General features: G+C 60.1%; 14 protein-coding genes and 1 long non-coding RNA gene across 52 annotated transcripts; 6 read left to right on the top strand and 9 right to left on the bottom strand.

The window, feature by feature from the left end:
* Positions 1–251: 251 nt before the first annotated feature.
* EEF1A2 (eukaryotic translation elongation factor 1 alpha 2) lies at positions 252–9327 on the bottom strand. The gene is made up of 8 exons (XM_047853321.1): positions 9239–9327; positions 7689–7910; positions 5822–6001; positions 5110–5406; positions 3490–3640; positions 1888–2144; positions 1005–1239; positions 252–385 (listed from the first exon to the last, which is right to left on the bottom strand). The coding sequence occupies exons 2-8, from the start codon at positions 7830–7832 to the stop codon at positions 258–260; spliced, it is 1392 nt and encodes a 463-aa protein (XP_047709277.1). The 5' UTR covers positions 7833–7910; positions 9239–9327; the 3' UTR covers positions 252–257.
* A 17689-nt stretch (positions 9328–27016) lies between these two features.
* On the top strand, positions 27017–28652 carry PPDPF (pancreatic progenitor cell differentiation and proliferation factor). Its single transcript, XM_047854266.1, has 5 exons — positions 27017–27172; positions 27592–27673; positions 27842–27919; positions 28018–28114; positions 28192–28652. The coding sequence occupies exons 2-5, from the start codon at positions 27619–27621 to the stop codon at positions 28304–28306; spliced, it is 345 nt and encodes a 114-aa protein (XP_047710222.1). The 5' UTR covers positions 27017–27172; positions 27592–27618; the 3' UTR covers positions 28307–28652.
* A 139-nt stretch (positions 28653–28791) lies between these two features.
* On the bottom strand, positions 28792–37823 carry PTK6 (protein tyrosine kinase 6). 2 transcript variants are annotated; one of them, XM_047854264.1, is made up of 8 exons: positions 37242–37823; positions 35661–35782; positions 35190–35350; positions 34590–34743; positions 33370–33531; positions 32136–32317; positions 30752–30905; positions 28792–30517 (listed from the first exon to the last, which is right to left on the bottom strand). In XM_047854264.1, the coding sequence occupies exons 1-8, from the start codon at positions 37469–37471 to the stop codon at positions 30330–30332; spliced, it is 1353 nt and encodes a 450-aa protein (XP_047710220.1). In that variant the 5' UTR covers positions 37472–37823; the 3' UTR covers positions 28792–30329. The 2 variants fall into 2 exon arrangements, with proteins under 2 accessions (XP_047710220.1, XP_047710221.1); XM_047854265.1 differs by lacking the exon at positions 33370–33531 and having other exon boundaries at positions 37242–37822.
* A 2869-nt stretch (positions 37824–40692) lies between these two features.
* On the bottom strand, positions 40693–47753 carry SRMS (src-related kinase lacking C-terminal regulatory tyrosine and N-terminal myristylation sites). Its single transcript, XM_047852984.1, has 8 exons — positions 47146–47753; positions 43753–43874; positions 43121–43284; positions 42301–42484; positions 42035–42193; positions 41393–41574; positions 41146–41302; positions 40693–41018 (listed from the first exon to the last, which is right to left on the bottom strand). Exons 1-8 carry the CDS (start codon positions 47505–47507, stop codon positions 40825–40827), a joined length of 1524 nt encoding a protein of 507 aa, XP_047708940.1. The 5' UTR covers positions 47508–47753; the 3' UTR covers positions 40693–40824.
* A 4014-nt stretch (positions 47754–51767) lies between these two features.
* FNDC11 (fibronectin type III domain containing 11) lies at positions 51768–54403 on the top strand. Of its 5 annotated transcripts, none has more exons than XM_047853328.1 (2): positions 51768–51844; positions 53300–54403. In XM_047853328.1, the coding sequence occupies exon 2, from the start codon at positions 53303–53305 to the stop codon at positions 54302–54304; it is 1002 nt and encodes a 333-aa protein (XP_047709284.1). In that variant the 5' UTR covers positions 51768–51844; positions 53300–53302; the 3' UTR covers positions 54305–54403. The 5 variants fall into 5 exon arrangements, with proteins under 5 accessions (XP_047709284.1, XP_047709282.1, XP_047709287.1 ...); XM_047853326.1 differs by having other exon boundaries at positions 51783–51848; XM_047853331.1 differs by having other exon boundaries at positions 51832–51892.
* Positions 54404–56769: 2366 nt separating this feature from the next.
* Positions 56770–72073, bottom strand: HELZ2 (helicase with zinc finger 2). 5 transcript variants are annotated; one of them, XM_047853731.1, is made up of 20 exons: positions 71994–72073; positions 69855–70955; positions 69406–69589; positions 69222–69329; positions 68335–68855; positions 67599–68240; positions 65735–66518; positions 65368–65578; positions 61496–65282; positions 61231–61337; positions 61011–61142; positions 60764–60925; positions 60535–60682; positions 60301–60417; positions 60004–60196; positions 59705–59839; positions 59283–59501; positions 58990–59146; positions 58707–58874; positions 56770–58347 (listed from the first exon to the last, which is right to left on the bottom strand). In XM_047853731.1, exons 2-20 carry the CDS (start codon positions 70871–70873, stop codon positions 58223–58225), a joined length of 8919 nt encoding a protein of 2972 aa, XP_047709687.1. In that variant the 5' UTR covers positions 70874–70955; positions 71994–72073; the 3' UTR covers positions 56770–58222. The 5 variants fall into 5 exon arrangements, 4 of the variants coding, with proteins under 4 accessions (XP_047709687.1, XP_047709688.1, XP_047709685.1 ...); XM_047853732.1 differs by having other exon boundaries at positions 65368–65443; XM_047853729.1 differs by having other exon boundaries at positions 65368–66518.
* Positions 72074–85741: 13668 nt separating this feature from the next.
* GMEB2 (glucocorticoid modulatory element binding protein 2) lies at positions 85742–109676 on the bottom strand. Of its 2 annotated transcripts, none has more exons than XM_047853355.1 (10): positions 109548–109676; positions 103431–103617; positions 99901–99998; positions 99277–99407; positions 94512–94615; positions 91988–92145; positions 89787–89858; positions 89404–89541; positions 89060–89182; positions 85742–88407 (listed from the first exon to the last, which is right to left on the bottom strand). In XM_047853355.1, the coding sequence occupies exons 2-10, from the start codon at positions 103559–103561 to the stop codon at positions 87749–87751; spliced, it is 1614 nt and encodes a 537-aa protein (XP_047709311.1). In that variant the 5' UTR covers positions 103562–103617; positions 109548–109676; the 3' UTR covers positions 85742–87748. The 2 variants fall into 2 exon arrangements, with proteins under 2 accessions (XP_047709311.1, XP_047709312.1); XM_047853356.1 differs by having other exon boundaries at positions 99277–99404; positions 109548–109675.
* A 9214-nt stretch (positions 109677–118890) lies between these two features.
* Positions 118891–128484, bottom strand: STMN3 (stathmin 3). Its single transcript, XM_047852908.1, has 5 exons — positions 128378–128484; positions 122225–122320; positions 121774–121949; positions 120313–120504; positions 118891–119528 (listed from the first exon to the last, which is right to left on the bottom strand). The coding sequence occupies exons 1-5, from the start codon at positions 128394–128396 to the stop codon at positions 119469–119471; spliced, it is 543 nt and encodes a 180-aa protein (XP_047708864.1). The 5' UTR covers positions 128397–128484; the 3' UTR covers positions 118891–119468.
* Positions 128485–130409: 1925 nt separating this feature from the next.
* On the top strand, positions 130410–165384 carry RTEL1 (regulator of telomere elongation helicase 1). Of its 12 annotated transcripts, none has more exons than XM_047852884.1 (36): positions 130416–131138; positions 131737–131986; positions 132892–133084; positions 133356–133449; positions 134026–134107; positions 134294–134354; positions 138336–138411; positions 139265–139349; positions 139902–139967; positions 141019–141172; positions 148760–148798; positions 148866–148944; positions 149540–149637; positions 150226–150281; positions 153050–153124; positions 153197–153278; positions 155284–155416; positions 155520–155633; positions 155720–155760; positions 155915–156000; positions 156177–156254; positions 156605–156682; positions 157115–157261; positions 157337–157452; positions 157590–157713; positions 157804–157951; positions 158165–158322; positions 158924–159019; positions 160298–160499; positions 160700–160840; positions 161398–161514; positions 161696–161932; positions 162022–162183; positions 162307–162441; positions 164332–164535; positions 164945–165384. In XM_047852884.1, the coding sequence occupies exons 2-36, from the start codon at positions 131885–131887 to the stop codon at positions 165226–165228; spliced, it is 4143 nt and encodes a 1380-aa protein (XP_047708840.1). In that variant the 5' UTR covers positions 130416–131138; positions 131737–131884; the 3' UTR covers positions 165229–165384. The 12 variants fall into 12 exon arrangements, with proteins under 12 accessions (XP_047708842.1, XP_047708847.1, XP_047708843.1 ...); XM_047852885.1 differs by having other exon boundaries at positions 130930–131138; positions 160301–160499; XM_047852891.1 differs by lacking the exons at positions 164332–164535; positions 164945–165384 and adding an exon at positions 162740–163187 and having other exon boundaries at positions 130411–131138; positions 160301–160499; positions 162307–162629.
* LOC125162188 (uncharacterized) lies at positions 138933–155086 on the bottom strand. The gene is made up of 4 exons (XR_007150924.1): positions 153710–155086; positions 140225–140447; positions 139705–140014; positions 138933–139508 (listed from the first exon to the last, which is right to left on the bottom strand). It is a non-coding gene; the product is annotated as an uncharacterized LOC125162188 (long non-coding RNA).
* ARFRP1 (ADP ribosylation factor related protein 1) lies at positions 165330–173071 on the bottom strand. 8 transcript variants are annotated; one of them, XR_007150923.1, is made up of 8 exons: positions 172948–173071; positions 172328–172426; positions 172019–172106; positions 171709–171791; positions 168377–168545; positions 168093–168163; positions 167421–167537; positions 165330–167350 (listed from the first exon to the last, which is right to left on the bottom strand). XR_007150923.1 is itself a non-coding variant. In XM_047852903.1 (8 exons), the coding sequence occupies exons 2-8, from the start codon at positions 172418–172420 to the stop codon at positions 167263–167265; spliced, it is 693 nt and encodes a 230-aa protein (XP_047708859.1). In that variant the 5' UTR covers positions 172421–172426; positions 172948–173071; the 3' UTR covers positions 165330–167262. The 8 variants fall into 8 exon arrangements, 7 of the variants coding, with proteins under 7 accessions (XP_047708859.1, XP_047708861.1, XP_047708857.1 ...); XM_047852903.1 differs by having other exon boundaries at positions 167421–167521; XM_047852905.1 differs by having other exon boundaries at positions 167421–167521; positions 168377–168458.
* ZGPAT (zinc finger CCCH-type and G-patch domain containing) lies at positions 172674–189867 on the top strand. 3 transcript variants are annotated; one of them, XM_047852894.1, is made up of 7 exons: positions 172674–172690; positions 173634–174261; positions 187296–187429; positions 187642–187797; positions 188617–188736; positions 188823–189222; positions 189436–189867. In XM_047852894.1, exons 2-7 carry the CDS (start codon positions 173678–173680, stop codon positions 189572–189574), a joined length of 1533 nt encoding a protein of 510 aa, XP_047708850.1. In that variant the 5' UTR covers positions 172674–172690; positions 173634–173677; the 3' UTR covers positions 189575–189867. The 3 variants fall into 3 exon arrangements, with proteins under 3 accessions (XP_047708850.1, XP_047708848.1, XP_047708849.1); XM_047852892.1 differs by lacking the exon at positions 172674–172690 and adding an exon at positions 173054–173199; XM_047852893.1 differs by lacking the exon at positions 172674–172690 and adding an exon at positions 173171–173308.
* A 494-nt stretch (positions 189868–190361) lies between these two features.
* Positions 190362–193006, top strand: LIME1 (Lck interacting transmembrane adaptor 1). Of its 4 annotated transcripts, none has more exons than XM_047852896.1 (6): positions 190362–190554; positions 190966–191088; positions 191449–191567; positions 191846–191933; positions 192054–192394; positions 192477–193006. In XM_047852896.1, exons 1-6 carry the CDS (start codon positions 190419–190421, stop codon positions 192711–192713), a joined length of 1044 nt encoding a protein of 347 aa, XP_047708852.1. In that variant the 5' UTR covers positions 190362–190418; the 3' UTR covers positions 192714–193006. The 4 variants fall into 4 exon arrangements, with proteins under 4 accessions (XP_047708852.1, XP_047708853.1, XP_047708854.1 ...); XM_047852898.1 differs by lacking the exon at positions 190966–191088 and adding an exon at positions 191718–191775 and having other exon boundaries at positions 190432–190554; XM_047852900.1 differs by lacking the exon at positions 190362–190554 and adding an exon at positions 191718–191775 and having other exon boundaries at positions 191070–191088.
* A 717-nt stretch (positions 193007–193723) lies between these two features.
* SLC2A4RG (SLC2A4 regulator) lies at positions 193724–197731 on the top strand. Its single transcript, XM_047852895.1, has 8 exons — positions 193724–193955; positions 194279–194439; positions 195361–195470; positions 195901–196079; positions 196152–196252; positions 196344–196599; positions 196684–196775; positions 196862–197731. Exons 1-8 carry the CDS (start codon positions 193845–193847, stop codon positions 196971–196973), a joined length of 1122 nt encoding a protein of 373 aa, XP_047708851.1. The 5' UTR covers positions 193724–193844; the 3' UTR covers positions 196974–197731.
* A 184-nt stretch (positions 197732–197915) lies between these two features.
* On the bottom strand, positions 197916–264439 carry ZBTB46 (zinc finger and BTB domain containing 46). 5 transcript variants are annotated; one of them, XM_047852946.1, is made up of 6 exons: positions 259546–259718; positions 241218–241360; positions 232754–233722; positions 222883–223167; positions 204217–204392; positions 197916–201470 (listed from the first exon to the last, which is right to left on the bottom strand). In XM_047852946.1, the coding sequence occupies exons 3-6, from the start codon at positions 233688–233690 to the stop codon at positions 201099–201101; spliced, it is 1770 nt and encodes a 589-aa protein (XP_047708902.1). In that variant the 5' UTR covers positions 233691–233722; positions 241218–241360; positions 259546–259718; the 3' UTR covers positions 197916–201098. The 5 variants fall into 5 exon arrangements, with proteins under 5 accessions (XP_047708902.1, XP_047708905.1, XP_047708901.1 ...); XM_047852949.1 differs by lacking the exons at positions 241218–241360; positions 259546–259718 and adding an exon at positions 264329–264439; XM_047852945.1 differs by lacking the exon at positions 241218–241360.
* Positions 264440–269739: the final 5300 nt, after the last annotated feature.

Raw genomic sequence — 269739 nt, 5'->3', positions numbered from 1 at the left:
TAAAACGGGCACTGAGCGCGGCGAAGTCTGGGCGCGGAAGCGGGGGCGGCGGGGGCGCTTTTCCTCTTAAAGAACTTCCACTGGACCTTGATGGCGAGCATCCAGTCGCTGACCGAGAGCCTCTTACAAGCGGAGGTGCAGACATGCGCCTGGCGGGGGGGCGGGGCGCCGGGCCGGGGGCGGGGCCGGGGGCGGGGCCGGGGGCGGGGCCGGTACGCGGCGCCGCCGGGGAGGGTCGCGCCGCGGGCGCCCGTGCTTCACTTGCCCGCCTTCTGAGCCTTCTGCGCGGACTTGGTGACCTTGCCGGCGCCGCCGCTCTTCTTTTCCACGTTCTTGATGACGCCCACGGCCACCGTCTGCCGCATGTCGCGCACGGCGAAGCGGCCTGCGGGGAGAGGGCGTGAGGGGTGGGCGAGGGCCGGCCTGGCCCCGCCCCTGCCGGGACACGCCCGGCGCAGGCGCACTCGCGCCCGCTGCTCCCTGCCCGGGGGGGCTGCAGGTGGCGCGGTGCGGCCACGGCCCGAGGAGTGTGGGACGCTAGCGCTATCAGGTTCTCGGGTGGCAGGAACGACCGCAGGACCCGCCCCGGGCGTGTGGGGGTCCAAGGACGCGCCGACGCTCTTGGAGCGCGCCTGGCGAGGCACAGCTACGACGAAGCTGGCCGGCAGCCTGCACAAGCAGCTCTCGCATAGAGGCCGGTGGGTTATCCCAGGGACGTGTGTGCGGCCAGCCAGCTGCTGTCCAGCTCCGGCAGTCAGCCCTAATGCTGCCACTAGACTGGCTATGGGGCCCGGGGCCTTCATCTACAGAGGAGGACACCATCCCAGAGCTGGCCGGCAGGGCTGCTTCATGGGACCGAGGCCGCAGGTCTCCTGCTAAACTCTAAGCGGAGCAAACTGAAGGACCCCCCCCCCCGCCAACCCCCCCCACCCGGAAGTGGTCCTCTGGCGGCCCGGACCAGCCCCACCCAGGCCGCACCTCCCTCCACCACCTGCCCAGCTCACCGAGAGGTGGGTACTGTGAGAAGCTCTCCACACACATGGGCTTCCCAGGGACCATCTCCACGATGGCTGCGTCACCGGATTTCAGGGCTTTGGGGTTGTCCTCCAGCTTCTTGCCTGAGCGCCGGTCAATCTTCTCCTTCAGCTCGGCAAACTTGCAGGCGATGTGTGCCGTGTGGCAGTCGATGACCGGTGAGTAGCCGGCACTGATCTGCCCTGGGTGGTTCAGGATGATAACCTGGAGGAAGAGGTGCACAAGGGCACAAGGCCGTCAGGCGTGCCCAGAGGGGGTGAGACGGCATCGGAGCGAAGCTTTAGGCGCAGGGGCCCAGGTGCTGGCCGTGGGGAAAGGTCAGGGACCCACACCCCTGACATGGACCCCAGGGTCCTCATCAAGCATTTGGCAAACCACAGGAGAGAAACAGCCAGCAAGTGCACTGCATGAAGGGCCACTGGGCAGGACTCATACTGTCTGCACTGGCCAGAGCTGAGGCAGGGGGATGAGAAAAGCGGACCTCGGTTATTACACTTCGGTTATATGTCAAGGAAGCCAGTTTTTACACCTGTTGTCACACGAAGAGGTGATCAAGAGGGTGCCGTGAAAATGTCGAGAAGAGAAGAAAAGAAAAATGTAGAGATGTCTCCGGCAATAAACTACTAAAAACGTGTTCAGGACTCAAGTAGGACCTCAGTGAGGTTCAGAGGCCGGGCCCCTCCGGTGTCCGCTCTTCCCGTGAGTGCCCTCAGCCCTGATCCAGCCTCTCCAGGCCTGGGTGGCCTCGTTTGTAAAGCGGGGGTCTACGTTTTCCCAGGCGCCCAGCACCGTGCGATGACAGCCCCACCACCCTTGAGGGAACGGGCCACACCGGCCCCTGCAGCCGCGCACCTGGGAGGTGAACTGGGCAGCCTCCTGGGGTGGGTCGGACTTGCTGTCCCCACACACGTTGCCTCGGCGGATGTCCTTGACCGACACATTCTTCACATTGAAGCCGACGTTGTCGCCAGGCAGGGCCTCACTCAGGGCCTCATGGTGCATTTCCACTGACTTCACCTCGGTGGTGATGTTGACGGGTGCAAAGGTCACCACCATGCCCGGCCGAAGGATGCCCGTCTCCACTCGGCCCACGGGCACGGTGCCAATGCCTGGGTGGAGGGAAAGAGGGCTGTGAGGGGTGGGGGAGAGGTGTGGCCACATGGGCAGAGTGCAGAGACGGGGGAGACCCCAGACAAGGCAGACACTGAGGTTCAGACAGAAGTGGAGGCTCCCCTGGCCTGTTCTGTCGGGAACAGAAAGGACTGAACAAGAAAGAACCCCTAGTGGTGTTGGGCAGGAGCAAAGTGGGGGGGGGGGGGAAGCATGGGCAGAGGGAGGCCCATCTCGACCCGGGGCGGTACTGTGGGGACCCCTCCCTTCTCTGAGGCCCCTCCTGGCGAGGCAGCAGCAGCAGCACGGGTCAAGGTCATCCACCCAGGACTGCCTGCCTGTCTCAGGGAGCCACCCCCAGAGGGACACTGTGGCACCAGCACTTCTCATGGATCCGCTGACACCTGTGTGCCTGTTCAGTGGCTATGCGGGGTCCCCCAGCGTGCGTGCAGGGAGACCCTACTCCCATATCCCTGGCTGTGGTATGACAGACATTGAGGCTGGTGGCGGTTTTCTGTGCTAGGTGAGTGTGACACCCCCGTTCTGCACGAGCCCCCTGGCTGGGGGTCTCCACGGTGCCCCTTGTGGGCCTCATGTTTGCTTGTGGTTTCTCTGTCATCTCACGAATAGCATTTCTCATGCCTGGGGTAGGTCATGTCTCCCACAAGACTGGGACGGCCATGGGGGAAGGGGACATGTGAGTTACCCTTATGCCACCAACTCCTGGCACAGGGCTCAGTGCTTACTTGAAGAGAGAAAGACCCTGGACAGATGGATGAACGGGTAAGGGTGGGTAGGTGTGTGGGTGGATGGATGGATGGATGGATGGGCAGATAAATGGATAGATGGATGGGAGGGGTGGGTGGATGTCTGGATGGACAGATAGGCAGATGGGTGGGTAGATGGATGGATGGACGGATGAATGTGTGGGGTAAACAGTCGTCTGGATAGAGATGAATGGATGGATGGATGAATAAATGACGGATGGATGGTGGATGGACAGATGGATGGATGGTGGATGGACAGATGGATGGATGGGTGGATGGATGGATGGATGGATGTGTGGATTGATGGGTGGTGGATGGACATGTGGATGGATGTGTGGATGGACAGATGGATGGATAGATGGGGTGGATGGATGGATGGAGCATGGATGGGAGATGGACAGGTGGATGGATGGCCCCCAGAAAGTGTGCAGCACTGAGGGACAGGCAGATAACTTGGCCTCGAACCCTCCTTGTCAGGGGCCCTGGTCTCAGGAGCTGGGTGTGAGGGGTAGACCCGGCCAGGGTGGGCTGGGCCAGCTGCCTGAGGTGGAGCGTCCAGCACTGAACCGTCACTCACCGCCGATCTTGTACACGTCCTGCAGTGGCAGGCGCAGGGGCTTATCTGTGGGGCGTGTAGGGGGCAGGATGGTGTCCAGGGCCTCCAGCAGGGACACGCCGCTGGCGTTCCCCTCCTTACGCTCCACTTTCCAGCCCTTGAACCACGGCATCTGGACAGGAAGAAGGTGTCCGTTGGAGGCAGAGACCGCCTCCACCTGCCCCGCCCTGCCCCACAGCCCCAGGGCCTCCCCAGGACTTTCCAGAAATCCCGGTGGAGGCATGTGACCTGAGAGGGCCTGGGGAGCAGGGGAGCACGGGACTGGCCGCTACCTAATGGCCAACGGTTCACCCTAAGCCTGTTCATGCCATCGAGACGCTGTGCAGCCCTGCACCCTCCCCAGCCCCGGTCCACGCTCCCAACATCACAGAAGCCTTGGGAAAGGAGGTCTGGCGAAAAAACGGGGGCCCCTTCCCCAGCCCAGACTGCTCACACCGCACTCAGACGGAGGCGGGTTCTGGCACCCCTGAATAAGCGTCCAGCATGGAGCCCAGCCCAGCTCAGCCCCTCTTTCTGGCAGCCCTCAGATCCCAGGGCAGGGCCGGCACCAGAGCGGGAGGGGCCAGAGTCCGGCCAGCGGCCAGGCTAGAGGCAGAGGGTCCAGCCTCGGCCCCCGACCGCTATGCCACCTGTCTCCAGGCACGGCTGACCCGGCATTGCCCAGGGCTTCTCCTGCCTGGAGCCCCCCGACCCACTGGCCACAGGCAGGGAGAAGGGGAGGGGGCCGGAAGTGCTGCCCAGTCCGCTCCCAGGGGCTGTGTCCTCCCGGCAGCACAGATCAACAGACGGCTCCCTGAGCAGCAGGTCAGGAGCGGGAAGTTCAGGGCTAGGGTGTTCTGTCGGCCCTGCCAGGAGGGTGGGGAGTGGCAGCTCACTGGTTGCTCCGTGACGTCCTGTGCGGGACCCACCACGTGCGAGCATGCAGCCTAGCGGGACGGGGGCAGGGTCCCCAGCTTCGGCCCAGGGCCCCCTTCACGCCCGCCCAGCTCAGTGTGGGTGGCTGCAGCACTGGCTGGAGCAAATGGCCACCCTTCTAGGCCAGCGCCGTCCTCTGCCTTCGCTGCGTCCAGGCCCTTGTTCTCACGTTCTGAAAACCACTTCGGGCCCCACCTCGTCACCTCCCGCTGAGTCAGAGTCCCTGAGATGCCGGCTGCGGGAGCCAGAAACTTCCCAGCTGGCCAGCGGAGAGCCGGGCCTCGGCCCTTCCCAGAGCCCAGCCTGCTCCACACCCTGGGGAGACGACAACTAACCCCATAAGGGCAGAGCCTCCTGCGACAGAGCGCTTGGGCCTAGGCCGTGGCGGCCGCTGCTCCCACACTGCCTGCCCAGAGCCGGTACCCCTGGCCAGAGAAGGGGCCTCTGCTGGCCTCATGGGCACGGCGCCTAGGCCCCGAGGACGCGGCGGCCCGCCAGGCAGACACCCACGGGGCCGGGTGCCCAGGGTCATGCAGGTTAAGGGAACACAGTGGGGCTGAGGGGAGCCTGCGGACAGGCCTTCTGACCCAGTGCCCTGGGCTCCCGGGCAGGGTTCCGAGCGGCCCCGTCCACCCCCCCCCCCCCGCCCAGCCCCGGGCAACTCACGTTGGGGGAGGGCTCCAGCATGTTGTCGCCGTGCCAGCCGGAGATGGGCACGAAGGGCACAGTGGCGGGGTTGTAGCCGATCTTCTTGATGTAGGCGCTGACCTCCTTGACAATCTCGTCGTAGCGCTTCTCGCTGTAGGCGGGCTCCGTGGAGTCCATCTTGTTGACCCCCACGATGAGCTGCTTCACGCCCAGCGTGTAGGCCAGCAGCGCGTGCTCACGGGTCTGCCCGTTCTTGGAGATGCCCGCCTCGAACTCGCCCACTCCTGCAGCCACTATGAGCACCGCGCAGTCCGCCTGCCCGGCAGGTCAGGTTCAGTGAGCCCCAGGCCCCGCCTCGCACCAGGCCCCGCCAGGCAGGTGCCCCGGGACGGGCCCTCGGGCTCTGGGCCTTAGGGGCAGCAGCAGGGGCTCGTCCATCCGTGCGAATGGCCTGACAGTGTCTGGGTCTGTCTGTCTGCAAAGGCGGCCCTGACGGTGGCCAGCAGTCCTTGTGGGCACCTCTGCCTAGCTAAGATGATGGGGCCCTTGGTCAGCTCTGTGGGGGACTCTGTCCGGGTGTGATGAGGTTATCTCGCTCTCCCTCTCCTCCCCGTCTCTCTCCTTGTGCCCTGGCAAGGGAGCAGAGGAAACCCAGCTACCCCTCAAGGCTCCCGGGCCCCCAGGTGTGTGCTGAACGGGTGCCCCCTCGGCCCCCTGCAGCCCTGCCCACCTGGGACGTGCCAGTGATCATGTTCTTGATGAAGTCGCGGTGGCCGGGGGCATCGATGATGGTGATGTAGTACTTGGTGGTCTCGAACTTCCAGAGGGAGATGTCGATGGTGATGCCGCGCTCCCGCTCCGCCTTCAGTTTGTCCAGCACCCAGGCGTACTTGAAGGAGCCCTTCCCCATCTGGGGGGCGGGGGGGGGATGGTTCAGGGAGGGGCTTGGGACTCAGCCCCTGGACCACGGCAGCATGTCACAGCGGAGAGACCTGGGTGACAGCCTCCCTCGCTCCCCACTGGAACCCCAGGACCCCGATCCCATCTCCGGAGCGAGGGAGTCAGATGCAAGGACCTCTGAGGGACACCTCGACCTCAGCCCTGCCATCCTGTGGCCCCAGGTCTGGCCTTTGCCACCTCGATGCTTGCCATTTGAATGTCCACCAGTAGGTGGCGCAAGGGCCTGGGAGTCAGGCCTGCGGAGAAGCCCCCAGGCGCTTTAAACCCCTCCCCTGGCTGGGGGCTCCCCTTTATCTGAAGCTGGCGACCCCCGCACCCGCAGCCGCACCCGCAGGCGCACCCGCAGGCGCAGATCGCTGCGTCAGCCACAGGCCTGCAACACTGCTGTCGAGGTGTCAAGCCCAAAATCCCTCTGTGATTTTTTTTTAAGACAAAAAATAAAAAGGAAATTGGATGAGGTTGCATGGCAGGGCCGGGCTTTCCAGCTCTTTCTACAGACAGCCAAGGCTTCCTAGTAGCTCTGAGGCCCCTCCTCCCCTTCCTCGCCCCACCTGCAAACACCTGTGCCCAGCCCAGCGAGGCCTCCCGTGCCGGGCCCAGAGCTGTGGTTACTGCCGCCCAACTGGGCTGATGTGAGGCTGCCCGGCCAGGAGGGCCGCCCTGCCAGGACCCAGATGGGACCCAGCTAGACCTGAATCAGACATCCTGCAAACACCCACGGCCTCCCCCCAGCGCCAAACCCACAGGGAAGGAGGGAGTGACGCAGCGTTTGGGCCCAGGCGCGGAGGGAGGCGGCCCAGCAACCCCCCCCACACACACTCCAAGCGAGGTCACCCCAGGCCAGCAACTGACTCCTCCTGGGCCCTGGCCCCCACCCCTCTGTCATCCAGGAGAGGACCCTTACAGCCCCCCACACGGGGGCTTCTCCCAGAGCCCAGGGGTGGGGGCAGGGGTCGCAAAGAGCAGACCCCCGCTCCGTGACCACTTCCCACTCGGGGGTCTCTGCCACTTGAGAGAAAGCTCAGTCACCGGGGCCCCTCTCATCCTCACCAGGCAACCAGGAACCCCCCCCCCCCCCAAAGAGTGCCGCCCTGGACAAGCAGCCCTCCCCAGCCCAGCATGAGAAAGTGGAGCTGACGGGCTGGGGCCGGGTGCCCATCAGTGAGCTATTAATAGCCACCCTGAGTCGTGGCCCAGCCCCGGGACAAGTGAGGGCAGCAGTGCCTGCAGCCCCAGCACTCGGCCGTGGGGACACGGGAACCCCACCCGTTCCAGGTTCTCAAGTCCAGTGTGGCAGAGAGTTCCGGAGCCTGCTGTGGCAGGGGGGCAGCAGAAATGCTGCGTCCAGGCCACCTCCCCTGCCCCAGGGGCAGAGCCAGCGGGCCACCCCTCCCCCGCCAACACCAAGCACATCCTCAGAAGGAGGCAACCCCACCTCCCCCCCCCCCCCCCCGCCCATGCCACTCCACCTGGACTCTCTCAGATATTTGTCCCCCACGCGGCTTCCTTTAGGGCTCACGCCCTCGTGCCCTGGAGGAGATCAGCTGTGCCTGGAGTCAGGGACGCGCCAGCCCGGCCTCCAAGGCGGGAAGCTGTCCCCTCAGTGTGGCGAAAAAGACAGGGGCCCCCAGGCTCACCTCGGCCGCCTCCTTCTCAAACTTCTCGATGGTCCTCTTGTCGATGCCTCCGCACTTGTAGATGAGGTGGCCCGTGGTGGTGGACTTGCCGGAGTCCACGTGGCCTATGACCACGATGTTGATGTGGGTCTTCTCCTTGCCCATTCTGCCCGGGGTGGGGGGAGGGGCCGGACCGAGCTGGAGCGCTGTGGCTCAGGATGAGGGGGCTGTCGGGCAGTGATTCTGTGGGGTGGGGTGGGGGACAGGCCACAGAGAGCCTCAGACGGAGGCCAGCAGAGACACTGCCCTGCACAGGTTACCAGCACACCCCCACCCCTGCCCACACACCTGGCCCCGAGGCAGGGGCCGCATTCCCACATTTAGTAGGGAGGGAAGACCACCCCCCAGCCTGGGCCTGGCCCTCTCGGGTCAAGTGGCAAGCCCCAGCAGTCCAATCTGCAGTAAATATCGGGGTGCTGTGCCCACAGGGCACCCCCATGAAGGAGGCTAACCCCCCCTGAAGGCGGGGGAGGAGCGCCAAGCTGGGCGAGCCCCATGACCAGCCAGGAGCCCGGTGATGAGTCACCCTGCCCCGCTCTCCGGGGCTCTGTCCCTGATGCTTCTCCCCTACCAGGAGTCCCAGGCCCACTGCTGTGCCCCACCCCCACCAGCATAGCTGTCGCCTGGTGGAGAGACGGTCAGTGCTCCCCACTCCTCTCCTCCAGCAGAGAGGGAGCCATCTTCCCCTCATCCCTGCCAGGCAGGCTGGCACCGGGGGAGACAGGCTGGGCCAGAGCTCCGACAAGGCGGTGGTGCCCAGACAGGGGGCCTAGAATAGCTTGGGCCCTCCCCGGACCCGGGCAGGGGGCAGACAGTAGGGCAAGGGAGTGGGGTGCCGGCTCTGAAAGAGGAGAGAAGAATGTGGCCCCGCAGCCAAGCTCAGCAAGAGCCAGACAGCGATGCCTGCAGCCTGGTGGGGGCAGGGGGGCACCCCCTCCCCCTCTCCCTCTGGTCAGAACCCAGGTCACAGCCCCTGCCCCATCCTGGAGGTCAGTGAAGAAATCTGGGCAGCCCGGGAGGGGACAGGTGCCTGGGGGAGGGAAACAGTGCACCCTAGGGTGCAGACACCAAGCGGACACCCCTAGGCCCACCCAGTGGGGGCAGGGTGGCGAGTGCCTCCGGGCTCTCACTGCCTCCCCCTCCGCGGGCATCTCCAGCAGCCCCCAGCAAGGACGACCCTGCCCCAACCCCGCAGGGCCCCAGCTGGTTCCAAGGTCACGGCAGCAGGGCGATCACCGCCGCCCAGAAGACCGCTCCCCCGCCGCCACCACCACCACCGCATAAACAAGCGCCACCGCGGTGCCCCCACCCCAGCCCCTGTCGCCCGCAGGGACCGAACCCTGGTGCCGGTCCGGGCGCGTGGGATGGCTGGCCGAAGCCCGGGGCGAGCAGCGCAGCCTGGCCAGGCGCCTCCCGGGCCCCTCTCTGCCTCCAGGTCCGGTCCCCCGAGAGAGGGCCCTCTGCGGAAAGCTGGGGATGGAGCCGGAGACCCGGAGGCCGAGCGTCCTTACCCAGAGCCGAGATCTCAGCCAGAGGGACTAGCGGCGCCGGCGCGGCGGTTTTATCTCTCCGGGAGGGGGTCCACCTATTGACGGAGCGGGCGCAATGCACCGCGCCCCTGCAGTACGGCAATGCGGTACCGGCGGGGGAGGGGGGCGGGCGGGGCCGGGGCGGGGACGCGAGGGATGCGGGGATGCGGGGACGGCGGACGCGCGCGGGCGCGGCAGGGACGCGACAGAAAGATGCGGCGAGGGAGCGAGCGACAAAGGCGCGGACGCACCCGGAGGGAGTGCAGGCAGGGAGGCGCGGAGAGAAGAGAGGGGGGCAGGGGGAGGGAGACGGAGAGGAGGGAGGCGACGGGAGAGAAACAGCCAGAGATGGAGGGCAGATGAAGCAGAGCCGGAGTGGCCAGGCTCAGGCGCTCCTGGAGAGAGCGAGAGGGCACTGCAGATGCCGAGGGAGGTCTCCGGCCAGGGGTCAGCCCCAGGTACCGGAAAACACAGGTGGGGCCAGGGTAGCAGCAGGTAAGGCCTCGGCCAGGAGGGGGCAGGGACTGAGGTCAGGGGACTGAGGTCAGGGACTGAGCCCTGGCCTGGCCCTCCACGTGGTTGGTGCCGGACGCACTAACAAGCCTCTGTTCTGCCTCCTCAGTGTGGCCTCTGTGGAATGGGTCCTTTCCCCGAGACCCTGGAATCTGCTTGCTTCCAGGCCCCTGTGCCTGGGTGCCTGCCACGTGGCCTCACCCTGGCATGCCCCCAGTCCGGCCCCATGGGACAGACTGAAAATGGTGTGTCCAGGGTCCCCTCAGTTCGCCAGAGTGAGGCGATCCACCTCCACCACCGTCCCTCCGAGGCTTCTGGAAAGGACTGTTTTCACCCTGGGCCTCTCTCCATGCAGGGAGCACCCAGGTCTGTTCCCAGGGCCCACTCGTGCCTCCTGGGCTGCCCTGGTGTGCACGACGGGCAGGAGCCCCCAGGGAAGCAGAGTCCCAGGCCACAGATGGGGGACCTCTGAGGGTCCTGGGCAGACCAGGGCAATGGCCAAAATGGGTTTTCAGGGGAGGGACGGGGAAGCGCTGTGTTGTGTGAAAACCAAGTCTACAGGCCTCTCCGCCGTTGGCACCTCTCCCCGTGGCCTCATCTGCCATCGTCCGGCCACCGCTCCTGTCTTATTCTTCTTAGTGACTGCAGGGTCTTTAGAAATGTGTGTTGAGTGGGTGAGAGCAGAGGCCTAGTGCCCAGCTCCTTGCACGGGGGCAGTGGCTGAGAGAGCCCTCAGAGATGGGAGCCTCAGAGGTCAGGGGGGAAAGGGGCCCAGCACAGTGGGGGTGGGGGGGGGGGCAAGCAGGTCTCCCCTGCTCAGGGAGAGGTCTCTGAGGGAGGGACAGGCTGTCCCATTGGGCTGTGAGGACGGGGGACCTGCCCCACAGGACCAAGGTCTGCACCCACAGACAGACGGACTCCTGGCCCTTTCAGGCAGGGAGGGGCTCACAGATGACTCCGGGCACCTCCAAGTGCTGCTGATACTATCACGCAGGAGCCAGGAATTAAAAATAAACTCCTGGCAAGAAACGGAGACCCACCCCACCCCCCCGCCCAGCTGCCCTCTATATTTAATGCGTCCCTCCCCACTGAAGGTTAGCAGGGGTCTGGGAGACATCGGGATTGGCTGAAGCTGGGATGGGCCAAACCAAGGCTGAGGGAGGCCCAGGTCCCTGGAGACGCCCACCCCCATTTCCCCAGAGGGACCACCAGCGCCCAGGACCCCGGGCTGCCTGCAGACCGCTCCCCGTCAACAGGTCTGGACTGCGCACCTACTCTGGGCTTACCCACGGCCGTCAGCCTGGTGGGGACCGAATCACGTTGCGACACCCCTGCCAGGGGCAGGCCGGTGCCGGGAGGTGCTGCTCAGGGGAGCAGCCCCTGCCGGTGGGATGCAGCGTCCTCCCTGAAGGCCCTACACGCTGACCCCGAGGGGTCTCGGGTGTTTTCTCCAAGGTGCCTCTGTGTCCCCAGGATGCGCCCCGTGCACCTGCAGCGGGGCAGCCTGCAGGGCCCTGGGAGGCTGGGTGAGGTGGCGACACTCAAGCTCTCTTGGACGGTGAGACTGCATAGTAAGACGCCGACAGTGCTGAACAAGCCCGTACGACTGCAGAGTCCCCAAACTAACTAACACCTCCTCACCATCGCACAGCATTTAATAACTACAGGTCACTGAACAGAACCAAACACCAAATACTAAATAACCCGTCTCCGGGCCTTGTGAGTTCATCAAGTGCTGGGTGGGCCTACCAGGCGGCGGGGCACCCACTGACCAAGAGTCAGCTGGGCACAGACAGACAAGCCACAGTGCCCAAGGTCACACAGCAAGGAGAGCGGAACCTGCCTGCAGCTTGGAAGGCCTGAGTCCGGCAGTGTCACTCCTGGACAGAGGCCAACCGGTTCCCGCCTGCGCTCCTCCCCTCCTCCCAGGTCAGGCTTGCCACGCCTCCCCCTCCAACTCCCCCCAACCCCCCCCTCCCAAATCCGAGCCTCTAGTCACAACGGCCCCCAGAGCAGCCAAGGGGGTGGTTAGGGCAGGGGAGGGGGAGCAAAGAAGGGGCCACCGCCTCACTGCACACCTTCTGTCCCCTCCGGTGGCCCCCAGCTACCCCCAGCGGGGAGCTGTTTGGGGAGACACAGGCAGCCCCCACTTTGACAGGCTGAGGTTTCGTGAGCCCGTGGAAAGAAGACCCAGCTAAAATTAACCGTTATCAAGCTGTCAGCCTGGAAATAAACCCTCCTCCTATTGGCTGCTGGTGATGTCACTGCTGGGTTAATAATAACCTGCGAATGCATAACTGACCAGCTGGGCATCTGCCTTCCTGCGGGGCCAAGGCCAGTGGTCACCCTGGGAGCTGCTGCCCGGGCAGTGACTTGGAGGCAGGATGGGGGTCAGGGCTGAGCACACCCTCCAGCCTTGGGGTATCTCAGAATGACCTCAACTCCTGGCCTTGGGCCACAGGCTCCTGTCTGTCCCCAGGACTTCCGGTGTTCACCCTCATGTGCGGGGTTAGTCAAATCTCATCTCCCAGCCTACCTGGGCAGCAGGACCCTGGACGGCCTTGGGGTCAAGGTCCTCCCTCCCCCAGCTCCCCAGGCTGGACAACCAGGGAACTGAGCTGCCCATGAGTCCGCACATTATTGTGGGGTCCATGGAGGAGGAACTGTCGGCTGCTGAACTCCCCTCGGAAAAGCGAGATCGTGGCCCCAAATCAGAGAAGTAGGGGCCAGAGGGGGCGGCGGGCGGGGCCTGGGGGCCGCGGCCTGGTGGCAGGGCCGGGGCGGGGCTGGAGAGGGGGTGGCGGGCCGCGGCTTGTGCCCCAACTAGACCCCAAGGCTAGGCAGGGGCCCCACCGAGCATCCAGCCCTGGGCTCGGTCCCTGGGCCGAGTGGAACGGGGTGCAGGGCGTGACTTACTAGACAATCTAAGCCCCCAAACGGCCCACCTTAAGAAACCCAGCGTGCCTGGAGGGTGGGAGGCCCCGAAGAGGGGGACACAGCCCCTCAGGGAAGGGAAGGTCAGCCGGGCCTGCCCTACCAGCCACCAGCACTTGGGGCCGCCGATCCCCCAGCAACACAGCGGGGCGCTGTTGCCATGGCGAAGGAGCAGAGCTCCACCCAGAGCCCAGAGCCCGGGTTAGTGTCACCAGTGCTTGAGAGGGCAGCTTCCTGCCGCCACCAGAGCCCCACCCCTGCCCTGCCCAAGCCCAGCGCCACCACCGGGGAAGGGGTCCGGCGAGCTTTGCCCTCTGAGCCCCCCAGAGTCCAGGGCTCCAGCCTAGCACCAGGAGGAGGGGGGGCCCAGCCCCCCCATGTGGTCCATGGCAGGCTGGGGGGCCACTGGAGAGCCCAGGGGATGGGTCAGCCTCTCTGGCCAAGAAGGGGCAGCCCCTATGGTGGGGCCCAGAGACGGAGGGAGCCCCTGGGGAGGGTCTACAGACCCACTGCCCACTCCTCAGGTGCTGCAGGGAGAGGCCTCAGTGCTCAATTCAAGGAGGAGTGTCTCCAGGCAGACAACCCTGGGGATCCTGAGGCTCCTTAGCAACTCTGGGCCCATGTTTTCACCTCGTAGGTAGAGCAAACCCTCGGCAGGGCAATTGGGAATAACCTGCCTCCAGAGCAGGAGGCCTCGTGGGTGTCTTAGGGTGACTGGTGCAGGAGGCTGTTGGCGGCCTCCATCAATGGTAGAGGTCCAGAGCCTGCCCTGCCCCAGGGGAGACCCCCTCCCTACTGGCAAGACTGAGGAAGCTGGTCCTTGGCTAGAGAAAAGGCTGGGGGGGGGGGGGGTGCAGGGACCGTCCTTGGAAATGCTTAGAGAAAAGTGCACAAATGACAAAGGTACCTGGCCACCCAGATCAAGAAACACAACACTCCCTCGTGCCCTCAGAGGTGACCACTGTCCTGACTTCTTAGACCGTGCATCATGTTGTCTACTCTCAGACTTCACATACACGGTCTACACGGTAGTTGTTTCTTCTCACTGCCGTACGGGGTTCCGCATTCAGTGTCGCTCCACGATAAGGTTGCCGTGTGCCGCTGTGTGTGAACTTGTGCGAGGACGCCACGGGGATGGGGTTCGGAGCCACAGGTGTGCGTCGTCATCTGTCCACCGCCTCTTGGCTCTAAACTCCCGCTTCAAAACCTGCTCTGTGATGACGGACAGACTTACTCGAAGCATTTCTGCTTTACGGTGAGCAGATCATTCCATAGGGCAGGCACTGAAGGATAAATTCACCGCTGAGAGAAAATTAATTGATCGCTGGCTTTTTTCCTTGCAGGTATGAGGAAATTCTCCTATTTCTTTGCACGTCTAGTAATTTTTGGCTGAATGCTGAACGTTCTGTAAAGACTCTGGATTCTGTTATCTTCCTCTGGAGACTGTGGGTTCTTATTTTAGTGGCCATTCAATCGCTGGGCCTGTAGGGGCTTGTTTTCATGCTTTTTGGTGTTGATTTGTGGAACACCCAACATAACTTCCCTCAGATGGATAAGATTCAACTTTCAATCTTGGTCCCCCAGCCTTTCATGAGGCTCAGCTTTAACTTTTCTTAGATGGTCCTAGAGTAGACATTACTGTAGGTGGTACTCTTCTCTCTCTCTCTCTCTCTCTCTCTCTCTCTCTCTCAATGTTTATTTATTTTGGAGAGAGAAAGACAGAGTGTGAGTGGGGGAGGGGCAGAGAGAGAGGGAGACACGGAATCCAAAGCAGGCTCCGGGCTCTGAGCTCTCACCACAGAGCCCGACACGGGGCTCGAACCCACAAACCGTGAGATCATGACCTGAGCCAAAGTTGACTGAGCCACCCAGGCACCCCATCTCTCTCTCTCTTTTTTTTTTAATTTTATTTATTTAAGTAATCTCTACCCCCAACATAGGGCCCAAACTCATGACCATGAGATCAAGAGTTGTGTGCTCCTCTGACTGAGCCAGCCCGGTGCCCCTGTAGTCTTATCTCTTAAAGAAATAAGTCAGAAGGTCTCTCCACCCCAGCCAGGTCCAGATACCAGTGGTGCCCAGCATGGGATGTCTGCTGATATTCTGGCTCCGATCTCAACTCACCCCCCCTCCCCAGGATTCATGCCCTGGAGTAACTTCTTCCTCCTGAGGGCAGAAAGAGCCTGTGGCTTGCATCCAGCCAACACAACATGACAGAGGGGGTGAGCTATAACTCCCTTACTTGGCCTACGTTATTTAAGACCCTGTCTCGGCAGACAGACCGGAACGAGGGATTCTCCTCCTGGCCTTGAAGAAGAGAACTACCAAGATGCGAGAAGGCCTGTAAGGGGCCACAGGTCAAGGAACCCCTAAGAGCTGTGAGTGGCCTCCAGCTGTCCAGCCAAAGAAAGCAGCCATGTGACCTTAGAAGAGGACCGTGAGCTTTGTAAGGAAACTGATGGCTTGGTGGCACCCTTCTGAAGCCCTGAGCAGAGGACCCAGTAAGCCGTGCCTGGACCCCTGACCCAGGGAGCTGGGTGTGCACAATAAACGCATGTTTTGTAAAGCCACTAACCTGTGATCATTTGTTATGCAGCAATAGATAACTAGTACACTAGGGCACAGACCGTGGTGTCTGTTCTCCGTGAGCCCCCCAGGCTCCCCCAGCCAGAAGGCACAGACCCGAGCCGCTCCCCGCGCTTCAGCCGGCCTGTGCCCCAGCCTCAGCCTGACCCACTTGGATGACCCTGCGAGTGTGGGTCCGCTGAACCCACCTCCCTCCACCCGCAGCCCTACTCCCTGGGCCCCCCACCGCCTGGGGCGGCTGCCGCAATAGGGTCTAGCTCCACGCTTCCTCGTGGACACAGGGCTGGCCTGCCACCTGCCATTTCACCGTGGCCGGAAGCAGTAGATTCCACACATGTACATTTTTTTATTCTGAAATCATTGCAAACTTAGAGAAACGTTGCAAGAGTAGGTGCCCCCAGCGTCGGGCGCCCTTCGCCGGCACCCTATTGTCAATGCCTGCCCATCTGCGTTCTCGTTCTCTGTGTGTGTCCATGCAATTCTGTGTGTGTGTCCATGCAATCCTCTCTGTGTGCGTCTATGCAACTCTCCGTGTGTGTGTCTACGCATATTCTTTTTTCCAAGCCACTTGCGAAGGGGCTGCGTAAATCATTGCCCTCAGCACTCGACTGCGTCCTTCCAACTGACACAACACTTCCGTCTACGAGCCCTGTTCCCATGGCGCCAGCCACCCCGGCAGCTTTTCCCGGTCTGGGACCGAACGCTGGTTTCCCAAGTCACATGTCCCGATCTCGTCTAATTGGAAATAGTTCCTCTGCCATTTGTGTCTTTTATGACACTGACGTTTTTTAAGAGTTGAGGCCAGTTGCTTTGAAGAGTTCCGTCTTCTGGAGCTTCTGATGTTTCTGCACGAATGAGTTCAAGTTTTATTTTCCTGGTGGGAATCCCCGCCGAGCAACACGTATTCCCCTCAACGCATCCGAAGGGGAGGTGTCTCACGTTGGTTAGTTCCCTGACAGGGACGTCACCCCCGATGACCCAGTAACGGTGGTGGCCGCTAGCTTTTCCTGTAGCAAAGTTTTATTTTCCCCTCGTAAGTATGAGCTAATCAATGAGGATGCACCTTGGATTCTGTAGATACCCTGTTCCTCATCGAAATCCTCTTTCAACCCAACACTCATCGATGATTCTTACCTGCATCCATTTCTACTATGGTGGCTGTGCTTTTTGAATTAGTTTTTGTTTTTATCTTTTTAAGTTGTCACACAGAAAAGGGACTCTCGGGGGAATACACAGTCGGATGAATGTTAGCACACGCACAGATGACTGTAGCCACGTTGATCAGGACACAGACTGTCCCATCCCCCAAAACTCTCCTCCACGCTCTCACTTTATGCTTAGATGGTCCTCTTGCCCTGGCGGCCGCTGAGCTGTTCTCCATTACTGTGGCGTCATCTTGGGAGCGTCATGTGAACGCAAGCTTACACCATGTCCCTTTTGGGGCTGGTTTCTTTCCCTTAGCATAAGACCTTGGAGATTCATCCAGGTCGCTGTGTCGCAACCCTTTGTTCCTTTTTATCGATGGATAAAATTCCATATACAGCGAGAACACAGGTTATCTACCCGCCTCTCCCCTGAATCACATTTGAGTTGTCTCCAGTTCGGGCAGTCATGAATGCATCAACATTTGCAGGCAAGTTTTTGTGTGAACACATTTGGGTTTCTCTCGGGAAAATGCCAGGACTAGGGGCTGCTGGGTCGTGTGACAGGTGTGTGTTTAACCTGTTAAGAAACTGCCAAACTAGGGGCGCCTGGGGGGCTCAGTCGGTTAAGTGTCCGACTTCGGCTCAGGTCGTGATCTCACGGTGTGTGGGTTGGAGCCCCGTTACAGGATCTGAGCTGTCAGCCCAGAGCCCAGAGTTTGCTTCGGATTCAGTGTCTCCCCCTCTCTGCCCCTCCCCAGAGCTCGTGCTCTGTCGCTCAGCAATAAATAAATGTTAAAAAAACGTTTTTAAATCTTTGTTAGATATTTGATTTGCAAATACTTCCTCCCCACCGGTGGCTTCTCTTTTTGTACTTGTATCCACAGCACAAAATTTTCCATTTTGATAAAGTCCATTCATCCGTATTTTTCTTACACGGATCATGCTCTTCATGCTTTTGACATTGGCTAACCCCAGATCACAAAGATTTTCTCCCATACTTTCCTCCAAAGCCGTGAAGTTCTATGTGCCCCACCTGGAGACATTACCCATTTTTGAGTTAATTTTTATAGAAGGTGTGGGATTTAGGTCAAGTGTTACTTTTCTTGCATAAGGATGTACAGTTCTCCCAGTACCGCCTATTGAAAAAATTATACTTTCTCTGTCGAATTGCTTTCACATCTTCTCAAAACACCGTTGGGCATGTGTGTGGGAGGGCTGTTTCCGGACGCTCTTCTGTCACAGTGATTTATGTCCGTGTCTTTGCCAAGGCCATGCTGACCCGATTACTATAGTCTTATGGCAACAGCCAGACTCAGGCAGCGTGTGGAAAGCATGGTCTCTTCAACAAGTAGCACTGTGATAACTGGATAAATACACACGAAAGAACGAATTTGGACCCATACCTCGTGCCATATACAAAAATTAATTCAAAATGGATCAAAAGCCCGATAAAACTATAAAACTGTTAGAAGAAAACACAGGTGTAAATCTTCATGACCTTGGATCTGGCAGTGGTTTCTAAGATGTGGCACCAAATACATGGGCAACAAAAGAAACAATAAGTAAACCAGACTTGAAAAAGTTTAGCTTCTGTGCAAAAAAGGACACTATAAAGATGGTGAAAATGCAACCTACAGAAGGGGAGAAAATATTTACAGGTCATGTTGGATAAGGGTCCAGTGTCCGGAATATATAAGGAACTCTTACAACTCAATTTAAAAATGGGTGGCAGGGGGAGGGGCACCTGGGTGGCTCAGTCGGTCAAGTGTCCCTCTTCAGCTCAGGTCACCATCTCATGGTTGTTGAGTCCGAGCCCCGTGTCGGGCTCCGTGCTGACAGCTCAGAGCCTGGAGCCTGCTTCGGATTCTGTGTCTCCCTCTCCCTCTGCCCCTCCCCTGCTCACATTCTCTCTCTCTCTCTCTCTCTCTCTCTCTCTCTCTCTCTCAAAAATAAATAAATAAACTTAAAAAAAATGGGCAAGGTATATGAATATACATTTATCCAAAGGAGATCTGCAGATGGTCGATGGGCACACGAAAAGATACTGAACATTATTAGGCACTGTGAACCTATATAACAGATCATCAAAATACATGAACCCAGGGGCGCCTGGGTGGCTCAGTCGGTTGGGCGGCCGACTTCGGCTCAGGTCGTGATCTTGCGGTCCGTTAGTTCGAGCCCCGCATCGGGCTCTGTGCTGACAGCTCAGAGCCTGGAGCCTGTTTCAGATTCTGTGTCTCCCCCTCTCTAACCCTCCCACGTTCATGCTCTGTCTCTCTCTGTCTCAAAAATAAGTAAATGTTAAAAAAAAAAAAGATCTTGTACTTTAAAAAAAAAAAATACATGAACCCAAACTGACATAACTGAAGGGAGAAACAGGCATTCCTACAACAATTGTTGGAGACATCGGTACCCCACTGTCCATAACGAGCAAACAATCAGATGGAAGGTAAGGAAACAGGACTTAACATGATGAACCAAGCAGGTCTAAGACACACACACAGAGCACGCATCAGCAGGACACCGGGCGGTCTCCAGCAGAGAGCCGACGACAGGCCCCAGGCTGCATCTTGCTGGATTTTAAAAGATCCACAAAATAGCTCCTTGAACCACAATAGGATGAAGTAGAAAATCTACAGGTTTGTAGAAACTAAACAACACACTCCGGAAGAAGAAACCACTAGGAAACTCCGAAGATACTCGGAGAGGAGAAAAAAGGAAAACATAAGGCATCAGAACACAAGAGACTCGGCTAAAATACCGGAAGGAGGACATTTATGGCGATAAACACACGTGAAAACACAAGAAAGGTCTCGTGTCAGCAATGTAACGTTCAGACTTAGGGAACTAGGAGGGGGAGAACAAGTTAAACCAGAGGAAATAAAGACGGGAGGGAGCCCCCGTCACAGCCAGACAGGAGATGCCGACACCAAAGTCCCGGGGACAAAGGGCCGAGAGGTGGCCGCCGGGAGACAGGACACGGGACGGGGGTCAGTGGGGACAGAGTCGCAGCTTCAGCGGATGAATCCACCGCGATGCAGGTGGCTCTGAGGCTGCACAACATTGGGAGTACATTTAACGCCACTGAACCGCACACTGAAAACGGCTGAGGTGGTAAATGTTGTTACGCGTATTTTACCACAATAGACGTTGTTTTGAGAAAAGGAAAGTACTAATCCGTGCTGCAGTGTGGATGAACCTGGACAGCACTAGGCTGAGGGAAAGAAGCCAGACACTGATTCCACGGAGACAGACACAGATTGGTGGTTCCCGGGGCTGGGGGAGGGACTGCTTGGTGGGCACAAGGTTTCCTTTTGGGGAGATGAAAATGCTTTGGAACTAGACAGAGGTGATGGCTGCACAACATTGCGAATGTGCGAAAATGCACGCTCTAAAACGGTGACGTCCATGTTCTGGGAACTTAGAACTTACCCTCCATGAAAGGATCTGGGTACCGCGATCTTTCCTTGTTCTTAGGCTTCAAACATGTTTCAGTTAGTGTAGCTTGTTTGTCTTTTCACACCAATTCTAGGACCTGCTTGTCTGTTTTCACTGATCTCGCAGGGACTTGACTTGCATTGCCCTAGGTCTGTGTATCAGTTTGGAGGAAGCTGGTCTTCACTGTGTTGAGTCTCCGTTTACTTAGGTCTGGCTTGACATCTTCCTTTGGCATTTCGCCTTGGGCACACACGTCTTGCTAGGTTTATACGTAAGTGCTTCACGGACAGAGGGTAACTGAAAAATGGTATGTTTTGGGGGCGCCTGGATGGCTCAGTCGGTTGAGTGTCAGGCTCCTGATTTTGGCCCAGGTCATGATCCTAGGGTCATGGGATTGAGCCCCGCATCAGGCTCTGCCCTGAGAGCATGGAGCCTGCTTGGGATTCTCTCTCCCTCTCTCTGCCCCTCCGCCACTCACACACACGCTCTCTCTCTCTCTCTCTCTCTCTCTCTCTCTCTCTCAAAATGGGTTAATAAACTTTAAAAAAATAAAAATAAAAAAATGTCTGCTTCCAGTTGTAAATTGCTAGCGTGTCACAATATGGCTGACCCCGCCTCGTGCCGGTCACGTTTGCTCTATCCGCTTGGCGTACTTTCCGTGACCACAGAGCATCATGTTGTCGGTGAGCAGGGATAGTTGTATTTCTCAGTCTCAACCCATAGGCTTTGTGTTTCTTTTCCTTGCCTTATCGTACCGACCAAGACTCCCAGGAGGTGTGGAGGAGTTGTGGCGAGAGTGGACGTCCTTGCCTCATCCCAGTCCTGGACGGGGGTGCAGACCTTCTCCAACGTGCACAATGCTGAACGTACTTGGCATGAGTTCTTCGCCAGTGCTCTGTATTAGATTGAAAGCCTTTCTGATCCTCGTTTCCGAGCTGTCATCATGGACGGATGCTGGGTCCCCAGCACACGGTATGAATGCTCCCAGTTGCTGGTAACAGGTGCTTTCGAGCCTGAGTCCGATCATCCAGCATCTGGGCCTCCCAGGCCTGTTTATTGTTTCCCACACCAGTTGAGATTTTCCTGGGGCTTTTATGCCAAGTAATTTTGGGTGTTGTCCTGAAACTCAGAATTCTTGATGAATGAACTCTTTTCAGCTTGTTGTGTGCCTGGAGCACTAAAACGGTTGTTTCTGACAGTTTTTTCCAGGTGTATAGTCGCATTCTGGGGAGAACATTTGTTGACCTCCTCACTCCTTCACGCCCGAAATCTGTAATGTCTTTCATTACTCAATTCATCCTTTCATCAACTGTATTTATTGAATGTCTACTACATGGCCGATTCTTTCTTAGCCATTGGGCGCACGACGGACACAAACTCTCTTCCTGTAGATTTTGTTTAACCAACAAGTAAACAAATTAGGCTATTCCCAGCAGTGAAAAGCACTGTTAATAAAGATCATGTCTAACTTTCACCACTACGTGCTCAGTGCTGGTCTAAGCGTTTACATCTTACAGGTAGGAAAACAGGAACAGCGGCGGGGCTTGCGGCCCCCGAGGACATCGTCCGGCCACACAAAGTGCCCCCACATCGTTCACCAAATATCAGTCAGCTGTTTTATTTTCTTCTGCAAATGGTGACTCCACCTACAGAGGTGCCAGTGCGTGTGCTGGAGAAGCCTGCAGAAGCTGCTGCCTGGGGCACCAGGGGCTGGGGCTGGGCTGCTGGGCTCCCGGGGGGACCCTCATTCCCCAGGAGTAGGCTGAGCCCTGAGGGCCCCAGCCCTGGCCTCTGGCTTCAGCACAGGTCTCACCTCAGGGCAAACACCTGCGGCCAGGGTGACAATCCACACGCTCGCACAGCCACAGTGCCCGGCTATAAGGGGCTGCTGTGAGCCTTGCCTCTCCCAGCCCGTCACCACGGAACACCTGTTAGGACTGCATGGTCGTTACCCTGACCTCTCATCTCCCCAGAAGGGAGTGGAGGCTCCAGATGTCACACGGCTGTGACACAGCTGGGACTCGAGCCCCAGTCCCAGCAACCCCCGGGGCCTGAGCCTTTCCCTGCCACCCTGCGGGAGCCTGTGGCCGCGAGAGGAACGGCCACTTGGTGTTCAGCAGAGATGTCCGCCCACCTTGTGCGACCAGCCCGAGGCAGCATGCACGTCTCTGCCCCACTGAGTGATTATTCTGTCACCGTTTCCCCAGTGGCTGGAGGCTCGGGTGTTTCCCGACACAGAACCCAGCCCTGTGCACCCTGAGCACGTGACCACCCTCCAGGCACATGGCCACACTCCCCGCAGAGCCAGCGGAAGGAAAGGGCTGACCTGTCCAAGCTCGGACCACCCGGCCCAGATACTGAGCGGCTGGCTGGGTGGGGGTCCTGCTGCCAGCAGCAGGTGGAGGCAGATTCGACCCCAGGCCTCATGGCCCCAGAGCTGGGGACGCCCCCCCGCCATGTTGGAGCCACACCTGGGGGCCGGCCGGCAGGACAGCAGCCTTGACTCCTCCTCTCGGTGCCTCAGTGGACACCAGACAGGAGCATCGCCCACCTCAGGCCATGCCACGCAGTCTGCACACGGGCTGGGGATGCACCAGTGGCGATGGGTCCCCACTGTAACCAGGTTGTCCCACAAACCCCCTTCTGGGTCCCTGACACTTAGTAAGTGGGGGGACTGGCAGAGCCTCCACCCTCCTGGCTCAGTAAATGTAGCTTTTCTGTTTACACTTTAAAGAAAAAAAAAAAAACGCCTCCTTTCAGATTTTCTGTTCTTGAAGATGCCGGTGAGGCTGGGGATGTGTCAGCTGGCTCAGCGGACAGCTGGAGGGTGGCCTGGGGAGACGGGAGACGCACTCCTCCAGGGAAGGCCTCGCTGCGCGGCTGGGGTGGTCAGCACACAGTCCCTGCTGACAGCTCCCGCAGGGCTGGCCTCGGTCACAGGCCACAGAGCCGCCTCGCCTCAGGACTCCTCCCCAGGCTGGTCTGAGTGGGGTGGGGGCCAATGCAGGTTACCCCTGACTGTCCCTTCTCACGCCAAGGGCCCCCACTGGCCCCACGGCCCCCCACCCAACATGCGCCCTGCCTCTCCGTGTCCATCTCACTTCTGTTTCCGAGAGCCTGGCCTATGACACTTCTACAGGGGGGGCCCCAGAGGGGAGGTGACCACAGCCAGGTGGCGGCCAAGTGCCCCGCCTGCCTGGGCCCCCAGACTGGGTTCCCGACCCTGAGGTAAGTGACCCTTGGGCATGGCTGGCTTTGCCCTCAGCCCTAGAGGGGGGCTCACAGGCTCTGCCTGGCATCCACACCCAGCACATGTCTGCACCCAGCCAGGGTGGGGCGTCATGTGGCCTGAGGAAGGGCCTGGCTGGCTGGAGCTAGAGGGTCAGTGTGAACGGAAGCAAATCTAGTCAAATTGAAGTGAAAAGCACCAAGTCATAGAAAAGTCATAGAACCGGTGCTCACATGTGAAAGAGGGACAAAATGTCAAGAAGTCCCAGCTCCAAGCCACAGAGGCCGGCCTGACCACTCCGGGTCTCTCCTGTGAGAGTCTGAAGCTTCTGTCCATGTGATGGAGGCAGCCGTGCCTGGGGTTGGAGGTTCTGCAGGAGGGGGGTCAGGACCCCAACTGCCTGGCCCCTCTACACTTCTCCCAGAACCCTCTGCCCCAGATGCCCGGGCCTAAGAAGACCCGAGAAGCCCCCAAGAGGCACAGGCCTGGTCCCTGGGGAGCAGCTGCGTCAGGGCCCTCACTGTTGTGAGCACAGCTGAAGGAGGAGCTTTGAGGCCTCAGGGAAGGACTGCCCAGCCTGCAGGGCCGTGCCTGGTGTGCCCACTTGGGGGGAGGCAGAAGGACGCCTCGCCCGCTGCTCCCCACCAGGAGGCAGGACATAGCTTCAACCTCCACGCACCTTGAGCCCAGTGTGCGAGGGGTTTTGGGTCCAGGGCCTGTGTACCTCCCTGCCCTGGGGGCTGTGACAGCACGTTCTCAAGCTCTGGGGACTGAGCCTGGGACTGAGCCCTGGGAGAGCAGGGGCTCCCACTCATCCAGCTCTGCACACACAGGCCTTGCACTGCCAGGCACACAGTAGGCTTCCAGTACTCTCTGGAAGAAAGACGAGCCTCAGCCGGGAAAGCAACGTCAACACCGGCCTCCAGCACCAAGCCCCTCCCAGCAGAGGCTGGGCAGCCCTTCTGTCCCTGGGAGCCCCAAGCTGGCCCCATCCTTCCAGGTGGCCCCCAATCCCAGCTGTCTCCGCTGACACCCCCCCCCCCAACAGGATAGGTCTGCCCCAGGGATCCCAGCCTGTCCTCCTCCTGCTCACACTGGTGTCTCCCCACCCCCAGGACACTCTCTTTGACCCACCAAGGCCCCCCCGAGTAGCATCAGCCTTTGCCACCCCCCCAACCCCAGCTGCGCCCCTTTTGAGTGACCACCATGCCCAGGATTCAGAACAGACACCCCACTGCTTCAGAGACTGTGGCCTGACCTCCAAGCCCCGACCCCATTTTCTGGCCATAAGCGCTGTCCAAGGTCCTCGAGCCCTGAACCCACAGTCCTGTTGGAGGCGTGTGTGAGACATACCACAAGACAGTCACACACTCAGCCACAGACCACAGGTCTGTGGGTCTTACTAGAACGTTGCTCCCTCCTGGCCAGTACATTGACCAATCTGCCTTACGAGTGACCCTCAGTGGCCCCAGTGGGCCGGCCTGGCCCCTCCCCATCCCAGGGTCTACCAGCCTCCCTGCTCTTGCCCGGCAGCACGGAGAGCTGGGTCTCAGCGTGTCCCTGCCGGTCCCTCCCCCCATCTCCACCTTCCTCAGATCTCAGCTTAAACCTGACACCCCCTCTGCTGTCTTGCCTCACCGCATTGGGTCCCCCTGCACTCTGGACTGGCCTTTCCACTCCTGTCCGGCTCAGCCATTTGCTCATAGTAGATATTTAACAAACCCACGTACTGAGTACCAGAACGGTGCAAGGTCTGAGTCAGGCCCATCTCTGTGTTCTTGGGGGCATGAGAAACCCCTCCCCAGCATCCCTGCCTCGCTCTCTGTGTCTTTACTGTGCAGTGAGTGCAGGTGCTATTGGCCTCGGTTTCCCCTACAGCACCCAGCACAGAGCTGGCACCCAGCCACCCCAGCCACCTCTGTGGACCACAAAACACCAAACCCAGTCATGCTCCAAGCCTCCTAGGAGCTGCCCCTAGCTTGGGAGGGGGGTCCGGTGCTTCTCAGGGGAGGAAGAGTCAGGCAAAGGCACAGGCACCCCGCGAGTTGGGGTGCACATGGGCCTGGCCCATTCCAGGCCAGCATCAGGGGCTGGCACTGAAGCCCATGGCAGCACCCCAGCACGGACCCCAGACAGCCACTGACCCGCTAACCTGACGGAGGGGCTCGAGGTGTGGTGAGTGTGAGGGTGAGGTAGTGGATGACAAATGTCCTTTAACAATTAAATGTGATTCGCACCAAGTCACACCTAGTTTATGATCCAGAATCAGCCTGACGCAGGGACAGGAAACTGGAGACAGCGGGAGTCGACGAGAGGGGAAGGTCGTCGGCTGTGAAGGCGGCTTGGGGTTGTGGCGAAATGAGAGCAAGCTGGCGGGGACCAGGCTGTCTCCTCCACGCGTGTGGCCTGGTTGACCCCCTGCGTGAGAGCCCCCCCCCGGAACTGCCAGCAGGGGACTCGCTGGAGAAGGAGTGGGCATTACCCAGACTGAGGTCCTCTTACAGTGCCCTGGGCCACACCGCTGCCCAAGCCAGGTCCTGGCAGAATGTCCGAAGCCTCGACCCCCCACCCAGCCAGATAAAGGGTCACATCCAGGGGCTGCCAGGTCCCTCCCCTCCTGAGGCCTTGACTTCCTGTCTGCTGGGTGAGAAGTTGGACTGAGGTTCAGGAATCCTGGAGGGGTCCTTGCCGGGGTCTGAAGATGGGGAGGGCCTGGCAGAAGGCATTATGAGATCTCCCTGGCTTCTCCCTGATGCCCGCAGGGACTTCTCAAGACCCTCCCAACCATCAGGGAAGAGACACCCAGCCAGGGCCTAGAATGCAAAAAGCCAAGTTTGCCTCTCCCTGCAGAGGGAGGTTGGGGCTCGGGGCCTTTGACAAGGAGCTGAGGGGCTGGGGGGAGGGCTGATTTCCACAACAGAAAAGGAAGTTGTCGTCCTGGTTGACCAACCGGGGTGTGGCAAGGCCCCAGACACTTCAGGGAACATTCTGTGGCTGCCCCAAACAGGGGGCCTCTGTTTCCCGCTGGGGGAGACATCCCCAGATGGCAGTTCTTTACCTCCACTCATTCAAATGAGGCCCCCTCCCTGGGCCGCTGCCCTCCCACCCCCACCCTCCCCTGCAAGCTGTGCTTACAAGCAGGGGGATGCTGGCTGGAGCTGGAGGCCTGGGGTGTGGGTCCCAGAGCCACCAGAACTGGGAGAGGGACACCCCGGAAGGGCCTCGTCTGCCACAGCCCAGCTGGAGGGCTCCAGGCACCACCCCGAGCCCACGGAGGCAGTGAAGGGAGCTGCTGGGGACCCACATCTGGTTGGAGGGCTGGGCACGCAGAGCAGAGGCCCCAGTCTGTCCTGGGTGACAGTGGGACTGGCTCTGTCCCCAGTGGAGAAGGCTGAAGGAGAAAGGCACCGCAGGGGCTGGGCCTGCGTGGCCACGTCCAGCGCCCCCACCGCCTCTGAAGGGCTGGAGAGGTCGAGACAGGTTGGACCACCTGGGGTCCCGGGGTTTCAGGAAGGGTGGACAAGCCTTGCTCTGAGACAGGAGAGAGGGTCTCTTCAGGACAGGGGAGGTGGCCGGACAGGCACTGCTCCGGGACGGGGTAGGGAGGTCATTTAACCATCCCAATCCCAGGCCAGGCCGAGACGGGCTTCCCAGGTGGCCCCAGACCGGACCGATGCCGCAGGTCGGCACTTGCACCCTGGCCAGCCTGCGGGAGCCAGGCCACTAAGGGCGGGGTTCGGACGGACCCAGGGGCGGGGCCCAATGGGACTGGAGCGGCCCGGGGCCGAGCTCGGGGCGGGGCCTCGCAGAGGCGGGGGTCGGGAGTGGGGGTGTGTCTTGGACGAGTGGGGCGGGGCCAGTCTCGGGGCGGGGCCTCGCCTGGCCTCGCCCCCGTGACGCGAGCGCGGAGCCGCTATATAAGCGGGCGCGGCCGCGCGTGCGCACTCCGCGCGCGCTTCGGTCGTGGAGCGGCCTTAGGCGGTCTCGTCTGCAAATGGGCTCCGTGGCCTAGCGTCCCTGTCCCCGCCACCCGTGATCGCGCGCCGAGGCCCGCGAGGGGTCGCCGCCTAGGTGAGGACCCGGGCGGCGCGTGAGTTGGGTCGAGCGATCCGAAGGGGCGCCCCCGTGCGCCACGGCTGGCGGGACAGACAGACTGGCGGACGGAAGGCCGGACGGCCGGGGGGCGCGGGCTGGGCTAGGGCCCGACGGGCCGGGCGGGCTGGGCAGGTGCCCGGAACCCCGGGCCCGCGGCCCCGCGCACAAAGCGCCTTTGTTGCTCCCGCGTGGCCGGTTCGGGCCGGTTGGAGCCGCCCGCGCCCTGCGCGATGAAGGCGGCCGGGAGTTCCGGGCTCGGGCTCCGCCTCCGCTCGGGAAATAAACTCAGCGTGGCGGACTCCGGAGTCTGGGTGGGGGCGGGTACCCGAGTGGGGAACGCCCCTCCCGAGGGCCGGCGGGTGACCAGGGGGGCTCCCCGACCCCTGTGTGCGCAGGCTTCCACCGGCCATAGAAGCGACAGCATGGCAGCCATCCCCTCCAGCGGCTCGCTCGTGGCCACCCACGACTATTACCGGCGTAAGTCAGCCTCCTCGTCCTCTGCCCTACAGGTCCCGTCGGGGCGGGGGGTGGGCCGCTAGAAGCGCTGGCTCTGCCGCTGTGCTGCCAGCAAAGCCAGCGCTTGGCCTGGTGGACAGGGCAGGGGACTCGGTGCCCTGCAGAGCTGACCAGGCCTCTCTTCTCCAGGCCGCCTGGGTTCCACTTCCAGTAACAGCTCCTGCGGAAGTGCGGAGTATCCTGGGGAAGCCATCCCTCACCACCCCGGTGAGCGCAGGGCCACTCCCCTTCGGTGGGCGGCACTATGTGGAGGGATCCCACCAGGAGTAGGCAGGGGCACCACCACCCTACTTTGCCTGTCTCAGGTCTCCCCAAGGCTGACCCAGGTCACTGGTGGGCAAGCTTCTTTTTCGGGAAGTCCACTCTCCCGTTCATGGCTACAGTGTTGGAGTCCCCAGAGCGGTGAGTCCACATTCCTGGGGGCCAGCATGGGAGGTGGGGGCAGGTGGAATCCCCCCTGACCCCAAGCTCTCCCCCAGCTCGGAATCTCCCCAGGCGTCCAGCGGCTCCATCGCCTGCGACCTGGCTCTGGAAGCCATGAGGAAGCAGCCTGGTGGCCAGCCTGGCAAAGCCAACACCAGGCCCCAGTCCTGAGCAGCCCGTGCCAGGCTGCAGGAGGCGTGCCAGGCTGCAGGAGGCGCTAGGCTCATCAGAGCCCGTCCCCTGCCCTCCCCACCTTCCCCTCTCTCCTCCCCTCCCGTCCCCTCTTCCCCTCCCTCCCCCCCCCCCCCCCCCGTCCCCTCTTCCCCTCCCTCCCCCCCCCCATAGACTAGGCGGGCTGCGGCAGAAGCACTTGGGTTCTTTTATATCAAAATAACAAAACACCAAAAAGGAAGTCGAGAGAACCCCACTCTTTACTATCCAAGCCACACGCAAGCCTTCCCGACACCCTGTAACCGTGTGCCTTGCACCAAGTGGAAAATAAACCGAGCAGCCAGTAGCCCTGATGGTGTGTGTGACCATGTGCCCCCGGGGCCCGTGGGAGAAGCTGATGTTTCTCAACCTCACTTCCTGGCAGAGGTGGAGAGTTGGCCCTGTTCCCTGGGCCTTCCTGGGTTCCCTCGCTGGGGAGCCACCTCTTGGGTCTGGCCCAGGTTCACAGCGGCAAGCCACCACAGCGAGTGTGGAGCCTTGGCACCTGCGAAGGGGTGGGGGGCCTGGAAGAGCAGGCAGTTCAGAGGTTGGACAAGAAACTCCGGGGCAGCCACTGGAGTCCTGGGCCTCTGCTTGTGGGTTTAGGGGCCGTCAGCTGGAGGGACCTGGTGCCCCTGGAAGGACCTTGGCAAGGGCCCCTGCCCTTGACACCCTGGAGGGCAGTGAGGGGCCGGTACCAGAGCTGTCCCAACTGGTGTGCGGCTCACGGGGCCGGACTATCTCCCGGAGCCTTCCTGTGAGGGTGTCGTCTCTTCTAGCCTGTTGCAGGACGAGCTCTGGGTAGGGTCCCCCGACTCTGGGGGCGGGGACCCAAAATTAAGACTGAGTTGTAAGTGGTACCGGGGGGGGCGTTCCCAAGGGACCTTCCCACCACTGGTGACCCGGCTCTGGACGAACTCCAGCCTTGGGAGGGTGTGGCTGTGTCGTCCTCCGCCAGCCTCCATGGGCGGGCGTGATTGGTGGACTGTGTGTCCACACACCTTCAGTGGCCAGCAGAGATTGGCCCGGGTCTGTTGGGCAGGAGGGGGCAGCTTAGGGAGGGCGTGGATGGGGGCTTGGTATGAAGTTAGGGGCCCCACGGGCCACTGAGGGAGCCCAGCCTCCTCTTCGGCCACTCTGCCCCCACTCTGTGCTAGAAGCGGTTCAGTCCAATCCAGGGCATCCCGTGTAGCTGATGGCCCTCAAGGGCCTCTGTCCTGTCCGCCCTCATTGTGTCAAGGCAGGCTGCAGGGTCGGTGCAGTCTTACCCAGGCCCCCTGTGCTCCCAAAGCCAGTAGTCCGTGCTGAGGCCTGTAGGGGAGGCCTTCATTCCCACCTCACGCGGACCCAGGGTGGGGGCAGGTGCCCAGTCTCCTGGCTACAGCGTCCAGATGAGGCCCTCAGGACTCCTGGTGGTGGTTGCTGATGGCCACCGCCCCGGGTAGCAGACCGCAGTGCCCCACCAGCAAATAGCCCGTTTTCACAGAGTACTGAGAAGGCCATGTCGCCCCATATCAGGAGCTGCACACAGGCCGGGTGACCCAGGGTGAGTCCGCCCAAAATCCAGGCCCCTCCTCATGCCCCACCTGGGGGAGCTGCGCCCTGGTCCTGACAGCTGATGGGCTTTGAGTCAGGACAAGGGACAGGTCCACTCCCTTTGGAAAGAAGAGTGGCCAGGCTCCTGGAGGGTTAGAGCTGGCCGTGGAGAGTCCCAGCACTTTCCAGGAGCTGGTGTCTTTGAAGGAGCAGACAGGAGGAATGGGCAGCCTCAGCCCCCCAACTTCAAGGGGACTGCTTCCCCCAGCCCCGGGGCAGGGTGGGCCCCTGGCTGGAGGATCTCCGTCCCCCAAGCGTTCAGCCCGGTCCTGCGAACTTGTCCACACCTTCGTCTGCCCGTACCCTTGATCTGAGGTCCAGGGCGGCACCCGGGCCCCCCTTCACAGGGCCTCGTGGCCTCAGAGGCAGCACCAGAGGGGTGTCCCTTTCAGAGCGGGTTCTCGTACCTGCTGACACTGGACAGCTTCTCCCGCAGGGCTCTGAAGCAGGGTCTCTGCTCCGGGTCCCTGTTCCAGCACGACAGCATCAGCTTGTACGCAGCGGGCGGGCTCTCCGGGGGACAGGGCATCCGGTAGCCCGCGTCCACCCTCAGGAAGGCCTCGTGGTTGGACATGCCTGTAGCGGACCGGTAGCGGGGGCTGCGGGGGCTGTCCCCTCACCGCCGTCTTCCGCCCCCCCGGGGGACCCTGGGCCGCTCTCCTGCCCTCTGCATCCCCTGCACCCTCCTGACGCCGTCTGGAGGCCGCCCCAGGGAGGCAGCCTGGCGCTCTGTGTGGCGCACGCCCCGAGTCCAGGCGGCGGCACCCTCCCACCCTGCCCACAGCTGGAGACGTTGTTGGGGGCCAGTACCTGCATAGGGCATCTGACCCCTGCTGAAAATCTCGTGGAGGAGAATCCCGAAGGACCAGACGTCCGACTTGACGGAGTAAAGCCCTCTTGACAGGGCCTCCGGGGCGGTCCACTTGTAGGGGATGTTGCGGCCGTGGGAAAGGTAGATGTCCTCCTGCGAGTGGAGACGTGCTGGGGCAGGCCACGGGGCAGCCCGCAGGCTCTGGCCCCGCAGCACGGACGCACGTGGGGAGCTGGGTTCGCGGTGGGCCAGAGCAGACTGGGCACTGATGATGGACGGTCGCCACCAGAGGGAGGTGGTGCTGGCACTGGGAGACAGGCAGGCCCTGGGCCACCAGATTCAGGGGCTGGGGGCGGGGGGTGCGCAGAAAGCACTGGGCTACACGTGGCCCTCCCAGGTGGTATCCGCGCCCCAGAGGTCGGCCAGCGTGAGCACGAGCAGGGACAGTGCCTGCCACGCCGGAGCCTGCCGGTGTGTTCAAACCATGGGCTCACAGAGACAGCCCGGATGGGCTGGCCACCAAGTGAATGAGGGAAATGCCTTTCTAGAAGTACCCAGCCTACGGTCAAGGACTACAGCATCAGGGCATCAGCCCCTGAGTGGAGGGCCCTGGACTCTGGCCATCAGTGCCCCACCATGCCAGGGGAACTGAGGCAGAACCCACTCGCCCACTGACAGACCCCGCCCTGAGTGGAAGGCCCTGCCACAAGGGGGGTTTCTGGGAAGAGGGAGCCAGAGAGCCAGGCCCAGCACCGAAGGAGCCGCAGGGGAGCACAGACTGAAGGGGTCAGGCAGTGGGAGCAAACAAATGAATTCTTGGCTCTCGGGAATTTGGAAACGTAGCTCCGAGGGGGCATGTGATGACCTTAAGGAGTCCCATTAATTGTCAGAAATGCGTCTGTGTCTGTTTCTGTCTGGAGTCTCTGTGCACGTGTCGACCTGGGTCTAACCGTGGAAGGAGGGGACACCGGATGGGGCTGGGGAGGGGGCTCGTTACACCGTTTTGTCCACGTCTGTCTTCAGAACCCTCCACGATAAAAGTGTCTTCTGTGGGGGGGACGTTTGCCCTAAGCTCACAAGCCACTCCCACCCTCTCCCCTCGCTGAGCGCTGAACGCAAGACACCATGAAAGAGTGAGCAGGTGCCCCACCCGCCCAGGAGCGCCCCACCGGCCCCCGTGTGGCTTCTCTCTCCTCCAGGGGTCCCCCTGCCCCTCCAGCTCTCAGTCCCCGGAGAGGCCTGCCCACCCCATCAGGGCTGCGCCCTGGGCCTCACCTGGGAGCTGCCGCTACTCCGGCGTCCCGCCCCGTGGCTGCTCAGCCGGCCTCCCTTGAGCCCCAGCTCCATGCGCAGAGGGAGTCCTGCGTGCTCCCCGGGCCCTACCTTGATGAGCCTGGCTAGCCCAAAGTCCCCGACTTTGCAGATGTTGTTTTCCCCCACAAGGATGTTCCTGGCCGCCAGGTCCCGGTGGATGTAATTCTGCGATTCCAGGTAGCACATGCCCTCGGCCACCTGTGATGCGAGGTCCACCAGCTCCGAGACGGGCAGGGTTTTCTCGTCAGAGCCTGCAGAGGCCAGGGGAGGCCACGGTCAGAGGGGCAGGGGGCCACGTCCTCCCCTCCACCGGCCCTGTGTGCCGCTGGGACAGAGGGTGGCTGCCTGACTTGAACAGTGCACCTGTCATGGCCCTTCTGGAAGGCCAGATGCGGTCCACACGTGTGCCCTTTGCCCCACTCCCCGGTTCCCTTCCTGGGAATCCACACGGAAGTGTCAGTGCAGAGAAGCTCATCACAACGTTATTCACACGACTAAAAACCTCAGAAAGCTTCAACGAGAGGGGACTCGCCAAACAGGCACAGCTCATGGGTACGGTAGCGTGCCGTCGGTGGGGTGGCCGCGTTCGCTTTGGGTGTTCGATGAGGTACAGATGACGAGGTCTGTGAGTCTGCGCATGTTGAAGTGTGTGCGTGTCTGTGTGTGTCTGTAGCACATGAGGGTGTCTGTGTACACGCGTGTGCAAGTGTACGTGCACATTCGGACACCAGAAGAAGGTCAGCACCTTCTAGAAAGAAAAGCCGTAAGAACCAGGCCGGCGTGTCCCCCAGGCTAAGAGGTGGGCCTGCCACGCCTGGCATTTGAACACAATGGTCTCAGTTAATGGGGATGGAGGGCTGGCCTGTCTAGCTCATCTCACTTGACCTCCATAGATAAACGGGTGGTGCATTTACCACAGGATATTTGAAATCATTTCTTAAGCAGGCAAGGCTGTCAAGGAGCCCCTGGGCTGTGCTGTCCCTGGTACGGGCGCAATTTGGGTTTTCTCTTTCTTTTTTTATTAAAAATTTGTTAATGTTTATTCCTGAGAGAGATAGAGAGTTGAGCAGGGCAGGGGCAGAGAGAGAGAGGGAGACGCAGAATCCGAGCTGTCAGCACAAAGCCCGACGCGGGGCTCGAACCCACGAACCGCGAGATCGTGACCGGAGCCGAAATCGGACGCTCAACCGACTGAGCCCACCTGGATTTCCTCTTTCTTTGTGCAAGTTTCCCATGCTCTCAAGCACATGTCACTTTTATCCCCAGGAAAGGAGCCCCGAGTGCGGCCCCGCGGCCAGCTCACCCCGCAGCAGCTCCAGCAGGGCTCCCCTTGGCATGAGCTCTGTGATGATGTACACGGGGTCCCCCACAGACACCACGGCATACAGCGGCAGAATGTGTTTGTGCCGAAGCTTCTTCATGGCCTGAATCTCCGCCTGGAAGGTGTGCTGGTGCGGGAGGTCATCTGCGGGGGCAGGCGGCCTCCGTGGGTGCGGCCCAGTCCCGGCCTCCTCCCGCCCGCCCGCTCGCGGCAGCGGCTCGGGGACACGTGGGCGCCCTCCCCGGGGCGCCCCAGCACCGCCCCACAGCGTCCACGTGAAGGCTGTGCCGAACCCACCACCTGCTGGCCACACACCGGGCTCCGCATTGATGCCCTGTCCCCAGCCTGATGTGGAGTGGCTCACCCCCCGGGTGTGTCCCCACGTGCCCCTGCCCCAATTCCTGAAGCGGGGGGTCCAGACCTCTAGTGGGTTCACAGGAGACTTTAGACGAACCCTTTCAGATGTCTAGTGATCTATTTATTTTAATAGCTTTCCATGTACGTTATGAATTTAAAATTGCCTGGGTTCCCCGGGGGGCTCAGTCGGTTAAGTGTCCAACTCTTGATTTTGGCTCAGGCCATGATCTTAGGGTTCATGAGTTCGAGCCCCGCATCAGGCTCAGTGCCGACAGCATGGAGCCTGCTTGGGATTCTCTCTCTCTCTCTCTCTCTCTCTCTCTCTCTGCCCCTCCCCACTCGTGCTTGCTGTCTATATCTCTATCAAAATAAATAAAACTAAACTTAAAAAGAAAAGAATTTAAAATTCCCTTTTAAAACAAATGCCTTTAAGGATGCCTGGGTGGCTCGGTCGGTTAAGCGACTGACTTCGGCTCAGGTCAGGATCTCCCAGTTCACGAGTTCGAGCCCCAAGTCGGGCTCTGTGCTGACAGCTCGGAGCCTGGAGCCTGCTTCCAATTCTGTGTCTCTCTCTCTGCCCCTCCCCTGCTCATGTATGCTCTCGCTCTCTCTCTCAAAAATTAATATACATAAAAATTTTTTTTTCATAAAATAAACGCATTTTCGGTAAAAACATGCACATTGAAAGGAAGACACCACGTGGACACTGTTGGAGACGACGCATGCGATGCACATACAGCCGCAGGTTGGCGCGGGGGATGCCGGGGACGCTTGGCCACCCCGCCCGTCCCCAGGGAGCAAGGCCCGAAGTCCCTGCTGGGGCGCCTGGCCTGGGGCCCACTCACCTCGAGCAATCACCTTAATAGCCACTCGGACCTGGTCTTTCCAGAGCCCTTCAAAGACCTCCCCGAAGCAGCCGGACCCCAGCTTCCTGCAGAGTGTGAACTCCTCCCGTGGCATCTCCCAGTCGTCACAGTGGGGCAGGGGCTTGGGCTCATGCTGGAGGGACAGGCAGGGTGCCATGCCCATCACCCAGCCCACCCACTCTGACCCCAGGATGGGAGCCCCTGATCTATCCTTGGATTCAGGGCAACGCCCCAGGGCCCAGCACGCAGCCAGGCTTTCCCAGGAACTGCCCTGGTGACCCCGGCCATGTGCTGCAGACACCCTCACCTGCCCACTCTAGGCCAGTGACACCCACCTGAGTGCCAGTCCCACAGAGCTCTTGTCCCCAGGCTCCCACTGCCCCAGAGAGACTCGGGACTGGCAGGAGCACAGGCCTCTCCCTGGCCCAGGGGCAAGGGTGACCCAGCAAAGGAAGGCACGGCCCTGCCCCCACGCCCCGCTCTGTGGGAACATGGCTGGAGATGGCCAGAGTCCCTGGGGCCAGGTGTCCCCGTGCCCCCTCCACCCATGTCAGGAGAGAGGGAGGCGGGCGACCCTACCTTCCAGCAGGGCACAGTGAGCCGCAGGCCGTGGGACAGGCTCTGGGCTTTGTGGTGGTCCACGAGCTCGGACAGGCTGGGGAAGGACACGGCCTCGCTGAGGTGCAGCCGGCCAGCACGCCTCCAGATCCTGTAGTGTCGCACGACCTGGCCGTCACGCACTGGGGTGCGGGGAGGGTGGGCTGAGGCAGGGACGCGCGTTGACACGCGCCCACCATCACGGTCCCCTCTCGAGAAGCGCTCGCGGGGCCCCGCGTCCCGCCCCCGGCACGCCCAGCGGCGATGGGAGAAAACCCAGACCCAGGACCAATGGGACGAGCCGCCCTGGAAGGCCGAGTGCCCGCCCGCCGGAGGGAGGTCCTGGCTGTGGCAGAGAGGCGTAGGCCAGCGGGGCTGGGTTTGGGGGCAAGCAGCCCCAGGGTCAACGGCACAGGGGACACAGAGGGGGGAGAAGGGCCAGGGAGGCTGTACCTGAGAGAACATAGTCGGTGCCCGGCTTTTCGCTGACCCTGACCAGGAAGGCCCCGGCTGTGTTGCCCTCTGCCTGCAGCCTGTGCAGCGCTTCGGAGCGGGAGATGCGGCCAAAAAACCACCTGCAGGGCAGGTTGCAGGGGGTGGGGGGCAGTCCTGAGCCCACACTGACCTTCGTCCCCTGCCCTCTCTGCCCCCGCTTCCTCCCACCCTGCCCACGCTGAATCCCAGCCCCCAAATGGCCCGTCCGGACACCAAGGAAAGGCCTGCCCGGGGAGTCCCCTGTCTGTGGGCTCAGAGCCACTCCTGTCCCAGAGATGTGCCATCTTGTCCCATGAGAGGGATCACGTTGTTCCGTGACCCTGGCCACAGACGCTCTGCTGTGGGACTGTGGGGCCTGGGGTCGGCGTCTGAGCGGCAAGGCTCTGCACGTGTGCCCTCACACACGCATACCCACACTCACGCCTGCTCATACACACCGGTGCCCAGGCACGGGCGAGCCCCGGACTCTGGGCTGCAGGGTGGGGTCTGCAGAATTACCTAGGTGACTTCTGCTGCCGGCTGCTCGGCCCTCAGCTCCCCCTTTTCCTGCAGGGGTCCCTGGAACAGGAAGCCCCCACGGGGAGCCTCGTGAGGGCCACGCCCCACCCTGAGCCTGGCCGAGGTAGCACCTCTGGAGTCTCTCTCGTTGGCTCACCCCTGCAACCACCCTGCTTCCTTCCTGCTTTACAAATGCACTAGGTTCTCAGGACCTCGGGGCCTTAGCACCAATCATGCCCACCTCTGCACCATCCCCGTGGCCGGACCCTGCCTTCTGAAGCTGTGCGGTTTACGACCCTGTTGCTCGTCCCTCTTCAGCAGGAGGAAACCCCCACGCCCGTTCACCGTGCAACAGCACTGGCTCGCAGCAGCTCCTGGGGCCTCTCACGCTGGACCATCCTGGCCCAGAGCTCGGGGGGCTGTGCGGACGCCCACTCCAGGCTGCCCTTGTGGCCCAAGTTTCCTGGGCAGCCCCTTGGGACCAACCACCACCTCCAGGAGCCTCCCTGCCGGTGATGGGAAAGCCCGCGGCCCACGCCCAGACCCGGCATGTCGCAATTACCTTCCTGCTCCCTCTAACTAGGTCATGCATCTGGTTTGGGTTGTTTGGAAGGTGAGCGAAGCTTTGCTCCCCAAAAGGCTCAGTCCCTGCCTCGGACGCCTACGCAGACCACATCCCTGTCGGCTGGCCCGGAAGCCCACCGTGGACCCTTCTGTCCTGTTTGGGTCCTGGCACCTCCAAGTGACCGTGGGGGAGCCCAGGGAAGGGGCCGCCTGCCTCTGTGGCTCTGTATCCCCAGATGTCACACAGAGAAAGCCTCGTCAGCTCTCCCGGGACCAGCGTGGTGGGGTCTGGCCCCGACTAGGGACCATAGGGAAATGGAGTCCCATGTCCCCTATCCTCACCGGCCTCCCCAGAGCCCAGCCGCAGCAGTGCAGAGCTCTGTCCTGAGGGCTTCCCTACCCTGAGCTCCCGAGGGGCCACAGGGCCCAGAGTGGGGGGGCCTTGGGGTGACCCACGAGGGCCATGGGGACACTCACGGTTCAGACTCCACCGTCTCCTTCTCGGCCAGGTAGCTGTGGGGCACGTAGCCCTCAGCCAGGGCCCTGCCCGCCTCGTCCAGCCGCACAGCCCAGCACCACTCCTCCCCCTTCCTGGCCACGTGGAGCAGGTCCCCGGCCCGGAAGCTCAGCTCTTTGTCCGTCCGGGCCTCGAAGTCCCACAGGCCCACGTACCGGGGGCCCGGGTGAGGCTGGTCCCGGGACACCATGGCGGGTGCAGCGGCAGGACTGGCTTCCTGGCCTCAACACCTGTCACCGGGCTGGTGGCGGCACCACCTGTGGCTAGGAACGGCGGGTGGGGCCCGCCCTGACAGGCCACCTCCACCCGGCCTAGAAGCCTGCCCACTTCCTGGTGCCGAGGCGGCTAAGCCAGGCCGGCCGCACCCGCAGCCCGGATGGGCCTCTGCCCTGGGCTCCATCTGTCCTCCTGCCCACTGAGGCCAAGTCAGTCTGGGTACTGCTCCCGCCCACCTGCCCTGGAAAGCGTGCCCACCACATGGTCGCGTGGCTGGACCTGAGCCCCCGCCCTCCCGGGGGGGGACGAGTAGCGGGTCAGACAGGGCCTCCCTGGGGTCCAGTTTAGCAACCGGGGCTCCGGCGTGAGTGGAACCTAGGTGGGAGTGAGCGGGAGGGGGGTTGGAGACCCGTGAGCACATCAGCACTGCCCGACCCCCGGGGCCGCTGGGGCTGAGCTCTCCAGAGTCACCCCTGGAGCCCCGGTGGGTGTGGCCTCCCATCCCCTCCCTGAAGGCTGACCCCTGGGGGCCCACCACACACTCCCTTCCCCAGACTTCCGACCACCCAGGGGAGCTGCGCTGGCCTCCAAGACACAGGACAGGGTGGGCAGGCGCCGGAAAGAGGGAGCGGCACCGGGGCCTCGGGGTGGGGGCAGGCGGGGCCCAGCCCCCAAGGGGAGCCGGCAGCCAGGGCGCGGGGGGGGGGGGGGGGGGGGCTCCAGGTGCGCCGTCCATCCGTGGCCGGCCTGCCCCAGCCTGCCCCCTTGATGGGAGGTCCGGGAGGACAACGACCAGGGAAAACCAGATACTAAGCCTGATTTCTTGGCACTTCCCTCTTTTGGAAAGGGAAGGGTCAAGAACAGGAGTGTGGTCACTCAGTAAGGTCACAGTCCTACTGGCAGAGCAGGGTGGGGAGGGGGCCCGGCTGGGCGGGGCCTGCGAGGCATCTCCCACGCCCAGGGCTCCAAGGCAGCCCCCCCCCCCCCACCAGCCGCGAGGCCTCCCTCATCGTGGGGCCATTTGCTCCAGTCGGCTCCTGGGCACAGACGTCCCGGTTCTGCCCGGGCCACACCTGGAAGCCCCTGAGCACCAAACCCGTCCAGCTTGTGGCTGATGACACACGCCAGGCACGCACCGGTGACCCCCACACACACCTGCGTCTGGTCCAAGCCCAGCTGTTCCCTCCCTTCCTTCCCTCAGAGGCCACGGCCCGGCCGCACGCCACACTCACCTGCTCCTCCGTCTGTCGCAGGCAGGACCAGGGGGTGGGGGGTGGGGGAACCTGGGGCTGCCGCCAAGCCCACCCATTCCTCCCGCCCCCCCTCCCCCCCCCCCCCCCCCCCCCCCCCCGTGAGGGCTGGCCCACGCCCGGCACCCAATGTAAGGAGCCCCGGTCCTCTCCCCACTCAGCCCTGACTCATACCCGGGCCCTGCCGTGTCCTCCCTCCTCCCTCTGCGCGGCCCTCCCCTTGGTGACCTCAGCACCCTCCCCTCTGGGAAGCCCCCCACCATCCAGCCCTGCACAGCCTCCTGCCAGCCCGAGGGCAGGGCCTGTCATCAGGGGTGATGTGGGAAACAAAGGCCAGCTGAGGGCTGAGCACAAGCTACCCCCTCCCCCGCCTCGGGCCCCTCCCCCATGGGATGTGTGTGACTCTCTTCACGCTCTCCTGGCCCCCAGAACAAAGGAAAAGGGGCAAACAAACAGATAACTGGTAGAGATCACGGTCACGCAGGACACCGTCTTAATGATTTACAAGGAAAAAAGCCATTTTATCAACAGCCAAACTCCCAGGAACCTACGGATTCAATTTCCTGAAGCCCTAACGTCACGTTCCCCTCCACATAGGATAGAACATTTTATATAACCCATCACCCCCCACAACCCCAGTGAGGCTCTTGCTGCCCACAGGTCCTGTCCTCACGCTTTAATAAGACCACCTTTTGCACCAAAAACATCTCAAGAGTTCTTTCTTAGCCTTCGGCTCCGAACCCCAACACTTCACGTCAAGCGGGGCGGGGCTAATTGGCCTCAGCAGGCTCACCCCTGCCTCCAACTGTGCACATGGGCGGTTCTCTCCAGGGGACGGTAAGCAGACTCAGCCGCCTCTGTCCTTCCGTCCCACAGGCCTTCGGGGCGCAGCTATCATCATGGGGGCACAGGAGTGGAGGGTAAAGACCCTGAGCATAGATCTCCCCTGCCCGGCCCCCCGCCCTCCGTCTGTCCGTCTCTTAGTGACCAGAGCTGGGCAGGATGATTGAGAAGCAATGCTGTTCGTCCCCCCTCCCCTCCCAGCACCCAGCTCCTCATTCAGTGACATCAACAGTGGCTTGAAATCAGCCGCTGGGGGAGCAGTCACACGCTGGAAACCGCCCGTTTCCTTTTCCCCAGAGACCGGGTTGTGACCCAGTTGCCTGAACACCGTGGCATCCAACCCCACCCCTGCCTGACCCTGCACGGGCAGGGCAGCACCCGGGACCCTGAGCCGCTGAGGCCCAGACTCTGCCTCCCTGACCTTTGCCCCGTCCCCAGAAAGAGCCAGCCAGCCGGACCTTCCCAAGGCCTGACCCAGTCCCTCCCTCCGCCCCTTCAATTCCAGCCTCAGGGAAATGGAAGGGGCTATCACACAGCCCCCGCGGCCGGCACAGAGTCCTGCCAGTGGCCCAGAAGTCATGCTTCCTCTGGGTCCCCGGTCTGGGCGCTAGGATCCTGGGCCGGGGGCCTGGGCCGCATGGGGCCAGCTGTCTGTCTGCCACGATGAACCAGCTGGTGGGCCATGACAGCTCCGGGTCTGTTCCGGGGCTGGGGCTGCGGCCTGTGGGTGACGCGTGTCTGTGCGTGTGTCTGAGTCAGCTCGGTGTGCATTCATCGCGTGCCCGCTGCCTTCCCGTGTGCCCGGGTCTGTTCCTGGGCCGTGTGTGCCCAGCGCCTGGGGTCTGCCCGCCAGCCCGACATCGGCCACAGGGGGGGCCTGCAGAACACTGGGAAGTCCGGCCTCTGGCTCTCAACCTGGGAGGGGGTGGAGGGCGTCCAGGGCGGCAGGCCCAGCGCATCCCCCCACCTGGACTTCTATGCCGAGTTCTTCCCTCGGCAGGGACACTGGGTCACGCAGGGCAAAGGCCATCATACCCTCCTGTGTCAGCGGGTGTCTGCGTGTGTCAGCTATCCACACGCACAGTGTGGGTCAGTGTGTGTGTCAGGGCTCTCAGCCCTCGGTCAGAGTTGGCTCCAGGCTGCCGGCACCCGTGTGTGTTGGCGGCCAGTGCTGTCCTGCAGGGACACGCGGGCGGGGAGGAGTGGCCCCAGCCCCTGCGTCCAGCGCCCCAGGTCACGTGAGGGCGGGGTGGAGGCGCCTGCGGGCTGCGTCCAGCGTCTCCTGCAGCGCAGCGAAGGCCGGCCTCTCCTCGGGGCTGCTCCGCCAGCACTCCAGCATGAGCGCATAGACCTCGGCCGGGCAGGACGCCGGGCGCGGCAGCCGGTACCCCCAGGTGACCTGCTGCAGGGTCTCGTGGTTGCTCAGTCCTGGCGAGGGGCAACGAGAGGGCTGGGGGGGGGGGGCTCTCTTCCGCTGAGGGCTCAGCGTGGGCGCCTCCCCCCAGCTCTTGGCCAGACCCTGCCCGGCCGGCATCAGGCCTCCCCTGCGGCCCACCTTCATAGGGACACTGGCCGTAGGTAAAGACCTCATAGAGCAGGACTCCGAAGGACCAGACGTCCGACTTCTGGGAGTAGACGCGGTAGTTGGCTGCCTCGGGCGCCGTCCATTTGACGGGGATCTTGGAGCCGCTGCTTGGGGAGTAGATGTCCTCCTGGGTGAGGGGACACTGGTGGTGGGCGGGGCGGAGCGGCGCCCTCGCCTCCCAGCCACGGCGGGGTCGGTGGCCTCAAGCTGAACTGACCTTGAGCAGCCGGGCCAGGCCAAAGTCGGCCACCTTGCACCCCAGGTCATCACCCACAAGCACGTTCCTGGCGGCCAGGTCGCGGTGCACGATGCGCCTCTCCTCCAGGTAGCTCATGCCCTCGGCCACGTGGCAGGCAAAACCCAGCAGGAGGGACAGGCCCAGGGCCCGTCCCTCGGGGCCTGTGGGACGGGGCGGGGTGGGCCATCAGGGGGCCGGGCGTCTGCACCGGTCACCTCCGCCTGTGCCTCAGCCTCCTCACCCTGAAGAGGGGGTGAGGGCAGGGCTTCCCACCAAGGCTGCAGGGTCACTGTGCTGTGCAGGGACCGCTCAGTGAGGCAACCCACCCGGGCCCCCGGGAGAGACCAGACACAGAGGGGGGCCAAGGCAGGGAAGGCGCGCAGGGCTGGTGACACGGGCGGGCCCCACCCCTCGTGCACCCGCTCAGCCTGGAACCTCGACGCTCCGAGTGCCCCCACGAGGCACAGCACGGGCCCGGGCCCCGAACCCGCTGTGGGCCAGAGCCCTGACAGTCGAGCCTGGCACGCCGCGAAAGGCCCAAGCCGAGAAGGGGGCCGACGGGTCGTGGCTGCGCAGGGAGACCTGGGTCACCCGCGGCCCCTGGTTGGGGGCGGAACTCACTGCCCAGGAAGGCCTGCAGATTGCCCTTGCGCATGAGCTCGGTGACGATGTACACGGGCTCGCCGGCCGAGCACACGGCATGCAGCCGGATGAGACGCTCGTGCCTCAGGCTCTTGAGAGTCTGGATCTCCTTGGTGAGGTCTGCCAGCTTCACGTAGGCTGCAGGAGAGGCACCGCTCCAGGCCCCGCCCGTGCCACCCTGCCGCTGCCCCGGGGCGAGAGGGGCCAGAGGGCGGGGCGGACAGGGGCGGGCAGGCCTCACCCACCTGACTTGATGACCTTGACTGCCACCGGTGTGGAGTCGAGCCACAGACCTTCCCACACCTCCCCGAAGTAGCCTTCACCCAGCTTCCTCCGCAAGGCAAACTCGGAGCGAGGCCGCTCCCACCCGTCCTGCAGGAGAGGCTGCTGAGGGGGTGGGGGGCACTCGGGGCCTCCGCCTGCTGCGCCCTGGACAGAGGGGACAGTTCCCCCTGGAGCGCCGGCCTCCAGCACCTGTGCCGCAGCGCTCGCCCTGCGCCGGCCTGGTGGAGGCCTGGGGAGCCAGGCGATGAGCTCCAGGAGTCTAGCCCCGGTGGCTCCGGGCTCTAAGTGGCCCCTTTGCCGGAGGTGGACACCCACCCACGCACACTCATTACTGTGCCTGGCCAGACTGTCATTAGAAACCAGAGCAACTGGATGGCTGCCTGGCCCCTGGCAGGACGGCCGGTGCGTGGTGGCCCGGGGGCTCCAGCTCTGGCACGGGTGTGCAGCCGGTCCCGGCGTCTCCTCCTACAGCTTCCTCCTGGGGCGCACAGCTGCTGTGGGCACCTTCCCCAGACGCCTCCCCACACTTGTCCCGGCCCTCACCTGCCCCCCACAGAACTGGGTATGGCGGGGGGCGGGCACCAGAAGTCCTTGGAGATAGAGACGCAGTACCTGTGAGAGCAAACCCGACCCCAGGCAGGGCCCCCAGTGCTCCGGGCCGTGTCAGACCCCTGCAGCCGCGCTCGGAGACCGGCCTGGGCCTGCTGCCTGGCTCGCACCCCCCTCTGCCCCTCCCCACGTGTGCTGGGCAGGGGGCGGGGGCGGGACTGGCCCACCCACCTGGGGCACACAGGGCTGCAGCAGCGGGTTGTGGATCAGCTTCCAGTTGGCCTTGTAGTAGGCGAGCAGCTCCTCCAGGCTGGGGAAGAGCCGGCCCTTCTGCAGGTAGAGGCCGTTAGCCGCCGTGCAGATGCGGTAGTGGCGAACGCTGGCCTGGGCCCGGACTGTGAGCGCACAGAGATGAAGGCCTCCTCCGGCTGCTGCCTGCCCCAGACCCTCCCGCCAGCCCAACCAGATGGCCACCACAACCTTCCACGGGCCGGGCTCGGATCCCGCCTCAGGGGCCTCACGGAAAAGGAGGGAGCGTGGACAGCCGCAAGCCAGAGGCGCAGTAAGAGGGGCACTGGGGGCTCCTGGCCACAGGGCACAGAGCCCAGGGCACGTGGAGAGTCTGAGAATGAGCGGAAGAAGGGAGGGAGGGTGAGTGATGGCCGGGCGGCTGTGCAGGCCGGGCAGCTCAGAGGCACAGGAGGGAAGGTAACCAGCAGGTTGGTGAGCTGAGAGGTGACCAGCTGCAGGTGCCTTCGAGCTCGACGTGCGGCCAGCGAGGCCTGGGGAGCACCTGCCCCAAGGTCAGGGGCGTTCTGGCGCAGGCTCAGCCCGGGGACAGGCGCAAGCGGCCGCCACGTTACCTGACAGTGAGTAGTGGCCGCGGCTGCTCTCGCTGGGTCGGATGAGGAAGGCCCCAGGCCCGTTGGCCGGAGACAGGAGCATCTGCTGGGCCTGGGCACGGCTGATGCCGCTGAAGTACCAGCTGCGAAGGGCAGGTGGGTGGTCACCAGCAGGCCCAGACCTGAGCAACCCCTGCCCCCACACCGGTCAGAGGCCCCGATGCCCGGCTCCCACCGTCTTCCCAGGCACAAGGTGCACCCAGGGCCCAGTGCAGGGTCCCGGCCCAAGGTCTGCATCTGCCCCGGCCCTTGGTGCCCAGCCTCTGGAGCTGTCGGGGAGGGGACAGGGGGACCACTTGGGCCGGCCACCAGCAGGGACCTGAGTCGGGAGACACTGTCCACACTCCTCGGCCGCAGGTTCTCCACTAGCCTTGCTCGTAAAATGACCACCGGCCCCGGCCCCGGCCCAACCTGCCCGGGGGGGGGGGGGGGGGGGGCACCAGGAACCAGGGCCCCCGGGGAGCGGTCCCAGCCGGGCCGCAGGGGTGTATGGAGGACCACCAGCAGCCGGGCCAGGCAGAGCCCACCCGCCCAAGGGGAGGACAGCGCAGCTGACGGTAGCTTGGCCGGGAAGGCCCTGGAGGAGGCCGCTGAGCCAGGCTGGGCAGGCCTGCAGAGGCGGGAGGGGCTCAAAACACCTCTGCCTCTGAGGGGCTCCAGCCCCCGGCCCTCCACGCGCTGAGATGCTCCGAGCACCGGGTGCCCAGATACCAGGAGCCTACACACCCGAGTGTGGAGCGGGGCAGGGGGTGAGGGCTTGCCCGGGGCTCCCCCATCTGACACCCGTTTGGGCCATAACCCACCTGGGCCACACCAGGTACAGCTCCCTGCTCCACATCCTTGGAAGGAAAATGGAAAGGCACCAGGCCCCACCCCATTGCCTGTGTCTGCCTCCCAAGGCTTGTCGGGGAGCCCTACGCCTGAGTCAGGTTCCCACCCTGGAGGCTCCTGCTTCCCGGAGATTCTGGGGACCCCGTGGCAGGAGGCCTGCCTCCTGTAAGGGGGAGGCACAGCCACTAGGCGACTAGCCCTGTGAGCATGGCTCTCATCCCCTCTGACGGGGGGAAACTCAGGGTTCTGGGGGCTGGAGGGTGGGCTCTGACCCCCACCTGGGCGTGTGGGACTGGCAGTTATCCCAGGGGACCCCAGGCATGACTCGAAGTGAGTCGACACAAAGTGGGGGTGCCCTGAAAAGAGGGGACTGGGTGGTCAAACCTGTGCCATCCCAGGCAGGCGGATGCTGCCGGAGGCTGGGGTGAGGTCAGTGCCTGGCAGGAGGGAGACAGAGGGAGGCTGGCACTGGCACAGAGGCCTCTGGGCACCTGGGGAGCTATGGGAGGGGGGGTAGCTAGGAACTACGCAGCCAGACCCCGCCTTCCGTGGCCCACCAGCCAGGAGGGCATCCGAAGGGCTACAGAGGCCCCTCCCAGGACAGCGGGGTGGGGGGTGGGGGGGGAGAGGAGGGGCAGAAGGGTCCCCAGCCCCACAGCAAGGGCCGATGGCAGGCCAAGACCCTGCACACGCCGAGCTTCAGGCACCTTCTCGGGACTCTCTCCCCGGGGTGGGGCAGTGGCTGAGCTAAGATTGGAGGAGCCTCGTTCTCAGGTCAACCCTCAACCCTGAGAACGAGGCTCCTCCCCTGCCCAGCCAGTCTGGCCCTGAGGACAGACAGCCAGGTGTCTGGGGCTAATGACACCGTGAGTGTGGTCGGCCCTTTCATCCCAGGCCCAGGCAAACACTCATTACTGCTTCCTCCCGGCACCGCCCCCTCTGACGCTCCCAGCCCTGCCAGCCACCTCTAAGAGTGGCTCATGGGATCTGCTCTCCACACCTGGAGTGACTGTGGGCCCCCTCCCCATCAGAACGGCTGCTTGGTCCCTCCCATCGCTCCCAGCAGGCTGGTCACTGGGTGGGAGGCCCCTCAGGAGGCGCCTTCCTAGGACTCAGGCTTTCCAGGCCACATGCAAAACCCCCAGGGGACTGGAGATGGCTTGAGTGAAGTTGAGACCCAGTGCTGGTCTGCAGAGGACATGTCTAGGGCTCAGTCCTAGCCTAGCCGGGCACAGGATAAGAAACCAGTGTCAGCCTGGGCAGGTCTGACAGGGCAGAGGTCTGGGCAGCTGGGCCTGGCTTTGCTGAGCCTGGTCACCGACCAGCTTCTGGCCTGTTCTCACCCAGCACATCACCTCCATGCATGCCGGGGCTGGGGGATGGCGTCTCTGCCGCCCCCGGAGGTCCTCCTAGCCAGTGCCACATCTGTCTGGACGTCAGGCACTGCAACGGCCATGACATCCAGGCTGACCCACTGCATTAAGGGGAAAGACAGGTGGGGCCACGACCAGAGTTTGGATTGAATGGTTGAGGCCTGCGCACGATGTCTACGAAGACGGGGCCGGGTGGACCCACGGCTACCCTGTCGTTCAGACCCTAAGCCTGGGCTGAGAGGTCATCTCCCTCTCCAAGCCCTGCAGCGCAGCCTCCACTGTCTGTCTTCCTCCACGATTGCAGACGGGCGTGCGACCCGCCAGGTGTCCGTGCCGGCCAATCCCTGCCTGTGGAATGCCCCGGCCCTGGGGGCCTCGGGCATGCTGGAGGGGGGGAGGGCGGGACGGGTGAGCCCCCGCCCCTCCACCCGTGTCCCCCTCTCAAAACAAGCTTCTTTGGGAGCAGTTCCAAAGGCCGGGGTCATGTCTGCCCCGCACCTGGCCCGGGGCAGCAAGGAGAGTTCTGGGTGAATGTGGACCGGTGAGGAGCAGGTGAATGCAGCCCTCCGACTCAGCATGGCACCCCCTCACCCCCTCACCCCCTCACCCCCTCACCCCCTCACTGCATCTGGAGGGCCCCTCTGATCACTTACGTCCTGATCAGGAGCGCAGGGAGGACGGGCCGTGTCGTGTCTCACCTGGAACTACACTCAGGACCCTGGCCCCTGCCCTCCAAGCAATGGCCACGCGGCTTAATGTTGTGGAGACCCCCAGAGTGCTCGGCTCCCCAGGCTGAATCCCTGTGTGAGAGCAGGAGGGCCCGGCTGGCAGGACCGGGCCGCAGAGCGACCACCGTGCTGGGGGCCCGGCCGGTGGCGTGTGTACGCGCCATGTGGCTTATTCAGCACCGGACCCGACCGCGCCTGCAGGAGCCACTACCGTCCTCCCTTTTGGCAGGACCAGGAGACAGTCACCGGTGTGTGTGCGCCGCCCCGTGTGCTCACTCACCGCCGCATGGCAAGGCCTTGTGGGTCCAGGCCTGGGAGGGAGGGCGTGAGGGACAGGAGGGAGGAAGGGTGGGTCGGGACATGTGATCCTAGGACTAACTTGTGTCCTCACTCCTGACACTGCAGAGCAGGCTGATACTCACGGTTGGTCCAAGAGCGTCTCCGGGGTGGCCTTGGCCAGGTGGGTGATGGGCACCAGACCGGCCCTGGGCGGACCGGAGAGTCTGCGGGCAAAGATGTAGCCGCCCTCCTCCTTGAGGCCATAGAGCCTGTCCCCGCGGCTGACACTCAGCTCGTCGGCGCACCGCGCGGTGAAGTCGTACAGCGCCCTGAAGAGCTGCGCGGCCGCCGGGGAGCTGCGGGGCTCTGCGGCGGGGGGCTCTGGCTCCGCGCCGGCCTCAGGGTCGGGGAACCCCAGGACGCCGTCGTCCGGCGCGCCCACCGGCCAGATCTTGTCCCAGAAGAAGGCCAGGAAGGCCAGGCGCTTTCTGAGGAAGGGCTCCATGCTCCGGGGCGTCCCGGGTCGAAACCGGGGCCCTCAGCGGAGGGGCCGCGGCCGCAGGGGTCAGCGGGTGGCGCGGAGCGTGGGTCACAGGTCACTGCAGAGCCCTCCAACAAGGCGCCCGCCTCCCGGGCTGGGGTTGAGACCAGGGAGGGGCGCAGGGTGGCCACGCCACGGCTGCTCCCCAGCTGCTCGTGCCCAGGGGCTCACAGCCGCTCTCCCTGGCCCGGGCGAACGCGGCCCCAGGACCTGCCGGGGGGCGGGGCCTCTGGGGGCGGGGCCTCTGGAGGCGGTCCCTCTGGGGCGGGGCCTCTGGGGCGGGCCACGGGGCGGGGCCTAGGGGACGGGGCCTCGGGGCGGGGCCGCGGGTGCAGGTGGGACGACGGAGGTGGGGGCGCGCGCAAGAGGTCACGCTCAAGTGAACCACACGCCCGCCCTTGACCCGAGCCTTGCCCTCAGAAGGAGGCACCGCTGCGCAGCGCCTGGCCGTGACCCGGATTTGCTAGAAAACTGTCTGGTTCTTTACGTGTTGGCCAAATCTCTCAACACAAAACCCTGCGCAGGACAGGCTCACATGCTTGGCCAGGAACGTCTGCAGCCAGTCTGAGTCCGGCTGGGGACAGCCTGGGACCTCGCGCAAGGCGGGCAGGCTCCCTGCGCTCTGGTTTTTCCCTCATAAGGTGGGAGTTGGTGACCGCCAGAGCTCGGTGAGCACCAGAGTGGGTGCTGCACGGACGATGGGGCGATGTATCTTCTGGGCCCCTGGGGGTCGGGAGACCCCCCAACAGCCACCACCGGGAGGGGGAAGCTCTGATGTCTGACCCCCACCTCAGGGATGTGAACTGGCGGAGAGGCCGGGCGAGCCCTGCCTCTGTCTCTGGGCAGGGTGGGGAGACCAAACCCTGAGCGGCCTGGGGCAGGGTGGGGGAACGGTGGGGGCAGGTGGGTCCGGGCCCAGGCCACCGCATGCTCCCCCCCACCCCCCAACCCCACGCTGGCCTCCCCCCAGCTCATCCACTTTAGCGCTCGGAGCCCACACCCCTCTTGTGACAGCCGCAAACCCCCTTCCCAATCCTGCCCTGGATCCACGGCTGGATGTTCATGTGGTTGAGCAGAGCCAACAGACGGGTGTGACCGCTGGTCACTGAGAGGCCGAACAGCCACCTACCCGGGCCAGACCCGCGGCAGACACTCCTCTCTGGAGCCCACCCACTGAAGGGGCCTGGAGCTTCCACTCCACCAGCCGCTTGGCGACCCTGCCGCCACACCCACGACCTGCTCCTCCCGTCCCTGGGCGAGTCTGCCTTTCGCACACGGGTCCCCTCAAGTCCTTTATGCCTGCGCCGCTCTCCTCCTGGGAAGCCATGCTTCCTGTCTTTGACCCACCCGGCGCAGGGAGGCCTCTTCGGGTCCTGGAAGGGTCCTGCTTGTGCTGACCGTGCTTGGGGTCAAGCGCTCAGAGCACTGGACACAGATTCCTTCTGGACACTCCCAGTCCCTCCGAGCCCCAGAGCCCCAGGCTTTCGGATCAGCACGTTCATTTGGTGGCCAGAGCAGGCAGGGAGGGTTCCTCCTCATCCTCTGGCCTGGCCCCAGGCCTGGTGCCCAAAGGAAAGAGCCCAGTGGGCTGCCCACCCTCTCCCCGCTACAAAGACCTCCAGGACATCCTACAGGTGAGGAAGCAAGGTTCAGTTCACCTCGTCAAGGTCAGAGCAGGGACATTTTCTAGCAGGAACCTGTGCTGGGTGGTGGGGACCCGGCTCACAAAGAATGACTGCCCCACCTCCCGGTGACCAGGACGGGTCCTCCTCCTCGTCTGCCCCGCACAGCGGGCTCTGCAGGGAGCACCCCGCGCCTGGCAACCCCTGCCCGGGCCCTCTCCCGTCCCCTCACCCCACAAACCCCCACACGGCCCGCCGCCCCGGCACCACACACACCCGGCATCAGGCAGCCGGCAGCGAGAGCCACCTGTGTCCGTGTTGTCGTTGGTGGCTCTCAGGGCTCCCTGCCCGCCCTCCGGCCTCCAGGTTCTGGGACCTGCCATTCCTTCTCTCACCTCACCCACCTGACACAGCAGCGTCCAGGCCCCCAGGACGGTCCCTGCCCTGACTCCGCCACTCACGCCCTCCATCGGCCCTGACCACAGAGACAGTGCTGGATGGGGCGGGGGGTGTAGAGGTGTGTGAAGGGGGGAGAGGACCCCCAACCCTGGACGGGGTCAGATGATGGCGCTCTAGCCCTGCTGTCAGGCTCACTAGCCGTATGGTCTCGGGTAAGGTGCTAGACCTCTCTGCCTCCGCGTCCCCGTCTCTAAGAGCATTGGGCTTGCAGGGGCCGAGTGAGGGTTCAGACCAGATCTGCCGGGATGAGGAGGGGGCCCCCTGGGTATCCAGGCCGAGGCTGGCAGCCCAGAGTACCACACCGTGGGTTCGGTTCATCTTCCGGAGGACACATAATGGGGGCCTGCGGTGGAGGTGAACCCTCCCCCCGTGATCTCACCACCACCGGGCTCCCCACCCTCGCGGCTCCTAGGACCAAGTGGCGGCACACAGCGCTGGGCAGACTGGCCCGTCCATGCCAGGCACGGTCGCCCGGCGATGAGGGGAAATATGCCCAGCGAAGGAGCCAGTCCCCAAAAGCATCCGGCTCTCCTACACAGCGTTCTGGAAAGGACACGGCTGCAGAAATGGAGACGGCGTTAGTGGTTGCCGCGGAAAGGAGGGCTGGGGGTGGTGGCAGAAGGCCACGTGAGGGTCCCTGCGGGATGGCCCAGTCCTGCTCTCGCCGGGTCACCGTCACTGTCCCGGGCGGCCCTTTGTGACAAGATGTTCTGAACGGGACAAGAGTATGTGGACTGTGTTATACTGCATGGGAATCTGCAACTCTCTCAAAACTGAGTTTAATTTTTCACTAGCACTTAAATCGAAATTTGAAAAGAAAAAGAAGAGGCTAATTTTTTAAAGTTAAACAGAAAAAAGGGGGTGGGACCAAGGAGATGGCAGAAGTCCCAGACATGCCCAGAACAGGGCGGGGGCAGGGGCGTCTCTGTCCCCTCTGCGGGGGCCGGGCATCTCCCTCCCCCGCCCCCCTTCCGGTGCCAGCCTCCCCCTCAGCCTTCAGACAGCACCCCCTTTCCAAATAATCCAAATAATCCTCACACCCCTGAATAACAACACCAACAGCTAGCATTTACTGAAAGCCCAGAACAGAGAGAGGAGGGCAGAAACGCACCCACTGGCCCCCCTCCAGGTCTGACCTCCTGGAGGCGCCATACCCAGGCCTGGGCCTGAGGGTAAACTGATGGACGCCCAGCCAGGGGAGCCTCCTCGCAAGAGTGGGGCCAGCCGTAGGGGAGGGGTGCAGTGGAGGGAGGCTCTGGACCCACCTCTGTCCAGAGACCCGGGGAGCATCCCTCCCTCCCCCGCCTCCCCCCTCCCTCCCTCCCGCCTCTCCCAAAGGGGCACAACTAGTGTCTTGGGTATCTGAGACTGACTACTGCCTGAGGGAAACCCCAGGCTTGCTGAGAGAGCCCGGAGGTCCTGAGTCCAGCTGGGGGCTACAGATGGGGTCACGGAGGGGGCTGAGAACCCCTCTGACAGGCTCCCTGGAACTGTGGAGACCCCGTTCGTCCAGACCCAGGTAGATGAGCAGCGCCAGCACCCCCGCACTGTCAGAGGTGGGAGAGGAAGCCTGCTGTCGCAGGAAAGGCTGCTCTGATCCCTGCGCTGTTCCTTGCGGTGACAGGTGTTCACTCCGAGGTTACTGCTGCTCCCCCCAGGTCCTCCCAGGGCTTCCTGGAGCAGGTCTCAGGCTGGGACACGAGCAGGAGCCCTCTTCCCCACTAGCACTACCCCCCTCCCCCCGGCTCTGGCAGCCCCACGTGAGCACTGTGTCCACAGGACTCTGGGACAGGGGCACTCGCAGAGGGACGGCCAGCCTCAGTTACTCCTCTCCGGGGAACCCCACTTTAGGCTTGGCTTTTGGAATAGCCACTCGAGGTGGTTCCCAAGTCAGGGCGCAGGGCGCGTTGCCCCAGGTTCCTCGGGGAGGGAACGAAGCCCCCAGAACTATCTGAGGGCACCTGAGACCAGGGTGGGGGGCGGGACCGGAGGCTGACACCAGTGGCTCCTGTCTGGGTGTTGAGACCAGAGAGCGCCCCGCCCCCGCCCCCGCCCCCCCGGCGACGTCTCACCGCACCCCTGGGCCCTGGGCTCCCGCTCCACCCTGGAGACGGGCGGGGCGTCACAAAGGCCCGCGGTCGCCATGGCAACCCGCCGGCCTCGGAGGTGCGCGCTGGGCGCACAGTCAGCCGCGTGGTTCTCTCCGCTCCGGGAGGCAGGGCAAGTGGGCGCGCCAGGAGGCTGGGCGCGGGCCGGGGAGGCGGGCAGGTTGCTGGGGGAGGCGACGGGGGAGGTGTCTGGGGCTTCTGGAAGGCCCGGGAGGGTGTAGGTCTGGGCGCCCGGCCCCGGGCGCGGAGCGGCCCCTTCCCCAGAACTCACAAGCAGCCCCGCGCGCTCTTCCGACTGACAGCCTGGGAGGCATCCCTGAACCGGTGGTCAGACCCAGGGGCCAACAGGACTCGGGCTGGGATTGCTAGAGGCACGCTTCACTGCATCCCAGTACCTTTACGGTGGTGCCCAGGGCCTGCTCTCGTTTCTGCTCCCCCGGAAGGTGGCCTCTGGGGAGGGAGGCAGACTTGGGTCCCGACCTCACTGTCACTTAGCGGGTGTGGCCTTGGGCGGGTCACTCAACCTGTGAACTGTCTTCATAGTTCATCCAACCCTTGGGACAACCTGAGGTCTCCCACGTGGTGCTGACCCAGCGGCCATCTCACTGCCCTGGGGGTGGCCGGGACCCGGGACGCCAGCCAGATTGCTGGCACCTTCTCCAAAGAGCCCCAGCTTGCAGGGCCAATCCTTGTGTCCCGGTCCTGGAAGGACAGCTGCACCGGCCCCTCCACAGCCCCCCAGAGCTGGGAACCCAGGCAGGAGTAGCACAGAAGGAGGATCAGGCTCTGGAGTTGACGGCTGGGGCCAAACTCTGAACTGAGAGCAAACTCCAAAGCATTTCAGCCTCAGGCGCCCCATCTGTGAGATGAGGTCAGGGGACCTTACCACTCTGAGGGGTTTTGTGTGCAGTGAGCTCGTTAAAGGTAGGGAGCGTGGACCCGGTAACTAGGAGCCGGCGCGATTATCCCTCCGAGCTGAGGCTGGGGCCACCCTGCCACCCTCGCTGGCTCCAGCCACCAACTGGCCTTGTCTCTGGGTGAGCCCTGGCACTTTGCTCTGCACCTGCAGCCAGGCATGGAAGGTCTACAGGGCAGCGGTGTCCCCAAGGGGGAGTCTGGTGCAGCACACACAGGATCACACTGAATCCTCTCGACTGTCTCGAGGGCGCACCTTCGCCCCACTCAGACGAGGAACTGAGACCTTGGCCAGGCCACGCAGCTGGTCAGTGGGCTGGGGTTTCTGCCCCAGAGCTCATTGTGTCAGCTCCTCCCTGTGCCATCACGATTGACCGTCAGTGGAGTGCTGGCCCCTCGGTGCCCAACTTTATGCACGTCTGCAGCCTGCCGGCCCGGCCCTCCATCAGGCTCTTTGCAGAGGGCCATGCTCTCCCCGCAAGCTCCGCCCCCCCCCCCACCCCGGCCCAGGGGAGGACAGAGGGACCCGTAGGGAGGGCAGTGGGTCCGAAGTCACCCCCACACACAAATCCTGCCCTGAGGGAGCCCCTGGGCGGGTGGCGGAGGCCAACTGACGTTCAGCTCACACCCCGCCCTCCGCCCCTGCTCCCAGACAATGAGCTTCCAGGTGACGGGCCTGGGCCTGAACAAGATGAAGCTGGACAGTCCCCCGTCCTTCCTGGACCAGGAGGAGGCGGAGGAGGCTGACGATCCGCAGCTGCTGGAACCGGAGGCCTGGAGGACCTACGTGGAGCGCCGCACCGCCCTGCGCGGCTTCCTGACCTCCGACCTGAGCCCGCACCTGCTCCGGCGCCACCACGCCCGCACGGAGCTGCTCAAGAAATGCTCCTTCTACATCGAGATCCTCCCCAAGCACCTGGCCCTGGGCGACCAGAACCCGCTGGTGCTGCCCACCGCCATGTTCCAGCTCATCGACCCCTGGAAGTTCCAGCGCATGAAGAAGGTGGGCGCGGCCCAGACCAAGATCCAGCTCCTCCTGCTCACGGACCTGCTGGAGCAGCTGGACCGTGGCCGCGCCGAGCTGGGCGCTCTGCTGGGGTCACCCGACCCGCAGCCCTTCCTGGCGGGCTGGGGGCTGGTGGAGCGCAGGCTGGCGGACCTGGCGGCTGTCATGGACAGCTTCCTGGCCATGACGGTACCTGGGCGCCTGCACATGAAGCACCGCCTGGTGTCCGACGTCGGTGCCACCAAGATCCCGCACATCCGGCTCATGCTAAGCACCAAGATGCCCGTCATGTTCGACCGAAAGGAGTCGGTGGCCCACCAGGACTGGGTCAGCCTGCGGTGGTTTGCCACCATCCAGCCGGTGGCGCCGGAGCAGTTTGAGCTCCGCTTCAAGCTGCTGGACCCGCGGACACAGCAGGAGTGCACGCAGTGTGGCATCATCCCCGTGGCCGCCTGCACCTTCGACATCCACAACCTGATGCCCAACCGCTCCTACAAGTTCACCGTCAAGAGAGCCGACAGCTACACGCTGGTGTACGAGCCCTGGCGGGACAGCCTCACGCTGCAGACCAGGCCGGGGCCCCCCAAAGGGCCCACTCCCAGTCGGCCGGGCAAGCCAGGCCCGCCCCTGACCATGCTTTCCGAGAGATGATTTTCTAATATTTATCCACTAGTGAAGAGGAGTATAAACACACACACACACACACACACACACACACACCATTAAAGAAGCAAACCTGCTTACGTTTTAGAGGCAGCGGCAGCTGTGTGAGTGCTTCTTCGGACTCCGGCCAGCCTCCCCTCCAGCCCCAGGCCCCCCAGGCTCCAGCCCCCTTTCCCGGGTCGGACCCGGGCTGGACCTTCCAGGAGAGCTGACCCCTGGAGAAAGGAGCATCGCCCCGGCAACTGGCTACCACCGCCAGTGAAGGAGAGCTTCTCCGGGGCTTTGCCGCGTGGGCCCAGCGGCTCCCACATCTCTCCTTCCCGCTCCGTCACAACAGCCCGGCTCTGCCCGTCCTTTCCTGTGTCCTTGGCCCGTCTCCAGGGGGTACAGTAATCTCGATGGGGGCAGCCATGCCCCATACTACTGCTCCCAGCTTCACTGGAGTTGGCACCAAGGCCAAGAGGACATTTTATTTTATTTTATTTTATTGTAAAATATATGTTAAGTTTTATTTATTTTGAGAGCGGGGAGGCAGAGAGAGAGGGAAGGAGAATCCCAAGTAGGCTCCACACTGTCAGCATGGAGCCCAGTGTGGGGCTGGCAATCATGAACCGTGAGATCGTTGCCTTGATGGTCTGTCCTCGCCCTCCGGTGTGGTCATCTGACCACCAGTGTGGCCAGCAGCTCGCTCCCTCCCGGTCACTGCTTGGGGCGGGCGAATGCGTCTGGCTCCTGCCGCAGCTTGGCTGGGTCTGGGGCCAGGGTGGCCAGCGCCACGAGTCACGGCCGAGGGGGACTGTCGGGATGCTGACATCTCATGAGCTGCCCGCCCGCGTACCGTGGTGGTCACTAGGACAGTGGGCCCTCTGAGAACATAGGGCAAGGTGACCAGGAGGAGGGACTCTCTCCTCCACTGGCAGAGAAGTGGTTTGGACAGAGGCAGGTTTGGACGGAGCAGGCCCCCAACTGGGTCGGAAAGGCCCCAGGACCTGCCCCCCAGCCATAGGCTGTGCTCTCTGAGAGGTGGGGTGGGTCCTCCCAGGCGTCCGCAGTTACTGACCCACTGCGTGCTGCTGCGGCATGGGTGTGCTGGCCCACATCATCCAGGGGCTCAAGTCAGACTGTCACACACTCTGTGACATCATGTGGCTATGGGGCGGACACTCCTGGACGTTCCTCAGGGTCTGGTCATCCCAAAGCTTCTGGGGGTGGGGGGCTGGAGGGTGTTCCGGGCAGAGCCAGGGTGCTCCTAGCAAATGGCGTGTGGTGAGGCAGGGCACAGGGTAGAGCGGACGGGGCAGGGATCAGAGATCAGGATTTGTGCAGGGTCACACCGTCCCACCGAGAATGAGGCAGGCTGGGGTGGGGGGGGTGCCTCCAGCCCTCACCAAGGAAGGCAGCTACACAGAGGCCGGCCCCACTCCGGTCCCCGCTCTGAGACGACCACACCGCGCCGGCCTGGGGTTCCCGAGTCTTTGAACGGCCGCACACAGGGCCAGGCGCTTTTTCTCAGCTCGGGCTCGCTGGGTTCGCTGCCTCGAACATGATCGCCCTAACTCGAAACCGCGACTCTCCCTGGGACGAGGCCGACCCTCCACCAGCCACCCGGCTCGCGAACGCTGCCTCTGGGCGCCGCTGCCCGTGCCCTCGGGTCGTCAACGCCCCCTCCTCTGTGAAGCCCTCCCTGACTCCAGGCCGAGAGGTTCTGGCTTCCTGCCTCGGGGCCCCTGTCCGTCCTCCTTTCAACTGCTTTTCACCAGCCAGGAAAACTTCTCCGAGCCTGGATGGCTGCTCTTCCAGGTAAGGCCGCGTGGCCCCTCTGCAGTCCCACAGTGAACACACGGGCCTTAGAGACTCCTTTTCTCTTTGATTCTCTGTGACTTCCAATCCCTGTCGAGACCCATGCTGGCATCTAGGCAGGCCAGGGCCCTGGCGTGCCTTCCTCCGCACAGCCGGTGCTGTGGCTCTGGGGGCTCGGCCACAAGCGTGCCGAGTCCTGAGTAGCTCAAGTTGGCCTGGAGGGGGTGGGCGTTGGTCCAGGGTCAGAGCCTGGACCCTGCAGGACTCCAGCAGGACTGGCAGCCGCGGGGACTCTGGACTTGCACTGTGAAGCCAGCCCTGCTTGGGGTCAGAGTTCAGTAGGCAGGCCCTGCCCAAATTCCCTGGACACAGCTTGGGGCTGTAGCCCACCCTCACCAAGTCAGCCGCCCCCCCCCCCCCGCAGCCTCCTTCGTTCTGGCACGGACGCCACCCCCCCACCCCACCCCCACCCCCCACCCTCCCGGCAGGCCGAGAGCTGTGACGTGGCGACGCCAGCCTCTCCGAGCTCGCTTGTCCGGCATCTGGCTGTAACGGGCTCCTGACTCTTGACAGACTGGGTAGCCACCCTGTGACCCAAGAGGAGGGGCCACCCCTCCTTGCCCCCCAATAAAACCTCAAACACCCAGAAGGGAGAACTTTCAGAGTGGTCTTTGTAATAAAATTATTATTCAATCATATAACACAGAGCCAAAGAAAAGATATAAAAATTGGAATGTAGACATTGGATTTGTAGAAAGCGCGGAACGCATAGACACATCCTCCCCCCCCCGCCCCTCCCCCACCAGCAGAGGGTTCAGTAAGGCCACAGAGAGGGCACACCCCTCCTAGAGTAAGCGGCTTGTTTGCAGCAAACCCTCAGGCCGTGGGGACCGTGGAAGTGGTGGGGGGGTGCTGGGGTCTGGGGTGGCCTGAGGTGAGGGCTGATATTGAGGCAAGAGGTTTCCAGAAAAAGCAGGATATAAATACACCCTGAGAGGCAGGTGAAGGTCCTCAACCTTGCAAAGACAGACTTGCAGCACAGGTTGTCCTGAAGGCCCTGAACCAGGAGCAGGATTGAGGTTGTAAAGGGGAGGAAAGCTCAGGGTGAAGGCACAAGGCTGCCCATCCAGGGGGCGCTCAGTCCCAGCCCCCACCCACACACCACAGGGGTGCCGCCCGGTATAGGCGGGGCTGTGCGGGCATCTGGTGCTGCTCTGCCCTTCCTCCTGAGAGGACACAGGGCTGTGGGCCCCAGTCAGGGGGGGCAGTGATGACAGAGTAAAGGCCCTCTCTTCCAGGGAGGCCTCTTGGCCCTACGTTTGGGCGAAGGACCTTGTTCCAGTAATAAAGACACTGGGTTTTGGTTTATTTAAAAATAGAAAATAGGGGCACCTGGCTGACTCGGTAGAACAGGCAACTCTTACTCTCAGGGTCATGAGTTCAAGCCCCACATTAGGCATGGAGCTTACTTTAAAGAAAGAGAGAGGGAGAGAAAGAAGGAAAGGAAGGATGGAAGGAAGGAAAGAAGGAAAAGAAAGAAAGAAAGAAAAGAAAAGAAAAAGAAGAAAGGAAAGAAAGAAAGGAAAGGAAGGAAGGAAGAAAAGAAAGAAGGAAGTGAGAAAGGGAAAAAAGGAAACGCTGAGCTCCACAGCCAGCGCCCAGTGTCTCAGGGATGGTGTTCAAAGACCAAAAAGTAGCCCCAGCAGGATTTCCTTCTGACCCCAAGCCTTCCTAGTAACACCACAAGGTCCAGAGGACCTCCCCGAGCCCCTGACCCCTGAGACGTCCCCTGTCACCAGATTTCCAGACGAAAGACTCAGCAGGGAGAGAGGGATTCTTCCTCCCCAGTGCAGGCGCACAGCACATCGGTATGGTGGGGCCTGGCCTGCTCTCTGCCCTGGGGAGAGGCCAAGACTCCAGAAGGAGATTATTGCTCAGAAGTTGGCCTCAGAAACCCAGTCCAATAGGCGGGGTGGCCACAGTGCCCACCGAAGGCACACGGGATGCTCCTGAGTGGTGCCTGACTAGGGAGCCCTCAGAAGAGGGCACGGTCTTTTCCTCCAAGTCCTGGCAGCTTGAGAGCGGTGGGCAGGTGGAGAGGGCTCTTCAGGGAGACACGGCTGGCCTCTTCCGAACTCGCACCTGGTTGGCGGGCACAAGGCTCTGCTGGGCCTCGCAGAAGTCCAGGAATCTACGCCAGAGAGGGCAACAACGCAGGAGGCGGTGGTCTCCTGCAGGGGTGGGGAGAGGGGAGACGAGTTCATGGTAGACCCCGGTCCCGCCCCAGTCCTCCCCTCCCCCAGCCAAGCAGCCCCCCCCCCCTCAACCCAGGGAGGAGCCCCGCCCCCGCCCCGCCCCCCCACCTCACCCAAGAAGCCACGCCCCCAGGAGGAGCCCCGCCCCAGCCCTCCCCATCCCCAGCCAAGCAGCCACTCCCGCAGGGAGGAGCCCCCCCACAGCCCTCTCACCTCAGCCAAGCAGCCACGCCCCCAGGGAGGAGCCCCGCCCCCGCCCTCCCCACCCCCAGCCAAGCAGCCGCAGCCCCAGGGGGGAGCCCCGCCCCAGCCCTCCGCCAGCCAAGCTGTCCCACCGATGAGGCAGAGCCCCTCTTGGGCCCGGGTGATGGCCACGTTCACTTGGTTGGGGTCCACAACAAAGCCCAGGAACTTCTTAAGCCAGCTCTTAGTCGGCCGCTGGTCCAGGTCACTTTCCTGGCACGTGCGGACCGTGCTCACCAGCACGTAGCGCCACTCGCTTCCTGCGCAGTTGGGCAGGCATGCTGAGGCCCCTGTCAGCTGCCGCTGACCGTGCTGCTTGCATCCTCCCTCGTGACCCGCTGGCCCACGTGCCCTCTGCCCCAGAGCCACCCTCACCCTGGCTCTTGGAGATGGAGCACACAGTCACTCCAGCGACACCCTCCCGCAGGAGACTCTTGCTGATCTCCGCAGCCTGAGCGTTGTAGGGAGTGAGAACTGCGATGTCCTTGGGGTCCACTGTCCTGCCCAGGGTCATCTGTTTGGCAATGCGGACCTGAGGGACCAAGAGGGTGTTGTCGAAGCTAACCCTGGGCACCGGAGCCTCACCTGTTCCCTCGGTTCCTCTGCCTCCTCCTCCAGGAAGCCCTCCGCGACCAAGGGGCAGCAGGAAAGGCCTCACCGACACTCACCACCTCTGTTACCTCCTCCAGGTTGGCCTTGGAGTTTTCATTCCCTTCATCTGTGGACACCAGTAGGCTCTGTTCATGGCCTTGCACGTGGCCAAAAATGACAGGGCAGCTCTCCTTGTCAACGTGGCCGAGGACACTGGGTGGCCGCCTCAGGCCCTGCCAGGTCTTCAGCTTCCCATTGTAGAACTCCAGGGACGGGAAGGTACAGATGCCCTTGTGCTGCAAGGCAGGGCATAAGCCAGAGCAGGCCTCTTGTCCACCTGTCCTGGGGCCGAGGGCCGGGGTCTCGGGGGGGCCTGCTGTGGCCCCAGGACAAGGCCAGGGTGGACACAGGAGGTAGGGGTATGGGCAGCAGCACCTGTGGCACCCCTGGCCTCGGGTCACATCTTGGGCGGGAGGGGCAGAGGCTGGGACGGGCTTACCATGCGGTACTGTATGTCCAACATGTAGGCCTCCGTGTGGTACCTCTCGAAGAGAGACCGGTCCAGCCCCAGATTTTGCAGCTGCTCGTTCTTGACCACAGGCCGCAGCTGCTTGTGGTCCCCGAGAAGAACCACCTGGAGGGACAGGCAGGTGTGGTCCTGACACCCCCCCAGACCCAGAGGTACCCAGCTCCGTGGCTGCTGCCACTCGGCCCTGCCTGCGGTGCTGCCCTCTTAGGCGAAAGACCACGCCAGGGACACCTGCCTGGGGCTTCCGGCTCCCCGCCCACCTCACTCACCTTCTCAGCCTTCGAGAACTTCACCAGCGGGATGAGGGTCTCAGGCTCTGTGGCCATGCCGGCCTCATCGATAAGGATCTGCCGGACGTTGAGCTTCTTGAGGCTGGCCAGGGCCGCGCATGAGCACGTGCACAGGATGACTGTGTGCCGGTCCAGCTCGAACTTCCGTGCCTTCCCCAGGACATTCCTGTACCTGCGTGCGGTCACCGTGTGGTCATCCGGGGACACCGTTTCCCCTCCCCCCTCCCTCTGCCACCTCCACGGCAGAGGACAAACCCCACGCCCCTAACTGCTCACCAGCTGAGATCCTCCTTGGAAAAGATCTCCCCTTTCTGCAGCCGGGCGTCAAGCGCCCTGATGTCTGGTGCATAGGGGTTGGAAGCCTGCCGGATCCTGTGGTGCAGGGTGATGCTCCTGGGGTGCGGGGGGGGGGGGGGGGGACATCCGTGAAGCCCCGCGTTAACCCCTGTCCGAGACAGGACGGTGGGGCCTTTTGCCTCCACCCACAGGCAGACGGTGGAGAGACCGCACCTGAGCGTCTGGTTGGGACTGCCCTCCCGAGGGCTCTTCTTGGGCAGACCCCTGCCGCCCACACCCGGCATCGGGAAGTCCGCAGCCTCCGCCTGCTCACTGTACACTCGAAGGGGCTTCAGCTCCGTTCTCCTGCTCAGGAGCAGTCCTGGGGGCAGCGGGGCATGAGGGACCGTTCCCCGGGGCCAGCACCCCCAGGCAGAGCCCCCACACCGCCAGCCCAGCGCACCTGCCAGGACGTCCACCGACTTGTTAGAGGGGCCGCAGTACAAGATGCAGGGGCCCCCCGGCTGCTTCTCCTCACTGGGGGGGGCACAGGCCCCCACCTGCTGCTCGTTTGACTTGTGAAACCAGAACACAATGTGGAAGCCCACCACCGTCTTCCCTGCGCCTGCGGGCAGAGGGCACCATGAACAGGGTCCCCCGGGCCCGCCCCGGGCGGCCGGAAGCAGCACCTCCACCAGCGTGAGCCCCACCTGGAGGGCCCTGGATCACAGTGAACTGCTTCTTCAGAGCCTCCCTGATGGCCCCATTCTGGCTGGGGTTCAGCGTGTGGCGGCCTCCGGGGAGGTCGAACGTCTGTTTCTCCAGGAGCCTGCCGTAGGTCCCTAAAGAAGGGCCAGGCCTCCCTGAGCAGGGGCCCAGGGCAGGGCTCAGGCACGACGAAGGGACATGGGGGAAGCCGGAGGGACCTACCCCGGCAGAGGGTCTGCTGGCAGTGCGGAGGGATGGGCTGGCCCAGGGCAATGCTGATGACCAGCGGGGACGCGTCCTTCAGCCCACACACGGCTTCTTCCTTGCGGCTGGGGGCAGGTGGCAACGAGGGTGGACACCAGAACCTCCACGGGACTCCCCCTGGGGAGGGGCCGCAGCCCCACCAGCTACGCCCTACCAGCCGAGGGAACCCAGAGTGTTCTCCACCCACCCCACCCACCGGCCTCTCCCTGTGGAGGCCACTCACATGTCAGGAAGCTGCTTGGGCAGCACCTCGACGGTGAATGGGGTGCCAGGCCTCAGCACCTCTTCTGGAACCTTCTCCATGGCCATGTGCTGGATGGAGAAGTGCACCTGCTTGGGGATCTCCTGCCGGTCCGCCTGGCTCTCTCTCAGGTCCCAGTCTTCTGTCAGCCCGTGGGCCACCCACGTGTACGTGTCGGGGTCGATGCTCAGGAAGGGCCCGAGGCTGCTGGGGCTGGAGGACGGGGCGGCCGGGGGAGGCTGGCCGGGTCCAGCACCGGCCCCAGCCGGCAGCCCCTCGAGCCGGATGCACAGGTAGCAGTGCCTGAAGCTGAGGTCGGTACAGTGCTCGCTGAGGAAGGAGGTTTCCAGGCAGAAGGCGCCCCGCAGCCGCCCCTGCGCCGTGCGCTCCCAGGATATGCGCACGTGCTGCAGCGTGACTGAGTCATTCTCCGAGACGGCGCTGGTGGCCGCCTCCAGGGAGCAGAAGGGCCCCCACACGTGGCAGTGCTCGCCCACGTCCGAACACCGGTCCCGCCCCGCCTGGGGCATCTGGCCCGAGAAGCAGTCGCCTGGCCTCTCCACGTGCTCCAGGCAGAGGGTGAGGCCAGGGGCCACAGTCCACAGCTGCAGGGTCGGTGCCAGGAACCCGCGCTGCAGGGTGGCGCTGAGCTGCACCTGCAGCGTGTCCCCCACGCCCAGCTCCCGGGCCACCTCCACAAAGTGGCCACAGTGGCTCCGCCGCACCCGCCCCAGCTCCCGCCGCTGGGGGTCCGCCGCACCTCGCTCCTGCACCAGGGCGGCCGCCTGGGGCCACCGCTGCTCCTCCACCAGCCGCAGCAGCCGTTGCCACAGGTCGGCGTCCACGGGCCGGGTGTGCGGGTCCAGCAGGGCGCCGGGCGGCGGGGAGCACGGCCTGCCCTCCTGCACCGAGTAGACGCGGCGCCGCCACGAAAGCCGCAGGCCCGGCCGCCTCGCCAGGCAGCAGGGGTGCTCGGCCAGCTGCAGGGCGCGGTAGAAGATAGGGCAGGGGTCGGGCAGGGTCTCGCGGTTGGCCGGGAAGAGCAGCTTGAAGCAGCGGGCGCCCGCCTCCAGGTCCACCACGAAGCCCAGCTTGCTGCGCGACTGGGTCTTGAGCTGTACCGCCAGGTGCAGGCTCCGGGCCCGGCGCTGGTAGCTCTGGGCGCGCCCGTGCTGGTAGCTGAACTCGTGGCACAGCCCGCCGATGTCCCGGGCGGAGTAGGCGGAGCCGCCGTGGCCCAGCGCCAGCAGGATCAGCCGCTGCAGCACCACGTCCAGGTACCTGCGGATGGGGGAGGTGGCCCACGTGTAGCAGTCCACCTGCAGCGCGTAGTGGCCGGCCACCGGCCGTCCGCCCTCGCGGGAGCGGCCGAACACGGAGCGGCCCAGGGCCTTGCGGAGGTCGAGGCCCACGGGCGCCAGAGGCGGGTGCACGTCGTCCGTGGTGACGAGGTCCGCCAGGCGGTCACCGTCGTGGGCGCGGGCTGCGAGCTGGACGTGCCTCCACAGGGAGGCCAGGAGGTAGAGCCGCGGCGGGGGGGGGCCGCAGCCCCCCAGGTGGTGGCGGAGGTGCAGCGACAGGGGCACCAGCTGCCCGTGCTTCTCGCGCAGCGCCGCGAGCTGGCGGTCGCTGGGCGCGGGCTGCCAGCGCAGCGGCGTGACCGTCCGCGTGCGCTCGCTGCTCACCAGGAGCTCGGCCACCAGGCTGTTGAACTGGATCATGTACTCTTTGACCATGACGTGGGCCGCACGGAAGCCCAGCGCGCAGTCCTCGGTCGGCTGCTCGTAGTGGGAGTCCGTCTGCAGGCGGTGCCGGCGCAGCACCCGGGACAAGTGGCACGCGGCCGCGACGCAGGCGTCCACGGAGTCCAGCTGGGCCGGCAGCTCCCGGCCCGCCCCCGGGTGCCTCTTGATCGCGAGCTCGGCCTCCTCGTACGACAGCTGGCGGTCGGAGCGGATCACGGAGGGCGCGAAGCGCAGGCTTTTGAGCTGGTCGCTGCCCTTCTCAACGGTGAGGAAGAGGGAGATGGCCAAGCGGTCCTGGCCCGGCAGGAGGCTGAGCACATCCTGGCAGAGGCTGTCGGGCAGCATGGGCACCGGCTCCCGGTCGGGGGCATAGAATGCGGTGCCCCGCCTGCGGGCCTCCACGTCCAGAGCCCCGTCCCTGGGGACAGAGCTGGCCACGTCAGCGATGTGCACGGCCACTTCGTACCTGGGGCCCAGATCTCGGACGCTGAGGGCGTCATCCAGGTAGCGGGCGCCTTGGGGGTCCACGGTGAAGGTCAGGAAGCCGCGGCAGTCCTCCCGGCGGCCGGGTGCCCGGTGCTTCTTCGAGGCCCTGCAGGTGGAGGCCGGCTCTGGCGAGGGCTCCCCCAGGCCGTGCTCCAGGTCCAGGACGCGGAGGCCCCGCTCCCAGGTGCTGGCCTCGGGCAGCACCTCCAGGACGATGCCCAGCGGGTAATAGAAACGCTGCCGCCACAGGACGATGCGCACGCGGAAGAGCCGGCTGCCCCGCGCCTCGGCGGTGAGCCGCTCGTGCCCCACGCGCTGCACGCGGCCCTGCAGGACGCGGTGGATGGGCACCCGCAGGGGGTCTTTCAGCTCGGCCACGAAGATCTTCGTCACGGAGCCGTCGATGGGGGTCATGATGCGGGGGTCCCACTCGTCCATGCGGCACACGAACACCAGCTCCCGGTGCTTCCTCTTCAGCACCCCCACCACACGGCCCTGCAGCCTCCCCGAGGTGCCTCTGTCTCCGCCCAGGACCTCCACCAGCACCTCGTCCCCGCTGAAGGCCATCCCACAGCACAAGCGGCCCCTGACCTGGATGGGGCCGGGGTCCACGCCGTCCAGCGGGACGGCCGTCGCCCGCTCAAAGGTCTCCTGCACGAAGGCACAGTGGCGGTACCGCTCGGGCTGCGAGCGGAGAAGCTTCCGCAGCTTGGCCCGTGGCAGGTTCGTGTACCCCCAGGCCTGGTGCGGGGACTCGGACCCGGCCACGGTGTCCAGAAGCCCATCTTCCCGGACGGTCACCATCACGTTCCGGCCTTCATCCAGGAGCTCCTGCAGGATGGAGTCATCGGCGTTGAGCTCGCTGTCAGGCCAGAAGTCGGACTCGGAGTCCTCAGGGTCCTCGGGGTCCCTGCCTTCCGTGGCCATCAGCCCTGCTCCCGCATCCCCGGGGGCCACGTCGCCCCTCGCTGAGCTCTCTGCTGATGTCGTGTCCTCCACCTCCGTGTCCCCCGCTGCCGGGCGCCCCCCGGCCGCAGACCCCGACGCTGTATCCCCAGCCTCTGCCGCCTGTGTGGCCGTGTCTCCCGCCGCCGTGGTCCCGGGCAGGAAGGTACCGCCTTGGGCCACCGCCCCGGGCTCCACCTTTTCCACGGCTGTGCGCGCTGTAGCTGGGCCCTCGGCTGCCCCCTCCTGGGGGACAGTGCCCTGCGCCACAGCTGCCAGCATTGGCTCTGCTCCGAGGGCCCAGTGCCGCCTGTGGACCACGGCCTGCTCGATGTGCCCCAGCGACAGGCCCTCGGGGCAGACGCTGCGATGCTTCACACACTCACAGATGAAGCTCTTCCACAACTTGCTGCAGGCCCCGAAGGAGCAGAGGGCCACGGCGTCACCCACAGCCACCAGCTGGGACTGGGCGCGGGTCATGACGGTGTTGAGCACGCGGGCGTCCGTGAAGAAGCCCAGGGCAGGGGCCTCGGGGCTCCGCAGGCTGTGCGGGCTGTGCACGGTGCTCAGCACCACCACCCGGAACTCGCGCCCTGCGGGGGGGTGCCGTCAGGCCGGGCCGGGCTCGAGGGGGGGCCCCCCGCCCTGCCCACCCCGCCCCCAGCACCCAGCACCCACCTGGCAGGACTTCGAAGCTGCCCACGGACACCTGGCCCAAGTCCCTCTTCCTCAGTTCCTGCCTTAGTGCGCTCACCTGGAGACACACGGCCGGAGCAGCAGGCCCGGGTGAGCGCTCTGTGTGCAGTGAGGGTCCCCGCAAGGGTGGGACACTGGCCCCCGCACCCTGGTGCCCTCGAGCCGCCCGGCCCTGGCACCAATCACATGGTGTCTGGAAGATTAAGTCCACGGCCACCCTCGCAGAGGCTGAGAAGGCCCACCGGGGCGGGGGCGCGCGGGTCCCCGAGACCACACAGGGACCCCCCCCTCCTCTGAGCTGCTCTGACGGGAGTGGGGAAGGGGGGCTGTCCCGGTGGCCGGGGCTTACCTGGGCGCCGTGGGACACCACACAGATGTGCCTCTGCTCCCGGCGGCCCCAGCAGTGGGGCCAGGAGGCATAGATCTCCTGCACCTTGGCGATGACCTGGGCAATCTCGGCTGTGTTGAGCCAGGACGTCCTTGACGCGTCACGCTCAGGGTTGCCCGCCACGTGGCAGAACGCGAGCGGGTAGTGCTGGGGGTGGCGAGGAACCTTGCCACTGGCGTGGATGGGGCTGCCCTTGGCCACGTAGAAGTGACGCGAGACGAAGCTGAGGATGGCCTCGGTGCTGCGATAGTTCTGGTGGAAGATGACGCGGCTGCGCCGGGCCACCTCGTGCGCCTCCTGCTGGTAGTGCTGGAAGAGGCGGTACAGCAGCGTGTGCCCGGCCGCCTGGCCCGGGGCCACGCTGAAGAGCTTGGGCGCGACCTGCATGTGGTCGCCGGCCAGCACCACGCGGGTGCGGGGCGTGGCGTAGCGCAGCGGGGTGAGGGCCTCGCACTCCAGCATCTGGGCGGCCTCGTCGATGAGGATGTGCGAGAAGAAGCCGGCAGGCACCCTGAGCTCGCGGGCCTGGGAGGTGGTGGTGATGACGATGCGGTGCCTCTCCAGCTCCGCCCGCGTTGGGAGGCGGAAGGCCCGGCCGTCCTCCGTCAGGCAGCAGTACCGCAGCGTGGCCGCGTCCGTCTGGCTGGGCGGGCGGTCCGTGTACATCACCCGCAGCGGGGTGGCCTCAGGGTGGCCGCTGCTGACGTGGCCATGGAAATGCTCCTCGATGTAGATGTCGGCCGCACTGAGGGGAGAAGGGCCCACGGGGCCTCAGCCGCCGTCCGCTAAGACACCTACAGTGAGCCCAGCCCAGCCCGGATGCCAGGAACTCAAGAGAGGCAGACAGACCTGTGTCCTGCCCCCACGGAGCGTAAACGTCAGTGGAGGGGACAGACAGACAGAGAGACAGGGAAGGTCAGAGCCGGACGAGGGGAGACGGCAAAGGCACAGAGGGTCTAGGTGGTCAGGGAGGGCTTCCTAGGGGGGATGAAAGAGCTGGCCGTGCAGAGAGGCAGAGAAGGGAACAGCCGGGCCACTGCCCGAGGCAGCCCAGGGTGGCCAGAGGCTGCGGCTGGCCCTGAGCTCAGCTCCCAGTTGGCTGTCAGTAGGTGAGCAGTAAGGTTGGGCGTGGCTGGAAGGGGCCCTGGGGCCAGCGCGTCCTGGGGACGCGTCACAGCCCTGGGGCATCTCAGAGACCCAGGGACCCCCAGGCCCACCCCGGGAGGAGTGGTGGGGGGGAGCGCTCTGCCCAAGCAGCAGGAAGTGTTGGGAGCTAAGAAAACCGTACTGACCGCGGGAGACCATCACAGCTGAGACAAGAGTCTGTGTTTCTCTGAAAGACCACAGCAGAGCCCCCCTCTCCCCGGGGAAGTGCCAGATGGGCCATGCCGGACCCCCTACCCGCTGCTCTCTCTGGCTCGGGGCCTTTGTGGAGGCACCCGCCCCTCCCCCAAACAGCAGACCCTGACCCCCGGGGCACCCTGTGCTGGGCCTGAAGCACAAACGTCCCCTGTCCCTTTCGGCCCAGGACCAGTCAGCTATCAGGGAGAGTCCCAGGGATCAGAGTGACCCTGACGCAGCCCAAGGGCTGCACCGTGCTCCCCCCCGCCCCCCCCACCCCCACCCCAGCATGCGCCGAGCAGCCAGAGGAGGAAGCTCCGCCAGGCAATCCCAGAAGGTCTCCTCTGGAACCGGCTGCCCAGACCTCCAGGGAACCTGAGAACCCGGGCTCCCCTTCTCCTGCAGCGACACCCCCACAGCGGTGCCCTCGCCCCAGCCCAGGAAGCAGGTGGCGGGCAGGTCCCAGGGGTGGCTCCGGGCTCACCTGTTGGTGTGCGTGCAGATGAGCACCTTGGTGTGCGGCTGCCGGATGACCTCCAGGGAGGCCACGGCCAGCGTGTAGGTCTTGCCGGTGCCGAAAGGGCCGTAGAGCAGCAGCGGGGCGACGGGCCGCTCGCCCCTGGGGCTGCTGCCCGCAATGAACGCCACCGCCAACTTCTGCTTCTGGTTGCCGCGCAGCACGGGCAGGGTGGGCAGGGGGCGCGGCAGCTCACAGGCCGGCAGGTGGGGCACCACCAGGCGCTCCTCAGGCAGCGCGTCCACCGCCTGGTGCCAGAAGCGGAAGGTCAGCGGGTCGACCTGGAACTGCACCTCCAGGACGGGGCTGGTGTGGGGCTGCAGTCCCAGGGCCGCGCAGCAGCGGGCCGGCAGCAGCAGCCACAGCGCCCTCTCCGAGCCGGCCTGGGCCTCCAGCCGCGCTTCGAACACCGTGTCGTCAGGGGCGGGCACGGGGGCCACCAAGGCGGTGCGGACCGCCCGGCTCAGCAGAAAGCCCTGGTCTGTGTCTGGCGTCAGAGGGGAGGGCGTGGGCACCTCGGCGTAGAGGGCCCCCGGCGGCGGGAAGACCATGCCCAGGGCCGGCGTCTCCAGTACTGTCCTCAGGGGCACCGGGCCCCGGAAGTTCAGCCTGGCGGGCAGGACAGAGGTCAGCCGGCCGGGGCCACGGCTCTGCGGCCGACGCCCCGGCGCCACCGCCCGCCCGCCCGCCGGCCCACACTCACTTGGCCACCAGCTCTTGCCGAACGGCTTCCTCCTCGTAGAGAAACTGGTGCATCCTCTGCCGGTAGTTGGTGCAGGAGATGGGACCTGGGGCCAGGCCGCCGGGGCTGAAGTCGAGGGCCAGGTCAGGCACCTTGTACTTGGCCAGCAGGGCCACCTGCTCGGCGGTCCGCTCCACGCCAGGGACCACGTGGCGGCTGCCGCCGTGCCAGCGCCGCAGCTCCTCGGGGCGGCCGCCTGCCGGCTCCCCCCGGAGCCCCGGGCCCTGCGCCTGGCCCAGCTGCAGCACCAGCTTCCGCAGCAGCGCCGGCCTGCGGCCAAAGTCGAAGACCACCCACTGCTCGAAGGAGCCGAAGGAGGTGCTCTGCACGCGCACCTCCACCTGGAACCTGGCCGGCGAGGCCGCCGGCACGCGGAAGCGCTCGCCCCGTGCGTAGAGCCGGCCCGGCGGGAGGCAGGGCGCCACCAGCGAGAAGTCTGCTCCCAGCTCCTGCTTGAGCAGCGCCACGTGCAGCAGGGGCTCCTGGGGGAGGGACTCGATGGCAAGGTGGCCCCTGGACCCCACCCAGCGGTCAGAGACCAGAGTCCACCCTGCTGTGCTCCCAGAGGGATGCTCGGCCCGTCCGAACCTCGGGGTTCCCGTCTGCAGGCGGGTCACCGAGCTGGCCCAGGCGGCCCCCCACGGACGCCGAGCAAGGTAATGGTGCAGCACAGGATGCTCAGGGCGCAGGTGGTAACCGGCCTGGTCCTCGCTCTCTGTGCCGGACACCCCACCAAAAAACCCTCACGGGGCTCGGCCCAAGCGGGGGGTTGAGGCTCGTGCTCCAGATCACAGACACGGGCGAGATCTCCGAGGCGGCAGCTCAGACCCCAAACCCCGACCCCTCACCTCAGAGCAGACGTCGAACATCCAGCTGTGCTGCGTTTTCTTCTCGTGGGCCCAGTGCACCAAGGGCTGGCTGCAGGTGATGAACACGCCGTCCACGGTCCCGGCCAGCTGCACGGAGAAGCCCGGCTGTGGGCAGGTCGTTCTGGCCCCAACGAGCCCCACCCGCTCACGAGGCCCCACTTACCACGAGGACCTCACTGCTGCTGTGCTGGTACTCGGCTAGCAGCCGCGCCTGGTAAGGCACCAGCCCCTCCTGCCACGCGGCCTGCTCCCGCAGCTCCACGTTCCGTGCCCGCTGGATCCACTCCTGCAGCTCCTGGTCTGAATGCGCCTTGGTGCAGATGTCCCCGTACTCACAGAGGCCGGATCTGGGAAAGGGGAGGTCAGCAAGCAGAGGCGGGGTGAGCCCTGGCTGCCAGATCCTGGCCTGGAGGTGGGGGAGGGGCTCCTGGGGGCAGGGCGGGGGGAGGAACGGGGACCTCCTCCATCCCGTGCCCACAAGAAGAGGCCTGAATGGGCCCGCCTTAGCCACGCCTCAGAGGCCGGGGCGGGGGTCAGCCGGTAGGGAACACAGAGGGGACAGGAACCCCCTGGTTTCGGTCGAAGGTTCATCCCCTACCGCACGGTCCTTACTTTGGGCAGAGCTCAAACTCGGAGAGCCCGGCAGGCGGGCTGCGGTGTTTCCAGGGCACGGCCGGGTCCAAGGCCACCATCCACGCATGCTCCATTGATGAGCAGTGGTTCTCAAAGGCCTCCTGGGAGCAGCAGGTGACCAGGCAGGCGCGGCAGTACAGCTTGGCTCCGGGGGGCTGGCGGTGGGGAGCCGTGTGCTCCTCCCCGCCGGGGCCGGGGATCGAGAGCAGGTCCCGCCTCTGGAGCCCGTCCAGCTGCTCTGCCTCCCACACGGCCATCTCCACGGCGCTGTGTGCGTACTGGCAGCGGGCCGCCCCGTGCCGGCAGGGCCGCCCGCGCCCCACGAACCTGCAGTAGGCCAGGGGCTGGCCGTACTGGGGCTGCGGCCGCACCTCCACCACCTGCTGCCTGCGGCGGCCCTCGGTGCTCACGTGGGTCAGGAGTGAAGGGCAGGCTCCGTGCTGGGGGCACCGCCCCTGGGGGTCCACGGGGCAGAGGCGTGGCGGGCAGCCTTGGAAGCAGTGGGCACAGAGCAGCTGGAAGCGGCCGCCGTACTCGGCACGGATGGCGTCGGCCGGGCTGCGCGGGTCGCCCTGGGCCCCGCTGCCCTGCACCTGGCACTTGAGCCACAGACGCCGGACGTCGTGCTCGCGCTCGAAGGTCCAGACCAGCGCCTCCTCCGGGCTCCGGGCAAACGTGCACTGGTGGTGGTGGCGCCGGCAGCCCAGCCCCGGGCTGTAGTAGCGGCACACTTCGTAGCGGGCAGGCCGCGGGAAGCTGGGCCGGCGGTCCACCTTGCGCCAGACGTGCTTCTTGGTGGCTCGCTTGAAGCGGGCCAGCAGGATCTCGTGGCGACAGCTGTGCTCTACCCTGCGCAGGAGGTAGGTGCTCTCGTTGAGCCGCTGAGTGCACTGGGAGCAGCCCAGACACAGGTCCAGTTGGGCGCACAGCCTGGCCAGGGACAGCTCCTTGGCGGCCGCCGAGCTGCTGGGTGGTGGGCCAGACCCCGGGGACGCCATCTCTGGCCTGGCTCTGTGGAGTGGCGTCTGAGGCTCACGGGTTCAGCCGGCGGTCTGGGGCTGTTCGCTCATGAGGAGGAGTCTGGAATGGGAGCAGCAGGGAGCAAGGTCGGGTCCCGAGGCCAGGAGGTCCACATGGGCCCAGGTGGGGGCTCAGACACACTCTGCCTCTCCGTCAGGCAGGGGCAGAGGAAACAGAAGCAGGGAGAACCCCGTCCCCCAGATGGGAGGAGAGGGTTGGTAGGTCCAAGGAGCTGGGCCCCATTGACCTTGACCCAACCAAGACCCCTCCCCTTCTGAAAGGTCTCTGGGCCCCTGCTCAAAAGGAGCCAGCTGGCCGGCCCGCGAGTGGGAGGGAGGTTGCCCCGGCGACAGGAGCCCTGCAGGCTGGCAGAGGCTCTGGAGGCCCCTGGAGGCTTGGGGCTCCCCGGCAGCCTCCCGCTAGGGCCCTTGTATTGAAACGCTCGCTCCTGGAGCACTGACTCATCTGAACACAGCACCTCCCTGTTCTGTGAGATGGTGCACCCTGCACCTGCCTACAAGGGGAGACTGGGCTCCTCCCCGTGGGGGCAGGGGCGGAGGCAGGCAGAACCTTTCAGAGGCCGGCCCTGCCAGACAGGACAGGACGGGACGGCACATTTTCCTCCCAGAGGAAACAGGGATGCCCAGGATCTAGAACTTTCACAGGAAACTTTGAGGACAACACAAAGACGTTTTAAAAGGAAATGAGTGCAGCCCCAGCCTTGAGCGGGAGAACCCACCCCACTCCAAAGTGAGTCTTGAGTCCACCTCCAGAGGGACCAGGGTGAGAACCCAGAACCAGGTGGATATTCAGAAATAGGAGGACCTAAAGGGGTCCGGAGATCACGGCCCCTCCCCAGGCGGCCAGTGTCGCGGCTTCTCAGGGCTGGGGGCTCAGAGGTAGCTTCTGGGTCCCCCCACCACCTCACCACCCCAGCACCCCCTCGGGCGGGGTGCGGCCTCCCCTCCTCTCCCTCTCGCACGGGGATCCCACAAAAGCCGGAGCCTGGAGGGCACTGGGCAGCCGCCACCTGGCGGGGGAAACCCCAGGCCCGGCCCCCAGCCCCCCCCCCGCTCACCTTCCCGGCCCCCCGCTCACCCTCCGCGATCCTGTCTTCCCCGCAGCCCGGTGCACCGTCCCCGCCCCGCCAAGCGATCACTTTCGATTCTGCCCCCAGGGTGACTCAAAGCGCTGACGCCCCATCGCGGAAATTACCTCACCGCCCCCCACCCCGCCCCCGGCACCGCCCTCAAGTGACAGCTCGTCTCCCCGCCCCCGGTGGGGCCCCGGAGCGGCTGCGACCCCCGCCTCGCGTCCCGGTGTCGGTGTCCGGAGCGCACAGACCCGCCCACCCGCGCGGCGCCTGGGCCTCGGGAAGGATGGGATCCTCCGAGGTTGGCAAGCCGTCCCCTGGGGCGGGGAGCGGGAGGGCGGGTGGAGAAACCAGAAAACGAGAAATCAGAGCAAAGGGGGAAGGTGGTCCCAAGAACCCCGGATGGGTGGCCGCTGACTGACCCCGGCAGCAGAGACCTGAGCCACAGCGCACCTGCAGGGAGAGGGCTGAGGGCTGGGGCAGACCCTTTCCTAAAAGGCTCCATCCAGTCTAGGTTAGAGGGGACCTGCCTTCTTACCTGGCGATGACTCTGGAGTTCTCTCCAGCCCCTTAAAATACTCAGGACATGTTTGGCCCATGCCAGCACCAGGACCGAGGGAGAGCTTCCCCCCTTCTAGACGCAGGAAGCATCAGGAGAATTTTGCAGCTTAATCGCATTTGACCCCCCCAACTTTCCCTTGAGGGAAACAGGTCTCCCTTGAGGAAACAGGCACCGTGGTCACTGGCTGAGGTTCGGCAGCTAGCAGCTAGCAAAGCACCCGATCCCCCCACCATTACCTGGCGTGACCCCAAGGACCCTTGCTTCCTAGATTCATATCCCTGTAGAGTCTTCTTGAACAATGAAGAGAGCTAAACCATGGCAGCAGTGTGACGACTGAGGCCGCGTCACAGTACACGGTGCTTCCTCCCCGCTCTCAGGCCGACCGTGGGGGAAGCCAGCCTCCACGGTGTGGGGGCACTCAAGCAGCGGCCTGTGGAGAGTCCCGTGCCAAGAAGGATGGAGGCCTCCCGCCCAACCCGGACCGGTAGTTGGGAACGTGTGTGAGTCACCCCGCGAGGAGACCCTCCAGGTGAGTGCAGCCTCGTGAGAGCCCCCACGCGTGAGCCACCAGCTAAGCCACTTCCAGCCACGAGCTAACCGACGTTTAATGTTGTTTTAGGTCACAAAGTCTGGGGGTGATCCCTCACACAGCAATGGAGACCTGATACAGCAATATTGTTCCTCAGTGAAACCCACCTCCATGGAGCCAAGGTCAGCTCCATAGAGCTGTGTTGGGAGCGGCCAGTCAGGAAGTCGGCCGGCTGCACCGTTAGCAATCACACCAGAAGACTTGAGATACACAAGCGTCAAGTCAGAGGACAAAATAGAGGAGATATTCCATAAGCAATGGCAGCAAAAGGCCCAGGGATGAGCTTAACAAGAAACATGCAGGAAAACTGAAACGTTCCCAACAGACACCGTAGAAACTGGACCAGAATGCCACATTCTTGGATGAGGGACTTAACATTGCATAAAGACATTAATCCTTCCTAAACTTATGTATGGATTTAATACCATCTCAGTAAACATACGAGGAAGAATCAGGGGTGGACGTGCTCGTTTTAACTCATTAAGGAAAGCATAACACAAACAAGCAAGAAGAGGAGGGAGAATTATGCCAAAGAAGGAGTCATAAAAGCCGAAGAAAGGAAACAGTCCCAAACTCATGTTACAAGCCCACGCTCACCCTGGTACCAGCGCCGGGTGGATACCACAACGAAAGAAAATTAAAGACCAATTGTCCTGATGAACATAGATGCAGACATTCTCGCCAAAATATTAGCAAACCAAACTCAACAGCACATTAAAAGGATCGTCCACCATGACCAAGCGGGATTTATCCCTGGGAGGCAAGATGGTTCAACATCAGCAAATCAACAAAGGTGATACATCACATTCACGGAAGGAAGGATAAAAATCGTATGGTCGTCTCAGTAGATGCTTCTCTGCATGTGACCCAACACTGCATCCTTTCATGATAAAAATGCTCAACAAACCGGGAATGGGAGGAATGTTCCTGGCATAATGAACACCATATGTGACAAGCCCACAGCTAACATCCTACTCGATGGCGAAAAGTTAAAAGCCTTTTTTCTGAGATCAGGTCCAAGACAGGGATGCCTTCTGTCACCGTTTCTAGCCAACATAGCACTGGAAGTCCTAGGCGCAGCAATTAGAGAAGAAAGATAAAAGGCATCCATATCAGAAAGGAAGAAGTAAAATCACATGTTTGCAGATGACATGATATTATATACAAAAAATCCCAAAGGCTCCACTAAAAAAAAACTGCTGGCACTAATAAATGAATGCAGTGAAGTTGCAGGATACCAAATCAACATACAGAAATCAGTTGTATGTCTGTACACTAGCAACAAACTATCTGAACAAGAAACAAAGCAATCTCGTTTACAATAGCATCAAATATAACGAAATATTTAGGAATACATTTCACGAAGGAGGTGAAAGGCCTGTACGCTGAAAACAGTAAGACGTAGATAAAGAAATTGAAGAAGACACACACGAAAAACGGAAAGATATTTCATGCTCATGGATTCGAAGAAATGATGTCCTGAAAATGTCCATACTACCCAAACCGATCTACAGATCCAGTGTAATCCCAATCAAAATTTCAATGGCATTTTTCATAGAAATAGAAAAAAACGATCCTACAATTTATTTGGGACCACAGAAGACCCCAAATAGCCAAAGTAACCCTGGGAAAAAAGAGTAAAGCTGGAGGCATCACGCGTCTTGGTTTCAAGCTCTACATACAAAGCTATAGTAACCAAAACAGTATGGTACTGGCAGAAATAAGGCACACGGGCCAGAGAAACAGAACAGAGAGCCCACACGTAAACCCACACAGATAGGGCCAGCTAACTTTTTATAAGCGTTCCAAGAACACACAATGGGGATAGGCGCAGTCTCTTCAACGGATGGTGCTGGGAAAACCAGATGTCCACATGCAAAAGAATGACACTGGTGCCCTATCTTACACCACTCGCAAAAGTTAACTCAAAGTGGATCAAAGACTTAAATGTAAGGCCTAAAACCACAAAATTACTAGAAAAAGAAAACAGGGAGAGAGAGCCTTGATATCTGTCTTGACAACGATTTCTTGGATATGACCCTGAAAGCACAGGTAGGGAGCACTAAGCGAACAAGTGGGGTCACATCAGACTAAAGAGCTTCTGTTCCGCGAAGGCGCTATCAGCACATTGAAAAGGCAACGTACAGAATGCAAAAAATATCCACAAACCATACATCCGATGAGTGGCTAATATCCAAAATTTGTAAGCAGCACATACAACTCAATAGCAAAAATAAAGAAATAATCAAATTTAAAAATGGACAGAGGACCTGAACAGACATTTTTGCAAAGATGACATACGCATGAGCACCAGACACATGAAAAGATGCTCAGCATCACTCACCATCAGGGAAAACGCAGATCAAAAGCACCAGGAGACACCTCACACCTGTTGGGATGGCGAATACCAAAAAGACAAGAGATAACAGGTGTCGGTGAGTGAGCATGTGGAGAGAAGGGAACCCTGTGCGCTGTTGGTGGGAATGTAAACCGGTGCAGCCACGATGGAAAACAGTATGGAGGTTCCTCAAAAAATTAAAAATAGAACTACCGTCTGATCCGGTGATTTCTGGGTATAAATCTGGAGGAAATGAAATCAGGGTCTCCGAGAGCCATGTGCACTCGCGTGCTCCCTGCAGCACTATTCACAATGGCCAAGACTCGGAAACAACCTCAGTGTCTGTAATCAGATAAATGGGTGGAGAAGACATTAATTTAAAACGAGTAAGAGGATACTAGCCCTACCAGATATGAAAACATGCTGTAAAGCCACTAGGAGTGGATTCCGGGAGTGCAAGCGGACAAGCGGCACAGAGTCGAGAAAGGCAGCAGAACAGAGTCGAGAAAACGGCTGACTTGCGCACAGGGTTCCATACACGATGGAAGGCGGTGTGTCGGGTCCCCAGGAAAGGAGGTTCCCCTCCACCCAGGTTCTGTTAGAACTGCTGGATTTCTAACCATTCTGTTAGGACAACTGCTTAGCATCTTGAAACAAAAATAGGGCAGGGGGATTCTCTACCCAAGACCTTACACCAAAAATAAAACGGCAAATGGACCAAAGATTTAAACAGGAAAAACAAAAACAAAACAAAAAAAAAAAAACAGCCATAAAGTCACTAGAAGAAGCCGAAGAATGTGTTTATGTGTTAGTAGTCTTGTGGTGGGAAGGCCTTTCTCAGGAAATCCAACCCAAGCAGCCGGTGCTCCCGTCTCCTCCCACGTGGTTCACTGACTTCTAGTTGATGGTTTGAAATCGGCCATGGAAATCAGCAAATACTTTTTTTTTCCTTCTCAGAGAACCAGTAGTTAACCATCTACCAGCGCACCATTAACACATTCAACCACAAAAAAAAAAAAAAAAAAAAAAAAAAAAAGGGAAAACAAGAGTCAAAATCCAAACACAAACTGACAAAGAATTATACTTCATATCACAGCTAAAAGCTCTGAATGTAACGAAACCTCCTTTTGAGGAAATGCAAGTTCCAATTATATAATATTTTCCACCTCTCCATCAGCAAGGTCCCCAGACATTGCACTGGTGGGGAGGGGGTGTCAGAACTGGAACCACAGTGGCAATCGGGCAGCACCGGGCCAGAAGCGCCGGGACACATCCGTCCAAAGGCTGACGGACGCACGTATGCAGAACCAAGTCTACACATGGCGTCTGTGGCAGCCTCCTGTCTAATCACAGTGGCCGAGGGCGCCCCGGTGCGCGTCATCACCAGCATCCCGTCCCTTGTGCCACCAACTACTCTGAGGCCATAAAAGAGGAGGCATCTCAAATGTGAAATGCATTTTTTTCCAAGATACTTTGTTAGAGAAGAAAATTGAGGTCTACCACAACGCACCTTGAGTTTTTAAGAAAAGAATTAAAAACTATACAAAGTTCAAAAGTCAGTTACAGAAATCAGAAGTAAACTGCATGGCCAGGAGAGGAGGGAGACTTACGTTTTTCCTTTACTTTTTTGGACATTGGAGTTTGGATTCAGTGCACATATTCCTTAAGCAAATACAAAGGCAGAGTGTGAAAGGCACCACATTGGGTACTGAATCGTGGGCTCTTGCGAAGTAACCATCCTCTCTGGTGGGTGTCACTCACATGCCGGGATGACAGCCTCTCCCCTTCCGGCCCTGCAGACCATCCAGATGTCGATGGTGCCAATTTCATCTCCAAAACCCAGACCCACACAGCAAGCCCCAGCCTCTTCCCCTGCATGTCAGGCAGGCCTGTCACACTGCACTGGGCCCACACTTTCCCCTGCTCCTCCAAAAGCCTCCCGGGTTTAAGAAATGAGCACCCCATCCTCCCAGGTGCCCGGGAGCCCTGGACCCCTCCTCCCACTCCACCTCCAGCCATCAGCAAATGCTGCAGCTCCAAACCCAGGCCGCCCCAGAAAGCGTCGACGCCTACAGCAGCCTCCTGGCTCCCAGGTCCCTGCTACCATCATAGCATACCTTCCGACACTCTGCTCCGCTCCGCCAACCAGTAAATGCAGCGGGACGAGTTCGGAAATGGATGATGTTTGCAACCTTGACAGTGACAACCTAAACAGATATTCATATCGTCTCCAAGTGTCTCCCCTGGGATGCCTTATAGTTACAGTGGAGAGCCCTCTCCTGGCCTTGGGACCAGGCGCAGCAGGCACCGGGCGCCACGCAGGAAGGGACACCGCCCCTTCCTGTGGTTCCAGCCCCAAACGCAAAACCTCACACCAATCACAAGGAAACATCGCAGACAAAATGCCTCCTCAGAAGCGTCCAGGCCGTGAGAGACCACGAAGAGCTGGCCGTTCGAAGAACCCATATCCGTACCTATGGAATTATGAGACGGTTAACAAAATGTGAATGTGGGCTGAGAACCAGCGATGTGTAAGTTTCCTGGTTTAATGATTGACAAAGTACGTGTTCTTAGGAAACAGGTGCTAAGGGGTGGGGGTAAAGGGCATGATGTCTGCAACTGGCCTGCAGACGGCTCAGAAATCACCGTGTATTTATGTAGTAAACCAAATGGGACAAGATGTCAGAAACTGGTGAATCTAGACGAAGAGTGTATACAAGTCCTTTGCACTATGTTTGCAACTTGAGTGTAAGTTGGTTTGAAATTATATCAAATTAAAAGGTAAACAAAGCCTCCACCCAACACCTCCCCCCGTTAAGCAGCCGTCCCTCATCCGGCATGTTTCCTGGTGGACGTAGCCTGGCCCTCGCCTCCTGTGGCCCTCCTCCATCACCAGAGCCGCTGGGAAAGCCCCCAGATAACCCTGCCGGCGTCACTTGGGAGTGAGGGGCTCGCAGGCCTCGGGACCAGGCCTCAGTTCACCTGCCTGGTCCTCAGCTACCCCTAGCAGTCTCCGTTTAAGAGCCACCCAGAGAGAAATTTAATACCCAGGTACAGTCCTCCAAGGACCCTCCCAGGGACTCACCCAGGGGTCCCACCCAGAAGGTCACACCCTGACCTGGGAGCAAGAAGGCGATTGAGTCTCCGAACTGGAGGGTCCCAGTGTACCCCGGGGGTGGGGAGGGGACAGCCTGGAGGGCCTCCTAGCACCGTCCTTCCCTGGGGAGCCTTGGGACGAAGGCCTCTGGGGGCTGCATCCCACCAGACCCAAGGGCCGGTTGTCCCAGCTGCACTCCCCACCCCGACCTACAACGGCTCTGCACCACTGTCTGTGCACCCCCACCCCACACTCAGAACCCTTCCTGGAGCCCCCCAGGCTGGGCCTTGAGCCCCAGGAGAGCGAGCATTGTGGAGCTGATGAGATGGTCACTGTGAATATTTAGGACCATCTCACCAGGAAGATTGAGGACAATCCCCAAATCTCCCTTTCGTGCCCCCAGGAAAGCGGAGGCCTCGCTGGGGGTGGGGCCACCCTATCCTCTAAGGTGACACACTGGGGGCAGGTGGAGGATGCGTCTGCACTCCCAACAAAGGGAGGAGCTGCCCCTGATGGGAACTGGTGCCCTAGAGGCACTGCAGACCCAGCACAGACCCCAAGCCTCCCACCAGCGCCTGACCTCTCCCCCCCACCCCAGGGGCTGGAAGCCTGGTGTGCTCTGTCGGGTGGGCTGTACCCGCCTTGACCCCCAACCCACTGGGGGAAGAGAGGGAAGCTGAGGCTCCGTGCGCCGGCCACAGCCGAGCAGGCTGCAGGATGGGAGCAAGGTCCTCGGAGGCCAGAGCCCCGGGTCTCCTCTGAGGAAACACAGACGTGGCCAGAGACTCGAGTCCACACTCCCGACCTCTGGGCGTCATTCCTCAGCATGCGGCCGGCCTGCCCTGTCGCCTCCCAGGCGAGGTCCAGTCCCCAGCTACCCCATTGCCTGCAGGACCTGGGGTGGTCACAGGGGTTGGTCGAGTAAAGAAAGAGAAAGTTCATGACGATGAACGCACACTGCGTGGCAGGCACCGGGCAGGCGGGGGCGGCAGGGGAATCTCCCCTGCAATCCAGAACAGGCGGGATGCTGGCCACGTGGCTGTAAGTGTCCGGAGAGCCACTGGATGGGTGCAGCCGGCAGGCATCCAGGACTGACCCGCACCCGGTCTTCTCAAAAGGGCACCGAAGCAGGGAAAGGGTGGCTTTCCAGCCACTGGTGCTGGGACAACAGAGCAGACAGGTGAGGAAGGAATGGACCCCAGCCCTACCTCACATCACACAAGCTAAGAGCATGGGCCTTCTAAATGTCAAGGCTAACGTGTGAGGCTTCTGTAAGAAAACAGAACAAATCATCACAGCCTTGGGGTAGGCAAGTATTTCTTTCAAAGGACATGAGAAGCACTCACATAGAAGAGAAGGTTGATAAACTGGATTTCATAAATAGCAAAAATTTCTGTTCTTCAAAAGATACCAATGAGAAAAATAAAAAGGCAAGCCATTGACTGAAAGAAGATATTCAAAATGCACATATCAGATGAAAAGATGCGCGTAGACTATTTTTTATCCTTAAAACTCAATATTTTTAAAGCACGGTTTTAAAAAAATGAACAAACTAGGGGCCCCTCGGTGGCTCAGATGGTCGAGCATCCAACTCTTGGCCTCGGCTCAGGTCATGATCCCACGGTTGTGGGATTGGAGCCCCAGGTCAGGCTCTGCACTGACAGCCTGGAGCCTGCTTGGGATTCTCTCTCTCCCTCTCTCTACCCCTCCCCTGCTGGCTCACATTCTCTCTCTCTCCCTCCCTCACACACACACGAACAGAATCTTTGAACGCACACGTCACATAGGAAGATAGACAAATGACTGCAAGCACGTTAAAAATGTACCCAACATCTCTGGTCACCAGGGAAATGCATACCAAGTGAGATGCCCCGCGGAACACAGGAGAATGGCTGAGTTTGAAAAGACTGGAAGCACATGGCACCGTCACACAGCACTCAGACATCACCGGCGGGTAAAATGGAGCAGCCGCCTTGGAAGACAGTTCACTGGGTTCTGATAAAGGGAAACAAACATCTACCTGTGAGCCAGCAATTCTCCCCGGTCTACTACCCAAGAGAAGAACAGCCTCTCCATTCTCATTCTTGGGGGGAGCTCCCCCTGCTGGTTGCATGGGGTGGTGTCAGTCTGTCCTCGAATTGTGCCCGTGGGTTCCTGGGGGCTTTATTCATTGCTGCCCAAAACTGTAAACAACACGGGTGTCCTTGGTGAGACTACCAGATAAGCAAATTCTGGTGTGTGGTTTTTTTTTTTAAGTTTATTTATTTATTTTGAGAGAGAAACATGGGAGGGGCAGAGAGAGAGGGACAGAGAATCCCAAGCAGGCATCCACACTGTCAGCACAGAGCCCGGCGTGGGGCTCGATCCCACGAACCGTGAGATCATGACCTGAGCCAAAGTCGGGCGCCTATGCGACTGAGCCCCCAGCCGCCTCCACAAATTCTGGTGTGTTTGTATAATAGGATGCTACTCAGGAAACCACAGCGTGGCAAGCAAGCTCACAAGAGCACGAACGAAACCCAGCTACGTTCTGCTGAGCGAGAGCCGTCAGGCCCAAAAGAATATGTATGTGTGTATGTATGTATGCATGCATGTATTTACCTTTTTTTTTTTTAAGGTTTTATTTATTTTTGAGAGAGAGACAGAGCATGAGCAGTGGAGGGGCAGGGAGAGAGGGAGACACAGAACCAGAAGCAGGCTCCAGGCTCCGAGCTGTCAGCACAGAGCCCGACGCGGGGCTCAAACTCATGAACCGTGAGATCATGACCTGAGCCGAAGTCAGACGCTTAACCGACTGAGCCACCCAGGTGCTCCTCAAAAGAGTATTTAATATATGCTTCCATGTAGATGACGTTCAAGAACAGAGAAATTATTACAACACCAGGGCAGTGGCACACAAATTCATCATACTCTCCTGGTGCAGGTACCCTAAGAAGAGAAAAGTTGCTCGAATCTGATCTGGAAATCCGTGGGTCCTGGCCGAGGCCACGGCAAAACTGTCTTACGGAATCCTGGTCTCTTGCAGAAGAGCCATTCCAACGGAAAGGAAACCATTGGATGACCCCTTCCCCAGGTCTTGGCCCCAAACAGAGAATAGGACCCAGGTGTGGCCCCGATGGAGAGAAGCTGATGACGGCACAGTATGTCCCGGTTAACGTGGCTGCGTAACAAACACCCCAGAACTCGCTGAAATCAAACGGCCATCCATCATGCTCAGGAGGTTTGCAGGCCAGTGATTAGAAGAGACCCCGGGTCCATGGTGTCCAGAGCCTCAGCCAGAAGGAGCCTCGGAGCGATGCTCCCCACTCTGTATCTGGGACCTGGGCCGCAACCGGCATTCCTGAGGGCTCTGTCTGTCTCTACGTGGCCGCCTGCTCCAGGGCAGGCGTGTTCTGAGAGGATAGAGCAGGTGGAGGTACTGTTGCCTTTTCCCGGCCCAGCCTCATGCAGCATGTGTTATGCCACGTCCCGCTCGTCAGAAGTGAGCCACTAAGGCCAGCCCACGGCACGGGGAGGGAAGTCCGACTCCAACTTTTGTAGGAGGAGTGTCACAGAATGTGTGGATACGTCCTAAAGCCACCACACAGAAGAGAGCCGAGTTGTCCACACAGTCGGAAAAGAGTGAGGAAGGAAAAGGCAGAGCCAACCCAGAAGAAAGCCCATAACAGCTCCTCACAAACACTCCAGCCTCTAAGACAACCTGGTAAGAGACAGGATGCAAACGCATCAGTAATTACAATAAACATAAAGGACTACATTCTATCAAAGGATTGAGAATCTGAGATTGGCGTTTGAAAGAAGGAAAGGAACACAGCCATTTGGTACTTATCAGAGACGCACCAAAACACAAAAACGCAGTATGGTCAAAAGTAAAAAAGGAGGGGCCCCGGGGGGCTCAGTCAGTTGAGCATCCGACCTCAGCTCAGGTCACAATCTGGTGGTTCACGAGTTCGAGCCCCGCGTCGGGCTCTGTGCTGACAGCTCAGAGCCTGGAGCCTGCTTCGGATTCTGTGTCTCCCTCTCACTCTGCTCCTCCCCCTGTTCTCAAAAATAAAATAAAAACATAAAAAATAATAAAATAAAAAGGGAAAAAGATACTCCAGGCATCTACCAACCAAAAAATAAATGCTGACATAGCAATATTGATTTCAGACAGTCTAGAATTTAGGGCAAAGATTAAAAACACCGCCAACCTAGAAATAGGAAGGCACGCTGCTTAACGAAAGAGGGAATCGTCCACAAAGAGTGTTCCTCAAGCTTTTTGACTCAGATCTGCAACCAGAGTTTCCAAAGTGCTGCTTTTACCACGCAGGCTGCAAGGCCTGTGGTCCCTGGTGGGGGGCCAGGGGGCCTGAACTGCAGGTGGAGCTCCGAGGGTTTCAGGGCAGTGGAAACGCCCAGCGAGACACTGCGATGGAGGGTGCCTTTATACATCTGTCCAAGTGCACCGAAGCCACAACACGGAGAGCGACCCCACCGTGAACCATGGACTCAGGCAATGACCTGTCAGTGCAGGTTCATTGGCTGGGTGGGGGCAGGGGGCATGTACGAAATCTCTGCACTTTCACTCGATTTTGCTGTGAACCTAAAACCACTCTGAAAATAAATATTAATAATAAGTATTTTAAGTGTGTCAAACAAGTTCACCGTTTAAAAGTGGGATTGTAACTCACCTCTCTAAGAAGGGGACAAATCAAGCGGACAGAAAAATAAATAAAAAGACAGCAATGCTCCACAACACAATGAATGAAGTTGATCCAATAGATAAACACATTTGGCCAAGAGAAAATACACATTTTGTCCTCAAGCACACATGGCCATTTTCAAGAATGGATGTGGTTCCAGAGCAGAGATCCAGAGAGTCAAGGGTTCAGACCTGTGGTCCCCGTGGAGAGGCAAGATAGAGGTAGAGGGCCTTGGGGAGCGAGGCTCGTCTGATTTAGGTCTCACTCAAGGCTGTAGCTTAGACAGGTAGAGCAGGAGGCCAGTCAGAGGGTGGCCTTAGCAACCTGTGACAACACTGTGCCTGCCCGGCAGGGTGCCCCTCGAGCAGGGAAGAGGAGGGGCTCTCTGGAGGGAGAGCCCAGGGCCCGGCAGGCTCATTTCCAGCCCCTGGAGGAGTGCGGTGCCCCGCCTGACAGGAAGCCCGGGGAGGAGGCCTGGGGGACATTTGGGAGAGGATGGCCGCAGGAGAGTGGAGGCCCAGGTTCTCGAGCCACGGGGCAGGCCCTGGACACAGGATGGGAGGCCCAGCCCAGCGGCCCTGCTCCCTGAAGGACACTTGGCACCTGGATATCCGACACTCATTTGGAGAGCGCCTACTGCCTACACATCACTCTTCCCGGTCCCCGAGTTCTTTTGACGGCTACCCCTGATGTGTAACTCGGGGCTCGAGGCCCAGAAGACGCTTAGCAAATACACGTGGAGGCACGCGCGTGCCGGCGGCGCCCTCTCCGGTCCGGGTCGGAGGCGGCACTACATTCCCAGGGGACCCTCAGCCAGCCCCCAGGAAGGGAGGAGGGGGCCCTCTGTCCGCCCCACTGGCTGTGCCAAGAGGCTGCACTCGTGCCCTCTGACCCTCTTCAATATGCTCGCAGGGATCACAGAACGGAGGGCGCCCCGCGACCCGGGGAGGGTACAAGCTGAGTCAGAAGGGCCCGCCTTGAGCCTGCAGTGGGAGCCGCCCTCAGCTCCACAGACCCCTGTCGTCCAAGTCCCACCCTCTCTGGCCGCGACCCCTCCCCCCCGCCAGGGCCCAGCTCCGGGTCCTGCTCCCCGGCGGCCCTCCCTCCTCCTGGGGCGTGGGGAGCCAGTGCACGTGCACGGTGGGCCTCCCACACCCACACTGAGCCAGAGAAGCCAAGTGGGGCTCGTTCCGTGCGACCCCCCAGTACATGCGGGAACTCTGGAGGCAGAAACTGTGCTCTGCAAGTCGGGGCCCTCGCTCCCCCTGCTCCGGGCGCTGGGGGCAGAGGGTCCCCACCGGACACCCACCTTTCTGAGGGGTGGGGTGCGTCTCTGTGCAGCAAATCAGGAGCTGACGGGTGTACCCACCACCCGTCCGGCTCACTGGGCCCCTTCTCATGGGGTGTCTGCAGGCACACCTCAGATCTGCTCAGGCGAGCCTCCCGAGACCCCACCCCTGAGATGCTTTCCTACCGCCCACTTTCCAGCAATGGTCTCTCCAGGCCACCTGAGCACGGACACCGCCTGGACCCCCTCTCCTCCTCTCTGCCCGTGGAGACGGCCGTGCCTCTCACTGGTATCCCCATGACAACTTTCACTCTGACACTTCTTGTCCGGGCGGGTCACAGGCCACGGGACACAGATCCACAAGCAGGAGCCTCCAGGCTCCACCACGCCCAATTAGCGGATGTCCCCGGGGCGGGCTCCCACACTGGCAACTCCACAACTGAGGACTGCCCTTCTGGGCTTGCGGTGCTCCTGAGGTCTCCCTGCAAGCGGGCCACTGCAGAGACCCCCGCGCCCCACGCCTCTCCACCAACGAGGGCGAGGAGGAGCCCTGGGCATGACGGGACGGGCTCCTCCTGAGAGGAGTGGGGAGCCTTCAAAGCATCTGTAGCGGGAGGCCTGGTGGTCAAGGGACCCCTAAGAAGGGCGGTGGAGGGCAAGAAACCAAGGACAGCAGACCCCACAGACAACTGCGGAGAACGCCTCGCTCCTGGCGAGCCCGCACAGGCCCTCCCTCTCCCAGCAAACCTCCCCCGCTGCCCGGCCGGAGCGCCCGACCAGGGCCAGGGAGCTCGGTCCACACCCCGGCCCTGCCACCCTCTCCTGGCTCCACCTTCCCCCACGTGAAAGCAGGGGTCAGGCGGGTCCACTTCAGCGTGGTGGCCCTGCACTCTCACCTCGGGAACCCCTCCCATGCAGGACCCTGAGGCTCGGGCAGGGGGGCTGCCGCAGCGACGCCATGAGGTGAACCTGACCGCCTTTGGGCGTGTGGATGTGCGCCACTGTCCGCGGCCCACCCACCGCTCAAGGACATCATCACGCCCCTTGGCCTCCAGTAAACTGCACGGGGAGGGTGGGGCGACGGGGAAGGCCCCCAGACCACCCTCTCAAAAGCAGGTGGCAGGCCGTGTGCGCCGTCTGCAGTGGGCACACGCCTGCGCGAACTTGACCCGCATCGTAAGAGTCGGACACAAATTACGAAAAATGTTTTTACTTTAAACCAAAGTACCAAGCAGATACTTGCAAAACAACGTACAAAGTAGAACCCGGATGCTTCCCTGCCCCAGGCACCGACTCTGCCCCCCAGAAGCAGCCTGCGGTTCTGGCCCCAGGGGACTGGAAGGGGCGCTCGCACCCTCCCGGGGTGGCACAGGTGCCAGGCAGGGGGAGGGGCTGCGGTCATTTCTGAAGCTCTGGTGTGAACTTCCCTCCAGTGCCCTGTGGTCTGAGAGCAGGGGTGGCAGCTTCAAAGGGGGCGGGTACGCCCGACTTTGACAAAGGCTCCAAGAGCAAACCGTGGTCTTATCAGCCACATAGTTTCCTGTGTGGTCTGAGCTGGTGCAGACGGGCAGGACTAGCTGGGCTGTGCCCACGCCCGCGGGGTCACACTGCCGAAGGCGTCAGGACTCAGTGGAGAGGAGTGTAGACACCAGCTGACCCATGACAACAACAAACTAGTTCGCAACAGAAAGAAAATGGAAAAAGACCACCCCAGTGGCTTGACTCGGGGGCCAAGACCCGCTCAGGTAGTTCTGGGGCACCTGACAGATGGAAGGACAGACACACAACCCAGTTCCCTTCAAAGCACAAAGTGGGGCAGTGGCTTGTCTCTGGAGTTCCCCCCTGCCTTCCCCTAGAGAAGGAAGGGTCTTCAGCAGGCAACAGATCTGGAGCGTTGGGGGGCGGGGGGGCCCGGGAACCTGCCACTTGAAGGCTCGGGCCTGCCGTGGGGTCCTGATGGAGAGGGCGCCAGGCTTCCAGGGGACCCCTGCCTGGTCCTCCTCCTGGGTCTCAAACAGACCTGCTGACAGCCCATGGCGGCCGTGGCCGTGCCCGTGGGCAGTCTGGGCCTCCCAAGTGCCCTCAGGCACCAGTGTCAGCCAGCAGGGGGCCAGGGGAGTCCCAGGGAGCCCAGGGGCCAAGCTGTCACGGTGGCCCCACCAGCGGACTGAGCACAGGGGTCGACACTAAGCCCCCAAAATCTTCCTCCGCCCCTGACTTATTCTGTTTGCACCCTACCACCACCCGCTCCCCCAGGGACCAAAGCCCCAGGGGCACAGCCACCGTCACACTCCCCGGGTCGGAGGGGGGGGGGGGTCTGCTGGTGCTGACAGCTCACAGCAGGAACCACCAGCACAGTCGCCCGCGGGCCATCCCTATGGTCCTGTACAAAACACTCTGGAACCCAGAGCGAACTCGGGAAGCCTAGGCACTCAGCATTTTTTAGTTTGAAAATGCTATAAATTTGACTCTTGCAAGAAGCCTACTAAACAATTCACTTAAAAACACCCACAGTGCGTGTGCAACGGCCCCTGGTGCTGAGCACCTGCCGGGCAGAGGGAGGTGGGGGTACTGCCCCGTTCTCGCCCCAAGGCAGATGGCAAACTCAAGCTGTCAGGGCCCTGGGTCCACACTCCAGTCCCAGCCCCCCCACCCCGAGACCGGGGCCACGCGCAGACCCGCAGCAGCACCCACGCTGTCCCGGAGACAGGGGAACAGGGTGCCAGGCCACACTAAACCTACAGAAAACTGTGGGAAGAAACCAAATCCATAGGATCCATGGGTTTCCACACTTGGGGACGGTTCCCAAGACATGTGTTAGCGACACCCCCTCCCCCAGCCGGCTCCGGCCCACCCAGGGGCCCCTCGCACCCACAGAGTCCGCACCCCACTCCCCGGCTCTGCCTCCTCATCCTCTCTGTCCGGCTCCTCATCAGGCCTGACGTGTAAACAGTATCAACAAGCAACAGATGGAAAAATGTATTTCCCAAGAAAGAAGGGGGAGGAGGCTCCGAGTGGAGGGCTGACCGCACAGGTCTGTTGTGTTCGATCCCTTTTTCTCGCCGTCTGTTTTGGTGTTTCCTCTCTTTGGTTCAGCCCAACGTGGCCCGCAGGGCGCCGGCACCATGCTCCCGCCCGGCCACGGCCTGAGGAGAGGCGGCCGGCCCTGTGCCCACGGCGGGCCTCGTCCTCCACCCACGTCTACTTGTGCTCACGGCCTTCCGCCATGGCGGCCACCTCGATGGTGGCAGTGTGCTCCTCGGGGCCCGAGGCGGCCACGGCGCTCTCGACGGCCCCTGTGGGCACTGTCACGATGGTGCTGCCCCCCGGCGACACCTGAGCCACGTTCTGCAGAGTGGGGCCCAGGCCGGGCAGGGTGAGCAGCTGTAGGGGGCTCACCACCTTGACCACAGTGCTGCCGTCCTGCATGGCGGCCGTGCTCAGGACCGTGAGGCTGGACGCGTCCGGGTGGATCTCCACCGTGCTGGGGAAGGTGGCACCCGACGAGGCCAGCACCGTGTAGCCCCCGAGCAGCGGCGAGGCTGGCGAGCCGGCGGGAGCAGCCTGCGTGGGCCCCTTGCCCAGTGCAGGGGAGGGCAGGGCGGACACTACTTTGCCGAGCGGCACGCCGGTCAGCTGGGAGACTGGCACGCCGGGGCTGAGGGCGATCTGGGCAGACTGGGTGAGCACCTGCGAGGCGATGGCGGCCGGCCCAGACGTGGCCCTCGCGAGCCGCGGCCGCTTCGCGGGGGGTGGCAGGGAGACGGGCGTGAGTGTCATAAGCACATTGCTGAGGTGCTGAGATTTGTGCTTGAGTTCCTTGGCTCGACGTCGGTGCTCATCACACTGCTGTTCCAGGGCTGCGGGAGGACAGGGACAGAGCGTCACCGTGGGGATGGGCGGGGGGGGGGGGGGGGGGAGGGGGGGGCGGCAAGCCTAACGGGGGGATGGGAGCGTCACTGCAGGGACACGGCACGCAGAGCAGGGACAGGGAGGGAACAGAGTGTCAGACCACACACACCCTGACCAGGGGCCTGTGCTGACACCACAGTGATGCTCTGTCCCTGCCCCGCCCCACCCCGCCTCCCACAGTGACATTCTCTGTGGGGCCTGCACTGACTGCCCCTCCGAGCTGCCGGACGAGGGGACAGACCTTCCCCATCCTAATCCTCCAAACTCTGTAATCTCTGCGCGAAAGGTCTTGTGACACGGTAGGATAAAAAGCAGGTCAACACCCACACGTAAGCTCCCCAAGTGTAGACGCTGAGGGAGACCCGGCAAGACAGGCACAAATGTCAGAGGGGACTCTTAATCACCGCCCCCCTGCCTAGTTCTCCCCGTAAATAGCCGTGTGTTGAATTCCACACGCTCCGGCCCCGCGTCACGGCTTCCCTGCGTGACAGCGCGAGGCTCTGCACGTCTTCCCCGACTCCCCGGCTCTGCCTCAGGCTCTCGGGCTCTCCCACAGTCCCTATCTGGGGCCAGGGATGGCCGGGCGGCCACCGGACGCACCTGCCAGGTCCCGGGCGTACTGCTCCCGGGAGCGGTCCATCTGGCACTTGTGGCTGGCCAGCACCTTCTTCACCAGGTCCAGCATGCCGAAGTTCTGCACGATGTTGTTGAGGAGGACGGCATCTTAAAGGGCAGGGCGAGCACACGCTGAGAATGGGGCCCGGCCTGACAGAGGAGTCCCAGGGACACACGGCGTCCCACACACGGCCCTCTTCCGCCTCCAGACGCCCAACCACGGCGAAGCGGGGGCAGGTTGCGTATCTGGCACCCTGAGGCCACCGAGCACTGCCCTCCCCCCACCCCCGCACAGAGTGCAAGATGCCAGGCAGACACAAGCCCCTCACCTCGGAGCTGCAGGGGAGGGTCCTGGACCCGCTGCTGCAGGCCCTTCATGGTCTCCATCAGCTCCTGGTGGAACTCATGGATGACCTCGTCCAGCAGACCAGCATCCTTGAGCCCTCGCCAGAAGGAAAATGTGTCATCTGTGGGGGGCGGATGGGCTCAGAAGAATGCACAGAGCAGCCCCTGCAGGCCTCTAACCACAGGCAGGGGCAGAGAGCTGTGGATCAGGGGCCGAGGCCCTGCAGGCAGTGCTCTGCGCTCCACACCGGCACCTCCTCCAGGAGGCCCTCCGGCCCGCCTGCACCCCTTCCAGGGCTGCCCTGCATGCGCCGCCGCCCCCACACTGCCACCCACCAGGAGCCCGCCTGCCCGGCGGGACCCGTACCTGCGATGGCCGTGGTCCAGTCACCGGGGTCCTCACAGGTCTCTATGGTGATGGTAGCTGGAGACCCGTTCACTGCAACCCAGACGGAGCCACAGTGAGCTTTGCCTGACAACGAGAGGCCTCCCAACCCGCCATCGAAACGCCAGCTCCGAATCTCCCCCTCGCACCAATTTTCACAGAATCCGCAAACATGTGTACCTGCCTCTGTCAAACTTCTTAATCGCAGATGTCTCCAAACGCACACGACCAAGAAAGAGCTAAGTGAGCCTCCCTGACCCCATCGCCAGCTTCCGCGACTGCCCACATTCTGCTCTTCTGGCGGCATTTACGCCCTTACCAGCACCCCCAAGGCCTCGACACGGCCCTGCACCTCCCCGGGTCAGGAGACGTGGGACTTTGAGAGGGACCCGCGCCGCCCACACTGGCGCACCCTCTGGTTCGGTTCTGGGGCCCGCACAGCTGCGCGCACAGCTGGCGCTTGGCCGCGTGGGGCTGCCTGTGACAGAGGCCTGGCTTCACACAGACCCGTGGCCTAAGGCCGAGGCTGCGTCAGCTCCCCAGCCTCATGCAGGCCTCCTCTACGACCCACAAAGATGTCCCGCTAGGGAATATCACATGCTTAGGATAACTTGGGGCATAAATGGATCTTTTCCACAGTCTGGATGATACACAATCTTTGACTAATCACACCGCTGGCTCGGGCTGAACAAACCACCACGTGGGTGAGTCACAAAGAGCAACAGACGGGCCTGTCCCAACCATCAAGTGATGACAGGGTTCAAAGAGCTAAATCTTAACTAAACCCGACGTTGCCTACCTGGGACACTGTGGCGCTGCCCGGAGCGCTCAGAGCCTGGTCCTTTCCTGGAGACGAGATCACTCACCCTGGCTGACTTTCATGAGGCAGAGCAGACCGTCTGGACCCACCACCTCGTAGCAGCCCTATTCTTGTGAGAGCTACTGGCCCACCAGCAGTGGGGAGAGGGCTGGGCTGGGACTCAGGCCGTCCCCACGCTGCACTGTGCTATCCGAGAAGCCAGGCCGGGCCCAGCCTGGGGCTGTGCCCAGAAACAAGCTGAAGACCCGAGGCCCCACGTCATTGCAAACTGGAGCCACTGGAGCCTCTGACCACCAGCACCGACGTGTTCCTGGAGCTGCCAGGAAGGACTCTGCAGTCTGGCCAGCCCATCGGGACTCAACAACAGCCTCACCATTGCCCCGGCCTCTTCCACCGTCCTCCCAACATCCCTCAACGGGCCACCGTCTTGTCTAGCGACGAGGACGGCCCCTCGCCACATGGCGGCACACACAGCCCGACCCCGTAGAGAGACAAGGTAGGGACAAGGCAGGTGACCTCACTGGAAGGGCAACCCCAGGCAATTATCACCAGGCCACAGCACAGGGGACTAGGGACCTAATTCACTCTAACTTCAGCATTAAAAACAATTTCTTCCCAACAGCTAGAAGGCCTCCAGCGAATACTTAGTCCATCCACAGGGCACAGCTGCAGGCGTCAACGTGGAAGGTCACGAACACATCAGTCAAGACCCAAGTTGCAGGAAACACGCACGTGAGTGGAGTGCCAGAGGCTGCGGGCTGTGCAGCCCCGGGGGGTGAGGCGGGAGGCTGGGCCGGCCACGTGGGGGCACCCCTGAACCGGTCGGGGCTGGTGACGGGCACTGGGCACCTGTGCTACTGTACTTCACAGGCTTTTCCACACGTGAGTTATCGTATTTTATAACGAAGATGACTGAACAAGAAAAAGTACCTGAATCTTCCTTGTCAATGAAAAGGGCAACTCAGCTAGCCTCTCTCAGGGAGGAAGGGGGCGGTGCTGACAGCGTGGGCCCGGAGGGACTAGCCGAGCTGGGGAGGGGCAGGCCAGGCTGCCCTGCCCGGGAGTGGGTGTGCAGAGGGCCACCTCCGTGGGACGGCCGGAGTGGGACTGGGTCAAATCTCCGGCAAGAACAAAGCCTCTGAGGGGTACCCGGCTGGCCCAGTAGGTTGAGCATCGACTCTTGGTTTCGGCTGAGGTCGCGATCTCGCAGTTCATGAGCCAGAGCCCCGCATCAGGCTGCATGGACAGCACAGAGCCTGCCTGGGATTCTCTCTCCCTCTGTCTCTGCCCCTCCCCTGCTCGTTCTTTCTCCAAAGTCAAACATAAAAAAGAGAAAGAACAAAGCCTCTGCGCCAGTGCGTACCATCGGCCGTGGCAGGTGTGAGTGGAATGTACTCGGCGGAGGTGGGGCTGCTCAGTGACACGCGGGCGCCCGAGAGGTCGATCTTGGTGCTGCGGCAGGTGTTGGAGCAGACCTTGTCGTGCTGATAGAAGTCCAGCTCCCCAGAGTCCATGATCTTCCTGTGGCAAAGGAGACCAGAGACTGAGGACGCGGCCAGGGCTCCAAGTGTGCGGCTGGACCCGAAGGGGACCTCACTGATGTCCCTTGACCCGGCTCAAGTGTCCTCAGGTCCTGGAGGCAAGGAAGCGAAAGCTCGGCCTGGGGGCAGGTCCCAGGAGGGGCAGGTAAACTGGCCAACTGAGGACACGCCCCCACCAGGTGGGCGGTAGGCGCCACTGAGGCTCCAGACAGGCCTGTCCGACACCCTCCAGCCAAAATTCTGTTAGCCAGCGTGGGGACTGCCTGCCGCAGAAGTGGAAGGTCTGTGGGGACCGCCACCCTGCTGCCTGGTGCCCAGGAAGAGAGAGGAGGGCCCCGCAGGCAGGCATCCCGGAGATGCCCACTCAAGCAGGGTGGGGCTGGGCCCTCCAGGGATGCTCCGCCGCCCACTGGCCCCGGGGCAGCACCCACGGCTACCAAAAGTGCTGACAGTGCACCCACAAGGTGACCGTGAGGCAGAAGAGATGCTCAGGAGCGGCCCGGCCCTGTGCACGCACAACAGGGCAGGGCGGCGCGAGCACCTCTGGCTTCTCGCTGCGCACTCAAGGCAGCTCCCTCCCCGGCCTCGGTTTTCTCAGGAGAGCACAGCATGTCCCCCACCTGCCAGGGACAGCCGTCCCAGGGAGGCCCTCACTACGGCCTCTCTGAAGGGCCTGGGTTTAAGTCTGGGGATGTCTCGACTCACCCGCCTCAACCTGTGAGAGGGTGAGGTGCCTCCACGGGACCTCTGCACTGCTGGGCCTTTGACAGCATGCCTGACCTCAAGGCTTGCCGATGACCCAGGGCGCACCTCCCCCCCGGGGCCTCTTCCAAGGAAATAGCCCGTGGCCTTCTCACAGCTGGGCCTCCGAGATGCTTTCCAGAAAGTCAGGGGCTCGCTCAATGAACAGGGTGTAGAGGAGAATCATGAGCGCTGAAGGAAGGGACCCGGGGCCAAGTGCAAGGGTGCGAAGCGGCAGGCCCACTGGGTCTCTGGCCGCCCGCCCGGACGGTGGTTCCTGGGCAGACTGAACAGGGCGGCGGTCCAGGACTCAGCAGAGGCTACAGGCAGTCCCATGCAGCAAACACAGCTGACACAGCTTCTCCCGAGAGTAAACACGTGAAGGCGAGCAGCCCCTTCAGCAGCAGAGTGACCCAGTCCAGCTATCCCAGACACTGTCCCAGACAGCAGCGGCCCCCAGACAGGAGGGGCTATGTGGCGAGCACAGGCGGGGGTGGGAACAGCCAGCAGAGGTGGCCTTGGCCCCATCAGGCGGGGTGAGTTTGTTACCGCCCAAGCAGGAAATAGGAAACACGAATACTGGGAATCTACATTCTTGGGGGACAAACTTACAGCCTAGACTCTGTCCTCAGGGTTCTGAGAAGGGGCACCACCATTCCTGTTTCACGGTGACAGGCAGGGGACAGAAGTCCACTGGGGACGGGTCACACACACCCAGGGTGGCCGGCAGAGCGGGCACTGGCCTCGCAGCTGCCTGAGAACTGGCCCACACAAATGAGCAAAAGGCCCCTTGGGGGACTGAGGCACAAACTCCAATCCTCTCCTTTCTGGGATTCGATGTCACTGAAGGAGCGGAGAGCCAGCCCAAACCCTCCTCCAGATTCCTGATTGACCCTAAAGGGAAAAGGAGGTCTAGGAGCAAGGGAGACCTGACCAAGAGCACACCGCCATCGACAGGCAGGCACGGGTGCCAACCCAGCACAACCTCATCCAATGACAGGAAAGGTCAGGGAGCTACACGAAGACCGACACGTGGCCCCCGAACTCAGGTGTGGTCTAGACGGGATCCCTGGAGGCAGGCCGGCCAGGCCAGCAAGGGACGATCGGCCAGACGGACACGAACCACGGGTCAGAGACACAGGCCCCTGATCAAGCGTGCCCAGAGACACAGGAGTACCTCCTCTGTCATGGTAGCACACAGGGAGGTGGTGCGGGGACAGCAAACTGACACAACAAACCCGCAGGCCTGGAAGCCACGTGCAGGCAGGGATTGGGCCGGTGCTGTCCCTGGGCACCGCCGGTCTCATCCTGTTTACAATGTGCCTCAGCTTAAAAAGCTCAAAAACCAGGGCACCCAGGTAGCTCAGTCGGTTAAGCATCCGACTCCTGATTTCAGCTCAGGTCATGATCTCAGGGTTTGTGAGTTCAAGCCCTGTGTCGGGCTCTGAGCTAACAGCACAGAGTCTGTTTCTCTCTTCCTCTCTCTCTTTCTCTCTCTCTCAAAATGAATAGACTTAAAAAAAAAAAAAAAAAGGCTCAAAAACCAGCAAAAGCAACGGAAAGACAGCTGGCGGGTTTGCGCTCTGGCCCCATGCAGGCCCTCACCTGAGCATGATGCCGTTCATCCGGATGGCCCTCTTCCAGTCCTTCAGCGTGGACTTGCCAGCCAGGTGCACAAACTCCTTTGGGCTGATCACGTGCTCGTCATACTGTGGAGGGAAGTGCAGCAGAGCAGGGTCAGGACGACCTGGGGTGGCCCACCTCTCCGGCCCGACCCTTTGCCACAGCCCAGCCGGAACGGGCACAGGAGGACAGGGCTGTGGTGTGGCTCCCGAAGCCGCTGGCTTGCTCTCCATCTGACACTTAGGTTTCAACCAGCCACGATCTCGACCCGGCAGGGAAAGAACAATTCAGGGGCTGGGGCGGGAGCTGGCCTCCGGCTGCCCCCAAGCCTGGGGAAGAAGCTGGGGGCCTGGGCCCTCAAAGGAGAGCTCAGAAAGGCAGTCCCTTCCGGATGGGACTCAGCAAACCCACTTGTGCGTGATTTATTCCAGTAATAATGTATACACACGTGACACGAAAATTATACAAGACGGGGTGCAGGCGGAGGTGTGAACTGTTGCCCTCATCCCACCCCGGCCCACCCTCCTCCTGGAGCACATGTCCCTCACACTGGTGCACACACATCCACTTCAATGTCAGGGTTCTGGGGCCAGTGTCACCCAGGGTTGGAGCTCAGGTGGCCTGAGAAGCTAAAATATCTTATTCAGTCTTGTTAAGCAAGCAATTCTTGGAACCAAAAAAATCAGAATAATATTGCATTTACTCGGGAAACAAGCAGGCAGGAGAGAGGGGGGTCACCGGGTTGTCGGCAGAGGTGGAAACGGAGGTGCCGCTGGGCCTCCGCTGCTGTCTGGGCTCAGGCCTGGCCGGGAGCAGCCTGCGCATCCTGCTGGGAGCACAGAGCACTGAGCATCTCCGGCAGACTCAGGGCAGACTGGGGTCACGGCCAGTGCAAGCCGCCTGGGGCCCTCTGCCGATGGGAGGGGTTCTCTGAACTTCCGGAGCATCTGCACACTTCCTTCCACGGAGTCCAGGAAGCCACTCGGCCCCTCACCCAGCCGGTCGGGGAGATGGGCTGCGAGCCCAGGCAGCAGAGTCAGAATACCTCTCGGCCGCTGCCCAAGCCGGCAGGAAGCCCACGCTGGGCTGGGCCGAGCCTCTGCCCGACACCTCCCACCCCCTGGACAAGACACCACCTCGGTCCCCCTACCAGGCGTGATGCCCTCTCCCCCCTCCCCCAGGCGTGACATCAGCTCTGCGCCCCCATCAGGCGTGATGCCCTCCCTCCCCTCCCTCCAGGCCTGACATCAGCTCTGCCCTCTCCCCACTGCCCCCTCCACCACCCCACACGATGCCATCTGGGCCACGGTCTCTGGCCCACCCTGGCCTCACCCCACCGTTCCACCTCTCCCGGCTCTCGCCTTTCCTCTACTCTCGCCTCCACACGCTGCCTTTGCTCCTCTCCTGCCACCGTCTGGGCTGACCGGAACTTGCAGGCTTCCCGAGTTTTGTCCGCCAGTTGGCAGATCGCACGCCACTCTTGGGGTGGGTGCTGTGCCCACCTGCGCTGTCAGAGTCAGGAGCCCCCTGGCCCCACCGCCAGGCAGCCATGTTTTCTCTGTTTTCAGTCTTCCTGCAACGTGTCGTCAGAGCAGGAGACACGCTTGTGCTCGGATCACCCACACGTCTCCACTTCCTTCACTCATCACACCCTCTCGCACCTAAGGACCCCTACATGGAGTCGCTTTCCTTCTGCCTGAAGCACAATTCCCAGGACACCCTTCAGTGAAGCCTCGCTCGTGGCAAACGCAATCTCGGCGCAAACAGGCGTTTCGTCCCCTCCAGTTTTTAAAGATGATTCCGCCGTGCGCAGCTCTTCTCCCTCACACAGGACACAGTGCCACCGCCCTCCGGCCACTCTGGGGACTTCCAGGAGCTCAGCCGCCAGCGGACTCTTGCTCCTGAGTAACCGTCTGCTCTCGGCTCTTCCAGGGTCTTCTCTGTGTCTCAGTCTGCAGTTCCATTACGATGCTATCTGTGCTAAACAGGTTTTGGTTTCTAACTTATTTTGCTATTATTTTGAACTTACAGAGTAAACGGAAAACTAGCACGAAGAATGTGCGTCTGCCCCTCCCAGGTTCCCCAACCCCCCCCACCTGACCTTTCTGCCCCTGCTTCTCGTCCACTCCTCCACACTGTCGGCGGGGGGAACTGTCGGCTCAGGTGCTTGTTCTGAGTTCTGCATCTATTTCCTAAGAAAAAAGGTTCTGCTAGGGAAGCACCACTCCCCAGATCAGGAAATTGCCATTAATATTTAGTATCTAACTGGGCGGCTTGGTCGGTTAAGCATCCGGCTCTCGTTTTGGCTCAGGTCATGATCTCACAGTTTGTGGGTTCAAGCCCTGAGTTGGACTCTGTGCTGACAGCTCGGAGACTGCTTGGAATTCTCTCTCTCTCCCTCTCTCCCTGCCCCTCCCCTATTCATGCGTGCACACTCTCTCCCTTTAAAAATAAACATTAAGGGGCGCCTGGGTGGCTCAGTCGGTTAAGCATCCGACTTTGGCTCAGGTCATGATCTCGCGGTCCGTTGAGTTCGAGCCCCGCGTCAGGCTCTGTGCTGACAGCTCAGAGCCTGGATCCTGTTTCAGATTCTGTGTCTCCCTCTCTCTCTGACCCTCCCCCGTTCATGCTGTCTCTCCGTCTCAAAAATAAATAAACGTTAAAAAATAAATAAATAAATAAATAAACAAACAAACATTAAAAACCGTACACACACAAACACACACGTGTAATCCAACCAACAGGCAACACGCAGAGTTCACGAACTGCCCCAGTAACAGCCTTTGTAGCAATTTATCCCAAGGCACCACCCTGCCCAGACGTCACACCACACCTGCTCCCTGAACAGCCTGCCTTCATCTTCCTGCCCTCGACATTTCTGAAGTACATACGTGAATTTTTTGTGGACTGTCTGTCCCTCATGTCTATTCATGAGTAGATCCAAGTTATGGATTTCTGGTGGGAATACCAGAGAATTACTGCCCATTCGATCAGGAGCCCTGTGACGGAGGTCCCCTCACTTGGTGAATGAGCCACCTGCCAGGCTTCCCGTGCAGAGTCGCTATTTTTCCTCTACAGTGAGCACCCAATTGATGGGGGCTATCCTGAGACTGGCAAACACCCTAACCGGCTCTCAGCAGCCAGTCTGGGCAGACAGTCTTGGGGCTGAGGCTCCATCCATTTCCACGTCTGTTAGCAGGCATCCCAACACGAGAGCTTCGCTTCTATTCATTTGACATAAACACCATAAAATACGCTGCAATAAATACAGACTTACAGACTCTTATCTTGACTTATAATTCAGACTATCATTAATTATCTCGCTGTTAAATTGTCCCAGATGGAGCCGGGCCTTTGAGTTGGCATCCACAGCTGTTTGAAATTTGGTTGGTTTTTTGCATTCATTTAGTGTGGGATCTGTTACATCTCTTGGACTGTGGACTGCGATCTTTCTTCTATTGTGAAAGCTCTCAGACCCTTCTTCTCGGCTTCCAGAATTCAACCGATGTATCAATTTTTCTTGAGACTCTATTCCCTCTTTATTTATCTGGATTGTATTCTGGATAACTTCCTTACTCCTACCTTCCAGTTCACGAATTATCTCTTCAACTGTGTCTAATCTGCTGCAAAAGCTACCCACTAAAGGTTCTATTTTGTTAGGATTCTTAGTTTGTTTTTCTAAGTACGTTAATGCTTTTCTCGTGTCCGAGCCTCTCTTCCATCTCCTGAGATAAATTAAACCTCATTTAATGTTCCATGTCTCAAAATTCCGACACCTGAAGCGTCTGTGGGTCCCGGCCTGTCCATGGTCTCTGGGCATGCTTGCTTGGGTGCTTGTCTCCCTGCAAACTCAGTTTCACTTGTTTCAGCGAGCTGTTCCTCCCCGGAGACTTTGCTGAAATTACTCAAAACCTCCAATAAAGACAAGTTTTTCCAAATTCCAAAAGGGAGTTTTCATTTGCTTCTGTATGATTCCTGGGGGAACTGCCAGCCGCTTACAATTTTCAGACCGTACGGTCCCAATGTGAATGCTCCTCAAGAGGGTCCCTCTTTCCCTCAGTGCTAAGATGGGGGGCAGGAGGTCCCTGTCCCAGGGACAGAGGGGGGCCGGGGGCATGTTATTAGTGGTTTGCCCCAACACCAAGGAGAGAACCCCTGAAAAGTAACAGCATCCCAGGGGACAATCCCTGCCCCCCACCCACACAGCTGAGGGGAGCACTGGGCCCTACAGGGCGGAGGCAGTCAGTGTGAGGCCAAGGCTCTGCAGGCCAAAGCTGGAGTGACGCTCTGCCTCCCTCTACAGCCCCACCTTTACTCAGTGCCTCGGCTGGAGTATTCCATCCATTTGTGCCAGCTTAAGGAAGCATCTGGAAGACGCCTTAGCACACACCTCATTCAACCTGCCAATAAGACAGCTCCCCCCTCGGCGACTGTGGCGCCCCCAGCGTGAGCACGGCCACTTCCCCAGCCTCTCCCCACGGCTGCGCTCCAGAAACAAGGAGTCAGTACCTCCTGGTGGTTTCCCCTATGACCACAGCAACAATCCTGTCTGTCCTTGAGGGCTTACGCCTGCTCCTCTGTTCTCCTGAGCATACGGGACCGCTGCCTTCTGCGCCACACACGGCACGGGTCACGCCCCCGCCCCTCCAACCCCAGCGGGGTCTTCCTGTTTGCTTCAAGGCTGCTGGGCCTCCCTCCCCTGCAGCCTGGCACACGTGTCTGCGTCCTGGCTACGTCGGAGCCTCACCTGAACACACTTCACATTGATGCCCGGACACACAAACTTCCTCCAGATCAGGTTGGCCCTGCTGTCCCCGCAGGTAATGGGGTACACGATTTCAGCCTCCAGGCCCTCCTCCTCTTCAGCCACCTTCACTTCTCACAAGGTGCATCGACAGGGAAAGGGGAAAGACAAAATCAGTTACAACCTCTCCAAAGTACCTCCTGCAAAAGCACCACAGCCGCCACACAAACACCAGACGTTAAGGTCCGGGGGGGACTGCGACAGGCCCAGGTGGGCAGCGACGTCACTCATCAGTCCCTCCGGGGTTAGAGTTTCAGGCAAAGTCACAAAAAGCGATTTTGTGATAGTAATGTGAAGATAATCACGTTCGAGTGTGGTTCAACCGAAGAGCCATTTAAGGAAATGAAATCAAGCTTTACTGGGAATCGTTCTAGAGAAGCTGATTCCGTTCTGAAGACTTCTGAGGCCTTTGGCTATTTGCTGCCGGTCACAACGCCAGAGGCCTCAGCCCCCCACGGCTGGGAGGACTCTCGGGCAGGAGGGCCCCTCATGACCAGAGGACCGTCGTCGGGCAAACCCTCTCCTGACCCGTCTGCGGGCACAGAGGCGGGAAGGCAGGCTCCCTACCTAACACGGCCTCCTTGAGCTGCGAGGATGCTGTGAACGCGGCCGCGGCAGCCGCCGCTGCATTTTCCGTCTCCATACTGTCTTCCGCCAGGTCGCCCCTAGGAGGGAGGGACACATCAGCTGGCCCCAAAGACAGCGTGCCTGGCGCACCGTCTGCCGGCACGCCGCCCCTTCCCTGAGGCGCCGCAGGGTCTCAGCAGTGGCTGTGCCGGTCAGGTACCCTGCGGTGATGGTCACTGCGCTGCTGCCCCAAGCGGGCATTTCCCCGAGTGTCCCCGGGGCCACCGGCAGGGCACATCTGTGGAGGCAATAACACCTAAGTGGGAATTTTAAATCTCCTCTTCTTTCTTTAATGAAGCTGTTTATTTCTATTCTAACGACTTCACGTGGTTACAGAAACTGTCAAGAAACGCGGGAGAAAGAAAGAAAAAAGGATGGCCCACAGCTGCCCTCACGTTCCACCACACAACTTGCGTGCAGATCAAACGCACGAGTAAGTGCAAACCACAGGAGCGTTAAACTCAGAAGAAAAGGAATTAAACGGTTTGAAAGCGGTGAAGGATTTTCTCAAATACAAAACCCCAGGAATAAAAGGGAAGGTAAGTTTCCCTTTAAAAAACACAGATAAAAACTTTCTGTGGGGAGGAGGGGGGAAACACCACGAACAATTTTTTTTTTTTTTTTACAGAGAGAACCAGGGGAAAGGACGCAAGGACAGACAGCTTGTTTCCTGCTGTTATCTAAGGAACCCTCAGATGGCCACGACGGCGTCCGAGGAAAACAGGCCACGAGCTGGAGCAGAGACCCCGACCCGAGGGGTATGCGTGCAGCATACTCGAGCCGGGCCCGCCTGCACAGCAGGGCCTGGGAAGCCAGCCGGGGGCCTGCACGGGGCTCCCCTCCAGGGCGGTGCACACCCTTCTCCATGGGGAGAGGTGGACTCGCACACACGGGCCCCGTCGGGAACGGCTCCCGGACGCCCGCGCCCTCCCCTGGCCGGGAACCCACGTGGCCGCTCTCACCCCCCCCACGGTCTCAGTCAATGCTCCTGACTCAAATGCCCCCAGCCCTCCTTCCTCCCACAGGGTCGGACGGCCACCCCTGCGCTCTCCTCTCCCCGCCTCTCTGCACATGCACCTGCTCCCGGCCAGGCCCCCCGAGAGCAGCACGCCGACGCCGGGGCCCCCACTCCCCTTTCGGCCCACGGCGCCCAGTCAAAGCCACTCTGCGTCTCCGAGACCTCACTCCACCTCCCGCCGGGTCAGGACGAGAGCTGAGGAGAGCAGACTCAGAGTCCGTGGTCTGGGGCCTAGGAGGAGCGGCTCGTACGTGAAGCATCACACGGACGGGACACCGGCGCTCCTACCAGGACGCGCCAATTCAGGGCAAGTGTCTTTCCAAGCCAGAGTTTGGAAGCAGGAAGGACAACATCCAAACAGGGAGCAGGCCCCTCCACACAGGAGAACCGGGACCGTCCCCCAGAGAGAGCGAGGAAGGAGAGGGAGGCAGGGAAGTGCCAGCCCCGGAGAGCTCGGTGGGCCACACGCAGAGCGGTGGCCCACCGCAGGCCACGTGCACATACAGCAGGCCACCCACAGGGGCCACCCTGGGGAAACCCAGCCGTCCGGCCCCCACCACGACCAACTGTGCCCTGCTCTGTGCCCGCCCACCGCACACACCCCGCGGGCAGGAATCTTTAGTTGGCAAAGTCATTGGCGTTTGTCCTTCAAATTTCATTTGAAAAACGTCCACCTCACTTAGAGCAAATGTTCGTGGGAATGGCTGGCTATCTACAAAATGCTACTCGCTTCTTCCCAGCGTGGCCCACGTGCCCATTGCCAGGGCAGAGCGGCGGGTGGGTGGCAGGCCCAGCGGGCTTCCCTAAGCGAGGGGCACTCCCAAGCTCTCCCCCAAACACCCAGCCGGAAAAGAACTCAGCACCCACAAAGCAGTTAACTGGCCCTTTACCCCACCCTTTTCTAAACACACAGCAAGGGTGAATCTCGGCTTCCACGCAGTAGGGTAGAGGGTAAAATTTGCCACAGAAAAAGAAGAGAAATATCTTTAGGTCCCTTGAGATAAAACTGCCTCCGCTGGGGCGTGGGGTTTCCTCCCCCAGGGAGAAGCCACATGCGGCCCCTCCTTTCCTCCGTAAATGACCAACCATTTGGTCATCTGGGCACCTGGATGGGGGGGCGGGGGGGGACACGAAGCCAGGCTTGACCTGGACCAGAGCACCTCGGCGAGAATGGCTGTGGGTGAGGGCTCCTTACAGCATCCAGGGCGCCTGCCCCAGGGGAGGCAGCTCAGCCTTCCCCAAGTGAGTGTCCGATCCTGACACAGGCCTGAATCCAAGGGAGGGGGCTCGGGCGCCGCCTCCTGCTGGGGAGGGCAGGTCACTGCAGGGCACGTGGACGAGAGGCGGTGGTGTCGCTGTCTGGAAACCTGCCCTCACCGCCTGCCCGCAGCTGGGACACAGACCACATAAACACTGACCAGAGTAAACGCGAGAACGTAGGCAGGAAATCCAACAGGAAGGCCCTGCGTTTCCAGACACAGTTATACACTCTGTCGGTGAAGCCCTGAGTATCTGGACGTGGAACCCAGCAACCCACCAAGAGCCGGCCCTCCCTCCATCCCATCTGCAGGAGGGTGGGTGACGAAGGCCGGGTCTGGTTTCAGCCCCAACGCTACGCGAGTGAGGCAGGAAGAGTCTCCAGGCCCGGTCCGTAAGGTGGCTGTGCAAAGGAACGGAAACACAAGCATCCTCTCTGCCAGCGACGGGAGTCGGCGCTCAGGTCAGGTCCTGGGTCCAGAACCTTCTTCTCAAAAGTTCTGTCGGGCAGGGAAAAGGCCACAGCTCACCCCTGCCGCAGCGTGGCGCCGACGTCAGTCTGAACGGGTCACACACAGCAAAGCGGACACTGACAGCAGGCCCGCCCCAGCCCGGGTCCCCCTGGCAGGAAGCGCGAGGGGGCCACCAGTACCCCCCCCCCCCGACCCCCGGGTGACCTGCTCCTGTATGTCAGCCCTTCCAGAGGCGGCAGGGTGACAGAAGGCACACAGGCAGGAGCCATTCTGCCCCACGAGGCAGCTCCCTCAAGTCAGACGTGAACTTCCTTGCCAATGGCTACTCTCTCTGCACATCTACCATGAGAGAGGAGGAGGAAAAGACAGTTTTCGTGTGGCGTGTCAAGAAACTCACTGGCTCTTTAACTTCATTTTGCAAAAACAGTTCCCAGTTGCTCCCACTGTCCACCTTATCAAAAGCCAAATGACCACGCGTCTCCAGAAACGAGAACCACGTGACCGTGCTGACGCAGGAGGGAAAAGCAAAGGTAAAGCGCTGTCTCTGCCTCCTGGCTGATGTGAGGGCTCCATTTCTCCTCCAACTCTCTGCTCACACTGACACGTGAGTCCGGTTTGGAAAAAGTCGGTCCGGGAAACTCCGGACGCCCCCGCCCTCACGTGATGCCCCAGGCACCCACCAGGGCCCGAGTGGCCCTCAAAGGACAGAGGCCCTGTCTCACCCGTGAGGAGCCAGGTTGGTCGTCACCAGCACAGTCTTCACCTCCTCCACGCCGCTGCCATCCACCGCCGTGTCCGGCGTCGTCACCACCACCACCTCCTCCATGTGGACGCTCACATCCGGGGTTGCCATGGCTCAGCAGGAGAAGACGCCGGGACCGACACGGTCCTTCGCCAGGGTCCCAAGCCCTAGAGGAAACCACAAGGCAGGGCACGGGGTCTCAGGCGGTCTCTGTGTCTGCACAACGGAGCTCACAGCACCTCCAAGAGCCCCCCTTCGGTCCGGGCCCACTACTTTTGGACAGAAATGACAGCAGGAGGGCTCCTCCAGGGCAGATGGAACAGCACAGCTACAATCCCTGAGCAGAATGCAGGGAGCCGGCGCGCGTTGGCCCAAAAACCCCATGGTCACAAAGCAGGGGACAGGGCAGGAGACCAGGGCCCAAGTGGACTCCTGTGGACGGGAGTCCCCCCGGCCCCAATCCAGAGGCAGCCTGCATTCCAGAACTGCGCACAGTAAGTATCTGGAGACAAGTCCAATCTCCAGTCTGCAGAAATGGAAGGGAAACCCACACGAGACAGCAAAGGGAGAAGGGCCTTGCTTTTATTATTACTTTTGCTGCTACGGGCTCTGCCTTCAGGCCAGTCCCAGTCCCTGCTAAAACTGTGATGCGAGTAGCCCAGCAGCTCCTAAAGCGCTGAGGGCCTAGAGGCACACCGGTCCGAGGGCTGGGGGACCCCACTTCTCTCCCCTCCCCCATGCCGACGCTTGGCCAAGGCAGACCCTGTGCTGAGGTTTCACAGCACTGAGGACACACGAAAGCCACAGGTCTCTGGTCGGAGGAAGGGGACCCTGGGGTCAGAGTGTCGGGGAGGCTGTGCAGAGTAGGGAGGTGTGGAAAGGGTGCCTGTCTGCGAGGGGGCCTGACCCGAAGTGGCAAACCCAGGGTTTCGAGAACCGACTTACACGTCAGCTCCAAAGAGCACAGCACAGGCTCTGAAGACAGAGCTGATGTGAGGATGCTGCCCACAGAAGGAGCTCACCACCTGCAGCCTGAGCCTGACCAGGTCGCTTTCCTGCTGTTACAGAAATGTAACATTCTCTCTGAGCTAAACAAGACCCAGAGCCTCACAACACAAGACTCAGAGCGTCCAGAATACAATCCAAAATTTTCTGACATAAAAAGAAGCAGGAAGGGCGCCTGGCTGGCTCAGTCAGTTAAGCATCAGACTTCAGCTCAGGTCACGGTCTCGCAGTTCGTGACTTCTAGCCGCGCGTCAGGCTCTGTGCTGACGGCTCGGAGCCTGGAGCCTGCTTCAGATTCTGTGTCTCCCTCTCTCTCTGCCCCCTGCTCGCTTGTGTTCTGTCTCTCTCTGTCTCTCAAAAATAAATAAATGTAAAAAAAAAAAAAAGAAGCAGGAAAGTCTGGCCAATTCTCAAGAGAAGAAATAATCCAAAAAAGCCCAGTCTGAAATGAATCGTCAGAGCCTTTAAAGCAGCTGGTGCACCAGGCTTCAGGAATGAAGCCAGATATTCTGGAAACAAACAGAAAGATAGGAAGTCTCAGCACAGGAACAGGAGTTACAGCCAAATGGAGATCTGAGAATTAAAAACATAATAACAACAGAAATACAAAACTCACTGGATGGACCCACTGTCAGAATAGAGACAGGAGAAGACGGAGGCAGAACAGTGAAATGAACAGAGCTCAACAGAAACTACCCAAGCTGACCCACAGAAACAAGGTGGAAAAACACAAGGAGCAGAGCTCAGGGAACGTGGAAGAGTAGAAGACAGCTGGGCATCTGCAGCACGGAAGCCCCAGAAGGAAGGAAGAGAACAGCGTGAAGCTGGAAAAATGGTGTGAAGAAATAATACCCGACCGCTTCCCCAGTTCAGTGAAAGGTTAAACATGCGCGTTCAAGTAGCCCGGCAAATGTCCGACAGGACGAGCTCGAAGAAATCCGTGCCCGGATGGCAGTCAAACTGCTGAAAACCAAAGACAAAGTAAGAACGCTTGAAAAGCAGCCGGGCAAAAAAGGACGCACGACCTGTCAAGAGCAACCCAAGGGGCCACAGGGCGCTCCCGGAAAGCCACGGGCCAGCGGGCAGGGGCGCGTACGTACACCGTGCTGGCAGAGAGCTGTCCGCCAGGGTTCTACCAGAGTGAAAGGATCCTCCAGAAATAAAGGCAAAACAGAGACGTTCTCAGATGAAGGAAACGTAAGAGAATTGGTCACGAGGAGACCTGCCCCAAAGGAGCCGGTAGTGGACGTTCTTCAGACAGAAGGGAAATTCTACAGAGAAATCCCGTAACTTCAAGAACGAGAAAAGAGCAACGGACACGGTGACTATCTGGGGAAATACACACGACACTACGCTCTTTACACGACAGCTTGAAAGCAAACACTCCGCGCCGTCTGGCTGGACTCGCGACGCACACGACAAGTAACACGCAGCACGCACGAGGGGATGGTGGGGCAGGGGGCTTCTCCGTCCCACCCGAAGCGGGGAAATGCTGCTCGAAGCACGCTGTGAAAAACCGAGTCCTTCAAAAGGTGAACGGAGAAACAGATGGTTTGCTTTATGTTCCGAACGACAGATTATTACTCGGAGGCAAAAGTAAATGAGCTATGAAGACACACAAAGACACGCAGGACCTTCCTGCACAGCGCTAAGCCAAAGAAGCCAGTCTGAGAGGGCCACACTGGGGAGACAGTGAAAAGCTCAGCGGCTGCCAGAGGTGTGCGGGAGAGAGGGCTAAAGGTGACGCACGGGGGACTTGAGGGCAGTGAAAACACGCTGTATCGGTGGCTCGGTGGCTACATGACGTTATACATTTGCCAAAACCTCACAGCACGTACGACACCGAGGTGAACCTAACGTAAACCCTAGACCACGGCGGTCCTGATTCCGATGTGTCCGTGTAAGTTCACCCTTCGTCAAACACGCACGGCTCCGAGGGAGACGATGTGCTGTGCCACGGGGTCCTGGGGGAGGGTCTCCAGGGACGGGACCTGAAGGCTGTCTTCACAATGCCTTTTAGCCAGGAAAGCTGCCACAATGAATTCATTGACACCAACAGACTTCCTGCCCATTTCTAAAATATAACTTCTGTGTTCTAGATTTCAGCTTTGAAACCAAATCTTTTACACAAACATGAATAAAAGTCTACTTTAAAACTGTACTCAAGGGGCGCCTGGGTGGCTCAGTCGGTGGAGCGCGTGCGACTCTCTATCTCAAGGTTTTGAGTTCGAGCTCCGCGGTGGGTGCAGAGATTACTTAAAAAAATAAAATCTTTGATTAATTAATCAATCAATTAATTAAAACTGAACTTAAAATATCGATCTTTGGTGCTAATTTCTCAGGGTTTAGCTATCTTACCAAGCGAGGACCTCTATTTTCATTGGGAGAGCTCCACGGGGTCACAAAAGTCACACTTCAACCGAAACTGCAGAAAAGGCAGGAATCCGATCTACACGTCGGTGTCCTCCCCCAAGCCCCGTGTCCTCCCCCAAATTCCGAAACTTTGCAGAGGACTAAGCAAGCATAAACGTACAAAACTGAATTCTTGCCTCTCCAGTGGCAACTGTATCAAGTTTCCAAAACAACACGCCCGGAAGTCACTCCACAAAATGTGGCTCAAGTCCTTGACACGGGGAGGTAGACACCGAGCAGGCACTAGGGTGTCATCGAGCCCCCAGCACAGGAACCGCACCTCCCCAGCGGGTGAGCGTGACCTTCGGAGCCCCTAGCACCGGGTGGACTTGGGACGGAAGCCCGGGTCTACTCCCAGGGCCTGGGTTCCTGAAGCGTCAATCAGACCCCAATTAATTGTGACGTAAGATACGAGGAAACGTTTTTTTAAATAGCATTCTTGAGCATAAATATGTAAAAACGACACAAAACTGTTAGTGTCTCATGAGGACATCAGGACATCAGATTCAGACCTAGCTTCCCGAGTCTTCTGCAAGATCACAAATGTTTTCCTTTGATAAAAACACCACTAAGAACACAATTGAGGTCACACGTGGCGGTCCTCGGGCGCCATTAGCTGGATTCTCCCAGGGTTTCCAAACTTAACGAGTTGCCAACTTTGTCAAAGTTCACCGGGTTCACATAAAAAAATCCAGATTTTCAGCTGCTTTGTTCCATGGAGGCGGTCCCTCTGGTCCTTCCTGCCTTTCTGGGAGCATCTGGGCCTCACCTGCCCTCCTCAGGGAGTCACAGACCACAGCTCCCCGGCGCCAACCGCAGCGTCCGCGTCCTACCCGGCCAGGCTGCGCCAGACACGCCAGCGTGCGGCCCCCTGCACACGTATTTGTCTTCCGGCTCTGAGAAGGCATCTCGGCGGCCCCCTTTCTCAGTTCAGGCATGAAATGGGTTGTGATTTTAAATCCTAGACTTGAATGTAGTTTTGTAGCGTTCTAAATCCATAGAAACTCTGCCGTGCTTGTACGAATTCCTCCCCCCTCCAGGATGTCTTCCCCCAACTTTTTTTAAATGTTTGTTTTTTCGAGGGGGGGGGTGCAGACAGAGAAGAGACAGAGAATCCCTAGCAGGCTCTGAGCTGTCAGTGTGGAGCCCGACTCAGGGCTCAAACTCACGAAGCGTGAGATCACGGCCTGAGCCGAAATCAAGAGTTGGACGCTTAACCAACTGAGCCACCCAGACGCCCTGCCTCCTCTTACCAAAAACTTTAAGATACTTCCTATGAAGAAACAATTCCGGGACAAGCAGTCTGCCTAGTTCATCTTGTTATGTTCCAGTTGTATTTAATCCATGGATCTCACCGTTAACAAGACCAACAGACGCTGTAGTAGGACGTCAGGCACTGTTGGTGGGAATGTAAATCGGTGCAGCTACTGAGGAAAACAGTACAGGGGTTCCTAAAAACCACCACCTGACCGGACAACCCACGTCTGGGTACAGATCCAAAGGAAATGAAATCAGTGCCTCCCAGGGAAATGTGCATTCCCATGTTCCCAGCAGCACCATTCACAGCGGCCGCGTCGTGGAAACCACCAAAGGGCCGCGGAGAGACGAGTGGGTAAAGAAAACGTGGTGTACGTAGGCGGAATGTAATCTAGTGACGACACGCATGAACCTGGAGGCCAACACGCTGGGTGAGGGAAGCCAGGCACAGGACAAACACTGCATGACCCCGCTTCCCTGAGAATCTACAGAAAACTCAGGGGAGCAGGGGCCGGGCGGAGGGAACGCACGCCAGCAGCAGTTCAGGCTGCGCACCAGCCAGTGCAGACATTACAGCACAGCGCGGTGCCCGCCGTCAACACGGACCACGTACTGGAAAATTCGCCAAGGAGGTACATCTTGCGTTAAACGTTCTCATCACGAAATAAGAGGGTGGGAGGGAACTCCGTGAGGCGAAGGACAGGATGGGGTAATGGTTTCCCCGGCGTATACTTATCTCCCAATTCATCAAGCTCTATTAATTATGCTTATCAATTAAGCTCTACTAATTGTACGTCAAAGCAAGACTGATGTAACCGACACTTGTATTTGAGGCTTTAGCGGAGAGAACCTGGACTCCGTGTAAAAGTCAACCAAGTGAATTGCAAACTTAATCAACTTTGTTAACAGGTCGTTACTGGCGCTGGTCCCCCACCTACACAGTATGGGCCCGCACGGGCACGGCCCACGGGGCGGGGCGGGGACCGAGTCCACACGGCTCCCAACCGACGCTGGCCGCGGAGGGGGCCCGCGTGGCCGCGGCGCCCACCGGGCGGGGAGGAGACCCGCGTGGCCGCGGCTCCCACCGGGCCGGGGGAAAGGGGGGCGTCCAGACAGCTCCCACAGGACGGGGACCGGAGGGGGGGGGGGGGCGTTTGTCGCGCCCAGCCCGAGGGCCATGCCCATCGCCCCCCAGCAGCCCGGCCGTCGCCTTCCGGCAAGATGGAGGCGGACGCCGCCGCCGACGCCGCCTGACGCGGGCCCGTGACGCCCGTGACGCCCGTGACGCCCGCCGCGCGCCGCCGCCCCTCCCCCGCTCCCCTCCCCCCGCCGTAACGTCCTGACGCTCCGCAGGGACCCCTGACTGGACGGCGGCGCGCGGCGGAGCGAGAGGCCTCGCCGCGGGGGGGCCGCGGGCGCTTACCTGGGCCGCGGCCGGGCCTGCGCGGGCGCCGGCGGACGGGCGGCGGCGGCGGCGTCAGGAGGGCGGCGGCGGTGGCGGCCGCGGGCTCCGCTCCTTGTTGGGGATTCGGCGGCGGCGGCGGCGGCGGCGGCGGCGGCCCGGGCGCGCGCTTCCTAGTTGACGCAGGCGGCGGGGCCGCGCACGCAGGGCAGGGGCGGGCCCGGAGACTTATTTGGCGCTCGGCGGGAAGGCGTGCAGCACCGAGAAATAAGGCCCGGCGGAGCCGGCCGCGCGTGCGCCGGGTGGAGGGCCGAGGGTGGCAGAGGCGGGACGCGGGGCGGCTGCGGCGGCACCTTCGCCGGGCCCCGCCCACCGGCGCACCTGCGGGGGTCCGCCCACACAGCTGTGGGCCCGGGTGGGCCCGAGTCTCCCGGCGGAAAGATTCCGTAGGGAGACCTTTTGGAGGATGGGGGCGGGGGGGAAGGTGTACGAACGGTGGCAGGAACTGATGCAGGTCCGCTTGTCATCTCAAGCGTGTGAGAGGCTCCCTGTCCGGAGGCGGGCGCCAGAAGAGCAGCTTGCGTCTGTGTCCTCCCGCGTGTCTAGTCGGAATCCTGCAATTACCAGGTTTTCTTTCTCATAGTAACCCTTAAAAGGGGCTTTCAACATTCTTTCTGAGTCCGCGCTGCGCCATACAGTGTTCTGTTGACTGCCACCCCCCAGCCGCACTGTCCTGTATCCACTGGACACGCCCTCATTTACATTTAAGTTAATTAAAATTCGGGGCCTCGGCTTTCACTGAGCCAAGAGACACACGCAGATGTAGGGTTAGGGAGCTCTGAGAATTGCTCGCGCTCACTCTAATTACTTTTAACTACAGGTAAGGCCCATGCATCTTCCAGAGCGTAAGAAGATACTAAGCATTACTCAGTTTTTATGGGGTACCCTTGATTTGGGAGCCAGGTACAACCACCCTTGCTGTTTGATTGAGAGGCGCAGGGGGAGGCCTCAGAGCGGTGGTTATCTAGCTGCATCTGCTCAGTCCAGAGCTGGGCAGTTGGCAGGCTTTCTGCCCTTGGCCGGAGGACGCCAGAGGAGTCTCTGCAGCGGTGCGGTATCCCGCGTGTTCCTTGGTCCGCCTGCGCTCCCTACCTGCACCGGGCAGTCTGGGTGCAGCACCCAGAGGGTGTCTTTGGCCGCCCACTCAGGGAACAGGGTGGACAGCATGAACTCTTCTGATGTGGGTGTGATTGATTTCTCTCATTGCGAGCAACCGGCCAGAGAACCCCACCCCCTCATCCCTGCGTGCTCCCCCTGAGGGCACAGGGAAGGCAGGAAACAAACGCCTTGTTCAGAACCTTGTTCAGAACGAGCATGAACCCGTGATCAGTCTTCAGTAGGAAGATCACTGAAGACCATTTCCCAAATTGGAGGTTTTCAAACAGACTTCATTTCAGTGATGTTATAATTGGGAGAGTGGCAGTTTCATTCCGTCTTCAATAATTTAGAGTGTACTTAAACCAGTGATGGAAAAAAAAAATTTTTTTTTAAGATGATACTACTGAGGGGCACCTGGGTGGCTCAACCGGTTGAGCGTCTGACTTCGGTTGAGGTCATGATCTCATGTGTGGTGAGTTCAACCCCCGCGTGGGGCTCTGTGCTGACAGCTCAGAGCCTGGAGCCTGCTTCGGATTCTGTCTCCCTCGCTCTCTGCCCCTCCCCCGCCCCTGCATGCGAGAGCGAACTCTCTCTCTCTCAAAAATAAATAAACATTAAAAAAAAATTTTTTTTAAGATTAAACTATTCAGTTTGTGCGAGTGCTGTTGTTTTATTATCTGGTAAATATGAGAATACACGCGCAATCTGTGTGTCTGTCATTTATCTGAGCTTCTTTGTCCTCACGTTTGAAATAAATGCCAATAAAGTCAAAGAGAGAATGCTCAGAAGGGCGCTGGAGACAGACGGATACCATGCTCCTGTGGCCCAGGAGAGAGCGTGCACGTGACAGTGTGCCTGTACCAGCTGCCTGGTGCTGTGGCCATCAGCCCGAGTCCGGGGGCACCCAGCATCCCTGGTCTCTGGTCTCTGCGTTCGGGCTGCTGCGTGACCTTCATTGTTCCTACCATAGGCCCTCAGGCTCGGCAGTGGGACCTGTGCTCACCTTTTTGTCTCCCAAAGAATGAACTTGCAGCTCTGGGCTCTGCTTGGCCGACAGGAGAGCAGAATAGAACAGCGTATACAGGGGGTTGGGGTGGTGATTTCTCCCCAGGAACACCCATGTGAGATTCCCAGCCCACCGCAGGCTCCCAAGGGGAGGGGAGAGTTTGCTCTCGATTTATTACAGAGGAAGGCAAGTCACACTGTCTTGCAAGCCACTGACTTCAGACCTTCTGACGATGCCTGGACCCCATGGAGGCCATGAGACTATGGGTGTCATCCAGGCCCAAGAATGCTATGGCCTCACCATGCCCCACCCCCTACTCAGGCTCTGCTTCCTTCGGCTCCTGACCAGACAGGAAAGCAAGACAAAGACAGGCTCCAGTTCTGCCGGCAATCAGCTGATCTTTCCCTCCAGCACTGCAAGGGCGCCTGGGGGAAGGCGGCTCATACCCGGGAGCTTCAGAACCATACAGGGGGACGAGGCACACGCAAACTCAAGACCAGTGGGCTGACAGAAGAGTATGGAAGGTTCACATTGCCTCCAACTACAAGAAACTGCCCCATATCACGCTTTGGTTTACTCTTAAAGAACAGTCTATTAATAACACATTTTCCTGGGGCGCCTGGGTGGCACAGTCGGTTAAGCGTCCGACTTCAGCCAGGTCACGATCTCGCGGTCCGGGAGTTCACGATCTCGCGAGATCTCGAGTGATCTCGCGTGAGTTCGAGCCCCCCGTCGGCTCTGGGCTGACGGCTCGGAGCCTGGAGCCTGTTTCCCATTCTGTGTCTCCCTCTCTCTCTGCCCCTCCCCCGTTCATGCTCTGTCTCTCTCTGTCCCAAAAATAAATAAACATTGAAAAAAAAAAAAATTAAAAAAAAAAAATAATAACACATTTTCCTTCAACCACGGATCTGAGGCCAGATTTTTTTCATATGCTTCATTCTCACTAATTTTTTTCCCCTAAGAAAGTGTCACTTGTTTGTTTGTTGTGGCTGTTTACACTTTTTATTAGTGCACAAATGTACATGGGGGACGGTGGAGAGAGAGAGGGAGAGAGAAAATCCCAAGCAGGCTCCATGGTGTCAGCACAGAGCCCAACTCGGGGCTTGATCTCATGATTATGAGATTATGACCTGAGCTGAAATCAAGAGTCGGACACTTAACCAACTGAGCCACCCAGGAGCCCCTGGGTTTTTTTTTAAGCAAACATCGTTAGATATTTGTGCTACAATATCACTGTATGTTTTCACCAGGTCACTAAAATCAAATGTAATTTTTCAGGATCCAGTTAAGATCCTAGAGCCCTTGTCTTTTCTGTTGTTTTTCCACTTTGATTTTATTTTACATCTTTTATGCTTTTATTTCACTTTTGTTTTACATTATTTTGTCGTTTTCCATTATATCTTAGGGAACTTCTAAAATTAAGGGGTTTATTTTGCAATTAAAATTTTTTTTAATGTTTATTCGTTTTTGAGAGAGAGAGAGACAGAGCGTGAGTGTGGGAGGGTCAGAGAGAGAGGAAGACACAGAATCCGAAGCAGGCTCCAGGCTCCGAGCTGTCAGCACCGAGCCCTATGCAGGCTCGAACCCACGAGCTGTGAGATCATGACCTGAGCCAAAGTCGGATGCTTAACCGACAGAGCCCTCCACGCACCCCAATAGGGGTCTTTCTTTCCTTAAGTGAGATTATTACTTTCACTAATTTTTTTTTACTTGGGTAGAGTTGCAGCACAATACTGTTTCTCAAAATGTTATGTTAATATGTAATGGGTGGGTCATTTCAGATGAATTGCTCTTTTTTTTAATTTCTGAGTTTTAATTTCTAATATGGTAACTGTGACTCTGCACAATCTACATTAACAGGAAGTTTATGAAACCAAGAAGTTGGAAAGAATTTCCCCAAAGCCCGGTACAGCGGTGCAGCCACAGGACACAGAAGCACAGCTCCCAGAGGCTATAAGTGTGTCAGCTTCAACGCTGCTAACGACGCACGTCCTGTCTGCAGGAAAGCAGTTTTGGTGGCTCGAGGTTTTTTTCTCTGTACTTTTGCAGTGAACATGTGACACGTATAACCAGAAAAAACATTGACGTGATACAATAATGCCTACCTGTTTTCCTCATAGTGGACATTATGAAGATCAGAAACGTTTTAAAATGCCCTGAAAAATCATAACTTACCCTGTGTGCATAGTCTTACTACCACGGAAGTTCTCCCAGGGCAGGGGCTAGGCTTTCAAGCCAACACCATTCTCTAGAGTGAGGCACACACACACAGTAAGCACTTGCTGAACTCATGCTGAATATACAAATAAATGCATGAATGTCTTTTTTTTTTAATGTTTTTATTTATTTTTGAGACAGAGAGACAGAGCGTGAGCAGGGGAGGGGCAGAGAAAGAGGGAGACACAGAATCTGAAGCAGGCTCCAGGCTCCGAACTGTCAGCACAGAGCCCGATGTGGGGCTCGAACTCACGAACCGTGAGATCGTGACCTGAGCCAAAGTCAGACGCTCAACTGACTGAGCCCCCCAGGCGCCCCTAAATGCATGAATGTCTTAAAGTTAATTATACTGGGGCACCTGGCGGGCTCAGTCAGTGGAGCACGTGACTCTTAATCTCAGGGTTGTGAGTCTAAGCCCTACGTTGGGTGTAGAAATACTTAAGAACAGATAAACCCTTAAAAAAATAAAGCTATGAATTATATGTCTGCAACTTCTGGTGGCGGCTGAATTGTGTCCCTCCCCAAAATATGTTGACATCTCAACTCCCAGTAACTCAGAGTGTGACCTTACTTGGAAATAGCGTTGTTGCAGGCGTCGCTAGTTAAAACGAGGCCATATTGTATTAGGCTGGACCCTGAATCCAACGTCTCGTGTCCCATAGAGACACGCACAAAGGGGAGACGGCCATGTGGCCACAGAGACTGGCGTGACACATGTACAAGCCAAGGGATGCCAAAGATTTTGAGTGTTCAGCAGAACACCAGCTCTGGTTCCCAATCCCAGGGGAGAGCAAAGCTCATCACAGCACCAGCCACTCGGGTAAAAGTCCAAACACTTCTGCCCCTGCATCCTGGCATCGGAGTTGCCAAGGAAACCATGAAGCAGCGGGGCGCTGAGAGCAGTTTACTCATGCGAGGAAGAGGAAGAGCCGGTGGGGTCTACTCGGGTGGCTGGTCCCCACGGCCCCACCCCTCCTGTGCCGCAGGGGGAAGGCCCCACCCCCTGAGAGCCGGCGGCCTGCCTGACGGTGCAGGCACAAGCAGGACTGAGCTCGCGGTGGGGAAGTGTGTCCCGCACAAGTTCTGTGGGCTTCTTATTTGTTGGAAAGAAGGTTCCAGGCCCAAAGCCCATTTTCTTTCTTTTTTTGTAAATTTTTAAGTATTATTTCTGAGAGACAAAGAGAGACAGATGGTGAGTGGGGGAGGGGCAGAGAGGGAGGGAGACCCAGAATCCGAAGCAGGCTCCAGGCTCTGAGCTGTCAGCACAGAGCCCGACGCGGGGCTCGAACTCACAAACCGTGAGAACATGACCTGAGCCGAAGTCCCACGCTTAGCCGACCAAGCTGCCCAGGCGCCCCTGAAGCTCATTCTTAAGTGGTGCTGCTTGGGACTGAAAGGCTGCCTTTCCCAACAGCCAGAGCTAGGAGAGGCCAGGAGGATTCTCTGGCCCAGGTTTCAGAGGAAGCACGGCCTTGGGACCCCTTGATTTTCGGCTTCTGGCCTCAGAACTGTGAGCAAATACGTTTCTGATGTTTTCAGCCCCAGTTTGTGGTACTTGTCACCGCAGACCTAGAAAACTAATATCAATGTTGAAGAGCGAAACTTCTTCAGCGAAGAGAGAGACGGCCGCGGTCGGTGCTCGCTTCTTCCGCCCCCACCTGCACGCAGCCACAGCTGAGCTCACCCGAGGGGAAGCCTGCGAGAGGCTGCAGGGAGGCCCCGCCCGGGACAGACATCTCTCTGTGCCGCCATCTGGCCTGTTTTGCTAGATGCCGTATTTTGGGGCGGGGGCCTGCTGCAGCCCCCAGACACTGAGTGAACACCAGCTGTGTCCACAACACACGGGTTGCTCAAGACAGGACACCTGAGGCGGGTATAAAAGATGCCCATAGATCCTTTGACACACTTCCTCTCCGCAGGTGGAGCCTGACTCCCCTCCAGTGCGGGCTCTTCTTGGTGATGTGCTGCTTCTTTTTTTTTTTTTTTTAAATGTTTATTTTTGAGAGAGAGAGAGAGAGAGTGTGGGTGAGCGGACAAGGGGTAGAGAGAGGGAGACACAGAATCCGAAGTAGGCTCCAGGCTCTGAGCTGTCAGCACAGAGCCGGAAGCAAGGCTCAAACTCACGAACCGTGAGATCACAACCTGAGCCAAAGTGGGACGCTCAACCGACTGAGCCACCCAGGCGACCCGGTGATGCGCTTCTGACAAAGGGCATGTGTGTGCTCCACCCAGGATCGGTTCACGCAGCTCGGGCGGCTCGCCCCGAGGGGACCAGCCCTGGGAGAGTTCATGGGGAGAGGACCTGAGGCCGAATCTGCGTAAGCGGGCCAACTTGGGGACCCTCCGGCCCAGGTCCAGCCTGCAGGTGACCAGGGCCTTGGCCGATGTCCCAACCACGACCTCAGGAGAGACCCTGAGCCGGACGGCCCAGCTCCTGAGACCCTGATTTATGGACGCTGTGAGATGAGGGGTGTTGTTTTAAGCCACCGCTTGGGGTAACTTGTTCCACAGCAGTAGATAACTAATACAGGACTGGCTCCCCAGAAGGGCTCCTGCCTTTCCTCTTCTTTGTTAGGGAAAGCGTGATCTGTCCGTGAAGGATTCCTCCATGTTGTGACTGTTGCAGATGCCATCTGCCCCTCGCTGCCTGATTAGGGCCCCCCTAAGAGTTGAGAAGCCCTGGTCTGTGACCAGCCTGGTCCTCTGGGAACGCCAGGCTCCGTGGCGTGCATGTGTCTATGTAACCAGAATACAGCCGTGCAGAGCTTATGCCTCATGGAAATATTCTCAACACGCTCCCTTTGTCTCCCATTGTCCCCAGGCTTCTGATGGCTCTATTTCTTGTGGAGCTGTGTGTCCAGAGTCTGCCTTTCCCACCTGTCCCTGGGCAGGGGAAGGTGAGGATATGGTTCCCACTGTGTCAGCCTGGGGAAGTCGCTAGGACTGCCTCAGGGGAGGGCCAGGAGTGTGGGGGAGAGGTGACGGGGTCTCCCTGGATCCTGGGGAGCAGGCACCTACTCAGGGCCTGGACCTGAGGCCCATGTGTGGGCCTGAGCAGACGCTGCGTGGACAGCCACCAAACATGCCTCCTCCCCAGCAGAGGGGTCCCTGCTGGGCACCCCAAATGGCTACGTGGGTCCCATGGAACAGGCCGACGACCAGTTGAAGTCCAATGTCTTCTCGTTCTCCTTTTGCCGCTCAAGGAACCCGTTTTCTGCCTGTGAGCGATCAGCTGCGCAGTGGGGTCCACAGAGCCGTGGGGTACGTCCCTGGGAGGCCAGGACCCACCCACACCTGAGTGAGACCCACAGGACGGTGCAGTGAGAAAGACAAGCCTCAGACCTCAGGCCCCCATGTGCCCCCCATCGCAGCAGCCGGAGGCCCCCGAGCCCAAGCTGCCAGGACAGTCCCGCTGCAGCCACAAGTCCTGCCCCCTCCCTCACACTGCCACTGTCACCTGGGGCTCCAGAGAGGAAAATGGACTGGTGGGTCATTTCCACACTCACTTCTTAAAGCCCCAAGGTCGTTAGAACCGTCGGTAATTGTGATTCAAACAAGCTTGATAAGGGGCTTTAGTCGGAGTTCTACACTAAGCATTCAGGCACTCACGAGGAGTGGCCCTGAAGCCCGTGTGACCCCACAGATGCAGGATGCACAGGGCACAGTTCAACCGCTTCTTAAACACGCGAGTTTTTCTGTCTGTAGTCATTCATTTGATTTAATTTAAAGTTCACTTTCACTACGTGGATGACGTCGGCACAGCCACACTAGGCTTCCAGCTATGCGAGAGCTGCCCCGGCTCACAGATCCAGCCTTCCCTTCTCTTTCTGCTTCCCCTTGTGAGTCCCACAAAAGCCACATGTGGGTTCCAATCCTAACTTGTCGTTCCCTCGGAGGCCGTGTGGGTGGGGATTAGGAGAGTGGGTGTGGGTCCCTACTTCCTGTAAGTCTATGGTGGGGAACCTGTGTCTACTGTGCGCTCTGGCTCGGCCCTGGGAGACCACCAGCAGTGCCCCCGTAGGTTTCTGTGGGACGGATACCAGGGCACTGGGCGCTGGACCCACCTGGTTTCTGAGGTGCCGGCTCTGGGTCCTGCAAGAACCTGCAGTCTGTCCCCTCATGCTGGCCAGCAAGAGGATGGTCAACAGGGACCCTGCCCTCGGTGCTCCGCTGTGGGATGGGACTGCTATGGAGAAGCGCAGGATGCCACAGTGACACAAAGACTGGACACCGCCCGTGTCCAGCAGATGAAGGCCTCACAGGCCAGCGCTGGGGGATCTGGGGATCGCACCCCTGGCTGAGGGAGGGGAAAGAACCCAGTCCAGGAAGGTCTTGGCAGGAGAGGCCTAGGGCCACGTCTCCAACCTGCAGGTTGCCCAGAGGGGGCCGCTGGTCAAGAACGTCAAGGATGGAGAAGGGAGGAAGGCTGTTTGGGAACCCTGTCCCCCAGCATCTGAATCTGCAGGCAGCTGGGCCCCTACTCCCTTTGCTGTCTGTTCCCTGAGGGGCACTCGTGGTTGCCACTCACTCACGCCTAGCCACACCTGTCCGGAGGCAAGCCGGAAAGGCCCATGGCCAGGAGCATCATGGGAGCGTCTTTCTACCAGAGTGAGGGCATGCGAAGGGGCCAAGACTCAAAAGAGCTCCGAGGACGGGGTTCCCCAAGGGTCTGTGAAGTCCAGCGGGAGAAGAGCAGTGATGATGGAGGAGGGCTTTCCCCACATGGGTACCGGGCCAGAAGCTCTAGGAGGGCACTCCTGGGAGAGGGGCCAGCAAGGGGTGCCCACAACCCTCTAGACCATGGCGGCTCGCTCCTGGGTCCCTGGTGGAGAATGCCCACTTCCTGGGAGACTCAGGCCAGGCCATATCCCTCCCCACTCCCACTTCAGCCACAGGCAATGGCTGTGGCCTCCCAGGTCAGCCCAAATTGCCCCCTGAGGACCAGGTGGTCTCAGAGGACCCCTCTGCGACCACAGTAAAAGGCTGCCAACCGTACCCACCAATTCCAAAACATTCCACTGCACAGACGGCTTCCTCGGCTGGCTGCAGTGACAGAATGCCCTGCCCCGAGGTCCTTCTTTCTTCCTCCGTCCCCTCCCACGCGCTCAGGCCCTCTCCCACCAAAGACGGCACAGGTGGTGTGCCTTTGCCTATCGGCGGGGAGCTGGCTCAGAGGATGTGCCCCAAGTGACAAGGTGCTCACAGGACAACCCAGCATAAGGACCCACATGTTCCTGCTACCACCACTGGATTTATTGAGGCTGCCACCACGTCTGCTAAGAGGGCCACCAAGAGGGGACCCAGCCACTGCCCGGCCTGGTGCCTGAACTGAGGGACTGTGTGCCATGTTCTGGTGGCTCCTTGAGGGAGAGCCTGTGGAGAGTGACAGGCCACAAGGACTGGACAGCTCAGAGCGGAAAGAGAAGCATGAGCTAGGAGTGCAGGGTGGGGAGGGGGCAGGAACCAAAGTTGCATCTAGACAAAGTGGGACAAGACGAAACCAGAACCCGCGTGTGTAGACGTCTCCTCTCAGGATCCAGGCGCCTCTGGTCCGCAGCCCCTTAGCCGGACATCTCCTCTCGCTGCTCCTTGTTCCTGCGCACTTCAGCTGCGTGCAGCTCCTGTGAGGACAGGTGGAGGTGGGCGGGGCCCTGCGCCGCGGGGGCGAGAGGGGGGCCCGCCCCTCCCACGCACCCAGTTTTCAGGGACCCTCCCAAGTGCGGGAGAAGCGACCAACGAGGGCACCTTAGCGACCAGGACTGAGGGTCAACAGAGAGCAGGAGGAGGTCCGCGTCATCCTCTGAAAGTGTGGCCCGAGTGCGGGGACTGGCCCTCAATGCGACTGGGGTTGCGCCCAAACCACAGAGGGGGAGTTGGAACTCAGGTAACTTCCTTGGGATTGCGGACTCCACGGTGTCCCCTGGCACCAACCTGGTTCCACACTGTGGTCTGAAGCAGAGGCCACTCCCGGGGGCTCCGGCCAGGGCAGGGCCTCGCCTCACTCTGGGCTGTCTCCTAGCTGGACAGGGAGCAGCCGGGGCGCGAGAGCGCTGGTGGTGCGGTGGGCAGGGGCCAACCGAAGGAAGGGGCTCGTGGGTGCTTCCCCGGCCCCTCCCCTCTTCTGGCTCAAACCCGGGATACGCGTCCTTCCGGGCACTTCCAAAACAATGACCACCCGTTTATTACCGCGGTTATTGGCCCTGTCCCACCGGGACCGGACAATTGGCCTTGGCTGTGGCACTGCGGGAGGCGCCCAACAAATGCAGGCGGAGCCCGCCTCTCGCGGCCCGGGATCCACCCCGCCCCGGCACCGCCCCCTGCGTGGAGCCCCGCCCCTCCCTGCTTTGGCACGCCCCCTCCCGGTCCCGGTCGCGTTCCCTGCTCAAGCCCCGCCCCGGCGCGCACCTTCTCGCGCAGCCGCTCGCGCAGCGCCGCCAGGTGCGCCTCGCGGATCTCCTTGCTGAGCTCCATCTTGTAGTTGAGCTTCTCCTCCGCCAGACGACTGAAGTTGTTGTTCTCCTCCAGCGCCTTGTGCAGCACCTCGCGCTCGTGCTCGCGCCGCTCGGCCAGCTGCTTTAGCACCTGCGCCTCCTGCGTCTGTGCGGACGGGCGGGGGCGCGCGCGTGGGCGGTGGCCGCCCGCTCCGCCCGCCCCGCCCCCAGCCTGCCCCCCCGCCCCCGGCGCGCGGTCTCGCCCCGCCCAGTGCCCTCATTGCCCTGCCCTGCTGCCCACTGGACGCGCGTCTTCCAGGAGCCCGGATCTACACTGTCCTGCCGTCGGCGAGGGTGTCCACCTGGTCCCGCTTTGCCGGGGACTTCCTGGGCTTTAGCATCGCAAGGTCCGCGTGCCCGCAGAACCCTCGGCCCCAGACACACCGGAAGCTGCTGACCCTTTCTGTGAGTCCTCAAGCTCCCAGAGCTGCCCCTCCCACGAGGCTGAGTGCGCCCACGCAGTAAGAGAGGCTCTGTCCTGCTCGCTGCCGCCTCCAGAGCTCCTGATGCACTCAGGGAATGTTGGAGGAGCAGAGCAAGTTCAAAACTTAAGGGCTGTCACTGAGCCTTCACTGTCTCCTCTAAAAAGTAGGTGCGTGATACGCACCAGGTTCTGAATTCCCTAAGGTGCGGAGAGCTGTGCACGGGCCCCCAGGGCTGGGGAGAAGGGACTGGTTGGGGCAAGGAGCCCGGGACTCCTGGCTCTACACTGTCTGTCCTTATTTGGGGGAGGGGCTGCTTGGTGAGGGTCAGAGACCCAAGGATGATCACCCACACTTCCTTCCTTCTGGGCCCACCCACGTGCCAGTCACTACTAGCTAACCCTGGGAGGCCTGGGTCCCCAGGTTTCACTGGGACATGCTACAAGGGATCCAGAGCCACTGCCCCTGCCCAAGGGGCAGCCCTCAGCACTGCACTCCTGAGGGTACCCCTGTTGTGTGTGTTTCAGTCTCCATGGGGCTGGTGTGAAGGGGAGGGGTGGGGAGGGAGGCTGGGGCCCCCTGAGCTCCCAGCAGGTCTGGACTTGCAGCCCCCAACACATGGCAGCCCCTTTGTTCTCACTTCTCTGCCCTGGAGAAGGGTGCTAGTCTAGCCTCATGTCCCAGGACTCCTCCTGGCTGTGGCCAACGACATCCCCTCCAACAGCCTCTGCTTCCTATCTGTCTCCGGCTGGCTGCCATTGGGGATGCCTTATCCTCCCTGTCCCATTCTGATCTCCCCAGAGGCGATCCAGGGAACCATGGGACCCTCTCCACCCCAAGCTAATAGCCAAGCAGCAGCTTGGAGTACCCTGTGCCTGGAGGGCTCTGTCTGTGCCCATCCAGGCCTCCTGGCCACCTTCCTCAGGACCTGGAGGCAGGGGTGGGCTCCTCACCTTCCTCCGTTCCTCAGCTGCCTCCAGCCGCTTCTGCAGCCCCTCCAGGGAGGTGTCCTTCCTCTTGGGGGGAGAGGAGAGCACTGGGCTCTCAGGGGACAGGTCAGAAGGGGACTTGAGGATGACCTCGAAGCTCTGGCCAGAGGCCCTCTTGTCCAGCTGCTTCACCTCCATGTCTGTAAGACCAGACGGGGACTTCAGGATGCTGAGGGGGCCTGTTCCCAGCACACATCCAAGTCAAGGGCTGGGGGAGGGAGCACGGCTGCTCACGTGGGACTCCCAGGTCTGAGCCCTCAGGACCACCGCCCCCATCAGAGCTTCCCTCTCCAGAAGCCAACTAGGGGAGCGTGTGGGGGAGGGGGGTTGGAGAGGCCACAGGGCCAGGGAAGAAGGTAAGGAGGAGGCAGGCACTGGTCAAGCAGGACCTGTCAGTGGCCCGGGGCACACTCACCCCCATACTGGTAGATGGTGTTGGGGTGCGGCTGTGAGTAGAAACAGGAGCAGATGAGCGACAGCACTGACAGCTCCTTCATCTTCTCCTTGTAGGCTGTGGGCATGAGGCCAGCATGAGAGGGCGCCACGACCTCACCTCCTGGTGGCCCCCTCGTCCTCTCCCGGCATTCTTCCCATGCTGTGTCTCTCGGGAAGTCTGTTTATCTCGCTCTCTTTTCTGTTCCCTCGCCTCTCTACGTCTCTCCTCTCCTCTTCCCTCCTCTCCCCACCCCTCCCAGAAGTTGACGGTCTTTCCCTGGCACCCCTCCCTGTGTCCTGCATTGTTCTCCCTGCTCCAGGCTCCTTGTGCTCCCCTCCCTCCTCTTCTCTCTCTTGGCATTTCTGTTTGTTTCTGTTCATCCTTCTGTCTCCCTCACTCTCTGTCACTCTCTGTCTGTATCTTTCCACATCTCCATGACTCTGTCACTGTATTTTCCCAACTCACCCTCCCTGTACTTCCCCCTCTTTACTTCCTCCCCTTTCCCTCTCGCAGATACTAACCACCACATCAGATGTGGTGCTTCTGCAGGCAGCACTTTCTTGGGCTGTCCACTTGGGTGAAGCCCTCAGAATTCCTCTTATGCGCCCCCCCCCCCCACTTACCCTGACAGCATTGCAGCCTCCCCCCCCCCCCCATCCCCCAAAACCTGGCTCTGAACAGGCCCAGGCTTTCTGTTCTTCTAGGGCCAGAGGGTAGGGAGCTGTCCGTTCAGCACCAACACCTGCCCTCTAGCTTTGCAGAGCAAGTGCCCACAGCCAGTGTCCCCAGTGCCCAACTAGAAAAGGAGGCCATGAGCCCTGTCAGAAGATGGAGGAGCCCACTGTCAGAGTGGGAATGAATGAGCTATTTGTGGTCCATTTGTGACAAGCCAGACCCCAAAGTAGACACGTTGGTCAGGTGTCTCACTAGTGTTTAACCATCTTCAGGTCCAAGACTGTCCCCCTGCTCAACCGAGATGATACTGGACCCAAGGGGTGAGGGTGACTTGTGCAAAGCCCCTCAAGTACAGTTCAGGTGGTCTGTGTTCTTTCCACAACTCCAGCATGTCACAAAGACCAGGAGGCTCAGAGACCCATGCCCCCGCCTCCCTGGCTAGAGAAGCTGGGACAGGTCTCCAGAGAGATGCTCCAGAGAGGGAACATGGCTTCTGTGAAGGAAAAGCTACCTACAGGGCTCTTCCCAGGGGCAGATACCAATTTGGACAAGTGTTGAGGTGGACAAGAAAATTCCTGATCAAATTTCACATGAGACAATGTCTTTAAGTTGAGTTAATGTGAAATTGGGGAAAGTGCTGGTGTAGAAACAGGACACAGGACACAGGACACAGGACACAGGACAGAAATCATCAGGCCCTTGTCTGAGGGAATAGCTCACAGTGAGCAGGGTTTTCTCACAACCAGTGCAGAGAATGATGTTATTTGATCTAAATGTCCTGATGATCCAGACTCCTCTGGAGAGAGCCCGAGAGACCTTAAAGGGAGCACAATGAATCCTGGGCTGGCAGCAGGGAGAGCCTTTAAGGGGCTTGGAGGGGAAGCAGGGCAAAGACATATCTTGGTAAGTGGGCCAGACAGGGGCAGGCTTCCAAGGGAATTTCGGCCTGAGTTGCCAATTTTATTTTTTCACAAGCAGAATCTATTTGTGCATTTTTGTGCTGTGAAAGTTAATTTTAAAAAGAAGGCAGAGGGTACATCACAATACATGTGCTGGGGAGTTAGAGAGTGTGAGAGCAGGCAAAGCAGCCCTTCAGAAGCAGCAGACCAGGAGGCATTTGGGCATTTGGAAAGGCTGGGGAAGTCACCAGCCCTGTGCCAGAGGCAAGGTCAGGATGGGAGCAAGAGGGTATCTGGGTCAAGGCGACATACTTGGGTCCTGGGAGAGGCCAGGAAGGAAAGGGCTCAGTCTGACCCTGCCACCACCAGCCTCCCTGGCAAGAGACGATGCTTCCCCTGCCTCCCAGGGAGTCCTCCTACACCACATGTGAAACCTGCAAATGGGTCTGCCATACAGGCCAGGAGCTTGGGGCCTCGCCGCTGCTCAAGCTCCTCTCTGCCTTGAGGCTGAGGTTTTCCTGGGAGAAGGAGCTGCACATTTATTACAGAGGAAGAACAAGTTCACAGACAAATATCACCTCAGCATGAAGGGAGGCTGGCGGCAGTTCAGGGAGCAGGATGGGGAGGTTTGGCAGGCGTGAGCACCGCATTGTTAGGATAGAGGGGAGAGGGATGGTAGGGCTAAGACTGAGTCAGAGCTCTCTGAGGTCACAGCTCAGCCCAGGGGGCCAGTGCCAACGGGAAAGTGAGGGACTCTGTCCTACAGCTGTAAATAGGGGTGCAGCTCAGTGTCTGATGGTCATGGAGATTCCCTGGGCTGGTTTCTCCCAGGCTGATGGCCCAGGGGGAGCTTCCTTCCCTGAGTAGCCAAGTGGAAGGGGCGCCCCCCCCAGAAGGGGGCTTTGGGAGTGAGGCTTGCTGTGTGGTTTGGCTACAAGTTGGAGGGGACTGGACAGCAAGTGAGGAAATTGGCAAATTTGCAGAGAGTGAGCCAGGAAAAGCCCACACATGGGGCCGGAGAGCAGGGCTGGGCCCAGCGGCTCCGAACACAGGAGGTTACACCTGTGTCCTCAGAGCTGGAGGGCTTAAAGGCCATGTCTCATTGCAGAGGGAAGAGGTTGAGGGCCAGACCCATCTAGGCACCTCTCCATACACAGAGCTCAAGTCAGGAAACCCCTCTACAGCTTGGAGGCATGCCCTTTCCCCCCCCTCACCAGGACCCTTCTCTTCCCCATCACTGACTTCAGGGAGTCATTAAAAAACAAATCTCTGCTGTGAACTGGATTGCTTTCATCTCCCCCCTCCTCTTCATTGTATTAAATGTTAAATATGCAAATATGCACATTGGCCTTTTGGATGCTTAGATCCCAGGTGAGCAAGAGTTAGAAGGCACCACCTCAGCCTACAGTGGCATGGTAACAATAATGACATCACTCATAAGGTGGGCGCATGACATCCATACTCCCAGCTGACCCTCAAGACCAGCCAGCCCAGGTAGATACGCTTGTCAAGCTCATTTCTACTGAGGGGAAAAAAGAGACTCAGAAGGCAAGGGGCCCAGCCAGAGTCACACAGCATGCCAGGTTGGGAGCCTGGTCATGAGTCCCAGCCTCTGACTGTACTTTTCTGCTTGGAGCCTCATGGTGGTGGTGATAGGTGGTGTCTAGTCAGAACTGGGAGGGCAGGGGGCCCACAGATGCCTACTCACCCCTAGAAGGGTCCTGGAGGCTGCTAATTGCTTCTTCACAGATGAAACTCCTTGCCATCCAGGCTGCCCCTCTCACTACCCAGAGTCATATGCAATGTGCTGGGAGCCCAGCATGGCAGGAATTGCCAGCAGAATTCACCTTTCTCTGAGCAGGAAACTCTGCAAAATGTGGCTGCAACAGTCACACTGCCCAACACAGACTGGGCACGCACCTCTCGTCAGGCAGCAGGCCGAGCACTGTTCCTGCAATATCTTGCTGTCTCTCAGAACAACCCCAGGGGAGGTGCTGTCACTGTCATCCCCATCCACATGCAGCCCTGAGAGTTTAGGTAGCATGTGCAAGGCCTCCCAGCTCAACAGAGTTGCATAAGGAGACAGATATGAGCAGGAGTCTACAAAAGTGTGTGAAGAGCTGAGCATCTGGGAAGGACATCAAGAGATGGCCACCTGTCTGCTAAAGCTGTGTTCACTCTCTAGAGAATAAGGTTAGCTAGGGTGCCCATCTCCGGGATGGAGGGGAGGGAAGGGAGGGCCACCTGTCCCCAGGTGAGTCTCAACAATATAGCCCATCGGCAGGCACTCAGCTTTTCGGTCAACAGAGGAAGAGAAAGCTAAGGTCAATCTTGTAGTGACTATGAGATCATAGCAGACAATGACTCTAGTCACCAAGGCCAAATGAAGCCCACCAGCGAGCTGGGGCAGACAGGCCACTGAGGCCTGGGAGATCAGCTCCAATGAGAGAGGTCTCTTAACAGAGAAGCCATAGCTGGGATTCACCTAAACTGATTTCGGTCACAATTACTGGTGCGCTCACGTAGCCACTTCTGGGCCAAACTCCTATCAAACTTTTATGAAGATGAGCGCAGGTAGGTACACGTGTGGGCTGTGCTCTGCCTAGGGCAGCACCAATGGTGAAACAGGAAAGGCCCAGCCCCGTGTGACTCTGGCCAGGGGACGTTCTCCAGCTGGCATGCAGCACATCCATGAGGCAGTGGCTGTGCTGGACAAAACGGATGGTGAAAAGGTAACCTGGGCACCCAGAAAAATCCCGGGGCTAAGCTTGGGTCAGCAGGGTCCCAACAAGGCACTGCTGGTATCGGGGCTGTGAGGTCAGTGTCAGGCCCACCTCTGAGAGCCGCCAGTCAGTGGTGCCGCTTTGGCTATTTCCCTTCACCATCTAATCCACCTGCTTACCTGTCAGATGGCAGGAATGAGGCCTACTGAGGGCTTTTATTAAAGGGGGTTCTTACTAAAGGGGGTGAGTGAGAGAAAAGGCTGAGAGCATCGCCCACGAGTGGCTGCTCTTTGTCTCCCACTCAGGCACAGATCCTGAGCAAGGGCCTGAAGCTCCACCTCAGTGTAGGACTGGGGTAACACTCTGGCCATGAGAAGGACAGACTGCCCTCGGTTCCTGGAGGGGAAGGTCTCATTCTGCCCAGAGCGGATCCCAATATCTCTAAGGATGTCAACAAGAGAGAGCAGGGGGCGGATGAAGACCAGATGGACGGACCCAGTGCAGGAGGGGTGTGGTCAGTGACACACATGTTCCCCTCCTGGACAAGTGCAGAAGTCAGTCACCTGGGGCCTGGAGCCCAGGAGGCCTAAGAGGCTGGGCAGGACTGGGCACATGTGAGTGGGTGGAGCTCTGCTAAAGCTGTGTTCGCTCTCTAGAGAATAAGGTTAGCTAGGGTGCCCATCTCCGGGATGGGGGGGAGGGAAGGGAGGGTTGGGAGTGTGGTTCCGGATGGAGTGGGGAACGGGGTGGAGGTTGGGGAGGGGGTGCTGCCCTGCTGTTCCTTCCACATGGAGTGCAAAGATGAAGCTGGTTTGGGGGCTCAGAGCATTCCTGGGGACAGCAAGCCCAAGGTCCTCACATCCAGGGTCACCTGCAGCTCTCCTGCGTCCAGTAACTGCCCCGTGTCCACCTCTCCGCCAGAGCTCCCCTCCTGGAAGGCCCCGAGGGAGGAGGGTCGCAGCCTTGGTGGTGGGGGGGTAGGGGGGAAGAGGGGGCGGGAGGGGGGGGGGTCTGTGGATCCGCAGCTTGGGAGGCGGGGCGGTCGGGGAGGGAGGGGCAGACCCCTCCTTGCTGGAAGGGCTTGGAAACTGCAGCAGCCCCTCCCCCATGCAAACCCTGCTGCGCAAAGGGCGGTGGCTTTTTTCGACCAGAACGGGTGGCACCTTGTCGCAGAGAGCGGTCCCCAAGCCCGCAGCAGCGAGGGGAGGGGGCGGTGACGCTCGACGGGGGCGCGGCTCCCCGCTCGCTCCCCAGTCCTTCCGCAGCGTCCCTCCAGCCCCCAGGGCGCTCCTTTGGCGCAGGGAGGGCCCGGGCCCGCCAGCCCTGGGCCAGGGCTCCCGCAAAGAGTCCTACCCTCCCAGTCCCCAGCCTCGCGAAGGCGAGGTCCGACCAGGATCTGCGGGAGCCGGGCGCCTCGGGGGACGCTGTCCGCACCTCTCCAGCGCGTCCACCCAGGGGCACCGGCCCGCGTCAGGCCCGGGAGCCACTCTGCCACAGTCACGCCTGGCCTGACACGGCGGACACGGAAGGGGCAATGAGCCTCCGAACCTGACGTTCTCACCCTGGGTGCTCCCTTGGGCGCGGCCCCTGCCCAACGGCCCACGCTCGCCACACCAGCGCCACAATCCTTGCCCTTGGGGCACCAGGTCGTCCCAACCCGTTGTCCTGAACTCTGGCTCATGGGGGTTCGGCCCGGCCGCGCCCCGCGCTCTGAGCGCGGGGTCTGAGATGTGGAAACAGGAGTCCGCCAACAGCCCCTGCTTTGGGCGAGGCCAGACAATGGCCTCAGCTCAGACCCGCCGCCGCCCCAGGAAGCCCGCGTGCCGGGCGCCTACCGGACAAGGTGCTGGCCATGGTGCTGGCGGCGGCGGAGGCTGCGGAGGCCGAGGAGGCGCGGGCGGCGGCTGGAGCTGCAGTCGGCAAATGCTGCAGTGCTGGGGAGGGGAGAGAGCGAGGGAGGACGGGAGGCGGGCGCAGAGAGGGAGGGAGGCAGCGAGGGAGAGAGAGAGAGAGAGAGAGAGAGAGAGAGAGGGACGGAGAGAGAGCGCGCTCGAGAGAGGGAGAGAGAGAGAGAGAGAGTGCGCTTGAGCGCCTGGCTGGCTGTGGCAGGGGCAGCCGTCAGAGAGAGAGAGGAGTGAAGACAGGGGAGGATGGGAGGGGAGAGACCCGCCTGGGACGAAGGGTGGAGTGTTGCAGCCAGATGCCCATCCTCCCACTGCTTACCTCTTGGACCCACTGCTGCCCAACTTGGCTTTGGCTTTGTGCAGGCTTGGGGGGATGGTGGAGACATTCCCCGTTCCCCAGGGTGGGCGTGGCAGGAGGGGACAGACCCCAACAGCCGGGGGGGGGGGGGGGGGAGGATTGGAGAGCTCTTCACCTGAGCCTGGGAGGTGCCTTCTGTGTGCCCAGGGCTGTGCTGAGGGGAAAGTTTGTCGTAGACAGTGGGGGTGGGGATGGGTCCGGAAGGCCTCCAAGGAGCATCCCGGAGGATGAGCTGATTCTGAGGCAGAAAAGAGGGCAAATGGGATGGTGAGGCCTAGAACAAGGGCTTTGAAGGAAGACAGAGATGCGTTCCAACCCCAGCTCTGACACCCACTTGCTTGGTGACTGGGGCAAGTTTCTGACTTCCTGTGCCTCCATTTCTCAAGCGTAAGATAAAAAATAATGGCAGTCTCCAGATGATGGAGGAGAAGAGGGTACACCCTTGGTGAGTGCGTGGGGGTCATGCCTCCCTTCCTCCTCTGGGCTTAGGGTTCTGGTTGGTACCCCAAAGGGAGAGCCTGGCAGAGATGGTGGGTCCTTTCTTGAAGTGACCATCTCTCTTCCCTTTGGGGCTGGGAAGTCAGAGAGATGGAGTGTCACTCCCATTTTAGGGACAGAGCCACCGAGGCCTGGAGAAGCGCTTGCTCCACAAGCAGCTAAGTCCAGGAATAAAACTGTGGGAAATCTCAGGAGCCCGCACAGCGGTCAGGTAGGCACACACAGCTAAGTACAGGAATAAAACTGGGCAATCTCAGGAGCCTGCACAGGGGTGAGGTAGGCTCAGAAAGGGAACTGACAGGAACAAACCTAAGGGTCAGAGTCAGCCTGGAGCAGGCCCAGCAAGCATGTATACGAAACACACCTTGAGATGCACACACAGCGAGTGTGTTAACATCTGTCTTGCGTTCCACATAGTGTCTGACCCACATGGGTATCTCACAAAGCCCGTAACAGCAGGCTCAACTCAAATTTGTTGACTTGATCAAGACCTCTGTGCCTGCTGGGAGGGGCTGGCTATGGCCATCCTTCAGCCTCGGTGTCCATTCCCCCTCATCTTTCGTGGCTAAGTTCAGCACACGGAATTTGTAGGTTATAATTTGTAGGAGGCCTGGCAGTCCCCATGTGTGGTTTGTGACCAGGCAGCTCATGCATCAACTCAGGGTCTCAGGGTCCTCAGCTCCAGTCCTGCCCAGGGGGCTCGAGTCTCTGGGCCCTGCCCTACCTTCCTTGGACTTCTGGAAGCACCAACACCTCTGCTTTTAGAAGACAGGGGTGTGTGGACCTGAAGAGGAGGACTCCTGGCTCTGAGACTTGCTAGCTGCTGGCTTTGGGCGATCTGCTAACCACCTAGCATGTTCTTTGTGAAGTGTGGATAATAAAAGAACTTATCTCAAAGGCCATTAGGAAGACAAACATGTCAATGCCTGCATGGATGGTAGTGAAATCTGTTTGGAGTGAGTACTCAGCAAGTGTGTGGCCAGGTCTCCTCATCTTCTCCAATCTCTAGCTGAGAGTCTAAGACAAACACTGCACACACCCTCACAGGTGGGACAGGTGGGGGGGGGTGGATACCAGTGGTCCACGTGCTTCTCTAAGCACGATGTCACACATCTAGGCATTAAACAGAGCCCATGAGAAACTCTGATGTCAGCGTTGCCAGCTGGCTGGTGCCTTTTGGGACAGGCTGGGGTCATCTACAAATACCTACAGCCTACAGAGCTGTGCAGACCCCTTGGTCCCACTGCCGACTGCCAGCCGGTGCTAGGTGCTGGGGAGTCAGGGGGGTCCACCCTCACCAGTCGGGGGGACATTGGCTAGAAAGTCGGCTGAGGGTCTCCAGGCACGAGCAGCCCTTGGGGAGAAAAGGGGAGGAGGGATCACAGCTAACCAATCCGAAGGTTTGTGCAATTGTCTGGACAATCCAGGTGGCTCAGCCCAGGGAGGAGTAATGGAATGCAGGCTCTGGTGGGGAAAGCATCGAGGGAGGAGACGGCTGGAACCCTAGGTTTCTGCCTGCGGGCGATGGAGGTGCCGTTCCCCAGGCTCAGGGTCGACGGCGGGGGCAGGGTGGGGCTTGGAACCGAGCGCGCGGACCCCTCCGCAGCGGAACGGTTTCCGCGGGGAGCGACGCGCAGCGGACCGGAATTAGGGACGGAAGTGCAGCGCGTTCAGTGACGATTGTGCGCCTCAGCCCGCCAAGTCCGAACCGGCTGACTGCGGAGGAGACGCGGTGTCGTGCTTCGGTAAACTGGGGTAAATTCCTGGGGACCCCGAGTCGTGCAAGGCTCCCTGCGGACACACGTTGGGCCGTGAGTCGCACAGACCCTGAAACGGGTACTTTTACCCGAGCGGCGCCTCCCGAAACTGCAGCTCCCGGCAGGCCCCGCGCCACCTTGCGCCCGCGCGTCGGCCATTCTGCCGCGCGGCCTTCTGGGGCCGGTAGTTTTCCTGTTCTCGTGGCCTGCGCCCCGCGCCGCGCGGAGCCGGTTCCCGGGCGGTGGTTCCCCTGCGGACCGGGCTCTGCAGGGAGGGCCGTCATTCGGTGTTTACGTGAACTGTCCGTTAGCCCCAGTGTCCAGGCGAAACTGGGACTGGACGTTGAGGCCGGCCCAAGCCGGGGGTCTGGCCTCTCCAGCTCTGCTGGCACTAAGTGAATTACTGCAGGCGGAGCTTGTGGGACTGCACCCGGGCTTCGGCTCTTGCTGTTTCTGTGGGTCTGGCCGACTCTCCCCGAGCAGGACCCAGCTGCGCGGGGCGGGAGAACGAGGCAGGGCTGACGTGTAGGTTCCTCATCTTCCCGAGCTCCTTATGATAGGACATCACAGGCTTGCCTTCGACCTTGCAGGGGGGGAGGGCCTGCCCGATCGATCGGTGAGGTGGCTTGGCACTCCAGAAAGGCCTGCTATAAGCAGTCTTGCCGTCTCTGCCATAGGGCTTCCTGCTGGGAGCAGGGTCACGTCCCAGCGCCGCTGGCTGGCATCACTTACCCGCAGTGGCGGAGATCCTGAGATGTTCGGAGGGGTTTTGTCTCACAGCCTGCATATCAGCCAGCCTCAGTGCCTTCCTGAGAACAGGCCAGTATGCCCAAGATAGCCCTGAATGGCGTGACAGTGGACTTCCCCTTTCAGCCGTACAAATGCCAGGAGGAGTACATGAGCAAGGTCCTGGAGTGTCTGCAGAAGGTACAGCTGCAGACGGGGGGCTTTGTGCCCTGGGAGTGGGTCCACCTTCCTGTTCACTCCTGCTGGGCCCTGCTGGGAATGAGGTCTCCCTCTGGATACAGGACTCAGTCATAAATGAGGCTGGGGTTCTAGGAAAGATGATAGGGAAGTAGGCGGAAAAAGACACTTTTCACTCCTAAGGATAGTCGTGAGGTCATAGGCTTGGGAGCACCGTGAGGCCCACTTGAGGATCTGGGGGAAGTAATTCCACATGGAGGGATAGTCAGTGCCCAACTGTCATTTTGGAAGGTCTTCAAACCCCAGGGGTGTGCAGGAAAGTTGGGGGGGGGGGTGCGGGCTGCTTCCTGCTGGCTTTCTTGGTAGGCTCTCTCACACCCTCCTGAAGCTCCCAGCCCCTGAGGGGCTCCTGACTGTTGTTCTGGACATGGACTCCTGCAGTGAGGAGCCTGGTGCCCAGTCCCGGGAGCGAGGGGCACAGCTTTGCTGATGTGCCTTTGTGTGTCTCCGGGTTTGCGGCTCGGGCTCCCGCCTGTGCATGCAGGTCTACACAGGTCGTCAGGTTCTGTTCAGACAGTGCGAATGTCTGCATGCAAAGTCGCAGAACAGTCTTCTGTCTCGAGACTTGGAACCTAATTAGTCACTTTACTACTTATGTTACGCGGAAAAATACTTTAGGTAACGTTCTGCAAGCTGTTTGTTAATGAGGGCTGAATTAACCCGGTAGCTTTTGGCTTTTGGTTTGAGAGTGGAAGCACTGTCCAGTTGCCCACTGTTCCCCAGGCCTTTTGCCACCTGCTGGGTGGGCTCTGCCTGGACAGAACTGCCCCAGACCAGTGTCAGGTGGGCGGTGTGGTCTGCACTGCCTCTCCCTGCTTCCCCGTGACCTTGTTCCTGACCCCGTTCAGAAAGTGAATGGCATCCTGGAGAGCCCCACAGGCACAGGGAAGACACTGTGCCTCCTCTGCACCACGCTGGCCTGGCGGGAGCACCTCCGTGACACCATCTCTGCCCGCAAGATCGCCGAGAGGGCGCAGGGGGGGCTTTTTGTCGATCACACCTTGTCCTGGGGAGCTGCCGCTTCCGATGGAGACAGCACAGGTGAGGCTCCTCTCGGCCCCTCTGGGGCTCTGTAGAGAAGAAACGCAGGGACAGAGTGGGCTGGTGAGGCTGCTCCGTTCTTTCCCAGCATCTGGCCGTGAGCCTCAGGTCGGAGCCACGTGTTCACACTAGAACGCCGCGGCTAGCCACATAGCTCGTTCCCGGGGCTAGGTGCGCAGGGTCGAGTTGGCCACGTGCCCTTGGGTTAACAGTCTGCGAGAACATTGTCTGCTGGAACTGTGACCTGCCCTGCTTCCTTGTGTCTGGGCAGCCTGCTACTCGGACATCCCAAAGATCATTTATGCCTCCAGGACCCACTCGCAGCTCACTCAGGTCATCAGCGAGCTTCGGAGCACCTCCTACCGGTAGGGCCAGGCGGCACTCACCCCTGCCTCGGAGTTACGGGGGGTGGGCCTTGGCCAGGTGGTTGATGGTGGCATTCTGCCTGGACCCTGCCCCGAGGGTACTGTCTGCTCCGCGTCCAGGGCTGTGTGCTGGCCAGGCTGACCCTGCTGCCCACTGCTTATGAGAAAGCGGCTGGGTTAGCGGCAGCCTGAGGTCCTGGAAAGCAGTGTGGTGTCAGCTGCAGGCGCGGGTCACCGTGGCAGGCACGTGAAGGGGGCGGCCCTGCCTCTGTCGGAGCCCTGCACAGCTGCGGGGGTCCTGGCGTCCTGCCCCAGCCTCCTGGGTGGGGGAGCACAGAGTAGGTGGGGTCTCCTCCGTCTGCCCCGCTTCCCCTGCCTTGTCTCCTTGCTCACTCTGGGCGATGCAGCAGAGAGAGTGCCACCCAAGCCTGGGGTCCGTTCTGGCCCCAGCCACTCCCTCTTGTGAGTGAGCTCTGTCTCCCGCTGTGCCCCCCGCAGCGCATGCTCTTGCTGCCGGATGGCGCTGGGGGCTGGTGCCCTCTGGTTCTTGGACCCCACGGCTCTCTCTTCTGCCAGGCCCAGGGTATGTGTGCTGGGTTCCCGGGAGCAGCTGTGTATCCACCCTGAGGTGAAGAAGCAGGAGAGTAACCACATGCAGGTGGGCTCCTGGGGTGGCTCTTTCCCTCGGCTGTGCCCCCGCGGGACAGCCCGGTGAAGAGCTGGTGGGGGCAGGGCTGGGACAGGACTCGCTCTCCACACATCGGGCAGGGTGCTCCCTGGCTGGCCCGGTGCGCTGTCCTTTCTTGACCATGTGCCCGCCGGGCCTGCTCCCTCTCTTTCCCAGATCCACTTGTGCCGGAAAAAGGTGGCCAGTCGTTCCTGTCACTTCTACAACAACGTGGAAGGTGAGAGGGGGTTCGTGGAAGCCACTCCTGCTGCTCGCTCAGCGTACAGCCAGGTGGGCTTGGAGCACGTGCAGCCTCTTAGGCCTCGTGGCCTGCTGGCTCTCCCCTTCGGGCTCCAGAGTGGCCGCGGGGGCTCAGCGAGGCGCAGTGGTCTGAGCACTGTCTCCTGGCCGCGGGCCTGCCCTGGGTCGTGTGCAGAACGGCTCATACGCCGGGGCAGGAGAGGCCTCCATCCCAGAGGGGCCTCCTGGCAAGGCTGGCCTTGCTGTGGTCTGGGAACTGGGATTTCAGGGCTTCACCATTCCCTGGTAGGGGCTCTCAGGGCCTAAACTGTTGGTGCAAACAACATGGTTTATGCTGAGCAGAGTCTGGAATTGGGGTGCTCTCCAGCCAGGGCTGCCTACGTGACCAGCCCCCAGCAAAAGCCCTGGGCGCTGGGCTTCTGGCGAGCCTCCCAGTAGACAGCATTTCACACGTAGTCTCGGCTCATTCTGGGGGAGTTAGCTCAGGGAGGGGGTTCTGGAAGCTTCTCTGTGCTCTCCCGAACTCCACCGGCTTTTCCTTCTGATTTCGGCATGTGTCCTTTGACCGTGGCTCCCCTGAGTCCTGGGAGTGCTCTGTCCTTTGGTGCTGTATCGGGGAGTGGGCAGCCTCTCCCAGAGGTGGCTGAAGTGACTGGCACAGGGTCATGACAACAGCTGGCCCTAGTGTGGCTTGATGGGTGCATGTGCAGGTGCCCACGGCCTTGGTGCATACTGCTTCCTCTCCTTGGGCCCAGAGTGGAGGGCTGGTGCTGGTGCCCTTGACTCCAAATCTGTCAGATCTTTGCTTTTCCACGGTGGGGGTGCCTCTCACACCTGTCAAGGACTTCTGGAACCAAAAGCAATGGCAGAGGGGCTTCTTTGGGGTGTGGCCTTTACAGTTTACTGTCTGCAGCTAGAGCTCTGTGGCTTGTGTGTGGGTGGGGGGTGGGGGGGTTTCCTGTTTCTTGCCTCTGGGTTGGGACTCAGATCCTGGCACAGAGGCGACACGGGCCCGAGAGCAGTCACAAGACAGTGGTGGTGCTTTGGAGCACCCAGCATGCCAGGGCAGCGCTTGCTCCTGGGGACGGGAGCTGGGGATCCCCCACCTCCCAGTAATTGCCATCCCTGGGCCCCGTTCCCGGAGCTCGCTCTGCACCACCTCCTCGTTCGCTGTGTTGTTTGGTCTGGTGGCACCGAAGACCCTTGGAACGGCAGCGAGCACAAGGCTGGCCTACGGGGGACTCAGACCTGCGCAGCCGCTGGCCCCGTGGCCCGGTGTCGGCTCTGGCCCTGGATCGGAGACTGCTGACCGACTTGTTTGTGTTAGGGCTGTGGTGTTGGGGTCGCTCTGACGGCATCGTTTCCCCATTACCTTGTTTACCTTTTGCTCACAGCCCTCCGCCTTCAGTTCTGCTTTTGCGTGGGCACCGCAGACAGGCTCGCGAGGCCTGATAGCGTCCTCTCTGTTTTACCCTGTCGTGGCCGCCCTGACTTCCCTCCCCATATTCCAGGCAAAGAGGGTGGCGTGCAGGTACCCTGTTCACGTGCCACAACCTTTGACGGCTCCTCACGGAACTGTCCCCGCCACCTTCCCACAGCCGTTTGTGGGCCAGCTCTCCACTCCCCAGCCCTCACCTGCACTTCTTCTCACCTGCACTGTCTACACTCGCACCGTCGACACCCGCGGTGTCCTTGCCCACACCATCCCCCCCTGCACCGTCCACACATGCACCGTCCCCCCTGCACCATCTCCCCCCTGCACCGTCCCCCCCGCACCGTCCACACCTGCACCGTTCCCCCCTGCACTGTCCCCCTGCACCGTCCCCACCTGCACCGTCCACACCTGCACTGTCCACACCTGCACCGTTCCCCCTGCACCGTCCACACCTGCACCCTCCCCCCCCACCATCCCCACCTTCACTGTCTCCCCCTGCACCGTCCCCCCGCACCGTCCACACCTGCACTGTGTCCCCCTGCACCATCCCCCCCACACTGTCCACACCTGCACCGTCCTCCCCCCCACCATCCCCACCTGCACCGTCCACACCTGCACCGTCCTCCCCCCCAGCGTCCCCACCTGCACCATCTCGCCCTGCACTGTCCCCCCTGCACCGCCCCCCTGCACCATCCAGACCTGCACCATCCCCACCTGCACCGTCTCCCCCTGCACCGTCCCCCCCGCACCATCCCCACCTGCACCGTCCACACCTGCACCGTTTCCCCCTGCACTGTCCCCCCCCTGCACCGTCCACACCTGCACCGTCCACACCTGCACCGTCTCCCCCTGCACCATCCCCCCCGCACCATCCCCACCTGCACCGTCCACACCTGCACCGTGCCCCCCCACCGTCCCCCCCTGCACCGTCCCCCCCGCACCATCCACACCTGCACTGTCCCCCCCTGCACCATCCCACCTGCAGTATCCCTTACCTTGTCTGGTGGGTGCTGGAGCAGGGATGGGTCAGGAGTCCAGAGGTGGGTGGTGGGAGCTGAGGGGCACTTTCAGCCCAAAGCAGAGTCGGTGCTGGAGCTGGCGTGTGCTGGTCCTCTGGGCTGCAGACCACCCCCCTCCGGTCTCCCCGCCCCGCACGGCAGAGTGTGGGTGCCGCCCCATCTGCCCTGCTGGCTCCAGCCTCCATCGGTCTTCCCCTGATCCCCAGCCTCCGCGTTTTGCTCTGGTTCTTGCCGCACGCCCTGTCTGAGGTCCGTGTCTCAGCCTCCTCTGCCCTGCCGTGGGACGTGAGGGGGCATCGCCAGAAGCTGCCCAGCGCTGGGGAGAGTGAGCAGAGACTGCAGGAGGGGTCTGAGAGGAGGGGAGGCACGTGCAGGAGGAAGAGAGGTGCAGAGCCGGAGTGCTGCCTGGCCTGCATCTGGGGAAGCAGGCAAAGGGTCCTGCTGGCCGCCCGCAGCATCTGCGTGCCGGGGTCCGCGCTGGCTGGGACCCCTTCACAACCCACACTCCTGCCCCAGGAAGGTGTCCGGGCTCCGGCTGGCCTGCCACAGAGCCTGTGGTTGGCTGCTCTGTTGCTGTGGCGGTGCCAGCTTGCAGCTTCTCTCCCTGCTGTCCCTGGGGCCATTTCGGGCTCGGGTCACTGTGTTCCGGCTTCTGCAGTGGACTGGGCCTGGTACCTGCCACAGTGGGGCCGGGAGCCAGGAGCCCAGTTCCACAGGAGGCTGCCCTGGGGCCCTCGGGTGTTTTTTAGAGAAGAGCCCTGGACCCGCCAGCCTGGGAGAGGGCTCCCGAGTGGCTGGGTTAAAGCAGCTCCCCAGAGGGTTCCTGGGGCCCTGGGAAGGTCCTGTGCCCCTTCTGGAGCACCTTTCTGCCCTGGGCCACCTGGCTGTCCAGCCAGCAGGGTGGATAGCCAGCAGGGTGTCGTGCTTATGGGCTGCTATCCCGAGGGAGGGGCCCTGGGTCTGTCAGGTGGGTTCTGCCTCGGGGCACCCCATCCTTCCCGTCTGCCCTGCCTCTGCTCTGTGCTCCCTGCACTGTTGACATTTGGGGGTGGGGGCGGGGAGAGAAAGCAACTTGGTGCCAGACTGAAGCCTACTAGTAAGACACATGCTCCCAGGGCACGGCCTCGAGAGTGTCTGGGATGGTGGTGACGGGCTGTGGGGCTGTGCACCCCCTCCAGCCCCGTAACCCCCAAGTTCCCAGGGATCCCCTCTCCTATTTATCAGTCTCAGGCCAGCAGCCACCTTCTGAGGTACAGGGCAGGGCTCCCTAAGGATCGCTTAAGGTCTGGGGTCCTTCCCAGGCGACCCTCAGGGTCACAGGGCAGGAGTTCTCTCTGGTGAGTCCCTGGTGGGGGGGTGCCCCGTCTTGCCCTGAGGGAGAGTCTTGGGGTGGCCGTGGCCACTGCTCACTATGTGGGAGCCATGCTGTTCTGGGCGTCCCTCTGGGGTCTGCGGCGACTCAGTGGGCCCGAGGACACGTCCTTACTCCTGCCTCTTTCCCCAGAGAAGAGCCTGGAGCAGGAGCTGACTACCTCCGTCCTGGACATTGAAGACCTGGTCAAAAGTGGGAACAAGCACAAGTAAGACCCTTCCCAGCCAGGCAGCAGCCACCGCGTCCTCCGGGCGGGTTCTGGCAGGACACCGTGAGCCGTGGTCCTCGTTGCCTCGACTGGTCCTAAAGCTAACAGTTGCTCAGTGTGAAAAACGGAAGCGTCTCTGAGGAACACAGGCAGGGAAGCCGTCACCGCTGTGCTGACGGGCAGCTCTGGCCTCCTGGAGGACGCACTGTGGCTTCCAGCAGCCGGTGGGCAGCGCCCCTGCCCTCCCCACTTGGCCCGTTCCCACAGACATGCCTGCCTCTCTGCTGTGTGTATCAGCCTCTTGCGGCTTCGGGGCTCCAAGTTGTGCTAAGATGGGGTTCAGCGTTTTCTTTCTGACTGCCTCAGCTCTGTACCCAGGAATAGCATTGGGGTTTTTGTTTATGTAGAAATTTATTTTTTTTTTGCTTACAATTTTTTTTTAACGCACATTCACTTATTTTTGAGAGGGCGCAAGCAGGGGAGGGACAGAGGGCGAGAGACACAGAATCCCAAGCAGGCTCCAGGCTCCGAGCTGTCAGCACAGAGCCCGAGGCGGGGCTCGAACCCACGAACCGCACGATCGTAACTTGAGCCAAAGTCGGACGCTTAACCGACTGAGCCCCCCGGGCGCCCCTGTTTATGTGGCATTTTCAATCGGCGGCCCAGTCGGAGTCCCCGGTCAGAGACTCAGGTGTGAGTTGTGGGCCCTCCCACCGTCCCCAGGCTCCGGCTCCTGTCTGGGCCCCGGGCAGCGCGAGGGCTCCTTCGTCACGCCTGCCCCGCAGCAGGAGCCCCTCCGGGGACCTGGTCCCCCTCTGTGGTGCCCACGGCGCCACCTCCCTGCTCCCCACAGGCTGTGCCCGTACTACCTGTCTCGGAGCCTGAAGCGGCGGGCTGACCTCATCTTCGTGCCGTACAACTACTTGTTGGACGCCAAGGTGAGCCGTCTGCTCGCGTGGCTGCCGAGTGCTGGCGTCCGCGGGTGTCCCTGGCCTCACAGGGGCCGGTGGGGCCTTTGCTCGTTCAGTTCCTGAGACTAGACCCTTCCTCGGGCAGCAGGCGGGTGTGGCTGCAGTAGCCGCGGTGCTCGCTCGCGCCTGTCAAAACCCATCCACGCACTTAAACCGGGCGCTTTGTTTATGGAAACGTCAGCTGCGGCGGAGACACAGAAGTTCCAGTCCTAGACCCCAGCCACGCCACCCCGCCCCACCCCGAGGGAACGCTAGGCTGAGCCCCGCTTTGCTCCTCCTCCGTTCCTCGGCTGTGTGGCGAGCGCGGTGTGGGGTCGCGTACCTGCTCCCTCGTGCCGTGTGTGTCGCCAGAAGGGCCACCTGAAGTCCAGCTCAGCGGCGGGTGGGTGGAGTGGAGGGGATGGCCCGCGGCTCCGGCGGTGCGGTGGTGACGCTTGGGGAGGAGGGGGAGGGCCAGCCCACCCCTGCCTGCCTCGTGCTTCTTGGCTCCAGCCCTGCGTCCTTCCCCTCTTGGTGCAGAGCCGCCGGGCGCACAGCATTGACCTGAAGGGGACGGTTGTGATTTTCGACGAAGCTCACAATGTGGTGAGTAGCTGGGTGGCCGTTGGCCACGCCTCTCCTTTGCCGCCTTCCTGCAGAGAGCAGTGCAGACCTTTCCGAGCCCCAGGCGAGGCACACTGTCCGGCCCCGTGGCCCACTTCCACCTGGAATCCCCCCCAGTACCCCCCTCCCGTCTGTTTTGTTCTCTTTGTCTCTCGGTGGACGCCTGGCCTAATGCTCCCCGTTGGTGGCCATAACCAGACTCGGCTCAAAGAGGCCACCTCCTGGCCCCTCTCTCTCACCTGCACCCTGCCTCACACGTTCCTGTGACCCCCGCTCAGGGCCTGTGTTTCCAGGAATGGCTGGCCTTGGCCAGGGCACTGGAGGAAGGCTGCTTGGGTGCTCTGGAGCCTTGCGTCCTGGGACAGTGGCGGCCACTCTCAAGCTTCCGCTTGGTTCCAGGCATTGTTATGGGGGACGATAGGTCCAGTGGGCCAGATAGAATTTTTGAGGAAAACCAGGAATCTATATTTAAAAAAAAAAAAATTTTTAATGTTTATTTATTTCTGAGACAGAGCATGAGTTGGGGAGAGGCAGAGACAGAGGGAGACACAGACTCCGAAGCAGGCTCCAGGCTCCAAGCTGTTAGCACAGAGCCCGACATGGGGTTAGAACCCACGAACCGTGAGATCATGACCTGAGCCGAAGTCGGTCGTTCAACCAACTGAGCCACCCAGGCGCCCCTCTCTATTTTTTTTTTTTAAGTTTATTTTGTTTTAGTAATCTCTACACCAAATTTGGGGCTTGAACTCATAATCCTCAGATCAGGAGTCGCATGCTCTTCTGACTAAGCCAGCCAGGTGCCCCCAGAAATCTGTATTCTAATGGGAAATTTTCTGCTGATGAAGTTTTAGACACTCATGTGGTTGGATGGCCATCTTTGGACCAGTTTGTGACCTGGCCTTAGAGACCGTGGAGGGGGGACTTTGGCGGTGGGGGGGGGGGCTCTGCTTCCTGTACCCTCACCCGCACCTTGGCTTCCTGGACCCCCGAGTCCCTGCCCCGTTTGGCTGTAACGTGTATGCTGGTCTCTCAGGAAAAGATGTGTGAGGAGTCGGCATCCTTCGACCTGACCCCCCATGACGTGGCTTCTGGACTGGACGCCATAGACCAGGTCTTGGAGGAGCAGACCAAGGTGGCACAGCAGGGCGAGTTCCACTTGGACTTCAGTGCGGACTCTGCCGCCTCAGGTGAGTTTGCAGGTGGGAGACGAGAGACGAGACAGGCTGCCCGGTGGTCTCCGGTCCCAGCGCCTTCTTCAGTCGTTTGGGGACAAGGTGAACTTCTTTTTTCTTCAACGTTTTACATTTGAGAGCGAGAGGGGGGGGAGCAGGAGCAGGGGAGGGGCAGAGAGACAGAGATGAATCGGAAGCAGGCTCCAGGCTCCAAGCTGTCAGCACAGAGCCTGATGTGGGGCTTGAACCTGTGAGCAGTGAGATCCTGACCTGAGCCAAAGTCGGAGGCTTAACTGACTGAGCCCCCAGGCGCCCCAAGATGAATTATGTTAGGAGGGTCTTGGGGCTTCACGGAGCAGGGAGTGGGTGCCTGCTGACCGTTCCATCGTTCTCTGAAGACCTTTCCACAGTTTCCCAGCGGTAGAGACTCCACTGTATAAAAATGAAAATTACACGTGTTAACTGTGAAGTACGTCATTTATCAAAGACCCGCTAGTGTTACTCGTATGTGGCTTACTCTCCTCACAGTCCCCTCCCGGTGTTTTCCTGAACACGAGGGTAATTGTGCTGGACGTGCACGTGTTTGGTGGCCACGGTTAGTTTGCGTGGATCCGCTCCGCGGCCTCTGTCAGTGGCTGACAAGGTCACAGCAGGACCGCTCTGCCGTAGGCACCTCCCCTGTCTGGTTGCTAGAGGTTTGGGACGTTTGTGCTCTGCACGGTGGCGTCTCCAGAGGCTTTGCTGTGTCGTGCCGTCGGGCTCGGGGTGCCGGCGGGGCCAGCTGGAGCTTCCTCTTTGCGACCGGAGACTGAACAGTCTCCAGAGGGAGCAGAGGCCCCCCTGCGGGCTCCATGCTCCCTTCTTGCCCAGGGCACCTGCGTCTGCCCTCTCGGTCAGGCCTCCGCTGGCTCGCCCACAGCCCCGCGCCGATGGACGGAGGGTTCGTAAGCGGCGCTTGTGTGGTTGGCACAGAAGTTCTCAAATGTTTTGGTTTGGACCTTTATGTTCTTAACGCTTTACTGAATTCTGGGCACCCGGGCGGTTCAGTCAGTGAGGTGTCTGACTCACGGTTCATGAGTTTGAGCCCCGCATCGGTCTCTGTGCTGACAGTGCACAGTCTGCTTGGGATTCTCTCTCTCCCTCTCTCTCGTCCCCTCTCTGACTCACGCGCACACTCTCTCCCAAAATAAGTAAATGAAAACTTAAATCTAAAAAAAGTTAAAGTTAAGAAGAAACCTTACTGATTCGTCTTCCCGTGAATTATGTTTATCGATGATTCCTGTATTAGAAATGGAAACTAAACAAACAGAGACTAAACAGGTCACGACGATGTATTTGTTCTTGTGAGTAACGAGCCATTACGCGTTACGTGAGGCTCCAGGGCCGCCGTAACAACACGCCATAAGTCGGGCGACCTGGAACTACAGGACCCCCCCTCTCCCCGCCCCCGCCCTGGGGCCCGAGTCTGAGGCCCACACGTCGGCTCCACACTAAGGCTCCTGAGGCGTCTGGGGCGTCTGTCCAGCCTCCAGCCTCTGTTGCGTCTTCACGCGGGTTTCTCTCCCGTGTGTCTGTGTCCAAATGTCCCTCTTCTTGTAAGGACACTGGTCACGGAAGTAGGACCCACTGTCGTGCACAGTGACCTCATCTTAACTTGATCATATCTGCAAACACCCTGTTTCCAGATACGGTCACACTCACAGAGACCACGGGTTAGGAATTGAACAGATCTTTTTTTTTTTTTTTTTTTTAATTTTTTTTTTTTCAACGTTTATTTATTTTTGGGACAGAGAGAGACAGAGCATGGACGGGGGAGGGGCAGAGAGAGAGGGAGACACAGAATCAGAAACAGGCTCCAGGCTCCGAGCCATCAGCCCAGAGCCTGACGCGGGGCTCGAACTCACAGACCGCGAGATCGTGACCTGGCTGAAGTCGGACGCTTAACCGACTGCGCCACCCAGGCGCCCCGAACAGATCTTTTTATAGAACGTGGTTCAGTCCGTGGCATGTTAACACAAATAATGTTTTGTTTCCCTTCCTTCCTTCCTTCCTTTTCTTTCTTTATCTCTCTCCGCTCCCCTCCCTCTTCTTCCCTTCCTTCCTTCCTTTCTTTTGAGAGAGAGAGAGAGAGAGAGACAGAGAGCATGAGCAGGGGAGGGGCAGAGAGAGAGGGAGACACAGAATCCGAAGCAGGCTCCGAGCTGTCAGCACAGAGCCCGAGGCGGGGCTCGAACCCAGGAACTGTGCGTGAGATCATGACCTGAGCCAAAATTGGACGCTTAACCGACTGAGCCACCCAGGTGCCCCAAGAACGTTTTTCTTAAAAAAAACGACTGTATTTTAAAAATTGAAAGAGTGGCATCTTGTTATGGTTAAGAAGATCTGTTCAATAATCTGGCTTTGTCAAAGGTGGTTGGGCCGTAACTTTGTGCTTTTGCTCTGATGCGGTACCGCCCATCACGTGCTGCGTTCATTTCCCGCTGCTGCTGTAGGTAGTGCCGGCAACGCCGGGCAACACAGATGTATCGTCTTCTAGGTCTCCCGAGTCCGTCCAGGCCGGTCCATCCGAGGGGAAAGGCAAACTGTGTGTCATGCTGAGGGGTGGCGTCGTCATGAAGACAGGTGCGGCCCTGCGGGCCCCCCGAGCTGGTCTCGGGCTCCAGGTCCCTGAGCCTCACAGGAGCTTGTCTGCCCCCACGGAGCCCTGCCCGTTTGTACCTGTTTCACATTTTCCCTTCATCAGAACTGCTGAATCAGAGCTGTGTTCAACGCCCGAATGCACGTGTGTTTGAGTGAACAGCTACGTGTTTCTCTGCGAGGACACCTAGAAGTGGATTATCTGGATGGATGGTCTTATGTTTTTCTTAAACCTTGTTATCTTGAGATTTTTATTTTCAAGTCCTGTGTCCTCTCAGAACTCTCCAAAGCGCGGTGACTTTGTCGTAGTGTCTCAGTGTCCGCCATGCGACGTGCCCCCTCAACACGTGGTTTCAGACTGCTCTGCGTCCGCGGAAGTGTCCTGGCCTGCCGTGCTCAGCTCTTGTTATGGGCTCCGGTTTTCTTCTTCTGGGACGCGTTCCGAGCCTCCTCTGCCTCAAGGTCTTTCCTGTGTCTTTCCTGACTTGTAAAAAATTGCCCCCTTTCTCCTGTTTCTCTGAAGTCGCCGTGGCAGGCGTTCACTTTGGTTTTCCTTCCGATTTAGTCTTCGTTTTTAAAATCATCTTTTGTTTTTCTCCTGTTTCTATTTGAGTTCTGTGGACGGATGATCTCTTTGTGCGTCCTTCCCGATACTCTGTATCTCAGCGTTTGTTTCCCAAGAACAAGGACACTCTCGTGTGGCCTTGCTCTGACCGGGAGACCAACATCGATAGTGCACTCTTGTCAAGAATTTGTCCGGCCGTCCTCACTGTAGCCTGAGACACAACCAGAGGAAATGTCGTGGTCTGGGAGCCACGCCGTGGCCGTGTCTCTGTGGCCTGAGAGCTGTGGTCTGGACAGATATCCTCTTCTGTGGCCTAGATACCTGTGAAGAGAAAGGTTAGTTACGTTGGACGCCCTGCACTTGGGGCGTGTGAGATGTGCCCTCGTGACTCCGCTCAGGACCGCCCACAAGTGCCGCGCCCTCGGGCTCGTATCACAGACGAGGCTCGGCACGTCTGTGTGTGCGTTGTTGGTGACGCCAACTTTGATCACTCGGTAAGTGACGACTGCCGGATTTTCCTGCTATGAAGTTTCTGCTCTTCCATTTGTAATTTCTAAGTAACCTGTGGCGTCCGTTCGCGATTCGTCTCTGAAGTAACGATTACCGTAATGTTTGCAAAATGACGTGTCTTCTTACCCCCGGATGCCGCTCATTTCCGAATTGGAATTTCCCCGTATGGAAGACTTTGCTCCTCTACATGGCAGGGCAGCGTCCTGCCCGTGCGTGCGGGGTCGCGGGCTCACGCACACGCTCCAGTCTGTCTGAAACCGTGCGTCTCATCCTCGCTTTCTCCCCGTCCACGTCGGTCTTCCCATCCATTTTGTCTTGTTTTTATTTATTTGTTTAAGTAATTTCTACACCCAGTGTGGGGCTCAAACTCAGGACCCTGAGGTCTAGAGTCGCCAGCCGGGAGCCCCGATCCACCCTTTTTATGTATTATTTACTTTTAATTATATTTTTTATTTTTTTAAATTTACATCCAAGTTAGTTAGCATCTAGTGCAACAGTGATTTCAGGAGTAGATTCCTTAGTGCCCCTTCCCCATTTAGCCCATCCCCCCTCCCCCACCCCCCCCCCCCAGTAACCCTCAGTTTGTTCTCCGTATTTGTGAGTCTCTTCTGTTTTGTCCCCCTCCCTGTTTCTATATTATTTTTGTTTCCCTCCCTTATGTTCATCTGTTTTTTCTCTTAAAGTCCTCATGTGAGTGAAGTCATATATTTTTGTCTTTCTCTGACTGATTTCACTTAGCATAATACCCTCCAGTTCCATCCATGTAGTTGCGAATGGCAAGATTTCATTTTTGATCGCTGACTAATACTCCATTGTATATATACATCACGTCTTCTTTATCCATTCATCCATCGATGGACATTCGGGCTCTTTCCACACTTTGGCTATTGTTGATAGTGCTGCTATAAACATGGGGGCTTTTTTTTTTTTAGAATTTTTTTTTTTAATGTTCATTTATTTTTGAGAGCGAGCGAGTTGGGGAGGGGCTGAGAAAGAGGGGGGACAGAGGAGCCACTGCAGGCTCCAAGCTGTCAGCACAGAGCCCAATGCGGGGCCCTAATTCACAAACCGTGAGATCATGACCTGAGCTGAAGGCAGACGCTTAGCCGACGGAGCCACCCAGGTGCCCCCCCCCCCCCCATCCTTTTTTTGATAGTGGAAAAAGCTGGCTTCTGTTTTTCCCAATAGTCCACTTACTTGTTTTATCCTGGAATACCCAGACGGTTGTTTCTAAACAGCTCACGCATCCGTGATAACGGCAGGCTTCCCCGCCAGAGCCGAACGCTCGCTCGTACCCGTTCTGTCGGCGGCCCAAGTGTGCAGCCCGCATACTGTGCCCTGGTGCTCGGCTGTGCCTGCAGCTCCACTGTCGTTTCATCATCCTCTCCGCTTCCCTTGCTCTCCTTTAGATTTCACTTCTTACGCATTTTTCTCCCTCTGTTGATTTTATCACGCCTTTGCTATTTCTTGAGCATTTGAAATGTTAACGTGGGTCCAGAAGTCATCGTCTACTCGAGAAGTGTCTTGTCAGTCTCTGGTTTATTCTGTTTTGGGCTTTATTTCCCCCACGAAAGCAGCAGATACAAGCGTGTGTTGCTGCCTCCCTCTTCTCCCCTGCACACAGGGCCGTGTGCTCCTTGGAGACGCGTGTTTGCACCTTACTGCTTTCGTTCCTAGCATGCCCGGCCAAGGCCTCCCCTTGCAGAGGCTCCCTCCTCCTCGGCTGCCTGAGTCCCCCTGTGGATGCCCCATGTCCGTCCGTATGGCATCTAGGCTGTTCCCAACACCCCCGGTCACAAACGGCGCCGTGAGGGCAACATGGCACACGCACTTCAGGGTCAGCTCCAGGATCCGGGGCTGCTGTCGACAGGGAAGCATGCTGTTGGGCTGTTGAACCCTGGGCCCCTCATCACTGGTGGCAGGGGACCGTTTGCACTCCCACCGGCAGTGGGCAGAGGTCTGCGTCCCCACAGCCTTGGCCACAGAATGCGACGTTGGGCCTTTTCATCCTGCCGGTCTAATAGACCGGGCCGCGGTGTGCTGTTCGTTTGCTTTCCTTCCGGGAGTGAAATTGAAGGCTTTTTCAGTTGTTTCAGGAATGTGGATTCTGTTCTGGGAAGGGCTGTGCTGTGGGTGTGGAGTGGCTGATATCTTTAGTTTTCACGTGATGTCCTTGTTCTGTCCCGGAAAACCACGTGACACCAGCCCCCCCCCCCCCCCCCCCGCCCAGCCAGCTCTTGTCTGTGAGTTTCTCAGACTTTCCTTGAGTTTGAAAAACCTTGACAGTCGGGAGGAAGGTTGATAAGGCCTTTGGCAGCGTGTGCCCTAATCAGATGCGTCTGATGTTTCTCTCAGGGCTGTGCTGGGGCTCCCGGGCTTGGGAGAGTGCCCTTCTTGTCCCGTCCCGCCAGCTGTGTGTGACTTAGGACCCTCGGCCAGGACCGCCAGGCGAGCCCCTTTGTGTGCGGGGCCTCTTTGCAGCCACTGGTTTCTTCTCCTTTCCACCCCGTCCTCCCTGGAAGGAGGCCGCTCAGCACAGCCCACACCTGGGGCCCGTTCCCCTCGGTGTCCCTCTCTGGGACTGCACACAGGCCCGTGGTCTCAAGTGGTGCCAGCTGGGGAGCCCGGTGGGCTTAGTCAGAAGAGCGTGTGATGCTTCATCTCGGGGTTGTGAGTTTGAGCCCCACATGGGGTGTAGAGATTTTTGTGAATAAATAAAACCTTAGAAAAAAAGACGCCAACTAACAAGCACAAAAAAAGATAAATTGGACATCATTGAAATTAAAAACTTAAAAAAGAATTTTTTTAACCTTATTTTGAGAGAGATGGGGAGGCGCAGGGAGAGGGGGAGAAAGAGAATCCCAAGCAGGCCCCACACTGTCAGCGCAGAGCCCAATGTGGGGCTCGAACTCATGAAGCCATGAGGTCATGACCTGAGCCGAAATCGAAAGTCAGGTGCTTAACCAACTGAGCCCCCCCAGATGCCCCTGGTGATATTGTTTTTATAGGAAAAGCAGAATAGATGCTTGTTTTTTTGTTTTCCTTTATTTTCCCAATTTTCATATTTGGGAGTTTATTCTCGACTGCTTATTGGTCCCTTGTCCCCCTCAGGAGAGTAGGGGTTTTCTGTTTGTTGAAAAAAAATTTTTTTAATGTGTATTTATTCTTAGAGAGAGAGAATGAGCAGGGGAGGGGCAGAGAGAGGGAGACACAGAATCCAGAGCAGGATTCAGGCTCCGAGCTGTCAGAGCAGAGCCGGACGCGGGGCCCGAACTCCTGAACTGCAAGATCGTGACCTGAGCCGAAGTCGGACGCTCAACCGGCTGAGCCCCCCACGCGCCCCTCAGGACAGTAGTTTTAATGTCATCAGTGGGCACTTGTGTTTCAACACGGTCTGCTCTAAGCCTCATCCTCCCTGAACTCAGGGTCCCATCTTTGGCCGTTAGCGTGGCCCCGCCAGGCCTTGAGGGAGACTGGGATATTCCTCACCTGTCCACGCTTTTCCTGTCCCTCATCTGGCTCCAGCCAAGTCTCCAAGCAGTCCTGGTTTCCTCTCGCGGGAGATCTGATCTCGCAAGAGCCACGAGGCGGGCGCTGGGACACTTTGTAGCTGGGTCGTTGTCCTGGGCCTCCAGCGAGCATCCGAGTGTGTGTGTGCTCGCGTGTCCTTAGAGGTGAGACACCGCCAGCTCACACCGCTGCTTCTGGCCCGCGTTCAGGCTGCAAGGGTTCAGAGCCGGGCTGGAAGGGTTCAGAGCCTGTTGGACTGGTCTGTGCGAACCTCCAGACCGCCACGACTTGGGGAAACTGGCAGGAATCCGGCCCGAATCCTGTCTCCAGGATGCGGTGCGTGGCGGTGGAAAGTGACTGTGCGTTTGCCGCTCTCCCAGGGCTGCGCATGGAGTTGGAAGACCTCGCCAAGCTCAAGGGTGAGTGCTGCCCTCCCCCGCTGCAGCGTGGCCGGGCGGGCTGCACCTGACGACCCCTTGCCCACAGTGATCCTGCTTCGCCTGGAGGGGGCCATCGATGCCGTTGAGCTGCCGGGGGACCAGAGTGGTGTCACCAAGCCAGGGAGGTAAAGGACAGTGGGTGTGCCCGGCTCTCCTTACAGTGCCCAGCTGCCCTGGCCCCGGCCTCTCCCGCTCTGGCCCAGCCCTTGGGCGACAGCGCAGCCACCCTTCAGAGTGAGGAGCTTCTGTGCGCATCTTCCCGCCAGCCTCCTCTTCCGGCCGCCCGTAGGCCCGGATGGCTGGCCGGGGTGTGCAGGACTGTGGTCTCAGCAGCCTAGGGCACCTGGCTTTATTTCCTAAAGGCAGGTGAGAGATCGTGGCCTGGGGCCGGTTGTAGCTTTCCTCAGGGCACAATTGACAGCTGTGCTGGGATCCAGCCTCAGGTTCTCGAGGTGTGGAATGTTCTAGAATGTGCTGGAGCACTGCTGCCTGCCTTCTTCCTGAGCCCATCTGTCACACTGTGCTCAGAGCCTTGTGGGACTCCCACTTGCTTCCCAGCTGCCCCAGGCCCTTCGGCCTTCACGGCCCAGACGGCAGGGCTTACCTGCCTCCCAGAGCTGCCCTGTGGGGCCTTGCCTTTTCCTTCACACTCAGGGCTCTGAAGTTTGGCCTCCTCTCAGGAGGCGGCCTGGGCCCTGCCTGAGCCTCTGTCCTCTGCAGCTACATCTTTGAGCTGTTTGCCGAAGCCCAGATAACCTTTCAGACCAAAGGCTGCATCCTCGACTCCCTGGACCAGATCATCCAGCACCTGGCAGGACGTGAGTCCCCATTGGGCCCCGCGGCCACCTTGGCCCCCACACTGGCCTTGACTCAGGGCTGTAGCCTGCTGCACCCCCAGGCAGGAACGTTGCCCCCAGATCCCCCTTTCTGCCTGGGGTGTTGAAGCCTCGCTGCCATTCAACGGGCATGTGTTTTGTAAAACACGTTCCCTGGTCAGCCCCGGAGGGGAAGGGTGGTGAGGCACCTGCTAGGCGACTGAGCCACGGGTCCCGCCAGCCTCTCCCCTGAGCCCCCCGCATCCTGTGTCCACCCAGAGGCTGTACCGTGGGCCCACTTCTGCTGGGTGGGGCCTTGTTCTCATCTCAGACGGTCACTTTGCTGTGCTCCTGGGCCCTGGGGTGGCCCAGCAGCCTCAGCCTTACTTGAGCACAGAGCCTGTTCTCATCCCGCCGACCCCCCCGGAGACGTTCTGGCAGCAGTGTGGGAACTGCCCCCCACCCCCCGCAAGGGCGCGCCCCACACCAACACTGGGTTGAGGCCAAGCTTGCTCTTGGCTCCTGAGGGCGGAGGGTCCGGGGCCTTCCCTGGCAGAGGTGCGGGATGGCCAGCATCTGCTGCTCCCACAGGTACGGGGCCGTTCACCAACACGGCGGGGCTGCAGAAGCTCTCAGACATCATCCAGGTAGGGTGGGCCTATGGCGAAGGTATGGCGACTCCTTTCCTGATGGGGGTCGAGGGGTGCCTCCTTCTCCCAGGTTTGGGGCAAGGCCAAGGCGCCCACGCCACATGCTTCGAATCGGCACCTGAAGCGTGTCTCCTCTTAACCTGGAGGTGCTCTGCGAGGCCTTAGGGGAGCGGGCCGTGCTTGGCTGCTCTGGGCAGTCAGGTCCAGGGCGGGTTCCCCGGGAGCCAGGGGGTGTGGGGGCTTGGCGGGGTCCCCTGGGTTTCAGGCAGGCTTCGTGGCCACACCGTCCGCTCTCACCTTTTCTCAAGTAATTTCTTGAAGCAGCTTTTCAGAGGTAAGTCAAAGCATGAGTCCATCACAGAGTGAGAGGCCATCGACTCTGTCTACCCAGCCCCATTGTCTGGCCACTGGGCCAGCCCACCCAGAGAGGCATTCAGATACTAGGGGTGAGTGCGTCTGGGCAACGCCTGTGAGCCCAGGTGGGGCCCATGGGGCTGGCGTTCAGAGTCGGCAGGCGCGGCCAGCATGTTCTCTGGGCCAGACTGGCCTCACTCTGGCCTCTGGGATCCACTTTGGGGTGAGGGCAGCCCCTCCTGGCGCATGCAAACCCCACCTTTCCCTAGCCAGGCCACCAGTGGGGACATCACACACCTCAGGGCCTGTGGACACGGCTGCCTCCTGCCCCCCGGGGTGCTGTCGTGTGTCCAGCTAGCTGTCTTTGGGTCTGGCTGAGCCACTTCTCAGCTCAAGTGGACAAGCCAGGGTCTGTTTCCCTCAGTCGAGTGGCTGCCGGGCCAGCTGTCGAGGACCGTCCCTTTCTGAGGAAAAGGACCCTATGATGAGGGCCTCGCTAGCCCTTTCTTAAGAGGACTCTTGGTGCTAGTGGTCCTTGCTGAAACAAGACACAGGAGGCTCTGTGCTCAGTGGTGCTTCTTCACACCTGCATGGCCAGGCGGGGGAGGTCCGACTGGGGTTGGGGGAGGCCAGGAGGGGGAGGTCCGACTGGGGTTGGGGGAGGCCAGGCGGGGGAGGTCCGGCTGGGGTTGGGGGGAGGCCAGGCTGGGAGGTCTGCCTGGGGTTGGGGGAGGCCAGGAGGGGGAGGTCCGACTGGGGTTGGGGGAGGCCAGGCTGGGAGGCCCGACTGGGGTGGCAGGAGGTCCGATTGGGGTTGGGGGGAGGCCAGGCAGGGGAGGTCCAACTGGGGTGGGGGGAGGCCAGGCTGAGAGGTCTGCCTGGGGTTGGGGGAGGCCAGGAGGGGGAGGTCCAACTGGGATGGGGGGGAGGGAGGAGGAGCTAGGAGTGGGTGATCCTGCAGCCCAGGGAAAGGCAGGTATACGTCCCCCAGAGCCACCGTGATCTGGTACCTGAGGCTCCGTCTCCTTGAGTGTGAAGTGTGGGTAGGTGTTGTCCTGGCGTGCCAGGCCCTGCCTTGCTGTCCTCCCAGCACTTCTCTGAGGCGCTCCAGGCCACTGCTGCCTGGGGCCATGGCCTCTTGTGACTGTCGGGTCTCTGGGTACCCTGGCCCCTGTCTGAGACTCCTGCCAGGCGGGCCCTCTCCTCTGAGCTGCTCCCTGCGTGTACTCCCCACTGATCTCAGGGTCCCTGCAGATGAGCGGGCGCTGGGCTAGGGCTGCTGTCCCCTCCACAGGTGCCCTGAGCTCAAACCCGGTCCCACGCAGCCCCCTCCCCTCCCCAGATTCTCCCCCGCAGACTCACTGGAACCCAAGCACCCCTACCCCATTGGTTTGGAATTTCTTTTGGCAGCCGCTCTCAGTGGGCCTGGCAGATGGCTCCGTGTCCCTGCCTGCCCCGTGCTGCCTGTAGGCCAGCTTCTCTCTCTGGTGTGTCCCTTCCAGCTGTAGGAAGTGTGACCGGGCTCTTGCTCCTCCCAGACCTGACTCCTATGGGAAGGGGGTGTGCTGGGCTGGCCCCGGGGCTGTAGGATGTCAGTGGGCTGGCCAGACAGGTAGCCCATGTCACAGGCCGCACTGAGAGCACCCCCAGGCGGGCTGTAGAGCCTCGTACCTCCCGAAACTCAGATCCCTTCAAGGTAGGGTGAGAAAGGGGGTATGTAGCCCACACAGACAGAGGCAGCCTCAGGAGGGATGGGGCAGGTGCAGCCTGCCCTGGGGCGGCGTGAGACCTGCTCACCTGCAAAGCCGTGGACAGGAAGCCGCTGGGCCCCAGGGCATCCTGGGGCACTCTTGGTGTTTCTGTCGGCCTCCTGGTACTGTCTTACTAAGTTTTCCTTCTAATTGTAAAAGTCGTTTGGTTTTCCGAGCAGTCCCGCCATGTGGTTTGTTAACTTCCAGCATCGTGCGCCTTCTTCCCCAAAGTTATCGCTCGACTCTTTTTCTCCATTTGTTGCCTTGGCCAAGAGTACGGTTCTCTTTATTTTAGTTAGGGATCGCTTTTGTCTTTTTACTTCTGGGGGTGAACTGAGTCCCTTCCTCTGGCTCCCTGACCACCCCAGGCCTGCTCCCTGTGAGAGCACACGGATTAGCTACCACAGAGGGGGCCCTGGGGGATGGCTGTGTCTCCGGTGCCGTGGGGTCCTTCAGGAGAGGGGACAGGCAAGTGCGACTCCTGCCCCTCGGCCTGGAGTCCCACAGCAGGGATGCCATGAGCTCAGAGGCAGGGTAGGGGATGACAATGCCCTGAGCATCCGTCCCGTGTGTGGGGGCGACTCAGGAGTGGTGGCCCCTGCTGTACGCTGTGTGACCAGCGTGTCTCTGCTGACTTTGTCCCCCATGTCTGCTTTTCAGATTGTGTTCAGTGCAGACCCTGCGGAGGGCGTGTCTAGTTCCGTGATGGGGCCTGGGGTCTCTCAATCCTACAAGGTAGGGGCTGCCTCGGGGACGGGGGAGACCCTGGGGCTGGGTCTCGGGATGCTGTCCCCTCTGTCCCTCCAGGTGCACATCCACCCTGATGCCGGTCACCAGAGGACAGCTCGGCGATCAGACGCCTGGAACGCCACAGCGGCCAGAAAGCAAGGTATGGTGCCTGGGGGGGCGGGGCCGCGCTCCCCTGTTCCAGCTCCGCACAGCGCCCCCGGCCCCCCCGCCCCGGGCACAGCCTGCCCCGCGTGACCCCACAGCTCAACCAGACAGAGCTGGCGGAGACAGAAGGGCCTCAGAGCTGGCCGACGGCACAGGGCCTACCCAGAGTCACCTGAAGGGCTTCCGTGGAGCGAGGGCACAGCCAGGTCCCCCACCCCACGGGGAGGGGAGACCTGGGCACATTCACGTCGGCACAGGTGTGCTGCTTTAATGCCGTCCCACCGAGCGGACACGTGCGGGGCCAGCTCAGGCCGAGGCCACTCTCCAGACCCCAGGGTCATGTGTGATGGCCACTTCGGTCCCTCTGGTGCTGCCTCTGTTACCCTGACCCCACGTCCCACTCTCCAGGTTTGTTACTGGTCTTACCTGCTTCCACGTGTCCTGGAGACGGGGCCACTTGTGACTCTTGAGGATGGGGTCTGTGTCAGGCATCCCGTGGCTCTTGGTGTGAGGCTAGGCTGGCCTGTCCTGGCCAAGGTGTGTGTCCCTGTGGTGTGGTGTGGTCCACACTGGTGGTGGCCAGTGTTCCGGCAATCCCAGGCAGAGTTCAGCACCCCATGCAGCCTGGCCTTTGGAGTGGGCTTTGCCAGGCACGTCTGGGGCAGTGGGTCCCAAGGTCAGGTCACTGTCCTGTCCCGGTCACCCCTCAGCATGGCTGGTGGTCTGTGTTCTGGGCCCAGCCCTGCCGGCACACCCCCTTCCATGCCGCTGTCAGCCATCCCACGGAGCCGAGCAGGAAGAGGGGGGCTGGGCCCATGGGCAAGGCTGGCGCCAAGCAGGAGGGTCACAGGGTGCCCTCGGCGGGTCACCTGGCCTCTCAGAGCAGGAAGTAGCTTCCATGAAAGGCAAGGAGACCAGCGCAACCCTCGCGTGTTGTGAGGTCACAGGAAGCAGTTTGCGCCAGCACTGGGGCCTGCCCCCCCCCCCCCCACCCTGGGGGAGCACTCACACGCGGGCAGGGTATGCAGGTATCCATGGCCAGCGGGGCGGGGCGTCCCCTGTGTCCTGTGTACTTCGGAGCTCATGTGAATTCTCAGAAATAGCCGCCCCGAGTTGGGCGTTTGTGGGAAGCCGGTTCATTGCTGACCTTCCCGAGAAGCTAGGATGTGCGTGAGCAAGGGGTGGGCCGGCCCTGCTGGGAGAGGCCAGAGCACCCAGCCCCCGCTCTCCCCCCCCATCTCGGGCCAGATTCCCACCTGAAGGTGGAAAAACCTTCTCTGGCCCCAGGAGGGGACTGGTTCTTTTCTGGAAACAGCCCTGCTGACCCATGACCTAGTGTGGACTTTGGAGTGCTATTTAAAGTCATTCTGCTTGTGCTGGTTTAATTTCCTAAGCTTCCGGACCCAGCTGGGGGCCAGTAGGAGGCAGGCACTTTTAGGAACGGCTGCTTCCGCTTCCGGACACCACTGTCTTGTTGCTGGTGACTTCAGCGCTGGCGCTGCCTGCAGGGGGGCGGGGGGGGGGGGGGGACGGTCCCCTCCGGGAAAGCGCTGGCCTCGCCCTCCAGGGAAGCACCGACCCCGCCCCTCCAGGGAAGCACTGATCCCGCCTCCAGGAAGCACGGCCCCTCCCTCCTCCTCCTCCAGCAGAGCTTGGGTTCTGCTTCCTTTTCCAGGTGTGCCCTTCAGCCAGGGGCACGTGATGGCAGCCTGCCTGCCTGCTCTCGGTGCCCTGAGCCACACGTCCGTGTCTGCAAGTCTAGGTTGGGTTGGCTGGCCTTTCTGGAGGTGACCCCCAGTATGTTCCCCTTGCGGGTCTGCTCTGGGTCCGCCCATGCTCCCAGGACGCCTGAAGGAAGAAAGAGGGGCCCTGGCCCAGACCCTCAGCTCAGGGCTCAGGCAGGTCCGCGTGTTCAGACATGTACGTGTGGGCTGCGGGGCCCAGCGGCCGCCTGTGGCAGGCCTCCTGTGTCCCACCCAGCCTCACACTCCCCCTCACAGGGAAGGTGCTGAGCTACTGGTGCTTCAGCCCCAGCCACAGCATGCGCGAGCTGGTCCGTCAGGGCGTCCGCACCCTCATCCTCACCAGCGGCACACTGGCCCCCGTGTCCTCCTTCGCCCTGGAGCTGCAGATGTAAGGCTGCCCTGTGCCCTGTGGGGGCGGGGGTCCCAGGGCCAGCCGCGGGCCGCCAGGTGCTGGGGTTCAAGACCTCACGGGGGCCACCCTGCTGCCCCAGCCCTTTCCCAGTCTGCCTGGAGAACCCACATGTCATCGACAAGCACCAGATCTGGGTGGGGATCGTCCCCAAAGGCCCCGATGGAGCCCAGCTGAGCTCTGCCTTTGACAAACGGTAGGGGGCCTGGTGGATAAGGAGGTGGGCGGGCAGTGTGCCACCTGCTGGAACCCTCGCGATGGTGGGCCTTTGGCTTTGTGCAGGTTTTCTGATGCATGCCTGTCCTCCCTCGGCAAGGCGCTAGGTGAGTGCCCGTGGGAAGCTTTGGCCTCCATCCTGAGGTCCCACCCACTCCCTGGTGTCTGGGGTCCCTGCCCTACCTGCTGTCCCCAGGGGGTATCGTTGGCAGCCTCTCTGAGCACCTACTCCCGCTGACATAGCCACCGTGGCACTTGTAGGCAACATCGCCCGCGTGGTCCCGCACGGGCTCCTGGTCTTTTTCCCTTCCTACCCCGTCATGGAGAAAAGCCTGGAGTTCTGGCGGGTACGTCCCTCCTCTGTGTGTCCTGGGGGTGGGAGGGGAGCCCCAGACAGCCAAGGCTCTGGCAGGGCCAGAGCACGAACATTTGTGTGAGAAGGCAGAGGTGACTGCAATGTGGCCCTCCGCCTGCCAGATGTGACAGGTGTGATGGGCACCCCCTTCCCTGTCTCTCCTCACAGGCCCGTGACTTTGCCAGGAAGCTGGAGTCCCTGAAGCCTCTATTTGTGGAGCCGAGGAGCAAAGGTGGCTTCTCAGAGGTCTGAGCTCTCGGGCTCCACTGCCCATCATGGCTGCCCCAGGCTGGCCACTGGCCCTGACAGGTCACCTCTTAGGAAGTTTGGGCATGGGGATGATGGCCCCAGACCCTCGAGTCTGAGGGGCCGTCATTGAAGCAAGCCTCCCCTGCCCCCTTAGCCCAGCCCTGGGGTCCCCATGCTTTCTGGGAAACATTGAACAGGTTCTGGGTCAGCCTGGGAACCTGTGCCATGAGGAAGCTTCTAGAACTCTGCTCGCCCACCTCCGAGCTGGGACAGCCCTTCATCTCAGAGGATGAGACCTGGGGTCTCGCTTCCGTGGATGGAAGGAGCTGACCGGTGTCTCCTCCCAGGTGGTGGATGCTTATTACACTCGAGTCGCCTCCCCCGGGTCCAGCGGGGCTACTTTCCTGGCTGTGTGCCGGGGGAAGGTGAGGCTGCTGAGGGTCTGTGCCCCACACCCGCCAGCCTGTCTTCCCCCGGCTGGTGCTTGTGTCGGAGGCAGCTCACAGTTCATGACCTGGGGGCTGTGACACAGTGGGATGGGCCGGTCCGACCGCCTCCCTGGTGCCCCGTGTCCAGCAAGCAGGAGTGAGGAGGGTGCAGCCCTGGCATCCCAGGCTGGATAGCCCTTTGGCGGGCATCGGGTCTAGGCACTGAGAGTGAGCGCCCCTCACCGGCTGCGGGTGGGGAGGGTGGAGGAGCTTCCGGGAGTGTGAGACCCCGGGAGCCGTGAACCCCAGGTAGGGCCTGGCTCAGGGTGGGAGGCTTCTCCCCACCCGTACATGCGTGGCTGTGAGGACCTGGGCGTGGGCAGACCCTTGGGGAAGGCAGACCGGGGAAAAGAGTACTCACGCCCCCAGGCCAGCGAGGGGCTAGACTTTGCGGACACGAATGGCCGCGGTGTGATCGTCACGGGCCTGCCGTACCCCCCACGCATGGACCCCCGGGTGGTCCTCAAGATGCAGTTCCTGGACGAGTTGAAGGGCCGCAGCGGGCCTGGAGGTCAGGTGAGAAGCCACAGGCCTGGGCGGGAGTGGGGAGGAGGGTCTAGAGCCCCCACGACTGAGCTCCCCCCACAACAGCTCCTCTCCGGGCACGAGTGGTACCGGCAGCAGGCGTCCAGGGCTGTGAACCAGGCCATCGGGCGGGTGATCCGGCATCGCCACGACTACGGGGCCATCTTCCTCTGTGACCACAGGTGCGGCTCTTCTCCACGCAGCCTCGAGGGTGGCCAGCTAGGCTCTGGTCCTTCCCTCAGCGAGCGTGAGCCTGGGCTGTGGGCCGTGGGCCATGGGGTGGGCGGGGCTCCCCGTCTGACAGCCGACGCCCTGCCAGGTTCACTCACGCGGACGCCAGAGCCCAGCTGCCCTCCTGGGTGCGCCCCCACGTCAAGGTGTATGACAGCTTCGGCCACGTCATCCGGGACGTGGCCCAGTTCTTCCGTGTCGCCCAGAAAAATGTGAGTTCCTAATGCCCAGCTGGCTGCGTCCTCACGCCCTACCCAGGGGATGGGTCTGTGCGCGACCCCAACCTCTCTGTGACTGTCCAGATGCCGGTGCCGGCCCCCCTACTCGCTGCCCCAAGTCTGGGTGAGGGAGAAGGTGCTGTCATGGTGGCCGTGTCGCCCGGCCCCCTCTCCACCAGGAAAGCCAAGAGTCTGGATGTGCACGTCCCCAGCCTGAGGTGGAGACCCGCGGGTGCGTTTGCCTGAGGGACACGGCTGGGCAGGGGCCCTGCGGGCTGGGGGCCTGGGGTGCTTCCTGCTGGCTACCGGTGCGCTCAGTCCAGTGACCAGAGTGCCTGGCTGAGCCTGAGTGTTGCTGGGACAGACCTGACTTGTCCCCCCTCCCCCCACCCCCATCACCCCCTTCCTCCCACGGGCTTTGCTGCTGATATCTGTGCTCCCACAGGGTCGCCGACCAGGGACGCCGAGAGCAGCCTGTGTGTGGAGTATGGGCGGGAGCTGGCCCTCGCTCAGCAGAGGCCTGTGGGGCTGCTGGCAGCCCTGGAACACAGCGAGCATCTGGCTGGGGGGCCTGGGGACAAGGCCTCCCCTGGGATGGAGAAGGTGCGGGAGGTCCCAGAGACAGACCCGTGCACCCCCCCCCCCCCCCCACTCCCAAGCCTGGGGCACATCTACTCTCCCTCCTGTAAACCCCCTGGTCAGGCGGGTGGTTGAGTTTCGGCACACCCCTGGCACGCCCCCCCGCCCCCGCCCCCAGTCCTCAGCTGGTGCTGCCCTACACGCCCTTGCTGGTTCTCTGGGGGTTGGCACGAGCAGTCAGAGTCCAGCTCCTGCTGCCCCAGAGGTCAGCCCTTTCTGGGAGCCTGAGCTGGGGGTGGGGATGGGCAGGGGGGACACAGCTCCTCACCTGGAGCCTTTGCGCTGGAGCCCTTAGCTCTGGCCGGACCTGGAGCCCCCGTGCCCTGCTTGCCGCAGAGTCCCTTCCCTTCCCAGTCCTGCTCGCTGGGGCCTGGGGTGAGCCCGGCTGCGACAGCAGGCGGCCCCTCCCCCCATCCCTTCCGTACCCTTCCCATCTGGGCCACGGGGGAGGCTGGTGGGCCGGACCCAGGAGAGGGCTCTTCTCTCCCACTGTGGGCCCTTGCAGTGTCACAAGGGGCCTGGGGGCTCTGAGGGCATGGCCAGGACCACAGCGTGTCCCCCCCAGGCAGCGCATGTCTCCACCCTGTCCCTCCCACGTGAGAAGAGGCCTGCACAGCAGCAGAAAGGAGGCAGAAGGAAGATCAGGCTGGTGGGCAGCCGGGTACGTGAAGCGTCCCACGTACGGGGTCTGGTGGGAGGCCCAGGACGCACGGTGCCGACCAGGGAGTGTGAGGTGTGGCTGGGCCTGGCCTCCCTGCTGCCTTCCCAGGGGTGCAGCCTGGCCCCATGCCCTTGGCTCTCCAAGGCCTGCCCCCCCCCAACCTTTGTTCAGCTGCAATGTTTAAAGGAGGGTCTTTTAAGCCTCATCTTTTAGTAGGTGAGCCTATTCTGACAGCTCCGAGGGCCTCCTCCCGCCCTCCTCTTGGGCTTGGGCCCCCTCCCGCCTCCCTCCTGCCTCCCAGCATCTTTGCAGGGCCTGGCCTGCATGGGCTCCAGGTCTCTTTTGCATTTTAACTTCTCACCTTGACAACCTTTCAGACCCCGCAGAGCTCCCAGCAACGGCATGGGGTCCTGCGGCCCTGCCAGTGCGGCCCTGCCTGGGGCCCACAGGGTCCCTCCCACCGGGGGTGGCTCCTCCACACTTTGGAGTCCTGCAAACTTGTGGTCAGCTTTGGGCCTTTCGTTTCCTTTTGTCTTTCCTGGAGACCACTTTGTGGGTGGTAGACAGGTCCAGCTGGACAGACATCGGGCCCTCGCCCTTTGGGCAGGTTTGGTGTGGGGCTGGCAGCCAGGTCAGCTCCCCCTGAGCTGAGCCCTTGGCTCAAGTGTGGGTGCTGACATGCCCGAGTGTGGGGAGGGTCTGCTTTCTCAGCCTCAGATGAAGGATTTAAGGGCAGTTGAGTCCCTCTGAACCAGGAAAGCTCTGGAAAGCCCCATGCACCACTTGCCTTTGTCCATCTCCCTGGGCGTCTGGGAACTGCTGCTGTCAGGAAGTGGGTGGAGTGGGCGGAGACTGGGGAGCCTGGACCCCTCCTGTCTGGTTTCTGTGTTCTCTTGCTGAGAGCCCCGGCAGCGTCCGGGCCTGAGCTGTGCAGCACGAGTGAGGCACAGTGATGTCTTAGGTCCCCCATCTGGTCAGAAGTGCCCTCTGGCTGTGATCTGACCATCCTTCGGGCTGGGGCTGTCTGCTGCTGCATGGGCGCAGGGAACTTGGCTGAGGAATAGGAGCCCCCGACCCAGGGAAGGCAAAACTACACTTGGCCTCTGCTGCTCTCCAAGGGGCATGGCTGTCTTTGTGGATTCCCTCCTGGGGCCAGGCCAGCCGTGCCCTGGAGCCGGGGTGTCCCTCCCAGTGCCTGTGCTCCACAGCAGCAGCCCAGCGTCCCTGGGACAGGGGAGGGTGGGTCCTGACTGATGGGGCCCCTGGCCCTGTGTCCAGCAGGAGGGGCCGGCGGCCAGTACACAGGCGGGCAGGGCCAAGCTGTTCATGGTGGCCGTGAAGCAGGCGCTGAGCCAGGCCAGCTTCGACACGTTCACCAGGGCCCTGCAGGACTACAAGGGCTCTGACGACTTTGAGGCTCTGGTGGCCTGTCTCGGCCCACTCTTTGCTGAGGATCCCAAGAAGCACGGCCTGCTCCAAGGTGCCCTGGCCCGCGGTGGTCCCCCGACCCAGGGGCAGGGGCAGTGCGGCAGCCATGGCGGGGAGGGGGGCTTGTGGGCGGGCATCAGGGTCCCTGGTTGTCCCTGCTCCCTAGAAAAGGTTCCGGTGCACGGCCCCCGACCCCAGAGCCCTCCACCCAGCTCAGCACGCGGGGGCCGCATGGTGGAACCGTTCCAACAGGCTTCTACCAGTTCGTGCGGCCACACCACAAGCAGCAGTTTGAGGAGGTCTGCCTGAAGTGGACAGGCCATGGCTGCGGCTACCGGCCTGAGCACAGCCTTCCTCAGAGGCGGGGCGCTCCGTCAGCCCAGGCCCCCAGGGGTGAGCGGGCGGTACCCCGGGTCCGGGGGGCGGGGTGGTGGGCAATGCTAGCTTGGCCCAGCCTCCCTGCTCGTGGGTGGGACTGTTCACCCATGGAGGCCCGCTGAGGGTGAGGTGTGTGTCCCCCAGAGCATGCATGGCCCAGGCTGGGACCCTGTCCCCACCTGTGTTTGCCAGGAGTGGGCCCTGCACCTCAGAGCCTGGGAGCCTGTGTCCCCGGTTGCAAACAGTTCACCCCCGAGCAGGGACTTCCCCAAGGATAGGTATCAGGGAGGGGGGTGGGGAGCTGGCTTAGGAAGACCCCTTGGCCCCAAGGAGGGGACTTTCCGGCAAAAGAGTCACCCCTCTCCTTTCTGGGCTTGGTGCCCACTGGGGTGTCTCTGCTGGTCCCCTGGCAGCAGTTGGTTGTGGTGGGGGCTCAAGCCTGGGTCGTGCTGTGGTCAGAGGAGGGTGGCAGGTGTCAGTCTCCCCTTGGACAGACCTGCCTCCTCCCCAGGGAGCACTCCAGACCCTTGGGAACCAGCTGGGTGGTTCGTTGTGTGTCCCCATTTCTTCAGGAAGGAGGGAGTGTGACCCAAAGCTGACCCTGTCCCAGGGTGCAGCTGGGCAACTGGACCCTGGACAGCACCTGAATCAAGGCAGGCCTCACCTGGTCTGCGGACCAGCCCCGGCAGGTACCAGTCCCCAGAGAGGCTTCGAAGCAGAGCACAAGAGCCCTGGCGTCCTCCCTGGGGGGCGCGGGTGCCGTTTTGGCTCTGCAACCCCAGAGCGAGGGAGCAGGCTGGTGTGAAGGGTGCCAGGGGAGCTCCCTCGGGCCCCAGGTCCCCGCCATGATCCTGTCCACCTCCCCACCAGGAGACCCCAGCAGCTGTCCAAAAGAGGGTGGATCTGGAGCCCCCAGGGCGGAGAAGCAAGGCCCGCCTGTGGGGAGCGCCTACTTGGCCGATGTCCGAAAGGCCCTGGGGTCCGTAGGCTGCAGCCAGCTCCTCGCAGCGCTCACCGCCTACAGACGGGACGGTGACTTCGAGAAGGTGGTGGCCGTGGCGGCCGCACTCACTACCTCAAGGCCCGAGGACTTGCACCTGCTGGAGAGCAAGTGGCCGCGGAGGGGGCGGGGCTGGGGGTTCGCGGGCCGGGCCGGGCCGGGCGCTGCGGGCGGGGCCTGACCGCTCTCCCCACAGGGTTTGGCGCGTTCCTGAGACCTCGCCACCAGCAGCGCTTCCGGCAGGTGTGCGCCGACCTGATGGGCCCGGCCGCCCCGACCGCGGGCCCTGAGCCGCCGTGTCCCCAGGACGGGACCCCCACCGTGCCTCCCGACCTCGCCCACGGTGATTCCAGGCCAGGTAGCGGCGGCGGGGGGGAGCAGGGGGGAGACCACCTGGTGCCCCTGGAGCCCCACGCAGCCCTGCAAAGGGGGCCGCAGATCAGCCCGAACCACCCTTTCAGACTCGCGCCTGTGTCTCCAGGTCCCCCAGGACAGGACAAACCCGGGAGGACCCAGAGCAAGATCTTGGCCTTCCTTAGACCGAGGCAGGCCGGGGATGTGGGGGCTCCCAGCCAGCCCCCCAGCGCCCCCCGCAGGCACGCGCCCTCCGAGTCCGGTAGGTCTCCTGGGAGGGGCCGCAGGGAGTGTGGGCAGTGGGGGCGGCGCAGCTGCCGCGGCGCTCACAGCGGCCCCCTTGGAGCAGGCTCGGCGTGCCCCGGCTGCGGGGCGGAGGACACGGTCCCTTTCCAGTGCCCTTCCTGCAACTTCCACCGCTGCCGGGCCTGCTGGCGACGGCTCCTCCAGGTTGGCGGCGGGACCCTGCGGACCCGCCTGCTGCGCGTCTGCCACCTGGGGGGCCGGGAGCTGGGGGGTGCGGGGGGCGGCGCCTGTGCAGCACTGCCCTATCTCCGCAGGCCTCTAGGACTTGCCCGGCCTGCCACGCCCCTGCCAGGAAGCAGAGCATCACACAGGTCTTCTGGCCAGAGCCCCAGTGAGGCTGGAGACCCTCGGGCAGGCGGACGCCGCGTCTGTCCCAGCTGGGACGCAGCTGGGGCACTTGTCCCTTCACGGGGTGCGGGCCACGGGCCAGGCCAGTGCCCGTGGGGATGCCCCTGAAATGGCAGCAGGATCGGCGCCTGCCTATGAGAAGCCCCGAAGTACCCTTAGGGTCTGGGGAGGGTCTGCTAAAAGGTACCTCTTCAGAACTTTCCTTGGCTGCTTGTTTTGTGGGTGGAGCTTCAGGCGCTTGGCTGCTGCCGCCTGAGCCCAGGACTGGAAGGTGGGGGAAACGCTCTGCTCCCTCCTCTCCGGGACCTGTGTGTGCGCGCGCCCGCGCAGTGGACCTGCTTTTAATCAGGTGACAGGTTCTCTAATAAAGTTGCGGATACCGTATCCAGACGCTGTTTGTAGGGTCTGGACTTGGCAATGGGGTTTGAGGGTGCTGGGAAGGAAGACGTGGGCATCTGAGTAGGGTCGTCCCACCCTGTCCGGGAAAGGGCACGCTGAGCGCTTTGTCCCAACTGGGCTCAGCCTCCGTCCTCACAGGTGGACCGGCAGATGGCTGAGACCAGAGAAGAGAGGAGCCAGGCATCCCCAGCCTGCACCCCGGCTGCCAGCCCTGCTCCCGGGTAGAGAGCTGCCCCTGGTGCTGGGGAGGCCCTCGCAGGACCGCCCCCTGGACTAAGGCCCGGCGGAGGCCGGCGCCAGGCGGGGGGGCGGGGTGAGGGGGCTCCCTGGGGAGGGAGGGGCCGTGGGGCGGTGACGTCGCCGAAAGTCGGGTCGCAGCGCGGCCCCGTGGAGGTCGTGAGCCCTCCCCCCGGGGGCGTGGCGAGGCCGGGCCATATAGGCCGGCGCTGGCCGCCGACGGGCGAGCTTGTGGGGTGGCGACAGGTAGGGTAGGACGCGTCGTCCCCGTGTCCTCGCTCGTGGGCCTCCCGGAGGCCGAGCCGCCGCTCCGGTGACTATCATGTGGGCACTGGAGAGGCGGGGACCGCCGCCCTTGACCCGGCCTTGGGCGCTGCCCACCCTACTGTTGGCTCTGGCGGCACAGGGGGCGGCGGCGACGGCGACGGCGGGCGCGCTCACCTACCCGTGGCGGGACGCGGAGACCCGGGAGTGGCTGGTGTGCGGCCAGTGCCCCCCGGGCACCTTCGTGCAGCGGCCGTGCCGTCGGGATGCCCCCACGACGTGCGGCGCGTGCCCTCCGCGCCACTACACGCAGTTCTGGAACTACCTGGAGCGCTGCCGCTACTGCAACGTCATCTGCGGGGAACGCGAGGAGGAGGCGCGGCCCTGCGACGCCACCCACAACCGCGCCTGCCGCTGCCGCCCCGGCTTCTTCGCCCACGCGGGCTTCTGCCTGGAGCACGCGCCTTGCCCGCCCGGCGCGGGCGTGACTGTCCCCGGTGCGCGGCCGGGCTGGCGGGCGGCGGCCTGGGACTTCAGCCACCGGTGAGGACGGCACCCCTGGCTCCCCCTGACCCCTTCCTCCCCATCTCGTCCCCAGGCACCCCCAGCCAGAACACGCAATGCCAGCCGTGCCCCCCGGGCACCTTCTCGGCCAGCAGCTCGAGCTCGGAACAGTGCCAGCCCCACCGCAACTGCACGGCCCTGGGCCTCGTCCTCAACGTGCCCGGCTCCGCCTCCCACGACGCCCTGTGCACTAGCTGCGCCAGCTTCCCACTCGACACCCCGGAGCCAGGGGGGCCAGGTGAGCAGGGGAGGGGGCGCACGAGTCAGAGGAGGTCAGCCTGTGTCCGTTGTCCCCAGGCCAGAGTCCAGTCCTGAGGTATGCAGCGTTTATCCAGCCTCTGGGAGGGTCCTCCAGAAACTTACCTGGGGAGTCCCCTGCGGTGGTGGCGTGGCACCAGTGCCTCCGCAGGCCACGCCAGCCACCCACCCACCCCCTCTTGGGAAACGGACTCCCAGGGAGTTTAAACCGCATCTCCCTTCCCACCCCTGCACGCTCTCTGACCTCTTCTTCCACCTCTGCACTGAACCTGTTAGTGGGCAGGGATTTCTCCCTTGTCGGGTGTCCCTCCCCTCCACACCCAGAGCACATGGAGGCCTCTACCACTGGGTCCTTAACCCCCCCCCCCCCCCCCCCCCGACCGCTGCAGGAGCCGAGGAGTGTGAGCGCGCTGTCATTGACTTCGTGGCTTTCCAGGACTGGTCCTTCAAGAAGCTCCTGCGGCTGTGGCAGGCGCTCAGGGGCCCAGAAGCACAAGGCCTAGTGCCACCCAGGGAGGGTCGCAACGGCCTGCAGCCTAAGCTGAGGCAGCAGCTCCTGGAGCTCCGTGAGGCACAGGCTGGGGTGCTGGCTGTACGGCTGCTGCGGGCCCTGCGCGAAGCCCGGCTGCCTGGGCTGGAGCGCAGTGTCCGCACACGCTTCTGGGCACGCTGAGCACCCCGCCCCCTATTTATTCTGTTCCCAAGCTGGGGCTCCCACATGGGCACCACACCGAAAGTGACTTACTAAAGTAAGCTCAACCGACCGGGGTCCCATTACAGTAACAAAGTTTATTTTTTATAAAGCCGTTATAAAACGGATTGTATGAAACTTTGTGCCATGTCTACCGGGTGCTGGCGGGCACGTCTGGTGGGGAAACAAACACCTGCATGGGCTTTCTAGCGTCCCATGCTTCCTCTGGCTGCTGGTCACCCCAAGTGGGATAGACCCTCGGTGGGAAGGACTGTCAGAGAGGGCCAGCGGGTGGCAGGTGCATCCCTTGTGGCTGTGGGCACAGTGGAGATCCCTGAGGCTCATCCCATGACCCCAAGTCATGCTTTGTGCGAAGGACAGCTGGGGGTGGGGGGGGGGGGGAGTGTCGTGAGGGTCCTACCCAGTTTAGGGGCTCTTGCTGTGGAATAGGACCCAGCTTGGACTGGCCAACACTAACCTGGGCCAAGAGACCCTTCCCCCTCACCCTGCCCCTCCACTTGAGCTCCACCCAGTCCCTGCAGGCAGGGAATTTCCCCGGAGGGGACCAGCCAAGGACCTCCCCTAGGCCGGGTGCATCCCATGTGCTTTCTGGGAAACACGGCTTTTCCCCACAGGAAGGCTCAGATGAGGGCTGGAGTGCTCCAGAACAACCTGGCCGACTCCCAGCCCTTCCCGTGAGCCCTGGAGCCTGGCGTCTGATCCCCATGATAGGTCCCAAGGTGGGGGTGGGGGGGTGGGACCCCACAGCCTATGACTCCCCATGAGTCACCTCACCTGCATTCCCACCCCCAGCCCTGACTCAGCCTTTCTCAGTAGGCCCTCCAAGGCTGCTACCTCGGAGGGAGGGTAGTCTAGCAGGGTCAGGGTTCTGGCTCTGGCACTCCCACGGAAGCAGGAAGGTGGTGCCCAGACAGGCCCTGGGTCTAGCCTGGGAGCCCTTCGTGCTGCGGTCACTGTACCCAGACAGTTGGGAGCCCACCACCCAGTCCTGGGGTTCTGGAGGGACAACAGACAGCAGCGACTCAGACTGCCATTTTCTGGCATACTCCACCCAGTGCTGGCCAATCAGCCTCCTGCCCAGGGCTAGGCCCACTGGGTCTTGCCAGCTCCCACAGGGGCCATGTGGTGAGGGTCCCAAGGACCAGCCTCACCCGGAGGGACAGTTTCCAGGCACAGACCCGGAAATGGGTTTTTAGCCCGTCCCCAGACCTGACGGGGACCCCACCCCTCACGTCCAACTGGGAATCAAGGCCCATCCCACAACTGGCCTGGGCTCCACAGGAACCTAGCTGGCCTTTGGAACACCCATGCTGGTGTGCCCCCCACAATGGCGACTGGCTGTCCTGCACCAGCGGCAGACACGCTCAGAGGGAACACCCACTCCCTCCCTGACTGGACGGGAGGCCAGCGGAAGAGGACACGGGGCCTCCCAGGCAGATCTCCCCCACCCCGTTCCGAGGCATCAGAACCCAGGGCCCCGCTGGCCTCCAGCAAAGTGGACCAGGTCTCCCTCCTCCCTCAAGATGACACCAGCCCCCAACCCATCTCCAGGCCCAGAGGGGACGGAGACTGAGGACAGACACACTTGCCCCACCAGCTTCCTCCGTGGGTGAACGGCACAGAGCAGCTCTGGAGCATCTCGTTTCCAGACAGGTGCCCCTCCGCCCCCTGGGCCAGGCAGGCCACACTGCTGGGGTGGCGGCTCCAAAGGGCCAGGCGGCCCACCAACACCAGCAGGCTTGGCAGGGGTCTTGTGGGGGTCCCCTGGTGGCACCCAGGCTGGCCCTGCCGCCCCGATTCCCCCTCAGCAGAAGCCTCTGCATGCCCACACTTTTACGGACACAGGGAAACGTTTGTCTTAAAGAAAAAACAAAGCAACTGAAAAAACCAAGAGCAAAGCAAACCCGACCCCCAGGCCTGGCGGCTCAGAGCTGGCAGGAGCGCTCCTCGGGCACTCAGGGGTGAGCTGTGGGCACCAGCAGGCACCAGCCATGCCTACGTGATGTCCCTCTGCCGCGGCGGCCGGTGCACGTTCCGCACGACGCACTTCACCATCCACTCGATGCCCTCGCGCACCCCTTTGCTGTGGAGACAGTAAGCATGAGGTGGGGCCAGCCCGGCCTCCAGCCCACGGCAGGGAGAGCCCCACTCACCCAGTGAGGGCCGAGCAGGCCTGGGTCAGGCAGTCGCGCCTGCCAATCTTGGAGGTGCAATCACTGAACGCAGTCTTGATGTCGGGGATCGAGAGGCAAGTCTGGGGGAAGGCGAGGCTGTGAGGGGCAAGGTCGCAGGCGCTGCAGATGTCCTGCTCCTGGGGCAGGACGTGGTCTTGGTGGGGAGGGGCTGGGCTCAGGGCTTCTCTGCCTAGGAGAGGCCCTGCAGCGAGCAGTCTCGGGAGGAGGAGCAGGTGGCACGGAAGGGCTGCAGGAAAGGGACCGCAGGCGGAAGGAAGCCATCTCCGACGCACCCTGGCCCTAGAGCACCTCTGCTGCAGAATCAGGACGCTGCCCTGCAAAGCCCTCTCCACACAGACTGCCATTGAGCATCCACTGGCCAGCTGAGGCGATCCCAAGGGCAGCAGACAGGCCAAGATCGGAGCTGACTCTCGCCCTGGGACGCCTCTGCGTTTCATGTCCACCCACGCCAGTAGCAGAGGAATACTGCCCGCCCACCTGCCTGTGCAGAGAAGGTGCCCCGCACGAGAGGCCCAGGTGCACCTAGAGCACACCTGGCCTGGGAGGTCCAGGACAGGCACCCTGTCCCAGCTGTCAGTGGGACGTGCTTCTGCCGGGGACTGCCCTGTGGGCATGCTGTAGTGAGCTCACCTCAACGTCCTGCTTGTTGGCCAGCACCAGGATGGGGACACCGTCCAGTGCCTCACTCGTGACCATTTTCTCTGGAGTGGGCAGAAAGGGGACAGTGAGCACCCTTGATCTGCCTGTGGCTGCCGAGGCCCACCACCCCTCCACACCACATGTGCGCTCTCTCTTGGCCACAGCCCTGCCTGACCTAGTGTGGGCCCCATCTCCCACCAGGGCCAGCTCCAGGCACCTGGGGTGGGCAGACTAGACCTGACCATTTCCCCAGCCCCGAGCCGGGCTGTACCCACCGAACGCTCGCTTGGACTCGGACAGCCTCTCCTCGTCTGTGGAGTCGATGACGTAGATGACACCGTGGCACTCCGCGTAGTACTGGGGAGGGGCAGAAAGGGGGTGCTGGGCCACAGGCACTTGGCCACCCCAGGGCCAGCCGCCAACTGGAAGGCCCTTCCGAGGCGCCTTTGGGGGGCAGAAGGTAGGGCAGAGTGAGGCGGCCCTGGAGGCCTTTGGGAACAGCTTGCTGACCTCGGGCAACACTGTCATTTCCCAGGTACCGTGCCCCCAAACCCCACTTCAGCATCCGCTCCTGAAAGCCGCCCACGATCGGCGGTCTGATGGTGGCCGGTGGGGAGGGGGCGGGGGAAGGATAGGGTGTCCCCACGCAGCCCTGGAAGTGGAGGGAGGATGCTAGCCAGATCACATGCCAGTGTGGACAGCAAGCCGATGGCCATACTGCTCGGGAGCCACGCAACAGCCACCGAAGGGAGGGAGGGGCGGCGCCGAGGACCAGACCAGCAGCACTGAGCTCTGCGGGCCGGACTGGGGCAGGAGGCAGTTAGCCCAGGCACGCACACAGCAGTGGCATCAGAGCCCAGGCCTGGGGAAGTGTCACGCGGCAAAGGGAATCTCAACAGATGGACAAAACGGGGCGCGTGGGGGCGGGCCCTCGGAGTGCGGGGCACGGGTGACGCAGCCACACGTTTGGTAAACCCACATTCTACCTAATCGAAAAATACAACCCGCAAGCGTCCCTGTCTGGCAAGCAGACAGCAGCATCTCTGCCACTTTGCCCCCAGCTGTCACTAGAGCCCGGAGGCCGGGGACACCCGCACGTTACACGCGACAGGACGCCAGGTGCCAGTTCGCGGTCCGCGAGCTGACGACCCCACAGATGCGCAGGCCTGACAGCTCCGGGGAATTCTCGGGGTGTAACGAGGGCAAGCTGAAAGCAACCGCCCCAGCACGGGACAGGCTTCAGCATCCACACTCGCTACAGGAAGCCCGACACGCGTGGCCGTCTGGATCCCGCAGCCCGCAAATCACACAGAGGCAGGGACCTCTGTAGCGTACGTGCTAGGTGGTGTGAGGGCTGCAGGCCCTATCTTGCTGCTGAGAGCTGGAAGTTGGCGGGCCCTGCGACAGAGGTCTCCGTAGCAGGAAGGGGTACCGCACGGGGTTCACGGCAAGCCCGGGGAATCCCCTCACAGCCCTCGGGGCGTACGACCTGGCCTGGCAGACGGGTGTAAGGTGATGGCCGACGGCACCGGGAGCAATGGAGCTGGGCACTGGGGGCTGAGCAGGGGTAGGACTGGGGGCACAGTGGGCTGCCTCCGCCCCACGGCACCCTGATGGCAGTGTCACCCATGACCGCACGACGGAGAGCTTTCGGGTGTGGCCTGGAGGGAGGGAAGCTAGAAGGGCCCCTGTGGCAGGCACGGGTAGTCCGCCAGTCTTGTTTGCGTGCAGCCCGAGGCTGGTACGTGGACAGACCCAGGGACGAAACGATGGCCACCCCAATACAGTGCCAAGGTGTCAGACTGTGCAGGGGACCAGGCCCCAGGACAAGTGTCTAGGAAGGGGCGGGGGTGGCAGGAGCTCTACTTCCCATCCATCCTGGTGACCCACAGGGGACCCTGCTGCCCATCCTCACAGCTCTGGGCCCTACAGGGTTGGGGATGTGGTCACCACCAAGGCTCCCCGTTCCCTAGGGCCCAGCCAGAGACCCGCTAAGTCACAAACCCCGGTTGTCTCCTGGGCATGTTGGACAACTCACGTTCAGGAGCCAGCAGAGACCCCACGCTGGCGGGGATAATGGACACTATCAGCGGGAGGCAGGGCACCCGCTCCACAGGGAGGCCGGAAAGCTCATGAAGAACCTAGTAGGGTCAGCCACCAGGGGCGCAGACTCTTGTGACAAACCACAACATCAGCAGGAGCAGTAGCTGGAGTGGGGGACGCTGCCAGCCGCAGAGCCTCCTCTCTCTCTCTCTTCCCGCCTGGCAGAGCCACGCCCACCTCAGGGCATGAGTGCTAAGCGGTGCACGGTGGGCCGTGGTCCAGGAGCCCAGGGACAGGCAGCGCACCCAGCGGGTGAGCCCGCGGGTTCCTGCGGTGCCTACTTTAACCCACCAAGAGCCACCTTACCAAGTCACAGCTGCCCAAGGCAGCCCATGTGGTGACCCACGAGGCCGTATGAGTCCCAGTCGGCTTGGCCTGATGTGGGAGGGCTGTGAGGAAGGAATTCTCCTGCCGGGCTCCCTGCTGGCCCGGCCACCTGAGCTGGCCCTTCCCCTCCCCAGACCCACATTAACCCAGCTCCCATCTCAGGTGCTGGCCCTCAACACACATCCTATGCCCCAACATCTGTCTCAGCGTCTGCTCCTGAGACCCTGGCCTGCGACACAGTGTCAGGAATATGGGTCTTGGTTCAGAAGAGCAGGCCCCGGCTTCACTCTGCTTCAGTGACCTTAAATAGCCAGAGAACCTGTTGGTGACCTTCCGGCCACGGGACGGAAGCCGGCCTCCTGGAGGGAAGTCGGAACAGAGGAGACACTTTAGAGGAAAGCCAGGAAAAGGTGACCGGGTACCAGGATCTAGACGCTAGTTCTAAAGACACGGATGACTAACGAGAGTGCAGATGAGCGTGTCCGTGCCCCTGGCACTGGGGCAGGCACATCTGTGCCCCTCGCATCGGCTGCACCAAATCCACTGTACCAATCCACCAGGAGGGGGCCGCCTGAGGGAGAGGCTAGGTCTGTCCTGCTCGCTGCTGGACCCCAGTGCCTGGCACAGGGCGAGCTGCAGACAGACCTCAGGGCTGGGGTGCGTGGGGAAAGCAGCACGGCACCGGGGCCCTGGAAACACCCCAAAACCTCATCAAGAAAAAAGGCAGCTGTTAAAGGCCTCTGAAAACATCCTCCCCTAATGGGGAAGAGGCCACCACAGAGGCCAGGTCCCAAGCTACGACTGAGGGAAAGGGCCCGAGCAGAGGGACTCAGCCCCAGCGGCGAAGCGGAGTGTCCTGCTGTCATCGCACCTCCCCCACACCCGTTTCGTGGCCAGCTTTCGTCTTGTCCTGTGGTAGCAGCAACATCTCCAAGTCAAAGGGAATCAAGTACATCCTTGCTCTTGGGGGAAGGACTCGGGAGCTGGGATAGGACGGGGCGGGGGGCGGGGGGGAAGCCCGGGGAACAAAGCGGGTGACAAAGCTACCAACAACAAAGAAAAAACGGGAGTCTGAGGCCTTACGAGGAAAGGAAGCGGCCAAGGGGTGTCACCGGGGGAGAAACGGCCTGAGAACAGGCAGTGCGTGGCCAAGGACCCTACACAGCGTTTATCTTACCTTGTCCCACAGAGACTGCAGCTCTTCCTGGCCCCCCAAGTCCCAGAACATGAGGCGAGCCTTTCCCACGTCCACAGTGCCAACTGGGGAGAGAAGAAGACGGATGAGGCTGCGTGTCCTGGGTCCCTGACGTGCCGCCTGCCAGCTCCAGGAGAGGAACGAGCCACTCTGGTGCTCCCCCACCATCTGCCCAGTGCGAACTGGGATAAAAGCCTCACGTGGCCCTGCTCATCTGCCGGCTGGCCTGCGGACATCACAGCATCCTCAGGGGTCTGCCCCACAAACCCACAGCCCCGAGGGACCCCCTTACTGTTCAGACCCACGGTGGTAGTGATTTTGGATAGGCTCATCCCCTTGTAGTTCTTGTTAAACCGGGTTTTTGACTGCTCCAAGAACGTCTGACGAGAGAGACAGACAGACAGCAGGTAAGGACTGGGATCCATTCCAGTCTATTTCCCAAACATCCCTTCTCGGGCCTTTTCCTTGAGAACAAAGCAGAACAGAACAGTGTTTTTGCTTCTAAAGCAGCTGGAGAGGACTCTGGGCAGTAAACACGCAGCTCCAGGTACACCACCACAAGGACCACGGAGGGGGTGGTGACAGAGGGACGGGCACACACCGTCTTGCCGGCATTGTCCAGGCCCAGGATCAGGATGCAGTACTCGTCCTTCTGGAACATGTACTTGTACAGGCCCGACAGCAGCGTGTACATCCTGCCCTGGGCACCCGGAGAGACGCGTCACACGGGGCGAGCGGCGGCCGGGCCCGACCCCTCCCCTTCCGTGTAGGGCCGCCGCACTCGCCAAGTCCGGCGCCCCCTCCCGTGGCGGCCCCCCTCCCCCTCCCCGGCCCTCGGCCCTCAGAAGACAGGTCCGGTCCCGGTCTGCGTCCCGGCGGTGACGTCAGGCTCCCCCGAGCCCCAGGACGCCCCGCCCCCGGTCTGGGCCACCTCGGAGGCGGCGCGCCGCCGGGCAGCCAGCAGGTGCGGGCCCGCCCTCCAGAAGTGGCGGCCGCGCGGGGATGGCGGGGCGGCGGCGGCCCCCGAGAGGCCGCACGGCCGGCAGGTGGCGCGGAACGACCGCGGGGGGGGGGGGGTTGGCCGCCCGGGCCCCACGCCCCCGGCCTCCGCCGCGCAGCTCCGACACCGGGTCTCGGGCTCGCGAGCCGGCCGACACGCCGACCGCGAGTCCCCGCCGCGCCCTCGGGCCCGGGCGGGCGGCAACCAGCCCCGCGGCCTACCTCGCGCCCGTCCGGGCCGCGAAACCGCCGCGCGCCTGACCCCGCAGACCCGCGCTGACCCCGCGCTGACCTCGCGCGGCGCCCGACGGGAGGCAGGCCGGCGGCTCGGGGAGGGCGGAGTCGTCCCGGCGGCCCCCGCGCGCCTCATCCCGGCGGTCTCCGCGCCAGGCACTTCCGGCGGCGGCGGCGGCTTTCGGGAGGAAGTGCCGGTGGGCTGCGAGGGCGGAAGCGGTGCGCTGGCCGCTCTAGCCGGTGAGGCCCGCGGGGTCTCTATGGCCGCGGCCGGGAAGCCCGCGCGGAGGCGGAGGGGCCCCGCCCGGGCGAGGGGGCGCGATCTGGGGCGACCGGGCCGGGGCCCGAGGTGACAGGGCGAGCGGAGGCGGGCTGGGGCCGGGGAGGCCGGGGGTTGGGGGGGGGGGGTGGGAGAGGGGTGACCTGGGGGGCGGGGCCGGGGAGCGCCGGGCGCGGAGGGAGGGGAGCCGAGGCCGCGGGGCCGGCGCTTTTCCACTCGGAGCTGATGGCCTTGCCGGCCCTTTTTCTCGTCCCCCAAACGGGAGGGAGAATAGCAGGCTGCGGTGAGGACTGCGGAGTGCAGCTGTCGGCGCAGGGCGCGGCGTCGGCCCCGCAGGGGTAGCTCGGCAATAAGGGCGGCAGGTCCGGGACCCCTCGGCTTGTGTTCCTTGCAGCTCTGAGGCCCCGAGGACGCGCCCCTGCCTTCGTTCCGTCCAGGATGGATGAGGAGAGCCTGCAGACCGCCCTGCGGACCTATGACGCCCAGCTGCAGCAGGTGGAGCTGGCTCTGGGAGCCGGCCTGGATCCCTCGGAGCTGGCCGACCTGCGCCAGCTGCAGGGGGACCTGAAGGAGCTGATCGAGCTCACCGAGGCCAGCCTGGTGTCCGTCAGGAAGAGCAAGCTGCTGGCCACGTTGGACGGAGAGCACCCAGCCCGGGGCGATGCCGAGTACCTGGCTTTCCAGGAGGCCGTTGCTGAGGGGGCGCAGGGGTCTGTAGCCCCCAGGGCAGAGCTGGAGACGGCTCCTGAAGGGGAGGCCGGGCCAGAACCCAGCAGGCCTGGGCAGGAGGAGGAAGAGGGAGAGGACGAGGAGGAGGAAGAGTGGAGTGGGAGGAAGGTGAACGCCCCCTACTACAGCTCCTGGGGCACCCTGGAGTACCACAATGCCATGATTGTGGGCGCAGAGGAGGCGGACGACGGCTCGGCGGGCGTGCGGGTCCTTTACCTCTACCCCACTCACAAGTCTCTGAAGCCCTGCCCCTTCTTCTTGGAGGGCAAGTGCCGCTTCCAGGAGAACTGCAGGTAAAGCCTTGGCATCTGGGGGCCCACGGAGTGGGGGAGGAGGGGCAGGCTCAGGGTCACAGTGGGTCCTCTGCCCGCAGGGTGCCGACAGAGAGAGGGCTTTGGGGGCCGGTGGGTCCTCACAGCCGTGTCCTTGCTTACGTGCCCCCTGGATTTCCGTGGGCAGATGGGGAAGTGTGGCAGGGCTTACCTTGCAAAGACCGGCCCCCCCCACCCGCCGCTGCTTGTGTTCAGAGCGAAGCCCGCTGCAGTGCAGGTCCCCGCCAGCGCCCCGGCTCCGCCACCCAGCCTCCTGGGTGGCCGGCGTTTGCCAGTCTGCTTCAGCGCTTTTCCCCGTGCCGTGTGGCTTTCTCTGGCTTGTCTCAAAGCGGATTCTAGAAGTTACTGGCTTTTTCACCTATGACACTTAAGGACGTACCCGACGAGATTGTCAGTCACGTTTTGTTTGTTTACGTTGAAGTTTCCGTGGCTGTCGGAACGACGTCTTCTGTTTCTTAAGTGTGTAACTTTGCCGTTGCTCCTTTTTACCTTGTCTTTGGAAGGAACGTCTGCTGAAATCTTTCGCAGGTAATTTTCTTTTTTAGTCCGTACTGCGGAGACACCGTCCCTAGGTCTTCGGTCGGCGTCTTTCCTTGTAGGTTGCCGCTGGGCCCTTAGCGTTATCTGGCACATTTTTCCTGGCTTCTTTTTTTCTCTAAGTTTTACTGAAGCGTAGCTTATGTACAGGAGGGCGCGTCCCCCGTAGGTGTGCCCGATGAGCGTGCGCGGAGTGGACGCACCCACGTGCTGGGGAGCAAGTGGGTCAAGGAGCAGAGCAGTGAGCCCTCTGATCTCTCTGCCGTTAGTCCCTCTGGGGCACCTCCACGGCCCTGGCGACGCATCCGGGCGCTGCTTCCTCTGGGCCAGGCCCCGGTCCCAGACTTCCGCGTGCGTGAACTCATCCATCCGTATAGCAGCCCTGCGAGGTGGGCCCTGCAGTGGCCGAGGTTGCCGGGCTCCGGGAGGTGGCGCGGGAGCCTGCGCCGGGGGACAGGCCAGCTCTGAGATGGCCCCTAGGTGCCGTACCTTCCCAAGCTGCTGCTGCATTAGCTTTAGGCCTGACGCGTCCCGCAACAGCGCTCGCCTCCACCTAGGAGCAATCAGCTATTTTCTCGCGGTTCCTTTGTGTTTTTGGAAGTGATATAAAACGGGTAGAGTTGAAGCACGCTTTGGCTCCCCACTCTGTTACTGCCCCCTCCCCACCCCAGGGGGCTGTCATCGTCACAACTCCATGGTGTTTCTGGTGTGTGTGCTTCACAGATGCGAGCGTATATGCGAAGGTTGCATATTTGTGCTGTTTTTTTTCTTTTAATGTTTAACACACGCGTGTTTAACGTTTATTTTGGGAAGAGAGAAGGAGACACAGAACCCGAAGCAGGCTCCAGGCTCTGCGCTGACAGCACAGAGCCCGTCGAGGGGCTCAAACCCACGAACCGTGAGCTTATGACCTGAGCCGAAGTCAGAGGCTTAACACACTGAGTCCCCCAGGCACCCCATATTTGTGCCGTGTTTAAAACAAGTGTATCACGCGGTGTGGTTCGTTTTGTAATTGGCTTTGTTCACTAGGCACGTTTGTGAGGGGCATCTATATTGGTGTTTACAGAGCTGTCTGGTAACTGCTATTTTTTCTTGTGAAATGCTACATTTTATTTATTCTGTTTCCTTCAGGGTGTTTTCCAGTTTTTATTTATACAAACAACTGGCTGTGATCATCTCAGTGTCTTCTCTGTTCCTGCTGAGAATTTCCCCGGGACGTGACGTCGCCGGGGTGCGGAGTACATGCAGTTTCTGGTCCCAGGTGTCCTAGTCCTTTTCTTTAGTCTTCTCTATAACCACCGGTGGGAACATTATCCGACTTGCAGATTCCTGCCCGCTGAAAGCTGGGAAAACGGTATCATGATTGGATTTGTATTTCCTAGATGCTAGTGAGGTAGAGTAGCTTTCGATACGTTTGTTGTAACTTAGGCCCTATGTTTCGATCTCCTCTGTAAAACGGAAAGGAGAACTGGTTTTCACGGTGGTTCGGAGAATGAAAGACGTCAATGTGTGCAAAGAGTCCAAGATAGCACGTCACGCGTTGTAAGTTCGGAGTGGGTATAAACTTTCATCTTGCCGCAAAATAAAATCAGACGTGGGAAGTAAATTCATAGCCTGGGGATTACTGTAGCCCCCTGGCCATCACCACTCGGTGAGAACTGCCGCCACCCCCGAGGCCCCTCCGTGCACCTCAAACCAGACATGGCCCGCTCTCTCCTACAAAAATCACCACTCTTCCAGACTTTTATTACGATCACCTCTCTGTGTTCCTTAGGGCTCATCACTCAAGTGTAGCTGTTTTGTAAGTGCCCTAGCGTGGTCTCGCTCACTACGCTGCCGTGTCTGAATCTGGCCGTCCACACCTTTCTGCCTGCCTTTCCTGGCCTCACAGTTTATTGGGGGAGTGGGCCCTTTGCCCCGTCACTGAACACCCCTGCTGGGGTCCACACGTCCCTCTGCGAGCGGGCAGCTGCAGCCGGGGACCATACGCAGGCTCACACCCTTTGGCAAGCCAGCGTGTACGGTTCTTTCATCAGGAGCTACTTGCTGCCTCGTTTGGTGACATTCGCAGTGACCGATCCCTTGGGGATAAGTGCCTGATCCACTGATGTGGTGGGGATTGCAAAGCAGACATCTTTCAGTCCATTTGCATTTATTACCTTTAAAGAGGCTTTCCGTCATCTGTGGTTTGGCGACCCAGTGTTAACAGTTCACATAGGAAATGCAGGACAAATGCTGGATTTTCCTGTTTGCTGGCTTGCTTGCTTTCTTTCTTTCTTTCTTTTCTTTTTTTTTCTTTCTTTCTTTTTTTTTCTTTCTTTTTTCTTTTTCTTTTTTTCTTTTTCTTTTTTGCTCTTTCTTTTTTTTGTTTCTTTCTCTTTTTTTCTTTCTTTCTTTTTTTTTTTGTTTCTCTTTCTTTCTTTCTTTCTGTCTGTCTTTTTTTCTATAGTGTATTTGAAACCAAGTTAGTAACAGAATAGTGTATTAATGGTTTCAGGAGTAGAATTTAGTGATTCATCATTTACGTACAACACCCAGTGCTCACCCCAACAAGTGTCCTCTTTTTTTTTTTAATTTTTCTTAATGTTTATTTATTTTTGAGAGAAAGAGAGACAGAGCACGAGCAGGGGAAGGGCAGAGAGGGAGACACAGAATCTGAAGCAGGTTCCAGGCTGCGAGCTGTCAGCCCAGAGCCCAGCAAGGGGCTTTAACCCACAAACCGTGAGATCATGACCTGAGGCGAAGTCGGACGCTTAACTGATTGAACCACCCAGGCATCTCCAACAAGTGTCCTTCCTCCTTAATGCCCATCACCCCCTTTAGCCCATCACCCCCCCACCTCCCAGCCAGCAACCCTCAGTTTGTTCTCTGTATTTAAGAGTCTCTTATGGCTTGCTTTCTGCTGTTTTTATCTTATTTTTCCTTCCCTTCCCTATGTTTATGTGTTGTATTTCTTAAATTTCACCTATAAGTGAAATTGTATGATATTGGTCTTCTCTGATTTATATTGCTTAGCACAATATGTTGTAGTTCCATCCACGTTGTTGCAAGTGGCAAGATTTCATTCTTTTTCATCGCTGAGTAATGTTCCATTGGGTATATATACGTATACCACATTGTCTTTATCTGTTCACCAGTCCGTGGACATTTGGGCTCTTTCCCTACTTTGGCTATTGTCAGTAGTGCTGCTATAAACATTGGGGTGTATGTGCCCCTTCGAATCAGCATCCTGTATCCTTTGGATAAATTCCTAGTAGTGTAATTGCTGGCTCATAGGGTGGTTCTGTTTAGTTTTTTGAGGACCCTCCATCCTGTTTTCCAGAGTGGCTGCACGAGCTTGCATTGCCACCGACAGTGCAAAAGAGATCCTCTCTCTCTCTGCATCCTCACCAACATCTGTTGTTGCCTGAGTTGTTAACGTTAGTCATTCTGACAGGGGTGAGGTGGTATCTCATTGCGGTTTTGATTTGTATTTCCCTGGTGATGAATATGTTGAGCATCTTTTCGTGTGTCTGTTGGCCACCTGGATGTCTTCTTTGGAGAAGCGTCTGTTCATGTCTTTGCCCATTTCTCCAATGGATTATTTGTTTTCTGGGTGTTGGGTTTGAGGAGTTCTTTATGGATTTTGGATACCAGCCCTTTATCTGATACGTCGTTTGCAAATATCTTCTCCCATTCTGTCGGTTGCCATTTAGTTTTGCTGATTGTTTCCTTCCCTGTGCAGAAGCTTTTTATTTTGATGAGGTCCCAGTAGTTCATTTTTGCTTTTGTTTCCCTTGCCTCCGGAGACGTGTTGAGTAAGAAGTTGCTGCAGCCAAGATCAAAGAGGTTTTTGCCTGCTTTCTCCTCGAGGATTTTGATGGCTTCCTGTCTTACGTTTGGGTCTTTCATCCACTTTGAGTTTATTTTTGTGTCTGGTGTAAGAAAGCGGTCCAGGTTCATTCTTCTGCATGTCGCTGTCCAGTTTTCCCAGCACCAGTTGCTGAAGAGACTGTCTTTATTCCATTGGATATTCTTTCCTGCTTTGCCAAAGATTAGTTGGCCATACGTTTGTGGGTCCATTTCTGGGTTCTCTATTCTGTTCCTGTTTTCTTTACGTAGTTTCCAAGATAATGAGTTGGTTTTCTTTCATGGTGAGAAAGTAATGAATTAGATTAAAAAAAATATATTTCCAGGGGCGTCTGGGCGGCTCAGTTGGTTGAGCATCTGACTTGGTTTCAGCTCAGGTCACGATCTCACAGTTTTGTGGGTTCAAGCCCCACATCAGGTTCTACACTGGCAGCCCAGAGCCTGCTTGGGATCCTCTGTCTCCTTTCTCTCTGCCCCTGCCCCACTTGCACTGTCTCTGTCTCTCTCAAAATAAATAAACTTAAAAAGATGCTTTTAAAATATTTGCAGTATCTTTATGGACTCATGGATTTCAATATATTTGACAAATTTCAATCTCTTGAGATTCTGATCCTTATTGAGATTCAAGCTGTCCCATCTGGAATCAATGACGTCTCCAAGAAGCCCTGGCTTTGTTTTTTTCTTTTCCTTTTCTCTTTTCTTTTCTTTTCTTTTCTTTTCTTTTCTTTTTGAGAGAGAGAGAGATAGAGGGCGCAAGTGATCAAGGGGCAGAGAGAGAAGTGAGGCTCACCCGGGGCTCATGTTTTACATGAAGCAGGCTTGTGTTCACCCAAAGTGGGGCTCGAGCTCACCCGACATGGGGCTGAAACTCATGAACCATGAGATCATGACCTGAGCTGAAGTCGGATGCTTAACCGACTGAGCCACCCCGGTGCCCAGCCCTGGTTTCCTTTAATGGGAGATGGTTTTGCAAGACAGTGCAAGCACTGGGATACTCTTTGTTACTGGGCAGTCATTGTCCTGGGTCTTTTCAGTACACAGAGCTAAGAAGTCTAGGTGGACATGTGCGTCTGCGTGTATAAGCGTGTGTGTGCACACGCCATGTACCTATTTTTTAAGGACAGAATACCTTGTGAATCCATACTCCTCTTTCCAATTCAGATCAGGACTGTGGCATTTTTACTTGATCTTCTCTGGACCACATCTTTATTTCCTTCTCCGGTTCTCAAGGGCATGGCGGACCCTAGGTGTCCCATCCGGACTTCTTGGTTTCATCTTGTCTTACACACGTGACACTGAGAGTCACAACAGCCTCTCTTTGGTAGGATGACTGACGACTACCTCGCGTGGTCCTACCGTGTCCGACCACACAGTGTCCCGTGCCATCATCTTCCTCTTATACTCAGCCGTAGTTCTAGAAAGAATTGCGTGTTTCATGCTCACCAGCGTCCCACATGTTGGTGTCTTTCTATTCAGTTTGGTTGTCTGAGGCTCATTTTCTATGAGATTCCTCAGGACGGGCTCATGGGAATAACATTCCCAGAGATCTGGCACGCTGATAAATGTTTGTGTCTTTTAGTCTTTTTTTTTTTTTAATGTTTTTATTTATTTTTGAAGGAGACAGAGACAGAGCATGAGCTGGGGAGGAGCAGAGAGAGAGGGAGACATAGAACCTGAAGCAGGCTCCAGGCTCTGAGCCATCAGCACAGACCCGACCCGGGGCTCGAACTCACGAAACTGTGAGATCATGACCTGAGCTGAAGTCAGACGCTTAACCGACTGAGCCACCCACGCACCCCTGTGTCTTTTAGTCTTGAAGATGAGTTTCGTTGGATATGAAATGCTCAGCTTGCACAACTTGCTTTGAATGTCTTAAATATGTCACTCTGTTTTCTTGTTACGTGAGGTATTGTTGAAAAGCTTAATAGTGATCTGACTTTATTTCATTTATAAATCACATGCTCTAATAGTGTAAGGTAAGGGTCCAATTTCATTTTTTTGTATGTGGATGTCGCTTTTCCGGCGCTATTTGTGGAAAAGACTGGTCTTTCCCCATTGAGTGGTCGTGACCCGCTTGTTGAAAATCCATCGATTATGCGCGTGAGGGGTTACTTCTGAGCTCTGTCTCCTGTTTCATCCGTCTGTACGTCTGTGTTTAGGACAGCGCTGCCTTGTTGTGATTGAGCTTTGAAATCAGGAAGTGGTAGTTCTCCAACATTTGCTCTGTTTTTCGGGATTCTTTTGGGTATCGAAGATCCTTTGCAATTACATGTGAATTTTAGTATTTATTTGTTAATTTTTAACTTTATTTGTGAAAGAACATGCGTGTGTGTGTGTGTGTGTGTGTGCAAGCAGGGGAGGAGCAGAGGGTGAGAGAGAGAGAGAGAGAGAGAGAGGGAGAGAATCTTACACAGGCTCTATGCTCAGTGCACGTTCCGTCCCCAGACCCCGGGATCGTGACCTGTGCCAAAATCCAGAGTCAGATGTTCAACCAACTGAACCACCCAAGCGCCTCTAAGGCTTCACTTGCATCCAGCACAGAGCCTGACACAGGGCTTGAACTTGACCTTGAGATCAAGTCCCTGAGCTGAGATCAAAAGTCAGATGCTTAACCTACTGAGCCACCCAGGCGCCCCCATATGAATTTTAAAATCAGCTTGTCTGTTTCTGCATAAAAGACCATTGGGATTTTCATAGGAATGTATGGAAACCGCGGATCAGTTTGGGGACTGTTGCCATTCTGACAGTTTTAAGTCTTCTGACCATGAACATGGGATGTCTTTCTATTCATTTACGTTTTCTTTTATTTCAACAGTGTTGTATAGTTTTCAGGTTTTGGTCAAATTTATTTCAAAGTACTTTGTTCATTTTGATGACATTATAAATGAAACACTTCCATTTTTTTTTAATTAAAAATTTTTTTTAACTTTTACTTATTTAAGTAACCTCTACACCCAACGTGGGGCTAAAACTCATGACCCCGAGATCCAGAGTCACATGCTCTTCTGATTGAGCCCAGCAGGTGCCCCTATTAATTTCATTTTTATTATTTTTTTGTGTGTGTGAAAGAGCACTCACGAGTTGGGGAGGAGCAGAGAGAGAGAGAGAGAGAGAGAGAGAGAGAGAGAGAGAATGAATCTTAAGCAGGCTCCACACTCAGCACAGAACCCAGTGCAGGGCTTGATCTCGTGACTGTGAGATCAGGACCTGAACCAAAATTGAGAGTCGGCTGCTTAACCGACTAAGCTACCCAGGCGCCCCAGATTTCGTTTTCAGATTGCTCATTGCTAGTGTATTAAAATACAACTGATTTTTGTGTGTTGATCTTGTATCCTGTGATATTGCTGAATTCATTTATTAGCCCTAATAGGACTTTCTATGGATTACTTAGGATTTTCCTCTTTAAAGTTGTTTTTTTTTTTTTTTAAGTTTATATATTTGTTTTTGAGAGGGAGGGAGGGAGGGAGGGGCAGAGAGGAGGGAGAAAGAGAGTCCCAAGCAGACTCCACGCCACCAGCGCACAGCCCAGCTCAGGGTTTGAACTCACTAATTGTGACATCATGACATGAGCTGAAATCCAGAGTCAGATGCTTAACCAACTGAGCCACGCAGGCTCATCCCCTATTTAGGATTTTCTATACAGATATTCCCCCACTTTTCAAAAGTTCATGTTATACCACTTTTTATGAAAAATCTACATTAGTAACTTTCAACATATTGTCATCGTTGGACCCCAAATAAGTCTCTTATAGATAGCATAGAATTTGATGATTCTTTTTACCCATTTTTCCAGTTTTGCCTTTGAATTAGAGTTTACCTCACTTACATTTAAAGTGGTTAGGGGCGCCTGGGTGGCTCAGTCGATTAAGCGTCCGACTTCAGCTCAGGTCACGATCTCGCGGTTCGTGAGTTCGAGCCCCGCATCGGGCTCTGGGCTGATGGCTCAGAGCCTGGAGCCTGCTTCCGATTCTGTGTCTCCCTCTCTCTCTGACCCTCCCCCGTTCATGCTGTGTCTCTCTCTGTCCCAAACATAAATAAACGTTAAAAAAAAATAATAATAAAGTGGTTACTGATGGGTGGCCGGGTAACTCTGTTGGTTGAACAGTTGACTCTGGATTTCGGTTCAGGTCATGATCTCGTGTGGTTCATGGGTTCGAGCCCCGCATCCGGGCTCTGTGTTGACAGCTCAGAGCTTGGAGCCTGCTTCAGATTCTGTGTCTCCCTCTCTCTCTGCCCCATCCCCACTCATGCTCTGTCTCTCTCTCTCCTTCAAAAATAAATAAAAACATTAAAAATTTTTTAAAAATATAAATAAATAAGCATTTAAAAAATTACAGAAAATTATTTTAGAAATTAAAAATAAGTAAAGTGGTTACCGATGGGGAAAGACATCTCAGTCATTTTGTTCTTTGTTTTCTTCTCTTTTTGTTTTTAGAGATTTTATTTTTAACCAATCTCTACACCCAACGTGGGGCTCAAACTCCCAACCCTGAGATCAAGAGTCACACATCCCTCTGGTTGAGTCAGCCCGTCACCTCCTTCTGTGTTTGCTGTAGGCCTTCTTTCTGCCGTTTGCGTCTCAGTGCCTCCGTTACTGTTTTCCTCAGCAACACCGGCTTGTACATTTACCCACGTAGTGGCCTGTGTCAGCGTTCGCATGGCTTGAGTTACCGTCTCGTGTCCTTTTGCTTTGGTCCGAAGGACCCACACGGGCACCCCTTGTGGGGCAGGTCTGTTAGCAGCAGACTCCCTCAGCTTTTGTTTATATGGGAATGTCTTAATTTCTCTTTTGAAGGATAGTTTTGCCAGAGATAGAATTTTGGTTGACAGGTGGTTGTTTTTTTCTTTCAGGACTTTAAGTCTGTCATCCCGCTGCCTCTTGGCCTCCATTGCTTCTGATGAGAAATTGGCAGTTAGCCTTCCTAAAGATCCCTTGTACATGAGGAGTGCCTTCTCTTTTGCTGTTTTCAGGATTTTTTCTTTGTCTTTGGGTTTAAGGAACCATAGCTCTAACGGGGTTTTGGTAATGTGGTGAGATGTGAGGGAGGGAAGCAGTCTGCGGTCCTCCGACCAGATCCCGGTGCCTCTGGATCATGACCCTCACCCCCCACCCCCGTCAGGTGGGGCAGGGTGGCCAGACGGGGCTGGATTTGGGCGTTTCCCTGACCTCCTGTGCAGTTAGGCTCTGGTTCGCCAGTCTCCCCTGAGGACGGGCCTTGTTAGGAAGAACCAGTGCTCTGAGGTTTTCAGAATATGCCCCCTTCCCCTCCCTCTGCTGGGGCACAAGACGAGTCTTCTCCAGTCTTCACCCGAGTAAAAGCCACAAACTCTGGAGGCTTCAACTCAGACTTGTCCACACCCAGCCACAGTGAAGGTAGTCTTTCTACTTCCGGGTCCTGCCGTGGTGACTGCTGGCGGGTCACTGGTCTGCTGAGTGGTGATTCTCCACATTCACTTTTTGGCCTCCAGTTTGGCATAGCAGTTGGCTGCGTGACCTCACCTCTCTTGCGGATCTAAGAAGAGTTCTTGAATTTTGGTTTGTTCGGCCTTTCACCTTTGGTTGGAGCAAAGGGGCAACACCCCAGCTCCTGACGTGCAGACCGGAAGCCAGGGGTGTCTGGTCCGATGAGGGTTTCATTTCGGCTGTTGACTTCCCAGCTCTGCAGATTCTCCTTCCTCCCTTTTACACACTTTGCGTTTACGTTTCAAGAATCAGTTTCCTGGGGGCGCCTGGGTGGCGCAGTCGGTTAAGCGTCTGACTTCAGCCAGGTCACGATCTCGCGGTCCGTGAGTTCGAGCCCCGCGTCAGGCTCTGGGCTGATGGCTCAGAGCCTGGAGCCTGTTTCCGATTCTGTGTCTCCCTCTCTCTCTGCCCCTCCCCTGTTCATGCTCTGTCTCTCTCTGTCCCAAAAATAAATAAACGTTGAAAAAAAAAATTAAAAAAAAAAAAAGAATCAGTTTCCTGAATCACCTTCATACGTTTCTAGTTAGTTCTTGGAACATACGCTATCTGTGTTGAGGTCTTTGCCGCATTCAGCACTTGGGCCCACTCGGGTTGTCTTAAACCTGCTTTTGTTCCTAACTGTGGGTCATACCTTGCTGTTTGTTTGCGCGCCTCGCAAGTTTTATTGAAAACTTTTCGTTTCAGGTAATACGTTGTAGCAACTCTGGACTCTGAATCATCTTCCTCAGTATTTTGTTTCATTTTAGTATGTTTTCTGGGCCCGCGTTACAGAGTCTGTGCCCCTCATAGGGTGCAGCCTCTGATACCGCTACTCAGATCTCTTAGTATGTGTTTCCTTTTTAGCCTGACTCTTTGGGAGTCACTGCCGTGTCTGCATAGCTTAGTGGCCAGCCAGTGATTTGGGCAGAAGTTATTCTCCAACACTCTTGCCAAGGAGGCTTCTCCCCATCAGTCAGTCAACTTATGTGGGCTGGGGCGGGGGGGCACATCCATAGTTCAGCCAGCCCCCAGTCTCTCTCTGTTTCCACTTAGCCGTGGCGTCTCTTGGAGCCCCCGATCCGCGCACATCGTTTCCGAGAGAATCGGGGATGCTCGCGGGTGGAGCCCTTCTGTGGTTCTTTCGTGTTCAGGGTCTCTACATCCCTGGTAAATACCTCCCTGTGACACACCAGTGCCCGCTCCACCCGGGCTCCCAGCACGAGCCATCGGTGTTCTCTACTGGTGTTCCGGGCCCTGGGTCTCTGCCCCTGTCGCGCTTCCGCCCCAGGGGCAAGCAAGAGGCAGCCCCCACGGCGAAGGCACAGGCGCTCCCTGCTCCCTTTCCGCCCCAAAGTTGGGCGTTTCCTCAACTATGACGACTTATCCGTGTGTCATCCGTTTCGTTTCATTTCCAGAGCTCTGAAGCTGTGAGTTTTGACAACGTCGCTGAGGTTTAGCCTTGTTTCTATACTTGGCCACGGCTGGAACCAGAACCTTCCTTATAGTTCTACATGCTTGTTTTCAGGTTCAAGTGTTATGTATTCTGGAATGTATTCCTGTGAATGTTGTGATGTAGGAGATTGAGTTGGGTTTTTTATGTGGGAAGCCAATTTCTAATCTTTTCCTTATGAAACCAGCCATCCCTCCTTTGATGCCTTGTGTGTGGCTCTTTGCCCGTCACACAGAAAGCTGTGTGCACGGTGCTCTTTTCCATTCCATCCATCAGCCTGACCATTCTTCTCTTAGTTTTAAATTCACATTTGTGGATATGCCAGTCACTACTCCCTGGGGTTAGAAATTTAGGTTATTTCCAGGGCACCTGGGTGGCTCAGTCAGTCGAACATCTGACTCTTGATTTTGCCCCGGGTCATGATCTCAGGGTCGTGGGCTCCGTGTTGGACCTGCTTAGGATTCTCTCCCTCTGCCCCTCTCCCCCGCTGGCATGCTCTCTATCTCTAAAATAAAAACTTAAAAAAAAAAAAATGTAGGTTATTTCCAAGTCTTTTGTATTTGGTTAACATCTTTTGGGGCACATCGTTGCATACTTTCATTATTATTTTTCTAGAATCATTTCCTAGAACCACTTTCCCAGGTTAAGGAGTGTACCGAATTTTCAGGCTTCTGTTATCACCGGAGAGTCCTGCGGAAAAGTGTAATTGGTGGTGTCCGTGGGTGTGTGTGTGTGCGTGTGTGTTGAAGTGGGTATTTAGTTGGATTCAGTGGGGTTTGTTAACACACTGCGTCCTTCTCAGTTGAGGAAGGGTTTTCAAGCGGAGTCACTTCTGCAGTACGTTTGGGGCCCAGCCTTGCAACTGCACTCGGTCATTGGCAGCGTCCTGAGGGCCTGAGGACGGTCCAGGACGAGAAGGAGCTGCCTGGAATCCCGCAGGGAGGTGTCTGCGGCCATCTTTGCCCACCCCTTCCTTGCTGTTCCCTCTGCCACTGCCGATTCCTGCCCGGAAGGACTGCCACGTGTCACCGAGTAAATGCCAGTCCTTGATTGCTTTTGTAGGGTTACAACTGTTTCCTCTTTGAAATGCCGGCACAGTAGAGTGGATGTGTGGTTGTCTTTCATGCCTTTATTTGGCAGAGTTGAAGCTTGTAGTCCTCTGTCCCCACGGTTCTTCCTCTCTCCTCCTCCTCCTCCTCTCTTCCCCTCCCCTCCCTCTCTCGGTTTTGGTTTTAATCTCACTGGTTCGCCGATAACTAAAGGTCAGGACATCACTGTTGCAAGTGGGTTCTCCTACGGGGTTTGGGAAGGACTCCGTCCTGTGAGCTCACACGCACAAACACACCTGCCTTGATCATCTGCTCGTGCCGGGGGCCTCCTGTCTGGTGGGGTTCACACCGCTGTCTGCCCGCCACGTAGTTACTGTAGCCCAGAGAGCTGGAGCGTAGCGGAGACATCTTGTCCTCAGAGCGGCCAGGCCCACACCGAGACCGAGAGTGTGCATGCGTGTGTACACGCACATAACGTGTCTGTACTTACGTGCAGGGGTACGTGTGTGCGTGCCTGTGTGTGTGCGTGTGCATGGATACATGTGTCTGTTTGTCCCCCGTCTCTCCCGCCCTTCAGGCTGTGGCCCGGACCATGGACATGGCCCTGGGTTCACTCGCCCCTGCTGTGCCCTGTCTGAGCCCCTGCCCCCTGTGGTTCTCTTGGCAGGTTCTCCCATGGGCAGGTGGTCTCTGTCGATGAGCTGCGCCCCTTCCAGGACCCGGACCTGAGCTCTCTACAGACTGGCTCTGCGTGTCTGGCCAAGCAGCAAGATGGCCTTTGGTACCCAGCCCGGATAACTGGTGAGGCTGCCCTTCCGGGAAGGCCCTGTCCGTGCTTCACGTGTGATAATTCCTGTGGGACCACTCCTTTGGTTAGGCGTCAGGACCCTGTTCCGTGCCCAGAGGAGCAAGACCACCCTTGACCTTGGCCCCGCCTTCCTTCCGACTTCCAGGGTGGTTCCTACCACCTGTTGAGGCCACTGATCTGGCCTGTCTTCGTCCCCTGCCTCCAGATGTGGATAGCGGCTACTACACAGTCAAGTTTGACTCACTGCTGCTGAAGGAGGCCGTGGTGGAGGGGGACAGCATCCTGCCCCCACTGCGCACAGATCCCACAGGGTCCTCGGACTCAGACAGCGGCGATGCGGACGACCCCAGCTATGCCAGAGGTACGGCGGCCGTCCCCGTAGCCAGGAAGGTGGGGCGTGGGGAGGCAGTGGCAGCAGCAGCCCGAGAGGCTTCCGGCTGGCGGGCACCGTGAGCATCTCGCCAGGGGGCTGGAGAGTGTGACCGCAGTGAGGCGGGCTGTGTTCAGGAGGCTGCGTGCAGTCGTGCTGCGGAGGCATGGAGACCCACCCTGGGAGGTGGGGGGAGATGTGACCACGTGCGGGGTCTTGTCTTCCAGGAACACACGTGACCACTACAGGTCCACACCCTGCAAACCAAAGCTGTGGCTGCCGGGCACGTGGGGCGTGGGGGTGCGGGAAGGGGTGGCTCCTTCCACTAGGGTCCCCACACGGGCCGGGTGTCCGCGTGTCCAGGCAGCCGGCGGGGCCATCCCGCCCTCCCCAGGGGTCAGCCAGGATGTAGGGGGGAGGCGTTCCAGCGGGATCTGTTCTGTGAGTTGGTGGGTTCGGAAAGCCCGTGTCCACGGTAGCGGAGGGGAGGACTGAGCCGTGAAGTAGGCGATGACTTTTTACGAGGGGACGAGGGGAGCTCCCTGCTCCAGAAGGTGGGTCAGGGGAGGGCCCGTGTGCCGAGGAGCTGCCATGTGACCTGTGGGGGGAGGGCTGGAGCAGACGGGGCCGGAGTCTGCCGTGCCTCCTGCCTCAGATTCACGGGCCAACGACAGGTCTGGGCGGCCAGCGGAGAGCCCGAGGTACAGGGGATCACGGCCCTGACCCAGAGCTGAGCTCGGGGGCTGACGCTGGCTGCAGCCCAGGTGCTCCGTGGGCAGTGGGGCCCAGCCGTCGCCCTGTTTCCCGCAGTGGTGGAACCCAGTGCTGCCGACCACGGGACCTGCAGCTCTGCTTTCGCCGGCTGGGAGGTGCACACACGGGGCATTGGCTCCAGACTCCTTGCCAAGATGGGCTACGAGTTTGGCAAGGGTGAGTATGTGCTGCGCTGGGGCGGCGGGTGTCACGGCGCAGCTCAGGGGTCCCGCAGCAGTAGCGCTAGCCCTGTGTGCCCCCAGGTTTGGGCCGACATGCAGAGGGCCGGGTAGAGCCCATCCATGCCGTGGTGCTGCCTCGGGGGAAGTCGCTGGACCAGTGCGCAGAGATTCTGCACAAGAGGACGAGGGGCAGCAAGGCTGGCATCCAGAGGCCCCCGAAATGCCCGCGGAGAGGGGGTGGACGCCCTCCCCCTCGTAGCGTGTTTGACTTTCTGAACGAGAAGCTACAGAGCCGGGCCCCTGCGACCCTGGAGGCGGGGGTGGCCTCCCCAGGGAGGAGGGGCAGTAAGGAAACGTACCACGCCAGCAAGAGTGCCAAGCGGGCCCTGAGCCTGCGGCTCTTCCAGACTGAGAAGAAGATTGAGCAAGCCCAGCGGGACATCCGGGGCATCCAGAAGGCCCTTGCCCGAAACACCGGCCGGTACGTGGGGGCCAAAGTCAAGGCAGAGGGCCGCCCCAGGGTGGAAATGCCTTCGGCCCACAGCTCACACGCAGGAGCCTGCTCTGACCCGAGGGTGGTGGCTGTCTGAGGAGGGTCTGGATGACGGGAGGAGGATGGGCAGTGGCCACGCTGCTGTGGGGGCTCGGTGGCCGTGGCCCAGCAGCCCATCCTGAATGGCAGGCTCCTCTCTAGGCACAGTGTGACGGCAGCCCAGCTGCAGGAGAGGCTGGCGGGAGCCCAGCGGGAGCTGGGGCAGCTCCAGGCCCAGGAGGCAGGCCTGCAGCTCGAGCAGAGGAAAGCAGACACCCACAAGAAGATGACGGAGTTCTAGAAACCCCGGGCACACACAGCGGACAGAGCTCAGGGACCCCAGCTCCTGGCTGCCTTCTGGAAGACCAGCCGTCACCCAACAACCGGATGCCGCTGGGAGAGGGGCCGGCCTTCTGCCAGGCCAGCCCCCACAGTCAGCCTTCTCTCTGGCATAGGGCACGTGGACGCTGCTGAATGGAGACGGCCCTGCAGGGCTCACTTCTGGACACTTGCCTGCCTGTTGGGCCCACCTGCCAGTGTCTTAGGGAGTCTCTTTAGCAAGGACATTAAAGTGTTGTGTTGTGGTGTCTTTCAGGCTTGTGAGGTTTTTGGGGATAAAGGGATCTCTGCACAGGGCCATGGGTCCGGGCTAGGGGGTCCTGAGTGAGGCTGTTGCCCCCTGTCCAGAGGCAGAGGGCCCAGAGGGCTGGCATTCTCTTCGTTCTCTGGGATGGGGTTCTGCCAGCTGGTCTGAGGGGGGTCAGGGTGCCCCCCCGTTGCCCGACACCCACTAATGTGTGGGGCTTGAGGCCACAGCATCCAGGAGAAGGTTGCGGCTGGTGAGGGGCCCTTGGGAGGCACTGCTAATGAAGCAGAAGGCTCTGGCGGGGTGGGTTGGAAGTCTGAGAGGCGGCGTTCAGCCCAGGGCTTGGTGGCCATGAGACCGCCCAGTTCCCGTGCTGTGCCTGTCACCTCACTAGCGCAGGCCCACCTCCTCGTGGGTGGAGACCACGTGAGTTAGGCTGCTGGAGCAGGTGCTGGCTTGCTGCACACACCCACCAAATAGTGTCTAGATCCCACACGGGGGCTACGGCAGGAGCAGCAGCAGCAGAGGGTTGAGCGGCTGCGTGTCGAGATGTGGGGAGATGTGGGGAGATGCGCTGGCAGGAAGTGGGGTGGGGAGCTCCGCTGAGGTCTGCACAAGGGCACCTCTGAAGGTGCCCAAGCCACTGGGCCTGCTCCAGCTGGGGCCGAGGAGGAGCTACCGTGCGCAGGGCCTTGGTAAGTGCCTGTTCCCGGCCTCTAGCCCGACTGGGACCCCAGACCCCTTGGTGGCCTCCTGGGGGCAGCTGAGGGCTGGGGTCTGGGAGGACTAGGCCCTACCAGATTGGGGCACTGGGGCCAGGTTAGCCAGCCTGGACCCTCTTGCGAGGTGAGCCCACTCCCTGGGTCTGGGCAGACTGGTCCCCATCTCCAGAGACACCCCACCCCCTGTCTCTGTGCTACGAAGGGTTGTGCTGACTGCGGGATAGACCTGCACCCTAGCAGCTCTAGGATCCCAGGAAGCAGACCGATCCGATGACTGGGACAGTCGGAAGGGAGAGAGAGAGAGCCAAGGGAGAAATGGGGTGGGGGTGGTCAGGGGCCAAAGCAACTTCCCCCTGCCTGCTGACCCCTCCCCTGCCTTTCCAGCCTTTCAGGGGGCCAAGCTCTGCAGTAGATGGCTAGGGGGGCATCACCTGCGTCTGTGGCCTGTGCCTTGGAGGGCCAAAGGCGTGACCTCAGGGCCTCCCCGGGTCCCAGGCTTAGACTACGGTGAGCAGAGCAGGCCCTTGGCTTGGTCGCGGCTCCCCTGCCCCTCCTCACTGGCCATGTTCAGCTACCACTTGGGTCATCCACACCGACTTAGGTACTCGTGAGGCCGAGCAGAGCACACCTCCTTGCATGTCACCAGGGCCCCCCAGCCAGAGTTAGGAAGGTGGCTGCTGGGGCTTCGTCCTCCATGCTTCTGCAGGAAGGAGGGGCTGTGGAGTCTTGGGGTTTCCTGTGTGCTGAGTCAGAGCACCCAAGGGGGAGGGGACTGCCCACAGCTTGAGGTGCAAAAGTAGGTAGGGCTCCCAGGTATGTGCCCGGGTCCGTCAGTCAGCCCCCAGCATCCCTGTCTTCTTGCCCCAGGCCTAGCTGTGGCTTCACAGGATGGGGCCACAGGTGCCCTCGGCCCCTCCTGTCCTCTGGGTCCTAGGGTGCCTTGCCTTGTTCCTCTGGCTGTGGACACTGTGCACAGCCTGCCACAGGTATGTTCATCCCTGGCCCGGGCTTGGTGTGGGGTAGGGCTCCAGGCGGGTCTGGCTCTGCACGAGCCTCCCTACTAGACCCTGGGCCAGAGGCTGGCACCTCAGTCCCCCGTCTTTGCCTCCCTGGCCTGATGAGCCCCTTGCCCCTAGGAAGCGGGTGCAGAGGTCGCGGGCCGGGCCCCAGGGCTGTGTGATGCCAGTGGAAGTGGTAAGTGCCGGGTTGTCCCCGGGGCCAGGGTGGGGCCAACACAGGACCCACCATCCTTCCTTGTCCCCAGTCACTGCTGAGACAACACCGCCTCTGCTCCCTCAGCAAGTCAGACACCAGACTGCATGAGCTGCACCGGGGCCCAAAAAGCTGCAGGGGTGAGCCAAGCCGGGAGAGGCGGACGGGGCTGCGTGGGGGCTTGCATCCTTAGGCTGCTCCCAGGCTACCCAAACAGCTCCCCCTTCCCCAAGTGACCTCAGTCTTGACCCCAACCCTAGCCCCTCGACCTGCCAGCGTGGATATCCTGTACCCGCGATGGCTGGAAGTGCCCAGAGGCACCAGCAGACCTCTGACAGCCTTCTCACACCGAGAACTGCCCCGGGCGACGCCTGCTGCCACCTTGCCCTCCATCTGCCCCGAGGCCACCTATTCCAATGTGGGGCTGGCTGCCCGCCCTGTGGTGTGGGCAGGGGCACGGCTGACCAGCAGCCATGCCAGGCCCGGGCCTGACGCCGGACCCGGGGTGGCTGAGTATGCCTGTATCCAGAAGCTCAAGGGAACAGATCAAGGCCCCCAAAGCCTCAGGCAGTGGAAGGCCGAGGTGACCCCAGCTGTTCAGGTAAAGTAGAGTGGACGGGGTAGGGTGGGTGGAGAGTGCTTGGTGATGTTGACCCTTCCCTGAGTGGGCTTCCTCTCTCCAGGTGGACATCCTGTACTCCAGGGTTAAGAAGCCTAAAAAGAGGGACCTAGGACCTGCCACAGATCAGCTGGACCCCAAGGGCAGAGGAGAAATTCCGGCTCTGGGAAGTGACCAGGCCTACGAGACCCTCCCACTCAGGGGCCTAGGCATGGATGATGGCCTCCCAGACAATGTGTACGAGACTATCCAGGAGATGGGGGCCCCTGAGCACCCGGAGCCCTCTGGCTGTAGCTATTAGCATAAGAAAAGAGGACAGAGGCAGGGCATGGGGGCTCCCTGCTTCCCCAGTTTTACCCGAGAGGGGCATCCAACCCCCATCTGCCTTGAACAACGAAGTATAGACGGTCATCCTTCCAAAGTAGTGCCCAACGCCTATTCCCTGTCCACCCCCCCCCCCCCCCCCCAGCTGGCAGCGCAAAGTCCAGATCCCAAGGCTTCTAGCCTGTGAGGTCCCTGGGGGTCCTGGCCCCCATGGCCTCTTGGCCTTTCGCAAGATCTTAATAAATACCCAACACAGGAAGGATGAATACAGCCGTTCCTCGCAGTCTGCTCTTCTTGAAGACCCGGGAAGGTTGTCGGGGATTGTCTAGAAGGACCCTCCTGCCTGGGGTGCCTGGGCACTGTCACCTGAAGCTGTGCTTGGCTGGTCAGTTTCAGAAGACGGTGTGGTGAAGGGAGGCAAACCCCAGGAGTGGCGGTCCCCAAGCTCATTTGGTCTCAGCGGGGGTTGCAGCCGGCCCTCAAGCTGGCCGCCCCAGGGTGGGACTTGGACCCTGAACACTAGAGAGGGCCTCGCCACGCAGCCCCTGGTGTTACATAAGGTGTGGGGGTAGGTGGGCAGTCGTGCGTTAAAGAATAACCTGGTCCCGGGAAGCCCGCCAAGGAGACGCGGCCCCTTCCCCGGATCTGGCAACTCCGCGCGCGGGCACACCCGCGAGTAAGCCGGCCCTCCCCGGCGGCGGGGTCCCGCTGGCACCGGGAGCTCCGCAGGGGCGAGGGGCCGGCGGGGGCTCGAGGTGCCGCGCGAGCCGGGCCCTTTCCCCAGGCCGCGCGGGAGCGGCCGGCTCGGGGGCCGGGCCTCGGAGCACAAGCCAATGGGAGCGCGGCTGGCCCCGGCCGCCGGCCGCCTCGGAATGTTGATACAGCGCGAGAGCCAATGGGCGTGCGCCGGGGGCGGGGCCGCGGGGCGGGGCGCGCGAGCCGCGCGAAGGGGGCGTGGCCGGCCGGCAGCCTCCCGGCCGCGCGGCGCGGGCGGCGGCCGATTGAGGGCGGGGGTCGGCGGCCCGGCCAGCCCGGCCCGGCCCGGCCCGGGGCCGTGTCCTGAGCGTCCGCCCTCGCCGCTGCAGCCTCGGCACCCGGCCGGCCGGCCATGGAGGCCGAGCGCTCTCCGGTGCCCGTTCCGGGTTGCGGGCGCCCCCCGCCCCGTGCCGCCGGCCGGGACCCCGCGGCCTCGCCCATGTCGGTGCCCGCGCCGCCGCAGGTACCGGGCGCCGGAGGGCGGGGCGCCGACAAAACTCCCTCGCTGCAAAGATGGCGTCGGGGCCGCACAAACTTTGGGCCCCCGGGGGCGGGGCGGCGGGGGCGGCCGCGTAGGTCCTCGCGTGTCCGCGGGCCTGGCAGTGCGGGGCTGCCCGGGAGCTCTTCCCGCCGCGCCGGGCCGGGGGCGGGGCCGGGGGCGGGGCCGCGCTGTTCCCACCGGCCGCGGCCGGTTTGGGGGGCGGGTGCGGAGCGGATCCGGGGTGGGGGCTGGGAAACACCGCCCCGCGCGAGCCCCCGCCCCCGCTGAGCCTGCCCCTTCCGCAGGGCCCTGCCGTGGGCGGCGGCTTTGCGGGCTTGGAGTTCGCGCTGCCTCAGGAGCCAGAGCCGCGGGCGGCGGACCTGGGGGTCCCGGGGACGTGGGCGGGGGCGGGAGGAGCGGCGGGGCCCCCGACGCCGTCGGCGCACATCCCGGTGCCAGCGCAGAGGTGAGCCAGGGTCCCGCGCGCCAGGCCGAGGTGGGCGTGCGCACACGTGCGCTGGCGTGTGCAGGGGTGGTGGGTGGGGCGCGGGCACGTGCCTTTTTGAACCCCACCCTGCGGTGGGGCTCTTGGTGGAGGACAGGTCTGGGCCCAGATCTGGACTTTGTGTCCCCCTCCCTAGCTCTCCAGCCCTGGAGGAGTTGAGCACAAGTTAGCAATATATAGCGCTCCTTGTGCCCCCCAAGCTCTGGGGCCAGAGCGCAGGGCTGGGAGGGGGCCCCTGTCAATCTGTGCAGTAGAGGCTGCCAGGCTGGCGTGAGGTTGACGGTGCAGGAATCCCGGGGCTTCTGACTGCCGGCTCCTACCCTGCCTGAAACCCTCCTGGGTGCCCCACACCCGGGGCTGGCTTCTCAGGTAGAGGCGGGCTCTGGCCTGGCCTGTTGGGGCCTGGGGACTCTCTGCTTGCGCTTGGAGCCCAGTCTGCCCTAGCTGCTGCCGACTGCTGGCTGCTCCCTCCCCTCCAGGCCTGGCATGGGCCCGCAGCTGCTGTTGCACAACGCTGGTTAATGTGTGATTTGGGGGAGGAGGGCTGGGTTTGGCCTGGCCTGGTTGAGGGGAGGCGGCGCTCAGACCCCTGTCCAGCTCCAGGCCCTGAAGAAGTCACTGTGGAACAAAGCCCAGGCTGCAGAGAACTCAAGACTTTGGGGAGACCCCAGCCCAGGCCATGTTCCCAGAGGTTCCTGGAGATCTGGGGCTCTGTAACCTGAGCTGGGGGGTGGAGATGGGCCTCCGGCCCAGTGCCTGGAGGGAGGGAGCGGGCGCCTGATCGCGCGCTTGTGCACGCACACGTGTGCGTGCACGCACGCGTGCGCAGGGCCAGGAGAGATGCCTGAAGTATTTGCTGGATGCCACCCGCGTCTCTTCCAGAGACCCCCCAGGAAAATCCCGGCTGGACGAGGTCATGGCTGCGGCAGCCCTCACCAGTCTGTCCACCAGCACCCTCCTTCTGGGGGCCCCAGCTGCAGCCTGTAGCCCAGGTGAGACTTGGACACCCGGCCTGGGTAGGGAGGCAGGACCACTGTCTTTCCAGGACACCGTAGTTGCCTCCCCCTTGGGGCAAGCAGTTGCCCTTTGCCTGGAAGACCACTTTGTGAATAGACCTCTCCAGGCCTGAAATAGACCTCAGGATCCCCAGTGCCTCTCACTGAGGTCAAAGCCAGTGTCACCGGTGTGCGGGCTTCTCTGATCCGTTTCCACCTGGCGGGCTGGGCATCCCCACACAGGATGTCTCTGCTTATCCTTCCCTGTGCTGCGCCAGCTTCTCCTGGCCACCGCCTTCCCACCAAGCTCACCAGTGAACAGGCGAACAGGTGGAGGCCCAGAGTTAAGGGCCCTGCGGCGGCGGGTTCTGTGGAGCAGGCTGAGCCCGCTAAAAGCCCTAACACGGGTGCTGGTGTGTCCCCACAGAGCCTGGCTTGGAGCCCTGGAAGGAGGCCCTGGTGCGGCCACTGGGCAGCTGCAGCAGCAGCGGAGACTGGGGCTGGGACCTGGCCAGTGACCGGTCCTCTCCATCTATCCCTTCACCCCCACCGCCCTCCGAGGCAGCCCATTTCCTATTCGGGGAACCTGCCCCAAAGAAGAGAAAGGTGAGCCTGAGGCAGCCCTCAGGGCAGGGTGGACGTGGTGGCCACGCCTGACCACCAGCCCCTGTCGCCCAGAGCTCCGTGCGGGTCCTGTTCCAGTGTCTGTGGAAGCGGTGTGGGAAAGTGCTGAGCACGGCCTCCGGGATGCAGAGACACATCCGCCTGGTGCACCTGGGGTGCGATGGGGCTGGCCGGTGGGGGCGGGGCAGCCCCCAGTAGCAAAGTGCTTCAGCTCCCCCCCCCCCCCGCCGGCCGTGTCCCCAGCAGGCGGCAGGCAGAGCCTGAGCAGAGCGACGGGGAGGAGGACTTCTACTACACAGAGTTGGACGTTGGCATGGATGTGCTGACGGACGGGCTGTCCAGCCTGTCTCCAGCGGCCTCTGTGCCCCCCGCCTCCCCCTGCCTGGAGCTGCCAGAGCCTCGGACCCTGTCCAGCCTGCTGCACCCTCTGGCCCTGCCCCCAGTTCCGGTGCTGAGCCCCGTGGCACCCCGCGAGGCGCGCCGAGGTGACGACGCCTACCAGGTGGGTGAGGCCACAGGCAGCAGCTCGGGGTGAGTCTCGGGGCGCTCGGGACGGGGGAGAGGACACGCCTGTGTCTCCTCTCAGGGCTGCCTGGCCCCCACCCGCCCGGAGCCACAGCCGACCACCGTCAGGACCTGTGTGCCGACCCCGCCCTCCAGACTCGGCGCCAGCCCAAGGTGTGTGCGTGTGGAGGGGCCAGGGCAGGCCTCGGGCAGAGGCTCCCAGCCCCGCATCAGCCCCCGTCTCCTCTGTGTCCCCCCAGGAAGCCCCGAGGTGATGCCAAGAAGTGCCGGAAGGTGTATGGCATGGATCACAGGCACCTGTGGTGCACAGCCTGCCGCTGGAAGAAGGCGTGCCAGCGCTTCCTGGACTGAGCCCCCCCCCGCCCCCCACCCCCATGCCAGCGCTCCCTGGACTGAGCCCCCCATCCCGCACCCTGCCCCCCGCCCCCATGCCAGCGCTCCCTGGACTGAGGGTCCCCCATCCCACCCCCCCCATGCCAGCACTCCCTGGACTGAGCCCCCCCATGGCCCCCGCACCCCCCCACCTCTCTGTGCCCACGCTCCCTGGACTGAGGCCGTCCCCGCCCCCACCCCCACCCCCACCCGCACTTCCTGGACTGAGCCCCCCACCCACCCCCATGCCCCACACCGTGCTGCTGCCTGCTCTCCAGGACTTTTTAAAGGAAAAAATAAGCTACCCCCGACTCCCCAGCCTGGGGCTTCTCCCAGCTGCAGGGTTTACTTTTTAACAGTGGGGGAAGTTGGTGACCCTGGACCCCCAGAGGTTGGGGGGGAGGGGTTCTTGCCACTCAAAGTGCCTCTGAAGAAACCAGCCTTTTGCACTAAAGCCAACCTCACAGCCGTCCCCCTGGCCCGGGGTCCCTGGGGGTGGCTGCCCTCCCTGCCCGTCAGCCCGTGGACTTGTCAGGGCGCTGAGGCTGAACTTCAGGGCCGCGTGGGGGGCCAGTCTGTGATGCGCCCTGAGGGGAGGGGCCTCCTGCCTGCACTTAACCTGATGGTTCCAGGGCCCAGGGGCTGACCTTTGTCTCCTGTTTGTGAAGCTCAGGTGTCTCGAGTCTGGGCCATACCAGGCGAGGAGAAAAATTAAAGATTTGGGGTTTTTCCAGAAACTGTGTCTGCCTCCTGGGGGGAAGGATGCGGAACCGGGACCCTGCCACAGGCAGGGGTGGGGGGCCTGCCGCAGACCACCGAGGGCTGGGGGGCAGGGGCAGTCACTCTGGCCACCTCCACCCAGGCTGAGGCCAGAGGAGGGGACACCGTGAAACACTCATGAGGCGTCTGCTTGAGCAGCAATTTCCCAGTTTATTGAAAGTGGAAGCTTTGCAAGAATGTCTAAGCTAACCCCGTCACAGAAAGGAACCCACAGGCAGGACCGGAGCTCGCCGAGGCGGACAAGAATTGCAAGACCGCTAGAGAGGGTGCGCTGTCCGCCTGCCCTGTGGCCGCAGACGGTAGCAGCTGGACCCGTTACCAAAGTCTCTGCCCCCCGAGTATAAAACACGTCTCCGATAACAAACACAGGTTTATGATGATTAATATAGAGTTGATAGACTATAGATCATCCCCAAGGGAGGAAAAAACCACAACAGTTTTTCAAACACTGCCCTTTTTTGTCTGTTTTGTTTTTGTTGACAGGTTGAAAGCATGTTGAAAAAATAAATATTTAAGAAAAGCACACACAGCACCCTCACTACAAGTAGTTCTGAAAGGGCCACGTACAAAACACAGGATAGAAGCTAAAAAATAAAAACAACCGTGAAGTATGGCTTTCGTAAGCGTCGCACACGTCACAGGATGAGCGAAAATAAGATTATCTTTCATAATATTGCAAAAAGTTCCAGTTTTTGCATTTTCTCAGAGTTTTCTTTTTTAAAAAGGAAGATGTGCAAAGTTGGAAGCAGCAGCTGTGTCTCTCGAGTCGAGGTCCCTACTGAGTCCTGGCAGTGTTCTGACTGTTCCCCACAACCCAGAGTCCAAATGTACAACCTGGTCAGGCTCCAGAGCTTGATACAAAAGTCATACGGGTTCCCTGCCCACCCCCACCCCAAAGAACTCCCCACTCAACGGACTGCATTTTCCACTTTGGTGTTGCAAACACCAAAATACACACAAGACACAAACAGAAAAGTACAAAACGTGAAATGTAATCTACACATTTTTTCCTCTTCATAAAAAAATATTTATTAGTTTAAACATCGATTTAAAAAAAAATCAGTCACGTAAAAAAACCCTTCATTACACGTCTCTTCCCTCCACGCCTCCTGAGAGGTGACGGGTTCATCCCCGACGGCGGACAACCGCGTAGAGCTGAGGTTGCCACGCAGCAAACGCCTGGGGAGCTCGGGCAGAGCGGGGCCCTCGGTCGTCCGGTACAGTATTGGTTTTAAGGAAGAAGATGCCCCGTGGCACTGACGGCGAGCCCCCCAAAAGGCCAGCGAGGGCGGTCCAGAGCAGGGAGCGAGCGGGTCAGAAAGAGCGAGGTGTCCTGAGTGCGGAGGCACAGGTGGCCCGGGGTGTGGGCAGGACGGCCCGAGCGGGAAGGGGGGGTGGGGGCCGGTAAGAAACCCAGAGACACTGTTGGTAGCAAAGGTCTGGTTTCCAAATACATTTGTAAGAAAATCAGTCTGTGTAGAAAAGGGATCAGAAAGTCGGGGAGGTACGCGGTTGGTTCTGAGGGCTCCGTGAGGGCTGCAGCCCGGGCCTCACCGGTGAGAGGCAGGAAGGGAAGTGTGTCCCAGAGCCCCTGCGCTGGCCTTGCCCACCGTGGGCGGATGGGCAAGCAGGGCAGCCAGAGAGGGCTCGGTCACCGCGCGGTCACCACGCGGGACAGGAGTGCAGGAGGCCGGATGACAGCTCTGTGCAGGCCCTCTAACTGATGGATACTCGGCTGACTGTACTTAAGACAAACGCAGAAGTTGTGACCCCCCCGCCCCCCGCAGGGCTTCCCGCCAGCCCTGGTCCCCAGCACCCCCAACAGCGGCCTGGGCCCAACGTGCTCCCGGCCACCATCGGAACCGAAGTGAGGGTCTTGTGGCATTTTCCTTTTCCACCTAGAAAGAACATATGCGACACAACGGAAAACCTGGTAAAAGCTTAGAGTCTGTGGAAAAGAGAAAATAAAACCACCGTCTGCACGGGGGCTCCAGCTGAGCACCCGGGGGAGTCTTGGCGTGGCCTGAGTCTTGCCCAAGCCCGAGCCACGTGGGTGCGAGACGGAATGTCTTAGTGGTGAAGTGTCGTCAGGAACAGCTTGAACGAGGGAGAAGACAGACCAGTGTGCGTCCTGCGGCCCGGGGGGAGGCTCCTCACAGCCAGGCCTGGCTTTCCACCCAGAAAATTAATAAAGAGGCGGGAGCGCATCTAAAGAGACGACGAGAGGACGAGAAAGACAACTCTGTTTCGTCAGGTGAGAAAATAATGCCAAACCAAGTATTTTTACGTAACTACCTCAGGACGGCTCTGACTACTTGACAGGTTTGGTTACCCACGCGGGGACGTGCGAGCAGCACACGGCAGCCAGGAACACCGCCTCCAGTGTTAGCAGCAACAAGGCAAGGGCACTCAGGAGGGTCAGGAGGACTGGCCCAGGCAGGGAGGACGGCGGAGCCCAGGGGATGAGGCCGCCCCCGGGCTCCCCAAGGAAGTGCACGCAGAACAAAGAGCCCAGGCCCCCCAAAAGGACCCAAGTGGCCAGGCGCGGGGAGCGCTGAGCCCTGCACCAGAGGAGCGTGGCACATCGGTGGCCCATCGGTCCCCACCTGGCTGCCTCTGCCGGAAGATAGCACCTGGGGGTCCCCGGCCCCAGTGGGGGGCTTCTGCAGCTGTTTTATGTTAAGCACCAAAGCCCAGAGGCGGGAGGGCCACGGGCTTTCTGCACACCCGACCTGGGCTCCGCCGGCGGCCACAACAGCGGCAAGAGACTGCGGCGGTGGCCGCAGGCAGTGACCGGGCTGCTGAGAAGAGGGGAGCAGGGCAGGGGGCAGGGGGAGACTCCACGCTGGACATCGGGCGTGTGCAAAACCTCCCTTAACGTCTCTTGGGCCTGTGGCCTCAGGGACCACGCTCACAACCGGGACCAGTGCCGACCTTGACCTGGCCATCGGGCTACGGTGTATCCCGAGGCCAGACTGGCCACACGGGCTCCCTCGACGCCCTATCTACATGTACCTGCTGGGGATCCTCTATTTGTCCCCACAGACATGTTGGACTGTGTGCTCTCCTGGGCTCAACCCCACCCCATGTCCCGTGCTGTTCGGTTCCAGAGCCCTTACTTCCCGGGGTCATGCCTGCCTGTGAGCCTCAGGGTGGTGTGTGTGTGTGTGTGTGTGTGTGTGTGTGTCTGGGGGGCGGGAACAGAATAATGGGGGAGGAAGGGGGTCAGCATGGCCTGGCCGCAGGCAGGACACACACACACACACACACGCACACACACGCACACACAGGAGAGGGTGGTGCCGCGCCACCCCGGCCCGGCGCCTAGGAGATCCAGAAGTCCTTGTCCGGTGCCCCTGGGGGGCTGCCAGGACCCCGCGGAGAGTCCTCGTCCCCCTTCTCGGCCGCCAGCAGCGCGTCCTCGTGGGCCAGGCCCACCTCGTCCTCGTCCTCACACAGCTCCTCCTCGCCCTCCCCCCGCGGGTCGTCGGGATCTTCCAGGTAGGGCCCGTCGCCAGGGAACAGCTCGGGGGAGCCCTCAGTGCCACCGCCGTCCAGGGGACCGGCCACACCGCGGCCTGCGCAGTCGGCACAGACACCGTGGCGCCGGGAGCCGTGCTTGATGCCCACGCTGGCGGCTGACATGAACACCCGACTGCACAACTTGCACACGTACTTCTTGTCCTTGCTGTGGACCTGTGGAGGGACGGGCGGTCAGTGCGGGGGGCGGGGAGGGCAGGGGGGATGGGCAGTCAGTGCAGGAGGGCGGAGAATGCAATTTTAATTCTTCATATTTTTCTGAATTCTCCAGTGTTCTAGAGCAATCGAGTAAATACTGTTACTGCAATAAATACACCACCAGTGGCATGACGGTGGAAGAGGGCTGGCCAAGCTGTGTCCTTCCTTCGCACTCGGAGCGCCCCCTGACTGATGGGTCACTGTCCTGGGGGCTGCACCCTCTGAAGGGACCCCTTCACGAGTCCCGGGCTAAGGGCCCCTCCACCCCCCAACTCAGTGGCACCACAGACTGACATGAACAGTCCACCTTCCCCGTCAAACCTGCCCACAAATCCCAGCCATGAAGACCACTGTGTCCCCAGGCACGGGCAAAGCTGGGCCCACACGTTCTGATTCTAGAAATGCAGCATGAAACGACTTGGTCCCCAGGGCCCTCCTGCACCTTCTCTGTTGTATCTTAAACCCAGGCTTCCTCAACACTCTCACAACAGAAACTGTGTTCTGAGAGCAGGCTGGGCAGTGCCCACTGAGGCCCCTCAAAACCTGGGGCTCCCACGCGGGGAACTGAGGGCTGTGCCAGGACACCCAGGAGTGACAAAGGCATCTCAGGGAGCCACTTGGCCAGCACCAGATGGCCCGGCACCTGTCCTAACAAACAAACGGAAGCAAGGGAAAGAGAGAGGATGCGGGCACCATGGCAACCCGTGGTTCCCGGCTGGTGGCAAGCAGCTCCTGAGACCTCACCGTCCAGACCACCCCTGGCCAGCCTGCCGCCAGCCCCTCTGTCTGCTGAGCGGGCACCGGCGTCTGCACAGAAGGGCCGCTGCGGGACAAGGTGGCATAGGGCGCCCCTACTGCCACCTGCTGTCAGCAGGGGTTCAGCCTCCTTGGGGTCGGGGGCCCCCGGCAAATTAAAGGGGAAGATACAGATTCTCTTCTCAGAAAAAAGCAAGCCCAAAACATTGGTAGGTACGTTTTCAGGGATTTATGACTCTCCCTGAAGCCCAAACACAAACCCAGGATGGAAACCTGGCCCATCCAAGGTAGCAACCACACTGAGCCTCAAATGGGATTGATGCTTCCTAAAGCAATGACATGGTTTTGCTAAAGACAAGACGGAGCAACCTGGTAGCGACAACCCTCCAGCACTTCCGCGTGACAAGACACTACTCATCCCTTGACCAGGAGCAGCGTGGGCAGCGGGGCGCATGTCCCCCTAAGTTGCTGTACACGGTCTGCTAACATGACTCCTGTGCTCTCAGGGTGGACCCTGGGAGATGAGCGAAACGAGACACAGGGCAGTTCCGGGGCCCGTGCCGTCCAGCCAGCCTGCGGCTGCTGGCCCCGCAGACCTGCCCCCGGGTCCAGGACTGCCACTTTCCCGCTCTGCTCGACCCCGTCTGGGGAGACACTGCAGGATGGGGTCATGGGCGACCCTCAGTCAGACGGGCTGGGTGCATCCACTCTCAGGACTGTCTCCCCTCCCGCTTTGCCGCCTGACCTCACGGGAGCTTCTCCAGGGTGTCCTCACCCCCTAATAAGTGCCCCCCACTGGGCTGGGAAGGATGCCCCTTGAAGGGGGCCAAATGGAGGATCCAAGGAGAGTAAATCTGGACGTGACCCCAAAGTGAGCCAGAGCCCCCCACTCACCCCACGGATGGACGTGCACAGCAAAAGACCCCGCTCATCCATATGGCTCACCCCGCCAGCAGCCAGGCCTGAGACTCTCACCTTGCCGCCTGCTGCCCTTGTGCTAGGGCACACCCAGGTCACCCTCACCACTGCCAACACAGTCCCCCCACACCTCCTGGGGGGGGGGTCTGCTCCTGATGTCATCAGATCAGCATGCGGTAGGGCTCCAGCCAAGTCTGTGCACCTCGCAGGTGACTCTCAACACCTCTGAGACTCCCAAACTCGTGACGTCGCCCCAGCACCCTCTCCCTGCGCCCCCATGGCACACGCTGGGGGCTCTGGGCACCTGACAACCCAGGGCGGCCTGGATCTACAGTCTCACGATCTAATGGCTGCAAGCTCCAGGTGGCCCCACCCTCAGCCCTGAACTCCACCGTGTCCAAGGAAGACTGGACACTGCGGGGAACCTTGTGGTCCACCCCGCCCCCACGGCTCATCACGCACAAGAGTCCCTTGCCCTGTGTCTTTTGGCGAATCTGCTTCCCTGTTTCAAGATGACCGTCTCCTATCACTTCCTGCCAAGCAAATCCATCTGTTCGGCATCTGCTCCCTGGCAACTGCCAGCTAAGGGTGCGCACAAGACAGGTAACCAAACGTCTTACAAGGCCACGGGGGGAGCAGAGGCTGGGTCTCACCACCACTCGGAGCCCAGGCACAGAGGAAGGGACCTCACGGTGGGACCCACGGGGCCAGGGGAGGTCCTGGCAGGGGGAGGAAGCACTTGCCAAGGCCAGGCTGAGGGCTGGGGGTGATGCGGCCCCTGCCCTCAGCACCCTGACCCTGGGTGGGGTTCAAGGTGGTGCCCCCCATCACTTGGGTGCCCCCCATCACTTGGGCACCCCGCATCACCTTCCCGCACACCTCAGACCCCCACAGTGTGCCCTGGCCAAACCCTTGCGGAACCAGGACCCTGCCCAGAACCCGGCCCAGCCACCCCCCCCCCCCGGCCCCGCCCCGGATCCCGCCCCGGACCCCGCCCCGGACCCCGCCCAGGACCTGCACGCGCACTCACCAGCGTGTGCCGCTTCATGTGCTCGCGCCGCGTGAACTTCTTGCCGCAGATCTCGCAGGGGTAGGGCCGCTCGCCCGTGTGGGAGCGCATGTGCCGCTTGAGGATGCACTGGTGCATGGCCGAGAAGCTGCAGTACGGGCACTTGAACTTCTTCCTGATCACCGTGAACTCGTTGACTGAAAGACAGCAGACCAGCCGGTCAGCGTGCAGCCCACCGGCCCCAGCGAGGCCCTGGCCCCCGCAGACTGCCCCCAAGCACGCCCGGCGCCCGGCCCCTGCCAAGGGCTCTTCCAGGAGGTCTGGTGTCAGAGGTGCTGGGAGGGCCGGGGCCAAAGGTCAGAGGCCACTGCTTCCGCTTTTTTAAGAAAGAGACCTTCTCAGACACAGCCGGTATTATCTTACCCATCAGCATCCGGTACCCCGTGGTGTCCACATGCAGAATCGTAACAAAGACACAGGTATAAAGACAGGAAGCCAGAGGACGGCCCCCAGCCCGCAGTGCTGCTCACGGCCACAGGCGGACGGTGCCCAGCAGGCAGTCGGGCAGAGCCGCCCTGTCCAAACATCTGCAGGCCGGTGGCATTGCATTTTGTGCCCGGAAGAAAGGAGCCTGCCTGAGCAGCTAGTGGACAGAACCAAGGGAGATGCCTGGGCCAGCCCCAAATGTGCCACAGTGGCCGGGGGGGGGGGGTGCTCCTCCCGTCCACCCTTATTTCCACACTTCAGAGAGTGACGCCATGGGCCCCACAGGGGTCACCCCTGTGGCCAGCTTGAGCACATGGCTGGGGCCACACTCCACGTCAGGATGTGGCCACACCCTCAGAATCATCTCGTTCCACATTCCAGGTGGCCTCTTGGTCAAGAGGGTTAAGGGGGTTGGGGTCCCTGGTCCCACAGTGGGGTCCTCAGTGTGCAGGGCTCCACTGGGCACTGGGCAGCTGATCCTGAGTGGTGCCCTTGGCGACGGGGACCCACAGACACCACAGTGACCCCGTCTGGAACACACATTAACCTAAAGACGTCCTGAAGACAGATCTCACTGGGATTGCTGGGAGCAGCCAGATCTTGGGATCTCATTTCCTGCTGTGAAAGGTGGACATCTGTCTGGATGCAGCTTCCTGGGCCCTCGCATCGCCTTACACTCTGGAGGGCACTTGCCCGACTGCACACCAGCACCAGCACCCAGAACGGTCAAGACCAAAGGTGGGCTGCTGGAATGAACCCCAGCAGGGGTGTGGACACCGTCAGCTGGCAGTCTTCCTCCACACCCTCAGACCCCTGCCAAATGTCTAGGTGTGGCAGGTGCTGACCCCACTCACAGCTGCCCCTGGAGGTGCCCAGGAGGCAGAGAAGAAAACCAGCACCCCAGAGTAACGCAGCCCAAGACAGCGGGACCCAGGAAAGCTAAGGCGACTCAGACCCTGGGCCCCTCCTGCTGGAGGGGACCAGCCAGCCTGCCGGAAGCGTGGGCCACCCACCAGGCCGCCCAGAAGCAGGGACCCTCGCTGCCATCTCCGTGAGCCCTACCCCGTGGCCCCAACTCCATTCTGCTGTTCACACCTCAGCCCCGGGCGTGTCGCCATGGAAATGACGCTGGCTGAGCTGTGCAGAGCAGAAACCTCGGACGCACCGGCCCCTGGACTGGCCTGCTTCGAGCTGGGCCTCACTCCCACACCTCTGTTCCTAGGATATGACCACTTCGGTGTGGGGGAACGCTGCTTCTGTCTCTGCTCTTTTTTTTTTTTTTTAAACATTTATCCATTTTTGAGAGTGAGAGAGACAGAGCATGAGCAGGGGAGGGGCAGAGAGAGAGGGAGACACAGAATCCCAAGCCGCTGCAGGCTCCGAGCTGTCAGCACAGAGCCTGACGCGGGGCTTGAACTCATGGACTGCGAGATCATGACCTGAGCTGAAGTTAGATGCTTAACCGACTGAGACACCCAGGCGACCCTGCTCTTTCTTTTTAAGTTGGCTCTACGCCCAATGTGGGGCTTGAACTCACGACCCCAAGATCAAGAGTTGGGTGCTCGGCCGACTGCACCAAGCAGGGGCCGCAAAGTAGCCTCTGCTCTTTTTTAAGTGTTTCTCTCAAGAACCCTTAAAAGGCATCTAAAAAAATCAAGTGACCCGGGTTTCTGTATTTTCTAGTGAGACCATCCACCCACCACGTGCCTGAGAGCTGAGGACCCCGGGGCTTCTCGACGCCCTTCGGAGAGCCGATCCCTACAGGGACACACTCCCAGGAAGACTTTACCCCCACTCAGGCCATCACGGCCCCCACACTAAGCCACGTGGACTTCATCACAGCTCACGGCCAACGCCACCGCGGAGGCTTGCTGCCGGCTCGCCTCACGGTTTCTGTGCCCGTGGAAAGGGTGCCAAGCCCCCACCGTGCCTCTCAGAAATCTCAATCCTGTCCAAAGAAGTAAAGCATTTTCCTACACTTAGGAACTTTTAACATGCATTTGCTTGTGCACACGCACACGTGGGGGGGGGGGGGGAGCTGGGGACAGGAGGGAAGGTGCAGCCGGGGGAAGGGGTGACGCCAGAATGCTGCAGAGAACATGACAGCCAGCGGGAGACAGGGAAAACCACCAGTAACCCATCCCACAAGGTGGCCTCAGCTGACACCTGTCTTTGGAGTCCCTTTTCTACGCATAAACATACTGTTTAAATCACAGAACTGGAATCGTCACGTACCGTCGTATAGAACTGCTTCAGACGGAAGCTGCGTACCGGCCCGGGTCAGCCCCAACTCACGGTGACCACCTTTCCATGCTATGCTTTCCAGTGGCCGTTTCACACACACTTGTTTGTCTGTGTGACTGACCCCGTGAGGCCCCCGCGAGAGGTCCGCGCATCCGAACACCTGCCGAGGATGTGCTCTGAGGAGGAGCACGGGGACCAGCTCCCCCGGCCCCGGCCCCGGCCCTGCGGCCAGGAGCCCCGAGGCCAGGCGGGCGTGACGGTGGTCACCACAACCGCTGGGCGAGCGGCCACGGGCTGGGGAAGAGAGCTGCGGGCAGGTTTCCGGGCTGGTGAGAGGGCAGCCTGCGGGCCCAGCGGCTTCTTCGGCCGAGAGGAGCCGCCCTTCCTGAGGGAGGGCCCGGAGGAAGGGGGCTGCCAGGTGCCGCTGGGGCTCTGGTCCCCAGGGCGGGGGGCTCCGGCGCCCCCACGGCAGGACCCGGGACATGGGGACGCACACGGGGAGCTCTGAGCTGTGGGGGACGTCTGTCTGGCCGTGCCAGTCGCACCTGCAGTCACTTATCTGCCTCTGCTGGCCCGGCCGCCCCGTCAGTCAGCGGACTCTGGGAGGGAAAGGGAGACGAAGTGAACTTTTACGTTATTTTATTTAAAACCACCTTTTTTTTGAGAATGTGTTTAGTCATAGCTTCTATAAACACGACAGTTAAAATGCTGAATTACATATTCCAGCCTTCTGTATTTAACAACTCAGACGAACATGTGAAAAAAATTTCTCTGTGCGGAAGTGCATTTTTCCCTAGAAAAACAATTTAGCTCACACAGGCACAGGAGTGAGTAAGGCTCCCCTTCAGGGCCCCTCCCCGGGAACGCAGCCCCCGTGCGGCTACGGGACGCTTGAAACATCCTCTGAAGTCACCCTGTCCCAGCACGTTTTGGTGTTTTCTTAGTTTCCTGTCTCGGCCAGAACACACCACCACAAACTGGGCGGCTTTTTTTTTTTTTTTTTAATTTAAAAAAATTTTTTTCAACGTTTATTTATTTTTGGGACAGAGAGAGACAGAGCATGAACGGGGGAGGGGCAGAGAGAGAGGGAGACACAGAATCGGAAACAGGCTCCAGGCTCCGAGCCATCAGCCCAGAGCCTGACGCGGGGCTCGAACTCCCGGATCGCGAGATCGTGACCTGGCTGAAGTCGGACGCTTAACCGACTGCGCCACCCAGGCGCCCCCAAACCGGGCAGCTTTAAAGCAACAGAAATCTACCGTCGCCTGGCGTGGAAGTCAGAGTCCGAGGTCCAGGCAGGGCAGGGCCGCTGCCTCTGGGGGCTCCAGGCGGTCCAGGCGTCCTGGGCCTGAGGTCACGTCCTCCCCTTCTCCGTCTCCCTCACGTGGCTCCTTCTCTGTGGGTCTCCTCTCTGTCCCTTCTAAGGACACTTGTCACTGGACTTAGCTCCAACGTGGATGTTCCAAGATGACCTCATTTAGTTACCTCTGCAAAACCCTTTTTCCCAAACAGGGTCACACTCAGAGGTTCCGGGTTTTCGGGCATGGACACAGCTTATGCGTGGGCAGGGGCACCATTCAAGCCACTCATTTAGTGGCCAGCACCGTAAGCAGGGAAACGTTCATTGGCTGTCGTGACCGAAATAACTTACTCTTGGAAAGAACCTAACACCTCTAGGACCTGTGATTTACAGTCTGTGTATCTTAGAAAAACTCTCAGCATCACACAGCGTCCTTCTCATAGACACTAATAAAGCCCTAAGAGGCCAATGAGGAAAGAGCAACTGAAATCAACGAAACAGCACAGATGCCATTAAATTGGAACAGACGCTCTGCCCATCTGTCCCCAAAACTGAACCCTCTGGCCTGGGACCAAGCATGCCAGCAAAATAGCAAGCTTCAGTGGTCAAGGAGCAGGGCTTCAGAAGCTGGCACCAGCTTGACCAGAATAAATTCAGCGACATTCGACTATGACTTTACAGAATTGTATCTACGAGGACACTGGTCAAGCACCTCTGCCCCCCTGCCCCCCGTCCTGGACCTCCCCGGCTCCGTGCGGGGCCGCAGGAGAATCGGATCTGTCACGAGGATCCACCATTCAAGCGAATATTCCACGACTATTTCGTGGTATCATCAGAGACTCCAAGGAACCGCCAGTACGACGAATGGAGTTGGCAGGCTGCAGACTGGTGCACGGGGCAAGTTTCTCCAGACGAGCACGCGAGTCTACCCATATCGCCGTCTGGATTTTTTAGCCTACCTCTGATGACAGTTTCCAAGAGACTCCACTTCATGTGAACCCCACTTTGCTTTCCTGTTTACAAATGTATTGGGCTGTCGATTATTTTGTGTTAGAATAGAGTGAAGCTATGCTACGTCCAAATTATCTTTGGAAGCTTCCTAGCCTTACATGAAGTGCTCGTACCTGAGGTGTACGGCTCAGTGAATCTTTACCGATGTTCGCACCCACGTGACCACCATGCACGTCAGGACTCTGCACGTCCGCAGCACCCTGAAGGTGCCCCTGGTCCCCTCCTAGTCAATGTCGCCCCATAGGCAATGACCGTTCTGCCCTCCATCACCATACGTTTGCTTCAGGGTGGGATCGCACACTCAGGCCCGGCGTTATTCCCGTAACATAGTCTGCAACGGTCACCACGTCGCTGCCCGGAGCAGGGCTCTGTTCTTGTTTGTTGCTGCGTAGTATTCCATGGCATGACCACATGACCGCGCACCCATCTTACAGCTGAAGGATATCCGACCTGACGGACAGTGGTGCTCAGACGCCTCTCATACACGCCTCCCGCTGAACAGGGCTCTCACTTCCGTTGGACATAAACCTAAGACAGGAATGCCTGGGCCACAGGGTACTTGGACGTTCCATCTTGGTAGATACCAAGAGGTGTTTCACGTGGCTGTGCCGATTTATGTTCCCTCCAGCCACACATGAGTATCCCAGCTGCCGCATCTTCCCAGAGACCAGGCATCGCCGATCTGCCGGTCTCTGCGCTCCTGCCCCTGGTGGCCCAGGCGCCACACATCTCCCATCCACTGGAGACACTGAGCCCACCCGTGAAGTGCTTGTTCAAGTCTTCTCATGGATTTGCTAAGTTGCCTCTTTCTTAGATTTTTAAAGTTTCATGTATTCTGAATGGGACTCTTTTGTCAGATATATTTATGGCAAACATTTTCTCTACTCTGTGACTGGCCTTTTACTCCCTTTAAGATACTGTTAGTGGACAAATTAATAAACTTAATGAAGTCCACTTTTTCAGACTTTTATTATTAGTGATTTTTATGAACTGCTTAAGAAATTACCACCATGATCAGAAGCTATTCTCTCCTAGGGCTTCTTCTAGGAAACCTGTTACTTTTTATAATCAGGCTTATGATCCATCCCAAATTAACTTTTGTGCTTGGCCTGAGGCAGAAATCAGGATCCATTTTCCTCCTCGACATCTGGTCCCCTGAGAACCACGCACGACATCCGATTCACTGAGAACCACGCACGACATCTGATCACTGAGAACCCCGTATGACATCCGGTCCACTGAGAGCCACGCACAATGTGCTCGCTTCGGCAGCACATATACTGAGAGCCACGCACGACATCCGGTCCCCTGAGAACCACAGACTGGAAAGAACGGCGGAGGCGCCCCCACCCATGTCAGGGTCTGAGCCAGACTCCCCTCTGCGGTCGGCTTGTCCGTGGATCACTGCGGCTCTGTAATCCTCGCGTCCACGAGCTCTCCTTCTGCAAGAGGCAGCCTCCACTGTGTCCACACTCCTTCTCTCCTGGACTCTGGTGCGTGCACGTCTGGGGTCCTGGGGTAGCCCCTCTGGGGTTGGCCGATTCCAGGAGATAACAAATAACTTTCCTCCAACTAAGCCTTTCGCATGCGAGCCAACTCTCCCACTGCCTCACCCAGCACCACACAACCAGCCCCCGCGAGCCACTAAAGTCAGTCAAACCGGCCATCCTGAGCCTGCAGGCTCTCTCCCACGTTTGGTCCCATTGGTCCCGAGGAGGCCACAGTCAGGGCTCCTTCCCCGGCTGACCTGGTACATCCGGGTCTGATAGAGTGTTTTCTAAGGAATTTGAGCATTCCCCCCCACCTCGTCAAATGTGTTGGCATAAAACTGTTCACGGTATTTTATTATTGTCTAATGTCCATAGGATCTTAGTGGTGATCTTTTCAACACCTTTTATTTACAATTAGCACTGCCTTCTATTTGTGCTGATCACTTTTGATAGGAGTTCATTAGCTTTATTAATCTTTTCAACACACCGATGTTCCGTTTTGTTCACTTTCCTACCGGATGTCGGATTTCTAGTTCATTGGGTTTAATTTGCTATTCTTTTTCTCATTTCTCGACCCCAAATTAGCCTAAGTGCAGCTACAGGCATGAGGTCCCCCCGTGCATCGTGTCAGTCCTGATGGCTTCTATTTTCATTATCACCTGGTGGAAAATATTTATAATTTCCATTGTGACCTCTTCTTGGACTTGGGGATTATTTAGAAGTATGTTGTTTGATTTCCAAACATTTAGGGGATGTTCCAGTACCTTCTTGCTCTTATTTATTTATTTGTTGATTTAATTTCACTGAGGTCCGAGAACACGCTACGATTCCAGCCCTTGGTTCTGAGACCTGCACTATAGCCACGCTTACCCTTCAACTCTGTTCATGCCTCAAGTGCACTGGGAGGAGTCTGCACCTGTTGCGTGCGAATTCAGATTGGTTACTTGTGCTGTTACAAGTGGCACATCCCCGGACTGGGATGGGAGACACCTAACCCAGCAGCGAGTTGAATCCAGCGATAGATGAGACAAACACCTTGACCAGATGGATTTACTGCAGAAATTCACGGTTCGTGTAACATCTGAAAGCTGTTCAGATCTCTGTCCTCCCTCACATTTGTCTGCTGTCCTGTCAATCACTGAGAAGACGTGCCAAAAATCCCTGACTCTAACGTGGACTCGTCTTACTCCTTTGACGGCATTCGACTTTTACTTCCTATATTTTTTATTTTGAGAGGGAGAGAGACAGAGACAGAGACAGAGAGACAGAGACAGAGAGAGCGGTAGGGAGGGCAGAGGGGGCGCGAGAGAGAATCCCAAGCAGGCTCCACCTCAGGGCAAAGCCCGACGTGGGGCTCGATCTCATGACCCTGAGATCATGACCTGAGCCGAAATCAAGAGTCAACCGCCCAACAGACTGAGCCACCCAGGCACCCCTACTTCCTATACTTTAATACTAAATACGCGCACTTAGGGTTGTCACATTTCCTGCAGAATTGGCTCTTCCATCATTCTGTAATGTCTCTTGAGTAAGATTTCTTCAGTTTGCTTTGACATCAAGATTAAAGATTTCCTTTAGGGGTTTCCTTGGTTTATCTTATTTATCGCTTTGCTTTAATGCTTTTTGTGTTCTTATCTATGACTTATGTCACCTACGAACAGTAAACTTTTTTAAAGCAGATTTTTTCATCTTGTTATTGGAGTCTTTAGTCTATGGGTCACGACAGGCACAGCGGGGTGAAATCTATCTTAGTTTGTGTGGTTATTTGTGTGGTTTCTCCGTCCTTTATGTGTCTTGTCCCTTTATGCCTCCTTGCCTGCCTTATTTCAAATGAATCAAGTTTTATTCCATTTTTTTCTCTTCATCAGCCTTTAACTGTACTTTACCACTTTTGCCATTATTTACATGACTTCAAGAAGAATCCAAGAACCACTCAAGCTCATGTATCCCGGACCCTTTGTGCTGTTAATGTCATGCATTAGACTCCAATTCCTGTTTAAAACCCTGGAAGAAACTATAAATGTTGTTTTAAACAACCGAGATGCGTTTGCAGCACTCACGTGGTCAATTCTGTGGGTCGCCTGCCAAGGGCCACCCTCCAGCCAGCGTGGGGTCAGCCGGCAGTGAACTCTCGGGTCGGTTTGTTTGTTTGGACAACAACGTCTTCACGCAGCCCCGATCGGTGAAGGGCGTCCCTGTGGGCACATCAGAGGGCAGGCTCCCCGCGGTACTGGTAGGTGTCGCTGTGCCAAAGAGTCGACATCAGTTGTTGCTCCCCTGAAAAGGGAGACTTTTCTTCACCGGCTGCTTTTTTTTTTTAATTTTTTTCTTAACATTTATTTATTATTGAGAGACAGAGAGACACTGAGCATGAGCAGGGAGAGGGCAGAGAGAGGGGGAGACACAGAATCCAAAGCAGGCTCCAGGCTCTGAGCTGTCAGCACAGAGCCCAATGCGGGGCTCGAACTCACAAGCTGCGAGATCATGACCTGAGCTGAAGTCGGACGCTCAACCGACCGAGCCACCCAGGCGCCCCATCTGGCTGCTTTAAGATGTTTCTTTTTGTTGCTGGTTTCCAGGAGTTTGACCATAATGTGCCCAGATGTTGTTTCCTGTTGCTTTATTCTGGAATTCATTCTGCTCTGGGGTTCCTGAGCTTCTGAAATCTGTAGGTTGACGTCTTTCATCAGCTTTGGGAAACTGAACTTCTGTCCCACTTCCTCCTATCTCCTTCTGGACTTCTAGTTACTCATGCATTCAGCATTTTCACTGTGTTTCCTGTGCCTCTTTGCTTTTATTCCATTCTTGGGTTTTTTCCCTATGAGCTTCCTAGTTCACTAATCCTACCTTACGCTGTATGCAGACTGCTATTAAACTATGTAATGAATACCGAATTTCAGATATTATACTTTCATTTCCAGAATGTTCCTTGAATATGTCAGTAGTGGGTCTTCATGTCCCTGCCAGGTGAATGTGGTGTGTGCCCGCCTTCCCTGGAGGGATTCGGTCATGTGGCTCTGTCACTTAGCACGTGCTGTCACCGCTTCCTAGACACCAGGCCTGGCTGATGAGACAGCGGGGACGCTACCCGTGGGGTCACTCTTTTAAAGACAGCTAAGGTTTTATTGCATGTTGTTATGACTTCTGTTGAGCAGATAGATTCGGGACGATCACCCTCCCCTGTGGAGCTTTGCCTTAGCTCTTGTTGGGGCTAAATTTGGTCTCATTTGGTTTTGGTCTTACTCTGAGGGAGTGACTCTCACGTTCAAAGTGTGGCCCCTCCGGGGTCTCTGCTAAAAGCCCAGGGTGTCTCCTTGCCTCCCTCCCTGGGCCTGAACTGCCCTACCCCCCCCCCCCCCCCGGTGTCCCAGAGCCGCACAACCGTGGAGATCTCTGCTCTGTGCATGGCTCACGAGTTTAACGGGCTCGTGTGCAGAACTGGGGGCTCCTCCTCTGTGGGTTCTTGCTTTTTGAGATTTGCTCCTCCAGTCCCAGCCACTCTGGGTGCCCCGAAGGACACCCTCCATGTTCTTGCATAGCAAGCACACTGCTGCTCTGTGCTTGGCCTGCTTCCTGTCCCCCCGTTTGGGAAATCCACCAGCAAAACCTCAAGGTGAAAACATAGCTCGTCCTGTGTGCTCTTCCTGTCTCTAGGAGCACAGCCCCATATGTGCCACCTGAGCTGGCCAGTCTCCAGGGTGTGTGTGTGTGTGTGTGTGTGTGTGTGTGTGTGTGTTTGCCGGGTTTTCAAATGGTTTTTGCTGGAGAGTAAGCCCAATACAAGCCAGTCATGGCTGAAACTACAAGATCAGAGAGTTTTCCTTAAAATAAAGCAATGCCTTTTCCCCAGCGCTGGAGTTATATACACAAGTGCAAAACCAGTAATAATCAAGACTAGATTATATATTGTGTCTGGATTTTGGGGTCTTTTTGATTTTTTAGGTAAACTCTATACCCAACGTGGGACTCGAACTCACAACCCCAAGATCAAGTGTCACCCGCTCAGCGACTCGGCCAGCTAGGCGCCCCTGGATGATATATTTTAAATGCAATCTAAATTAGTAATTTAATATCCCCAAGTGAGTAGAAGACTTCAATTCTGTACACGCACGCACACGTGCGCCCCTGCGACATGGGACTGACAGCCACGTCTGTGGCATCTCTCATTCCCCAGCACGTGAACACGGCAAATACACCAAGAGGCCCGAAGCGAATACAGATGTGGAGCGGGTTATGTGGCAGTAAATATACCTAAACAAGAGGCAACTTTTTATTACTGAAATTCTGTGTTCAAGAGACATTGATGTTACATATTGATAAGTTTTTAAAAAACTCTTCTTGAGATCAATCCACGAGCCACAATATTTCAACGAGAAATTCAACAAAATACGAGCAATGGATACCTAAATGCACCTGCTGAAAATTCCACATTAGATGGCTGTACAGTTTTAAAGGAAATAATGGTAAATATAAGAACCCAATCGGACAGCTACCTATTCTAAAGATGTTTCTTGCGCCTCTTATCCCTGGACCATCGACCACAAACCCATTTCTTTCTTTTTACAAACCTATTTCTCTTAGGCGCCATCTAAGGGGATCGTACCTGTCTGAAATGTGTTAACTGTTTTACAATTTTTAAGTCATCTCCACACCCAGCGTGGGGCTCGAACTCACAGTCCCGACATCAAGACTTGTGTGCTCCACTGACCGAGCCAGCCGGGAGCCACGACCGTTTTAACATTTTAACCACAGCCTTTCAGCACAACAGCACAGACAGGCAGTCCCCAGTGCAGATGCCCACACTCCATCCACCCCGGGGAAAAGTCCTCCAAGTGAGCAAATGAAAGGAGGACCCCTGTGTCCCCACCTGGTGGCCCCAGAAGCCAGACATCCACACAGGCTCTTTCTGCCAGTGTCCACGTTTAGGCCGGGACTGCTGGGCCAGGCCAGCCGCAGCGCGGTCGGAGCTGGGCCCGGGAGGGCGGGGGCCGCCCGGCAGAGCGACGGGGAAGCACCTCCCTCTCAGAAGCCAAGCCACTTCTGCCTCCGCTCGCTCCACAGCCCGGACTGGGGCCGCCCGCTTCCTTCCTAGGAAAGCACCCGCTGCCCTGCCGGCAAAAGTGAGCCCCGGGTCCCGGGCAGCCCGCCACATCCCCAGCCACCTGCTCCGTGCCAGTGAGCAGAGGTGGAACCCAACACGTCCAACAGAGGCGGACAAGCAAACACAAGGCATTCTTTCCGAAAGGAAGCGGTTTCGGTAATTCTCCTTCACACCTGGAGAGAGACGTCGTGAGACACACACATCAAGAGCATCGTGCGGAGGCCCTGTCCTCGGATTTTTCCAGACAGCAATGGGGTCAGAGCTATCAGGTTCCTTGCTGCAGGGACGGTGGCATACTTCTCTGCCCCCGCAGACGGCAAACCCTACAACATCCGGGTGAACCCCAGCCCTGTCGCCCAGAGGAGCCCCGCCCACCTGCCCAACAGCAGGGCACTGGAAGGCCTTCCGCACCTGGCTGCCGTGTAGTAACAGCTTTGTTTTCATTTATTTTTTATCTATTTCGAGAGAAATAGCCAGTGGGGGAGGGGCTGGGAGAGAGGGAGGGGGAGAGGGAGGAGGAGGGGGGGGAGAGGGAGAGGGAGAGGGGGAGAGAGAGAGAGAGAGAGAGAGAAAATCCCACGCAGGCTGCAGGCTGTCACAGCAGAGCCCGAAGCAGGGCTCGAACCCACGAACCAGGAGATGATGATCTGGGCCGAAATCAAGAGTCAGACGCTCAACCGACTGAGCCACCCAGGCACCCCAAGAAGTGACAGCTTCAAAGGCTCACACGGATGCCTAGTGCAGCCTCCACAGCTGTCCCCGTCCTGTGTGGTTCTGCCGTCACCCAGTGGCCACCAAACCTGAATGCCAGGTCTGGCTGAGGCAGAGGCGGGTGGGAGCGTCTGCTCCAGAGCAAAGGTGCCTGGTGAGGCCTCTCCAGCCTCGAGGCTGTCAGCAGAGCCCTCTGTTTCCACGGGTGCCTCCCTCACGGCTCCTTTGCTGACTTCACGGTCAGGCTGTCGGAGCTCTGGGCGCCCGTCAGGTTGCGGGGTGGGGCGGAGTGCTGGCCGCACGGCATGCTGGAAGAAGGCCCCAGACATCCTGGGGGGCCCCTGGCCCCCACAGACCCTCCCAAGGGCCAGCGGGGGCCAACTCCAGGGCAGGCCTCCTGCGGAGCCCAGGGCTCCAGCTAACAAGGGGCATCGATCCAGAACAAGACACAGACAAGTTACAGGCGGTCGGGACGTGACGATGCCACCTCTTATCAGGTCCCTGCCATGGTCCCTGCCCTGTCACCATGAGGACAAGCTGTCCCACATCTGGGAAGGGAGGCTACAACTGATTCTCAGTGAACACTCAGGGAAGATCCATGCACAGAACACGATCTATCTCCCACCAAAACCGTCCTGTTGGAAAAGACCGCATAGGAAATCAATTAATTTCAGAATCCAAAATATGTGAGTAAGCTCTTCTTAAAGACTTATTTTCCTTCAGGGAGACAAGCAACCCTGCCAGACCTTTCTTTTATAAACAACCCCTCGGACCCAAGGAACAGGAAGGAGAGCTCACTCCCCGTGACGTTCCTGAGGACCCAGGGTCCATGACGGTCACAAACGCGCAGCCACCAGCACAGCCATTTTTAACCCGCAGGTGACGAATCAAATGTCTTCGCATCAGGGGGAAATTCCTTAGAGAAATCTCTTGACTTAAATATAAAAACGTACGTTCAGGGGCACCGGGGTGGCTCAGTCGGTTAACCATCCCAACTCTTGATTTCAGCTTGGGTCATGATCTCACGGTTCCTGAGTTCGAGCCCCACGTCCTGTTTGGGATTCTGTCTCCTTCTCTCTCTGCCCCTCCCCCGCCTGCTCTCTGTATCTTTCTCAAATTAAATAGAAATCAACTTTAAAAAATGCACTTTTATTTAAATTTACTTAAGTACATGTCTACGTTACACGCACATGGAAAACGAGAAGTACAGCAGAGGGAACACAGTTGCCAGCACCTGCCGACAGACGGCAGGCGCCCTGCGGGGAGCGGGCGCAGAGGCGTGCAATCAGGGTGCCGCACGCCGAAAACAGCGCAGCAGCGTGTCAACCGTGCCTCAGTAAAACGTACGGACACATATACGTGACTTACGTCAGGCTGTGAGAGCGTAACGGTAACTACCGCCAAGGCCCGTGACTTTGTCAACCTAAAGTGAGGTTCCTTTAGGGCCGAGCTGAGCACCAGAGACGTCTATCTGGTAGAGCAGCTTCTGCTACGGACGCTCATCGTGAGCCTGGTACGACCACAGACATGCCGGGGACGCACCCGAGCCTGCTGGACGGCGGCTGATCCGGGACGCTCGGGACGTGGCGGCCGCTCTCACGTCTTACCTGGGCTTGGGGGGGTGGTGCTGTCCTGGGCTGGGTCTGGCCATTCACCAGAGCAGGCATCCGGGCTCTGAGTGGAGGGTGGAGGGGCCAGAGGGAGGGGCCTCTGCTCTGCGATGAGCATCCCCCCAAGAGTGACTGGGGCTGGTGCCAGGCCCTGGGAACACAGGAAACGAGTCTCACCCACGTGAATGGACACCTGCTGGTGGCTTGTTTTGGAGAGTTCCGGGAGCGCTGTCCTTGATCCTGATGCCGCGAGCAGAGCACTGCTATGCACGAAGCCTGGGTCTCGCCGGGGGCCGGTGTTTGGGTATTTTTATCAGCTCACCACCCCCAAACAGCCGGGGTCTCCGCGTGCGACTTGTCTGCGTTCCGGGTCTCTCTCCCAGAAGCAAAAGGATTACAACAGAGGGTTCTAGCACAGAAAGTGAGGACACGTGGTGCAAACACAAGCACACGCGCACCTGTGGCCTTGAGAAACGATCTTCCGCGAAGTACTTCAAGGTGTGTCGAGCAGGGTGTTTCTCTAGAAGTGCGGTGACATCATCCAGTGCCTCTTTGCAAGAAGTCGCTTACAATTCCAGGGTCAATCCAGAATCAAGAAAAGGTCCCTGATTCATTTTTTTACGCATGATAGGAAATAATCTTTAACCACAGTCAGAACAGAAAACGGTTCCGCTGTTCCCCACAAAGTGCTCCTGGACATCGGGGCCGGCCTGGGTCAGGCAGGGACGGGCACAGCCCGGCGGCTCCGGGGCCCACGCAGAAGCCCCCGCCCGTGGCCACGCCACGTTCTTCTGAGGCTTCCCTCCCCGTGAAGAGCTGGAGGGAACGCGGCACGCGTTGCGCCCAGACACGACAGCGCCCACCCGTAAGCACCGGGGGAAACCCTCAGCTCGTCCCTCACACGTGGTATCTACCGACTGAACACCTACGACAGCAGGGACTTCTCAGCTGCTGGGGGGACGTGGTGGCTTTACGAGGCGCCCACCCTCCTGGACCGCGGCGGGCCGCTCCAGCAGCTCGGTCCCGTGGCAGCTTTCAAGGCCCAGGAAGGCGACGCCCGTGTCGAGGTCCCTGTCAGACCAGCGCACGCTCACAAACCCCGCGGGGCCGAGTCTGGGGCCACAGCCCATGCTTCTCAGTCTCTACTCAGTGAAGCAGGCCCGTGAGCAGGTGCGGTGCTGGCCTACCCCTGGAACCCGGGAAGAGCAGAAGAACCAAGTTACGCCAAATCAACACGAGCAGGTCCTTTAAGCAGTTAGACCGTTGATCTAGAAATGAAACTGTCCGAAAACCCTAACAGCCAAGCCAATGCGATTAGACCCGCTCAACCTCCCCTAGAAGGTTCCGGACCGCCCAGGGGGAACCGTGAATGCTGGCTGCCGGTTACCACTGGTGCCCTGCCTGCATGTGTGGCAGACCTCTTGATTTACACACCTGCAACTGTTTCCCTTTCTTTCGCCGAACCGCCACGGCCAGGCCTTGTGCCCTAGCACGTCCCGACCCCGGAAGGCCCGGCGAGCAGGGGCAGGACCCCACCCCGCACAGCCGCTCGAGCCTCGCACCACACCGTCCTCTCGCTTCTCCGGCTACGAGCCCACGTCCGCTGGGACGTGGACCCGTTTGGGGCGCCCCAGAAATCATGTAACAACACGTGCATCATCAACAACCTGCCCAGGGAGGCTGGAGCTGCCGCGGCCTGGCCTTCTGGCACTGCCCGCCTCTCACGCCAGACCAGGCTCTGGGGACGCCTCACGCCGCAGCCCCGGCCCCTGCCCTTCTGAGCCACCCGAGGAGGAAACAGAGGCCCCTGCGCCCGCCTGAGCTGAGGGGTGGCCCCTGGGCTGGTGGAGCCCGGGCGTTTCACCCCAGAACTTTGCTATCAGCACGCCTCCTCGGAGGTGCCGTCGGAGGCTCGGGCACACGCACCGCTTGCCCACCGGGCTGGAGATGTCAGCTGCCGGCTGGTGCCTGGGGCTCCGGGAACACGTCTCCAGGCTGAGCTGGCGCTGGGGGGTGAGGAGGGAGGCGCGGGACCAAGCCGCCGGGGCCAGGCCCTGCTAGGCCGCGTTCCGCCGAACAGAACACTCGCTCCCGCCCATGAGGACGCATCTAGGAACCAGCAGTGGTTGTGGAGGGTGACCGGCATGGGGTTCTGAGCCTGACCCCTGGCCACGGGCGCCCCGAGAGACCGTGCCAGTCAACCGGGCACTGCTGAGCAGACAGCACAGAGGAGTCGCTTTGGCCCCTTCTCGGGGCGGGAAACGTGTAGCAGTGGCCCAGGCCACACACCAACACTGACACGCTCGCGGGGACAAACACCTGGAAAGCGGGTGCTGGACAGGTTGCCACAGGCCCTCCTAACCCCGGACGGCAGCTCGGCCTCCATCCGTCCGATTCCCCGAAGCCACCTGCCAGGGACAGGGCGGTGGGGGGCGGGGCAGGGGCCGGCGGCCAACCACGACGTTTTGGGAAACAAGGTTTTTACCTGGGTATTTTCATTCCTCGATGCCACAAATACCCGGTGGCAGACTTTACTTGGGATGTCAGAAAACAACGTTTTAAAATAACCCATTTTTGCACCCTGTTCTCTGGCCCCTCTGCCTCTGGTAGGTTCATACAAGAAAAATGGGGAATTTAGAATAGGAAAAGCAAGATTAAAACATAACAGAAAGAACAGAACAGCAAAACCCACTGAGAGACTTCGCCTGGAACTTGTCACAGACGTACTAAAAATAAACGGCAGAGGGTCCCACTGCCGGGCTCTCCGCTCCCTCCAACGTGTGACGCCTCTGACAGTCACACACGCGCCCAGCATCGCGACGCATTAACACAGTGTGTGGTGACCACCCGGGACGAGGCAGGTCTGGGGAGAAACGTCCACCCGCGAGATGGGAGGGCTGCCGCGGGAGGGTCCGGGCCCACACGGGACCCCCGGGAGCGGGGGGCCAGCCCCCCCCGGCGCGAGGCCCGCTGCCTGGCCCAGGGTGGCTCCCGGCACAGATACACCAAAGGCCTTTTGGACAAGGCCACGCTGGAGGCAAAGCCTGGCAGACAGGGCGACCGTGAAAAGCACCGACGACCGTCCCTTGTTCCAAAGCCACCCTCGGCGGCACCGGTCGGGCTGCCCACGGTCTGTGACGCACGGTGCGCACGCACGCGTGAGGAGCGTGTGAGGGGTTCGGAACGAGTGTGCCCCCACCTCCCCACACGGCCACCCATTCCCCGGAGCATCCCCCCGCTCTCCTTCCACGAGATCCACAAAACCTGTCCCGGCGACCCCCAGCCAGGCGCCCCCGGCACCCGTCAAGTGTCCTGGGATCGTCCGGCCCCGGAGCCTCTGGCCGCAGCACAAGGTCTGACGCGAGACGGGGCAGGACCGACGTGCGGGAGCACGTCAGCCACTCTCTGCTCACACATCTGAGGGTCCACAGACACTACTGCGTTTTAAAGGCACAACGACCGCGTGACGCGGTTCTCAGCTGGGGAAATGAGCCTCAACATGCCTGTCAGAGCGTGCCCAAAGCCAGGCGGCCCGTCAGCGAGGTACTCGGCTTGGGGTCTGACTTCACAGCCACGTCCCGTGAACCGACCGCGGCATCCAGGCTGCTCAGAATATGGCAACGGCTCCTTAAGTCAGGGAAATAAAGTGAACAGAAACGTCGTTCCCACTTTTAGTCTTTATTAGCCGTAGCGATTTTCATCACTCCAACACAAAATCTTAGGAAATTTCAGCGCTCACGAAAACAGAGTTGTAAAAATACTGTTTTTTTACACTGAACATGGAAACAGGTTGCCCTTCCCAAACCCGAACACAGACGATGGACCTACTTCCTGCAGTGGCGCTCGGGAGACCGCTGCGTCCACACGGGCCGTCTCTCGTGCCCCGCACGCTCGCACCGCAGGCCCCTGCACCCCTGCTACACTCAGCGCCTCCCGCTGTGGGGGGAGCCCCCCGGGCCTTGTCCCCTCCGGCGCCCACGGGGGGCACTAACCACACACCGTGCGCTAATCCCAGGACGGCCAGAGACAGTGCGGCTGCCTCCTCCAGGGCACTGGGTGGCCGCCACGGTCCCCGAGCGCCCCCAGAACGGATCTTCGGAGCGTGTGTGGCTCGCTCTCGGGCTGGCACCCGGAGCGTGTGTGGCTCACGGCCAGTTACACGTAAAAGCCAAATGCCCTCGAGTCTGGTTGGGAGAAGGACGTCCCGGGGGCCCACGGCTCTGCTGCCCCTTTAGCTGCTTCTCAGGCTGGTCTGTCATTTGCTTCGGGACAACTGGAGTTCGGCCGGAGACATTTACGGAGTGGGCACCCTAAGCCTTTAAACGCTCACGTGTGACCACGTGTGACCAGCATCATCTAGCGGAGACAAAGCAAGGATATGCGCACATCTCTCCCCTGCGGACGACAGGCACGCTGAGGTGGGACCGGGGCCAGCAGAGGGAGCCCGAGTCTGTCCCTTCGCACGAAGGCCCCCTGCGGGTCCCACCTCGCAGACGGCGGGCTCGGGGCGCCCAGGGCACACTTGTAAGCCTGATGTGGGTTTTGGCTCAGATGCCAGCAGCTCAGTGATTTCGGCCTGAAGCCTTCGAACAAGTACTTGCTGTTGCCCTGACAACCGCCCATCAACCACCTTCTCCACCACGTGACGCCAGGCCAGAGCGGTCACCCCCCCCCCCCCCCACCGTGCGGGGCACACCCCTCCCGCACCACCTCTGCACTCGGCCACGCACTTACGGGACAGAGAGTGGGTGCCCTTGGGCAGGTACTCCAGCAGCAGGGAGCTGTCGTCCCCGAGCACGTCCGCCTTGAGGGACAGCAGGCTGTTCTTACTCATGAGTGCCGCCCGAAGGTTGGCCACCGCGGCGGCCTGCTGCAGGGCCTCGTCCTTCTCGGGGGTGAGGGGCGGGCCCAGGTAGCTGGCCTCTCCTCCCAGGAGACCCTCGTCCACGTGGCCGTACAGCTCAGCCCTCTCCCCGCGGCTGTCAGAGCTGCTGGCTTCGGCGACAGTCAGGTCCGCGCCTGGGGGAGCAAACACACAGAGGACACGCAGGTCATTTAAGACTCTCCAATCGGAAACAGGCACGTTTAGGAGAAGCCAGGGTGGCAGGCTGTCTGAGCACCCAGCTGCTTTTGCCAAGCCCACCCCCGTCCTGCTGGCGGAGGCCCCTCGCCTGCCCCGGGACGGCGGCGAGGCCGCGGCCTCGGGCGGGAGCTCCACTCAGCACGGTGGGGGACACGGGACAGGGGCTGTCACGTTCCTGCAGCGTTTTCACCTCTCAGAGAAGAGGCGACACGGAGCAGGGGTCCAGGACCGAAGAGCCACGAGCACAGGCTCTCGGAAAACCTCCAGGGTCTCAGCTTTGGCGATGGGCTCCGGGATAGGACACCGCGGGTGCCAGCAACAGACGGACACACCGGGCTCTGGCAAAACTAACACCTCCAACGTCTCAGAGGAGGCTACGGAGAAGCGAGATGGGGCTCCCGGCTGGCTCTGTCGGAGCAGCAACCCACACTCAATCTCGGGGTCCTGAGTTCAAGCCCCAGGGCGGGTGTGGAGTCCGCTTAGAGGTTTAAAAAGGGGGTGCACCTGGGGGCTGAGTCGGCTGAGTGTCTGACTCGATTCCAGCTCAGATCATCATCTCGAGGTCCCGTGTCGGGCTCTGCGCTGGCCGCTCGGAGTCTGCTTGACACTCTCCGTCCCCCACCCCCCACCCCCACAATAAACTTTAAATTTTCTTTTGAAAAAAGGAAAGGAAGAAAGACGACAAGCCGTGAGAATGTTTGCAGATCACAGATCCGACCCGAGATCCTGTTCGGAAGAGTTACCGACGCTTCCAACTCAATAAGAAGACAACCCGATTCTAAAGTGGGCAAAGGACCTGAGTAGGTACTCCTCCAAAGAAGACCCAGAAATGACCGGTGAGCAGCATCTGACACCCTCAGTCCTCAGGGAAATGCACCCGAGCCACACCGCGAGGCCACTGCACCCCAAGTGTCAGACGGTGACGAGGGCTGAGAAGGACGTGCGGGAACCGGAGCCTTCTCCCCTGCGATCGTCCCATGGTGCGGCCGCTGGGGGAGAGCCTGACGCCCCTTGGAGGAGCCGGTGCCCGGAGCAGTGGGGACCCACGTGCACACTAACAGTGACATGGGTCACAACAGTCAGAAAGAGGAAACGGCCCGCATCCAGCAGCGGCTGACGGACGAGACGGCCCATCCTCGCGGGGGACTACTGCCCAGCCGCGGAAAGGCACGAGGCACTGACACACGCTGTCCCGGTCGCAGACCCGGAAAGCCAAGGCGGTGCGTGCAGGCCGTTGACCCTTCTGAGCCCCGGTGAGTTCCACCAGGAACCTCAAGGACAGATGTTCAAGCAGCCCTCTGCGCCCCTCACAGGGCCCACCCTGCGCATCCCGGGCCTGGCAAGGACGCCCCCACCCCGGGCTACGGCTCGTCTGTGCAGGGAGGTTCTGGAATAAACGCCACGTCCAGGAGGCTGGAGCGTGAGACGGAGGCCACCTGAACCTTGGACTCAGGCTACGTTGTTTAGAAAAAGCTGGCGAGCACACCAAGCGTCCAACCTCAGTCTGAAAAGCGGGCTGAGTTCCCAAGATTCACTTGTAAGTTAGTAACGTAGGGTCTTCCCTCATCTGGGACCGTCACACGCTTGTGTGCACACGCGCTCACTCACACTCCCCCGAATGCACAGACAGACGCAGTCGCTCACACGCACACGTGTGGGTGGCACACAAGCTATGCTGCCTCTGGACAGAACACTGACAACAGCTCTGTTTCCAGGAAGACCCTGCCCCCAGGACACGGCGTCAACGTGACACGTGGCTCCCGGCAGACACGTCACACGTGTGTGGCAGAGAGAAGTGACCACACGCCAGCTGCATGAGCGACAGAAAGGCACGCAGGGTAACTTCCTGATGCCAACCTCTTTTACTATTTTTCCTAATGTTTATTCATTTTTGAGACAGAGCTTGAGCGGGGGAGGGGCACAGAGAGAGGGAGACGCAGAATCCGAAGCAGGATCCAGGCTCCGAGCCGTCAGCACAGAGCCTGACACGGGGCTTGAACCCACAAACTGCAGGATCATGACCTGAGCTGAAGATAGACGCTTAACCAAGTCACCCAGGCGCCCCTGAGTTTTTTTTTTTTTTAAGTTTGTTTATTTGAGAGAGAGAGAGAGAGCGAGAGCGCACATGTGTGAGTGGGGGGAGGGGCAGAGAGAGCCTATCTGTGCAGAGCCTGACTCAGGCTGGATCTCACGACTGTGAGATCATGACCTGAGCCAAAATCCAGAGTCCAGTGCTTAACTGAGCCACCCAGGCGCCCCAACAAGGTGAATCTTTTTGCTAAAAAGTGATAGTTTTCATCATCTTGAGTTTTGGGGCAACTTTAAAAAAAAATTTTTTTATTATGTTTATTTTGAGACAGAGTATGAGTGGGGGAGGGGCAGAGAGTGAGGGAGACACAGAATCCAGAGCAGGCTCCAGGCTCCAAGCTGCCAGCACAGAGCCCGATGCGGGGCCCGAACCCACGGACCGCGAGATCATGACCTGAGCCGAAGTCGGATGCTCAGCTGACTGAGCCTCCCAGGCACCCCACTGACCTCTTTTTAATAAATGGAGCAAACAGGATTAAAAATACCAACATTTAATTGTAAGGGCTACATGTTACATGTAAAGGTTTTATTCTAGAGGGAAATACAGTGTTTTTTTTCTCTTCTACAAATGATACATCTTAATACTTGAAAATTTAGATCACAATCTTTAGCTAAAAGCAGAAAAGAGATTATGATGAAAATAAGCAGAATGTTTAAATGATCAAACTAGATCAGGCAGTGTTAGTTGCAAAGTGGGGTATGAGCAGATTCGGAAGCGGAAAGAGTGGGTTCCCGCCACGCGAGGCCTAGAGTCTGGGGGGACACGGCTGTCGTGGAGGCAGGAGGGTCGGGAGGGTGAGGGGCGCCGACCTCACAACCAGGGTGTCTTGGGGGGCACGGTCTGGTCGAGAGCCAGCACCCGGTTTCGAACGTCTCCCCAAACCTCCACTCTTCACAATTCCCAAAAATGCTCACAAGGTGCGTTTGACAGTGTAGGTGTAGATGTCACAGCCCTGTCTCGCGACAGCCGGGGAACAGAACACCAGTTCTAGTTCTGGAAATACAAGATGACCCCTGACACCCATGGCAACGGCAAAAACCTCACAGGCAAGCGGAAATCCCAGACGCGCGGGCAGATTGCCGGCTGCCAAAGATCGGGGAGGGCGGCACCCCGGGGTCCCTGGTGGCGGCTGTGGCGGGGGAGGTCTGCGGGTCCTGTCCGTGTCCGGGTGGGGGGGGGGGGGGTGAGTGGAAAGGGCAGGAGGGTCCTTCCCGGCAGTGAAAGTGTTCTCTATCCAGATGGCAGAGGTGTCCGAGGTTGTCAAAACTCATCCAACTCACCGCCTAGGGCACTTACAATTAAAAAGACAACACGTGGGGCGCCTGGGGGCTCAGTCAGGTAAGCATGGGCTCTTGGTTTCAGCAGGTCACCGTCTCGCGGTTTGTGAGTTCAAGACCCACGTCGGGCTCTGCGTGGACGGCACAGAGCCTGCTTGGGATTCTCTCTCCCTCCCTCTCTCTCTGCCCCTCCCCTGCTCATGCTCTCTCTCTCAAAATAAGTAAGTAAGTAAATAAATAAATAAATAAACTGAAAAAAAGAAAAAAAGACAACACGCCAAGCTATGGAGGATGTGGGGGGTGCGGACGCTCAGGAAAAAGTCTGGCAACTTCTTATAAAGCTCAAGTCACCTGTCCTCTGAGACCCAGCCACTGCACTCCGAGGTATTTGCTCGAGAGAAATGAAAACATACGTCCACAAAACAGGCTTTTGCCGAAAGTGTTCGCGGGAGTCTTACAACAGCAAAACCTGGCTACTGCCCAGGTGCCGGGTGACAAGAGGCTGGGACACGAGGCACAGCCATGCAGGTGTGAGTGGGGAGCACGTACTCCGTGATGTGGCTCGTGGGACACGAGGTTTCGTCCAGACAAAGCGCTGGGCAGGCTAGGTCGACCCACGGCAGAAAAAGTCAGGTTAGGGGCCGCGGGGCTGGGGCAGGGACCGATGGCCGGAGGCGGAGGGGACACTCTGCTCCGAGGGGGCTCAGGAGCACGCATTTGTCTAGACTGGTCAAGGGGTGCGGCGGGCCTGGTGTGTGCAGGGCGTGGGAGCGTGCACACGGACCGAACCCCGATGAAAAACTTGCCGTGCTCTGGAATGAAATATACTGATCTGCCAGGTAGTTTGAAAGGCACCAAAAAATAAGATGTGTTTTTGGACGATTAGGTGAATAAACATACAATAAAGCAAATGTAGCGAAACGTTAAGTGAAGGACCTGGCTGGTAGACGTGCTCGTTTTCTTTTCTTTTTTTTTTTTTTTTTTACCTTTTCTCTAAGAATAAATGTTTCCCCAATAAAATGTTAAAGACAGAAACAAGAAATTGTTCAACCCGAAACTGTTCACTCGAAATCTGTGCAGTTTACTGCATGCATATCATGCTTCAAGGAACAGAAAAAAAGAATGGCAATTTTCACCACAGAACCTTGCTAATGACACGTATGCGCCATGGGGTAGGCTGAGCGCGGTCCTTAGACGTCCAGGTCCCCATCTCCAGGGCCTGTGAGTGGGCGACCTCATGCGCACGAAGGATGGAGTTAGGGGCCCTGAGGCGGACGACTGTCCCGGATTATCCGGGTGGGTCCGTGTCAACACAAGGGTCCTTCTAAGGGGAAGAGGGTGGCAGGGGGGGCCGGACTCAAGGAAGACGGGGCCTCTAGAAGCTGGAGAAGGCCAGGAAATGTCCTCCCCTGAGACTCTAGAAGGAACGCAGGAGCCCTGCCACCCCACCCCCGACTTCTGAGAGCTGGAAGAGAGTGAGGCCACGGGGCACACGGTAACTTCTCGCGGCAGCTGTAGGAAACCCCCGCACCCCCGAGAAGCACCTCCAGAATACAGCAGGAGAAGCACGTCCAGAAGCGCTGGAAGGTGTGGCAGCAGTGACTGTCACAGCCCAAACCAGAGGCAGCCGGAGCCATCCACATGGGCACGGGAGTGGGCAGTGCGCGTTCACGCGGTGGAAACACCCTCAAGTTCAAATCGAGACAGGATCCAGGGAGACGGCTACACGTCTGCGAACCGACCACAGAGCAGCGGAGGCTCCCTGCGGATGGGACGGGCACGAGAGCCTGAGCTCCGGTAAGCTGCTGGGGGCGGCGCCCTGCACTCGGAGAGGGGACAGGCTCCTTTCCGCACAACCCTAGAACACAACGAGGTGCTCACGGGCCGTGCAAAAACACATCCCCCGGCTGCCTAGCAAAATGGCAATCACACCAACTCAGGCACATTCCACTGAGACCCCCTTCCCCCGTGGGCCGCACTTCGGGGATCCTGAGTGCGAGCCTTTGCTGGGCTCCCTGTGTCGCCTGAGCCTGGAGTGCTGCCCGACTCCTGGGGCTTCCAGAAGCACCTTCTCCTCTGGCTCCAGCCTGCCACGGCCTCACGACGTGGTCTGCCTTGACCTGCAGCAGCCCGGGACACGCTACGCCCCGTCCGCCCGGTGGCTCCAGGTGGGACGTCCTCCCAGCTCCCTCAGGCACCAGGCTGAGCCTGATGCCCGTGAGAGCCCTTCAAGGACTCATCCTTCACGAATGCGATGTTCTAGAAAATCCAGACGCAAAGGGAGCACCTGCATTTGAGCTACACCAGCAGCTCAGCAGAGCCGAGTTCATAAGGGTCTTGAATCAGGACAGTGATTCAAAATCATGGCCTTGGGCGTGGATGAGCCAAAGGTCACAGGGCACGACCCCCAGGCTCCTCCACCCGCGGGGCCCCTTCCCAGAAGACCGCACCGCGCAGGCAGCTGGCTCCTGCCACCGTTCGGCCCGCTCTGAGTCGCCAGCATTTCCCGCCACCTCCTGGCACGGCCGCCAGGGTTCGCGCTCTCGCCCAACACCGCAACCACGAGGGCGCCACCTGCCACCAGCCAGACAGCAAAGGGCCAGCGGGCACCGGCTCCACATGGTCCTGCTCCTGTCGGAAGGGGAAACTTCGGGCGGCAGCTACAATGGGCTCCACCTCTTGAGGAAGGGGTGAAGGGCAGGGGTGACAGGGTCTCGGGAATGGGCCCACCCGTCCGGGAGCCAAAGTCCCAGAGACGTGCTGCCGCTTTGCATTCGGGCTCTTCTACCCAAAAGTCACAAACACCACACTGAGCCGGATGCTGGACTGTCGGCAGCGGAAAGGGCACCTGTCGCAGAAGTGGACAGACTGACCGGAGGATCAGGGCGCCCGGCGCTCGGTTCACCCTTCACGCCTGCAGGCGGGTCACGACCCGACATTCAGGGAAACTCAGACAAACTCGAAAGGTTCACCGCTTCTCGAACAAGCCCCCCCCCCCCCCGCCCCGCACCCTCACATACTTGAGGACGGGCAGTGGGGGATGTCTCCCCTCCCATCTGGTGCCCCCACTTCAGCCCCCATGACGACCTCGGCCTGACAGGTGGTGCACCTGCCCCCTCCCTGCCCAGGAAATGCTGCAAGGGCGTGAGGGGTCAGCTGGGAGCCTACAGAGACCACCTTCACCCACCCAAATGTGTTTTTCAAGATCCCACTATGTCAAGATCCAACTTTACAGAAGTTCAGGCAGAAACATTTACTTTACAAAACAGACCCATTTTATCCTGGCTCCAGAACTCTCTTTTTTGGCGGAAATTTTTAGGCTGTGTGTGGGACATTAGGACGAGCGCCTGGGCCCTTCCCGTTCCCGCTTGTGAACCAGCGGCTACAGATCGCCTACTGGGGGTCTGTGGCCACCGTGGGGTCGCATGTGAGGGGGGAGGCCGGGGCCCGAGGAGGACGCGGCCCAGTACGTGCAACCTACCTGCGCGTGTGGACACCACTTCCCCCGAGCTGCCACACAAGTGACCGTACGAGCGAATTCCAACGACACCTCGGAGGCCACTAGGTTCACATGCTCTTGGCCCTTTTGGAAAGAATCACTCTCCAACGCCAAGAGGCCTCGGAATCGCCAAAGCCAAGCCGGGGACACAGGCGGGCCTGGCGGCAAAGCCGAGCATCCGAGCACCCGCACTGAGCCTCCGAGGGATGTGCGAAAACCACCTGACAGTTCTTCTGGAACAGGGCCTTTGCTCCTGCAAGTAGGAGAATTTAAAGGCATTCTTCCCTAAGAGGTAAGGAATCTTTAGTGGAAACAAACCGGCCCCCACTGGGGATCACAATTTGAGCTTCCAAGCCCAGCCCCAGGGCCAGGATGGAGGGATAAACCACCACCACCACCAAGGGCAGAAACCACCCTATGCGAGCCTCCAACCCCACATCCCTGCCTCAGCAGCTCAGAATAATCTAACAGAAGCTGTTCACAGTTGCCTTGGAAACCTAGGGGATTTAAGACATTAACAAAAGTACACGGTCGAAGTCACTTGTTGGAATCTAAAAACACCTTCTGCTTGACTACTGCACTCAAAGCCCCAAACCTACAGGCCTGAGGAGAGCACATTCCTTACTGCGCTGATGGGCCCTCAACCTCAAGGCCCCCCGGCGTCACAGCCTGCTGGGCGGCCCTCGACACCCAGGACGGGACTCGCCAGGACGGGACTCGCCAGGACGGGACTGCGGCACCGACCGGCCCAGAAGGCTCGACACGACGCAGCTGTCCTTAGGTCATGTGCCACAGACTGCTTCTCAGATTTCGGTCAGAGCCGGTGAGAGGTTATGAACAGTTTGGAGCACACGGAGTGTCCTCTCCCCACAGCCAGCCAGCAGGGAGACGGCTCTTCGAGCAGCTCAGACACTTAACCTTCTTCTCCAGTGAACCTCCAGCAGTTCTGGGGTGCTGCCCATCAGGGACCTTTACAACGTCCAGACATACTTCTGCTGTCGCCAGACTAGGGGTGGGTGGCTACTGGCATCTAGTGGACGGAGGTCAGAGCTGCTGCTGCCCTAGGGCGCCCGGGACACCCCCGCGGCAGTGAGCCATCCAGCCCGAGGTCAAAAGGCTGTGTTTCGACCAACCTGAAGTGAGCATTCAGGGGTCTGGCCCTGTGCTTTGGGCTGGGAACACACAGTGACAGAGAGTGACGACGAACACAGGTGACAGCGTGTCTCGGGGAGGTTCCGTTCAACGGGTACAGAGTCTCGGTCTGGTAGATAAATGGTAATGATGGTTGCCATAACAGTGTGAACGTATTTAATCCCAATAAATTATAGACTCAGAAATGGTTAAAACAGTAGAGGTTACGGCACGTATATCTCACCACGATAATAAAAGCTAACGCAGGGAGAGCTGAGCGTGGGAGCCAGAATGTCCAGGGGCCCGCCAGCCCTGCCTGGGAAGCTTCCTTCCTGCCCCCCAGCACAGGATGCTTGGCAACTGTGACACTTTTCAGGGCTATGACCCTAGCTTGCTGCCTTCACGCCTGTCCGTTCTCGTGTTGCAGGTGATTTGTGACCTTCCCAGAGGGGCCTCCCCTGGACGAGGACTTGCTAAGAAGCTTCTATCCTGCTCTGGACCAACTCTGTTCCCACGAAGACCCTTCCTCAGCCTCTGGACCCCAGTGCACCCGGGGCTGGGCTGGGGGTGGAGGGAGCCTACCCCCTGGTCCGCCACTTGGAAGGGCGGTGTAACAGCAGCCGTTACGCGCCCAGGACCAGGAGGGTGTCTGGTGTTTCAGCAAACACTTAACGTATCATCCACTGTCTGCGAGACAGACACAAAACTACCATCCAGGTGCGAGGACCAGCTTCCGCAAAGCTGAGCTTAGAGCCACCTTGAACCTGACGCACAGGGTCTGACGCGTGCTCAGCGCCCCCTCCCCACGTAGCACAGCAACGCCCAGCGGCTTCGAGAAAAAACATGTATTACTTTGAACCACTGGACCCGCACTTGCTGGAAACAAGGAAACATCCCTCCTTGCGAGGGGGGCTTTTCAGGCGGACGTCTTCAAGTCCCCCCAGCTGAAGACAAGCTTTTTTTTTTTTTAATTTTTTTTTCAACATTTTTATTTATATTTGGGACAGAGAGAGACAGAGCATGAACGGGGGAGGGGCAGAGAGAGAGGGAGACACAGAGTCGGAAACAGGCTCCGGGCTCCGAGCCATCAGCCCAGAGCCCGACGCGGGGCTCGAACTCACGGACCGCGAGATCGTGACCTGGCTGAAGTCGGACGTTTAATCGACTGCACCACCCAGGCGCCCCTCAACCTTTTAAAATCAAGTTCTCCTAAGCAGTGTTGACGAAAGACTCCCGGATAAAGGAACACAGACCCTCAAACTGCCCCCGCAGCAGACGTCACCCACTTTTCCAGCTACTGACCCCTCGGCGACAGAGAAGCCCTACATCATCAAGTGGCCTCTGTGCACCAGGGACACGGGGGCACCCAGAGTCACACTCCCTGCACTCACATAATTTGCTGCAAAAGGAGGCGGCCCGTGGGAGGCCCCGGTGTGAGGCTGGCCCACACTGGTTCCCCTGCAGCACAAGCGGCGCCGTCTGGGCCGCCGGCGTCTGAGCCCCGCCCACGAAAACAAAAGGCTTACCTGAGTCGCGGCCGCCGAATGGCCACCCGGACGTGGGAAGGAAAGGGGCCACCGGGGAGCCGGCCCGGCTATCGCCCTCCGCCTGCTGTGTGATGTGCCGGACCGTCTCTTTGTTTTTCCGGTTCTTCCTGCGACCCGTGGGCTGCCAGCCGTCCCCGCCAGCCTGCTCCGAGAAAGAGTTCTGTATCACCGCGTCCCTGGAGGAAGGGAGCTCACTCCCTCCGTAATGAGACGGGGAGATCTGCTCTTCCTTGACGCGCAGAGACCCGTAGCCCACGTCCCCGGGCCACAGCGGCTGCGAAGAAATGTCGTCGGGGCCGTCGGCCTTGGGCTCCTGGTCCTCCTTCCCGTAGCTGCTGCCCCCTTCGTGGCAGCTGGCGATGGCCGAGTCTCCGGAAGAATTGGCGGGGCTGGTGCGCCGGGCCAGCCACGGGGAGATGCTCCTTCCCGCCATCACGGCCGAGATGAGGGCGTCCGTGCTGCTGCCAGGAGGGGCACTGATCTCGAACTCGGAGAGCTCGTCCGAGGCGTCGGGCTTGATGCTGATGTCCAGCGCGGCCTTGATGAAGTCGTGGCAGGCCTGCACGATGTCCGTCATCTGCAGGAAGCTGGCGGCGGACATCACCTCGATGACGTTCCTGCTGGTGAGGGCCAGGTGGGCAGAGTACATGAAGTCGATGATGGCCTTGAAGCCCTGCGCCGTGACGATGTCCAGGTGCGTGACCGTGGCCTGCTCGGACGTCTTCTGCACCTGGCAGTACAGCGTCTTAAAGTAGCGGCTGCTGCCGAGCAGGACGTTCTTGTGCGCCTTGAAGACCTTGCCCTCCACCACGACGCACACATCGCACAGGACGCCGTGCTGCCGCTGCTCGTTCAGTTCCCGCAGCAGGTGCCGGTAGTGGGACGCAATCTCCATGTCTTCCTTTCGGTTGTTCATCTGGAAGCCTTGCTGTTGCTCCTCTACGGACTCTGTGGGGGCAAGAACGGGACAGTTACCCAGGTGGCCGGCAGAAACATGCCCGCGGAAGTCAGGCAGAGTGCCGCGCCGCTGTGCGCGGGCGGAGGAGGCGGCAGTCGTCTGGCCGAGCGGCCACCGGGCGGGACGCACCCGAGCAGGGCTCTGGGTTCCAGGCTGACCACAACGGACACGTAGTCCTGAACGGAACCCCACGTGCACTGGCTGCTTCTCGCAACAGACAGCAAACGGTCCACAAAGAAGGCAAACGCCCGTCGGCGGCCGAAGCGAGGTTCCCACCCAAACGTAAAATGCCGGTGACATAACCCAAGGGAGATTCACCCTCACCCTCGAGGACGTATCTTTAAAGATGAAACAAGGCCTCCTACACAAGCGACGCCCACATAGCAGAAAGGCCCGGAAGCAGACATTGCAGCCTCCAAACTCCAGCTCAAACCAGCTCGAGGGAGGAGGCCTGCAGGGCCCAGAGGCACCAGCAGCTCCCGACGGAAAGCCCTCTGGTCGGCGCCCTCCTGGTACGTCTGCCGTGTTCTCCTTTCCTCTGCTGCCAGTATCACCTTCCCAGGACGGCCAGAACCCCGTGCCCCAGGCCAGGGGCTGTGAGAGAACCAGATTCTCACGCGGCCTGGAGGCCCTCGAAGGCCCCGGGCAAGGAAGTCTCCAGGCGTCTCCCCGCTTCTGCTCGTGGCTGGCAGTCCTCGGCCGGAGAAGAATCACCAGTTTCTGCTCTCACGTTCACCCACCTTCTCCCTGGAAGCCTGTGTCCCCGTGTCCCCTTCTTACAAGGACACCAGTAATATTGGACACCCTACTTCGTCATCTTAACTAATTATATCCAAATTAGGTCATGGTCTGAGACACATTCGCCCCATAACACTCCCTGAGAAAGACAAGGTAGTTAGAGACTGATCTTCCCACTTAAATACTCCATTTTCCAGCTGGTTAGTCAAGCAGGAACTCTCACCAAAGATGCCAACGTGTGTTTAATGGGAGAGAACTAAGCTGGCCAAGTGTAGGGTCACTGGCCTCTTTCCCGTGAGGGCTGCTTCCCCAGGACTCAGCTGGGTCCACCTCTAACGCTTCTTTATTGACTCAGAGCTGTCACCACACACCCACCTTCCTTTGCTCATTACAATACGTATCCAAACACCACCTGAAGTCATCTCTAAAATCCGTTACCCCAATACCAAAACCAGATAGAGCCATTACAGAAAAAAGAGACCTACTGGCCAATATCCCCGATGGACAGAGGCAAAAATCCCCAACAAAATCCTAGCAAACCGAATCCAACAGTGCATTAAAAAAAATCATTCACCACGATCATGTGGGACTCATTCCTGGGCTGCAGCGTGGTTCAATAGTCACAAATCAATCAATGTGATGCATCACATCAATAAAAGAAAGGATAAGAACCATACGATCATTTCGACAGCTACAGAAGACACATTTGACAAAGTACAACATGTACTCATGATAAAAACTCTCAACGAGTAGGTTTAGAGGGAACAGACGTCAACATGATAAAGGCCGGGTATGAAAAATCCACAGCCAACGTCATATTCGATGGGGGAAAACTGAGTGCTTCTCCCCTAAGGTCAGGAGCAAGGCAAGGATGCCCACTCTCACTCCTGTTATTCAACACAGTCCTGGAAGCCCTAGCCTCAGCAATCAGACAAGAAAAAGAAACAAAAGGCATCCAGATTGGTAAGGAAGAAGTGACATTTTCACTATTTACAGATGACATGATACCACATACAGAAAGCCCTAAAGACCCCACCAAAAAACTACTAAAACAAACAAATTTAATAAGGTCGCAGGATCCAAAGTCAATGTACAGAAAACCGTTGCATTTCTAAGCACCAATAATGAAGCAGAAGAAAGAGACACTTAAAAAGCAATCCTGGGCACCTGGGTGGTTCAGTTGGTAAAGTGTCCAACTCTTGATTTCAGCTCAGGCCATAGCCTCATGGTTCATGGGATCGAGCCCCATGTCGGGCTCTGCGCTGACAGCACGGAGCCTGCTTGGGATTCTCTCTCTCCCTCCCTCTCTCTCTCTGCCTTCCCTCTGCTCACACGCTCTCTCTCTCTCTCTCTCAAAATAAATAAATAAACTTTAAAAAATCCTATTTGTAATTGCACCAAAAATAATATGATACCTAGGAATAAACTTAACCAAGGAGATGAAAGGCCTGTACTCCGAAAACTACAAAACGTTGCTGAACGAAACTGAAGAGGGCACAAAGAAACGGAGAGACGGTCCACGCTCGTGGTTGGAAGAACACTGCTAAGATGTCTGTTCGACCCAAAGCAGTCCGCAGATTTCACGCACTCCCTATCAAAATACCACCAGCACTCTTCACAGACCTGGAACAAACAATCCAAAATTTGTACAGAACCACAAAAGACCCCCAAAAGCCAAAGCAATCTTGAAAAAGAAAAGCAAAGGTGGAGGTATCATAATTCCAGACTTCAAGCTAAATTACAAAGCTGTAGTCATCAAAGCAGTACATAGACATGTAGATCAACAGAACAGAATAGAAAACCCAGAAATTAACCCGCAACTATAGGGTCAGCTAATCTTCAACAAAGGAACAAAGAATATCCAGTGGAATAAAGACAGTCTCTTTGGCAAGTGGTGCTGGGAACACTGGACAGCGACACGCAGAAGAATGAACCCGGACCACTTTCTTACACCAGACACAAAAATAAACTCAAAATGGATGAAAGACCTAAATGGGAGACACGAGAGTATAAAAATCCTGGAAGAGAGCACAGGCGGTAACGTCTCTGACATCGGCCACAGCATCAATACCTAAATACCTCAACATCTAAAAAGAAAATACCCCGATTTAAAAACGGGCAGAAGACACGAATAGACACTTCTCCAAAGAAGACATCCAGATGGCCAACCGACGCATGAAAAAATGCTCAACATCACTCATCATCAGGGAAATACAAATCAAAACCATGATGAGACATCACCTCACACCTGTCAGAATGGCTAAAACCAACAACACAAGAAACAGCAGGTGTTGGGGATGGTGTGGAGAAAAAGGAACGCTTGTGCGCTGTTGGTGGAAATGCAGACTGGTGCAGCCAGTGGAAGACAGTGTGGAGTTTCTTCAGAAGACTAAAAATAGAAATACCATCTGATCCAGGAGTCGCACTACTGGGTATTTACCCAAAGAATACAAAAACACTAATTTGAAAGGATACGATGTTTATAGCAGCATTACTTACAACAGCTCAACTATGGAAAGAGCCCAAGTGTCCATCAGGTGATGAACGGATAAGGAGGATGTGGCACTTACATATATGATAGAATATTACTCAGCCACAAAAATAATGAAACTTGGCCATTTGCAAAGTATAATGCTGGCAAAATAAGTCAGAGGATGGCCCACACCATGATTTCACTTGTATGTGGAACGTAAGAAACAAAACTGATGCACACCAAGAACCAGACTTAACGCTAGAGAAGAAACTGATGGTCGCCAGAGAGGACGTGGGTGGGAGGATGGGGGAACAGGGGGTGGGTATGAAAGAGGGCACCTGACACGATGAACACAGGGCGACGCATGGGATTGCGGGGTCACGGTATCGTACACCTGAAACTAGGATTACACCGTGTCCTCACGGCGCTGGACTTCCATTTTGCTAATGGTTAAAAACTGCATCCGCCAAGAGAGTGGATCTTAACATTTTCGTCACAAAATACGGGTTGTACCTATACGTGCTGAGAGATGTTCCCCCGGAATAAACAGATGGGGAGTAGAGAGAAACACACAATTGTACCACAAGCGGAGAATACAAGGCCTCCCAGCGGTTAAACGCAGTAGGTCTATGTCACAAAGAACAAGAATCAAAAATATTTCATGAAGACGTCACGTTGCAAAGGGCTACGAATGGCAACGTTTACTGAAATTAACGAGAGGGCTTGCACAAAACACCGCTCGTTCTGGAGGCTCAGCGGCCACTTTCTGTTCGTGAGTCCAGATGCGCGCGCGCCATTCAGCGTCGGCACGCTCGGACCGGAGCGCTGGCTCCGGCGGCACTGGCTGTGGGGCCCGGGGAAGCTGCTCGACCTCTCTGTGCTTCAAATTCTTCATCCGTAGAATGAAAACAACAACCGTACTCGCCCTTTGGTTATTATGATCACGTGAGTTACTGTCTACGGACTCTTACAGGAAGGTCCACACCGCCGAGCACCACGCTGGCTGCCATCCTATCGTTATTAGAGAAAGTAACTGGCGAAGCACAAAAGTTGCCAGCTGGGATGCATCTAGGAAGGGAGGGAGAGGAGCGGGAGGGGAATGTAACACGGGGTTCGTTTTACTTTCTAAAAAACAAGAGTAACGGTCCGTATTCTTGCTGATTTTGACTCACAGACTCAGGAACATGTATTCTAACTCATCTGGCATACTTTTTAAAATTTGTATTTTTAATTCTGTTTGCTTTCTCAGAAGTGCAAGGATAACCTTTAATATTCACCTAAAAACCATCGTTGCTTTCATGGAAGTGTTGAAATTGACACTCTAAATTTTACCCTCCTTTATGTTTTAGTGGCCGTAAGATTAAATTAAAAAAATAAATGCCCCGTTTCACATTCCCTGGCCGGGAAGACCAGCAGGAAGAGCGTCTCCCTCAGATGGCCGGGTCCTGGGGGCTCCCGACACACGGTCCCTCTCCTTGGCCGGCCACGCACAGCTCGGGGCAGCGCCGGGGGTGCGAGCCCTGCCCCAAAGGGCGCAGCACCAAAGGCAAAAGTGAACATGCTGTTCGCACCTTCCGTGGGGTCTGTGGTCCCAGCGGCCGACCCTGTCCCCGACGAGGACTGGCCACCAAAAAGAAGAAACACGAAGAATGTCCAGAATGGGCCTCAGGGAGGGCTCCCGCGGTCACAGACAACACCACGGGCGCTCTGTCTGGAGCACCTCAGAGCCACCTGAGGTGGGCCCTAAGCCAGGGCGCTGCCCCCCCCGACCCCAGACTGTCTGAGGTGGGACGGGAAGAGGCTTTGGGAACAGACATTCCGCCCGGGTGTGACTTTACCCCTCACGTCCGGCTTTACAGGCGCAGATACACAGACGTGGAGGGACAGAGGGTCGGAAATGTGCCTCAAGTCAAGGGAAACCATCACGTAAACAAAAGGCATCAGTTTAACGCCTGAAGTCCAGACAAAGTGGTACCCGGTTCCCGGCCGTGATGGGAGCATTGACAGCTCAGGTGACCAGTGCCGGTCAGGAAGCTGCTTCACCCCCTGGTTTCCTGGATGAACAACAAGTCTCTTTACTCGCCAGCAAAACGGGCTCTGTAAGAATTAGGAAAAGCAACGAAAGCAACAGAAAACTCCATTTCACTGAGCCAACGACCACCACACAGGGTCTGTACTGCTAAGATAACTTCAACTTGCACAGAAAACTGTGGAATAAATTTTTACTCCATTAGGGGAGCTTAAATATCAGCTATGTACTTCACAGACAGTACGATGCAGCAAAAAAACCAGACCATTTTCATCAGGGAAAAATGTACACTAAAAAGAAATGGAATCTAAGATACCTGAAAATGCTACGAAACGAAACGAAACGAAATTATCACGGGTACATGAATGAATGAAACGAAAGTATCACGGGTACATACATGTTTCGTAGTAACGAAAACATCAAGGCTACATGGGGCGTACCCAGGCTCGGAGAAGCTTCAGGAAAACAGCTGAATTTTCGTTACAAAATGGATAACCTCTCAGCATCGGTAAGGTGCCCAAGGGGTTCCGCCCGCCGGACGACAGCAGGGGGTGGCTGTCCCCTGCTCTGAGCGGCTGCGACCCTAAAAGTGGAAGCATCCCAGGCGACACGGCCAGTCAGGTCTATGGCGTCCGGACGGGACACAGCCCCGAGGTGAGAGCACGTGTCCACAGGGCTTCTCCTCGAGGACACGGACGGCGGCACCCCTGCCCGCTCAGCCCGAGTACACCACCTGCTGGAGACAGACCTGGCCACAGACACACACCTGTGGACAGGTAACCCGACCGTCCCCTCGGAACCACCTGTGCTCCCGCACGGAGCCCACAGCGCCCTCAGGAAGTCAGGGGGCTGCGTGGGACCGTGTGAGGAAGGAGCCCTTTCGAAGAGGAGCCTGCAGCCCGTCAGGGTTCCATCTCATTGTGAGGCAGGGGTCTAAGGGCCGGGGGAGACCGCAGGGCTGGCATCCGGGATGCCACAAAGGAGCTCCAGGCACCCCTCAAAGTTACACCCTCCCCCTGCCTGTTCTCCAAACTTCCATTCTCGTTTCCCCTGGGCCCCCCACTACCTATTCACAGCCTCCTGATCTGCAGACACTCGCTTCTCACGCAATCACTCATGAAACCTAACGCTTTGGCACCCAAATAACTTGAATCCCCGTTCCAGACCGGGCTTCAAAGGTCATGTCACCTGCAGCGCTGGGGGCTCGATGGGGCCTCGGGAGCCCCTGTCGTGGATAACCAGGGACACAGCGAGACTTCACCACGTCACCGGCGAGACTCCTACCAAAGGGAGGGTCCTTTCTGGGCAGGCAACGTGCGCAATGACACTCAGGTGCCACCTGCAATCCCGCAGCCTCTGGGGAAGGTGGAGGGCGTCCCCAAGAGGCAAGAACTGAAGCTCGAAGACACGAAGGTCCTGGCCAACGGAGGTGCCTGCGTGTGGCACCGAGCCCTGCACTCCCAGGCACCCCGTGCCCCGTGCTGGCTCCAATGACTCTGCTCGGCACGGGGACCTCGGGGCAGGGATGCAGCTCCAAGCTCCAGCACAAAGTAAACCACGCTCCAAGCCGAGCACCGGAACTGCCTCCCACCCATGGGAGCGTGTCCTGTCGGTCCACGATTCTGGCGTCGAGGATGCTGAGGGCAGGGCAGCTCCCTCACCGGTCCCCAACTTGAAGGTACAGAGCACCCCAATCCCCGGTCACCCTGGGAGTTACAGAGTACGTTCCAGTGTCTGAAGATAAGGGCGTCTCAACCAGAAAGCCATCTTTACAAGTTACCAGCAGAAGCCAGCCTGTTGAAGACACACGTCTGTCATTCATTCACCTGTCACACGACTACTGGTGCTTCATGGGTAACGTCCAAATGCATCAGCGTGTCTCAAAATGCACAAGAACCACGATTTCTGAAGGCCACCGTGAATGCCACCCTTCACTGGGGGCATCGTGTGTTCAAGGTCCAGGGACCGGGGTGGGATCACTTCTTCCCTCAACTGTAAGGAGCTCCACCGGGAAGACCACAGGCTCCCATGAAAACGTGAAACAGTCAGTCTGCGCAGGGGCCCGAGGCCCCCCTGGCCAGCCCGATCCTCCCCCAGGGCCGGTCCCTGAGCCCCACTCACGAAAGACCGTATCGAATGAGGAACTCGCGTGAGACGTGAGCGTCCATCACAAACACACGGGCAAACCTGTTTCACGTCAGATGCGACCTTACCTTCCTACCTCGCGCCTGTGACTTGTGCGCACCTGCTAAGCTCGATGTAACCTTTTCCTTAGGGGCCCCTGGGTAGGTCCGTCGGTTAAGTGTCCAACGCTTGATCTCAGCTCAGGTCTTGATCTCAGGGTGGTGAGTTCAAGCCCTGCGTCAGGCTGCACACGGGGCGTGAAGCCTGCTTAAAAAAAAAAAAGGGAATCTAACAGACAAACCTTGTTTTAAAGCAGGAGGAAAACACCGTCAGTGCTAGAACCGGACCACTGTGGTCCTACGGGCCACGTGCTGCCCACGGAAACTCCCCGCAGGAGAGAGGGTGCCGCACAGACATCAGCGCCCACTTGATGGCCCTAAAAACCCCATTTGTAGTTACTTTTGTGATATTTTAAGTGGGCCATATTCTGAACAGACACATCACAAAACTGGCTCACCTGCACCCCGCTCACCCGTCCAAACAGCAACCACCGCAGCGGGGCCACAGCGATGTTGGCGAGGGTGCTGGAAGCTAAGAGGACGCATCCTCCTTGGGAAACGCTCACCAGTGTTGTCACAAGCTGAACGAACACCCGGTGACCCAACCACTCCAATGCAGCGAGAACACGGGTCCACACGAGGGCTGGTACACAGACAGTCTTAACAGTCAAAACCCGGAAACAACCCAAGCGCGCGTTACAGGCAAACTGGTAAGTCAGTAAGTGTTGTCCCAACACAGGGATGCACCTGGCAGGAAGGTCTCCGCGCACGTCCAGCCCAAACGTCACTTTCCTGGACACGCATGGATCTCACGGTAGTCGTGCTGAGTGAAAAAAAGCCACACAGAGCAGCATGCGTGAACCTGATCTAGAACGTGCAGACTGATCCACGGGGCGAGGCAGGGCAGTGGCTGCAGCCGGCGAAGGGGCAGAGTCCTGAGGGCTCAGAGACCTTGCGCTGAGGGATGCGTCCTCCGCGACGGTGTCCCTGGCACCCAGGTACGTGCAGACCCACAGAGAGACACTTTAAATGAGGGCAGTTTGCTGTGTGCAAGTTATGCCTCCGCAAAGTCCATTAGAAATCTGCTTTCGTGAACCACAAACCTGAGCTTTCTCACCACGTGTGGTGGGGTGGGTTTTGTCCCCCCAGATTTGTTCGTTGCAACCCTAACCCCACGAGCTCAGAACGTGGCCTTACTCGGGGACAGGTGGTTGCAGAGTAGCTGGTTCACACGAGGTCACCAGGTGGCCCCAGTCCAATGGGACCGATGGTGTCTGTGCAGGACGGAGACACAGGGACAGATGGGCCCCCGAGGAGGCCGTGGGGGAGACTGCGGGGCTCAGCCGGAGGGAGACTCGCGCAGACACCATGCCCCCCGCCGAGGAACACCACTGGTCAGCCGGCAGGGAAATGCTCCTCTGCGGAAGTCTGTGCGGCCCTGAAATTCAGCTCTGTCCTCCCCACGCAGATGTTATTTCCCACCCTGTGAAGTGCTTAGATGATTTGCTATGTTCTGAACAACTCGAGGTGAAGACACCCACGATGGGAAATCACTTTACAGATCAGACTCTTACACGTCGAATGGTCCTTGGTGGCCGGCGACACGGGAAGTGGTATTACCCGAATTTTCTCTGGTGAGAACCCACAGGCAGCGGGAGTTGCTGGAGAACTTCACAGTTTCCATGCTGCAGCCGACAGCGTCTAAACATGCAACATGCAAAGCCGCCCCCCCCCCCCCCCCCGCCCCGGCTGCGGGTCTGTGGGCACAGCCCCCACTTCCGGCCCCTCCTCTGCCGCTTTCTGTTCCCTCTTGTCCCTGCGGCCTCCATACCTGCCTTGGTGTCACTTCCCTCTCGGGCACACCCCCACCCTGGTCCCCCGCCCCTGTGCTCAGGTGCCCCCTTTCCACTGAAGACCGTCTGAGCAAATTTCTAACCATGGGAGCAGAATTCAGGCTCTCACTGCACCACCAGTGTGATGGAGCCAACCCAGGTCTGAGGACACCACTCCCTACACAGAGACCACCCCCCCCCCCCCAGCACCACCACCAAGACCAGAGTCACAGCAAGGATGATTCTAGATCAGCGCGAAGGTGCTGTGCGGGTATGGGGAGGGGCTGGGCAGGGGCAGCTCCCCAGAGTGGGCACAAACCAGTCACGGGCAGCGGGGAAGGGAGCAGCGCACATTCAGAGGGTCACAGTGGCCTCTGAAGAAGCCCTCCGTGAGAGTCCAGGGCCTTCAGCGGCCTCTCCCTCTCTGGCCTGGCCTGAGCCTCAAGGAGCTGACAGCACCCACCTCTCTGGGTGGGCAGGTCTGTGCAGCTACAGGAGCTAAGGTGATATGGAGGGAGAGGGCACCCCAGCAGGGCCCTGACCCGACCACTGAGCCACCTGCCTGGCCACTCCAGCCCAGCGCCCGAGGAGCCGCAGGCCCACCCGACATCATGTGGGCAGAAGAACCCAGTCGGCCACGGAACCTCGAGAGACACCGAGCCTCTGTGTTTCTGGATGGTTCAAAGCGCATGCGAGACCCACAACAGAGGTGGTGAGGGCACCACCCTTTGGAGTCCGAGGGAGAGCCCGGGCAGTGCCGGCGACAGGCCGGGAGCCAGCTGACAGCCAAGTGCCCAGCTGCGGAGGATTCGGCCTCAGGGCTGGGGCAGCAGTCACCAAGACAGGGACCCAGAGACCAGCACTCCAAGGGGAGGGGAGATTCAGCAGGAGCCCCGGACCTCCTAACTCAGGTTCTGGTGCACAGGAGCGGGCCCTGGGGGTGGGGGAGGACGGAAAAGGCCTAAGCAGGGTCAGGGGTCTCGAGAGAGACCTCCGAAAAAGGCTGGTGCAAAAGCAGGCAGGGCCCGTGCCTGCCGAATCCACCTGAGGACTGAGCAAGTGCAGCAGTTCCGACTGACTTCCAGTTTCTCTGCTTCCGCAGCTGGGAAGCTGGCCTGGGGGAATTTGTTTTGTGGGCTGGGGGAGAGAAAGGGGAAGAGGTCAGCTCTTTGCGCTCCTCCCCCCCAGACACCTCCTGCTAGACCGGGGTCCTATTCTGGATGCCTCTCCTTTAAACCACACTTGGTCTTAAGGGCAGCTAAGCTCCTTCGGGTAACGCATGAGGCACTGGGCAGTACTGACGTGCTGTTTTAACGGGCCTTGTCTACAAAGGCAAATTCTGCATGGAACAGAGGAGGTGTGGCAAACCCCTCCAGCTGCCAGACGCTGCCTCCCCCTCCAGGAAGCTCCCAGGAGCTCCTCCCCAGTCAGGGCACGAGCCTCTGAGCGCAGGAACACATCTCTGAGCACACTCTCGGGTCAACATGACTATGGTGCCTTTTTCACATTAAACCTGTAGTACTGAAATCTTACGTGTTAAACTCGAGAAGTGTTTTTCAAACGTCCCCCGTGAAGCGCCAGCAGAAGTAGGAGACAGCAAATCCCTGATCTGGGGGAGCGGACGGCAAGTCCGCAGCCGACCAGCCACACACTCCATGACATCCCAGCTCCAAGCCATCAGTGCCCAGGTGACATGGCTCCAGACGTGACAGCACTCGTGGGACGGGGGGTGGACACAGCCACTCGCTGTTGTGGGTGAGTCGTGTCCCAGAAACAGCCATGTTGAAGCCCCAACCCCAGCGCCTGTGAACGTGACCTTATTTGGAACCAGGGTCTTTGCAGATTTCACCAAGATGAGGTCATAACCCAATGGTATTGGTGTCATTATAAAAAAGGGAAATCTAGACACAAACGCAGAGAGAGACCATCTGAAGGCAGAGACAGAGCCATGGGGTCACAGCCCATGCAGGGCCTGGAGCCCTGAGAACCACAGGGCAAGGAGGACCCTCCCACAGAGCCTCAGAGGGAGGGAGCACAGCCCTGGGACACCTGACTGCAACTCTGGCCCCACTTTCCTGTTGTTTTAAGCCCCCAGTTTGTGGTACTTTGTTACGAAAGTCCTAGGAATAGCCACACATCAACTTAATTTGTTTTAAAAGGGAGAGAGAGAAACAGCACGAGCAGGGGAGGGGCAGAGAGAGGGAGAGAGAGAAAGAGTCCCGCACTGTCAGCACAGAGCCCGAGAGGGGATCCACCCCACAAACCCGAGATCGTGACCTGAGCCGAAATCAAGGGTCGGCCACTCAACCGACTGAGCCACCCAGACGTCCCTGGACTTTTTTTCTTAAAAAGAAAGCTGAACAGCTTCACGAGGCAGAAAAACCATTTCTGTGAACTTTAAGCCTGAGACGCGCTGTGACTTGAAATGCTAACCGAGCACTTGCACTCCCTGCATCAAGACAGGAACAGACTCCAAATACGAAATGAAATAAAGGCAACACCTTGCTCTTCGGCACCAGGATGAAACCCTTTGTGCCGCTGTATTCAACTTTTCATTTTGAAACACTTTGCAACTTACGGGAAAGTTGTAAGAATAATTCAGACAATGCCCACCCACCCCTGAACCAGATACACCAGTTTTAAACTTTTTGCAACGTTTGTTCACATCAAGTACTAGCCCACGTGTTCACACAGCCACGTTCCTATTAACCGCCGTAGACGAGCCACCTCTGGTCCACGGAAGGCGCTGCCGGCAGGGTACCCGGCGGCTCCGGCACTGAAGCGCCCAGTTCTTAATTTCAGCTCAGATCGCGATCTCACAGTTCGTGGGTTCGAGCCCCGAGTCAGGCTCTGAGCTGAAAGCCTGGAGCCTGCTGGGGATTTTCTCTCCCTCGCTCTCTGCCCCTCCCCCACCATGCACTTTCTCTCTCTCAAAATAAATAAACAGGCTTTAAAAAAAGGTGCTGCACGCGAAGCTGGGCCAGCTGGGCCAGGACCACCCTGAGCAGGGCACAGGCATCGATCATCGCCACGTCTCCGTCACCTTTTGAGACTAGCAGCAGACAGCACAGGCCTTTCCCAGGTAAACACTCGTTACGTGCTGAATACGCGACAGACTGAAGGACGCACAGGCAGCTGCTGACTGAAGGGTCATCGCCAGAGCAGGAAGCAGACCAGGTGGGCAGCTGCAGCCAGGACCGCTCGGCCCCCAGCGATGGCTCAGCTTCCCTAACTCACAGGGACATCAACAACACAGCCAGTCCCGGAGCCGTCAACAAAGAGATCACCCTGGTCCCTGGCAACCCCATCAGTGGCCAGCCGAGCCCAACTGGGGGCACAGGCCAGGCTGCAGGGGCCCAAGGCAGCGGCATGTGATGAAGGCAGGCGGTCAAGGCGGGGCCGCCCTGGCCAGCAGTGGGCACCAGCATGGGGGCCACCTGGACCCACCAGGAGTCCGAGGCCGTGGGGCAGAAGCCCTGTGGGAGGGGCAGGGTCTGGGCTGGGACTGGGGGGAGGAGGGGAGGTTTCAGGCATCCTGTGCCCCGTCTCTACACGTAAGGGAGATGGCCTCTCCCAGGGAAAGCCCCTCTGTCAAGTGCTGGGCTGGGACCAGCCCCAAGGCACGGTAAGAAATGAAACTCCCGATTCACAAGGGAAGACCTGGGTCTCAAGGGGAACTTACCAGGGGCCACTCAGGGCTCTGGGGCACGTGGCAGAGACACGAGGGGTCTCCAGGTCTGCCCTGCCGGCAGTGACCACAGCTGCAGGAAGCAGGCACTGAAGGTGCTGTCTCTCTGGGCAGCCAGTGGGCGGGCGAGGTCCTGCCCTTACAGCATGGGGTCAGGGGTGCCAGGTACCCCTGTATGACAAAGCCCTCGGGAATGAGCCACACAGGCCAGCCATCATCTGCCTCTGTCACCAAGCCCGCCCCGCATACCTATCCCCAGGCCTGCTACAGAGGGTCCCGAGGCCGGTGACAACTTGAGGACGGTCTTGGCTGGGGTGCTAGGTGAGCCCCACAGCCAGCCTCAAAGTGAACCCCGTGACTTAATGCTAAAACTGTAAAGGTGTCTGGGCAAAGCCTAGAAGAAACCTGGTGAAACATACTAGACTCTGAGAAAAGATTTCAAAGAAAAAATCTGCACGAATGAAGCTGAAAAGATTAACACGAATTCACAAAAACCCAATGACGGTGGTCACGTGCAACCAGAGAACTGTAGGCCACGGGTCCTTCCGGAACACAGCCTGCAGCACATGGTGAGACAAAACACACGTCTTTGGCCAGTAATTCTACTTTTGGGAAATTCTACCCCAAGGAAATGACCCCAAATGCTAACTTGCTCAAAGATGTTGCTAGTGCCACTTATAACACCACGATGTAAGAAACTACTCAAATGCCCAAGCAGCCAAGGAAACCATGACGTTAAATCTGAACAAGGCCCAACACAGAGGAACAATGAGAGGTTGTTCATGTTGGTGCTCAGGAGTTTACAACAAATAAACTGACGGAAAGAAGGGACAGCTGGGACCACAGACCGTAAGATGTCTGCTCAGATCCCCGCCCCCCCCCCCCCCCCCCACGGCAAGTTGCTCATTTATAAAACTCAAAAGACCAAACACTTGCATGGGGCAGGATGAAACTGTTCGAAATTAACGTTGCAGAGGAGGAACGCAGCATAAATATGAGAGAAACCCATGTTTCCCTTTCTTCCCTCCCACCTGGGCTGGGAGAGCCCCCGCGGAGCCCGGGCGGGACTTTCACAGATCCTTCCACCAGGACCAAGGACGGTCTGCCTCCTTGGCCCCCAGAACCGGGCCAATGTGAGCCATGGACTCCTCTAGGACCTTCCAAGCACCAGGGGGCAGGGCCCCTCCCGGAGGAGAACACACACTTCTCCCTCCTGCCGCCCCCCCCCCCCGACTTCCTGGCGTGGAGTGGCTGCCAAAGCCCTGGGACCCCAAGCCTGACTTCGAAGGAACAAAAGGAAACCCTCCTTGGGCCGTGAGCCCTCTGGCCGCACAGCTGTCACCTTCCCTGCTAGTATTTCCCTCTGTGCTCACACAGAGGGGATGGCGTGTGCCACCACCTCGCCGGCTCCCTTACACGCGGTGACATCTTTCACTGACTGACAGTCCGGGACAGAGGGCAGCAGCTAAGTGATGTCTGTCACCACGATCTTGAGCAGGATGACACGAGTGGCAGGACACACACACTGGCCTGCAAGCACGAGGGGCGAGCCGTCCGCCGTCCCCAGGCCCCGTCAGACCCCAAGCCTGCTGGTGTCAGAGGAGAGAGGCCACAGGACCCAAGCTGTGGCCTTCGCGTCTTCACAGCACTCGGGAAGCAGCACGTGAACAGCGACGGATGAACCCACCCCTGTGCTCCCCCCGCTCCGCCAAAATCGCCACGTTTTCTTCACGAGACCGGAGTTTGAGAACCAAGCCCACGTGGCTCGGCCACACACTGACTTCGTCCACGCCCGTGGCTCTGGCGGGCCAGCTCTTCCTCTTTGGACCCAGTGTCGGCTGTGGGCAAAAACCATTTATCTGGGAAGAAAACTAAGGCAAAAACAGCACGCGGCTCCAAACAAGCTGAGAAGCACGCGTTAAAACATTCAAAAGGAAAGGCCTGCAAACGGCAAACTGAGGCCTGGAGTCAACCCGCTGACGGAGAACTTTCTCACGAACAGGAAAATTCCAAACTCGGAGCCCCAAAAGCACACGTGTTTTTAAAAGCAGACACCAGGGGTGCCTGGGTGGCTCAGTGGGTTAAGCGTCTGACTTCAGCTCAGGTCATGATCTCACGCTTTGTGGGTTCGAGCCCCCGCGTCGGGCTCTGTGCTGACAGCTCGGAGCCTGGAGCCTGCTTCGGATTCTGTGTCTCCCTCTCTCTCTGCCCCTCCCCTGCTCCCACTCTGTCACTCTCTCTCTCAAAAATAAATAAATATTTTAAGTTTTTTAATTAAAAAAAAAAAAGCAGTCATCAAAACGTAAAAACTACTGGGCTTTAAGATATGATGAGTTGAGCCTCCGATGTGGACATCATTCCTGCAGACGCTCCGCACGACGCACACGGCCCCTTGCGCCTGGTCCCAGACCCTCCCGGGGGCCAGTGGGGGGCTCCTTAAGGTCACAGGTGCAAGCAGCTACAGCAACAGCTCCGATCTTCAACCAACAAACGGTATAAGATAAACGTGAATGAGGTCCCTGAGGCGCCACCGCAAGTGCCATCGAAGCCACCGACAGCGAACACACAACAGCCCGAGGGGAACCCGGATCCAGGCCGGCACGGCCGCCCCACAGCACAGCCCTTACAGGGAAACAGGGTCCGCAGAGCACCCTAACCCCACCCAGCCCGCGGCCCAGAGCAAGACGCTGAGGGACACCAGCGAAATGGGAACCAGTGCGGCTGCGTGACAAGGACGTTTTCGCCAGTTCTGTGCGTGTTCGAAAATGCCCCGGGTCAGTAAGAATCAGGCGGTGGGGCCCACACAGCTTGTAGTTTAGGGAGAATAAGTGATCCCGCGATGCAGACGCAGATAGACTCTAAGGTGCTATGGGACCTGCAGGCCGCGGCTCTGGGGCTGCACAGGCACAGGCCCTCTTCTCCAGGTCATCACTCACAGGGGACCGCGAGCGAGTATGAACAGAAGTGACAGCAGCAACCACCCCCCAGCGGCCCGCCTGGCGAGCGGAGCTCCTGGCTCATTAAACGACCTCTGAACCTCCTGGCGAGCGCAGGGTCAGTGTTCGAGGGACCGCGCCTTTGTGAGTGTGGACCGTACCCCACTAAACCACAACGGCCTCGTCCACGTCCCCGCAACACTCCTGCTCTCACGGCCACTACATGCCCAGCGTCGCAGACCCCGCAGGGCACGACGATGCCCTCAGCTCCACGTTTTCTTTAGCACAAGACGGAGTTTTCTCCATTTCAAAGACTGCGTTTCAACAGCTGCTCCTTTGCTTTCCCGTGTATCTTACGGGAAGCGCTAAACCCATCCTGAAACGGTGCCACCAGCCTCACTCACTGCCTGGCTATGACCTGGTGGGGCAGCTGGGCACATGTGCATCCGCAGGGCACACACAGGGCACATATGCGTCCACCGGGGCACACCCAGGGCACACGTGCGTCCATTGGGGCACACACAGGGCACACATGCATCCACCGGGGCACACACAGGGCACACGTGCGTCCGCAGGGCACACGTGCACCCATCAGGGCACACACAGGGCAGACGTGCTTCCACAGGGCACACACAGGGCACACGTGCGTCCACCGGGGCACACACAGGGCACACGTGCATCCGCAGGGCACACGTGCATCCACCGGGGCACACACAAGGCACACGTGTGTCCACCAGGGCACACACAGGGCACACATGCATCCGCAGGGCACACACAGGGCACACGTGCGTCCTCAGGGCACACACGGGGCACACATGCACCCATCGGGGCACACACAGGGCAGACATGCTTCCACAGGGCACACACAGGGCACACGTGCTTCTGCAAGGCACACACAGGGCACATGTGCATCCACTGGGGCACACACAGGGCACACGTGCATCCACAGGGCACACACAGGGCACACGTGCTTCTACAGGACACACACAGGCCACACGTGTCCATCAGGGCACACACAGGGCACACGTGCATCCACTGGGGCACACACAGGGCACACGTGATTCCGCAGGGCACACACAGGCCACACATGCGTCCATCGGGGCACACACAGGGCACACATGCATCCATTGGGGCACACACAGGGCACACGTGCTTCTGCAGGGCACACACAGGGCACATGTGCTTCCGCAGGGCATACGCAGGGCACACGTGTGTCCGCAGGGCACATGTGCATCCACCGGGGCACACACAGGGCACACGTGCATCCACTGGGGCACACACAGGGCACACGTGCACCCACCAGGGCACACACAGGGCACACGTGCACCCATCAGGGCACACACAGGGCACACGTGCATCCATTGGGGCACACACAGGGCACACCTGTGTCCACTGGGGCACACACAGGGCACACATGCATCCGCAGGGCACACACAGGGCACATGTGTATCCACAGGGCACACGTGCATCCATCGGGGCACACACATGGCACATGTGCATCCACTGGGGCACACACAGGGCACATGTGCATCCACCAGGGCACACACAGGGCACACGTGCACCCATCAGGGCACACACAGGGCACACGTGCATCCACTGGGGCACACACAGGGCACACGTGCATCCGCAGGGCACACACAGGGCACACGTGCTTCCGCAGGGCACACACAGGCCACACATGCGTCCATCGGGGCACACACAGGGCACACGTGCATCCATTGGGGCACACACAGGGCACATGTGTGTCCACAGGGCACACATGCGTCCACCGGGCACACACAGGGCACACGTGCGTCCATCGGGGCACACACAGGGCACACGTGCATCCAGCACTTTCTCTGCAGCAGCAGCAGAGTACCCCCCACCCCCATCCCCACTGAGTACCCTTCACTCCGCCCTACTCACCACCATGCAGAAGAACCTGGTCCCGGTAGCCTCCCCGGGCACCTGTCCGGGGAAGGGGTCACCCTCTGTGTCTCAGAGGCCCGTCTGTCTGTCTTTGTCACCTCCCCTTCAGGACATGCACTTCAGCAAAGCAAGGGCCTTGTTGGCAGCTGAGAGCCCTGCATGTGGCAGGCATGGGGCTGGGCCTGCTGCACAGGCCACCTGTGCTGTGCCATCCGGGAATCAGCAGCTGGAGAGGTGATGCCTGGCGACCGGAGAACCTTCACTAACGCAGGATTGAGAAGCACATGTGCAAACGTGCAAATACAAGCTACGGTAAATCACGTCCCACACGTTCAGGCCTAACCCCCCCCCCCCCCCAGTCCTGTGAATGTGACCTTGTTTGGAAACAGGGTCTTTGCAGATCTAATCAAGTTAAGGTGAGGTCATCATAGCAGACGTTGATTCAATGTAACTGATGCCCTCTCAAGAATAAGGAAATCCCAGGGTGCCTGGGTGGCTCAGTCAGTTAAGTATGACTTTGGCTCCTGGTTCGTGGATTAAGCCCCATGTCAGGCTCTGTGCTGACAGCTCAGAGCCTGGAGCCTGCTTCGGATTCTGTGTCTCCCTCTCTCTGCCCCTCCCCACTCTCAGAAATAAATAAAACATTTTTTAAAATATTAAAAAATTGTTTTAAAAGAATAAGGAAATTCAGGAGTAGCTGGCAGGCTTAGTTGGAGGGGCATGTGACTCTTGGTCTCGGGGTCATGAGTTCAAGCCCCAAGTTGGGTATACAGATTACTTAAAAAAAAATTTTAAGGGGCTCAGCTAGTTAAGCATCCGACTTCGGCTCAAGTCATGATCTCGCAGTTTGTGAGTTTGATCCCTACGTGGGGCTCGGTGCTGACAGCGCAGAACCTGCTTGGGACCCTCCGTTCCCCTCTCTTTCTGCCCCTCCCCAGCTTGTTCTCTCTCCGTGTCTCAAAAATAAATAAACATTACAAAATTTTAACAAAAAATAAATAAAACAAAGTAAGAAGGAAATCTAGACACAAAGGGGAGGAGACCATGAGAACACACAGAAGAGATTGGCATGATGCATCCAGAGGCCAAGGAGCACCCAGGATTGCCAACAGATGGGTCCTCCCCTGCAGCCTTTGCAGACAGTGTGGCCCCGCGCACATTCCGATTTGGGGCTCCTGGTCTCCAGAACCACGAGAGAATGAATCTCCATTGTGTAGAAACCAGGTCTGTGGTGTTTTGTCACGACAGTCCCAGAAACTCATACAACAGCAACCTAACTTAGAGTACTGCTCCCAGTCAGTTGATCACAAAGGCCGTCTGAGATGGGGCGTGAGTGGTTCCACACCTCCTGTGTGTCCCATGCGCCAGCACCCACCCCATCCAAGTCAGTGGTGTGCAGCAGAGCTGGGAGATGCATCCTTTTGAAGCTGTCCGAGGGGCTCCAAGGTGAGAACCACGATACAGTCCGCCCCTTTACCCAGGAAAGCCACGCGGCAAAGGTGCCGGCATTCAGAACCCAGAACCCAGGCAGGGGTGGCCGTTCAACAGCTCAGTGGCCCTTGCCCCTGCCACTGGGTGGAAGCACCGGACCTTTCCCGTGGGCTGTGGGTGGAGACAAGGGGAGAGCACAGCATGCGCTCTTCTGAGTGACGAGTGAGGTGTGGTGTGTGGGCTGCTCTGGAGGCACAGAGCGGAAGGCAGCTGTGCAGAGAAGGGTGGACCCCCAGGGGTGGCCCGCACACCACAGCAACACCAAGGGCAGCTCCAGAACAGCTCCTGGGCAAATCTGTGTCTGCACTGAGAGTCACGTGCTCGCTTTAGTGGGCACCCAAAAAGGGTAACCGACATCAAACGCACGATTTCGTGGATATTCTTGCTTAAAACAAGACAAAGATCGGCTTAAGTAAAAAGCAAGAGGATTGTGAATGATCTTGAGCAGGTGTGGGCAGTGCACCGGGAGGCTGCCGTGCTGGTGCTCCGTCCGCTCTCCCTATGCAAGGACGGCATGCCTACTGGTCCCAGGAGAGAAGACAGCAAGACACATCTGGCCTCTGACCGAGCCCCCGACCTCTGTGCTGGACACAGTGAAGGCGTGCTTCTCAGTGCTGACCCCTTCCCAACCTGCTCCTCGGGCCCCGAGTGCACACACACACCTTGGAAATACTCGTGGCTCTCTCCATCGGGAGAACTCTGTAGTACTGCGGGCAACCTTGCCAGCCGCCCTCTGCCCCATCAGCAAGGCCAGCTGGGTCTCCACCGTGCCGAAGACAGCAAAGCAGCACCAGCAGTCCGGAAGCCAGAGCAGAGGAGATGCCAACAGGTTCAGAAGACCACCTATCCACTCCTCAGATGTTCACTACATTGCCCAACCAAGTTCAGCGGGCAAGTGTCAAACCAACTTTTCTCTCTGTCTTTTTCTTAAGTGTATTTACTCATTTAAGTAGCCTCTACACCCAACATGGGGCTCGAACTCACGACCCCAAGATGAAGAGTTGAATGCTCCGCCAACTTTAATTCAAAGGGGCGCCCAAAGACAGGGTCACGTTTTCACTCCTTGTTCTGGTCTCATTCTGCCAACACAAGAAAAGAAAATGAGAAAGCCGAGCCTACTCAGTATTAAAAATCACTTTGTTCGGCCTCCCAGTGGGCCACACAGATGTGTGGTTACTGCCCCAGTGCACAGTGTCTGCTAAGGAGCTCTGAAAAGTTCTTCAAACTACTCTGAGGTTGGAGGAAAAAAAGCCTTCACACAAAACGAAACAAAAACAACGAAACGATACAGAAACGTGTTTCTGTATCGCCACAGGCGATGGAAAACCACCACATCCCCGTGGAAAGGCCTGTAAACTTCCACTTCCAAAGTTGCCCACGTACGACCAAGAGCAAAAACGGAAAGGTAGTCTGTGACAAGCTGAGCGGAATTACCGAACTGCACGGGGCGACGTGACTCAGAAACGTCCCCCTGGCTTCAGGCGAGGGCCTTGTCCAGTGCCCACCCGTGCGCCCTTCCACGTCCTGACTCCTTCGGGCTCTCTTGACAAATAATCACAGCACAGGCACCTCTGCGTGGTTACGGAAAACACCCAGCAGCCGGCCCCAAGCGCTCAGCAACTGCGAGTCCAGTCTGCGAGGACTCACATCCCCAACTCTCTCTCATCTCAGAAGGTCGCACAGGAAAAGTGCCACCTCTAACGACTCAGAAGCGGATGGAGGAAGCAGGACAGAGAGGCATCCAAACGGGGAGCATGAAGAGCTCGCACCAGCCGCCACCGCAGGGCCCGGAGGGCAGGGCGCCTGGGAGGGAAGGGGCACCCGGCTGAGTCCCCAGAGTCCCAATGCGCTGCAAATATCCTGCCGTCTGCCGGAGGCTGCGCGGGAAGCGGCCCGCATACCAAGGAGCTCTCTGGCAGCAGGAGGAGAATGCACAAGGCCTCCACCTGGGAGCCCTGGGACTCCGGCCACCGACCCTGGGCTCAGGCCCGCCCAGACCCGCAGCCTCCAGGGTCCAGGGCCCAGACCCAAACACGCCATCTGGGAAACAGCGGGCGGCGCCCACCTCCCTGCGCACACGTGGAGAAGCACGAGGGCAGGGAGCCAGAGACACTCAACCCCGGGGCCTGAGGCGGCACCTGCCGGGCACCTGCCGGGCCCCAGCGCCCCCCCCCCCCCCCCCCGGGGCAACGAGGGCATGCGGGGTGGGTCTATGCGTCAGACCCACCGGGAAGGGGAGCGTCTGACCGGACAAGGTGTGGGCAGGCTCCTCGTGGGGCACGGGGCCACCACCAGGCCTGCAGCCGGTCTGCCGTTTGAGGAGGGCCTGTGTGCCCGTGAACCTGTGGGTGACCCTGGGCCAGCTGCTACCTTCTGTACCAGCGTGTTCTCTGTCTCTAAATGAAACTGAGAAATTTCTGCTTCTCTCAAAATTTCCTAAGCTGACTTAAAGCTTCTGAAATAAAAGGATAATGGCACTCAGAAGCTTTACTACTTTAGGGGCACCTGGGTGGCTCAGTCGGTTAAGCATCTGACTTCAGCTTAGGTCACAGCTTGTGAGTTCGAGCCCCGCATCAGGCTCGGAGCCTGGCTCAGATTGTGTCTCCCTCTATCTCTGTCCCTCCCCTCCTCATGCTCTGTTACTGTCTCTCTCAAAAATAAGTAAACATTAAAAAGAAAAAAAAAAAGAAGAAGTTTTACTACTTTAAATGGGATGGGATGAGAAAGGAAACGTTTTTAAGATTCAAACAGGGCCAGGGCACTTGGGTGGCTCAGTACGTCCAGCATCAGACTCCCGGTTTCAGCTCAGGTCACGATCTCACAGATTCATGGGTTCAAGCCCCGAGTCGGGCTGTGTGCTGACAGATCAGAGCCTGGAGCCTGCTTGGGATTTTCTGTCTCCCTCTCTCTCTGCCCCTCCCACTCCCAATCTCTCTCTCTCTCTCTCTCTCTCTCAAAATAAATAAGTAAACATTAAAAAAAAGAAGAAACTTTGGGAGTGTCTCTCTAGTGTGACTCAAAAGCACACCTGTCAACACACAAAGTTCAAAACTGCGTGAACATTATTTCTCACTTTTCTAGTCTAAAATACCTACCTTAGCGAGTTTTAAGTCCAAATAATGATGTTTTAAAATACTCAGTAATTTTTAAATCTGAATATGACTTAAATAGCATTATTGATAAGAAATTTAACAGAAAACTTTGCATAAATCATACTAGGATCAAATTTAACTGGCCTGGTTTCTCTTTACCCTTTAACAGAAAAACTTTCTAGCTCGTTAGGAAAGGTTATCTCTGTTTTCTATGACTTTTTCATCTACAAATAACATCCCAGGCCACATTCTGCCATCACTAGCAAACCAGAACACAAAGCCTGGGTCTGCACATGTAAGACGCAAAGTGTTCAGGCCGGAATGGCAGAAAAGAGGGAACCCTTCCCTAACCTCATGGCGTGAGGCCCAGCCATACAGGCCACGCACAGCCAGAGCTGGGGGCCGAAGGCATCCGAACCACGATCAGGATGACACAGTATTTCAAACGCTTAAATCAGCCTTGTGGCCTCAACAGAGATTTTTAATCATCCACTCATTCTTAGCAGCCAGCCCACTAAAGGAAACTGGTAGCAATGTTTTATCAGGGGAGGGGACAGATACACAGGGGAATTCTGGGCAATGTGCCATCACTCAACAGACTTTAAGGTAAATTACGTTAGGTCAGAGGAAATAAAAAGTCTATGCATTTTTTTAATGTTTATTTATTTTTGAGAGAGAGAGAGAGAGAGAGAAAGAGAGAGAGAGGGAATGAGAATCAATGGGGGGAGGGGCAGAGAGAGAAAGGGAGACACAAAATCCGAAGCAGGCTCAAGGCTCTGAGCTGTCAGCACAGACCCCGACCCGGGGTTCAAACCCACGAACGGTGAGATCATGACCTGAGCTGAAGTCAGACGCTTAACTGACTGAGCCCCCCAGGCGCCCCAAAAGCCTATATTTTTATGAGAACATGGGTCAGGAAGGAATGCCAACTCCCAGAATGGACTGCCGTGGCAGGTGCTGTGCTGCAAGGTGTGAGGAGGACAGGAGGGACGGAGGCTTCTAGAACCTTCCCCTCACCTTAACACAGCAGCCAAGAAGGCACCTGGGCACATGACGTGCCAGCAAAGGAAGGAATTCGCTCAGGTGACCGGCCGCTCTTCTAAGCACCGTGCACTAAGTGGGTCTCCTCAGCTCGTACAGGCTGGTCCAAGACCTCTGGTAGAGAACAAAGCAGGAGGGCCACACAGCTGTCCCAGAAACGCATACCACAGGGACAGTGTGGCCCAATTTCTTTTAATTTGAAAAGCCCCACATACGGATAACGTTGGAAAGTTCACTCTCTTAAAAGTTAATTTCGTGTAACATGTTTGTAAATAACACACCCTCTGACAGCGAAAGGGCGTCGGGCCTAAGCATTTCCTCGAAACCAGGAGTGATCTTGCCCTTTCCAGGGGTCTGCGTTGCCCTTTCTGTGCTCATGCGTGACGGAGGAGCACGGGTGTCACCGGGGCGAGGGAATCACCGGGCCCTGGATAACTGAGTGGGGACACAGAGCGTCAAAGAGGGTGGTGCCCCTCTAGGCGGCAGTCACCTGAGCCCCAGAAGGTGGACATCACCGGGGTCTGAGCACAGGAACGAGGCATTTTCAGAGAGAAAACAGGCAAACCTGAACAGCAACGGTCACATCAAAACGAAACTCTTATATCCAAGATGATGTCAACGAGAGGCTTAATAAAATGCCTTCCCTAAGGCTGGTCTCCAGGAAAGGCCCAAAGTGAGGACCTTCCACTATCTTCTAAAGAAAACTCACAATAACCACCCCCGTCCCTCCTTCAGCAGAGAATATGAAGATGACAACTAACTTTATAGGGGACACAGGGCTTAGATCTCAGTAACTTCTGCCTCAGCATGCCTATCATTCACTTAATTCTTTCTGGAATAACAAGGCACCCCACAGTTTTCAGTGCAAAATATCTAAAACTACCATAAAATAAACCAAATGAAAGGACTCCAGTATGATAAAGTACTACTGTTTACTTCATTATTCATGTGAAAAACCCTCCTCTAAATTTCTTTCTGAGGAACGAGCTATTTTCCATTCCTGCAGAGTGGAAATATTGCCTTGTACAGGCAGCGAGCGGGCCAGCCACACAGTGAATCCACAAGTCTGTTACCCACACGGAAAGTTAGCTTTGATAATAAATCCAACAGGAAAGATTCTACAACTGACCCGATTAAGCTGCACGCGAGCACTCCGCGCACAGGTGTCCTCGCCCAGCAGTTTGCAAAACGCGTTGCCTAATTAGCATTTCTTTAAACAATGCTGATAACAATCTTGCCACCGTAATCCTCCACAAATGCGTAGCTGAGATTGTAGCACGGAGAGCGCGAGGAAATTCGCTGTGAATCTCAGTCAAACTTTCTTTTGTTTATATTTCTCGGTGTCAGAAAATACCCGTTCTTTACCCCTTTGGGCTTGTACCCAGGCTCCTCGGTCCAGCCCTATTGTGCGTGGTCCGTTACACCTACAAATAATAAATTTGTTACCGGGGCCAGGGGAACCCCAACTAGCCACAGCCCTCCTCCTGGCGCAGAAAATTCCCCATTTGCCATCGGATTGAGTTGTCAGACAGTGACTCGTGCTACCCTGTGAAACTGACATGTCTATTTACGGAGAAACAAAGACACCGCTCGCGGCGGACCCGGCTCCCTCCGCGCGCCCCGTCCGCTCCGCGCGCCCCTGGCCGCTCCGCGCGCCCCGTCTCCTCCGCGCTCCTCTGGCCACCCGGCCCCGAGGCCCCTGCGCCCGGGTTCATCCAGCAATTAAAATGGAGACGAGGCCGGTGGCCGGCGTCAGGGGGAGACAATGACCCCAAAGGCCTGGTGGGGCGCGGGGACCCGCCTGCGCCCACCTCCCGCAGTTCCGACTCTTGGCAAACTCGGCGCGGGCGGGTCCGGGTGCGGCTCGGCGGCGCGGGCGGGGGGCGCGCGGGACGGCGCGGGCGGGGGGCGCCAGGACGCCCCTGGGCTGCCTCCTGGGGCCGGGCGTTGACGCAGCAGAAATTACCAGCTGGAAAATTCCCCTTTTGGAGGTGACGGGGGAGGGATCGCGGCGGCAGCGGCAGGAGGCGCGGAGGGCGAGGGGCGCCGGGCAGCCCCGCCGCCGCCGCCGCCGCCGCCGCCGCCGCCGCCGCCGCCGCCGCCTCCGCGCGCAGCCCCGCGGGGACCCCGCACCGCCCCCGCCCGCCCCGCCCCGAGCTGCCCGAGCTTCAGGATCGGCGGGGGCCGGGCTGGGTCGCCGCCGCCGCCCCCGAAGCCGCAGCCGGGGCGCGCCGATCGCCGCCAGGAGGGCGCCCCCGCGGGGCGGGGCGCAGTGGGGCGCGGGGCAGCAGGCGGCGGGGGCGCGCCCCGGCTCGGAGCTGCCCGGCCTCGGAGCGGCCCTGGCCGGGCCCGGCCGCGATGCGCCGGCCCGGCCGCGCGGACAATGAGCCGGCGCCGCTTACCTGTGACCCCATGGGGCGCGGGCGAGGGCGGGCGCCGCGGCCGCCGGACCGGCGCCGGTGATCGCCGCCGCCGCCAGGCGAGCGCTGCGTCCGGGCGGGTCCGAGCTGCGCGCTCGCCTCGGCTGCTCCGTCCGTCTGTCCGTCCGTCCGTCCGTCAGGCCGGCGCGCGCCCCCGCGCCCGCTCCAACCCCGCGGCCCCCGCCGCCCGCGCGCGCGCCCCGCCTGCGGACCCTGACCCCGCCCCCCGGCGCGCGCCCGGCCGCTGCTGATTGGCCCGAGCGGCGCCCGGGCCGCGGCCACCGCCCCGGGCCCCGCCCCCGCCGGCCCGGCCGCCGGCCCCGCCCCTCGCTGGGCCCCGGGCTCGGCGCCGCGGGGCGGGAGGGGGCCGCGGCGGGGGTCGGCTCCTCCGGGCCCCCCCCGCCCGCCCCGTGGGCGGCCGGACAGCGGAAGTGCGGGCTGGAGCTCGCTGGGCATTGTGGGAAGCCCCCTCCCCTGGGTTGGCGGGGGGCGGGGGCGGCGCGGCGTGGGGGTCTCGGAGCGCCGGTGCGGGTGCCCGCGGGGGGCCGAGCGGCGGGCCGAGCACCGCGGCGGGAGATGGGGCTCGGGGACTAGGGCCCCCCCCCCCCGCCCCTTCCTCCCCGGCGCGGCCCACGCGCCTCTTCCTCGGGGGCGCGCGGGTCCCCGGGCCACAGGCTGTCCCCACGACCCGATGCGCAGTCCCGCCGCGCGCGTCTCGCAAACTTCGCGACTTCCCCGCCTGCTCAGGAGGCGGTGCGGACCTCGCGCGGTGCGGAGAGAAAGCGCTGTCGCGGCGGCGCTGGGGCGCGCGGCTGGAGAGGGCCTGTGGCCGCGCGCTCGCGCCGTCGGGGGACCTCGGCGCTCCCGGGGAGAGGGGCACCTCGGGGCGCGGGCCACGCGACGGCCCCCGCCCCCGGGGGCTTGGGTTCGGCCAACTTAGGAGCGCCGGCGGCCGGGCGCGCGGGGTCCTTCCCGCCGCGTCGTGCGTCCCGCGCGGGTGCGGCCCCCGGGGAAGGGGCGAAGGAGCGGGAAACAAGCCGCCTGGGGCGCCGGCCCCCTCACCCCCTTCCACGACCTGGAGTCGTGCTGCCCGGGATGGGCCCTGCGCCTCCCTTCTCGCCCCCGCTGTCGTCGAGCCGAGCCCTCGGGCGGGCTGAATGGGAAGCGTGGCCCCACATTCCTGGCTGGCCTGTGCGGGGGCAAAGGCCACCTCGCTTCCTCCCGCGGGCGCGGCGGTGGGAAGGGAGGTGAGCCTGTGGCTAGCCAGCCGCGCAGAGGAGTGGAGCACGACCCGGCCATCCAATGGCGAGGCTCCGCGCGGGCCGTCTGCGCCCTGCCTCCCTGCGGGGCCGGGGCCGAGCGCCGCGGAATTCCTCGGGAGGTGGGAGGCGGCGGGCCATTATGGATGCTTTCTCAGGATGTGTAAGGAGGCATTCACTGGGCTGCAGCGGGAGGGCAGGCGGCGGGGGAAATTCTCCTTGAGTGCACAAGGGCGAGCCGCGGTCTGGCAGCCAGCGATGAAAGGCCCGGACACTCCCTCACTTCTAGCCGGCGCCTGGAAATGGCTGTGCAGACACCCTCACCGCACTCCCTCCCCGCTGCCTGGTCTGGCGCTGCCGGCCCGCGAGCCCCCTCCCAAGCCTTTCTGTGGAGGACCCTCGCAGTCACATCCTCCTGGTCTGGAACAGCAGGCCCCAGTTTCCTCAGCCAGGAAGTGAAGGTTGGACACAGTCGCCCTGGGAAGAAGCGGGTGCCTCTAGGCCTCCGGGAGAGTCCAGCGGGTCACCTGCCTCCTCCCTTCGAGAGGACAGGGGGCGCTCTCGCCAGGAGTCTCCCCACCTGCCTGCCTAGAGCACCCGTGTAGCCCACGGTGGAAAGGGGGCCAAACGGATTAGGACCAGACCCCTGGTGCCTGCCCTCCTCTCGGAGAGCCCAGTCTCTCCCGAGATGTCTCAGTCCCCTAAGACGCTCCGCAAAGAGAACAGCCTTGCGGAGTTGTCACATCCGCTGTGGGTGCGGGAATGAGAGCTGCAAAGCCTACCTCAGTCAGAGCACGCAGTGGTGCTCAGTCATTGCTCAGCAGGCCTGCCCCCAAGAACTGAGCCCTTGTCTCACCAGGACCAGAGCCCATCACAGCCCAGGGCTTCTGCTCCCGACAGAAAGGCTTGCTGAGTTCTGGAATAAGCCCCTCTCTCTCCACCACTCCCCTACCCTGCCTCAAGGTTACCTGTCTCCTGCATTCCAGCGATGGGACTGAAAGTCCCATCTTTTCTGCTCCAAGAACTAACAGAAGGGCAAGCAGCCTGAAGTGGAAGCCGATAACACCAAAAAGGCAGAAGTGAGAACGGTCCCAGCGATGCTTGATCAAGCCATACCTGAAGCCTGACTACCTCCAGATGGGTATTGTTCTGTGAACTAATAACCCCTTAATATTTTTTTTTTGACGTTTTATTTATTTTTGAGACAGAGAGAGACAGAGCATGAACGGGGGAGGGGCAGAAAGAGAGGGAGACACAGAATCGGAAGCAGGCTCCAGGCTCTGAGCCATCAGCCCAGAGCCCGATGCGGGGCTCGAACTCACGGACTGCGAGATCGTGACCTGAGCCGAAGTCGGACGCTTAACCGACTGAGCCACCCAGGTGCCCCAATAACCCCTTTATATTTACACACACACAAAGAAACCAACGGCCAACAGCAACAGCTGTGGCCTCTCAGCAGAGCCAGGAGAAAAAGGGGATCATGTAGCTGGACTCCTTGGAGCCACATCAGTGCATCTGCTTCGATGGGGAGATACTAGCTGCATGGCCCCAGGAACCCCACATTCGTCGGTGCCCAGTGTTGGTTGGCTAAGCTGCTGCCAGGACTGGATTCACAGTGGGCAGATGCCAGGCTGGGTTGCAAAGCCTCCTCTCTTCCTTGGATCCCCCGGACATCCGTGCAGATGACGTGCCCTGCCCCTCACTGCTGAGGCGTGGCACTGACTCGAGGCAGTCCCTGCTACCTGACAATCAGCTGGCCTCTCACTGTCTGCGAACAGATGGCCTTTCTGAGGGCAGCCTCACCGTGGAAGCAGCTCTGAGAACAGGTGAGGACCGAGGGTATGACCTCAGCAGCACTTCGGGGTCAGTGTCTCGCAGACGGGTGTCTGAGCAGGTGCAGGGGATACGGTGCCTGAGAACACTGGTGAGCTGAATGTGGTCCCTGCCCTGGCTAAGCTGGTAGACGAGACAGGTTAAGAAATGGCCGGTCGAGGGGCACCTGGGTGGCTCAGTCAGTTAATCATCCAACTCAGTTTCTGCTCAGATCGCGATCTCACGGTTTGTGGGTTCCAGCCCCGCATCGGGCTCTGTGGTGACAGCTCAGAGCCTGCTTGGGATTCTGTCTCCCTCTCTCTCTCTGCCCCCACCTTCAACAAACAAACAAACAAACAAACTTGAAAGAAAGAAAGAAAGAAAGAAAGAAAGAAAGAAAGAAAGAGAGAGAGAGAGAGAAGCGGATGGTTGAGGCTCTGCACTCCCTGGTCATTGCAAGCTGGTCATTCTGGAAATTCACCCCTAGCCACATGTGTGAGCTTGTCAGCAGCCTGCCCAAGAGACGTGTCAAGGCTTGTGACGGTCTGGGGGCCTGGAAAGAATGAGCAGCGGCAGGCCAGGGTAGGGGGCTTGAGGGCCAAAGCGCTAGAAGGCAGTGGGGCCCACAGATGTGCTTGCTGACGGCAGTGCCCCCAAAACATGCTGCCCCCGCCCTCGCACCTTTGAAGGACAGACTCGGCTCGGCGGGGTCCCCATGAGGTCCTGGCGCTGCCCCCTGCACCAGGTGTTCGGCCAGCCCCCGCCCTGTCCTCCACCCCCACGCTGAGGCTTCAGGAGGGCAGAGCAGCTGGCAGGGGTCCAGCCTCATGCCAGGTGCTCTGATGCCACCACGGGAGCAGGGCCCTGCCGCCCACGGGCTTGCTCCCGTGCGGCACAGCCCAGGGGGAGCCGCGGGGAAGACAGGAGGAGCAGCAGGCATCCCCCGCACCTTCCTTCCGGAGCCCCCCGTGTTCCCCCCTTGCCAGGCCCTCGCCGCCACACCGCCTTCCCCCAGGCAGCGTCCCCACCCCCGTGCTCCCCCAGCTGGGTTTTCTGAGCTGACTTCAGTCGGAGAACTTGTCTGTTTATTCTCCGACCGGTGGTGTTGCTCTGCCATCCCCATGGCAACAGCCCTGGGAGTCCTGCCCCCTCCCGGGGAGCTGCCCGGAACCTGCCCCTGCCCTCTCCCAGCCCCTGCTGGAAGCAGGACCCGACCGGGAGGCAGAGGGGCCGAGGGCAGGGCGGGCCTGAGGATGCTGGGGCTGCCCCGCGGGACCCGCCCCTGCACGTCACCCCCGGGTGGACCGGCCGAGGCGAGGCGGCTCCAGGCTGCAGCACGGCACCGCCCCGCCCACGTCTGTGGCCAGCTGGCCCCGCTCTCCTGCTGGGCCTCCCCGAGACCACCCTCCGGAGTCGCTCGGGGCCAGGGGCTACCTGCCAACCCCGCGGCTGCCCCACCCCAGCTGTCCTCCGGGCCGGCGCCCCTGCCAAGCCCCAACCGCCCGTCCAGCTGCCACCGCCAACTGCCGCCCCGTCTCCGTTCCAAGCGCTCGCCCCCAGCCGTCCCTCCGAAGTGCCGCTGACAAGCGCCAGCACCCTTCCTTCCTGAGCCGCCGCTCCCACCAGCACCCTCAGGCCCCAGCACAGGGGCTGTGCCCCCAGACCTGCCCTCCGGGACCGAGGCTGGGCCACACCTGCTGTGTTCCCCGGGAGGAGCTGGTGTCAGAGAACAGAGGCGGAAAGCTGGAGACGCGTCTGGGGGCCAAGGGCCTGGCAGGCAGAGGGAAAAGGGCGGGAAGAGAATGGAACAGAAGTGGCGGGGGGGGGGGACAGAGCACAGCTACCATCTAGTGCCAGCTGCACGGCCGGGCCAGCACAGGGGTGGGACGGCAGCTGGGGCGTGGCCTGGGCAGCCCCAGGGGACGGTGGGGAGTGCTGGGGCCTGTCCTCAGGGGGTCGGGGACGGCTCGGCCTGACCACCGACCTCGCCCTGGCCTGGCGACGGTCAGAGGGCGTTTTGCCTCCCTCTCCCCCCAGGTCTGTCTCGGGGGGCCACCAGCCTTCCACAGAGCCAGGTGGGCCCAGTTCTGGGGTCTCAGCTGTCCAAAGCCCGCCTGAGCTCAGAGGGGTAGCACTGGGCTCCCTCCCGTGTTACCACCCCAGCGCCCCCCACCCGCCCAGGTCCCTTTGTCATCTGACCCCCGGCCACCTCTGCGGCTCCTTCGTCTTTCTGTCCCTCCTCCTCCTTTCACCTCCTGTCCCCTATTCATCCTGGGGTCCCCGTGGTGGCATCCTGTCCTCCGGGGATGCTTCCCCGATCCCCACCGCACATGGGGTTTCCACAGCCCTTGCCCCCCGGGGGCCACGGCAAGCTGCGTCCGCGAACCGGTCCCTGCCCGGCGGAGCCAGGAGGCAGCGCTGCCCGCTGCGGGTGCGGGCTTGGGGCTGAAATTCCATCTCAGGCGGGCTCTGGAAACCCAGCCTCGGGGAACCAGCCAGTCAGCTCTGGAGCAGGGCAAGGGGGCCGGGCGCCTCAGTCTCCACCGGAGGAACGCAGCTGCTCCCCAGGGCCACAGCCACCGAGGCTCACGTTGCAAAGGCTGCCGATGGCTGCAGATAGTCACGGCAGGTGAAAGGGACACCTGCCCCCCCCCCCCCAGTGTCCCATCCAGGAGCGGCGAGGCCAGGACACGGAGGGGGAGGCACTGGGGAGCCATGTCGGCCGTAGCCTGGCCGGGTTCTGTCCTGGCCGGAAAGGAGGAGACGAGGGCCCCCTTCCCGTGGGGGCGGCGAGGGAGTCTTCGCCCAGGGTCACCTGGCCCTCCTGGGCTAGCAGCCAGGAGGAGGAGGAAACAGAGGCGGCCGAGGGTCCCCCACCCCACCCCCCCCGAGGCCTGCCGGACGAAGGGCTCTACCCTCCGGGGACAAGTACGTGCCTCTCCACTCCCGCTGGAGGAGTGTCTTCTGGAGTCCGCGTGCTGGCCGTGGAGAGGCCCCAACCCTGAGCAGTGGCAGCCCCCGGCCTCAACGCCCCCCTCCCTCATTCACTTGTCGGGCACCGGTCGTGGAGCGCACGGAGCCTCCCGCACGCCAGCGGTGTTCTGTCTGGAGAGCGAGACGGAACTCCTTGGTTGTGGGAGGGAGCCGGGTGATAACGCTCAGTCAGGAGGTCGGCAAGAGCGGGGCGCCTGGGCGGCTCGGTTGGTTAACTCTCGACCTCGGCGCAGGTCGCGACCTCGTCGTTCGTGAGTGTGAGCCCCACATCGGGCTCGGTGCCGCCGGCGTGCAGCCTGCTTCGGATTCTCTCTCTCCACCCCCCCCCCCCCAAAACAAATAAAAGAAAACTTCTGAGAGAGAGACATCAGTGAGAGCGTGTCTGGTGACAGTGGGGACCTGGGAAGAGGGCATCTGGGAGAAACGGCTGATGCCCGGGCTGGGGTGGGAACCGCAAGCTGAGCGTGCGTGGAGCAGGTCTTGCCAGACACAGGTGCTCAGGAGCCAACAGAGGGACGTGGGGGTGGCAAGGAAGACGGGCAGAGCCAGGTCCAACTGAGCGGCGGCAAGTCAACCCAGTGCGGGGCTAGCACGCGAAGCGAGAAGCCGGGACCCTGGAGCGCAAACACCCGGCGATGAAGAGCTACGTGTGGGACACGGATCTTCCTGGACGCCGAGGGGTCGTGCGGGTTTCCCCTCCGGGAGGTGGGCGAACCCACACACACAGGCCGCGAGTGTAGACTGGGCGCGGAGAACCCCTTCTGAACGAGAGGATGGAGAAAGGGACACTTCACTGTGGAGAGCCCTGGCAGGCAGTGCCTTCACCAGGCGACGGGCGGACACCGTCAGGGGTGTCGTGGGACGTCGGGCACCCCAGGCACGGCGTGACGAGAAGGGCGCTCGCCTCTGCCGTATTCCTCCCCAGAACTCATAACGTGGTGTGATCATGAGGAAATGCCTCGGGCGAGCCCGGATCCAAGGGCGTTCCACAAAACACCCGGCCGGTGCTCCTCAGGCCTGTCCGGGCCACGCAGGCCAGGGGCGGCGTGAGGCAGCGTCACCGCCCAGAGTGGGGACACGTGACAACTCTTCGTGTGCAGTGTCCTGGGTTGGGTCTTGGGACAGAGGACACACACGGGGAAAACGGTAAACCCTGGGGAGAGTTTGGATTGCAGTTGAGAGAAAGGCACCAATGTGGCTGCTGGTGTAGACCGGCATGCCACGAGGTGTGAGGGGCGGGAGGTGCGAGGCACCGCGAGGTGTGAGGGGCGGGAGGTGTGCGGGGCGGGAGGTGGAGGCGCCACGAGGTGTGAGTCGCCACGGGGTGTGAGGGGCGGGAGGTGTGAGGCGCCGCGAGGTGTGAGGGGCGGGAGGTGTGAGGCGCCGCGAGGTGTGAGGGGCGGGAGGTGTGAGTCGCCGCGAGGTGTGAGGGGCGGGAGGTGTGAGTCGCCGCGAAGTGTGAGGGACAGGAGGTTGAGGCGCCGCGAGGTGTGAGGGGCGGGAGGTGTGAGGCGCCGCGAGGTGTGAGGGGCGGGAGGTGTGAGGGGCGGGAGGTGGAGGCGCCACGAGGTGTGAGTCGCCACGGGGTGTGAGGGGCGGGAGGTGTGAGTCGCCACGAGGTGTGAGGGGCGGGAGGTGTGAGGCGCCACGAGGTGTGAGGGGCGGGAGGTGTGAGGCGCCGCGAGGTGTGAGGGGCGGGAGGTGTGAGTCGCCGCGAAGTGTGAGGGGCGGGAGGTGTGAGGGGCGGGAGGTGGAGGCGCCACGAGGTGTGAGTCGCCACGGGGTGTGAGGGGCGGGAGGTGTGAGTCGCCATGAGGTGTGAGGGGCGGGAGGTGTGAGGCGCCGTGAGGTGTGAGGGGCGGGAGGTGTGAGGCGCCGCGAGGTGTGAGGGGCGGGAGGTGTGAGGCGCCGCGAGGTGTGAGGGACGGGAGGTGTGAGGCGCCGCGAGGTGTGAGGGACGGGAGGTTGAGGCGCCGCGAGGTGTGAGGGGCGGGAGGTGTGAGTCGCCGCGAAGTGTGAGGGACGGGAGGTGCGATTCGCCGCGAGGTGTGAGGGGCGGGAGGTTGAGGCGTCACGAGGTGTGAGGGGCGGGAGGTTGAGGCGCCGCCAGGTGTGAGGGGCGGGACGTGTGAGGCGACGCGAGGTGTGAGAGGCGGGAGGTGTGTGGCGCCCCGAGGTGTGAGGCGCCACAGAGTGTGAGGTCCGCGAGGTGTGAGGGGCGGGAGGTGTGAGGCGCCACCAGGTGTGAGGGGCGGGAGGTTGAGGCGCCGCGAGGTGTGATGGGCGGGAGGTGTGAGGCGACGCGAGGTGTGAGGTGCGGGAGATTGAGGCGCCACGAGGTGTGAGAGGCGCGAGGTGTGAGGCGCCACGAGGTGTGAGGGGCGGGAGGTTGAGGCGCCACGAGGTGTGAGGGGCGGGAGGTGTGAGGCGCTACGAGGTGTGAGGGGTGGGTGGTTGAGGCGCCACGAGGTGTGAGGGGCGGGAGGTTGAGGCGCCACGAGGTGTGAGGGGCGCGAGGTGTTAGGCGCCACGAGGTGTGAGGGGCGGGAGGTGTGAGGGGCCACGAGGTGTGAGGGGCGGGAGGTTGAGGCGTCACGAGGTGTGAGGGGCGGGAGGTTGAGGCGCCGCGAGGTGTGAGGGGTGGGTGGTTGAGGCGCCACGAGGTGTGAGGGGCGGGAGGTGTGAGGCGCCACGAGGTGTGAGGGGCGGGAGGTTGAGGCATCACGAGGTGTGAGGGGCGGGAGGTTGAGGCGCCGCGAGCTGTCAAGGGCGGGAGGTTGAGGAGCCGCGAGGTGTGAGGGACGGGAGGTGCAATTCGCCGCGAGGTTTGAGGGGCGGGAGGTTGAGGCGTCACGAGGTGTGAGGGGTGGGAGATTGAGGCGCCGCGAGGTGTGAGATGCGGGAGGTTGAGGCGCCACGAGGTGTGAGAGGCGCGAGGTGTGAGGCGCCACGAGGTGTGAGGGGCGCCACGAGGTGTGAGGGGCGGGAGGTTGAGGCGCCGCGAGGTGTGAGGGGTGGGTGGTTGAGGCGCCGCGAGGTGTGAGGGGCGGGAGGTTTGAGGCGCTGCGAGGTGTGAGGAGTGGGGGGTGTGAGGAGACGCGAGGTGTGAGGGGCGGGAGGTGTGAGGCGCCACGAGGTGAGAGGGGCGGGAGTTTGAGGCGCCATGAGGTGAGAGGGGCGCCACGGAGGTGTGAGGGCCGGGAGGTTGAGGCGCCACGAGGTGGAGAGGGGCGCCACGAGGTGTGAGGGGTGGGGTGGTTGAGGCGCCACGAGGTGTGAGGGGCGGGAGGTTGAGGCGCCACGAGGTGTGAGGGGCGCGAGGTGTTAGGCGCCACGAGGTGTGAGGGGCGGGAGGTGTGAGGGGCCACGAGGTGTGAGGGGCGGGAGGTTGAGGCGTCACGAGGTGTGAGGGGCGGGAGGTTGAGGCGCCGCGAGGTGTGAGGGGTGGGTGGTTGAGGCGCCACGAGGTGTGAGGGGCGGGAGGTGTGAGGCGCCACGAGGTGTGAGGGGCGGGAGGTTGAGGCATCACGAGGTGTGAGGGGCAGGAGGTTGAGGCGCCGCGAGCTGTCAAGGGCGGGAGGTTGAGGAGCCGCGAGGTGTGAGGGACGGGAGGTGCAATTCGCCGCGAGGTTTGAGGGGCGGGAGGTTGAGGCGTCACGAGGTGTGAGGGGTGGGAGATTGAGGCGCCGCGAGGTGTGAGATGCGGGAGGTTGAGGCGCCACGAGGTGTGAGAGGCGCGAGGTGTGAGGCGCCACGAGGTGTGAGGGGCGCCACGAGGTGTGAGGGCGGGAGGTTGAGGCGCCGCGAGGTGTGAGGGGTGGGTGGTTGAGGCGCCGCGAGGTGTGAGGGGCGGGAGGTTGAGGCGCTGCGAGGTGTGAGGAGTGGGGGGTGTGAGGAGACGCGAGGTGTGAGGGCGGGAGGGTGTGAGGCGCCACGAGGTGAGAGGGGCGGGAGTTTGAGGCGCCATGAGGTGAGAGGGGCGCCACGAGGTGTGAGGGCCGGGAGGTTGAGGCGCCACGAGGTGTGAGGGGCGGGAGGTGTGAGGCGCCACGAGGTGTGAGGGGTGGGTGGTTGAGGGCGCCACGAGGTGTGATGGGCGGGAGGTTGAGGC

Source organism: Prionailurus viverrinus, chromosome A3 (assembly GCF_022837055.1).
Source record: "Prionailurus viverrinus isolate Anna chromosome A3, UM_Priviv_1.0, whole genome shotgun sequence".
In the NCBI taxonomy this organism is placed as follows: Eukaryota; Metazoa; Chordata; class Mammalia; order Carnivora; family Felidae; genus Prionailurus; species Prionailurus viverrinus.
This window is presented reverse-complemented; position numbering and strand designations above follow the sequence as displayed.

What these genes read in the sequence shown, in the direction of transcription:
- PTK6 (XM_047854264.1), bottom strand. Translation starts at nt 37,471, where the DNA reads ATGGTGTCCCGGGACCAGCCTCACCCGGGCCCCCGGTACGTGGGCCTG. An exon ending in GAGACGGTGGAGTCTGAACC is followed by an intron (nt 35,783 to 37,241) that starts GTGAGTGTCCCC and finishes CCTGCCCTGCAG; the next exon opens with GTGGTTTTTTGGCCGCATCT. An exon ending in TCACTGTGCCCTGCTGGAAG is followed by an intron (nt 34,744 to 35,189) that starts GTAGGGTCGCCC and finishes CTGTCCCTCCAG; the next exon opens with CATGAGCCCAAGCCCCTGCC.
- LIME1 (XM_047852896.1), top strand. Translation starts at nt 190,419, where the DNA reads ATGTGGGGAGATGCGCTGGCAGGAAGTGGGGTGGGGAGCTCCGCTGAG. An exon ending in GGTCCCAGGCTTAGACTACG is followed by an intron (nt 191,089 to 191,448) that starts GTGAGCAGAGCA and finishes TTCTTGCCCCAG; the next exon opens with GCCTAGCTGTGGCTTCACAG. An exon ending in AGGTGACCCCAGCTGTTCAG is followed by an intron (nt 192,395 to 192,476) that starts GTAAAGTAGAGT and finishes TCCTCTCTCCAG; the next exon opens with GTGGACATCCTGTACTCCAG.
- STMN3 (XM_047852908.1), bottom strand. An exon ending in CACCATCTACCAGTATGGGG is followed by an intron (nt 121,950 to 122,224) that starts GTGAGTGTGCCC and finishes CTGGTCTTACAG; the next exon opens with ACATGGAGGTGAAGCAGCTG. An exon ending in GCGAGCGGCTGCGCGAGAAG is followed by an intron (nt 119,529 to 120,312) that starts GTGCGCGCCGGG and finishes CTGTCCTCACAG; the next exon opens with GAGCTGCACGCAGCTGAAGT.
- GMEB2 (XM_047853355.1), bottom strand. Translation starts at nt 103,561, where the DNA reads ATGGCAACCCCGGATGTGAGCGTCCACATGGAGGAGGTGGTGGTGGTG. An exon ending in ACCAACCTGGCTCCTCACGG is followed by an intron (nt 99,999 to 103,430) that starts GTGAGACAGGGC and finishes CCTCCCTCCTAG; the next exon opens with GGGCGACCTGGCGGAAGACA. An exon ending in CTGGACCACGGCCATCGCAG is followed by an intron (nt 89,542 to 89,786) that starts GTACGGGTCCCG and finishes CGCCCCCCACAG; the next exon opens with ATGACACATTTTCCTTCTGG.
- HELZ2 (XM_047853729.1), bottom strand. Translation starts at nt 70,873, where the DNA reads ATGGCGTCCCCGGGGTCTGGCCCACCACCCAGCAGCTCGGCGGCCGCC. An exon ending in ATCTGCACGCACACCAACAG is followed by an intron (nt 66,519 to 67,598) that starts GTGAGCCCGGAG and finishes TTCTCCCCTCAG; the next exon opens with TGCGGCCGACATCTACATCG. An exon ending in CCAGCAGACCCTCTGCCGGG is followed by an intron (nt 61,143 to 61,230) that starts GTAGGTCCCTCC and finishes GCCCTTCTTTAG; the next exon opens with GGACCTACGGCAGGCTCCTG.
- SLC2A4RG (XM_047852895.1), top strand. Translation starts at nt 193,845, where the DNA reads ATGGAGGCCGAGCGCTCTCCGGTGCCCGTTCCGGGTTGCGGGCGCCCC. An exon ending in CGGTGCCCGCGCCGCCGCAG is followed by an intron (nt 193,956 to 194,278) that starts GTACCGGGCGCC and finishes CCCCTTCCGCAG; the next exon opens with GGCCCTGCCGTGGGCGGCGG. An exon ending in GAGGTGACGACGCCTACCAG is followed by an intron (nt 196,600 to 196,683) that starts GTGGGTGAGGCC and finishes GTCTCCTCTCAG; the next exon opens with GGCTGCCTGGCCCCCACCCG.
- EEF1A2 (XM_047853321.1), bottom strand. Translation starts at nt 7,832, where the DNA reads ATGGGCAAGGAGAAGACCCACATCAACATCGTGGTCATAGGCCACGTG. An exon ending in TGATCACTGGCACGTCCCAG is followed by an intron (nt 5,407 to 5,821) that starts GTGGGCAGGGCT and finishes CCTGCCGGGCAG; the next exon opens with GCGGACTGCGCGGTGCTCAT. An exon ending in GGACGTGTACAAGATCGGCG is followed by an intron (nt 2,145 to 3,489) that starts GTGAGTGACGGT and finishes CCCTCCACCCAG; the next exon opens with GCATTGGCACCGTGCCCGTG.
- ZGPAT (XM_047852894.1), top strand. Translation starts at nt 173,678, where the DNA reads ATGGATGAGGAGAGCCTGCAGACCGCCCTGCGGACCTATGACGCCCAG. An exon ending in GTACCCAGCCCGGATAACTG is followed by an intron (nt 187,430 to 187,641) that starts GTGAGGCTGCCC and finishes CCCTGCCTCCAG; the next exon opens with ATGTGGATAGCGGCTACTAC. An exon ending in CTTGCCCGAAACACCGGCCG is followed by an intron (nt 189,223 to 189,435) that starts GTACGTGGGGGC and finishes GCTCCTCTCTAG; the next exon opens with GCACAGTGTGACGGCAGCCC.
- RTEL1 (XM_047852878.1), top strand. Translation starts at nt 131,885, where the DNA reads ATGCCCAAGATAGCCCTGAATGGCGTGACAGTGGACTTCCCCTTTCAG. An exon ending in GCAAAGGTGGCTTCTCAGAG is followed by an intron (nt 156,255 to 156,604) that starts GTCTGAGCTCTC and finishes GTCTCCTCCCAG; the next exon opens with GTGGTGGATGCTTATTACAC. An exon ending in CTGCGGACCAGCCCCGGCAG is followed by an intron (nt 161,515 to 161,695) that starts GTACCAGTCCCC and finishes CCTCCCCACCAG; the next exon opens with GAGACCCCAGCAGCTGTCCA.
- ZBTB46 (XM_047852949.1), bottom strand. Translation starts at nt 233,690, where the DNA reads ATGAACAACCGAAAGGAAGACATGGAGATTGCGTCCCACTACCGGCAC. An exon ending in ATTCGGCGGCCGCGACTCAG is followed by an intron (nt 223,168 to 232,753) that starts GTAAGCCTTTTG and finishes TTGCTCCCCCAG; the next exon opens with GCGCGGACCTGACTGTCGCC. An exon ending in GGGCACCCACTCTCTGTCCC is followed by an intron (nt 204,393 to 222,882) that starts GTAAGTGCGTGG and finishes GCTGTCTTTCAG; the next exon opens with TCAACGAGTTCACGGTGATC.
- PPDPF (XM_047854266.1), top strand. Translation starts at nt 27,619, where the DNA reads ATGGCAGCCATCCCCTCCAGCGGCTCGCTCGTGGCCACCCACGACTAT. An exon ending in AGCCATCCCTCACCACCCCG is followed by an intron (nt 27,920 to 28,017) that starts GTGAGCGCAGGG and finishes TGCCTGTCTCAG; the next exon opens with GTCTCCCCAAGGCTGACCCA. An exon ending in GTGTTGGAGTCCCCAGAGCG is followed by an intron (nt 28,115 to 28,191) that starts GTGAGTCCACAT and finishes GCTCTCCCCCAG; the next exon opens with CTCGGAATCTCCCCAGGCGT.
- SRMS (XM_047852984.1), bottom strand. Translation starts at nt 47,507, where the DNA reads ATGGAGCCCTTCCTCAGAAAGCGCCTGGCCTTCCTGGCCTTCTTCTGG. An exon ending in TCTGCAGGCCTTCCTGGGCA is followed by an intron (nt 41,575 to 42,034) that starts GTGAGTTCCGCC and finishes CCCGTCCCACAG; the next exon opens with GCCCCGAGGGACGGGCCCTG. An exon ending in CGGCCAGTGTCCCTATGAAG is followed by an intron (nt 41,019 to 41,145) that starts GTGGGCCGCAGG and finishes GCCCCTCGCCAG; the next exon opens with GACTGAGCAACCACGAGACC.
- ARFRP1 (XM_047852901.1), bottom strand. Translation starts at nt 172,420, where the DNA reads ATGTACACGCTGCTGTCGGGCCTGTACAAGTACATGTTCCAGAAGGAC. An exon ending in TATCCAAAATCACTACCACC is followed by an intron (nt 171,792 to 172,031) that starts GTGGGTCTGAAC and finishes TTCTCTCCCCAG; the next exon opens with TTGGCACTGTGGACGTGGGA. An exon ending in TGCAGTCTCTGTGGGACAAG is followed by an intron (nt 168,546 to 171,708) that starts GTAAGATAAACG and finishes TGCCCCCCAAAG; the next exon opens with GCGCCTCGGAAGGGCCTTCC.
- FNDC11 (XM_047853328.1), top strand. Translation starts at nt 53,303, where the DNA reads ATGAGCTTCCAGGTGACGGGCCTGGGCCTGAACAAGATGAAGCTGGAC.